The 282,887-nt window shown below is 42.0% G+C and overlaps 25 protein-coding genes across 28 annotated transcripts in view; 18 read left to right on the top strand and 7 right to left on the bottom strand.

The window, feature by feature from the left end:
* Positions 1 to 3,939: 3,939 nt before the first annotated feature.
* Positions 3,940 to 15,462, top strand: mafgb (v-maf avian musculoaponeurotic fibrosarcoma oncogene homolog Gb; the record flags this gene model as incomplete). Its single annotated transcript, XM_079219536.1, has 3 exons — positions 3,940 to 4,063; positions 14,822 to 14,887; positions 14,971 to 15,462. The coding sequence occupies exons 2-3, from the start codon at positions 14,852 to 14,854 to the stop codon at positions 15,460 to 15,462; spliced, it is 528 nt and encodes a 175-aa protein (XP_079075662.1). The 5' UTR covers positions 3,940 to 4,063; positions 14,822 to 14,851.
* Positions 15,463 to 21,589: 6,127 nt separating this feature from the next.
* On the top strand, positions 21,590 to 31,625 carry cp110 (centriolar coiled-coil protein 110; the record flags this gene model as incomplete). The annotated part of the gene is made up of 12 exons (XM_079219189.1): positions 21,590 to 21,721; positions 22,269 to 22,394; positions 23,662 to 23,935; positions 24,482 to 24,631; positions 25,229 to 25,432; positions 25,743 to 25,870; positions 28,365 to 28,466; positions 28,872 to 28,988; positions 29,081 to 29,182; positions 29,331 to 29,447; positions 29,903 to 29,985; positions 30,398 to 31,625. The coding sequence occupies 12 exons, from the start codon at positions 21,590 to 21,592 to the stop codon at positions 30,546 to 30,548; spliced, it is 1,686 nt and encodes a 561-aa protein (XP_079075315.1). The 3' UTR covers positions 30,549 to 31,625.
* A 223-nt stretch (positions 31,626 to 31,848) lies between these two features.
* sirt7 (sirtuin 7) lies at positions 31,849 to 34,875 on the top strand (the record flags this gene model as incomplete). Its single annotated transcript, XM_079219407.1, has 10 exons — positions 31,849 to 31,953; positions 32,099 to 32,236; positions 32,668 to 32,772; positions 32,849 to 32,919; positions 33,021 to 33,093; positions 33,188 to 33,286; positions 33,568 to 33,804; positions 34,025 to 34,105; positions 34,217 to 34,323; positions 34,668 to 34,875. The coding sequence occupies 10 exons, from the start codon at positions 31,849 to 31,851 to the stop codon at positions 34,873 to 34,875; spliced, it is 1,224 nt and encodes a 407-aa protein (XP_079075533.1).
* A 4,279-nt stretch (positions 34,876 to 39,154) lies between these two features.
* Positions 39,155 to 48,943, top strand: pcyt2 (phosphate cytidylyltransferase 2, ethanolamine). Its single transcript, XM_079220288.1, has 12 exons — positions 39,155 to 39,316; positions 42,559 to 42,647; positions 43,622 to 43,783; positions 43,929 to 44,080; positions 44,481 to 44,522; positions 44,658 to 44,796; positions 44,893 to 44,975; positions 45,125 to 45,202; positions 45,689 to 45,754; positions 46,383 to 46,448; positions 46,796 to 46,884; positions 46,961 to 48,943. The coding sequence occupies exons 1-12, from the start codon at positions 39,195 to 39,197 to the stop codon at positions 47,067 to 47,069; spliced, it is 1,197 nt and encodes a 398-aa protein (XP_079076414.1). The 5' UTR covers positions 39,155 to 39,194; the 3' UTR covers positions 47,070 to 48,943.
* An 862-nt stretch (positions 48,944 to 49,805) lies between these two features.
* Positions 49,806 to 72,338, top strand: gnav1 (guanine nucleotide binding protein (G protein) alpha v1; the record flags this gene model as incomplete). Its single annotated transcript, XM_079219100.1, has 9 exons — positions 49,806 to 49,935; positions 50,200 to 50,291; positions 56,617 to 56,709; positions 57,387 to 57,547; positions 59,163 to 59,291; positions 67,362 to 67,491; positions 67,673 to 67,744; positions 70,619 to 70,706; positions 72,148 to 72,338. The coding sequence occupies 9 exons, from the start codon at positions 49,806 to 49,808 to the stop codon at positions 72,336 to 72,338; spliced, it is 1,086 nt and encodes a 361-aa protein (XP_079075226.1).
* A 1,684-nt stretch (positions 72,339 to 74,022) lies between these two features.
* On the bottom strand, positions 74,023 to 75,029 carry npb (neuropeptide B; the record flags this gene model as incomplete). Its single annotated transcript, XM_079219415.1, has 2 exons — positions 74,023 to 74,151; positions 74,766 to 75,029. 2 exons carry the CDS (start codon positions 75,027 to 75,029, stop codon positions 74,023 to 74,025), a joined length of 393 nt encoding a protein of 130 aa, XP_079075541.1.
* A 1,117-nt stretch (positions 75,030 to 76,146) lies between these two features.
* sgsh (N-sulfoglucosamine sulfohydrolase (sulfamidase)) lies at positions 76,147 to 80,468 on the bottom strand. The gene is made up of 9 exons (XM_079220377.1): positions 80,334 to 80,468; positions 79,588 to 79,748; positions 79,381 to 79,486; positions 78,924 to 79,291; positions 78,465 to 78,546; positions 78,150 to 78,353; positions 77,213 to 77,379; positions 76,896 to 77,113; positions 76,147 to 76,454 (listed from the first exon to the last, which is right to left on the bottom strand). The coding sequence occupies exons 1-9, from the start codon at positions 80,413 to 80,415 to the stop codon at positions 76,271 to 76,273; spliced, it is 1,572 nt and encodes a 523-aa protein (XP_079076503.1). The 5' UTR covers positions 80,416 to 80,468; the 3' UTR covers positions 76,147 to 76,270.
* Positions 80,469 to 81,909: 1,441 nt separating this feature from the next.
* slc26a11 (solute carrier family 26 member 11) lies at positions 81,910 to 90,949 on the top strand (the record flags this gene model as incomplete). Its single annotated transcript, XM_079219731.1, has 13 exons — positions 81,910 to 82,113; positions 82,639 to 82,831; positions 83,247 to 83,332; positions 83,993 to 84,209; positions 84,729 to 84,907; positions 85,011 to 85,083; positions 87,397 to 87,508; positions 87,591 to 87,646; positions 88,274 to 88,414; positions 88,486 to 88,613; positions 88,862 to 88,961; positions 89,063 to 89,196; positions 89,329 to 90,949. 13 exons carry the CDS (start codon positions 81,910 to 81,912, stop codon positions 89,437 to 89,439), a joined length of 1,734 nt encoding a protein of 577 aa, XP_079075857.1. The 3' UTR covers positions 89,440 to 90,949.
* A 6,116-nt stretch (positions 90,950 to 97,065) lies between these two features.
* Positions 97,066 to 102,391, top strand: LOC306737456 (scavenger receptor cysteine-rich domain-containing group B protein-like; the record flags this gene model as incomplete). The annotated part of the gene is made up of 5 exons (XM_079219190.1): positions 97,066 to 97,129; positions 97,803 to 98,183; positions 99,141 to 99,488; positions 101,240 to 101,587; positions 102,024 to 102,391. The coding sequence occupies 5 exons, from the start codon at positions 97,066 to 97,068 to the stop codon at positions 102,389 to 102,391; spliced, it is 1,509 nt and encodes a 502-aa protein (XP_079075316.1).
* Positions 102,392 to 112,033: 9,642 nt separating this feature from the next.
* Positions 112,034 to 116,319, top strand: LOC306737458 (afadin- and alpha-actinin-binding protein; the record flags this gene model as incomplete). The annotated part of the gene is made up of 11 exons (XM_079219192.1): positions 112,034 to 112,168; positions 112,244 to 112,312; positions 112,388 to 112,511; positions 112,751 to 112,829; positions 112,921 to 113,041; positions 113,476 to 113,629; positions 113,814 to 113,917; positions 113,994 to 114,155; positions 115,267 to 115,381; positions 115,811 to 115,973; positions 116,223 to 116,319. The coding sequence occupies 11 exons, from the start codon at positions 112,034 to 112,036 to the stop codon at positions 116,317 to 116,319; spliced, it is 1,323 nt and encodes a 440-aa protein (XP_079075318.1).
* Positions 116,320 to 117,753: 1,434 nt separating this feature from the next.
* nanos3 (nanos homolog 3) lies at positions 117,754 to 118,443 on the top strand (the record flags this gene model as incomplete). Its single annotated transcript, XM_079220227.1, has 1 exon — positions 117,754 to 118,443. The coding sequence occupies one exon, from the start codon at positions 117,754 to 117,756 to the stop codon at positions 118,441 to 118,443; it is 690 nt and encodes a 229-aa protein (XP_079076353.1).
* Positions 118,444 to 123,811: 5,368 nt separating this feature from the next.
* On the top strand, positions 123,812 to 136,419 carry cc2d1a (coiled-coil and C2 domain containing 1A). The gene is made up of 28 exons (XM_079219436.1): positions 123,812 to 123,883; positions 124,114 to 124,183; positions 124,304 to 124,439; positions 124,573 to 124,679; positions 125,158 to 125,382; positions 125,539 to 125,854; positions 127,137 to 127,246; positions 127,349 to 127,421; positions 128,177 to 128,269; positions 128,357 to 128,484; positions 129,189 to 129,261; positions 129,346 to 129,479; positions 129,899 to 129,986; positions 130,100 to 130,176; positions 130,341 to 130,436; positions 130,924 to 131,046; positions 131,219 to 131,277; positions 132,073 to 132,189; positions 133,219 to 133,292; positions 133,377 to 133,435; positions 133,529 to 133,680; positions 133,794 to 133,884; positions 133,970 to 134,125; positions 135,499 to 135,666; positions 135,766 to 135,892; positions 135,997 to 136,073; positions 136,153 to 136,200; positions 136,286 to 136,419. Exons 2-28 carry the CDS (start codon positions 124,127 to 124,129, stop codon positions 136,316 to 136,318), a joined length of 2,997 nt encoding a protein of 998 aa, XP_079075562.1. The 5' UTR covers positions 123,812 to 123,883; positions 124,114 to 124,126; the 3' UTR covers positions 136,319 to 136,419.
* Positions 136,420 to 140,886: 4,467 nt separating this feature from the next.
* Positions 140,887 to 146,741, top strand: mri1 (methylthioribose-1-phosphate isomerase 1; the record flags this gene model as incomplete). Its single annotated transcript, XM_079220215.1, has 6 exons — positions 140,887 to 141,018; positions 141,888 to 142,111; positions 143,888 to 144,057; positions 144,207 to 144,383; positions 144,491 to 144,715; positions 146,608 to 146,741. The coding sequence occupies 6 exons, from the start codon at positions 140,887 to 140,889 to the stop codon at positions 146,739 to 146,741; spliced, it is 1,062 nt and encodes a 353-aa protein (XP_079076341.1).
* Positions 146,742 to 150,846: 4,105 nt separating this feature from the next.
* cUnh19orf53 (chromosome Un C19orf53 homolog) lies at positions 150,847 to 152,598 on the top strand. The gene is made up of 3 exons (XM_079219143.1): positions 150,847 to 150,957; positions 151,652 to 151,707; positions 151,846 to 152,598. Exons 1-3 carry the CDS (start codon positions 150,870 to 150,872, stop codon positions 151,990 to 151,992), a joined length of 291 nt encoding a protein of 96 aa, XP_079075269.1. The 5' UTR covers positions 150,847 to 150,869; the 3' UTR covers positions 151,993 to 152,598.
* Positions 152,599 to 153,558: 960 nt separating this feature from the next.
* Positions 153,559 to 155,237, bottom strand: LOC306737549 (regulator of G-protein signaling 5; the record flags this gene model as incomplete). Its single annotated transcript, XM_079219284.1, has 6 exons — positions 155,184 to 155,237; positions 155,006 to 155,072; positions 154,855 to 154,911; positions 154,730 to 154,782; positions 153,816 to 153,979; positions 153,559 to 153,726 (listed from the first exon to the last, which is right to left on the bottom strand). Exons 2-6 carry the CDS (start codon positions 155,047 to 155,049, stop codon positions 153,559 to 153,561), a joined length of 486 nt encoding a protein of 161 aa, XP_079075410.1. The 5' UTR covers positions 155,050 to 155,072; positions 155,184 to 155,237.
* A 1,591-nt stretch (positions 155,238 to 156,828) lies between these two features.
* LOC306737372 (mitochondrial adenyl nucleotide antiporter SLC25A23-like) lies at positions 156,829 to 166,876 on the top strand. Of its 2 annotated transcripts, XM_079219098.1 has the most exons (12): positions 156,829 to 156,965; positions 158,343 to 158,559; positions 161,803 to 161,926; positions 162,070 to 162,157; positions 163,112 to 163,223; positions 163,505 to 163,663; positions 163,770 to 163,922; positions 164,005 to 164,118; positions 164,248 to 164,415; positions 164,497 to 164,644; positions 165,583 to 165,765; positions 166,240 to 166,876. In XM_079219098.1, exons 2-12 carry the CDS (start codon positions 158,365 to 158,367, stop codon positions 166,248 to 166,250), a joined length of 1,455 nt encoding a protein of 484 aa, XP_079075224.1. In that variant the 5' UTR covers positions 156,829 to 156,965; positions 158,343 to 158,364; the 3' UTR covers positions 166,251 to 166,876. The 2 variants fall into 2 exon arrangements, with proteins under 2 accessions (XP_079075224.1, XP_079075225.1); XM_079219099.1 differs by lacking the exons at positions 156,829 to 156,965; positions 158,343 to 158,559 and adding an exon at positions 159,179 to 159,289.
* Positions 166,877 to 167,782: 906 nt separating this feature from the next.
* khsrp (KH-type splicing regulatory protein) lies at positions 167,783 to 174,776 on the top strand (the record flags this gene model as incomplete). Its single annotated transcript, XM_079220360.1, has 18 exons — positions 167,783 to 167,872; positions 169,113 to 169,215; positions 169,296 to 169,349; positions 169,435 to 169,471; positions 169,582 to 169,640; positions 169,748 to 169,819; positions 169,914 to 169,971; positions 170,564 to 170,711; positions 170,922 to 171,020; positions 171,128 to 171,317; positions 171,552 to 171,650; positions 172,033 to 172,157; positions 172,255 to 172,554; positions 172,666 to 172,784; positions 172,873 to 172,964; positions 173,173 to 173,379; positions 173,588 to 173,778; positions 173,902 to 174,776. The coding sequence occupies 18 exons, from the start codon at positions 167,783 to 167,785 to the stop codon at positions 173,908 to 173,910; spliced, it is 2,052 nt and encodes a 683-aa protein (XP_079076486.1). The 3' UTR covers positions 173,911 to 174,776.
* A 286-nt stretch (positions 174,777 to 175,062) lies between these two features.
* Positions 175,063 to 182,016, top strand: dcaf15 (DDB1 and CUL4 associated factor 15; the record flags this gene model as incomplete). Its single annotated transcript, XM_079219378.1, has 13 exons — positions 175,063 to 175,158; positions 175,777 to 175,874; positions 176,152 to 176,290; positions 176,449 to 176,555; positions 176,680 to 176,825; positions 176,910 to 177,071; positions 177,853 to 178,476; positions 178,574 to 178,665; positions 178,980 to 179,102; positions 179,765 to 179,847; positions 179,941 to 180,045; positions 180,165 to 180,280; positions 181,163 to 182,016. The coding sequence occupies 13 exons, from the start codon at positions 175,063 to 175,065 to the stop codon at positions 181,216 to 181,218; spliced, it is 1,947 nt and encodes a 648-aa protein (XP_079075504.1). The 3' UTR covers positions 181,219 to 182,016.
* A 1,778-nt stretch (positions 182,017 to 183,794) lies between these two features.
* Positions 183,795 to 192,818, bottom strand: rfx1b (regulatory factor X, 1b (influences HLA class II expression)). The gene is made up of 17 exons (XM_079220331.1): positions 192,479 to 192,818; positions 189,972 to 190,069; positions 189,761 to 189,850; positions 188,467 to 188,540; positions 187,912 to 188,197; positions 187,641 to 187,822; positions 187,416 to 187,535; positions 187,101 to 187,222; positions 186,878 to 186,996; positions 186,518 to 186,621; positions 186,260 to 186,411; positions 185,957 to 186,054; positions 185,477 to 185,626; positions 185,165 to 185,376; positions 184,928 to 185,081; positions 184,794 to 184,839; positions 183,795 to 184,695 (listed from the first exon to the last, which is right to left on the bottom strand). The coding sequence occupies exons 1-17, from the start codon at positions 192,801 to 192,803 to the stop codon at positions 184,523 to 184,525; spliced, it is 2,505 nt and encodes an 834-aa protein (XP_079076457.1). The 5' UTR covers positions 192,804 to 192,818; the 3' UTR covers positions 183,795 to 184,522.
* Positions 192,819 to 195,173: 2,355 nt separating this feature from the next.
* Positions 195,174 to 195,735, top strand: rln3b (relaxin 3b; the record flags this gene model as incomplete). The annotated part of the gene is made up of 2 exons (XM_079219193.1): positions 195,174 to 195,348; positions 195,458 to 195,735. The coding sequence occupies 2 exons, from the start codon at positions 195,174 to 195,176 to the stop codon at positions 195,733 to 195,735; spliced, it is 453 nt and encodes a 150-aa protein (XP_079075319.1).
* A 3,200-nt stretch (positions 195,736 to 198,935) lies between these two features.
* Positions 198,936 to 207,960, top strand: tnpo2b (transportin 2b; the record flags this gene model as incomplete). Its single annotated transcript, XM_079220282.1, has 23 exons — positions 198,936 to 199,034; positions 199,353 to 199,428; positions 199,588 to 199,737; positions 200,353 to 200,459; positions 200,584 to 200,717; positions 200,817 to 200,898; positions 201,292 to 201,414; positions 201,530 to 201,648; positions 201,767 to 201,827; positions 201,930 to 202,101; positions 202,979 to 203,131; positions 203,270 to 203,495; positions 203,587 to 203,758; positions 203,873 to 204,067; positions 204,280 to 204,438; positions 205,176 to 205,263; positions 205,365 to 205,463; positions 205,558 to 205,653; positions 205,817 to 205,892; positions 206,458 to 206,557; positions 206,677 to 206,751; positions 207,545 to 207,674; positions 207,846 to 207,960. The coding sequence occupies 22 exons, from the start codon at positions 198,936 to 198,938 to the stop codon at positions 207,650 to 207,652; spliced, it is 2,670 nt and encodes an 889-aa protein (XP_079076408.1). The 3' UTR covers positions 207,653 to 207,674; positions 207,846 to 207,960.
* A 5,276-nt stretch (positions 207,961 to 213,236) lies between these two features.
* nherf2 (NHERF family PDZ scaffold protein 2) lies at positions 213,237 to 218,977 on the bottom strand (the record flags this gene model as incomplete). The annotated part of the gene is made up of 6 exons (XM_079219693.1): positions 213,237 to 213,522; positions 213,609 to 213,829; positions 213,913 to 214,066; positions 215,073 to 215,264; positions 218,015 to 218,332; positions 218,771 to 218,977. 6 exons carry the CDS (start codon positions 218,975 to 218,977, stop codon positions 213,355 to 213,357), a joined length of 1,260 nt encoding a protein of 419 aa, XP_079075819.1. The 3' UTR covers positions 213,237 to 213,354.
* Positions 218,978 to 220,996: 2,019 nt separating this feature from the next.
* nthl1 (nth-like DNA glycosylase 1) lies at positions 220,997 to 223,488 on the bottom strand (the record flags this gene model as incomplete). The annotated part of the gene is made up of 6 exons (XM_079219753.1): positions 220,997 to 221,527; positions 221,714 to 221,819; positions 222,356 to 222,515; positions 222,626 to 222,796; positions 222,890 to 223,125; positions 223,332 to 223,488. The coding sequence occupies 6 exons, from the start codon at positions 223,486 to 223,488 to the stop codon at positions 221,221 to 221,223; spliced, it is 1,137 nt and encodes a 378-aa protein (XP_079075879.1). The 3' UTR covers positions 220,997 to 221,220.
* Positions 223,489 to 226,679: 3,191 nt separating this feature from the next.
* Positions 226,680 to 248,944, top strand: tsc2 (TSC complex subunit 2; the record flags this gene model as incomplete). Of its 3 annotated transcripts, none has more annotated exons than XM_079219819.1 (41): positions 226,680 to 226,814; positions 226,934 to 227,020; positions 227,102 to 227,212; positions 227,303 to 227,450; positions 227,622 to 227,739; positions 227,836 to 227,884; positions 229,009 to 229,134; positions 229,262 to 229,335; positions 229,449 to 229,575; positions 230,621 to 230,764; positions 230,852 to 230,989; positions 231,091 to 231,194; positions 231,350 to 231,431; positions 231,663 to 231,818; positions 232,038 to 232,157; positions 232,557 to 232,679; positions 232,778 to 232,884; positions 233,007 to 233,172; positions 233,364 to 233,486; positions 233,606 to 233,740; positions 233,956 to 234,145; positions 234,264 to 234,357; positions 234,443 to 234,545; positions 234,956 to 235,050; positions 237,389 to 237,529; positions 239,938 to 240,099; positions 240,223 to 240,381; positions 240,925 to 241,037; positions 241,644 to 241,886; positions 243,027 to 243,273; positions 243,748 to 243,830; positions 245,516 to 245,673; positions 246,143 to 246,768; positions 247,393 to 247,471; positions 247,554 to 247,640; positions 247,723 to 247,909; positions 248,013 to 248,152; positions 248,237 to 248,315; positions 248,406 to 248,497; positions 248,580 to 248,678; positions 248,773 to 248,944. In XM_079219819.1, 41 exons carry the CDS (start codon positions 226,680 to 226,682, stop codon positions 248,932 to 248,934), a joined length of 5,712 nt encoding a protein of 1,903 aa, XP_079075945.1. In that variant the 3' UTR covers positions 248,935 to 248,944. The 3 variants fall into 3 exon arrangements, with proteins under 3 accessions (XP_079075945.1, XP_079075944.1, XP_079075946.1); XM_079219818.1 differs by having other exon boundaries at positions 243,027 to 243,269; positions 243,741 to 243,830; XM_079219820.1 differs by lacking the exon at positions 243,748 to 243,830 and having other exon boundaries at positions 243,027 to 243,269.
* Positions 248,945 to 251,703: 2,759 nt separating this feature from the next.
* pkd1a (polycystic kidney disease 1a) overlaps positions 251,704 to 282,887 on the bottom strand; it is a gene marked incomplete at its 5' end in the record, with an annotated part of 55,227 nt that continues 24,043 nt past the window's right edge. Inside the window, 46 exons of the mRNA XM_079219817.1 lie at positions 251,704 to 252,774; positions 252,962 to 253,288; positions 253,772 to 253,906; positions 254,168 to 254,458; positions 254,568 to 254,739; positions 255,390 to 255,515; positions 255,659 to 255,761; positions 256,217 to 256,347; positions 257,161 to 257,300; positions 257,424 to 257,618; positions 258,237 to 258,439; positions 259,444 to 259,559; positions 259,705 to 259,783; positions 259,916 to 260,130; positions 260,543 to 260,592; positions 260,755 to 260,865; positions 260,969 to 261,095; positions 261,184 to 261,394; positions 261,487 to 261,630; positions 261,723 to 261,893; positions 262,274 to 262,469; positions 262,550 to 262,814; positions 262,978 to 263,155; positions 263,617 to 263,935; positions 264,115 to 264,203; positions 264,380 to 264,715; positions 265,494 to 265,638; positions 265,800 to 265,952; positions 266,035 to 266,194; positions 266,644 to 266,860; positions 267,005 to 267,323; positions 268,185 to 268,325; positions 268,781 to 268,933; positions 270,436 to 270,586; positions 271,294 to 271,715; positions 271,850 to 272,149; positions 272,238 to 272,435; positions 273,061 to 275,684; positions 275,843 to 275,973; positions 276,683 to 276,858; positions 279,130 to 279,261; positions 279,359 to 279,835; positions 280,029 to 280,409; positions 281,176 to 281,438; positions 282,425 to 282,575; positions 282,675 to 282,796. Coding sequence (XP_079075943.1) covers positions 251,713 to 252,774; positions 252,962 to 253,288; positions 253,772 to 253,906; positions 254,168 to 254,458; positions 254,568 to 254,739; positions 255,390 to 255,515; positions 255,659 to 255,761; positions 256,217 to 256,347; positions 257,161 to 257,300; positions 257,424 to 257,618; positions 258,237 to 258,439; positions 259,444 to 259,559; positions 259,705 to 259,783; positions 259,916 to 260,130; positions 260,543 to 260,592; positions 260,755 to 260,865; positions 260,969 to 261,095; positions 261,184 to 261,394; positions 261,487 to 261,630; positions 261,723 to 261,893; positions 262,274 to 262,469; positions 262,550 to 262,814; positions 262,978 to 263,155; positions 263,617 to 263,935; positions 264,115 to 264,203; positions 264,380 to 264,715; positions 265,494 to 265,638; positions 265,800 to 265,952; positions 266,035 to 266,194; positions 266,644 to 266,860; positions 267,005 to 267,323; positions 268,185 to 268,325; positions 268,781 to 268,933; positions 270,436 to 270,586; positions 271,294 to 271,715; positions 271,850 to 272,149; positions 272,238 to 272,435; positions 273,061 to 275,684; positions 275,843 to 275,973; positions 276,683 to 276,858; positions 279,130 to 279,261; positions 279,359 to 279,835; positions 280,029 to 280,409; positions 281,176 to 281,438; positions 282,425 to 282,575; positions 282,675 to 282,796 — 12,308 coding nt within the window. The 3' untranslated portion in view covers positions 251,704 to 251,712. The remainder of the gene's footprint in view (positions 252,775 to 252,961; positions 253,289 to 253,771; positions 253,907 to 254,167; positions 254,459 to 254,567; positions 254,740 to 255,389; positions 255,516 to 255,658; positions 255,762 to 256,216; positions 256,348 to 257,160; positions 257,301 to 257,423; positions 257,619 to 258,236; positions 258,440 to 259,443; positions 259,560 to 259,704; positions 259,784 to 259,915; positions 260,131 to 260,542; positions 260,593 to 260,754; positions 260,866 to 260,968; positions 261,096 to 261,183; positions 261,395 to 261,486; positions 261,631 to 261,722; positions 261,894 to 262,273; positions 262,470 to 262,549; positions 262,815 to 262,977; positions 263,156 to 263,616; positions 263,936 to 264,114; positions 264,204 to 264,379; positions 264,716 to 265,493; positions 265,639 to 265,799; positions 265,953 to 266,034; positions 266,195 to 266,643; positions 266,861 to 267,004; positions 267,324 to 268,184; positions 268,326 to 268,780; positions 268,934 to 270,435; positions 270,587 to 271,293; positions 271,716 to 271,849; positions 272,150 to 272,237; positions 272,436 to 273,060; positions 275,685 to 275,842; positions 275,974 to 276,682; positions 276,859 to 279,129; positions 279,262 to 279,358; positions 279,836 to 280,028; positions 280,410 to 281,175; positions 281,439 to 282,424; positions 282,576 to 282,674; positions 282,797 to 282,887) is intronic.

Consider the following 282,887-nt stretch of genomic DNA (forward strand, 5'->3'; position numbering starts at 1 on the left):
CAAGTGCGTGTGTGCTTGCGTGCGTGCATGCGTGCATGCGTGCGTGCATGCGTGCGTGCGTGCGTGCGTGCGTGCGTGCGTGCGTGCTCCAGCCCAGCATGGGGTTTCTATCCACAGGTAAGCCAGATGCTACCTGTCTTCTCCATTCAATCAATGTAATCACTGACCTTTGCAAGAACATGGTTGTTTGCATATGGTATCAGGACCAGGGGGAGTGTCACAAATCAAGATGAGTGAAGAGATTGAAGGGCTTTTTCTTTGCTTTTGTCCTTTCTTCACCGCAGCCACCTAATCCCCTCAATAAGAACAAATTTGAATAGGCAAGCTAGGGAAAGAGGTGTTCGTGGGAAGTCAGTCGTGCATATTCCTCTTTTTCACTGTTCACCACTGTATTGTCAGTAGTGTGTGTCTGTGTGTGTTTGTGTGTGTCCAATGCACAGCTATGATCTCCTGGCTGATACGGTATCAGTATGGTGCAGCTGTCTGGTGAAACGGTTGCAGAAAGAGGAAGCTCTAACAGTTACCACACAGTGAGTGAATCAGCAGTATAGGCTTCCCTCTCAAGGCACCTGCAATGTGCGGAGGATTGCTGGAGACACACAGCGTTGCTCTACTGGGAGTCACACATGCACAGAGGTGTGGAGGTGAGTCTGTCCTCATATTTAGATCTTTTAGGTAAAATCAGCAATATAAGTTGTACATTTACAGAATGTATATATTGTGTCAAGGTGAACTACTTGCTGTAGTTTTGAAGTTTCATGTATAAAAAAGATACATATTTTATTAACTGATAAAATGCGTGGAATCTAAAATCCTCAAATTCCTTCTTCAAAGCTTAAAATTAACTTGTAAATATAGCTGTTGAATTCATATTGTTTAGTAAAAATTACAATATTTCCAAGAATGATGGACATTAAAATGGAAGTACTCGGCTCACAAATACTCAAAAGTACCCCAAAATGTTACCTAAATGCAGCGCTTGAGTAAATTGTACTTTCCATCTCTGTGTTGACTTATCAAGAGTTTTTCAGTGGCTTAGCTTCAATGAGGGCCTACAAGCAGTGGTGGATTAAGTATTATATTTTACTTTAGTAAATGTAGCAATACCACCGTGTATTAATACTATGTTAAAAGCCAAAGCGCTGCAGCTGAAAGTGCTCATTGTGCAGAGTGATACAATACTACAGTAGTTCCTGATGCATTACAGTGCAAGCATCACTTTAAAGCTGCTGAATTTGATATTTAGAACATCAATATAGCAGGAAACAACTACTATCTATGTGGAGTAATGTCTACCTGAGCAGAGAATGAAGTCACTCTGTGTTTTGTGATCCAACCTTCTGGGCTTTGTTGACATATTGGGCCGGCCACGTGTGCTTTTAGTGCATGTTTATTCATTTGTGCGTGCCCCACTGGTTCGCTCAGGCCAGCCGCTCTGCGCTATGAGCACCGTTAGCTGTGAGCTGCCTGCTCAGCTCTCGCCATGTTGAGAGCCCTTTAGAGGCAATAGAAATGCTCCAATCTCGTATGGAGCACCTTTTGATATTGTCGTTAACTTTGGGGTTAATTCAAACTATACTTTATATACTTCTGAGTAGCTTAATCTATATTAATACTGAACCTCATGTTGATTTTCTGTATTAATAAATTGGATCTCTATAGGAACTATAGGGACTAAAGTTGTCAGATAAATGTAGTGGAGTAAAATGTATATTTGCCTTAGAAGTGTCAAGTGGCATAAAAGGAAAGTAAAGTAAAAGTACAAGTACATGAGTAAATGTACTTTGTTACTTACCACCACTGCCTATCTGCCAACAGTTTAAGGAGCATTTGCAGGCATATTTCCTCAATATACAGGTTGCTGCATTTTTTCTAGAGCTTGTATTCATCTACTTAAGAAACGCATCAAACTCTCTTCAGCCCTTGGGAAATTGTTTGGAGTTTCTTTGAACGAAAAATGTCGAATGAATCCTGAAAACACAATTCTTAACCTCACCGAACAATAACTAAAGAGGCTGTGTGATTATATTTGGGATGAATATTAGTAATTGCTTAAATACCAAACCAAATTTTAAGGGGCATTTCAAAACGTACCTTCACCTTCAGTAGCCTGGCAGAGATTTACTTTGAACAATTTGGCCTGTGAATGCCCGAGTGGCTATTTTTCAAAAACTGAGTGGCTTTATCCAGAAATAGGCTGCTAATATTGGTTGAGTGCTTTCTTGTCTTGTATTGAAAGTCATTAGTTCCTCAGAAGTGGAAATGGAGTATTGATAAACTACTATCCATTGGTCCTAATTGTTTTGGTTTGGTTTTAAATTGTACTGTAATTGAGGATGGATAGCTCATGATGTAGGAGAAAGGTTAATGGCTTACAGTTAGCTTCTGAACTAAAAACAGATTGGAAAGGGATTAGAAAAAAAGATAGAGCCAATCAGACAAAAAATTGCAAAATAGGTTTTTAGTATTTTTAGTATTCCTAAAAATCTATGAAAAACATATTCTGTCACAATGTACATTCTTAATGCATTTAAAAAAAAATGCATTAATACATTTAAAAAAAATAAAAAAAGAATGTTGAAAAAATGATACTGATGTTTTTGATACTGCTATATTATGCCATTTTAGAGGAAGTACAACGATATGAATCATGTCACTTAGATGTTTTCCATAATTAAGGTCATCAGTTTCAAAAACAGTGTGTTTATCCTCAAGCCAATACAGTTATGTTTACTGTTTTACAGCTTATCTCTATTTATGTACATGTTTTTTCACATTTTTGTTTGTCTGTTTCTACACTTTCAACTAACATGCCCAATTTTCTTTGGGGGGGATCATCCAAAAAATGCAAATGGGAGGGAAAAGCAGCCTACATTTCTTTACTCCGGTGTCACATTTGCCAAATTGATAAATGTCCTAAAGCCAAATCAATAAGAATGACATCGTCAGATGTTTCATTTTAAATGCCACCACTCTGTTGTTGAAGCCGGACAGGCTTCTTCAAATGTTAGCTCTAAGTTTAGAAATATACAGAGGTGGGGCTGTCGTGTCACACTTTCCACCCGGACTGTTATCACAACAGTCCATCACACACACAGTAGTAGTGTCTCGTGTCTCTTTAAATGCGGGTTGCGTAGATCCTTCATGAATGAAACCATGTGATCCAAACATCATTTGACGTCTCTGGCGCCTCCGACCATAGACTAAAACAAGCAAGGAAGGAGTGGATATATGTAGACCTGCGAAAAGGCGTGAGGGGAAAAAAACATTTCTCCAACTGTCTCTCCACGCCGGGTCCACCAAGCATCGTCGAACCCCGACCTCCGCGGGCGAAAGTCGCTGGTCTGACTTCTGGTGAGTCAGCTTTTGTCGAAATCAAACCTTCAAATTCCTTTAAAAAAGTGCTGAATATAGAGGTGTTGTTTTGCTGAGTGTGCACGCGGCCACCGCCGCTGCATGCCGCTGGTGTCGCCGCTCGTCCCGGCGTGCCCCGCCAGCGCCGCCGCCGGTTAAAGGGTAGCAGCCCGGTAGTGCTGAATCATCACGGTCCAGTCGGCGGACCCGCACGTGCTGTTCCGAGAGACCCGGTCGGTCCGAGCGGACAAACACGCGCCGACCGACCGACCGACCGACCGGCGCTGTTCGTACTAGCACAGACAAAGAGGGAGCGCGCCGCGAGCGGCTGTCAAGCTTAAAAGAAGAAGAAGAAGAAGAAGAAGAAGAAGAAGAAGAAGAAGAAGCCATGTGTCGGAATTAGAGACCGAGCGGCGGCGGCAGGGGGGTTGGGCGGGTGGGGGGCGGGAGTCCGAGAGCAGGTCTGCTTTCTGAGCCGTTAGTATGGTAGGGGACTCCCTTGTTGTGTGGCTCCATGGCGAGACGTTCAGAAAGGTACGAGAAGCTGAACGTAGAGTAACAACTTAGCACCGCGGGACCGACAACAACAGCGGCGGCTTCTCCCCGACTGTCCTCTCCTCGGGGTGCTGAAGCGGCAGCGGCGGACACGCTGGAGCCTCCTGCTGTCGCTTCACCCGTCGACTCGTACTCGTCTGTTGCTTCTTCGCAGGTAAGATGTGCATACAGTTCGTTACGTGTGCTGGGATGTTTTTTATTATTTGTTTTTATTTGTTTTTCACGGGCGTGTTTTCCACGGACCCCTCGAGGTTTACGGCTTCGTCCGCGCGCTGCTTCGCTTGCTGAGTTGGCGGAGTGACAGAAGTAAAACGTGTCACGAATAAAAGCCGGCGACAACAATAAACAACTCCGGCTGACGTTGTGGTGTTTTTTTTTTTTTTTACACACACACACACCTGTCAAACGTCTAGCGGGCGGAGAGACTCACGTTGAGCTGGAGCGCGAGAGCGACTGTTTTGACGTTTGCTTTGTGTCAGCCGCTGTCGGTCCGACAGGCCTCCTGCTCCTCGAGTAACAAGAGGGGGATATTCGTGTTTACGTTACGGTTTAAGGGACTCCTGGCTGTCGGTTAAACACCCGGGAGCCGTCTATTTCCCGGTGAGCCCGGTTGTACAACGTCTGGGCTCGCGGGCAGAGATGCTGATTCATCACAACGTTGTTATTTCTCAACGGTTGCGCGAGCCGAGCGGAGGCATGAGGGAGCCATGGCAACATGGCACCGGCGGGCGCGCGGACAAAGGTCTGGCGCGAGGGAAGGAAGAGCTGCATGTTGGAGGCTCGGCTCTGGAACACAGAGGCCCCATCATGGAGTGGATTTCTTATGGGATCATTAGAGCTCGTGCGGGCTGCGGAATGTGTGTTTAAAATGGCATTACGGCTAAATGTGTTCATTTTTATCAGAGCGGTTTGGTTGTTCAGCGGGATCAAATACATGTCCAGTCAAAGTGGATTTAAAGTAAATAAGAAGACGGCACACAGGCATGATGAATACTGCACTATATAGTATTTAGTTGATTCACCTGTTTTTACTTTTGGGCTATGACTTGCATAAACCATGTTTAGAGTCAGCTGATACTTGCTATCTTACAGTGACCTCTCACCTTTTGCCTGAAAGTAAATACAAAACTGGCCTTGTGTGCTAAGCATTAAATGTATTTGGACAAAAACAGATGAAAGCTGGAGGGAAGGAGGCATTCCCATGTCAGTTAATGTTGAGCATTGACTGCTCATAAACCCATGAGACATGCTAAAAAAAGAAAGCACCTCATTGAACTCTAATGCTTTGCAACAGAATATCCTCTGATTGATCTCTTGTAGATGGTCCATTATCTGCTGCCTCGTGGCAACCTGTGAGCATTGCAACACTTAAACACAGAAGAGTAATAGGGAAGCTCTGTGGGCTTAAGAAAAACAGAAACTTCACCCCCTAATGACTCCATATCAGCAGCTTTAGTTGGAGTCAGCACTCTGCCGAGTATCAAAAGTATGTAGTAAGCAAGTTGGCAAGTACTGTAATAGAGGGTCATAATGATGAAACAGTTGTATCAGTATTGGAGAGAAGAGCAACCCCCCTTACTGTCTTCTCTCACACACATTTACCCCATTTCCTTTTCTCATTTTGTGTACGCACACACACATACACACACAACCAAGGGGCTAAACTTTTTATACTTGGTATCAGTATTTAATCAGTGCTTGAAGTGCATTTCTCTGTCAAGTACTTTCCCCATCCTTCCCTGGTGTTCGCGGTAATTGAACGCTGACCAATGCTTATGTGTGCAACTTTGCTGATGGTGGCGAAGCGGCAAGGCGCGCGGAGCAAGGGGGATGAAGGAAGAGGGAGGAAGAATGAGAGATGGGATTTGCGGAGAGATTGAGAACAAGGACCTTTTTGTCTTCAAGGCATTCCCCTGAAAATGCTGAGGCGAAGCAAATGCGCTCTCGCTTGACAGATGGCGTTTTCACTTGTTACTTAGCACAGCTAGTTTCCTTGGTGTGTGTGTGTGTGTGTGTGTGTGTGTGTGTGTGTGTGTGTGTGTGTGTGTGTGTGTGTGTGTGTGTGTGTACATACACATGTGAGAGCAGGAGATGTGAAACACCTATAAGATGCAGGGATCTAGTTGCTGTGGGGGCTGAGTCTGAGAGCACAGTAAGCACCAAGGTTAAAAAAAAAAAGTGTGTAGCTGCACTTGCAAGATGTTGAAAGAAGATGCAATGGAAAGTGATTTTACTATCAGTTGGTCATATATAGCATGTTGCACTTTCCTTCCACAATGTCTGACCTGAAGCTTCTCTCTTCATGAGGAAGTCAAGTAACAAGCGTCAAGCTTGTTTCACCACATCGGAGCTGTGTGTGTTTACTTGTGTGGGAGTGCTCATACAAACTTGTTTGATTCTCTGCATGAACAGGGGTCAAGTTGATGTAACACTGTGTAAAATCTCCTCTAGAAGGAAGGAAGGATGGGACATGGAGCTTCTGAGCATTTTATACCACTGAGAGGAAGATATGCACACATGTTGAGAGCTGAAATGATGAGTTGATTATTCAATTAGGGAATCAATCTGCAGCCATATTTTAAGTCTCTTTCCTTTCACATGTTTTTCTAATGTGAATACTTGTGTTTTCCCCCTCTTCTGATAGTACAAATATTTTGGTTATAGTCTGTTGGTCAGATGAAACAAGCTATGGAACACCAAAATGTCAACTTGTGATTTAATAAATTGCGATGGACACGTCTCACTATTTTATTGGCCAAGAATATTAGTCATTAGATTAATCACTGATGAAACAAATGGTTAGTATTGTCTTAAAAACTTTGTCTGGTTTGTGTTTTTATTTTGGGCTGCAATTAATTATCATTTTCATTGTTAACTAATGTGATTATATTTATTAATTTATTAATATAAATGATTCTCTATGAAACCAAAGGTATACCCAAAGTTAAAAAAAAAGCAGACTAAATATTTGGTTTACAATGAAGTGTGACAGAATAGCAGCAAATCCCCTCTTTGAGAAGCAGGAATAAGAGACTATTTTGTATTGTTTCAGTATCTTGCTTTAAAAATGTTGAAGATCAAAATAGCAATATTATTTTTTGATTGACTAATTAATAATTGGTTTCAGCTCTAGTTTCATTGGAAATTTACAAGGAACAAACATGCATTATAATACAAAAGCCTTAAATGTCTCTCCTGTGAAGATAATAATGTTTTTTTTGTCGAACCGACTGCCAGTTGGGACGGGCATCGTTACTTAATCATACGGCTGCCTATAATGTACATATACTGAGAGGCCTACATTTTATCTGACAACTTACTTTAAAGAATATGAAAGTGCTTTTCTTTTGTAAACCTTCCTGTTTACAAAACAAGGTAAACGTCTAAAATGCATCAGTGTTTAATTTTGTCTCGACAAAGAGCCGCTGTACAAGAAGAACCTTGAGAACGGTCGCCTTTATTGCAGGGCTATAGTACTCTATTGCATTAGATTGCACAGGTGTTTTTCAATATTGTGTCCACTGTGTGTGTGTGTGGGTGTGTGTGTGTGAGAGAGTTCGGTGTTTGTGGCAATCATTCCTCAGTAGCGCCTGCATGTTTATGAGCTTGTTTACTACTGGGATCATTTTTTTTTCTATTTAAGTCTTGTTATTTTTTGCAAATTTCTGAGAGTGGGAGAGAAGTAAAAAGAGGAAAGTAAAAGCAGGAATAAAAGATGGGATGAGTGAGAGAGAGGCAGAGAGAAAAGGAAGCAGTGGGGCAGATCAATAGTTGAGTGTTTTTTCTCCACAGTAATGATGAAATATGGTGTAAGCAGATCTGGTGCATAATCATTGCGGTGCTTTACTGTTTTTCTTGCTTCCGTGTGCGTGTGCTGCCTGTCCATGTGGTATTGTGACTTTGTGTGAGTTAAATGTACCTTCCCTCCACAAGTGTTTTGACTGCTTATTTACTCCCTAAGCACCGAAAAACGTAAAAAAAAGAAAGAGAAGATAAATCCCATTGCAACCCACACGAGTCAAAAGGATTAGGAACTGGAAAACATATTTAAGTTTAGTTTAAGTGGCTCAAATTACTGATCCGACCCTCCGTCCTGAAATGTTTTGAAACAACAATATTAAAATGATCAGCACTTTTAAGTTTTCATGATTTCCCTCAGAGGACTTCTGGATTTATTTTTCAGGCTCCAGTTAAAGGAGATACTCGTTCCCACACAAACACAAATAGAGCGATGGTTTGGTTTTGCATGCGGTGCTGAGATATTGAGAATGAAGCCGTGGAGATGCAAGGCCCTAGTAACAGGAGTATCCGTACCAGCGGTTGTCTACCAGTTGCATCATCTCTATGCGCCAAATTGCCGCATTTTCTAACTGCAGTGTGACGATCCCAGAATTGTGGTTTGAATTTCTGAACCTTTTAAATACATATACGTACACACACTGTGTGGATCAATACCAAGGAGTGAAGAGAGGGAACAAAGATATGTGTGTTGTGCCTCAAATGTGGCACCAGCTCTGTGCCTTCACCTGTGGCATTAAATGATGTCCTTGCAACAACAAGTTCTCCTCCTATTCTAATTTCACATTGAAGCCTAGTTTGGAAAGTTTGACAAAAAAGGGTGCATCTTTGAAACGGCTCTAAATCACCCTCAAAGTAACTGGATGTAACTACTTGGCTTAACTGTTTCACCATTAAACCTGATTAAGTTATGCATGTTTATCATTTCTGGATGCTGATTCTTCTAGTATTGTCAACTAAAGCATCTCTTGTACATCTGTTTGACCTTTTGTAGACAAAGGGCCTGCAACCTCGATTTTAATCTGCAAAGATTTTATTTATTTAACTGATTAGTTGTTTAGTCCATGAAATGTCTTGTTTTGGTCTAACCAACAGTTTACGTATAAGAAGCTGGACCCAGTAAACGGCTGTCCTATTTTCTGAAAGAATGACTTAAAGGATTAATTGGACGTCAAAATGAATTGATCAACAAATTGATTAATCAACCAATTATTTCAGCTGCTGACAAAGCTGGAAGAAAACAACTTTTTTATACTGGAAACCTTGCAAAATATTATTAAGTAAGATTACATACAGAATACAGAAATAGCCTATTTGGATAATGTGCGAAGCCAAAAGTATTTGATCCGTTTTTCCATATAAACATTTGAAAGTATTGATTTCTTTTCTTTTTGTTTTTGTATACGCGCTACTAGAGGAGGTCTAGGTTGTAAATGTTTGTCATGAAAGAAAAATTCAAACTGATTGCTTGAAGGAAAAGAGACATGGTTACGACAGTAAAATGTGCACATGCCCACGTACTATGGTCCTGTGTTGTTGTATGTTGTACACAGCATGTGTGTGTTGTAAGCCTTAGTACTTGTCATACCATCTTAAAGCGGCAGCAAATGTCTAAACCTTAAAATGCTCACCAGAAATGCCTCCGTGTGAAAGGCCACTGCTCTCCGTGAGACTACAATCTTCTCTTGTTTCTGGTCTTAAATGTTTGTCTCTGATATCATCTCCCTCATCTGACTGACAATGATGTATGCACCCCAAAACTTTCTCTCAACTTAGTACTGCTGACCAGGGATGTACAGCGGAGACAAACATTAACAAGTTGTTTCACTCATCTGTTTGTTTCACCCCCCCCCCCCTCCTCCCCCATACATGTACATGCTTCTCTCCTCTAACAAAAAAAAAGCACTTATGAAAAAAAGGAGCCAGAGCTCAATTGCCTGACAGTGCAGTTTTTTTTTTTGCTTGTGTTGGGAAATTTGTCATCACACTCCGACTTACTACCTGGAATGGGAAAAACGTGTCGACGCCAGGACTTTTTCATGCCTTTAATAACACACTTGCACAAACACCGTCTCACACACACACACACATACGAACACACACCCTTTTTGGACTCTCAGAAGAGTGGGAAAGTGATCGTGCTTCGCTCGCCATATATTATAACATGCATATAAGGGGCTCTTGCTCTTCTGCGATGCTTTTCCTTTACTTTCCTTGTGTTTTCTCCGTCTCCTATGCTCCCCTCACTGTCTGTGTTATCATGCTTATTTCACGCTCTGCATACCTCCCAGTTAATAGCCTCCTGCTCCCTCTCCACAGACACGGCTCAAACTGTTTTTTCTTTTCTTTCTCCCCCTCTCTGGGGTTCCTCGCCCTCTCTCCATGGCCCTGCATCTCTGCCCCCACACAGGTTGCCATTATCGCTGATCTGATTCCTAATTCTCAATTAGCCTCCACACAGAGCTCATTGTTAATTATTTGCCAACTCCCTCAACACCCTCTGCCCACACTAGATCACACCGTTTTTATTTTTTATAAACAAAGCCGAGGTGGACTGCAGCCGGGGGCCGAGTTTTGTGGCGCTCTGAGGTTTTAATTCACGTTACATGTAGCTCTCTTTGTGTCTTTCCATCATGTCCTCTCTGTGTCTTCGGCGCCTCACTCGGCTGCCATCCTTTGTGTTTTCCATTATTGCTCAGAGAGTTGCCTGAGGGAGGAGGCGCAGTTAAGGCAGGTGTGTTATGTTGGGTTTATTCAATAAAGGCAGACTTGCCACTGCATCACAACTGACTTGTGACTCTCAGTCTATTCTTGATCATTCTCTATATGCTAGCTTGTTTATGCTCGCATACACCCACACACACCAGCCCCGGGTCGTTATTGAAGCGTCTAATCTGGCTATTTTCCTGTGTGTGTGTGTGTGTGTGTGTGTGTGTGTGTGTGTGTGTGTGTGTGTGTGTGTGTGTGTGTGTGTGTGTGTGTGTGTGTGTGTGTGTGTGTGTGTGTGTGTGTGTGTGTGTGTGCGTGCGTGCGGCATGCCACCAGCTTTAAGTACGAAGTCTCTTTCTAAGAAAGTCCTCTTTGTGTGTTGGCAGTGGCTAGAGACATGGGTTCTCTCAAACAAGATTAATTAGAGCTCTGTCTGAAGCCAGAAACACACACACCAACACATACAGAGTTCATCACCTTGTTCACCTACACTACAAGAAGAGAAAAGAGTTGTGCTTTAAGTCCTTAAGGCTTTAGGTTTAATCTATCTTTATAAACCTCATGATCGCTGTGTTCACCTTCTGTCACACTATTACTCTTGTTTTCATCCTTTCTCCAGGACTTGATTTGTCAAGAAGGGGTGTGTGTGTGTGTGTGTGTGTGTGTGTGTGTGTGTGTGTGTGTGTGTGTGTGTGTGTGAGAGAAAGAGAGAGAGAGCAGAAGGTTGGGGGAGAGAGAGAGGGAGATGGTCAGCAGTAGTTTCATTGCACTGGATCAGCTTCAGAACTTTTCTAATTGGAGGTTTTAGTCGTGGTCGTTGCTGAGTCCAGGTTTTTTTTTGCCCCCAATCCCCGCCATCCATCCTCGCCTGCCTGCCTCTCTCTCTCTCTCTCTCTCTCCCCCCCCCCCCCCCCTACCCTCCCCTCCGTACCCAACAGCTAAGCTCTTACAAATGTGTTGAGGATGCATTTTCACCCAAACGCTTTCCCACCCCCTCTTCAGCCCCCCGTCCTGTTCCTCCTCATTGCCGTTCCTCCCTCAATCCCCACCTCTTTACCCCTCCTCTCCTCCTCCTCCACCCTGCTCACTTGCCTCTCTCTTTTTCTTCTCCTCTTTCTCCCTTGTCATTTGCACCCCCCACCCCGTCCTCCCTCCATACTCAGCATTTTTCTCGGCTGTGGGTGTGATGTCTCCGCTGTAACGCTAATCAGCTCTGGAGACGTCAGCATTCTTTCAGTCCTCCTTTACCAACTCCAGCAACACCCCCCCCACCTCCTCTTTTCTTAGTCTGTCTTCACCTTGCTATCCGACCAACTCGTCACCCTCTTTTCTTCACTTTCTTCTATTGTACTCATCTCCACTTCTTCTTTTATCCCTGTCCCCATGTCCCGTCCTCTGTGTGTGTGTGTGTGTGTGTGTGTGTGTGTGTGTGTGTGTGTGTGTGTGTGTGTGTGTGTGTGCGCGTGTTGTCTCTCCACTGTAACCGTAAGCAGCTCTGCTCTTGAGTTGTCAGCGTTCTTTCGGTTGCTCCATAAAAATACAGCCTGCCACAGCAGAAAAGCTGTCTGTTGTAGCAACAGTGGCCGTGGCATTGACCACACCGCAGCGACCACCCCGCAAGCATTATGGGAAGGACACCTCTGGCACTTTGCGTGTGTGTGTGTGTACGTCCAAGATGAATGGCGATACCTTTGCTCAGCAGATGATCCTTAACCTGGATGACTTACTCATGGACTGAGCTCTCAGACAACACACACATGCACAGACTAGTTTATTGCAGTTTTATGCTCTGGTGTCGGTCAGGTTTTATTTTGTCTAACCTTGATGAAATAGCCCCAAACTTAATTTACTGTCCTGCTCTGCAAGTGAACAAACACCACAAATACCACTTCTCTAGCTTTAACAAGTCAGATGTATTTAAGCAACAACGCCAAAAATCAATTAGTTCAAGCTCCTCAACTGTGAACAGATGCTTATTTTATTAAACTTAATATCTTTAATCTATTAATATCTCTAAACAAGCAATTTGACCATTCGGCAACATGGTCCCTCTAATGAGAGGCAGATGAATCAATGGAGAGAAAACTGCATCTGAAGTTAAGACAATAGCAGACATAAAAAATGATTACAAAGACGCTTCTATATCGTTTGTGGATACAGATACTACAAGTACCGTTTGTGCACCTGTAGCAATTTCATTTCCTAGTTGTATCTAAGACATTTTAATTATATGTTGTCAAATATGGAATAAAACCTCTGAGCCATGCATTCACAGTAAACTCGATTTTCGTACGTACGGCAAGTATTGTTTAGCACAACAAAACTACATTTGCATGTTTGTGTACATGCAGCAGAGCGTTTTACGTGTGTGTTTTATTGTGCCCCACTGGTATGGCAGCGTGTGTGCGTGTGTGTGTGTGTGTGTGTGTGTGTGTGTGTGTGTGTGTGCTCGCTCGCGGTTGCTGGCATGCTTTTTGTTTGTATGTAGATGGGGTTATGGGGGGTTTGGGTTTGGGCACAGGGGAAATAAACCAGTGCCTGGCAGGAAAACCGCCGCTCCCCCTCCTCTTCTCTACCCCCACCCCCAACAGCTACCCTCAGTCTTTATGTCTTTGATCCATCTATTGTGTGATGATGCACCTCAAGCTGTGGGAGGCTGTGTCCCAAAGAAACGCAAGACTGCAGTGGTACATGAGAATGGAAGACATTTGTTTGTTGAAAAGAAGCTCTATATATACACGGCGAAATTAAAAACCATTTTAATTGACTTACTCAATCAGGAGTGCTTAAAGTCAAATGCCTTGAATAAGCTGCATTAAAGCTCCCATGTGAGGAAAAGTGTAGCATCACGTCCACATTTTTCATAATTTCACTGAATTCCTGACAGAATTTTGACGCGCCTTGTTTGAATGTATGATTACTTGTATGTGCTTGTAGCGTACGTTTTTCTTTGATCTACAGCTATTTATAACTGTAGGATTTGTGGCAGCGCTCGAACAAACACTCACGCAAAAACTGACAGAGGTGCAATGTGGGGGAGGTTCACTGGCACGCTTGGTGCCGTGCGATTTTACATAAAAGAATAAGAATGAAACGAGAAGCGAAGAGAAGTGTTGCCTCATGTCATCACTTCCTTCAAGCTTTTTTTTAAATTACCCAAGTTGTGAAAGCAATATAACTTATTGCATTTCCAAATCTGCCTCTTACTTGTTTTAAGTGTCCCTGGTGTGAAATATGTAAGAGTGTATAAATTAAGGACAACAGACTTCCTTCATCAGCAAATTGGTTTAACAAAACTTCTGATTCAGCAGTATCAGATGTGCACGTTTGGCTGAAAAGCAGGTGTATTAGGCATTGAAGACAGCAGCATTTCACTGTCCGTTTGACGGCCAATCAAATGTAAGCATTTCCTCTTGTTGACCCCCCCTTGTGCCCTCGTACCCTCACCTTTTAGGAAAGTATAGGTAGATGGTTGTAAGCGGTGCAAAAACAGAGAGAGGGGTGATGAGCAGAAATGTGTGTGCAAGGAGGGGGTGGGGGAGGAAGAGAGTGAGATCAGGAATCTGCTGAGTCATCATGACTGGTCTCATGATAATCGCTCAGCAGCAGCAACAATAGCCGCCCTTTATCGAACACACAGACACACACAGGTCTGAGAGATGAGAGCCAGATCAACGCTCCACACAAAGCATCTCATTGAGAGCTTGTGGAGATGCTCATCTGTGGAGCTGTGTGCTCTGAGGACTGATCTCATCTTTTGCACTTCCAGGCTCCCTCTTTGTTGACTTCTGATTCACCCTGTTTTCCTTTTGTCTCTTGTTTCCCCTTCGGGAGAAATATGTATACATCATTATATTTGGTTTGCCTTCATTTTTATCCCGTGTGTGTGTGTGTGTGTGTGTGTGTGTGTGAGAGCAAGAGAGAGAGTGAAAGTGAGTGAGCTTTAACAGTTGGTTTTCCCCTGGCGTCCTTCCCACAGATTGTACCACTTCCTCTTCTTTTTACACTCATTTCATTCCTATTGGCTTGAAGCCAACCAATAAGAGATCAACTACACAAAGGTAGTGGGTTATACAGTGTAACCACCAGGAAACAGGAAGTCAGGGAAATTCTAAGAACAGTTTGTGTGTCACTTTCACTCATACACTGTGACACAGATGCATGATCCTGCAACATGCTCACTCAACAGTGCTCCAACAGTGGATTTGTATTTGCTGGGTCTCCACTGATCTTGGTGGGTATTGACACATAGTAACTATGTTGTTATTGATCTCAAGGAACCGTTATTTTTCGAACAAACACATAATCGTAACACCTGATCGTATTTCTTAATGCTATTGGTAGAACTTCAGCTCTCTTTTATGGTGTTTCCTTGCTGATGTTTTGTCCTTGTGCGTCTCCGTAGGTCTGTTCAGAAGAGCAAGGCACTTGTGGCATGACGACGACTAACAAAGGAAATAAAGCCTTGAAGGTAAGGAAGTGCTTTACACTGGATTCTCTGTATTTTTATATGTTGTTCTGTCTCACTCCCTGCCTTCCTCTTGTTTCTTGCAGGTGAAGCGTGAGCCGGGGGAGAATGGCACCACCCTCACAGACGACGAGCTGGTGACCATGTCGGTGCGGGAGCTCAACCAGCACCTCAGAGGGCTCACCAAAGATGAGATCCTGCAACTGAAACAACGGCGGCGCACCCTGAAGAACCGGGGCTACGCCGCCAGCTGCCGGGTGAAGCGGGTCACCCAGAAGGAGGAGCTGGAGAAGCAGAAGGGCCAGCTGCAGCAGGAGGTGGACAAACTGGCCAATGAGAACGCTTCGATGCGAATTGAGCTGGACGCTCTGAGGTCTAAGTACGAGGCGTTACAGAGCTTCGCCAGGACTGTGGCACGGAGCCCAACTGTCGGGGTCGGGGTGAGGGCTGGAGGGGGAGGAGGTGGAGGAGGAGGAGGGATGGCGTCATCAGTCATTGGTCCGCTCATACCGGGGAAGATGGCAACAGCCACGAGCGTGATTACAATAGTGAAGTCAAAAACCGATGTCCGGTCTTGAGGGAGGGAAAGATGGATGAGGGTGTCCCGGGATGCACTTCAGGTGCAACGGAGTAATTCTTCCTCTCTGCTGGCCACCTCTCCTCCACCTGCACTGACGTCAAACCGCTATAGGCAGTCACCATCATCTCGCCTCAGCATGTTGCTTTCACCTGTCTCAGATCAGTGCAGGTGAAAGAAAGGATGGAGGCAGAGGGAAATGATTGAGACGTTGGAAGTCCTTGGTCAGCGCATGATTATTTAGCACAGGGCGGCGGATACACCGCATTCCTACGGTCACTGAAAGCCTGGAAATGTCAAAGAATTTTAGATTAGTTTTATTCCAGGCCAGGGGGGGGAAAAATCCCAAAAATTTCAATGCCCAAAATACCCAATCATGCAATGTTGTACAGTTGCTACTTACGTCAGTCAAGAGTTCAATGTCAAGTTTTACTGCTGGTAGATCAAGATATCTGTAAATTCATAACAATCCCGTCACACATTTGCACACTAGATTTGAAGTCAACATTTAAATTCACTAGACCAACAAAAATATTCTAACACATGCATTGCATATGTACTACAAAAAAAGATGGTACTAATGTGTTAGTCATAGAAATGTCATTGGATTTGATTGACACTAGAGTGTTGAGTCCCTGTTGATTTCAGTGGCTGAAGAGAAGTCCCACGATGCTCGACCCTGGCCAAGAACTTTTTTCACAAAAGAACTATAGAAAAATATATATTACACAATGGTGGTAACTGTATTTCTACTGTTTTGTACGGTGTTGTCATTCACATGAGGTCCAAAGTGTATTCTCTGTGTGTCAACTGTTATATATCAGAAATTCTGTGAAATTCTGTGGCGCGTGTTCGTTTTGGTATTGCTATATTTAGTTAGCTGTATTTTTTCTACGGTCTCTTCACTTCCTATGTCCAACTCTCTTTCTCTCACCTATTCTATCTCTGTCATTCGATTTTTTCCGATTCCAACTGGTTCCCTTCATTACACACAGCACTTCCTGGGTCTCACAGAAAGAAGGGGGATAAGGCAATTGATATTTAGCCAAAAACATACTCTGGAGAAAAGGGGATACAGTTACTGGAAGTCAGTGACCCTATCTGAGTTTGTAGGATTTTTCAGGGAAATGGCCAATTGAACATTTGAGCTCCACTCAAAAGTATATTCAATATAATTGGAAGGGCAAGTGCCTTGGTCTCCTAATGATATGCGTCAAGAAGAAGGCAAAAGGACATGTATTGTGAAAGGACGGTGTGCAGGTGTTTGCTTATAACTGTGCTTAATGTGAAACACGACTAATCAGGAATCAGGTTGTGACAGCATTTATCTGTGGGTTGTTGTATGAGCTGTGTAGTAGCAAGATTAATTATATTGAGAACACCCATTTGTGTGACTTGGCAGTTCATTTACCAAAAAAAGAAAAAACAAGTGTCTGCAAAACTGCTTAATTTTCTTGCACAGGACATGCTTTTTGGTTAATGTTCTATTTTGAGTAAAAGTCCTTAAATCTGTTTTATGTGAATTACTTGGTTTGCATGTTTATGAGTTTGAATGTCGACTGACTCAGACATCTAGGTTATTCCACCTACAGCAACATTCTGGCCTCAAATCAAAGTGGTTTATGTTGCAGTCATCTTGCTTTTAACCACAAAGCTCACGTTGCAAGTACAAGTGTGATTTCTGACACTGCAGTCAGCCAGCAAAGATATTTCTCTGAATTTCCAGTCACACAAATGGGATTTCATATCACACAAGTTTTACCATAAAAGTAGTCTTACGTGGTGTTCTATACTCCAAGAATCTGTGTCTATGTATGGTAGAGTCTGGAATTTTATAAAGACAATTATCTTTGCATTATTTGTAACGACCTGTAAAAAAAAAAAAGGGTAGAACAAAATCTGTTTGATATACAGTATCTCTCTATTTTGCAATTGTACCAAAAGTGGCTTAACTACTGAATAGCTTTGTTTTAACTCTAGTGACTAGGCACGTGTGTGTAACCGTGAACAAGCGTGTGGTGTGCTGTGTAGGTATGTGACGAGGTAACTATAGTGTTCACTATTTCATGGACATGACTTTGATCCTTGTTTGATTTCAGGCCCAAGCGGGTGATGTCACTGTGGGTAACAGCACTCTTTTCTCTAATCATAAGATCTTTGTCCTCGCGGCCCCATTGTTCAGCTCCAGCACTGCAGATGTGTTACATCGGGTGCTCATCGGCTCGTTATCTGCTCTCACGATTTGTACAATTTAAGTTCACTTTGGCAGATCTGCTTTTTTTCTGAACAGGCCCCTGTGGTGTTATTGTCTATAGAATGACCGATGAGAGGAGGAAGTGTATTGGTTAACCTTACAAGCTTCGTGCTATTGTGGCATCTGGCAAGGTATCCGAGATGTGAAACTCAACTCAGCTGCATCACCCCTCCTCTTTCAATAAGTTATTTTTGTAGTGTGTAATAACAAATATTTGTTTTTGCTGTGTATATTTTATATAGTTCTGTATATATATTGCTCTTGTTCTTGTTTTTTGTTTGTTTTTGAATTGTTCTGTAAGTGTCAGGGAAGTGAAACTAATTTAATGTATTTGGTGTTTTATGAAATGAAAAAAAATGCTATTTAATGGTTTGTCTGTCAAAGAGTTAGGTTTACTTCACAAAGTACAATTGCCTCAAATAGTTTTTGTTTTACCAAATGAAGATCTTGTCATTTGCCGAAATATAATTAATATACATTATAAAAGCAGTAGCCTACGTACATTTAGCCTTTTACCTGAACCACTTCTTTTCCACTGAAGTAAAAAGGGTTAACGAGCCTACTGCTGTGCAGTTATTAAAAGTAGCGAGGTATGTCTGTATCTGCACCCTATTTATTTAATATCCAACAGGTGAACAAAGGCATTGGAAGGGAAAGGGAAGTTTGAGATTAAAAAATATGATTTCTCCATAATCTTAACACTGGTTTGCAGGTTTAGTCTACCGTGAAATTATGTCTTGTCTATCATGTCATGGCAAAGGAATATACTCCATTCAGCTACAAGCACATACAGGCATCACACCCAGTAATGTTTATGTATGTGCTCTGTATTTTATTTTTAATGTGTCCTGTTTTTACGGTCAGACGACTATTACTTGATTATCCACTGGTTTTTGTTTTGTTGCATCCTGTCTGTATTTCCATTTACTTGTAGAATTATGTTTTTATACTGGCAGGTCTCGTGTGGTGCGTGTGGTCATGTTGGTTTGAAATGGGAAGAAACACAACTGAGGTTAAGTCGTGTCAAGTTGAAGCAAAATACGAACCTTTCCGGCTTGTTAAAATGTACGTACTGAATGTGCCACTGTATGTTTCCACCCAGTCTGTATTTCTGTGCTCCTCTTGTTTAAAATGGATGTGTGCTGTGTAGGCATAGATGTGTCAACATGGTGGCTGCTGTTTAATAGACATTTCCAATTATGCAAACTGTGTGAGGAAATTAGAACTCCTGCCACACAGGAGCAGTGATACCTTCGTAGTGGTTGTGTCAAGTTGTCTGTTTTATAATTGCAGGTACCTGTGTGATGTGACGAGGTTAAAGAGCTTCTGTACACAGTGTTTAGCAATTTATTCTTGGCTATAAATGCCAGCTCCAGTTGGTCTCATAAAAATCACACAGATTTTAATAACATAAAATCAAATGTTATCCACTTCCAATTGAGAACACGGCAAAGTAGCTGTCATGCAAGGCCTGCAGGCAAACTGAAGAAGATGGTTATTTATGTCTTCCAGACACTTCTTCTTTCTTCCTAATTTTCACTCTGCAGACATGATCAGCTGACCACTTGTGACCATTAGCAATTATCAGACGACGCAGCTTGGTGGTTTTTCACAACAGAGTTTATGAGCCTGACCTTTTCTCCATTGCCTGTAAAGAGGTCATAACCTCCTTATGATAAGACATCTTTTCTCAAACCCGAGCAACAGCTCTTAAACCACATCTATAAATATTTTAGAGGCAGAAAGGAGTGAAGGAGACACATCTGATGAAACTCTTTCCCGCTCCACATATCCCATCTCTTTTTACAAAGTGTCAGCGAGTTAACTCAGCAGGCAGCCGAGCTCTCCTTCAAAAACATCCAATTCTTCCAGAAGATTCAAATCATTAACTTCTTATCTTTCTGCTTGGCCGATCGGTATGTCGTCATTCGGTTGTTTTCCTGTCTAGTGAATCACGCCACTGGACTCTAAAAGCCCTTTCACCCACCTCTGATGCCGATCGATGAGAGTAAATGAACCAGAGATTCCTTTGATCGTTTGTTTGGTGTTTTCATCAATAATGTTTGTATTGAACCCCCTTCTGCTGCTCTCTCTTTGGTTCCTCTGCTGTCCCAGCCCTTATCAGTTGCACCGCCTCTCACATACACTTCTTAAGAGTTTAGGTATCACATTATCATATTCACTTATTTTTATCTTCTTGTTGTAACACTCTCCCTCTCTAATTTTACTCTATGTCACATTTTTGTTCCCCATCAAACAACATGTGTCACTGGTGAGCGTTTTGCCAGCTTTCTCATGGGTATATTTTTGTGTTCTGAAAGTATCAGTTTAAAGCTATAGAAAAGTAGTGAGCCCTTGTAATGGGAAATTCTGTGTTTTGTAATATTTCTGTATGGGGTGTAATAAATTATTCTATGATAGTACTTTATATGGGAAAATACGTTAAATGTGACAGTCTTTGTAAGTATTTATCTTTAACTAAATTATTGTACTTTTTTTTTTTTTTGGCAATTTGTGATGACAAGTTATTGGTAATCATGAAATTAACTGTTTCATCATCGGTCTGATGCATCTTTTAATTTATTGATGTATATACTGTATGTTTGTTGATAAACAGCTTACTTTATTTTGTATATGACCAATAAACATGTTTTGAAATGGAACAGTTTTTGTGTGTATTTTGTAAATGGAATGTAACAGGTTTTTTTTTTACATATATAGTTTTTTAGTAGATTTTTATTCATATTGTGGTTTTTCTTTCAGTTTTTTATGAAAGAAATCGGAGCAATGCAAATATACTGTGTTGTAGATGTTGTACATGTATCTTGTTCACTAAATCAGGATACAATGGATGGATACACTTCTGTACCTTGCCTCTTACAAGTCTTATAACAGGTCTTTCAGATTTGAAACGGTCACATTCGATCATCATTCCTATAAATGTAAATGTAAAGAATGAATATAATTAATAATCTACCACTGACAGCCTTTTTACAGCTTTTCACACTGATCAAGACTTCAAAATTGTCCTCTTGTATTAAAAAAGGACCGATATAACAAAACTTTGTATGTAATCTATGTATTTGAGATATAAACTATACACTATACATATTCATCTTTCTAAATGCGTGTCACAATTCAGAGACAGACACCATAAACCATAACTTGGTCTGATTTTAAACAAACACCAATGAATGACTGTATCTGCACGTGTGTGTTTAGCCATTCACGCCTATAGGGGGCAGTATCAAGTTATCACTGGATCCTTCGTCCTCAACAGGTCTGGATCATGTGAAAACATGGAGCGCGGAGCTGATTTAATCGTCTTTAAAACAAGCTTCGCAGGAATATCGTTGACACATAGAAGGATATTTTATTTATTCGGTTTATGTGATTCGAGTGTTTGTGAGTTGAAGTCGTGTGTTGTGTTTTAATTGGTATGTTCGCTGTTTAATTTGATAAATCCAGATCCTTGCTGGGAATCCACTCCGGGTTTTCAGAGCGCTTCGGTGATTTCCAACTGTCACCCGTCCGTTGCTCCAAGAGGCGGCAAACATGTAAACACACGGCCATCCTGCTGGGGATCGTTTTTGTTTGGTAGCTCGTGAGACTTTATTTAGTTTTGCCATTTTATCACAAGTAACTCTCTACTTTCACTTCTCTTATCTTTAACTGGACTTAGATATTACTCTACTGTGTTTCGTCTTGTAACCATACCAACGACAGCTACACCGTTAGCTAGCTAGCTTGTTGAGGGTTAGTTACAGCTCAACAGCTAACGTTAGCAAAAAGCAATCAATCAGGATACCGTGAGTATATTAAGGTTTGTTAGTCCTTCAACTCTCGACTACCTGCCGCATCCTGATGCAACTTGATGGAGGACTACGACACGTTTGTGCAGCATCGACTCTCCCATCTGAGGAACAGTGAGGAGGAGGAACACAGCGCACCTCCACCTGCATCTTCTCTGATCCGCTTCTATGGACGAGTCATCCTTCCTCCCCTGGTACGGCCTTAGGTTTACGATATCTATGTTCAAATTAATATGATTGTGGGTTCTAATATGAGATAACAAGACGCAGAGACGCACTAAATACACTATTATAGCCTGAACAGTATCACGTAGTCTTTGTTTTGTATGTGAGATAAGACTACTAGTAACTTACTCTGTGGATTAGAACACATATTAAAATATTAAAGAACTGATAAGTAGTTATTAATATAAGTTCTTATTCTCCCTCTTTTTTTAAGTATTCATTATTCATAGAAGTTATCAAGCAAAATGTCACAAGTTTTTTCAGCATATAAATTATAAAGTTATTATGACATTATTTGGATTTTTGAGTAATGGTTGGACAAAACAAGCTATCATCTTAAAGGGGGGCTATGGGACTTTGTGATTGACAGTTTTCACTATTTCTAGACATTTAGACCAAACAAGTAATTGGTTCATCTAAAAAAAATAAAGAACAGTATAATCAAAAATAATCATCAGTATCAGCCCCGTTATTCAACGTGCATAACACTTCATGTCTGCTTTCCGATGATAACAGCTCTCAGGGAAGCAGAGAGAGGAGATGCAGCGGCACAGAGATGCAGCGCAGAGAGCTGCTGTCCAGAACAAGTTAAAGGATGATTCACGAATGGCCTACATCCAAACTATCCTACACAGTGTTACGGTAATTTAAGCCCTTACTTTTCTGCTATCCTCATGTTCATGTTTTTGTGTTTTGCTCAACTTAGAATGCTTAGTTATATTCAAACATACACTATTTCTTTGAATAAATAGTCATCATTGGACATTATTTTCTTTCATGTCATATTTTGTTATGCCTTCTTTGTTTTATTCAAATTAGAAAAGACATTTTCTCTGATCTCATGATATTAGGGAAAACTCATGTCATCATGTTAGGCTAAAATGTTGGCTACAATCTTAAAACAAACATGCATAGCACGTTAGGCAATATCATGGTCAGCAAAAATATAAAAGTCATGTACAATAAGTTGCTATTGTGACTAGGCCTAATTGTTTCCTCTTATGAATTGCAGCTAAGGAAGACGCCAACACTAGAAGAGTTGCTTCACGAGTCTGAGATTAACACAACATCTTCATATTCCCATAACACCATTGGTGGAGCAGTGTCACAGAGCAATTCATTCATAGGAACAACAAATAGTCATTTGCTCTCACCACCACCCAGAAGGCAAGAAAAGGAGGATGTTTCTCTTCCTCCATTGACATCAACTACATGTAGTGCCTTTTTTGCCTCAAATGTGACACCTCAGCAAAGTTACAAGGAAGGATGCCTTATTGACCAACATCACAGTCAGCAGGGATCACTGCCAATCCACCAGTCGGTATCCTCTGGTTATGTGACCTACGAGAATGTTAAGAACACCACCAGTGTCTCTGAAAGGATTGATGCAGAGAGAGAGAGCAATGGCTTTGGCTCGTTAGAGGAAGCTTATAATAATAATAATAATAACAAAATGGATCGCTTTTTGCTTCACAACACTTCAAACACAATCGCCAAGATGCCAGATATTATTAACTACCCACCCATAGATGGAGAGGAATTGGAAAGGAGTGGACTGGAGTCATCCTTTTGTCATAACTTAATAGCTGTACAAGACATTTGTTGCACCTTGCTCCGGGAGGATTCAGTCATATGTTACCTTTCACCAGTAGATCCTTCTGAAAGCAGTCATCTGGACAGCACAGAGGGAGGAGATAACCTTCCCTTCAGCACAATACTTGAAGTTGACAAAGATCACAATGTGGACATAATTGATGGCTCAGTCTCATCATCAGAAAACAGTGACCTTACAGACAATCTAATTGGGTTAGGGTTCTCATCATCAGAAAACAGTGGCCTTACAGACAATCTAGAGTTATCACAGACATTAAGCACTCATCACAGTCCAACACCAGAGTTGCATATTCAGCACGACTCCTCAGAGCCAGTGGACGACCATGTAGACAAAGAAAATTTATCTGAGGAGCCTTATCGTCTGAGCCTCCAGGCCTTGCTAAAGAAATCTCAGGAGTATCGGCGGCGCCAGCGGACGCTTCGGAACCAAGCCAAAAACACTAGAATTCAGGAGAGGACCCAAGAACAGACGAGGGCGGAGGAGCACAGCCTCTCTGATAAGGAGAATGATGAGTTCCCTGACAAAAGGAACATGACAACAGAGGGGAAGAAAACTAAAGAGAGTAGAGGTACTTTTATCCCGGCTGTGGAAACGTCACCAAAGAAATCTTGGGAAAATGAGAAGATGATTGAGAGTGAGTTTTTCGGGGAAAAGTCCAACTTTAAATCTGAAAGCACACATTTACCAGAAAATGGGCATACTAAGGAGATCATTACTGTTGAGGAGGAAACAATCTTCAAAAATAATAAGCTGAACATTTCACAAGAGGTCATACCAGAGCCTTTACAAATCAGCACCGTCCTCCTCCAACAGCCCACATCGACAGAGACCTCGCCTGTTCAGGAAGCCTTTTACTTGACCACCTGTTCAGCAGCTTTTTATAATGGTTTTGGGAAATATCACAGTGTCCCAGCCCCTAATTTCTGTCGGAGTCCTGTGCACCGCAAGAGCAAAGGCAGTATCCAAGATGGAGAATCTCCCGATGGAGCCGAGACCTTGAATAAAGATTTTGTCGAGGCTGGTTTGATTGAAGACCACAAGGCTGAAGAAGTTAACCTGGGACGTAACAACAGTCCCACAGCAGTTCCTCCCACTGTGAATCTTTTGGTTGAAGGTGACGTAACGAGCGGTTCAGCCACAAATTCACAGCACATAGCTGTGCTCGAGTCCAATCTGTCCAGTCTAAAAGTACTGATCTCGGACCTGGAGTCCACACTGACAGAAAACTTGGAGAATCACGACCAAACTGAGAGCGACACTCAAAGTAAGTTAAGCTTTAAAGGCATCGAGCACTTTTGTCAAAGTGATTGTGACTATTGCGCGGACAAAGTGATGGATGATGATGATGATGATAGCAACGATGCAGAACAAGACAAAAGGTACGAAGAGTGGAAGAGAAGACTATCATCAGACAATTTCAACAAAATGCAGGAAGATACAGGACCTGAACTGAGCAGATGGGACACAGACGATGTTCCTCTCATAGTGCAGGTAAAAGAAACCGAGGCAGTTAACGTAAGCGAGCTCAGACTAGTCAAAACCTTAGCTACAGAGAGAGGAAAGGAGCAGGGGACATGTGGAGAAGGACTTACAAAGAGTTATGGACAGCATGTTGGCAGTAGAAAGCCTACAGCTAAATGCATCCTTTCTGTAACACAGCGGCTGCGAATTCCTGATGTATTCAGAAATGTTCCATCCTCAACCACGGCTTCACGTAATGTCTCGGTGCTTTCGAATACCAGTAACCGTCCGGTGGAAAGTAGGACTGGGACAGCTGGAGAAGGTCACGACTCTACCCAATCGCCATCTCTCAACCAGTCGTATGACGTGAACGCACCGTCTGGTCTGTGGCTCCTCGAAGGGTTAGGATCGGACATGGGCCCAAAAGGTCATCTTGTTCAGGAGAAACGTCTGACACCAGAAAGTGGGGGTGAGGGTCAGGGCGGGGCATCCAAGGTCAAACGGAGGCTGCTCATGCACATGATGGAGGAGACACGGGACAGGAGTGCAGATGTCAGCAGAGGAGCCGGCTCTGTGGTCAGACCCAGCTCCAGCACTCCTCGAGGTAAGACCAGGATAATAATATAAAGAGAGAATGCATCTACAAAACAGTGTTGTTATTGTGAATCACAACTGATGGTATATTAGGAGCTAAAAGTCCATTTGTATATTCTTTGTTGTAGGTTAGGTGTGCACTATATAGTTATTTTATATTGGAAAAATAGATATATAAATAAATGAATATAATGTAAATCATATCAGAACCCACCATAACCTTTGCCCCTTGGACATTTTGCTGTATTTGTCCAGATTTTTCTTTTGGCTTTATTTACACATTATGTGACCACATATTACACATACTGTATTCCCGTCAGCTGCTGTGCCGTGGAACGGAGGCCATGGCAGTCAAGGAGACAAGCAGGAAGAATTGAAACAGGCCCACGCTGCTCAGGTCAGAGCCCTGCAAGACGAGCACAGGAGACAACAAGAAGAGCTACTGCAGGTGAGACAGAAGTACATTAGAATATGACACGTGACTGTTTGACATCAAACATGTCACTGAATAGGCGACAAGAAAGCTTTGTTAATGGTATATTTTAAGTCGGTATCTTACAAAAACATTTAAATTATGGGGGAGCTCAAACATTCTTTTATAAATGTTTTATTTTTTTATTTTAAAGAACACATTGTAATGAAATACCATGAAAAGACCTACTCACACATTTTGCCTGTTCTGTTGCTTCATATAGCTGATTTAGGTCTGGGCTATTCCTCCAGTCTTATCACTCTCAAACAATCCCACATACACCATCTTGCTGTCAAAAATACTTATTAGAGCACCAAGTCCGCAGGTGTCGAAGTCTTAAATTAAGGTCCTGAATATATTTTCTTGTTTGCAGTAGACAGTAACATGAGTTGTATATATTTGTCTGTATGTGGCTGCAGCATGTAGGCTATAAATGGGACTTGTGCAACAGTGGATTGTGCATACAGGAGGCAAACTGATTAATTATAGTAGAGTTATTGTTATATACAACTTGGGAGTACTGCAAAAATGTGATGCACGGTAGATGTCGAATGTGTGTACTTACCGGTAATAAGTAATTGTTGGCCGAATTGTCCTTGCTGGTGACATTCTTTGACCAGTATGACCATGAATAAGGTCATTGCATTCTATTTGGTATTAGAAAGACCTCAACGGTCTTACATTTCATTTTATGAACACTGCAGAAACACTGAAAATAGTCCAACAAATACCCTATGTACTTCTGTTTGTGTAACGTTTGGGAAGTTATTTTATAACAAACTGTACAGCTGTGAATGTTGTGTGAAGAGAGATGATGGGAAATGAGAGAGAGATGCAACAAAGGGCCCCAGATGAAGTTGAATTGAAGACGTTGCGGTTCATGATCGTCATCTTAATCCCTAAACTGCAGGGCAGCCCCATGGGACTTGTTCTCAGTAAGAAAAATATAGAATATTGCCAGCTCTGTTCCCTTTAAAGTTGTTTTCTTGAAAGGTCATGCTAATGTTTCCCCTTCCTTGAGCGTCAAAAGGGCAATGAAGAAACCACAAAACAGAAAACCTGAAATGACATGTTTCTACCTACCAGACATTTATTTCTAACTCATTTATTTCAAACATGGTCGTATTGATACTTCCTCCATCCCATTGGCCCGCTTCTTGCATTAAATTGCATCACCTATTGCTGTACAGATCTAGCACCACGCCATGCCTGTAAAGGCAACCATAATTCACTCTCCCAAGGTGTTTGACTGCACCCAAAGTCACCTATAAGAAATTAAAAAAGAAAAAAAAGTGTTTCCTTTTTTTAAATTGAGAACTGGCTAACCGAATCACTAAGCTGTGATATAACATTGACCCTAAATGCTCTTTAGAAACTAGAAGCAGACCCTTGAAAGACTCTGGCACTGCTCCATATGTGGGCACACAGAGACACACACACACACCCGTTGTCGCCCTACCTGTTAGAGCGTGCTTCTGGAGACCGGGGTCGTGGGCAGACTACAGAAATCTGCTCATTACAAGAGACCTTCAAAAATAACACAGGGATTCTTCCATAAATGTTTCATTACATCCCTAAGAGGTGTGTGTGTGTGTGTGTGTGTGTGTGTGTGTGTGTGTGTGTGTGTGTGTGTGTGTGTGTGTGTGTGTGTGTGTGTGTGTGTGTGTGTGTGTGTGTGTGTGTGTGTGTCTTCAAGGACGCCTGCTGTTCTCTGGCAGCCAGTTCTTGTTTCTGCAGCTTGCGTCTGTATTTGTTCTTGGCCAGTGTCCTTGCCCTATTAATCACAGTCTCTCTTTAATTCATGTATCCTTAACAACAATATAATTAACATAACTCTAATAAAAAATACTTCTTTTCGACTCCCCTCTGTCCTTCCATCATTTGTGATGTGATGAGAGCGTGCTGGCTGGACTCTCTGGTAGAGGGAAAAGGGGACCGAGGGAATTGACACAGAAAGGGGAAGGATAATTTGTTTAATTCATGAGCGTCTGTGGTTAAGTGCCAGATCGTCCCGTTGAGTGCCACCGCTAATGGTCCCTTCCCCTTCTCTTTTTTCCGTCTCCTCACATCCCCCTCTTTGTTTTGTCTCCTACCTCCTCTAACGTCGTTTTTACTCTCTGGCTGTATTAATTTCCTCCATCTCTCCTGTCTCATCATCCCCGTCATCCCTCTCCTCCTCCTCATCTCATCCCTCCTGCCTCTGTGCCCCATCTCTCCCCTTCTGTCTCTTTCTCTCTACCCCCAATTAATTTCTTCCTCCTGCCTCATCTGCTGTCCTTTCCAATTCAATATTTTCCAACCTGGCCTTTCTCCCAAATGCACGCATGCGTGCCTAAACACACACACACACACATATCCCCCTGTTCCTTCCCTCCACTCATCTCTCTCTCTCTCTCTCTCTCTCTCTCTTTCTCTCTTTCTTTCTCTCTCTCTCTCTCTCTCTCTCTCTCTCTCTCTCTCTCTCTCTCAGGCATTGGCAGTGCATTACCGCCACCTCCAGAGTGTGTCCTTTCCTTGCTCCGTGTCAAGCTCACATTTTGGGGACACGTTGACCTCTTCTACCCTCTCTCAGGTATCAATATCACATTTGTTGATTTTTTTGTTTTATTCATCACCAGTCAGCTGACACACTCAGGTGAAACAAATACTTCCCCCTCGATGTCTTAATCCTTATCAGTAACCCCTCTCCTCTGTTATTGCCCTCTCATATGGGCATTTGACTTAGGTTGTTCAACAATCATGTCCCTTGAATGCAACATCTTTTGAATCAACAAGTGAAACATTATTATTTCACTTATTATTTCCAATTACAATGATCCACTTTCATTGATGGGCTAAACAGATGCCAACCAAAAGACCTTGAGAATCTGCGTGGGAAATTAATTGGTTGTCATTGATGGAATTAGCATTCTCCTCTCAGTTCCCCTCTGGTCCTCATTATTCACCCCTCTCATCACTCTTCTTTGCTCTTCCTCAGCCCTCCAGCTCACTCTCAGAGCTCTACCGCCCCCTGCTGTTAGCAGCTGTGAAAGGTTTTCTGGCTCGCAGGCTGCTGAAGACTGAGAGAGTGGTACAGCTGGTGCGCACCATCAGGGTGAGTAGAGACAGCAGTGTCATGTCTGTCTCATAGAATGAACGAAAACAGTTTGTATACAAATATAAACTTTGTGTGTTTTGGGCATCTAGGACACAAATCAGTTCCTGCTGGCCCTTCAGCGGCAGAGCCCTGGCAGAGGAGAGTTTTCTAGCAGACAAGATATTTTATTACAGGAGAGAGTCTCTCTGCAGGTATTAAAGCAAACATGTGTTGTAAACATCTGTTAACCTTTCTCTGCTTCACTGCCAAATGAGCAATTATTCCCTCCATTTGCACTTACCACCACAGATACTATAATTACACTCATTCAGTCAAGCCTGGAATTGTTTTCCCATCCAGCTGCGCGCTGCACGTTATGAGGTCCATGACATCTTCTTCAGCCTGTCAGCCGGAGAGAGGATGCAGCTGATCAGCTGGGACAGAGAGCTGGCCAAGGAGAGAGAGCTCAGACGACAGGTGTGTGTGTGTGTGTGTGTGTGTGTGTGTGTGTGTGTGTGTGTGTGTGTGTGTGTGTGTGTGTGTGTGTGTGTGTGTGTGTGTGTGTGTGTGTGTGTGTGTGTGTGTGTGTGTGTGAGTTGGAGGAGCCAAACGCAACACAGATCAGTATTTAATTATAGCTGCTCTGATCCAGGTGTAATTATTCAAATTCAGAATATCATTATGGTTTAGTACTGTACACACCTTCATGATGAGTCTGTTAATGGCATTGTTGCTTTATTTTTTCCAGTGCAGTACTTATGGTGTTGATCTCATTTGTTAAAGTAGGCAGAGAGGACTGAAATGTTGATTTATTTTCTGTTTAAATGTACACTTCCTTTCTTTTGAGAGTTGTGAGAATTATAATAAGCCTTGTGGCTAGAGCAGAGACTAATCCAGTGTGTGCTTTTTCTTGTGTGTATGTACTTGTTTAGAGTGGGCACACAGGCCATCTCAGAAGAAAGAGTTCTTTGTCAACTGCAACACAAAAATCACTGGAGAGAAAGAGAGGAATTATGTGAGTTTTTTAAGTATTTTTATGTGTGCGTGCATTCATAAGGTCACATGTGGACACAGTTACTTCTTCTACAATAACAATACAGGATGAAGGTATTTGGAGCTCAAACCAGCACCTTTACCCTGAATCTTGAAACATCTTGTAACTTTAGTTTAAAGTTTGTACTAAAGCGAGCTCCAGATCTCTTTACAGTATGATCCCAACCTATGAAAATATTAAAAATTGAAATTTCGAATTGATTTATTACTAGATTTGTTTAATTATTTGATCAAACGTGTTTCAGGGGTTTCCAGTGGAGTTGCAGCCGCCTTACAAAAGCACTATTCAGCTCAAATCTTTTAATGAATTGCAAATCTTGCACTTTTTTAATAAGCAGTATTTTCGTCAGTGGCTACAGTTCTCTTCTCTGCAGGATCCAGAAAAAGGCAGCTGAAAGGCACACGGGAGTTGTGACAAGGACTGGCCACAATACTGTGGAGCAGCCGCCTGAAACCAAACGAGGACAATTCAGAGCAAATCCTCAGAGGGTCCCCAAGAGCACCTATTCCTCCAGACCCCGATGACCCTTTCCTAATTGGCCCCAGTGAGAACTCCTAATAAGGTCTCTTGCGAATACCTAAATATTATAAAACTAATCATTTGAGAGATTCCAAATTTGACACCAAGCGACACCAGTTGCTGACGAATATATCTTTGTATTTCTTGTCTGGTGTGCTGTGACATTTTTTACACTCTACAACCAGGGTGTAATAAAGTGATGGCAGCGCCACTGCCACAACGGAGTGGTTTCACATTGAATGGATACTCAGATTGGGATTAAATATCACTAGCTGCTCTGTCAGTAACAGGTCAAGTCTGCTTTCAGTTTACTAATGTTCAGACGTTAGTGGGACAGTTGGTTGACCTGAAAGGCTCTATGCAGTGTACCTGAAAGACGCTGTGTTTACGACTCACAGCACACATTATGAAGAAGAGTCAACGCAGGAAAAGATGCGATGAATAACACTAATGGTGCCTCCATACTATTTGGATATTAATGTATTAAGTAAGAATTGCTCTTTGGCTAACTGTACACAACTTGTAGACATGCAGCCTGCGATCAGGGCTTTACAATTGACAATGCTTTGTTTCAAATGGTGACAAGTTGAGAAGTTAGCATGAAGCAAGCCATGGTCATGAGCCAGCAGGCTCAATATCAAGACTACTGAATGCAGCGATGATTAAAATGATTAATTACACCTCAAAATGGGTCCTGTGAAAAGTGTCTGTTAATCAGGTTATTTGTTCAGCTGTGAGTGTTTTTCCATTTGTCTAATGTTTAATTTCTACTTTGAGGGTGGACTTCAACATTGAATTAGTTGCCTCAAATTGACGTGCCTTCTTCAATGCCACCAAAAAAAGAAGACCATTTCCAGTTGTATTGGCACAAGTTAACTGTTAATAGGAAATGTACACCTTTTAGTTGTGGTACAGTGTGCTCACTTTTACATAAATGGTAATCTACAGCTTCAGATCTTGTGTTACAGAGAGTCTGCTGCCTTACAACATTTCCTAGCGTCTTGGGATCACATGTAGACATGTCAAACTTTGCATTTTTTTATTTTTAGAGACTTTGGACCTGTTTTGTATGTTATTTATTTGTATGTTGTTGGTAATAAATGTTTCTTAAAACTTGGAAGTTGCTCTGAAGTTTGTGAAAGCCAAAACTTTAAACCGTTACAGACTCCGAGCAGCAGGGGGCGCTGCCGCCCGTATGTTGTCCGCTTTACACGGACTATCACCAGGTCTGTCGTTGGTCTCCGGCGCAATGTGCAGTGTTTTGAATAGATAACGTTAGCTATCTCTCAGCTGACTTCAGACAGGATGGAAGAGGCGGCAGACACCATGGTTCCTTCACGGACGGAGAGGAAAGCGTTGGAAAAGGTCAAAATACTTGAACGAGAAAGCGAGAGGAAGCTCTTAAGACTGGTAAGACGAGGCGACAACACATGTGGAGCCTGTTTCCAGCTGGCTGTACCGAGCCAGCCGGCTGAAGTAGCAGCTCTTTACTGTTACTGTTCATACAGTGAACTCCGCCTGAGTCTGACCTGTGTGTCTGTCCCGTTGACTGAAGGTTGGACGAGTCCTGAAGAAGCCGGAGGCCGAGCGGTCGGAGGAGGAGGCCGCTGTGTTGCTGCTGCACAGAGAAACCGTGGAGGAGCTCTGCAAGAGACAAGTCCGCAGAAATGTGCTCAAGAGAAAGCAGGAAGAGGTGAGGCAGTCACGCCCAATGGCTGTGAGGTGTTTAGCTAACTGGCTCGGTGACATGACACCTGTAATAGTTTACAACCCGATGGTGAAAGAACCAAGACGCCACTTCTTGGTCAAATGATTAAAGACAGGGTTATTTCAGTGGATTCTCCTTAACTGTTTGCTAAAGAAACCACTATGGCCCCCAGTGACCTGCCCAAACCATCTCTATTAAGGCTACTTAGTTTGTAGAAATCTATGTTAACATGATAATGCAGGACCCATAATTCAAGGCCCTATACATTTCAGGTTTGGGGTGTATAAGGGTGTGGGACAGATTTATTTTTTTGTTGGTATGTGTGTTTGAGAACGGTCACAAATCAGGATCGGAAAAACCAACAGATGTGTGCAGTTTTAACCTGAAAACATCTGGTGTTCCTGTATTATCTGCAGGTGTATGATGAAGCGGATGAGCTGCAGAGCAAAGTCAAGCAGCTGGCTGTGGCAGTCGAACAAGCAAAACACCTGGTGGTATACACCGGAGCCGGTATCAGTACGGTACGCCTAACTCTAACTCTGCAGCTTTAGTTTCCTTTTAAAACGTTCACAGGACTGATGATGTCTTTCCTTTCAGGCAGCTTCTATCCCAGACTACAGGGGCCCCAATGGGGTGTGGACACAGCTGCAGAAGGGCCGGGCCATCAGGTGAGATATGTAGTCGCGGCACTGTTGGCTTTAGGCTGCATTTTTTGTTGAAGTGGATTAAACTCCAACTGCTATTATTATTTGTTTCTCTTTACAAACAGTTCATCTGACCTGAGTAAAGCTGAGCCGACCCTCACGCACATGTGCATTAGAATGCTTCATAAGGAAAAGCTGGTATGAGCCCTAGATAAATGACTTGTTCTGGTAGGTGTTCCTTTGGTATTCACACATGCTGGTTTACTGTACTTTTGTGTGTGTGTCTTTAAAGGTAAACCATGTTGTTTCTCAAAACTGTGATGGACTTCACTTACGTAGCGGTCTACCCAGACATGCCCTGTCTGAGCTTCATGGAAACATGTTTATCGAGGTGAGACACACACATCCAGAGCCTTAATCTTTTACAGTCACATACTCGCACACAGCTGTTGTAATCGGCTTGTTTCGCTCTCTGAAATTTAAGAACCCCACCTCCTAGAAGGTCCAGATATCATCAGGATATCCCTACACATATAAACATAATGCTGTTACTTGGAAATTGGCAATGACACTACATTCCTGAGAGTCTGGATTTTACACCGTCCTGGAAAACTGTTCTCCAAATACAGCAAGTTACCCTGACATGCTGTTTTTTCTCTCTCCCATCACCAGGTGTGTACGTACTGTTCCCCGGTCAGGGAGTATGTCCGTTTATTTGACGTAACGGAGCGGACGTCACTGCATCGCCACGGGACTGGCCGCAAGTGCAGCCACTGTAATGGTGACCTCAAGGACACCATCGTGCACTTCGGTGAACGTGGGACCCTGGAGCAACCGCTCAACTGGAAGGGAGCTGCAGAAGCGGCAGAAATGGCGGATGTTATCCTCTGCTTAGGCTCCAGTCTTAAAGTAGGTTTTAGAAACCACAGTGTGTCTGTATGCATTTGCATTCGGTAATCTGAAAAAAGTTTGTTGGAATGCATTGTCAGAGTCTTGTTTTCATCAGGTTAATAAGAATGTAATTTAGATACATTAATTGTGTAAATTGTTATATTTGATATGTTTTGTATTTGATGGCTTATTAGCTTATAGCATCTTCACTCTCGTGTGCTGTTTCTCGCTCGTCCAGGTGTTGAAGAAATACGCCTGTCTATGGGGCATGAACAGACCAACCAGCAAAAGGCCCAAACTCTACATTGTCAACCTCCAGGTACACTTAGTTTGACATTTTAGGTGAATAAGATGCAAGTGAATTTGAATAAGATGCTAATTAAGTGCTGGCTGCTTAGTTGCTGATTCTGTGGCTGCACTTTTGTTCCAGTGGACGCCAAAAGATAATCTGGCTGTACTAAAAATACATGGCAAGTGTGATGATGTCATGAGCCTACTTATGGAGGAGCTGAATGTTCAGATTCCTGTGTATGACCGGTAAGGACTTTTTGGAATGATGTAACTACACCCAGTATACACACAATTACTGTATTATTAGTAGTAGTATTACATATGTAGTCTATTATTAATTAATTATAAAGTTATACCAAAAGCATTCAAATAGGCTGTTCTCTTAGCAAAGGATACAAACCGGCAAGGCTTCTTTCAGAGATACTAGTAAAAGGAAAAAGGGTCAGGCACTAATTTCAAATGTACCATTCATGCTTTACACAAGACTTGGAGTTTGGAATATCCCCATTATACACTCAAACAGAAAATATAAAGATTAGTCCAACACTTTGACTCAAAGCTCAGTTTCCTGTATTCGGTCTCATCATCAGGGCGGAGGACCCCATCTTCAGTCTATCCACATCTCTGCTGCAAGAAGAGGGCAACAGCCACACTCGTGAGGTCATAGCGTCCCTTGGTGGGCAGGAGGTCTGCTTACCTGGATCTGGAGGGCAGGCAGAAGAAGCCTCAGCTGTGCAGGGTGGCTGGTTTGGACGAGGCTATCACAAAGGAAGGAAGAAGAAGAAAAAAGCTGCGTAGTGATGGGAACTTTACAGACGCATTTGATGTGATCAAGTATGTCGAATCCCGAAATTTCAGTCTCATAATGAGGACAAGATGGACTTTTGAGTGCTGTTCTGTGCATTGGAATCCTTTAGTCACATGCAGTGCATATGTGACTGTGTGAAAACATAAGTTTAATTTTTTTTTGCCATTTGGAAATGGCACTTTGCACCATGAACATATTTTACACAACATAGTGTTTCGTAACAGCTAGAGCTAAAGTGGCTTGGTTATGCTGTGTTATTAGCGCTAGGTATTATCCCAGTCCAGAGCCAGAGTGCTAAAACATAAAACTATTCTCACACCCTGTAGGCTCAAAAAATGGCAATGCGTTTTCCTCAAAAGTTGAAAGAAGGTTTTGAAACCACTTCTGCAGCATTATAATTGTTTGAGCTAGATGTAAATGGACATTCAAATACTGGTGTCTATAGTGAACGTTACTGTATATGCTCAGTGAGAGATCTATCTTTCAGTGGAACACAAGTGACTTGGTGGTTTTGTTTACTCAAAAACATTTTATTTTGGTGCTGCGACAGCTTTTACTGAGAAGAGATTTCAAGAGATGTCAAACCTTTTTTTTTTTTTTTACATTATTGTTACTTATAGTAAAATATATTTGTGTAGTCTTCAGAAGTTTATAACTTTCATTGTTGAATGTACCTTTTTTTTTTTTATTGTTTATTTTAAAGGTATTTTGATTTACGTAAATTATTTCCTGAACTCAGTCACCCTTCATATCTGCTGTCGTCCATTCTCAGGTTTGCCGGTTAAGTAGTACAGCTATTATTGAATCTTGGTTTACTGAAGTTGTTGAATTTGTTTAAATTTTTATGTTAACTTTTATGCAGACGATGCTGAGACTCTGCTTCTGTCATATATTTGTCTACAAAAATATGAGAAGGAAAGCTGATTCTTTTATATATTTTTTTTTACTCAAATTATCATTAGTTTGGGTTTGTGTCATGTTAAGTTACTGTTGCTATGATTGGAAACAACCATAAATGTGTTTATTAATCAGTCTCAGGGAGATCCAGTGTTATAAATAATCTCATCCTGCACTGTGTAGTTTCAGAAGTTATTTAAGGCCAGTATAGCAACCATGAGCTTGTGTTCAGCTCACTACGCAAACCAGTGGTTAAACTGGATGTGAGGACTTCTTGATGTCATTGTTTTTGTAGAAAAAAAAAGATGATATACTTGTGAGACTAAGTTTTCTCATATTGTGTCTAGATCATATGCAGTTTGTTGTACTGGCCTTTGCTTAGTGACTTAATATCAGTAATACTATTGTAGTACACAGATTTGACTTGAAAACACTCTAACTCTACCTCTTACTTTTTAATCAGCCATTTGATTTATTGTTGTTGTGCTAGTGTACTGGGTTTGCCAGACATTCAATTAAAATTAATAATACAGACTGGGTGACTTGTAAAATGATATCACTGAAAATGGAAGACCCGTGGTTTTTACATTCATGCGAAGTTTGCAGATTTAGTAATCCAGCAGATATTGTTATCGGCTGGATTACTAAAAACAATACGACTTCATGTAGAGAGGAAATCACTTTTGCAGAGTGCTGCTCAGAGTACAAACTACTGCTCAAAGTCAGTATAATCAAGTTCTTGATTGTTGATTTTACAATTTTTTTGTTAAAGATGAGGTGGAGCAAGATAACAGTTTAACGTTCCTGCGAATCAGCATCACAAAGAACCTGACATGGTCATCCCACCTCTCCATCCTGGTGAAGAAAGCCCAGAACATCAGTGATATTGCTGACGAGTCACAGCCTGTTCCACCCTGCTGCCTTCTAGCAAGAGATTCAGAAGTGTCATGTCAGCTGCTGTACAAACAGACTTCAGAGCAGCTTCTCTCCTCAGGCTGTGTAACTTCTAATTTCATCCACAACCTGCCTCAGGAGCTGCTGATCTTGTTTTACTCCGCCATCATCCAGTCTGTTCTCTGTTCTTCCATCACTGTGTGGTTTGGATCGGCCACCAAACAGAGACAGACGACAGCGGATAGTCGGATCTGCAGAGAGAACTATTGGTTCCAGCCTGCCCTCCATCCTGGAGTTGTACACCTCCAGAGTCAGGAAGCGGGCTGGAAAGATCACTGCAGACCCCTCACACCCTGGACACTTTAATGTCTTTTTTTATATGTATCTTGTTTACTGTATAGTGTGTATAAGTACAAAGAGCGAAGTACAAAGTGAAACCGGAGTCAAATTCCATTAAAGGTGATTCTGATATACAATAGTTTTTTGTGTGTATACTATAAAATGTTTTACATACTATACTCTAAACTTCTTGATTTTTTTTATATTTAAACGTTTTCTAAACTATTTTTTAAACTGTAATTTAAACTATATTAACTCTTATTTCGGCATACTTTTCCACGCATACAAATCGACTAAATTTTCTTCGAAAAACGTATTAAGATTACTTTTCGACATACTTTTCATTTACGATGAAAATTATTGCGCCAATTAAGATTTTAACAAAAACGAGGATCAGTCCAAGTTGGGAGGGGGCCGCTCGTATCCCCCCTCCATACGGCAAGTATTGGACTAGCCCTGTCAGTCTGACAGTTCTGCTCCATGCTGTGTGATTTCGGCTGCGAGGGCTCGGAAAGCCAAATACTACGAATGAACTTCTAACATAAAACAATTACAGGGGGGAACAAATAGAAACTCAAGGACCACTGGTCTGGATCCGTTCGGGAGTCTTCGTGAACTTCCCAATGGCCCCTGAACGTTGTAGCTGTATGTATCAGAGACGTGGAGTAACGTTATATAGTACTAGGAACCGGAATGGATGAAATACAAATGCCTAATTTTTTTTTTCTTTTACAATAGTACAGTGTCTGAGTAAAATAAATACACTTAGTTGCACTCTTTAATTCCACTCATGAGTTTGTTGTATCTGTTCACGTGACGAGGGATTATGCAATCTGAGCGTCAGCGTCCATGTGACGTAGTGTTGGAGGCGTTGGCCGGTGTTACGGATTAACAGGCGACCATGTTAACTGGCGACTTTCGGCCGAAAGCGTCTACTGTTGTCGTCGTTACAGCAGATGTTGAGAATAGCAAGAGAACACGTAGCTGTCCTCGTGAATGCCGCATTGTTTAATTCTGCAGTTCAATGTATAACCTTCTCGTCTGAATTCTCTGGTCAAAACATACCGGGCTAGACGTTGTTGAGTCTTTTCAGGGAAATAATCCACGAGAGTGGAAGCGTCGCTTGTTGTTTATGTGTTGAAACAGGAAGTCAGCAAATTGCCTTTCCTTTGAAATAAAGTTGTTACAAATAACACATAATGACTGTGGAGTCTGTTTTGTGCAAATATCTGTCACGTAAATTAACTCTATAGTACACGAAAAAAGAAGAGACAAACGATATACATTTAATTAACGGGATTCGAACTCATATCATTGGCTGGAAAAAGATCACAGGTCAGACGTTTTAAATGGTCTGATATTAAACAGCTGTCTATTAGTTTGAGAAAGCAGCGATATTGTAAAGTGCTCCGCAGGTCACGTCAACATGCTCCATGAAGTTGCAGTTGGTCGCAAGTTGATCTAGTGGCTCTCTGCCGTTTAAATGTGACTGCTGACTGTGTTGTAGATGATTTGATTGTAAACCCACAAAAAATCCACTATATTTATCCTGGTGTAGTGGTAATGCCACTGACCTGTGATCTTTTTCCACCCAATGATATGAGTTTGAATCCCGTTAATTAAACGTATATCTTTTTTCTCTTCTTTTTTCGTGTACTATAGAGTTAATTTACGTGACAGATATTTGCACAAAACAGACTCCACAGTCATTATGTGTTATTTGTAACAACTTTATTTCAAAGGAAAGGCAATTTGCTGACTTCCTGTTTCAACACATAAACAACAAGCGACGCTTTCACTCTCGTGGATTATTTCCCTGAAAAGACTCAACAACGTCTAGTCCGGTATGTTTTGACCAGAGACTTTAGACGAGAAGGTTAGACATTGAACTGCAGAATTAAACAATGCGGCATTCACGAGGACAGCTACGTGTTCTCTTGCTATTCTCAACATCTGCTGTAACGACGACAACAGTAGACGCTTTCGGCCGAAAGTCGCCAGTTAACATGGTCGCCTGTTAAACCGTAACACCGGTCGGTGTCACTGTCTGCGTCTAAACCCTGAGGCGGAGGAAAGACGTCCTTTGAGAGGATTCCGAGAGTAACCGGAGTCAAATACTTTGAAACGTCCTCTACGTCTTGTACAAATACCACCACCGAGTCATCAGAAACCTCTCGAAATGATCAAAAACGGTCACCACGCAGCTGGCGAGCAGTGGGACGACGCGGGTCAGTCGAGTGGCTCCTCGGGGTGCAGCCCGGAGAAAAGGAAGCGCGTCGTCCGGCTGTGGTGTGATGGCTGGTGAGTGTCTGTGCAAGCCCTTGACCTACTAACATGGTTTATTAAACTCTTCCCACAGTTTGTTGTCCTCTACGCGGTCCTCATCCAACACATCGGAGCTAATGGTGGTGGCGGTATGCTAATGCTAGCTAGCTGCGTAGGTTAGCAGGTGAAAGTTCAACTGTTGCATCCTAACTGTGTAATTAACGTTACGATCTCCCAAAATGACATAATTTATCATTCAAATGACTCTCCTCGTTTTTCAATCTAAGCTAGTCCAATCTAAAACAAATAACGTGACGTTATTACATGTTTTTATTGAGGAAAAACCAGCGGTACTTGTGTGTCGTTTATGCTCCTGTAGTAAGCTTGGTTAAATTGGAAATACTTCTGGATCAATATCTTATTAAAACACACCGGCTGCCAACGGGACTCTGTTTGTATGGCACATTGGCATGGGGTAAGTTAGGGATAAGGTCCTTTCAGTCCTCAAAGTAAGACTGAGTTTGTGAATGATCTTTTGAAATGTGTGTCTGTGTATGAAACTCCCCAGACGGATCTGAAACTGTGTCTATAAAGTTTTGACAGGCCCCAAAGAAAGCACATGTGGAGCGAGATGTTGTCTTTCACGTCTTGCAGATGCCTGTTGTAAACGCACCCACAATTCCCAGCTGATCCAGAGGAAATATGTTTTTTTCTCTGCTTTTTTAAGCATCTCTTGTGAAAATGGTTAAAACGTCCAAATAATGTCTGCTGTCTGCAGATTATTTATTCTTACTCTGCTCTCTAACGCTGCATGCGAGAGTCTGCTGTTAATACCTCCAAAGTTGTCTAACGTAAAGTCTTTGCAGTGTTAATAGATTCATGCCTGATGGGTTGGGTAAATACTTAAAATAGGTACTGGTAAATAATCTGGAAGTTACTCAAGGGCAGTTATCTGTTCCTCCGACACACACTTCTGAGAGTTGGTTGTGACACTCAGAGCCAACTCATGAGTCAGACAACCATAATTCTTTGTTGTTATTTTAAATCCTTCTGTCAAAGACCATCACGCCTTACGCAATTTAACTGCTGCTGAGAAGACAACAGACTCCAAATTTGCTGTACATAAATTCTCTCCTGGACTTGAACACTGCACAGCTGCATAGCTAGTTTGATATGGCCCTTCTCATGTGTGGTTATAAATAACTAGCATAGGGAACATGTCGTACAGAGGGATGCATAAGTAACTTGCCGGGGAAGTGCGCAGGTGTTCCCTGTTCTTGGGGCGTTTGAAGGGGGCGTAATGAGAGAAAGTATATACTTAACAACAGATCAAATACAAGTGAGAGAAAGAGGAGCGAATGAGGGAAATATGATATATTATCAGAATCAGAATTAGCTTTATCAGAATCAGCTTTATTATTATGTGGCTATTCATTTTGCAGCAGTTTAGTGTTAAGTGTCAAAAATCCAAATAAATACCCAGGCATCTGTACCAGTTATTGGGTTCAGGGGAACCGTGGTAATTCAAAGTCGGTGCACCTGCAAAATATTTATTGGAAAAAAAACACTTGCAGATGTCAACCAAGCGAGGAACTAGATCGTAGATCAAACACTTTTATGCTTATATCACTCTGAAGAAAATATATTATCAACTGGGAGCATACTTTCTCACTGATCCTGATCAGGTGAGCTGAGGGAGGTTGGGGATTATTGTTAAGGAATTCCGACGAGCAGCTTGTGTTAATGTAATTAAAGAGGAGAGGTCTGCCCACTGGAAGTACAGTCACAGAGGAGGTGCAACCTGTTGGGAATTACCTACATATACGGAAGTCATTATAGTCAACTGTTATTTGACATATTTTAAATTAGCACAAATGTGTAATATATACCCGCCCTTTCTAATACATTATTTTAAACAGTCTTTTTATTTTCTCTGGGCTCGTAACCACCAGCTGGTCTTGATGAGGCAGCTCAGTCTGTGGTTGTATTGTCAAACCCCCAAGCTAGGAGTGTTTTGAAATTGTAGGAATGTGAAGCTGCAGGGTGCTGAACCAAAAGCACATTTTCATCAAAACATGAACAAACGTAGCAGGAACTCCCAGATCTTACTTTTTAAAAAGGCAAGCCAGTACAAAACTTTATCTATAGAAGTTGCTTAATGGCAGAAAACAAATAAATATTAGCACATTGTGTCACTGATCATTAACTTTCACCCAGTCACTTGTATTGTTTCCACTCACCGTGTTCAAAGGCCTGTGTTGAGTTAAAGAGCATGTTTTCAAAGTGAAGGCTCTACTAACGCAAGGTCACTTTAAAAATAGATTAGAAAGTGTTGAACAACAAACCAAGAGGAGTTGTCCAGTCAAAATTACCCTGCAACCAGGGTAGGAAATTTACACATTTTTTAGAGGGGAATTTTTGCCTCTACCAACTAAAATCCAGGGGCATTTTTTAAATAATTGTGAAATAACATTTAACCTTTGTTCAAATTAATAAATATACTTATTTAGGCTTACAGTATATGAACAATTGTCATCAAATGGCAATAATAAGACCATCAGGCAGTAGTCTACAGATTCAAAGTATTTTTATTAGATGTTTTTTACAAAAAACAAACATAAATCAGACAATCCTATTCAATTGTATTCTTATTTCTTTCTTCTTTTCTTTGTGTTATTTATTGTTATTAATTTTTTTGTAAACAACTATTAACAATGATAACTTTTTTTCTATTTCTAAATTCTATTTATTGATTTTTGTGTTACCTAAATCCCGTTGTACTTACTTAGTACAGGAAATATAGATAGGACAGACAGAACAAAAACAAAACGCATCAGTCAAGGCGAAAACATTGCCAACTGGACCGGGTCATATAGGCTGCGATGTTTTTGACAAGTTCATTAAATAATCATAATTATTAGAGGAAATTTTGGGGGCATTTGTTGCCCCTCTCCTAATGATATCAGGGGCAATATAATATTTCTTAGGGGCAGTTTTGCTCTTTGCCCTCGTGTATCCCTCGTATATTTCCGACGCTGGCTTTGAAAGAGATTTAAGACAGTGAAGCTGTTAAGTGCTAATTGTTAAGGCCGTGTGTGTGTGTGTGTGTGTGTGTGTGTGTGTGCGTGTGCGTGTGTGTGTGTGTGTGTGCGTGTGTGTGTGTGTGTATCTGTTTGTTTGTATCTGTTTTGTCCTGTGTAATGCTTTGTTTGAGCACTTCCAGTTTATTTTGTTTTCTATGCTCATGGCGTGGTCGTCTCTTCTTTCTGTCTCCACAGTTATGACATGGTTCACTACGGTCACTCCAACCAGCTGCGACAGGCCAAAGCCATGGGAGATTACCTCATAGTCGGAGTGCATACAGATGGTGAGACTGCCGCGCACATTCTGATATGGATATTTCTGTAAAATCTTTTTGTCATCAACTCTCTGCAGTCGGGTGTAAATATTTACATTTCTAAGGTCACCTTTATAACGTAGACATTACAATACAGACTCTATTATACAGCTATACTTTTTTTTTTTATCAAGATGTACACATCAGATACACTTTACAATTTCCGAATTAAAAAAACAAAAGATAATGAAAAGATTAAATAGAATGTTATTGGCACTGTCTATGAGTCTTGAATACATGAGGGACGATCTGCATTTAATGGTATGTATTGAAGAGCACTGCAGAAAAGTACAAGTGTGACAGTAAAGTATGTTAGATGCATATTTGTAAGCGAGCTGCGTAGGAAGTGATATAAAGTAAAGGAAGACCTGTTGGAAGTGATAACCACCACCTTAATTTTAAATAACATAATATTTGCCTTTTTTTCACTTGTTCCAATTTTGGCAATGATGTTCGGGAACAAGGACTGTATTGCATTTCTCGATTTAAATTACATATGCAAAATGTCTCTTTTTACATTTCACAATGAACCTGGAGACTGGCATTCCACCCTCTTTTATTTATTTATTTTGACCAGTGCAAACATCCTTGGTTCGAGTCGGGAAAACTTCTATAACAGTGTATTACAGTCTGTGTGCATAGTGCAACAATTGCCACAATTGTGTCAGTAGTCCCCTAAATTACTGTTTGGGTCATGTTGGTGTTATGGGTAACAGAAGGTCGTTCATGTGAATTATTACAACCCGGTTATCATCCTACTGAATTAGTTGTTAAAAGCACATTTCTTAAATGTGTTGTAGTTTGAGCCAAGTAGCAGAAGTGACAAAAACCAACAACAGATATGCAGAGAAGAGCTTCTGCATTGCAGGAATTCAGGATCAATACAGATGTAAATTGATGTGCCAATAATTAATAATAGATTACCTTTTCATCCTCTCTCGAAGCTGAGATTTCCAAGCACAAGGGTCCTCCGGTCTTCACTCAGGAAGAGCGCTACAAGATGGTCCGGGCCATCAAGTGGGTGGACGAGATGATAGAAGGAGCACCGTACGTCACTACACTGGAGACTTTGGACAAGTACAACTGTGACTTCTGCGTGCATGGAGGTGAGCCAGCTGAGGGCCTGTTTCCTGTCCTTCATACACAAGAGGGTCTTGTATCATTTCTGTGGACGAGTCTGACTCAGTGATGCACACGATGTGAGCAAAACCTCCAGATGTGATGATCGACTCCTCGTTTATGTTTCACCAGATGACATCACGCTGACGGTGGATGGTAAGGACACGTACGACGAGGTGAAGCGCGAAGGCCGCTACCGGGAATGTAAACGCACACAGGGTGTCTCCACCACTGATCTGGTGGGACGAATGCTTCTCATGACCAAAACCCATCACAGCAACATGGTGAGTTAAGATGCGTTTGTACTTAACGCCATAGGTTTTTAGTTACTGCTCAGTTTGGGATTTCACCCACTGATGGCACCACAGCAACACACGACTGATGGATCGTATGCCGTCAGGCCGTATTTTTCTTTAATTATATTACCCACCGTAATTCTGATTACATATTTACGTTTTAATACAGACAGTCTATAGCGGCCTATTTGTGTACTTCTAGTGCTATTCCTGACGTGTGGTTACATTTATAAAGGGCGTGCATGTCAACTACGGTGGCTGTGTGTGTCGGCTTTGTAACAACACTGTAACCTTTTAATGCACAACAATAAATCCCCCTTTAGTATGTTGGTGCACTCATTATTTAGTGTATGAGTAATGTTTTTTTCCTCTCTAATTATTTCTGCAGGATAACCCAGATTATCAGCAGCACACAGACAACTTTGGAAAAGTGAGTGGCATGGAATCTTACTTTAGTCAAACCTCTTCATGTACATGAATCCTGATTATAAAATTATATCTGTAGACACCACCGAGCATTTTATACATTTTTCCAGTAAAATGCAAGTCTTTTGTTGTAATCAAGGGTCCTAAAGGCCACAGTCCATGGACAGGAGTGTCGCAGTTCCTACAGACATCCCAGAAGATTATCCAGTTTGCCTCAGGAAAGGAGCCTCAGCCTGGAGACACCATCATCTATGTGGCCGGGGCATTTGACCTCTTCCGTATCCTCATTGTGCAGAAATAACCAGACTTAAGTTATGATTGTGTTATCTGTGATACATGTTGTTGTTGTTGCCTTGACTACAAATTCCTTGTAGACATTGGTCATGTTGACTTCTTAGAGATGGTCTATAAGCAGGCGAAGAAGCCCTACGTCATCGTGGGTCTGCACTTTGATCAGGTGCAATAAAAGAAACACACACACCTCAGCAATAAAAGATGAACCGCTCCCTGCTGTGTCAAGTCCTGTCCTTTAGAGTCAAGTGAGATGTCTAAATATCTAAAAGGTGAAAATGTAAAGTAGTAAAGGAATCGTTTCATTCTTTTCAGGAAGTGAATCGGTACAAGGGGAAGAATTATCCAATCATGAACATCCATGAGAGGACGCTCAGTGTCCTGGCCTGTCGGGTGAGTCAGTCACTCACTCACTCACCCACCCACCCACCCACCTACCTCCCTCCCTCTAAATGTCCAATACAGTGGGATGTACTTCCAGCCTGAATACTCACAGCTGCAGGCTGAACTTGGCTCTCTTCCCTCCATTCCTGCTTTCAGTCTAGAACAAATAATCTGCAGCCCCATCTGTGTTGTGTATGTTTGTTTTGAAGTTAGACCAACGTATGAGGAGAACATTACACATAACAAACATGTGACACATGTAAAACCACTAAATTGCTCTGACATCAGTTGTACTCAATGCCTGATGATGAGGTACTCAATTTGCCAAGCAGTGAACTGTAAAAACACCTTCACCCTTGAGCTGGGTTGTATCCGAAAGGTGCTCGTCAGGTTTACTTTTACATTTAAACTAACGACTGTGAGACATTGATTAAAGGTTTAATCATTCGAAAAATAAACGTCTGGGTCTGTCTTTTATCTTGCTACTCTCTATAGTATGTGTCAGAGGTGGTGATCGGTGCTCCCTATGCAGTGGGCAAAGACCTGCTGGATCATTTTAAGGTGAGTTGCCTCTGTATGACTTTACGTCTGATCCTGCATTTTGTTATTTTATTTACTTTCATTGTTATTTAACCAGAATGGTTCAGTTTGAAAACTGAAAGTGAAGTTACCATACTGGGTCTTAAATCGCTTAAGTTTTAAAACTAACTTGGATTTAAAACTAGTTTCAGCTCAAAGTTGAGATAGAATTCGATTAAATACAGATCATAGATGACTAAAAGCCTTTGGCAGTATTAGACAGAACTATAGATCCCTGTGTGGTTGCTTCATTTGAAAGATTCTCTGTAAGGTAATTTATGTACATTGTAAATTGCAAAAAGCCCATATTGAACTATGTAGCGCCCCCTTGTGGACATAGAAAATATAAGCAGATAAAACATCAATTTGAATGCATTTAGATCTGTCAGATACCTTTTCGGTAGTTAACAAGTCATATTATCATATTTTTCCGGAAGGATCCTATCACTCAGTTGAAGGAGTTGTCGTTTTTCTTTAAATGTAGTGATCCACAGTTAGAAAAGCCTGAGAAAATTAATGAATAGGTGCTGCTCCATGTTTGCTTAGCTGCATGGTTAGTGTGAGAAAGCCCCGAGCTGCATGTTCCAGGTGTGTTTGTGTACCTGTGCAGGTTGACCTGGTGTGTCATGGCAAGACGGAGGTGATCCCAGACAAAGATACGTCAGACCCCTACGCTGTGAGTACAGGGGCCTCTTGCAGAAACAAAAAGCAGAAACCACTGCGGTTGTTCTGCATTTATATTTCAGAGTTAAATATACCGTTGGCCCACGGTCTTATACACTCTGAGCAATACGTGGAGGAGTCTACAGACGAATAAGATACCACAAAGTAATTTAAGGTTAAATTACATTCACATTACATTTGTGTGGCAGATGTTCTTTTTTGTCTGATTTACAAGAGATGCATTCAAACTTGATCGGAAGCTAGTTGTCTTCAAAAACTGGAAAACCTAGTCCCTGATACAAGCCATCATTAACAGTGAACTTTGTGTTGGTTTGACAACTATTTGTGTTCTCCCCTCAGGAGCCAAAAAAGAGGGGAATATTCAAGACCATCGACAGTGGGAACAATCTCACCACTGATGACATTGTCAAGAGGATCATTGAAAACAGGTCAGCGATTCCCCATTCTTAACTTTAATGGCACTTCTTTATCATTTTTTATTCACGGCACCTTGCATGTTCCCAGGCTGCAGTTTGAAGCCAGGAATCAGAAGAAGGAGGCCAAGGAGATGGCGGTGATCGAGGCGATGAAGAGGAAGGAGCAGAGTGACGGTGCAGCACAGGTTGCCCACTAGTGAGACCTCAGACATGGTTCTGTGTCTGATTTACTCGTCCTGGTACACACAGCTTTAAGAGGGTGGACTGAACTGACCCAGACGGACGGCCATAATGGACTTGGCTCTGGCGGGGCGGGGGGGCAGTCGGTCTTCACTGGTCCTCTGGACGCAGAATCCTGCTTTAAATATTTAGTGCACACTGCTGGCTTAGCTTCTCTCAGCCTTTATCCATACAGACTGCTCCAGCCTAAGTTATTAAATCTGCCGTGACAAGAACACAAAGAATCCAAACTCATACGTTTTATCCTGCAAAATCCCTTTTCAACCTCCTGTCATCCACAGTGAACTTTTTAATGATATCTTCTGTCGTGTAGTGTTTTTATCCATGAAATCACACACTATGCGATCCTGTTCTGGAAGTGGTATGTTAATTTTGTGATAAGCCATAACTTGAAATGTTAATGACATTGTCAGTTGTGTTTTTAGATTTTAAACCATATTTTTTTAAAGAAGTATCATCAGTAACATTGAATGTGGTCTATTTTTCAATACACTGTGAATAATAGATTTAATTTTATTTCTAAAAGTCACTTTGTTTTTCTCCATTCTGGACAAACATCATTATTAGTATGTAAAGTGATCTGTGGAATAGTTTTTTAATTTTAAATGTGGATTTTATTTCCCAGATTTTGCACCGTGTGTGTGTGTGTGTGAGAGAGAGGGAGTTGAGTGAGGTTAGTGAGTGAGTGTTTGCGCTGCAAACGATAGTAATTTCGTGCCTCATTCCTAAAGCTATAACTAATTTAAGGGCTGTGAATTGTATCAAAAAGTCTGAACTGTGTCTCTACAGCTGTTGGTGAAGTCGCTCCTCAGTCTACTACTAAGTGTGTTTAAAAAAACAAACTAGTATGTCCTGTTTTGTTCTCCTTTACAGGAGAATCGAATAACTTAATTAACATGGGACTAATTAACAAGGTGCGATACTCTGTGTTTTTAAAGTGGGTCTATGGAATGGATATATTTAGTTACTAAAAGTTACTAAACAGTAGAGGGGGATTTTCACAACCTTTCAATCACTATATTGCAACGTGTAAACCTCCCTTTTAATAAATAAATGGGTATTATTGCAAAGGGTCATCTGATGTCTGTTTTACAGCGTCATGTGTGCAGCCTGATGAGTTTTTTGTTGGATCAGCACATAGTCACAGTTCACCGAGTTTGTGAAATGAGGCCACAGCCGCTCAGAAACGGCTAAATCCCACCGGTCCCGTCTCATTCACGCTGCTCTCAGATTTGAACAAAAAGTGCAAACTGTCACCTCATTACAAACACAAAGAGCCTTTAATCCTCCAGCCCGAGCGCGCCGGAGGAGCTTCTGCAGGGAGGATCCATTCACTCAGCTGAGGGACATACAGATACTGACATCAAGATCTTACTTGTTTTAATGTATTTTACACTGCTCTGCTTTTTAGTGAATGGAATAGTGAAGATTAACAATTATTTCACATAGGGGCCTCCTTAGGGCCCAGAGGAAACTAATTTGCCAACCACTACAGTAGATGGACAAAGCTGGGTGTGTTTTGTTTGTGCATTATTCTTTTATTTACATTCGGTCAATGAGGGTTTGGACATGCAAGACCTATGAGAGAAATGACTGAGAAAGACATTTGAATATTTTGGTGAGGATAGCTCAAGTGAAGTGTCTCCAAAACTGAAAGCAGTCCCAAGATAAAGGATCAACAGACGATTTAAGGGACGAGAAAGAAATGATCACAACAGAAAATCCTTTATTTGGTTTGATTCTTTTATTTTGTTTTACTTATATAATTTGTGCTTTTGTTTAGTTTCACTGAATAAATAAACACTTTTTTGGTTGAATAGCTCACAGCTCATGTCCACCACATGTATTTATTTTACCCACTTTATCTGATAAAACCTCTTGTCCAGACTGTGTGTGTGTGTGCACCGACTTCACTGACTTGCTTGCCATCTGTCTCTATTTGTTTTGTTAGTTAAAACGTTATCACGTATCAGTGTGTGGCTGCTGGTGGCATCACACCCTGTAAATCCATCATAACTTAACAAAACTGAAACATGATAATTGAAATCACATGTGTGTGATTGCAAATGCTTTATTCTATAATAATGCATTATAGTGTAACATATAAAGAGATCATATGTTTTGTAGACAAAGTATCTGGTATTTAAAAGTGGAAATACAGTACTTTACTGAACTTACTCAGTCACTTTGCACCACTTCAAAGGATTTCTCAGCGCACACAGGTGAAATTGCGTATTCTGCATTTTTGTCTCCGGAACGTCACTTCCCAGGGAAGTCCAAAACTTTTCCATCTGTGCGGGAGCCTGCGGTGGGAGGAGGCACTTTTTAGGATCGTCTGGGCTCTTTGCCAAGGCGGTAGGGAAGGTTTTGAACCGTGACAACAGTTTGGTGTTTTCACGGCTGAGGACAGTCGTTGAAAAGTTACCGCCCATTACGCTCTGCCACCGAGAAGGACACAAAAAACAACAACCGGAGCGATGCGTAAAATCACATTTGTCCGCACGGGTTGAGCCCGCCGACTCTTGGAGTTTGAAGGATGTGTCGGAGATGGCCTGGACGTTTCTTTTCGAGAGTTAACAGCCAGCTCGTAGCATGCAGCTCCTAGACACACGTTCGGGTTGATTTCTAACCTGGACTTCCCTGCCTTTGTTTTTCCTCTCCGGCGGGGCTCGGGGAGGAGATGAGCGCTCAGGATGGGACTGTGCCTCGGTACCGAAGTTACAGAGGAGCAGAAGAAGGCGAGGATACACAGTGCCAAGATAGACAAAGACCTGTACGAGTACGCCAAGCGGGAGATGAATGTGGTTAAAATACTCCTACTAGGTGAGACTGACTCCTGAACATCCTTAAACTCGCCCAATTGACCGACTGTGCTCATGGACCATGAAATATACGAATAGCACCTGAATCTCTCGCTGGATATTTTGACATGATACAATCTCAAAATGTTCAATCGAATTTCGATTGTGACAGACTCATAAATCCAGTGCTTAATTTAACCTTTGTATATTCAATGATTAAACTTGATCATAGATCAAGTTTCATATGGTTTATCTCTACTTAAAATCCCCTATTTACAACCTCCAGGTGCAGCAGAGAGCGGTAAAAGCACTTTGGTCAAACAGATGAAGATCATTCACAGTCATGGATTCACCAAGCAAGAGCTCACCAGCTTCAAGGTTGGACACGCACACATATACTATATATATATATATATATATATATATATATATATATATATATATATATATATATATATATTGAGGAGACTGGTTCACCCTGCCGGATGCTTTTTAATACATTAGATAACAGTCTATTAGAACACAGTGGGCTTTGTGTTATGTTTCCAGAAGAAGAGAGCTGGATAACAATCACATGTGTCTTGAGCAGAAGTGGTACAAAACTGATAAGTTCCTCTAGCTGCTCAATATGTGAGTTGTTTAGGTTATCATCATAGTTCAGTTTCAAGTAAGTACTTGACTCCAACAAGGGGAAGCCAAGAGGTTGGTTTATGCTGCAGGCACATTAATGCATTACAGGAGTGGAATTAAAGTTAAAGATGTGGAGTCGGTGATGGAGATGAACAGGAGATGAGATGCAAAATGAGCCGATGTTCCTGTGGGGAAATTTTCTCACGATACATAGGGTCAGATCCAAGTTGGTATGCAGTGGTTTGGCTCACATCTGCTTGTGTGTGTGTGTGTGTGTGTGTGTGTATGTGTGTGTGTGCGTGTGCGCGTGCGCGTGCGCGTGCGTGTGTGCGAGCAACTGGAAGCCAGATTCCTCTGTTGTACTAAGGATCCGGAGAATGAAAACGATTCAACACACATACACACATCAGCTTGTTTTTATTGAAGGCTTATCTTTTTCCACATCCCCCTCCTTTAACCTCTTACTAAATTTGTACTCTCCTCTTTTCCCCTCCCTTTCCCCTTTACTACTCTGTATCCTTTTCTCTTTGTCTCCTCCTTCCTGTCATAATGAGTATGTGAAGACAGAGAAGGCCTTTCTCTGTCTTCTTCACGCTCCAGATACGTTCTCTTTAATAACAGCTCTGTCACTGGAACGGACTGATGAGGCAAACTTCACAGATGAAGATGGTGGAGGTCGAACTCTCCTAAATATAATTCACACTGCTGTTAAGTTGTTGATCATCTTGTGTCCAAAAACACTGTCAAGCTTTATTAAAACCTTTTTTTGCAGTTGCTCATGGTCAGGATTGTGCTCTCTCACACTCATATGACATATGTAGCTCCCAGTTGTTTGTACTGGCAGCTGGGATGTTTGAATGCATTCCTAGATATTAAAGACGCCTGCAGCTCCCTCCCTGCACTCCTCTCTACTTCTGCTGCCTCAGTCACCTAGTCTGCAGTTCCCTCCTCTCAACACAAGAATCATGCTTTCTTTCATGAGGAGATCCATTTATGCTTTTTTATCAGTTTGAGGAGGGCTGGATATCAAATCTCAACATTTTCTTGGTGCAGAAATAAATTTGTATCAAAACCTGTCCAAAAGTACCAAAAAACGGTATTGATTGTCTGGTCTTATTCATTATCCATGACTTGATCAGGTTTTCCTTAATTTAAATTAAAATGTTGACAGTTTTATACAGACTTTATTCAGGCAATGTTTTTGTACGGTCATTAATATTTGAGAACTGGCCTATTTTATTAAGTTAAAGAGATTCTGTAGAAAAATATGTTATTGTAAAGTATATATTCTTTTATATTGGTATCGAAACTCAGGTATGAGGAGTTGTTACCTGATGATGCTACAAGATTAAACAAGATCATCTCCAAAGTGATTACAATTCATCCTCATAGGGACCAGAGCATATGCACCAAATTCAATAACAATCTATTCAAAGTTTGTCGAGACATTTCAATTAATAAAGGCCATCCTTCAGGCAGCAAGCATGGCATTTTGAAATAATATCCAGCTCTAAAATTACACAATGTCATTGTTCAGAAAGCTGGTAAAAGGGACAAATTATTTCTTGCATCGCTTAAATATGACCACATTAAAAATAATAATATAAAAAATAAAAATGTATATGCTTGATGGTTTCAGAACCTCCTTGTGTTGCATTTACACAACAATGTGTAACATGTTCAAGCATGCACACACACGTATGAACACGTGTTAAATGCAGTAATCACATCTCTTTTGTTGTCCATGCTGTCAGTTGGGTTGGCCTTTGTTCTCAGGTAACGCCCTTGTTTTGGAAATATGACACTAACTCACAAACCTGCCCTTCCCTTTCCTGACCATCCCAACCTCCCACAGTCAATATACACACACACACACACACACACACACACACACACACACACACACACACACACACACACACACACACACACACACACACACACACATGAGCTCATTGTTCTTTATCAAGCCGTGTGCTTATTGTTCCACATTGTATTTGTTTCTACCTCTTTCTACCTGCTATCTTAAACTAGCCTCTTTGTGTCCACCAGTGCAGCAGTAAACATCTGGACTTGAACTGGACAGGTAATCCCTGCTCCACTCTATCTGTTCTATCATATTTATCCTGAAGGCACAGTGAGAAAACCCCCATCTCTTTATTTCTCTTTCTGGTCTTTCTGTGGCCCTGCCAGCCAGGTTTGGGTAGAGAAAGGTAGGACGCTGAAGCTGGCTCCTCTTTGTCTCATCCCTCGTTTATTTTCAGCCCGAGGCCGTGGTGTTGCTTTTACTCTGGATAGGCCGAAATTTCCCTTCATTCTCTTCCAATGCACACAACTCTGTGTCAACAAAAGTGTGTGTGTGTGTGTGTGTGTGTGTGTGTGTGTGTGTGTGTGTGTGTGTGTGTGTGTGTGTGTGTATGCGCCAATGTATAACATTTCTGAACTGAATTTGTATTTTTCAGCCAGGAATCTCTTTGTTGATTCAGGTGTTTGTTTCAAGGTTAAGTTACTTGATAAATACAAAGAATCAGGGATCTTTCTCACCTCGAACGGCTGTGAGATTGTGGTTTGTGGAATCAATAAAGCTTAAAAACTACAAACACACACTCACGTTCTGAGTTATACATTGTTAGCAGAACAGTCTTTGGTTAATAATTAAATATCAGACCACCGTCAGTTCAGCTGCATTCTTTGTTGTTGTGCTTTTGTAGTAAATTGCTCCGACACAAGACAACTGCTAATGGCTGTTAGTTGTCTGGGTTCAGGGAGCCGATCCAAACAGCAAGTTTGAATAATAGTTCAGTGTCGGGATGGATTTAGAGATTATGCTACTGTAATGGGAGTTGTAATATCTCTACAGTGTAACATAAAGTTCTCACAATGCTTTAAACTGTGGTGGTGATGGTGGTCGGAGTATTGGTAGCCAGCAGGAAACAAAGGTTTGAAAGGTGTGAGGGACTTCTGTCTGTTGTACTTTCTTACACACACACACACACACACACACACACACACACACACACACACACACACACACACAATCACGGGTTAGAACACAGCGTCTTTTCACACTTTACTATTCCAGAGAGGTGATGGTGGTTTCAGATTACCAGCCACCGACCTGTGGCCCCACGCTGTGTGTGTGTGTGTGTGTGTGTGTGTGTGTGTGTGTGTGTGTGTGTGTGTGTGTGTGTGTGTGTGTGTGTGTGTGTGTGTGCGCGCGTGTGCGCATGTGTGTGTGTGTGTGTGTGTGTGTGTAGGCATGCATCGGTCAGTGGAAAGAATGGCCCAGTGTTTGTGTATTATGGGTAATGTAGCCATCCGGCAGAAAGTGTGTTTAGTTGCAACAGCCAGTAGAAGCTGATTGGTCAGTTTACTTCACGTACGGTTAGTCACACAAAGTTTCTGATGTTGATGTCCCCCCTCCTCCCTCTCTGCCTTCCCCCTCTACTGTCAACACAAAACCAAAGTAAGGCCTGAGTCAGAGGGGGAGGAACTTAGAAACAATTGTTAAGGAGGACAAAGGTGGAGGGAGGGAGGGAAGGAAGGAAGGAAGGAAGGAAGGAAGAAGAATGAATGAATGAATAAACTGAAGGGAGAAACGAGAGATACAGGCAGTCATTTAATCCGTTGTACTTTAAGATTTAGCAATTTAATAAATCCAATAAATGCTATATTTGTAGTGCTAACAAAACTTCAATTAATAACTGATTAATTGATAATTGTTGATTCAACTCACGTTAAAATTGTGTGCTTGTGTAGATGCATTGTATGTCCAGTATTGATTACATCCATGTTTCTTCACGAACAGTCTTCTTCTTCACTGCCTTCGTTGCTTTGTTGGCACGTTGTCGATTCCAGAATATAAATTGTGCCGCCTGTTATTTATGCATGTGCATGTGCATGTGCATGTGCATCCTCGTGAGTGATACAAACAAAACAGGTACGACCTCATAAAAATTCTCAGCACTAGGAGCTTTCAAAAACGCTACAGGGTAACTTTAAGATACTTTTTTTTTTGGCTACAATTTGTTCAGTGCATCAGCGCTTCTGAAGCAGGCTCAAGTGTCAGACAGCCCAGATTACTCTTTACTGTGAACTGCCTCAAGAATGGATACTTAAAAAATAAGGCGTTTTGAGGCATCCAACATCAACAGTGTTTGGTTTCTTCTCGTCAAGCTCGCATAGACAACCAGTCGAGGTCGGAGAGAGACGCTGGTGACAGAGGGTAGAACTTTATCTCAAAATGGAAGAACAACAGCCACATGAGGGTGCTATATGTTTGAATTAAGAAATTCATCTTCAAATCTTAGCAACAATCTGATATAAATCCACAATGAAATTACACAATAGTAGTCCCCTACACGATTCTAATGCCCCCTTTAATTCATACATTTGTGTCATGAGGCCCAATTGAATATGTGTTCTGTGTAATTGCATTATTCCTTAAAGCCTCCACTCTGTCACACAGCTGATTTCACTTATCCTTCCTTAGACATCCTCTCATATAAACGGGCAGTTATTCACATCATCCTTTACTTCCATGTTAGTTTTATTACACGTATTAGGGCTGGCCAACTTTACTTGTTATCATTCTTATTGGACCATAGAATTGTATGACATTGCATACTTTTAATAACTTGAGCAGAGGTCAAATCGGCAAGAATACTTAAAAATACCAAAACATGAGCGTGACAGTTTCACTAAGGAACACGTTTTAGAAGAACTAACTTCTAAAACACCTTTTTGTTGTGTCGACGGTACTTCTTAGTCACACTAGCAGCGGCTGCAGGAATGGCAGTGTCGGTGATCCCCTGACTTTTCATCAGGCGCCATCATTATGTAAAAAATGTTATTGTCCATTTCTTTGGTTCATAACCAGATGTTTGCAAATGTAATGACATTCCCATCAGCCTCGGCTGTACTTTATGTTTCTTGCTAATTAGCGAATGTCAGCATGCTAACTAAGAAGGTGAGGATGGCTCACATTACACCTGCCTACCATCCGCATGTTAGCATTGCCTTTGTGAGCATGTTAGAACGCACTTTTGCACCTGAGTACAGCTTTTTAGAGCTGCAACCATGGCTATAGACTCTTCGTCCTGTTCGTCGTATCTTATGACTCAGCTGCACTTTTCATACTTGAAAGCCTCTCTGAGTCTTGTTCACTAAGCGACCTGTAACTACCAGAGCAAGAGACCACTTCATAAACACCTTTCGTAGCTGCCATCACCCCTACATCACATGCCTGGTTTCTAGTGATGTTTATGGTCATACGACATAGAAGCTGCACCATAAAACATCCAGTATTCATCCAGTATCCACTATAAGAATGTGCTATTATGGCATAACTAATTTAGTGTAATGTGAGATTATATATCTGAGCAGATGACAGGGATGATGAGGCAGAGGGAGACAAAGGCACAAAGCAGCTTATTTCCAACACAAATCGATGCAGCGCTCAGTCCGGCTTTCCTCGTAAGATGAAGCCCCGTCACCTCCCTGAATTATCTCACCTCGCACATTTCACTTGGAGATCAATGCATCTCAATGTGGACACTGAAACAGAGAGCGAGAGAAGAGCGACCAGACCGTGATAGAATCGTGATGGAATGTGAAGCTTATCTTGAGCTGGCAGGAGAGTGACAGAGAGTGAGCACACACACATACACACATACACACACACACACACACACACACACACACACACACACACACCGACTCTCTGCAGGAGTCACTCTGCACAGTCACTAAAGACTCAAGGTTTCCCAGCACTAAAACAGAGTTATGTGTTTAATTTATGTGAATTACACTCTCCTGCTGTTCCATGGGGTGTGATAGATGGAAACGCACATCCCCACGCACGCACACACACACACACACACACACACACACACACACACACACACACACACACACACACACACACACACACACACACACACACACACACACACACACACACAGTAAAGTAAAAGTGTTTTCCAAAAATGTGAAGCTATTGCTGTATGATTGTCTGTATCGTTGTCCTAGTTAGTGCTGAGTTTTTTTTCTTCTTTTTTCACGTTACCATCAGCCTGCAGTGCTGGATAACCTGCTGACCTCCATGAAGTTTGTCCTCCATGGCATGGGTGTTCTCCGGATCAACCTGGCTAACACCAGGAACAAGGTAGTCTGTCTCTATGTCAAACTGTGTCTGCATTTGTTTGCAGTTTAGTTTTTTTTCCATTCTTTTGCAAACCTTTTCTCCAAATCCCTCTCTTCTCTATCTTTCTCTTTTTCATTCTGCTCCTCTTGTCTTCTTCAGTGCACCAGATCTCCACTAGAGAGCAGCATCTCAACACTGCAGCCACAGTTGCTGTATCTGACGCCACATACACACACACACACACACACACACACACACACACACACACACACACACACACACACACACACATACATACACACTACATACTACACACGCAGCAACAGTTTGTTTGCACAAGAGCAAAGCGCTAGACCGGGTGGTTGGATTGTGAGGTTCAATTTGATTTTAACTTTATGGTCAAAGTTATCAGAACTCATCCACTATCCACCCACTCAGCGCATCTTGCTGGGAGATGATGACCAAAGTAATTCCTCTATTAAATGTCACCAGGGTGTGTATACGTGTGTGTGTGTGTTTTCACTTGTGTTTGTGTGTATATCCATAAATGTGTTCATCTGTAACAATTACCAAGTCTTGAGAGCCGAGACAGACTCCTGAACTTTTCTGTCGTTAAGCCTCACATCCTCTTTTCCATCTGCCCTCTTCCTGACCAGCCGTCCATCCATCCATATATCTGTCTCCGTCTCTTCTTGCAGGTCCATGCCCATTCTGTCCTGTCGTGTGGGCGCTGTTTTGACGAAGAACGGGTGCTGTTTCCTTTCCTTAGCCACGCCCTGTCCTGTCTGCTGGCCGACCAGGGGGTGAGGGCGGCGGCGGCCAGGGGATACGAGTATGAGCTCAATGACTCAGCGCTGTAGTGAGTACTCTGCAGCACACACTCACGCTGTGCGGAGGAGATGCAGGGGTCTAATTAGCTGGACTTAGCAGCCGATGCTCGGCCGTGTGCTCGCTGTCACTTGGAATCAGAGTCTGGGGAGTGGAGAGGAAAGAGGGAGACAAACCCAAGTAATGTGAAATGACATGTATCTCCATGGGTATTATATACATCCATTTAACATCTTTAAAATACATGCATTAGTTTGTGTTGTAATGGTTTCACAACACACACAAAAACGGTCAAATGTAGAGGTATAATGATTAAGATTGCAGTGAATGTTAAAACATTTGCATATTTAAGAAAAATACAAGCGTGTGCAGGCACAGTAATGAAAGTAAAGAAGTGAGGAGGAAGAAGAAAATAAGAAATGAGTGTAGAAGGGATGTCGCGTGTAAGACGACCCACCAGGAGCCTGTCTGTTCTCATTCCCTACCCCAGCAAGAGGCCTCGCCTCTGGGGTTATCTACACCGACAGCCTCCCTTGTTCCCACTGAGAACCACCAAACATCACCCTCCACTTTCCTCAGGCATACACACACACATGTTCATACTTCTATACTTGTGAGGACCCTTATTTTCCAGATCCTTACGATAACTTTACATTATTCCATTTTGGAATAGTTTCGTGCAACTTTATTATTATAATATAATATTATAATATTTATTTGATCTAGTAAGGCAATAATTCTTGTTGGTAATAATACGAAGACGATCGAACAAACCGACAAGTTAAATTACTTTACTCAGTTTTCTTGTAAAATTAAGAGATTATTACAGACATTCCAGATGAAATGATTTAGATAATCTGGCTCGGAAATATCATAGCTGCTAAATGCTCCTCTGTGTTCACCAGCTAGTCTGTAAGAGTGTTTCTGTGTTGTTTGGTGCTGAGCAGATAGTGCACAATGGGTTTGTTTAGCTTTTTCACTGAAGGAATGAGGATTGGTCAAATGAAAAATGACCCCTCTACAACTCAGAATGGTCCTCACAAAGACAGAAGTACGAAACAGAAACTCGCGCTGTGCAGCATGTTTTCCAAGCAGCAGGATGTGTGTCCCTGTTCAAGAAACTGATGCAGGATGACTCGTTGAGAATGTCACAGTCAGTTTAGGTAGGTGGAGACGTCACAGCCTGTGTGTCTTTGTATGTCTGTCTGTCTGTGTGTGCTTGTGAACAGATCACATCTCACTGAACACACACACACACACACACACACACTCACACACACACATGATACAGTTGATTACACTATAGCTGCCTTTAATAGCTAATCTGTGTTTGAAAGCTTAGCCTCAGTGTGTTATTATGGTAAACCACATTGTGAATATTCATGGTGATGAGCCGCTGCGCCCCCTGGGCCTGCAGCGTTATCACTGCATGCTCTACCCGCCACCTGGCAGCTGATGGCCATGACACCCACACACACACACACAATGTATGAGACACCCGCAACTGATACCTGATTCTCTTTTGATCTCAAGTTTGTCTGCAGGTTATCAAGTTCACCTTCCTTTCACTCTTTCTTTCCCCCCCGTTTCTTTTCCGTATTTCCCCTTTCTCTCTCTGCCTCCTCCTCCTCTTCCTCGCTTGGCAGTTTCTTTGAGAACCTGACCCGCATCACGTCTCCAGAGTACGTGCCCACAGAGACAGACGTTCTGCGAGTACGACTGAGGACAACAGGCGTGATAGAGACCCAGTTCAAAGTCAACCGTCTCATTTTCAGGTAGATGCCTTTCACTCTTGTAACCACTGACTCAGGTAGAGCTGAACTCGACTTCTCCAGAAGCGCCTGTCGTACCAACGTACTTCACTTCTTCAGCTGTGACACGCTTATCTCTGTCCACAGTGATGGGCCCGAGATGCGAGATGGAGATGGGGGGCTTCATTCAATACGTCAATATGACACCTATCGCTCAGATTTAAATCTACTGACCACACACACACACACACACACACACACACACACACACACACACACACACACACACACACACACAGATTCAAGGGCATGAGTGGCTAGGTCTTATCAGTGAAGAAGCAGAGGGCAGGTATCTGGGGCTGACGTCAGATGACAATATTCGTCTCTGATCAACGAGCCGGAGTCTCATAATACCGACGCCTTTATCATCATCCAATGGCTGAACTCATTTCCTGAAGCTGCCGATGGCTATGACAGGGCGAAGGATATTAATGAACTTGATTTCTCTGATTCTGGTTCGTTAAGCATCAGTAACTACTGCAAATAAAAAGCCCACACTAAAACATTAATTCTACACGCTGATTAAGCTGCTGAGGTTGTCATAGCCTCCTTTTGTTGTTTGGACGTTTTTGTTTTTATGTGTTATTATCACAATTTACAAGAATACGTTTTAAAACTGGAAAAGGTCAAATTTTCTGAAGAAAATAGTTTCATGTGCTTGCTTCTGATGTTTGTAAAGTTGTAGTTGATGGGGAAGTCAAAATACAAAAATGTAAATAAATTGAAATGGCAGTTAAGAGAGAACAGCTAAATAAAGTTACAATGTAAACTGAATTAACTTGAAGTGAAAGTGCTGAAAGGAGTTGAAATGTCAGCCAAGAATAAATTGAGCTGCACGTGTCAGTTCAAGTGGTTAAAATGAAAAACAACGTCAGTGCATGAACAATGGAAGTTGTGAGAGTTAGAATAGCTGAGAAAGTGTTATAGTTTAAAAGTAAAAGCCTGACAAACTGTACAAAATGTGCAGAAAATTACAGCATAAAATCAACAAAATGGCATCCACTATAAATCAAACGATATCTGATGAGGGATTTAACAAGACAAAGGATCCGTTCAAGCATTCGCTGCCAACGTTGGTACTTCACCGGTTTCATTATCTGCTGGTTAGTGGATGTTAGAATAAATTGTTCAGCTATTTCAAACATTATAGTCAGTGACATATTTGTAAGTATTTGAAAAAATGTTCTGCTGTCAGTTCCTTGGAATTAAGTATTGAAAACTGTGAAATTAAAGAAAATACCAACTGTACAAGGAGATTTTGAAATTGGGTACAATATAGATTATCTCAAAGAAGTGGCTGTAGGGTGGTATATTATATTTTCTGAAAAATAAATAGAGAAACTCTAATTTTATTAAATTCTTCAAGATATTTCTTCGAGCTGTACTGTACACAGTGGAGCTTTGAGCTAAAACACTATTCTCTGTGATGTTAACATGCTGATATTTAGCAGGTATGATGATCTGTTCATCATCTTTGTTTAATGTGTAAACATGCAGATATTTGCCAATTAGCACTAAACACAAACGACACTGAGGCTGAAGTGAATGTCGTCAGTTCTTCATGTGTTTGATCATAAAACAGACATTGGACAAGTTGACGTTAAACATCGGTGATCCGTAGAAGTGGAAATCAGGCTTTTAGTGTGTTGGTTCATAGCGGCAGCATGAAGGATTGTGGGTGATTTTCCGGAGTTTGGTTTTATGGGAAGACTAATGGTCCATGGATGGAGGGTTAACAAGGATACATTCACAGCAACACACACATCATCTTGTGTGTGTGTGTGTGTGTGTGTGTGTGTGTGTGTGTGTGTGTGTGTGTGTGTGTGTGTGTGTGTGTGTGTGTGTGTGTGTGGGTGTGTGTGTGTGTCACTTAAAGAAAATTTGATTACTTTCCTCTTATTTCTTCGTAATGTCTACCTGAGGAGCACCTCTTCTATTCCACAATAACAACCTGTCCATCATCCATGCTCGTCATTACATCTTATTGGGAATTAAAATAATAAAACACATTACCTCAGTGTTTCATAAGATCTCTGTTTAGCATATAAACGTTGTAGAGCGAGTCCGTTTGTCAGCAGATGACTTCAGTCGGGGGTATTTTTGTCAAATCTAAATGCTTCTGGATGCCACTGCCTTGAGAGGGTTCTTGCCTTTAATGGCAAGCACAAATCTGACTGGATTTGACAGTATTTCACATCAGGAAAAGTTTCACCAGCAAACAAACTCTTTGATGATAACCGTATCTGTTTTGCGGCACAGCTTTTTCCTCGCAGTCTTCCTGTTTGCGTCACTGTCGAGTCATCTTAGGAACTTGTTGTTTTTGCTTTTTAATCATTTGTGTGTGTGTGTGTGTGTGTGTTTTGTTTCACTGTGAAACATTGTAATGGTGACGGTGTCAGACCTGAGAGGAGGGAGCAGAGTCCCAGGTGGTGCTGCAGGACAGAGCGCAGCCTCCCACCCGCACACACCCTCTCCATTATCTGTCTGAATTCTTCAGGAGATAAATAATTGGGTTAAGTTAATTGACACACAGCGCCATGATAGCGATAGTGTGTGTGTGTGTGTGTGTGTGTGTGTGTGTGTGTGTGTGTGTGTGTGTGTGTGTGTAGGGGGGGTTGTGCCTGTGACTTGGAGAGATCAAGCCCTTGGGGTTGATGAAGAGCTTTGCATAAGTCAATGTAATTATGTCAAACTTAGCAACAAAAGGGATATAAAAGGGATTTGGAGAAGTAGATGGTTTGCGTTTCTCAGAAAGAGCAAGCTCTAGTTTTCCATTCAGACATGTTGTAGTTTTACTAACTAATGAGTTAACACATTATTTAAAAATTAATTTCAAATGAATTTCCTTAATTAAAAGTAGAGCCACTAGAATTTGTTTTTATTTCATTTTTATTTTGTAGGCAGTCTCATTGAGATTCACGTCTCTTTTCTAAGAGAGACCTGAGAACAGGAAACATTCAAAAGAACACAAACAGCTAAATAGAAATAACACAAGTACACAATAACAAGGAACTAAAAACAGACAATCAAATTAAGAGAAACATCAGAAAATAAAGCTTTAAAATCCCCAAGGAGAATGCACAACTCTAGTTCGACGGCAGTTTGCAGATCATCCCGTTTAAAAGGTGCATCGTACCTGAAACATCAGTATGTCCTCCCCTTCTGCAGGAAGGACGGCTGAAACACTGAGAACAATAATAATCATATCATGTGCAATATTACTTTTCTATTTTAGTTTACTTATTTGACTATCTCAAGATTTAAAGGAGAGATGTGAGGTATTGTGGAAGCTTCATCAATAGAGAGAATTATAAATTAATAACACAAGATGGCTTTTTCTTCTTGACTGCTTGATACAGAGATCAATGATGAGTCCAAAATGTGTCATTGGTGATTCAGTGCAATGCAAGAGGATACACAGGGTGTTGATGGGGCATCATGATAATACAGAATATCTCCATAGTCAAAGTCAGACATGAAGGTCGACTGCACAATATGACAAACATCCTGTCATTCTATACACAAAGCCTAGTTTTATTTTTTACTTCTGATTAAAATGTAGAATATGACTTTTGAATAACAGTCTGCTCTCAAGCCAAATTCCTGCAATATTTGTATCTGTTCTTAATCTTTTACCTACTACATCTAACAATATCAGAGCTTATTCATCAACGATTTAGGAAAGCAGCCCAGTCTCCTTTTGTAAATATTGAGGCTGCACGATGTGAAACTGCCTCCTCCACTTCAACGTCTCCCTCTTGCTGGTCGATACTCAAGGTTTCTCATCAGAACCAGCATCTGCGCCCTGCCTTTTTATTATTTAACAATTGTTTTATGTTGAACTTTACTGGTTAAACAATTCTCAGTATTTCAGTATACTAGGAATACACAAACTTCTCGTCATGATTGAATGCAAAAAATGCAGGCCTCTGGCTTTGAGTTATTGAGTTATTATGCATACCATAGAAAATATAGCTTTTGCCGATGTGCATCAGGTCAACTGAATGTGCAATTTGTCTACAGGCAAGCACAACATTCAGCATAGATGGAGAGTAGACCTTTCAATTAAAAAAATATAGTAGCCTAAATTTCAGAGAAGCTCCAATGAGTTTTGAAGGGGTTTTATGATGCTAAGAGGAAGGAGACATTTCCTCTGTGCTGCGTCTCACATTACCTGTAAAACATTGGTACTGTGAGAAATCTAGAAGTAAACATATAATTAAATAATAAAACAGTAACAATGTGATATGCTTTCAGTGTTAAACATCAAACCTAAGTTTATTCTGTGGAACTTAATGCTCTGAATAATGAATGTGACCAAATGTTCACGATTTGCATAATTCACATTAAATACCGTCAACAGAGAAGTAAAGATCCCACACAGTACGATAGTGTGACATCAGTCCTTTGCCTCAATCCTGCTCCCTCACCTGCGTTTGGAGCTCACTTATGAGAGTGGAAGCGATCTCATCAAATGTTCTGAAAGAAAGTGCATATGTGAATTTTTTGTGAATTATTTGAAAAAAGGAACCTTGATTCACCAGTGATTTACACCCTGAATCACCGGTACATTAACTACAAACCGTGTCTCATGATCCTGTTATTTAAACACTTAATCAACAGTGCAAAGGATGACATCAATCCATCGTCTTCCTAGCGTCTGTGTCTGTGTGCAGGCTTGCATGTGTGTGTCCATGCAAATGAGAAAAGTGTATGTGTGTGTGCGCGCACGTGTGCGTGCGTGCGTAAGAGCATAACGTCTCACAACTTTTCACCCAGACGCAGCCTAGTTTGCATACAGACGTCCTGTTTGACCTTTAACTCCTCAGTTTCCCTGCATCATTAACATCAAATGCTATGATAATTACTATTACAACGCTACTGATGAGGGTGAACATTATGGTGCCAGAAGGGCCGTGTGGAGAGAGTAAAGGAGGAGAGGACGATATTATAAGACCAGGTGCGACACAGAAAGAAAAGTGTTGGAACATGATTGCTCTCTGTACAATTGGCTTAATCCGTTTTCATCTGGAGAATTATTTAAATAATAGATAGTATGTGCACCACAGACAGACTTCAGTCCTGATCTTTTAGTCAAAATGTGTTCCCAAACCAAAGTAATGCAAATTGAAATGTAAACCCATTTAGTAATAGTAGTTTTAAATGTAATATCAAGTATTGATTGATATATATATATATATATATATAAGTTTGTTCTATTACTTATCGAAATGAGGTTGACCTGACATTTTCTATATCTCTCCCATTTACTCCAGGCACATCTCAGCAACAAATTAGACAAAAGAAAAAACTTAATGCAAGGTCCACTCACTGGAGTTTATACAAGCCTTTGCACCTGCCTGAAGACGTTGTTTAAAGGAAGAAGTACAAGGTGGACTTGGAATAGTGACAAATGGAATGAAGTGTTGAACAAAGCTAAGCAAGTGTCGCTAAAGCTTTCACTGAGCATGTTGGCACGCTGACCTTAAAAGCCTCACGTTGCGTAAGTCCATCGTCACATAGCTGTGTGGCCCGAGTGTTAGTCTTGTTGTTTTCTTGTGGAGTCTGAAGTCCTTAGTCCAAGTCATGTGACACACATCTGTCTTCCTCCGTCTGCAATTAATAACTTGTATTAATGAATTTACAGTATATTTTGTCAGTTTTTTATCTTGCTCGTTTGAAGGCAGGTTGCTGGAAGCAGGAGTCAGCACTTGACTGAATACGATATGAAAGCTCACATCGTGAGGGGATTGTGGTGTGTCTTGAGTGTGTGTGACGTTGTGCACATATGCTTGCAAGTAGGCTTGTGTAATGATGCATCAGCTTCACTGACATGTTCTCTGTCGCACATCATTTTCCATGCAAATTTTCCATCGGGATTCTTGCCTCATCTTTACTTTTCACCCCTGCGTGGTTTATTTCCCTCTCTGCGCGTCTGTGTTTCCACATGTTCATTTCCTCTCTCAATAAAGAGCTGCATTAACTCGATGGATGCTCAAATGGAAAGTGGGAGATGGCACACCTGGATTTGAAAATGGGTGAAGTGGGACAAACTAATCTGTGTCTGTCTCTTTCTGTGTTTCTGTGCTCTTTGTGTTTTTTCTCTCTCGTCCTTTTGGAGAACATTGACCTTTACACTTTTTTTTCTGCTGCCGTGTTGTGATTGTCTTGATGAAAATTGAAAAAGGAGGAAGCCCGGTCTTCAGAGGTGTGTGTGTGTGTGTGTGTGTCGCATATTTTAGGAATATCTGACCTTATCCAGAACCAATACAATCTGTCATTGATTAGAGCTACCCCTCAGTGCTACAGTAGGCTGCACTATCAGTATGGAAGGTCATGAACACACTGAAAGCTCAGCTTTACACTTCTCTACTGGAAATTGAATCCTGATAAAGGACATGTCAGTCACAGTGAGATGTCATACCACATACTTGCACACACGCACACATTTGCTGGTATATAATGTAAATACAATGCTGCCTTCACTGTCTGATGAACAATAAATAGACACATAATGAGCCGTTCTCCTGCTGATTAGTAAAATACCACAAGGGACGATATCTCTTACAATATTAATGATAATTGTCTGTGTGTGTGTGTGTGGGGGGGGGGGGGTTCAGTCCCTTGAAGGTCCTTGATTGGAGTGTGTCACCCTGCTAAACCACCTGGGCCCAGAATCACAGTGCCGATCTCTCTTATCACACAGCTTTTGTTGTTATTGATTAGTTGTTATTGTTGTTTTTAATTTGTAACAGCAAGAAAAAGTAGAGGTGTGTCATATTGTTTGTTTGTTTGTGTGTTTTATTCAGTTAATCATTCCAATACAATACAATATTCTATATAATATACAAAGCAGAAAGACTGAAAAGGTATAGGTAGAAGCAAAAATGCTTATATATTCCTATCCTAAATTATTATTATCAATTAAATCAGATAATTAATTCGAAATAAAGAAAAAATAAAATAATAATCTTCCATATACATACATTTCAATCACACTTGTAACCCTCAAAATTATTTAATAAATAATCCTTTTGAAAACCAAAAATGAGTTGACCATTCTTACATCCATTTTAGCGTTATTCCATAATTGAACTCCAATAGAAATGCATCTTCTTTTAATCCCTATTTTAGCTTTTTGTACAGTAAACTTACAAACATCTCTCATCATATCATTGAGCCAGTGTGCACAGATCAAGGCCATTAATGGAGCACACCCAAATAGGATGCAGCCATCATCGTGGTTATTAATTACACCTGTGTTATTTCTGCATTTGGTAAATTTGAAAATTACAGGCGTGTGACTCTAAAGCTGACAGATGGTTGATTAGTGTCCAAAATAAACTGCTATAAACTATGAAGTGTTTATTATGCAATGATTATAGTATATGGGACGGAGATGAGACGCACTAACACTGTGCTGAGAGGAGCTCTGATCAGTGACATACGTGACAACACGTGTGTGGTCAGATCACAGGTTTGACAATCAGATAAGTACGAGGTCCATTGGTTGTTGTCGCACTGTTTAACATTGTTACTTATCCTAGAAATTACGTGACACAGATTGTAGCCTGTCGCCTCATACCCAACTAACGGCCTCACACAATATACAGTTTACACATTCTGTATGTACAAAGTTGAATGTTGCTGTGATGACTTAACCTGAATGTATTCCTCTGATGCATCAAGTCGAGTGTTGTTGAACTGTCCAAATAATCTTTATATTAACAGTGGATTAAATGTGTTTTAGCTTCTTAAACTCCTTGTTTTGGTTTTATGACCCACAGCTTTTGGTTTGCTCTCATAGTTTCTTTTCCAGCAGCAACAGGCAGCTGTTTTCAACACAAAAACTCAAACAGAAACATTAAGAAACTAGCTTTTGAACATTCAGCATTTAGCAGCCAAAGAGATATGTTGTTTCAGATCTTTTCATTTAACTTTTCAAAGAAATATTTAGCTGCATCTTAAATTCCCCTTCTTCAGCTCAATTCCTCATCCTGACTTGTCAAACTTGTTTGTTCCCTCTGTGTACAGCATGTACGACGTTGGAGGCCAGAGAACAGAGCGGAGGAAGTGGATTGGTTGTTTCGAGGATGTCAGGGCGGTGCTGTTCGTGGTGGCGCTCAGCGGTTACGACATGACGCTGGTGGAAGACCCTTCCGTGGTACAAGCTGCACTCAATCCCTCCCTTACGAATGTTAATGCTCTCCATGCAAAGCCACTCGAGAGCACTTGTTAAGTCTCACCCAATCACACTACCTCCTGTCCTCATAGACCAAGTTTTAGGAATGACAAAGTGTCTGCCCCTCTGCAGCTATCTGATGGTGTTATTGTCTTCTCTGCAGAATCGTCTTCAGGAGAGCATGAAGCTCTTCTCCTCCATCTGCAACAACGTTTTCTTTCGCAGCACATCCATGGTGAGAAATACACTCACTTCCTCCACATCAGGATGAAGATGATGTGAACAAAAAAAAAGAGAGAAGCTTTCCGATGTAAAGAGTTGCCTCCTGGTATTGTGCCGATAAATGGTTTCCTGAGTCACAATAAGTGTCCCTATATAACATCATTTATTCATAGATATCTGGCTGATAATCTTTCAATCTGGACCAAAGCTAAAGAGTATGTTTAAAACAAAGCTACTGCTCTTGACTGGATTATAACCAGATCAACCAAAGAGGGATTTTCTCCTCTCATATTTTTGTTTACATTTTTTAGGTGGGACTTGAGTGGGGAACATTATTAACAGATTGACCAAACCAAGACTAGACCGCACTAAGAGTCTACAGCCTGCTAGCTAACTAGCTCAGCCGGTCGGTGGTTTGATCCCCGGCTCCTGTCCACAAGTCAAAGTGGCGTAATGATCAATCCCACTGCTCTTCTCGGCAATACCCGCCCCTCATAGCGGGTTGAGCCAGAGACGGTTCAATCAGGAGAGACAGTGAGTGATTAGTAGTTAATATTTATTGTGCCAGATGATGCGTTCATGGGTTACACATAATTTATTTGGCGCTTGAACTCCACGAGGAGATTGAGATCACGCTGTGTTTGCCCTGAGTGGCAGCAATTTGTATGTCCCCTCGAGGAGTCCAGACACTGGTGGTGGTGGCTGGAGGTTCTGCTGGAGTTGCTGGAGATGCAGATGGGGTGCTGAATCTGAGAGGGCGGATGATGCTGGGGAGGCGGCGGGTCGCATGAGACAGCAGCAGGACGCTAGAGGCAGGAATACAGCACATTTAAAAAGGAGACAGCAACAGGCTGATAGGCTAGCGAAGAGGGCGTGACTCTGCGCTATTGGCTGGGCGCGCCCAGCTGCTGAACAGCTGATAGAGTCTGACGCTAATGACACTTCTGACACTTCTGACAGGGACCTCCAGTATGTGTGCTGCTGGTGAGGGACAGTATGAGTGAGAGGCCTACGAGCCTACCGTGAGGGGGTTGTCTTCCTGTCTGAACTTACGCTAGAGCTTCATCGCGTGAATGTCGTGGGATTCATAATAACGCATCAATTTTCCATGATGTGTGTTTAATGTTAGCATGCTCACACACTAAACTAGTCTGAAGACCACGGTTAACCTGCTAAACATCATCGCGTTAGCACCGTCATTGTGAGCATGTTGACGTTAGCAGTGAACTCAAAGCAACACTGTGCATAAGTACATACGTCTTTGTGTTGGCCCATTGACTGTATCTTTATATACAGTCTATGTGTTCACGTAATTATTGTAGGGGGTTACAATGTAATTGACACTATAGAAAAATAATCCTAAAGACTTTTTGATCCATTTATTTCACCTTTGATTCTACTCTGGAAAATGTGTTTCTAAGTGGAAACTTTAGTTGTAGTGGATTTATCCACCACTCATCCTGACTGGCAAGTAGCTACAGCTATATTTAAAAAATAACAAGACAAAAAGGCTCCCGCTGAAGAGGGTGGGAACCGCAATTCAGTTTGACAGTTTGTGGACAGAAAACATGAAGGGGACACAAGCAAACTCTTTTTGTGGCTCCCCATTTGTTCTATGACACCATGAAACAAGAATAACACTAATGCGTTTTATAAATGCTGTTTCCACACACACACACACACACACACACACACACACACACACACACACACACACACACACACACACACACACACACACACACACACACACACACACGGCACTGCCTCATTTCTTTGTCTCTGAGTCCTCCGTCACTCGTAATTAAACAGCGAGTTGTAATTAGGGTGAGCTTTGGCGAGGAGACATTTTTCCCCTCTCTGTGTTTTTCCGTTCTCCTTTCCGGTAAATGATCACATTAAAACGAGCGTGTAACGAGCTTGTTCAATTTATTCCACTTACCTCATCTAAAGCCCACTTAAAAGACAAGTCAGTGCATGTTGATGCGAGTCTCACTTGCTGTTGACTCTGAGCATTTTTTGCAACTTTTCAAAAGAAGCCTGTCACCGTGACAACTCTTTTTTAACACTTCTGTCGGGCCTTTATGATAGAAAACTCTATGCAAGTCAATCTCTGGATGAGGGGTTTACGTTTGCCATATTTGTCAAAATTTTAACAAGGAAGTTGAGTGTTACACCAAAGTCATCTTTTTGATATAACCAGGATTTTTTTATTTAAGGCTTCAATAGAGGTAAATGGACAATTAAATGTGTGTGTGACGGGTTTATGTGCAGGTTGTGTGTGGGCCTGCACGTTAACATTGCTAACAGGCTCATTAAACAAGTGTTTAATGATACCGTTTTAACGTGGGAGGGAAATTTGTAACCTCCACCTCAATTAACTCTTCACTGTGGCTGGTCAGTGATAATTACACACCTAGGCGTTGAAAATCTGTTATTATCTTTTTTCATGTGTGTTTTTGCGAGCAAAGGGGCCGGAAAAGACAACTCTTGGGCCTAGTTTTAATTGGTTGACCGCAAAACCAAAAGTACCTGTGAGATGCCTCCGCTGTGGAGCACAAATTGAGTTTAGAGGCAGTGAAACAAAACAGTTGAGTCCCAGATTAATGAAGTGGTAGCTATGAGTGATTGATTGCACAGTAGATAGAGCTAATTGATCCACCATCACCACACCATGCTGGTTTTCAACACCGCTATTGATTTTCAATCATTTTAGGTAAATATCTGCAAAGCGACAATAGATGTGACTGTATAAATGGGTGTCGTAAAATCAACATTTTCTTTTCTCAATATCTATCTTTCACACTGGAAACGAAGCCGTTGATGTTCTCTCAGCTGATTTTGTGTGTGTGTTTGTGTGATGTGTGTGTGTGTGTTTTTATTGCAGATTTTATTCATGAACAAGATAGACCTTTTTCAAGACAAGATTTTACACTCTGGGCGACATCTGCGTTTATACTTGCCACAGTTTAAAGGTAGGACTGATGTAAATTGTATTATTTTCTGCTCATACAAGTGTCCACGTGGATGTATAAGACCAACACCAATATTTTTGTATGCACTCGGCTCAGCAGTTTGATCCCACGTCTCAGTGGGATCTACAGGGGCTGTGTCCTCTCTGATCTCATGCAAATGTCAATATAAATGCTAAAACTCTTGGGATTGGGGTCAGCCCGCAGAGCCACCGTCCATTTCACACTGACCTCAGATCTGATGACCAGTCTAATACAGTGGCCCCCGACCTTTTTCATCTGATGTTCCCTCACAGCCCTATCCCATGAGCGCATATACACTTTCACCAACACCATCCCTGTCGTGTTGTTAATGTGTTAATTTTAATTAATTTTATCTGAATGTTTTACAATGCCATTAAATTATATGAAAGTGGATATTTTAACAAAAATATTTGATGTAAGATTATTCTAAAATTGTCGATGTTCAGGTTTGGTTTTCTTTTTTTCAGTGCTTTTGCTCAGGTTTGCATTTCTAATACTACCACTATGACCTGGATGGCAGAAGCTGGATGTTTAACCCATTCATTCATTAGTTTTAGCTTAATATTTGATGTGTTTTCTTAGTAACAGTGGTGGAAGGTAACAACATTAATTTACTCAAGAAATGTGTGTAGTTGTGGCGTCTTGTCAAGTTTCAGACGTCTGAGTTGTTAACAGTCCCCCAAAAAAGGATTTGTTTCTCTAAACTTTTAACGTATGTTCTTTTAAAAACCTTCAAATTATCCAATATTTCATAAAAATATTACAGACTACAGAAAAAGTACACCCCTCAGATTTATCATCAGACTTTTTGGAGGTTGGGAACCACTGGAATAAACAATTGAACTGTATCTAAGCAGATAAAGTAGCTCCTCCTCGACCAACTACAACAGCAACATGCTACTCACACATTGTTGTGTCAGTATTAAGGATCTAATAATGTCATTATGATCATATATTAGTCACTGGAACCTTTTACTGCAGAAGTAGTTTTACTTTGATAATTTAAGTATGATTTACAGAAAATGACACATCTGTACTTTTACTTACGTATAGGATCAGAATACGTTTTCCATCACTGCTTAGAAAACTATTTTTTCATGAACTCTCAGTGGCATCATTTGTTGTTCAGGTGCGACAGGTGATGGTTGGTGTGATGCCTGTCCCTCGTAGCTAGTTCATGTTTTTTGTCAACAGATCAGCCTCACAACAATTTTGTATCTTATTTTTATCTTGTTGTTTTTTTTCATGTTGTTTTTCTTTTGAAACGCAAACATGTAAATCATAAATTCTGTTTTGTCCGGTTACCTGAGCTATTTCACAATCTTTCCCGGTGTCTAAGCCCCGCTGGCTGACATCTACACCTTTTCAGATTTCTGTAGAAAGGAACCAGATGTTTCACCCCTCCTCATCTCTCCTCCAGGTGCAGACTGCGATGTGGACTCGTCAGCCCGCTTCATCTCCGCCACCTTCGTCTCACTCAACACTACTCCCAGCAAACTCATCTACCACCACTTCACCACGGCCACAGACACCTCCAACATCCAGGTCGTCTTCCAGGTGGTCATGGACACGATAATCAAAGAGAATCTGGAGGCCGTGTCGCTCCTGTAACTGCCAGCGTAGATCCGACGCATCACTGGACAGTCAGGGCTGGATGTCTCTTTTGAAATGACATGAAGATCATCAGCTCCAAACGCATGGTTTTCTCTCTGCAGGTGCAGCCTGGGAGCTCTGGCGCTCTGTTGCATTTCATCCTCTGTGACGCTTGAATCTTGGGGTTGAGCCCTAAAACGATGACTTTTGAAACCTTGTGTTGAGAACTGGGCATTTATATTTTGTACTGTACTACAAAATCAGACTATGAATGGCGAAGTTACATTTTGAGGACTGATGCCATTTATTCTCTGTGTGTGTGTGTGTGTGTGTGTGTGTGTGTGTGTGTGTGTGTGTGTGTGTGTGTGTGTGTGTGTGCGTGTGTGTGTGTGTGTGTGTGTGCGCGCGTGTGTGTGTGTGTGTGTGTGTGTGTCTGTCTGTCTCTCTGTGTGTCCATGTGTCTGTGCATGCGCGGGCAAGACAGAGAGGAGGTGAGGATTTACTGTTTGTTCATTACTTCCTCTGCAGGGTTCACTCATGCATACCATTGTGTGTTTTCCCCTCATCCATCACTGTGTCTGTGTATATCCTATGCGTCACACCCTCCTAATGAGGCATTGATCACTTTAAAAGCCCCCCAGTTTGTGTTTACTCATCCTCTCACACTCGGTTCAATGTAATCGCTGTTTTTTAATATAAGAAATGGAGAAAGTGTATACAAAAAACTCTTTGAAGCCTCTGATTTGTGTTTCATGTCGATGATTCTTGTTCCATTATCTGACACACACACGAACCCTGGTTTGTCAACCAGGATGAAGCTTCCTATATGTGATTTGTGTGGCATTAACTCCGCCGGGGTCGGACTGATTTGAAGGCTCCCCGGAGCGACTGACTGTGCTGTCACAGCAGCTCCTCTCTGGCTCCATGTAATAAACAGGATATGGTGATGACTGATACGCTCTGATATAAATACTAAAGATGAAAGAAAAGAGGAAAAACACCCCAAGTGCCTTATGATGAAGTGATTTTGCTGTTGTGTAATTTAAATGCTTCATGTGTAGGAAATTAAGGAATATTTTTTTCCACTTTCACAATAATTGTTTGTATCTCTGTCAGTCTTATAGGCCATGCTCTCACACTGATATATTGTGGTCTACTGTGTATTGTACTGAAACTGTAGGTCTGAAGAAATTGATGAAGGTAGCAAATCAGTGGTGGTTCACTTATTTCCCCTTTTTCATCCCCTACTAATTGAAAATTTAAAGACAAATTTAAGCCACACAAAAGGTTACCAGTGTTTGTTCATTTTAATAGATAAAATAAATAAAAGTACTTTACAGGAAATTTGCTCTGCAGTCAACTTTCTGGACATTTAATACATTTCGGCAATGGAGGCTACATGTCAGTGGTTAAACAGTAAAGATGGGAAGTCATTTGGAAAGAAGTTTTAACTAACATCTGTCGCACTTTTTTTTTATTTATTTCTTGTCTACATAAACAAAGTAAAACTGAACAATGTTTGAGTTTTCTTTTTTTTTTTTAAATAAGAACATTCAGAGTCTGCAGCGGTCCATCGTCGACAGTGATCAGGTTTTCTTCCCCGCTATCACCCGCACACACGTATCCATCCCTCCTTCCTTTATTTCTCGTGTCCAGAGAAGCGCTCCCGGAGCTCGGTAGGACCAGGACTTGTCCCCGGGACTCACGCAGACAGGCAGTCCAGGGAGTCCAGGGTGAGGAAGATGTCCGCCTTGCACTGGAAGGTGCCCGTCCCGTCCCGCAGCAGCTCGCAGCTCTTCAGGTTTGGAGAGATGTCCTTCACACAGATGGCCTGCAGGAGGTGAGAATAAGTGATGAGAGAATTGTCAACAAAAAGTCAACAATGTATGAGTATGTCATATTTCTGAGACTAAGTCTCCTCAACCCGAAAGGATAGGCTTGTATTTCATAATAATACTATTTCGCAGTGCAGTAATAATAGTAGGCTATTCTGCCGTATCAAAAACCTTTTTTGTCGAACATAACGTCTTTTATAGATAGATCCCATATTTGTATTCGTCCGATATATTTTACCTTTATTCAGGTTTTGTTTGTAGGTAATGTTTATTTAAAATTCTGAACATTTAATTTCACCATCTTTCTTCACTAATACAGTCACCTGCGCTTTGACCTGCAGCGCTGACTGTTTGCCCTTTTACGCACGAGTTGTTCAACGTTTGAGTTAAGATGTTGATCTCAACAGTTTGTGTCGTCGCCTTGATGAAAGCAAAGATAACAAATGTGCTGTCTAATATCGGCTATACGGCTACTTTAAGTCTGTATAAATGTGACTCTTATGGTGCTGAAAGGAAAGCTCGTCTCTTTATTTTATCATCAGGGTGAAAACAACAACAACAACACCCTATAAAACAGGAGTACATATTGTAGTATCCTAACTGTACTTACCATGCTTTTTAGGATTGAGATCTGCCTGTTAGTCTCTGGAGTCAGGTTGTTACCTGCCGTCTCCCCGCTTTCCATCAGCGTCTCATCGGATTCGGACCTCCGGACGTAAGGCGACCTCCTGATGCCAGACAGCAAACCAGAGGCACGACCCACGGAGTAGTAACTAGGCCCGGTTGACTGCTTGTACCAGGCTTCGACTGGATGGCAGGAGATGAGCAGAGACACTCCGACGCACACCACGGCAAACCTGACTGACCTCTCCATGTCTGGAACCGTCTTGGCACTTTTTACGCAAAGGAAAACGGTGCTTATCTCGTCTGTTGTTGGTCACAGGCCGACTTTATCTTTCGCTGGGTGATTGGAAAACTTTCTCCTGCTTATATAGGCTGAATGGGCGACGTTATCGTGAGCCAGGACGTTCGTCAAATCAGAATTGAGGTGGGCGGATGGTGATCGTGGGGGGGGGGGGGGGGGTTGGGTAGTGAGTGTGTGTGTGTGTGTGTGTGTGTGTGTGCGTGTGTGCGTGTGTGCGTGTGTGTGTGTGTGTGTGTGTGTGCGTGCGTGCGTGCGTGTATATATGAGGGGGTTGGAGATGTACACATACATCACTCGTCATCATAATGACGTAGGTGGTCAAAACGGAAAGATCCTCACAGTCTATAACTTAATGAGGGACTTTGTCTGTCACAGAAAAACAATTTCTTACATTTAAAATGGTCCTGAATGTCTAAGAAATGCAGAAAAAAAGTTAGTTGATATCATTTGGGGATTTGGATTAAATTCCACTTGAAAATCACACACAAAGTGCATAAAAGCTGTTAAATGCGGTCAGTGTTTACCCACTGCATGCACAACAAAGTAATATCCCTGCGACCTCAACATGAGTGAAAATGGACAGATTAGAAGTATAAAAAAAGAGATAAATAAACACGAGTGAATAATCGACTCATCCCAATTGTATTCCATCCCAACAGCTTTCTACACAGATGGATTTAGAAGCATTCTTACTTCAAAGTGAGGAATCCTCTGAGGAATCAATACGAACCCTTTTCCTGATTGATTTTCCGAGCTCACCGCTCATGCGTCATGAGCTCTGTGTATAAGCAGAACCGTAGTAATGGGGACTAAAAACAAAGAAGGACGCATCTACTTTTGTTCAATCAAATAACAGAAACAGTTACACATTGTGTAGCCAAGTTGCCCTCCTATGAAACAAGGTAATAAGGGGGATTCGAAGATGGCAAAATGTTCCTTAAATGTTTATAGACAGATAAGAAGGACTTGAAAGATTAAATAAAATAAAGAAGAATGATGCTTTACCAAAAAAATGTTAAGAATGATTGCAATTTAAGTTGTTTATTTTTGAACATTCAAAGCAGCACTGACATACAAAAATAAAACTACAAATAAATGTCATTTATTTTATAAAAATAAAGAGATCATGTACAGGGACATCATGTCAATCCAGGCGAGTAAAAGCACCATTAGAGTCTATTAAGAGTCCATCAGAGTCCGTTGTAAAGTGGTCTGCAGTGCGGCTCTAGTTTGTCCTCCAGGACGTAGTCCGGCCCACAGACCCAGGGGTCTCCCGTGTCCCACTGCCACTTCTGCAGACTCTGCCTCAGGCTCTCCAGCACGCCGCTGTAGGACGGGTCCGACACCAGGTTCCTCGTTTCCAGCGGGTCTGTCCTGTGTTGGTGAAGCATTTGATCAAATTCATAAACCGAGAGGACAATATTGTGTTGCCTTGTTCTGAGGTCCCTATATTTAGTATCAGATTACATATTTATTTCTGGGAAATCTTCGAGAAAATTATTGTGAAATTATTGATGATAAAATAAAGCTTTATCGATTCAATTCCAGTCATTTTAACTTTCAGCTCTTCACCGCAGAGAAAATGTTTGTGCTCTCTGGTTGCATTAGGTCACAGACAAGCAAAATAGGAATTGTACTTTACAGTAATTTAGTCAACAAAATATCCAGAAATAGGGTTTTGTCCGACCAACTACTTAAAACTGTGAAGTGCACCAGTTTTCTCTAATGAATATTAGAATTTCATTTTTGTTTTAGGACACTTTCTGTTCTTTATGTGAACACGTTTCTTCTTCCGAAGCTGAAAACACAACAAACCTGGAGTCGAACAGCTCCCAGCGCTCTCTGTAGTAATACTGCTCCAGGCTCTTGAACCAGTGAGTGGGCTCACTCCGCTGTGTGCGGTTCAGCAGGTCTTGGAAGGTGGGGGACACGTACAGGTCCTGGTCGATGGGGAAGGGCATGCGGTAGTGAAGGTTGTGGAGGAGATGGTACGCCCCCTGGTGGACGGAGCGGGTTGGGTAGTACATGGTGACCTGAAATCAGAACGACAGCAGTGAAGGCTGTGTGTTTGGTTCTTTCTGTTTGCGAGCGTGGTGATGAGGTCATGCCCGAAGGCAGCGATGCTCACAGACCTCGTGGAGGGACTGGCTTGCGTAGACGGTGTGCCAGCTGCGGGGCTCAGTGATCAGGGCCGGCAGTAAGGATCGACCGGTGAGGTGGACCGGGGCGGCGGGGCCGCCGGGGAGGCTGTAGGCCGGGTAGGGAACAGAGAACCAGTCCAGAATGGTGGGCGTGATGTCTGCCAAAAAAAAGAGAGCGAGAAGAAGAGAAAAGAGAGTGAGTGTTTCTATTATGTCCTAACATTTTAATATTAACACATGACTGTCCGTTGAAAAACACATATTTCCACATTTTGAGTTTTTTTTTCTCCAGATGACTTAGGATCAAGTGTTCCTTTATAAGTTGAGAAAATTGTCCCACTTTTTAAGCTAGATAAACCATTTAAAAACACACTAGAAACAGGTCTGTTCTTATTGGGTCATGAAAGTTGACATGGAGATACATGTTTATGTTAAAGTCTAACATTCACCTATTAGTTATATATGGGAATTATTACCATATTAATAATTTTGATTGGTTATTTTCATATTTATTTTATAATTATTTATCATTTTAATCCTGTTCATTCAGTTGTGTGAGCTAGTGGTTCCCAACTTGGGAACACATGCGGGGTCCCAAGATAAATCTGAGCGGTCACAAAAAATAAGTAAAGAAATGATTTACTCATTCTGGAACACATTTACTTTTTTAGCCTGTAATAATCTTAGAAAAATCACTCTTTGGCTGATCTGCTCGCAACTCATTTCTCACTAAGGCCATAAGCTGTCATGAGACAGACAGATCACGTAGATAGAAGAAGGTATTGCTTCATTTTAAGGAGTCACAAACCCAAAAGGTGTGTCTGACCGTGTGAGTGACACCGGCCTCTCAGCTCGTGGCTGCTGGACTTTAAGGTGCATTTTCCTTTTTGAAAGCCTTCCCAACCTCTTTGTGCCATCCATCTCTTACCCAGCAGGCTTACGTAAGCCTGGCTGGTGTCTCCCCATCGTCCCCTGTGCTCTGGAGAGGACACCAGCATGGGCTCCGCTGTCCCGGAGCGATACAGGTTAGTTCTGCCGTTCGGGAAGGGGATGCCGTTATCGGAGCTGTAGATGACCAGAGTGTCGTTGTCATAACCAGCGTCTTTGAGCTCCTGAAGAACCAAACCGATACCTGCAGAGGAAACTCACACCATTATAGCTCAGTGTTTTACGAGAGTAGCTTCTCTCTGTCCTCTTTTGTTGTGCCTTTGAGTCTTTAATATGTGTCGGTGTTGTTCCATACCTTGGTCCAGCCTGCTCACCGTGGTGTACTGGGCAGCCAAGTCAGCTCGTGCTACAGGTGTGTCCGGCACAAAAGGAGGGACCTGAAGTTGAGGACAGGCCAGATTAATGTGTTAAGAGCTCTGAGATTTGATTCATGGAGAAAATATTAAGGATTTGTGATTGTGTTTGTTTAATATCAGTATAACAGCATCAGTAGAAGTGTGAACATGAAGTCAAAATAAACGTAAAATGTATATGGTTAAACCTGATGGGGCATCATGAGAGAGCACAACAATGACATTATTCAATTTGCTGCTGTAGGAATGTTATAGTTATAATGTTAACATGTTTTGAAACGGGTAAATATTAAAAATATATATGTTTTACATACACATGTTTACAGCTAAAGATCCTTGTTTTCTGATGAGAGTGGGATTTCTTTATATATTTGAAAACCAAAACTCTGTTGGTCACTGACCTTTACTTGTTCTGGTGTGTAATATTCGGGTGTCCAGTCAGGTATCCTACCCATCCCCATTTCACCATTCCCAAACTTCTCACAGAAAGCTCCATACTGGGGCTGTGAGTGGCCACACCGGTGGGTGTCATGAAAGGCAACATAGAGGAAAAAAGGCCTCTCGTCATCTTTTATATTAACTTTATTCTCTTCTTTCTTTCGCCTTTGTTCAAAAGCTTCTTCCTTATGCGTCTTGAAAAACTTGCGGACCAGGAGTTTGATGCGGGTGATGTTCCTCCCCACCTGGAGGACAGAGTTATTCTCCTCTGTGTACGCAAAATCAAAAGGGTAAACAGATCCAGGGCCGACATGCTTCTTCCCAATTATACCTGTGTGAGTGAGAGAGTAAACATGGATACAATGGGGATTAGAGTGTGTGAGAGGAGACTTGACATAAACGGGTCCCTTTGTGACTCACCTGTGTGTACGTTGGCTTGGCTGAGGAGCAGCGGAAGACTTTGCACTCCGTCAAACGAGTTGAAGTGGTGAACACCCTGATGAAGCCCGTACATGCCGTTCTGGTGCTAAAAACACATCAAACCGACTTAAAAGCTGTGCCTTCATGCACAAATCAGAGGCATCTGCATGTGTGCGTCTGTGTTTGTGTGTGCGTGTGTGCGTGTACCTGTGGCAGGCCGGTGAGGATGGTGGAGCGGCTCGGGGAGCAGCTGCTGACGGAGGTGAAGGCGTTGCTGAACACCAGGCTACGCTGCGCCAGGGAGCGCAGGTGCGGGGTGTGGACCACAGAGTTGTTGTACACCTCCGTCTCAAAACCTGCATCATCGGCTGGAAGATGGGAAAGACACATTTCTGAGCTCTTACACTGTTGTATGTGGACAACATTTTGAAACCTGGCTGCAGGAATTTGCTCCCATTCAGCCAAGAGTATTCTTGATGTTGGACGATAAGACCTTTAAGTTTATCCCAAAGGTGCTGGATGGGGTGCACAGTGCAGGCACGTTCTTTCACACCAAGCGGAGAGAACCATTTTTTTAATGACCTCGCTGAAACTGTTGCTCCACATTGAAGGCATATTGTTTGTCATTGTACGCTGTAGCATTAGAATCTCCCTTAAATTAAATACATAGAGGCATGTGGATAGGCTTGTCATCATTTATACAGAGACGTGTTTCTGTTTTTTTTGTCCACCTCACCTATATCGTGGAGGGGAGTCTAAATACCAGAACTACCTCTCTGAATAATGCAATAGGATTTATTACAGGACTGTTATGCTGCATTTGTCTTCGATAGATGTACCTAATAAACTGGTGACTGTATATATCCTTCCAGTCCAGTTCAAAAGGCATTTGAAGTGATTCAAACTGTCACTACTCTACTCTCCACTGGATATGAATGTAAAAGTCCACTCACCAATTATTAGAAGAACATTTCTCTTCTTTGCCTCTCCGATGCAACATGATGCCAAGATGAGAAAAAAACCTTCAAGCAGCATGATGATGATGATGATGATGATGATTAGCTCTCTTCACTGTTATAAATCTCGCCTCAGTCTCAGACTCTCTGCTCGTTCGGCTTTGAAACATTTAAAGTGAGCCAAAACATTTACATTCAAAACGTGAAACAAACGACGTCGTCACAATGAATACCTAAAGTACACACATTGACAACTCGAGTTATATGATATAAGCTGCATCTTCGTCCGTGTTGGATTTGTTTTCACGTCTTCCGCAAAAAAAAATTAGGCTCCGCCCACTTGTGGTCACATGACACAGACCACGTGAGACAGAAAACAGGAACTTGACTCGTTCGTCAGTGCATTGACATGCATTTTAGGAAGTGGTTTGAGAAAAAGCGATGAAATGACCTGAAAATCACAGCAGAACCAGGGAATAAAAAAGGAGAAGACACCAGATTTAGTAAGAGTTTCTATTATATTCTGTTGTCTCGTTTTTCTATTTCATTATATTGTGTTGTTATTTTTTTGCTTTATCTATTCTATTATATTCTGTTGTGTAATGTTAATGCTTTCTATTCTGTTCTATGTTGTTGTTGTTCTGCTCTAATCTATTAGTTTGTGTTGTTTTTCAGCTGTAATCTATTCTTTTTGGTTGTTTTTCTGCTCTATACTGTGTTGTTTTTCTATTTCATTTTATTGTAGTGTCTTAATTTCTTTCTTTCTGTTTGTTCCTGTCACACCGCTCACCATTTAAATCATTCTTGATCTTCCATTTTGCCAATGTAACATCAGACTTTTGTAGAATATAATGGCCTTTGTAGGATAAACACATAATAGGATACAATGAGAGATAAATACAACATTATAATGTAATAATGTAAGATGAAGCTACTGGTAACTCACTTGGCACTGTGGAATAAGGGGGAATGCATTTGTGAGGGAGTTTTATGGCCTACGGTGATTGGAGGAAAACGTTGTGGCTGTTGTAAAACAGTCCCTGGTTGGAGACAGTTATGCAGAGCACTCACCTGTCACCTGACCATCATTTGATTATAACGACCTCAAAGCTTGTTCAGGGCAACGTTCACAGAAATACATATAGAATATCAGTTATCAGGTGACCTCAGCTTGCAAGTTAATTGACTTAAGAATATTTTTCTTGTGTCATTACACACAGATCACATCATGCATCTGCAGATATGGCGTCCCCTTTCTTTGATGTGTCGTGTGTTTGTCCAGAAAAACACACAGAAAAACTGACACATGCATGCACACAGAGCACTTTGTTGTGTTTCCCTGAATGCCGTGCCTCTGGGTAAAGAGGAGGCAGAACAAGCTGCACTCTCCAAAATCTGATGAATGACATATAAAGCAGAGGAGGAAACTTAATCACTTTGTGTAAGTGGCTTTTTGATTCTGTAACCTCCTATTCATGCACATGTTAAACGTCACTTTACCTTGGTGCGCTGTCTCATCATCCTCATTATCCTCCTCTCCAGGTTCTCCTTCCTCAGCTCCAATAGCTGTGCAATGGATCGGCCTCTTCTGGGCCGACTGTCAGCCCGGGGCTGCTGCTCCTCCAGCACCCTGAAGGCCTGGCTGCCCATCCTCTCCTGGCTGCCCAGGTACAAGCTGAAGTGGCTTCAGATGGATCTGCTTGCAGGCCTCACCGTCGGGCTGACGACGATACCGCAGGCGCTGGCTTACGCTGAAGTAGCCGGCCTCCCTGTGCAGGTGACTCCTCTGGGTTTGTTTGTGAAGGTTCATCCTTTAGATTCAGCTTCCAGATATCTTATATTCAATCACAAAGTTGGTCAAATCTTCTTCCTCCGGTATTCTTTATTCAGAGCCCCATTACCTTCCACACAGTGGGCGCTGGTTTTCCTGGCGTCCAACAAAACATCCAGGAAGAGTAACGTGAACAGTTGAAATCATGATGGTGTCTATCAATAACATCCTGTATTGTTCTGTTCAATTTGAACTGATTGCTTTCATTTAAAGATCATCATCTTTATTTATTGTTACAACTGAAACCATTGATTGATGACAGAATTGTATTTGCATTATTGTGATTTAAAAATTGTGTCACAAAATCGCTCATGTTCGCTCATGTATTAAACTCAAATGTAAGGTGAGCACAGGGAAAGTTTCCCCTTTCAGCAGATTCATGTGGAAAATAAGGCTTACAGTGCCTATTTTTGAGTGGAGAAGTGGTTAAATCAGTAATTAAAATCAATCTAACAGCATTTCTCTCCACAGTATGGACTCTACTCTTCCTTCATGGGGGGGTTCATCTACACTCTCCTGGGGACGTCTAAGGATGTGACACTGGGTCCCACGGCCATCATGTCCCTGCTGTGTTTCTCCGTGGTGGGGGGGCAGCCCCACCGAGCCGTTCTGCTCAGTCTGCTCTGTGGACTCATCCAGGCGGGGATGGCTTTGCTGAGATTAGGTGATTAGAGCATGGCGGCAGTTTTTTGGGGGGGGAGGGGGAGGGGTCCCATTGTAGTTGCATGAGCTGAGTCAAACAAATTTACTAATGTTTTTTCGTCCAAGTGCAATGATATCTTATTGTTACATCTTCCAGTAAGTAAAATAAGGTGTTAGCTCTGTATCAAAACCTGATACAACAGCATTATAGTATTAGAAAAGGGATATAGATACATGTTAGAGACTGTGAGGAAACCGGAGGTTAGTTTGTGAGAAAAACAACTTCCTACCACCACATCTATGACTTCCTCTGCTTAACCACACACACTTTCTGTGAAGTCTGTTGATCTCTCAAGCATTTTTGTTTAATTTTCCTTTGGTTTAATGCCAGTGTCATCGCCTAGTAAATCATGCATTGCCTTGCTTGTCTTTTGCAGGTTTCCTGCTGGACTTCATCTCTTTCCCTGTTATAAAAGGCTTCACTTGTGCTGCTGCGGTAACCATTGGCTTCGGCCAGGTCAAGGTGAGCGTTAAACACATCTACAGAAACACACCAGGTGCCAGTTCCTGTCCTCATTAACACACATGTCTAAGATATGTATGAGGTCATTTAGAAACGGTGTCTCTATTGGATAGTTTGTCCAACAGAGACAAACGGAGAGCCTTTAAAATAAGGGGCCTTTAGATCCTTTAGAATAAGAGATCTTTTCAAATATTTTATAATATTTTCAACTATTAAGGTAGCGTCCAGTATCAGTTTGGCTCCACAGCAGTGTCCAGCAAGGGCTTGTTAATATGATGCATCACAGCAGCATTTTGATATTAGATCTATGTTGAACTGGGAGACAGGTGAACTATTTATTTGATTTAAAGTGACACCATTTAACATTTGAAAACTAATTAACACATCTTTCTCTGAAACCGCCCGTGTTAAATATACAAAGGGGATTCACTGCTGCGGCCTCAGTTGGTCTGGTATGACCAGTTTATGGTGGCTTTCTGTATTACTGAGTCAGTTTAGTGAATTGATGGTTTCCTCTTCTTTTAGCGTTCATCTTTATCCTCTCATTGTCACTTGTGACTGCTTCCATCTAAAAACCACTGTGTTAATTCGACCAGATCTACAACTCTTCTTTGTGTCAGTGGTTTCAGCTGATGGTGGTCCCGTTGTTTCTGTTTCCAGAATATTCTGGGACTCCAGGGCGTTCCTCACGAGTTCTTCCTGGAGGTTTACTACACCTTCTACAAGATCCCAGAGGCCAGGATAGGCGATGTGGTGCTGGGGCTGCTTTGTCTCGCTCTGCTGCTCATGTTGCTGTTTATGAAGACGACTCTGGGCTCGGAGGACGCTCCCACCTGCTCCAGGGTCGCCAGGAAACTAGTGTGGACCGTTGCTACCAGTCAGTACCTGTGTGGTTGTGACCATGTGTCTGTGAGTGTGCATGTGTTTGTCCTCTTCAAATGTACGGACAACAATGACGGAGGAAGGATTAAGAAAAATTAATAGCCAAAATTACTATCAAATATTTCATTTGGTTTGAATGAGTGGTAGTCCAGGCTGCACGGTGGAGTAGTGGCCTAGCACTGTCGTCTCACAGCAAGAGGGGCCCGGGTTCATATCTTGTTCTGGGCAGTCCTTCTGTGTGGAGTTTGTATGTTCTCCCTGTGTCAGCGTGGGTTCCCTCCGGGTTCTCTGGCTCCCTCCCACAGTCCAAAGACATGCAGCTCAGGTTAATTGGACTCTAAATTGCCCGAATGTTAATGTTTGTCTCTCTATGTGACTGGCGCCCAATTTTAGCTGGAATCGGCTCCAGCGCCCAAAATAGGATAAGCGGTTCGGATAATGGATGGAGTGGTATTCTTGGCTACAGATATCTTCATCCTCATCATTTTGTTCATGTCTTCTATGTCGTGGTCAGTGCGTAACGCTCTTGTGGTCGTGGCTGCATCCTTCGTCGCATTTTCCTGGAATGCTTACGGCTATCCTGTGTTTACGGTCACTGGGGAGACTTCCCGGGGGCTCCCGCCGTTCAGACCTCCACCCACCTCAGACACCACAGCCAACGGCACCGTCGTCTCTTTCGGAGAGATCGTACAGGTAAGGAGCAGAGAGACGATGCTGCTTTCACTTCCACAAAAGCGTCCCAGTTCACTAGTGCAGCAGCTGAGCAGCCAGTCCTCCTCTCTGTGTGTTTTTGCAGGGCTTTGGAGGAGGGCTCGCTGTCATTCCCTTCATGGGTCTCTTGGAAAGCATTGCGATTGCTAAAGCTTTTGGTAAGTGTTTTTAGCCACGCTAGTTGTTGGTCTGACAGTTGGTCCAGGCTGAACTATCTCAACAACTGGAGTCACATGAAATTTCCTTCAGACATTCGTGATCCCCAGAGGATGATTTAATTAAGAACTATTGGATGGATTGCCGTTATATTTATATGGATATTCTACCAACACACTTTTTCAAAAATATTTCACACTGCATGACCGCTGATCTTTTACAAATTGTAAACACATCCCTTCTCTCAGGTGTCTTTCCACAAGCCCTAAAAACTGCAGTTATTAAACCACTTCTAAAGAAGGCTAGTTTAGACCCCGAAATATTGAAAAACTATAGACCAATATCAAACCTCCCATTCTTAAGTAAAATAATGGAAAAAGCGGTTTTTCAACAGCTGAACAACTTCTTGGCCGAAAATAACTGTTTCGATGTCTTCCAGTCCGGCTTTCGTCAGCACCACAGTACTGAAACTGCTCTTGTTAAGGTTTTCAACGACATCCACTTAAACACAGACAGTGGCAGAATCTCAGTCTTAGTATTACTGGATCTCAGTGCTGCATTCGACACGGTTGATCATAACATACTACTAGACAGACTGAAAGTCTGGGTAGGACTCTCTGGCGCAGCACTTAACTGGTTTGAATCCTACTTGAAGGACCGACAATACTTTGTGTCGGTAGCTAATTACACATCAGAGCTGACTAGGATGACATGTGGTGTTCCCCAAGGTTCAATACTGGGGCCTCTTCTGTTCAACATCTACATGCTTCCACTGGCTCAGATTATGAAAAACAACAAAGTGTGTTGACACACAACTCTACATAACTATATCACCAGGGGACTATAGTCCCATACAAGGGCTGGCTAAATGCATTGAAGAAATCAATAACTGGATGTGCCAGAATTTTCTTCAATTAAATCAAGATAAAACAGAAGTAATTGTTTTTGGTCCCAAGGACGAACGATTGAAAGTCAGCGCTCAGCTTCAATCACTAATGTTAAAAACCTCAAACCAAGCCAGAAATCTAGGTGTAGTTATGGATTCAGACCTCAACCTGAACAGCCATATCAAGACAATTACAAAATCAGCCTACTATCACCTGAAGAATATATCAAGGGTTAGAGGACTTATGTCTCAACAGGATCTGGAGAAACTTGTCCATGCATTTATCTTCAGTAGACTTGACTACTGTAACGGTGTGTTCACAGGCCTCTGTAAAAAGTCAATCAGAACGCTGCAGCTGATTCAGAACGCTGCAGCTCGAGTCCTCACTAAGACCAGGAAAGTGGATCACATCACTCCAGTTCTGAGGTCTTTGCACTGGCTCCCTGTCAAACAAAGAATTGACTTTAAAATCCTGCTGCTGGTTTATAAAGCACTGAATGGTTTAGGGCCTAAGTATGTTTGTGATCTGCTGCTACCTTATGAACCATCCCGGCCACTTATGTCGTCTGGGACGGGTCCACTTTCTGTTCCAAGAGTCAGAACTAAACTTGGAGAAGCAGCGTTCAACTTTTCTGCTCCACATATCTGGAACAAGGTCCCTGAAAGCTGCAGGTCTGCTGAGACCCTCAGCTCCTTTAAGTCCACATTGAAGACTTTTCTGTTTGCTGCTGCCTTTAACTGAACCAGATTCAATTACTGCATCTCACTACTGCATTTTATTTCTTAAACTGCACTGCAACTTTTATTCAACTTTTATTTTTTAAGTTGCTTTTTCTACTTTTATTTTGTTTTTTGACTGTTTTAATGTTTTCTTAACTGTTTTTAAATCTGCATTATGTTTTGATGCTTTTAATGGTTTTATGTGAAGCACTTTGAATCGCCTTGTTGTTGAAATGTGCTATACATATAAACTTGCCTTGCCTTGCCTAGTACAGATATCCATGTCCCGCTCAGAATTACTTTACTTCTGTGATCCCATACATTTTCCTCTGGGGCCATTCATCTGGCCCAAATGTGAATTAGTCCAATAATTTGTTTATTACAAGATATCTGCAGAATTAAAGATATCCCGTCAGCCCCAGCTGTACTTTACGGTTTGTTCTAATTACCAACTAACATCGTGAAAATGGGAAATATTGTAACTGCTTAACATCATCAGCCTGACAGCATGGTCATTGTGAACATGTTAGCATTCAGCTCAAAGTGCCACCATAGAGCTGCTAGCATATAGCTGGAGACTTTTTAGCTGCTTCAAAAAGTCACAATGAGTTCACCAAACCCACCAATTAGCAACAAATAAATCAAGGCAGCTAAAGAATGAGTGTTTCATCAGACTTTGGACTGATTTTAACTCACTGTTTCTCCTCAGCCAGTCAGAACGACTACAGAATTGATGCTAACCAAGAGCTGCTGGCAATGGGTGTGACCAACATCATGGGCTCCTTTGTGTCAGCCTACCCTGTCACTGGCAGCTTTGGGAGGTGTGTGTTTGTGTGAGAGAGCGAGTGACAGAGAGCTGAGTTGTCCAATATTTACAGTGTCATGTTTTCTCCTCACATCCAGGACAGCAGTGAACTCCCAGACTGGTGTTTGCACTCCAGCTGGAGGGATCATCACCAGTGAGCCCTGACATTCTTTCACTGTTTCTCTTCTGCCCTCTTGTGGCGATACACACTTCTCTGCCTCCTTGATTCCTTTTCTCTCTCTCCTTGTTGAGTTGTTGTCATGGAGGTGAGAGGTGGAATGGGAAAAGGAAATGTCTTTAGCAGACATGACAAGAGAGACACCATTCATCTTAAACAGAGGCAGCCCAGCATGTGGGCATCAGCAACTTACTGATGCAAATAAATAAAATAAAGACAAAAAAATAGATGATTAATATTATATTATTATAATAATAGCATCTGAAGAGCAGAAGGATGTTCTGTGGCTGTGGCAACAACTTGATAGACTGGTTCAATTCAACATCACAAAACACAAAGAAAATGTATTATTTTATTATTTATTATTCCATTTGAAATCATCGTTTGGAACAATAAAAAAGCTTATTTTCATCTAATTATGCAACTTTACATTCTCTTTCTCTTTCTTTCTCTCTCTTTTTCTCTCTTTCTTTCTCTCGCTCTCTCTCTTTCTCTCTCTCTCAATGTGTGTTTTAGTTTACATTTTTAGTCTGTGCATTTGTCTTAGTTGGGAAAAGAGGAATCCCTCTAAACCTCTCCCCTTCTCTCACTGTGGTTTTTCAGGTGTGGTCGTGTTGCTTTCCCTGGCGTTCCTCATGCCGGCCTTCTACTACATCCCCAAAGCCTCTCTAGCTGCTGTTATCATCTGCGCTGTAGCTCCCATGGTGGATTATCGTGTCGTTGCCAAAATGTGGAAGATACGGAGTAGGTGTGCTCTCTGTCTCGCATGTATTTGTTTGTTTAACTGTGGTCTAATGCTCGTCTGTCTCCTACAGAGCTGGACCTGCTGCCGTTTGCTGTGACGTTCCTGATGAGTTTCTGGCAGGTGCAGTACGGCATCGTAGGCGGTGTCGCTGTATCTGGAGCTCTGCTGCTGTACAACACGGCAAGACCACCGATAAAGGTAATATTCTGTACAGGACAGTGAGTGTGACACTATGGGGAAGACACACGTTTGTTTGTTTTCTGTAAAGATACAAAAGTAATTTGCTTGGGTTCGAGGCATCGTTACGGGACATGAGTAGTACTCGTGCATCTTTTTGCATTAACTGTTGTTCTTCCTCGGAGTGTGAACATCATAGAATCAAGGTATCAAACTGTACAAGAGTAGCAGTTTGTGTATGTGTTCATGTAATTTTCCCATTGTTGCAGGTGTCTGATCACGGTGTGCTAGTGATGGAGTTGGGCAATGGACTGAGTTTCCCTGCCACAGAGTATCTCAGCCACATCATACACACTCAGGCTCTGCAGGGTTTGTTTGATAGTCTCTCTTTGTTTTGATGACCACCGTCTCTTTCCGATTTTACTCTCATTTACCCACCTATCTTTCTCCCCTCTAACATGTCTCCCTAGCATCTCCTCCACGGTCAGTGGTCCTGGATTGCCATCATGTCAGCATCATAGATTACACAGTGATCAGCGAGCTCAGGAACCTGCTGCGGCAGTTCCACCTGCGAGAAGTGCAACTGGTCTTTTCCAGATTGCAGGTATGCCTTTTTGTTTGAATTTGAATTTTGAACATACCATAATTTAGTGGTTATAACAAACACAGCAAAATAAATGTTGGTCCCTCTGTTTTTATCTCACACCCTCTGTATCTGTCTTCCTCCCACCTTTAGCTCTCTGTTCTGGAGGTTCTCCTCACAGCTGATCTGCAGGGCTTCAGGTATACAGACAGCGTGGAGGCGGCGCTGCAGATGGAGTCGGAGAGCTTGAACACTGATCAGTGACGTTATCACATTTTCAAGTTGAAAAGGGATAACTACCTCCAAAAACTGATGAACTGGCTGTTAGGTGTACAGTTCAACTTGAATCTTCTCTGAGACAACAGCACTACATTACCATTGCAGCATTGGACCAGAAGTCTAATACTGTGTTTTATGGCATTTTATATTCTTTTGAAGGACATTGTGCTTTTTGTGTGAATGAGGATGTAATGAGAGAAATAATATTTACTGCAATATATATAGGTATATATAAGTATATATATAGATATATATATAGATATATATATATCTATATATATATCTATATATATATATAGATATATATATAGATATATCTATATATATATAGATATATATATATAGATATATATATATCTATATCTATATATATAGATATATATATCTATATATACTAAGAGAGAACTCCCTCTGTTGCATATAAGGGCTAAAGGGGATCTTCAAGGGACCAAATCAGAATTTACACAATAGGAATAGTGATTGAATAATGAACAGAGCAAAGCTAACACCTGTGCCACCTGTCAATATTTATTTTTGCTATCTACAGGGAAATTGTGATTGGTTTCTCTTATTTTTTGGTTGGAAAAGAAAATGCTTTTAATTGATTCATCGCAATGACTAATTGAGTCACAATGTTAACCCCAATCACCACAGCAAGGATTTTACTGAATACAAAATGTACATGTTCATATGAATTCAAGCGTGTTTGTGTTGTAGTGAAGTCACTTGATTGGTCCCAGGATCATTTCATGTAAATCGGTGTCATCATAATGCCAATATTAAGAGTGATTCATAGATGGACAAGCAGCATTCAGTAAGCAGAGCTTTCCGGTGATTTCCACATCACAAACTATGAACTATGATACTTGCATTAACATGAGTAAGTCTAATGTGAAATCTGTGACAAGACCTTTACAATGCATGGCCTGAGCAACTGTTCCAGTGTTTTCTAGCTGAAAGGCCACCTCAGACAACCAACAGACATGAGGTTGTGTTTATATTATAAAGTATTTGTTCTTTGCAGAGTTCTGATTAAGATTTTTACTTAAATTAAGTATGTATCTGTGTAAAAAAACAAAACATGAATTGTATTAACATTAAATAAACGCCATAATGTAGTACAAATTTCAACACTAAATTTGTAAAAAGTTACGTACTTACATTAGTAGTGTACAATTTTAATAGTTTATTATTCAATTCAATTCAGTTTATTTTGTATAGCCCAAAATCACAAATACTAATTTGCCTCAGAGGGCTTTACAATCTGGTCACATACGACATCCCTGTCCCGGGACCTCACATCGGATCAGGAAAAACTCCCCCAAATAAAGATAGCAAAAACCCTTTCACAGGGAAAAAAGGAAGAAACCTTCGGGAGAGCAACAGAGGAGGATCCCTCTGCCCGGATGGACAGAAGCAATAGATGTCATGTGTACAGAATGAATAACGCAACACAGTTACAGCACATTCAATAAATATGACAGAAATTATTCATAAAATGAGTAGTAGGCATGGTAATTATGACTTACACTTGTAAATAAATAATGTATATGTGTGAATTACAATACAGAAGAAGGATGTAATAATCAATAATCAATACAGCCTTTTGACAATGTGTATTAATAACATAATAGAACGTCACTGTTAGTTTTTTTTATCATTTAGAAGTATTTCAGGTATGCATGGATTGTGTTAAACAAGATGGATGCCTTACCCTATAGCGCTGAATAGCAATTTGTTTAAGGGAGACTCACAAGAGGGTGGAGTGAGGACATCAAGCACTGGAGTGCCATCTAACTTGTTGTTCAGGGTCCATTTGTCGCATGCTGTGGCTCATGCACCCTCAGAAGTTGTATACTGTATCACCTTCGAATGTATTAAATCTGTTTTATTATAACTCATCGAATCTGAAACTCTTCTTCGCATTTACCCAAAGATTTTTGAACCCAACAGTAGTTACTATGAGTTGTACGGTTGGGGGTAAAGTCCTGCCCGTCATCGGGCCACAAGCTGATTTAAAAAGGATGAAGTGTTCTTCTATTCATCATCATCCTGACCTCAAATCCATCAGCTGTGTATCCAGTTTTAGTGATTATTAACCAGGCTTTTAGGTTACTCTGAAAAGTTCCCTATCAGCAATGTGGATTTTCAGGACTACTATGAGTTCTGTTTGATCCTTTTGAGAAGCTGTGCTGGTGAAGGAATGTTGAAAGAAATATGTCTATTTATGACGTTATTCTATCAATGTTTTCGATCAAAGTGTTTGAGCTAATGTACTCAAACACATCCTGAGAAGTACAAACACAACATTCTTTCTTAGCAATGTCTCTGTCTATGTCACTGGAAGTTTTGAATTTGAGCCTTCCTTTTGAACGACGCCCAACTCTTCAAAGAAATGTTTGAATCTCGTTTGTAGAATACTTTACTTACCAGCATTAAGTATTGTAAATTATTATCAGTTCTCTTTTCTGGTAGAACAAAGCACTTGGTCAACTATTACCTTATAAAACACTCAAAAGGAAGAGTATTGAATGTTATTCATGTCCCATTTGTTGTGTGTGATACTCTTAGCACTGGTGTCAAACTCAAGGCCCGGGCGCATCTGGTCCGCCACATCATTTTATGTGGCCCGCGACAGCTTCGCAGACCTGTTTTCAGTGGGTCGTTAGTGTGTCGCGGACCCGTTTTCGGTGAATCGCGGGCCTTTGCATGGGCAAAAAAAATAATCATGTGCTTTTATTTTGAAGGGGATTTTTTATGCAGCGGAGTGCCATGTATTCACTCCTCAATGCTGCGTTCGCAACACGCTTTACTTGCTGAGTTTACACGTTGGACTATTTGTGATAGTTAGCTTCATTACCGACTTTTTTATTTCATGTTTGTACATGAAAACACTGAGCCTGTTAAAAAATATGTGTGTTGTATTACCTTGTGTCCTTAATATGCACTTTTGGGTTTTTAATTGAGTGTAAAAGGGAATATTTCTAACTAGCTTTTGTTTGTGTTGGCATACTGTGATATTGTGTACTATCTCAGGTTCAAACTACAACATCTTTTCATTAAATCAATTTGAGAAGTTGAAAATGTTCCTCGCTTTGGGCCTTGGCTTGTCATTCAGAGGTGATGGGGGGTCAGCAGCCAGGCCAGTTGAGAACCACTGCCCCAGACCACATGCATTCTTATTAGCTCAATTATTTGTTGGCCCAGAGTTATGTCTTTCTCAACTGTGACAAAAAAAGCTTTGAACAAAGTTAATATAATAACGTGCGTTTGATCTTTTTCTTTGTTATTTTCTTCTGTTTTAAGTTAGATCTTTGATAGAGTAATGTGGGTTTCTTAACCCTAAATTAAATGGATTTATGTTATTGTAAGAGAGACATTTGCTTACATATATTTTTACATTTATATAAATGCATGTATTTATTATTATGTTCGGTAGTAGTTCAATTTATAGCCTTACAGTTACAACCAGCCCTTTGCGGGCGACCATGATGCTGATGTGGCCCGGGGTGAAAATGAGTTTGACACCCCTGTCTTAGAGGATAAGCAAACACCTGGTGTCGCAAATAAGAGAGGTATCTGAAACATCCCCCCAATACAAAACTTGATGTGACCTTAAAGGTCAACTAAAATTAACTATTTTCCTAACATTTACCTCCTGTTTGTACAAAGTATAACTCCTAAATAAAAATAACGGAAAATAAAATCATGAATAAGGGTAAGCATAAAACATAGTTAAAATGTGCATATCCCAATGTCACACGGATTACATCATTTAATGGTTGTAACAATAATGTAAATGCTTCTAGCCCATGCTGTGCATTGTCTTTGTCAGCTGCAGGTAATACTGCTTCCATAATTGTGTCACTTCTCACGATTTTCAACATGAATCATAATTGCTTTACAGTCCAGCCTTTACAGGCCTTTTGTTCAAACAGGGCCATGATGACATCGCCATAGTCATGCGGTGGACCAGGAAGATCCCTAGCACATTGTTCTCTCCTGGATCCTCGTCATCCTGTTGGGACATCTGTTGATACACTGGAGACTGTTTAATTAGGGCAGTATTATTGTAAGTGCAGCAAGATGAGCCAAACATTTTGCTTCCTGATAGTAAGGTCAAGTGTCTCCTGTTTCTGGGTGTTCAAACCACGATTCCTCGTACCCATTAGTCGTCTGGTCTGTGTAATATGTATAGTTTGCTGCATAGGGTGATAAATAAGGTGGGGTCAATATTGGTTTGAGCAGATGGCAACAAATAGTTTAAGGTGCTACACAGTGGTGTATTGTAAAGCAAGGCAATAGAGGCTTCTTAGTTTTCACAACTGGGTTTAATGGATCACCGTGTCCGTGTGTCGCCATTACATGCATAACATTCACTTTGTATGACTTTCGGTATATGCGCAAGCGCATTAGATTACCGTATATGACAGTATAAAGTACCCAAAAGCCATACTTGAGTAAAAGTAAAGATACTTTACTGGAAAATGACTCAAGTAAAAGTGAAAGTCACCTATTAGAATACTACTTGAGTAAAAGTCTTAAAGTATCTGATGTTTTCTTTACTTAAGTATCAAAAGTATTTTTCTGATATAAAATGTACTAATGCAAAGGGTCAGAATGTTGAGAATTGTGAAGTGTATTCTTTTAAGTGCTGTGGCCACCAGGACCAAGGACAAGGAGTTGTGTTGATAATAATTGTGTTGGCTGTGATCCATCCAGGAGCAACAATGTCCAACATAATATATTGTAGATAAGTATACTATCTACAGTGAACTTATCATCATAATTCTCCAAAAAGCAATATGACACTATGAAGGAGTTGTAACAGTGCATTTATAAGTTCCGCGCGGTACCGGTCCGTGGGTCCCTTGGTACCGGGCCGAACAGAAAGAATGAATGAAAGAAAAAAAAAGAAGAAAAGAAATCAAGGCCGGAAAAAAAATGTATTTGGAAAAATGACCGGATGCATCCGTCTGTGCGGAACCTCATACGTAACATCTTGACACATGTCAGGAGGTTACGTGTATACGTTAACTTAAAAATGTAAAAAAAAAATTTAAGTCTGTTTCAACTCTGCCGGTGTTCTGGATTAAAACCAAGGCAGAGTATTCTGAGATCGCCAAAAAAGCACGAAAACCTGCATCCATTTCAACATCCTGTCTTTGTGAAGCGGGTTACAAGTTAAGCAGTAGACTGGACATAACGAACACAATATTCGGCGATATTGTTTTACGCGTAACCCGGTCCATGGCGCATAAAGGTTTGGAAGCGCTGGACTAGAGGATCTACAGGGCAAATGCATAATATTGTGATTGCGTGGAGCCTGTGTTGCACCTGTCCTACTTTTAAACACAACATTGAGCTCTCCTTACACAGACACTCCCTAGGCCTCTATTCACTCCTCCTGGGTTTTGTTGATTTCTTCACTCGGTTGAGACAAGTGCCCATATTGGTTTCACCTTCCTTTGTAACCAGACTTCACCACAGAGGAGATGGGTGTCTGTTTATGAGTTTTCATTGACCCAGTTATCTGTAGACAACCGGTGTACCTTCTTACAGTGGGTGTGGTGAATCCAGGTGCTAATGAGTACTTAAAAGGGCCCTCTCCACTTTGGTGCATTTCAGGTCTTACACTTTACGACTTTAATGAGGATCCAATCTCCTGGTTCTCACCATTTGGACTAGACCTGACTGGTGAAGTATCTATATTCTTTTTTAAATTATTGATATAATGCTGCTGTGTTCTGTCCCTTGTGCTCATCCTGGATAACAAACGGTCCAAACTTGATAAGATAATAAGGTCTACCATAGAGTCCTCTACTGCTACGCAATATCTGTATACTAAACATTACCGGAGCCACACATCTTATTTCATTGTGCCGTTTCATTCTATAAACCCTGCTGGTTGTAGGTATTAGGACACTTCATTTTTAGTCCAAAAACAGCAGCTTGATGCTTTAGTGGTGGTTAATGAAATGTGTACCACTATCGCAATAAATTATTTCTTTCACATTGGTTTTAATTCAAATAAATTCATGCAAATGTATTGTCATGGATATTCTGGCTCTGGTGATTTGCCTCTCATTGGTCTCAGCTGACAAGCTAACTTGTTTTAATGTGTTTACTTAGTGTACTGTTATAGGTTCCTCAAACCAAGGTAGTAACCTGAACCTCTCTTCTTCTTCGGTGGTCCTGAATACCAGTCCAATCCTATCTATCTTAATTCTGTTAACTTTGATTATTAGTGCATGAAATGTAGGCCACTATTACATCTCAGACCAATTTCTTATGGAACAAAATTACCACCGGGCGAAATTATTTTCTTAGTACCAGGATCGGAGTGGCAATCTTGAACTCCGTCTGAGGAACAGCTTCTCCCCTCTGGGAGATATCTTACCCACCTTTTTTTTTTTTTTTTAGGCCCTTTCCTCGAAAATTGCATACCACACAAAAAAGGGTGTATCTCTCTGCAAAGGTTGACTTTGATAAAAAATGAAGCAGAACAAAGTTAGAGAGGGTTTAGTACAGAGAAAATTCAGGCAAGTTCTCCAAAATTTGCATTGGGGCACATTTGCGCGCATCTGTGACATTTGAATTGTTTCATGTACCAAACCATATATTTCACTTGTCTATTACTTATGGTGTTCAATACATCCAAATACAGCAGTTTGGGGCTTTTTTTCACAGAACAAGCTATGATTTATTTATTTTGCACAATTCAAACAATAAAATAAAAAATCACAAAAAAAATTAATATCACAGTGCAGGAAAAGACAAAAAGCCAACTGGGCTTATTTGAAGCCTCCACCTATATAATATTTAAAATTTTACAAAATTACAAACGTAAATTGAAATATGCATAAGAAAGACAACAAAAGGAAAGAAGAGAAAGAAAAACAATGTAATCATGTCAAGTCTGTGTATGCGTGTGTGTATGCATGTGTGCATGTGTGAGTGTGAAAGTCAGCATGGTTTATGTTTGTTCAGGGACTTTGGATTAAACCTTTGTGGCAATTTCTAAGCAATGGTAACTAAAATGTAGATATAATATATAAAATATATATATATATATATAATAATAATTTACAGTTTTATATAACAATCATTCAGCCCCAATATAAAAAGTAAAGCAAACACAATTACGAATTGAATCACACAAAGCAAATTTGACCTCAAACCAAATTCTAATCCGACCTTGAACCGAATTTATCGAAAAAGATTGGCAAATCAGTACATTAACGATTGAATGTGCAAACTTTTGAAGACCGAAGGGCTCCATGATGTTTCAACACTCACCTGAAATTAATTGTGAATTGTAAATGGTATTGACTCAGGACTTTGTGCGCCAGTAGTGTTTGAATTTAATCTTAATTTTGTTATATTTTAATGATCCTTTAACAGACAAACGGGACTATAAATTCTCACACTCTTATTCACTGGCACATTTCCACTTCCTATAGCTCCTGCATTCCCACTCCGTCTGTCTAAGGTAAGTACAAGACTTTCAGAGGAATTAACTTTGTTCTTGGCAGCATCATTTTGAAATGTGTTTGAAAAGAAATCTCTCTTGTCTTTTTCAGCCCACTTGTGTGGTGGATGTGTTCCATAATGGGGGCGCCTGGGGGTTTATTGCTGCTCAGTATTTTGCTTATTTTTATAGAAAGCACTTCAGGTAAACCATCTGAAATATTTTCATTATGATGCATATTAATCGTGTAATCTTACTTCCACTTTTGAAAAAGACAACCAACAACTTTATATCATTATTATATTACCTAAATATTAAACATATAAATGCAATTGTATATGACTGCACCATTACATCAACTGAAAACCTATTGTACATACTATCACACATTATAATGTCATTTTTAAATATAAATTCGTTAAAACAAGTGCAGTTTCAAAAGACTTAAAACCTCACACTCAGTGATGATTTTAATTATGTATAATATACATTTGATTCAAATCTATAATAAACTGTCACATTTTTAATTTATTTTCTGTGAAATTGTACTCAATAATAATAATAATAATAATACCTCAATACAAATGATCATGAAACAGAAAAGTTTAGTTAATTTATGGCAATTGCCTGGAATGGCTTTATTTTCACCGTTTTAATGGGAAAAAAACTACTCAAAATGATCAGCTTCATTTTAAACATCTTCACACCTTAATCTAATCTATAAATGTAAGTGTTTTAGGATGAGTCAAGACTCTTGTTCTTAAGAGAATTGAATGTTTAAAAAAATCTCTTCTTTTAAAATAAAAATAAAAATAATCAACAGAGGTGAATAGAACAGAGCCTGCACTTCTACCAACTTCACCTGAACCGACATCAGCGTACTTCCCCATCACTGGCACAACAGTAGCAGGCAACAGCACAGAAGTTGAGGGGGAGGTCCGTCTGGCCAATGGAGGAAACAGCTCCTGCTCTGGCACAGTAGAGATCTTCCACCTTGGACACTGGGGGACGGTGTGTGACGATTCCTGGGACATGGCTGATGCTCAGGTGGTGTGCAGACAGCTGGGCTGTGGCATGGTCCTGTCTGCACTGCACCTTGCACACTTTGGACAGGGCACAGGTCCCATCTTGTTGGATGATGTCACGTGCAGAGGCAACGAATCGAAGCTCAGCGAGTGCAGCCACCGCAGGTTGGGATCTCACAACTGTGGTCACTATGAGGATGCTGGTGTCGTCTGTGACGGGGAAGGTAGTGAAGGTAAACCTTTGTACTAAAGGCAATTAAGTCTCTTTGTGTAACATGCTGTCTGTGGTGTAGCATTTAGCTGTCAAAATGTTAGTGACCACTGTCTGGAGAAATATAAAATAACCCTACGAAGCTTGTAGGAGTCTAATAAAGCATGAAGGATCCTTGTGGGTAGTATATTAGTACCTGAAGGATCCCAATGTGGCTAGACTGTTTTTTTTTCTCCTACTTCCTTCTAAGTTTTGGACTGCGCTGGCTCCTGTGATCGGGGGAGGTTTCTTAGAACAAGTCACATGTCTTACGCGGAAATGTATGCACAGTTGGGTACCCAGCATGCACCAAACCAACCATGTTTAGGCATAAAGGTTATAACTTTTGAAATGTTAACTGAACGACACAATTTTTTGAATGAAACTCCTTCGTAACACCTCAATGCTTTGTTTTGCAGTGCTTTTTGTTGCAGATTCTGATTCTTTTTGTCATTATTTTTACAAAGAGGGGTCTTACAACTCTGTAGGTTGTTGTTTAGGCCTTGAAGCATGGAGTTGGAAAAACTCGGCGGCCGCTCAAGGAGGCATTTTTGGGGAATCTGGCTCATATCATGCTGGATGTTCATCGTTATGATCAAAATATGTTATAAAAGTTCTTTTTTTATATATTCATTTTTTTAATAAAAGAATTCTGAAAAAAAAATATATAAAATAACACAAGTAATACAACTCATTTGGGGTTCATACGACTACTTGAACAGACCTCACTAACCCTCTAGAAGGACTTCTCCCCCTTGGGGACCTGGGGCTCAAAAGGTGGAAAAAACTACGAAAAATTATCTGCATTTTTCCATTTTAAACATCTTCACACCTTTTTCTTATCTAATCCATAACTTGTTGTGTTTTAGGATGAGTCAATACTCTTGTTCTTAAGAGAATTGAATGTTTAAAAAAATATCTTCTTTAAAAAAAAAAGCAGGCAGCAGTACAGAAGTTGAGGGAGAGGTCCGTCTGGCCAATGGAGGAAACAGCTCCTGCTCTGGCAGAGTAGAGATCTTCCACCTTGGACACTGGGGGACGGTGTGTGACGATTCCTGGGACATGGCTGATGCTCAGGTGGTGTGCAGACAGCTGGGCTGTGGCAGGGTCCTGTCAGCACCGCACCTTGCACACTTTGGACACGGCACAGGTCCCATCTTGTTGGATGATGTCACGTGCAGAGGCAACGAATCGAAGCTCAGCGAGTGCAGCCACCGCGGGTTGGGATCTCACAACTGTGGTCATTTTGAGGATGCTGGTGTCGTCTGTGACGGGGAAGATAGTGAAGGTAAGCCTTTGTACAGCTAAAGGCAATTAAGTCTCTTTGTGTAACATGCTGTCTACGGTGTAGCATTTAGCTGACAGAATTTTAGTGACCACCTACAGGAGACATATAAAATATATGCTTTACACTACTTGTATTATTATCTTCACACTTGTAATTTATATTCTGTTTAATTGTACTCATACAATACCTCAATACAGATTGTAGCGGCAATCTTGTCTCCGTCCGGTAATCCCTATTACCACTACTGTTACAGTCTGTGTATGTGCAATGAGTTTGACGCGTAATGAGTCTTCAGAGGCAGCAACTCCGTTTTAAAAGTTTACTCAAAAAAAAATAAAGATACAATAATCATTCAGTGCTCAACTGGGCACAACGATAAATAAACTGTCTTGCTCCACAGACTGATTAACCTCAACTCAGGGCTATATGCTATGACGTAGTCAGTGACCTAACTTAAAGGAGCATTTCAACACACTTTTATAAATCACTATACACATCTTATTAAAGTCTATTATGACTCTTACACAGATGATCCTGAATCAGAAAAGTTTAGTTAATTCATGGCAATTGCATGTAATGGCTTTATTTTCACCTTTTTCACCTTTTTAACCTTTTAAGCCCGCGGCGCCCTTTATCGGACAAGAAAAGAGAAGACTAAGTCAAGTGACGTTACCTAAAGGATCTCCGGAACCACAACGTTGATTAACTTCATTTAAATTGCTGAAATACAGTAAAGCGGTGTGGGAAGAGTTTTATAAGCTCAAAAAAACCGTACCGTTAAGTTTATGTAATTACATAAACCCTGTCACCTCGCCGTCACTTCTATGCGGCGGCAGTAACATTTTACTAGATCTTTAATAAATACACTTTACAAAGTCAGATTTCAATAGGAGACACCTCTTTGTAACCCTACAAGCTTGTAGGAGTCTAATAAAGCATGAAGGATCCTTGTGGGTAGTATATTAGTACCTGAAGGATCCCAATGTGGCCGGACTGTTTTTTTTCTCCTACTTCCTTGTAAGTTTTGGACTGCGCTGGCTCCTGTGATCGGGGGAGGTTTCTTAGAACGAGTCACATGTCTTACGCGGAAATGTATGCACAGTTGGGTACCCAGCATGCACCAAACCAACCATGTTTAGGCATAGAGGTTATAACTTTTGAAATGTTAACTGAACGACACAATTTTTTGAATGAAACTCCTTCGTAACACCCCAATGCTTTGTTTTGCAGTGCTTTTTGTTGCAGATTCTGATTCTTTTTTTCATTATTTTTACAAAGAGGGGTCTTACAACTCTGTAGGTTGTTGTTTAGGCCTTGAAGCATGGAGTTGGAAAAACTCGGCGGCCGCTCGAGGAGGCATTTTTGGGGAATCTGGCTCATATCATGCTGGATGTTTATCGTTATGATCAAAATATGTTATAAAAGTTCTTTTTTTATATATTAATTTTTTTAATAAAAGAATTCTGAAAAAAATAAAAATAAAATAACACAAGTAATACAACTCATTTGGGGTTCATACGACTACTTGAACAGACCTCACTAACCCTCTAGAAGGACTTCTCCCCCTTGGGGACCTGGGGCTCAAAAGGTGGAAAAAACTACGAAAAATTATCTGCATTTTTCCATTTTAAACATCTTCACACCTTTTTCTTATCTAATCCATAACTTGTTGTGTTTTAGGATGAGTCAATACTCTTGTTCTTAAGAGAATTGAATGTTTAAAAAAATATCTTCTTTAAAAAAAAAAGCAGGCAGCAGTACAGAAGTTGAGGGAGAGGTCCGTCTGGCCAATGGAGGAAACAGCTCCTGCTCTGGCAGAGTAGAGATCTTCCACCTTGGACAGTGGGGGACGGTGTGTGACGATTCCTGGGACATGGCTGATGCTCAGGTGGTGTGCAGACAGCTGGGCTGTGGCAGGGTCCTGTCTGCACCGCACCTTGCACACTTTGGACACGGCACAGGTCCCATCTTGTTGGATGATGTCACGTGCAGAGGCAACGAATCGAAGCTCAGCGAGTGCAGCCACCGCAGGTTGGGATCTCACAACTGTGGTCATTTTGAGGATGCTGGTGTCGTCTGTGACGGGGAAGATAGTGAAGGTAAGCCTTTGTACAGCTAAAGGTCATTAAGTCTCTTTGTGTGACATGCTGTCTGTGGTGTAGCATTTACCTGACAGAATGTTAGTGACCACAGGAGAAATATAAAATATATGCTTTACACTACTTTTATTATTATCTTCAAACTTTCAATTTATATTCTGTGTAATTGTACTCGTATATTATACCTCAATACAAATTATCCTGAATCAGAAAAGTTTAGTTTATTTATGGCAATTGCATGTACTGGCTTTATTTTCACCTTTTTAATGAAAAAAAAAAAAACTACGAAAAATGATCTGCATTGTTCCATTTTAAACATCTTCACACCTTTTTCTTATCTAATCCATCAATTTCAGTGTTTTAGGATGAGTAAAGACTCTTGTTCTTAAGAGAATTGAATGTTTAAAAAAATATCTTCTTTAAAAAAAAAAAGCAGGCAGCAGTACAGAAGTTGAGGGGGAGGTGCGTCTGGCCAATGGAGGAAACAGCTCCTGCTCTGGCACAGTAGAGATCTTCCACCTTGGACAGTGGGGGACGGTGTGTGACGATTCCTGGGACATGGCTGATGCTCAGGTGGTGTGCAGACAGCTGGGCTGTGGCAGGGTCCTGTTAGCACCGCACCTTGCACACTTTGGACACGGCACAGGTCCCATCTTGTTGGATGATGTCACGTGCAGAGGCAACGAATCGAAGCTCAGCGAGTGCAGCCACCGCAGGTTGGGATCTCACAACTGTGGTCATTTTGAGGATGCTGGTGTCGTCTGTGACGGGGAAGATAGTGAAGGTAAGCCTTTGTACAGCTAAAGGCAATTAAGTCTCTTTGTGTAACATGCTGTCTACGGTGTAGCATTTAGCTGACAGAATTTTAGTGACCACCTACAGGAGACATATAAAATATATGCTTTACACTACTTGTATTATTATCTTCACACTTGTAATTTATATTCTGTTTAATTATACTCATACAATACCTCAATACAGATTGTAGCGGCAATCTTGTCTCCGTCCGGTAATCCCTATTACCACTACTGTTACAGTCTGTGTATGTGCAATGAGTTTGACGCGTAATGAGTCTTCAGAGGCAGCAACTCCGTTTTAAAAGTTTACTCAAAAAAAAATAAAGATACAATAATCATTCAGTGCTCAACTGGGCACAACGATAAATAAACTGTCTTGCTCCACAGACTGATTAACCTCAACTGAGGGCTATATGCTATGACGTAGTCAGTGACCTAACTTAAAGGAGCATTTCAACACACTTTTATAAATCACTATACACATCTTATTAAAGTCTATTATGGCTCTTACACAGATGATCCTGAATCAGAAAAGTTTAGTTAATTCATGGCAATTGCATGTAATGGCTTTATTTTCACCTTTTTCACCTTTTTAACCTTTTAAGCCCGCGGCGCCCTTTATCGGACAAGAAAAGAGAAGACTAAGTCAAGTGACGTTACCTAAAGGATCTCCGGAACCACAACGTTGATTAACTTCATTTAAATTGCTGAAATACAGTAAAGCGGTGTGGGAAGAGTTTTATAAGCTCAAAAAAAACGTACCGTTAAGTTTATGTAATTACATAAACCCTGTCACCTCGCCGTCACTTCTATGCGGCGGCAGTAACATTTTACTAGATCTTTAATAAATACACTTTACAAAGTCAGATTTCAATAGGAGACACCTCTTTGTAACCCTACAAGCTTGTAGGAGTCTAATAAAGCATGAAGGATCCTTGTGGGTAGTATATTAGTACCTGAAGGATCCCAATGTGGCCGGACTGTTTTTTTTCTCCTACTTCCTTGTAAGTTTTGGACTGCGCTGGCTCCTGTGATCGGGGGAGGTTTCTTAGAACGAGTCACATGTCTTACGCGGAAATGTATGCACAGTTGGGTACCCAGCATGCACCAAACCAACCATGTTTAGGCATAGAGGTTATAACTTTTGAAATGTTAACTGAACGACACAATTTTTTGAATGAAACTCCCTCGTAACACCCCAATGCTTTGTTTTGCAGTGCTTTTTGTTGCAGATTCTGATTCTTTTTTTCATTATTTTTACAAAGAGGGGTCTTACAACTCTGTAGGTTGTTGTTTAGGCCTTGAAGCATGGAGTTGGAAAAACTCGGCGGCCGCTCGAGGAGGCATTTTTGGGGAATCTGGCTCATATCATGCTGGATGTTTATCGTTATAATCAAAATATGTTATAAAAGTTCTTTTTTTATATATTAATTTTTTTAATAAAAGAATTCTGAAAAAAAAAAAAAATAAATAACACAAGTAATACAACTCATTTGGGGTTCATACGACTACTTGAACAGACCTCACTAACCCTCTAGAAGGACTTCTCCCCCTTGGGGACCTGGGGCTCAAAAGGTGGAAAAAACTATGAAAAATTATCTGCATTTTTCCATTTTAAACATCTTCACACCTTTTTCTTATCTAATCCATAACTTTTTGTGTTTTAGGATGAGTCAATACTCTTGTTCTTAAGAGAATTGAATGTTTAAAAAAATATCTTCTTTAAAAAAAAAAAGCAGGCAGCAGTACAGAAGTTGAGGGAGAGGTCCGTCTGGCCAATGGAGGAAACAGCTCCTGCTCTGGCAGAGTAGAGATCTTCCACCTTGGACAGTGGGGGACGGTGTGTGACGATTCCTGGGACATGGCTGATGCTCAGGTGGTGTGCAGACAGCTGGGCTGTGGCAGGGTCCTGTCTGCACTGCACCTTGCACACTTTGGACACGGCACAGGTCCCATCTTGTTGGATGATGTCACGTGCAAAGGCAACGAATCGAAGCTCAGCGAGTGCAGCCACCGCGGTTTGGGATCTCACAACTGTGGTCACAATGAGGATTCTGGCGTCGTCTGTGACGGGGAAGGTAGTGAAGGTAAACCTTTGTACAGCTAAAGGCAATTAAGTCTCTTTGTGTGACATGCTGTCTATGGTGTAGCATTTAGGTGACAGAATGTTAGTGACCACAGGAGAAATATAAAATATATGCTTTACACTACTTTTATTATTATCTTCACACTTTCAATTTATATTCTGTGTAATTGTACTCGTATATTATACCTCAATACAAATTATCCTGAATCAGAAAAGTTTAGTTAATTTATGGCAATTGCATGTACTGGCTTTATTTTCACCTTTTTAATGAAAAAAAAAAAACTACGAAAAATGATCTGCATTGTTCCATTTTAAACATCTTCACACCTTTTTCTTATCTAATCCATCAATTTTAGTGTTTTAAGATGAGTAAAGACTCTTGTTCTTAAGAGAATTGAATGTTTAAAAAAAGATCTTCTTTTTTAAAAAAAAAGCAGGCAGCAGTACAGAAGTTGAGGGAGAGGTCCGTCTGGCCAATGGAGGAAACAGCTCCTGCTCTGGCACAGTAGAGATCTTCCACCTTGGACACTGGGGGACGGTGTGTGACGATTCCTGGGACATGGCTGATGCTCAGGTGGTGTGCAGACAGCTGGGCTGTGGCAGGGTCCTGTCAGCACCACACCGTGCACGCTTTGGACACGGTACAGGTCCCATCTTGTTGGATGATGTCACGTGCAGAGGCAACGAATCGAAGCTCAGCGAGTGCAGCCACCGCGGGTTGGGATCTCACAACTGTGGTCATTTTGAGGATGCTGGTGTCGTCTGTGACGGGGAAGATAGTGAAGGTAAGCCTTTGTACTAAAGGCAATTAAGTCTCTTTGTGTAACATGTCTGGCTCATATCATGCTGAATGTTCATCATTATGATCAAAATATGTTATAAAAGTTCTTTTTTTATATATTAATTTTTTTAATAAAACAATTCTGAAAAAAATTATATAAAATAACGCAAGTAATACAACTCATTTGGGGTTCATACGACTACTTGAACAGACCTCACTAACCCTCTAGAAGGACTTCTCCCCCATAGGGGACCTGGGGCTCAAAAGGTGGAAAAAACTACGAAAAATGATCTGCATTGTTCCATTTTAAACATCTTCACACCTTTTTCTTATCTAATCCATCAATTTTAGTGTTTTAGGATGAGTAAAGACTCTTGTTCTTAAGAGAATTGAATGTTTAAAAAAAATATCTTCTTTAAAAAAAAAAAGCAGGCAGCAGTACAGAAGTTGAGGGGGAGGTGCGCCTGGCCAATGGAGGAAACAGCTCCTTCTCTGGCAGAGTGGAGATCTTCCATCTTTTTTTATATATTATTTTTTTTAATGAAACAATTCTGAAAAAAATTATATGAAATAACGCAAGTAATACAACTCATTTCGGGTTCATTCGAGTGACCACCTACTGGAGAAATATAAAATATATGCTTTACACTACTTGTATTATTATCTTCACACTTTGAATTTATTTTCTGTGTAATTGTACTCATAGAATACCTCAATACAAATGATCCTGAATCAGAAAAGTTTAGTTAATTTATGGCAATTGCATGTAATGGCTTTATGTTCACTTTTTCAATTGAAAAAACTACTAAAAAATATCAACATTGATCAATTTTAAACATCTTCACACCTTTTTCTCTCTTTCTTATTCTTCTTCAGGGGACAGGTCGCCTGAGTGAGCTGTTAACATACAGTAATAATACAAACATATTCCTTATTGGGATAGTTTTAAGATCTTTGTTTTCCCTAAAACATAAGATATTATAATCTGGTGTTACTGTATTGCATGATCAATCTCATCACACTTTGTATCAATCCTCAATTAAATAACAATTAAAAAGAAACTATAGGGGTTACAATGAAATTGACAATACCACTATGTTCTCCTTCTATTTGTATAGTACCAGTACAGTCCTGAATTAAATATAATACATGTGGGCTATATGCTTTATGTATGCTATGCTTTTTTGAAAAAGATGTTTTTGCATTTGTTACTTTTCACACAAAAGCATGGATTACTCTTCAGAGCAAATCATTATTTTTCCATATCATAGTGAGTGTAAACTGATGTGTCATCGAATCACTCTGTATTATTGTTGTTATTCATCAAACAAAACTCTGTACCTTGATGGAAAATGCAGTAGTCAACTAATTAAAAGTAAAAATTTGCAACCATGATTTTGGTCCAGAGTGAAATTTGTCAACCATTATAATAAATTGCCATTACATTTAGCAATGCTGTTCAAGCTAGCCAGCGGATGAATAATGATAACTTTCGTGAGCCCTTGTCTTTTCCTTCAGGCAACACCGTGAGGCTAAAAACTGGATTACAGTCATGGAACCATGCTACAGAGTCCCTTGACTATCTGACATACTTATCCCATTCAAAAGGGGATGTTTACTCTAAAATCTGGGAACCCTTTTTGACATACATTGTCATTACTTCCAACCTAATAAAGAGATTATGTTTTATTTTAAATATTACGAAACTCTAGTCAGGTAAATGAAGTGTTGACCACTGTGTGCACAGATAGACCCCTAGTGGTGCTCAGGCGCCTGCCCTTTTGCCCTCGATGAGAAAAGTGCCCCTTCTGCTGGAGCCCAATTTGTTTTCCTCATTCAACAGTATTTAAGAATAAAAATTACTCTTTCTGTCATCAATTCCCCCCAAATGTGTTTTGATATCTGACGGGGCATTTATTTGAGTTCTTGTGAGAATTTCGCCCCGACATGCTTTGTGGCGCTCACAAGCCCCCGCCGCTCCCCTCCTCCTCCTCCACTTAGTGCTCATGCAGTGCTGAGAGCCAAACGGGTGCAGCCTACTTCTTCTGACCCGCAGCATCAGACAAACAGGTAATGACGGTGTTTGTGCAATCCCCCGACGTTGTTTGGTGATAGATTAACCACAACATTAGCGCCGTTGAATACATTACATCACAACTGGTCCGGCGTTTCCTAAAAAAATGTACAAACAAATAACTCACGAAATCCTTGATTTCAAAGCCTTGTCCAGCTGTTTACTGACGTTTGTCATGTTTAATGAAGAGAGAGTGGGAGAGATATACAGGCATGCATCTTCTTTGTGTTGTATAAATGCCGTTTAGACAATTTCGAAAGTATGTTGAATTTATGTTTATAAATGTCACGAGAATTCACAGCTAGAAAACATGTAAAAAAATGCAATTAACTTTGCATTCATCCTCTGCATGGAAATCAGCACCCCGGCATTTGAAGTCACTGCTCTTGCATCAGACGCTCTGCAAGAAGAAAGCCTGGACCACTCCACAGCCTTCAAGCTAATTGATGGTGTAATTCACAAAAAACAAGCATTGAGGTCTGAGGAGAAGTTTGCCTAGATATTTCAAGGTGCGTCAGAGAAGGCAGAGGCTCTCAACATTCCTGTACTGTTGTGCCTGTTCAGGAGAGGACACGGAAAGTTGCCTGTTATTCATTTATTTATTCAATTTGATAATTTGAGTTAGTTTGTTAACAAAAATAAATATAAAAGTTAAAAATATACTACTGTGTTTTTAATTTATTATTATTATTTTTAATTTCATAAATAGTTTTGGCGATGGGTTCCCTTTTTTTTGGTTTGAGCACCTGCCCCCCAAGATGTCTGTGCACGTGCCTGGTGTTGTGGTTGGTCACCCTCCAGCTGAAGGTCACAGTATACATGGCTCTGCTCTCTAGGAAACTCATAATAATGGCCAGTGTATGCAGGGGGCGTTTCATTTATTTAACTGACGTGCCCAGCGCCCAATAGAATGGCCCGCTGGCATCGAAGCGGCGGGGCATCTAATGACCAACGTTTCCCACTCGGGTTAAGGGTTTAGAGCAGTTGGGGCTAATTTCCGCTCGGTGCTGTGGCAGTCTAGATTAAGAAGCCCTCCGTTTTCCTCAGCCGACAGCCGTCGTCATGTCCAACAACAATGCCAGCAACAACTTAATTATCGCTCAAAGGGCCGTAAAGCAGCTCCGGTTCGAGGCCAGTATCCGGAGGATCAAGGTACGAAACCCGTCAACGCAAACACGGAAGACTTCAGCCTGTTGAATGGCGGAGACAAACTGTTGCAGGAATGACACAGACTGGACTCTTACATCACTCGTTTAACGAAGTGGGCTGTAAAGTTCCGCTCAAGACCCGTAGTGACACATTAACTGGTTTCAAGCGAACTAAACCGCCGCTACAGGCGAACCGTGTCTTCCGCGTTTTAGCGCCTGTCAGTTAGGGAAGCGTCCGCACTTTAAAGAGTCAAAGTCTCGAGGGAAGGGACTCGTTTATCAAAGTTAAAGCTCCTTGAGTGTTGCGTTATCGAAGGGAAACAGTATCTGAACAGTATCTTTTAAAATGTTACCCTGCAGACACACCCGGGCGTGCGCTGTTGCTTGCAAATGATATGCAAAAGAAGTGCCGGTTAGTCCACGTATGTAAATGAGGGACGGGGTACATTTGACAGCAGGCCAGCTGGAGCATTACAACTGTGACGGGCTGTTTGTGTTTCCTCTCATCACATGTCTGGCTCTGCAGGTGTCCCAAGCTGCTGCTGAGCTGAGGAACTTCTGTCTGCAAAATGCCTCCAAGGACCCCCTCCTGGTCGGGATGCCCTCCAGTGATAATCCCTTCAGACCCCCAAAGTCCTGCTCCCTGTTCTGAGGTAGGCCTGCTTGTCCTTCATTGAGACTTCAGCTGGGCTGGGGGGAAAGCTGTACAACTGATTACATTATAGGGAAGAAATGAAGTATACCTTTACAATCAGTTAGGCAATATGGAAAGCCACCAAGAGACCTGAATTAATTGAATTTGAATTATTCACTGCATACAACTCTTGGGCTGCAACTAATGACTATATTTACAGGTTTATTCAACCTTTGTCTGTAATCAGGAAACAAGGGAAACTCCATTAACATGTCTCCTTTAAACAGCATCTCCTGGCTCAATCACTTTTCATTTTAGAAAAATGTATGAATAAAATTGTAAATATATCAATCACATTTAAATGTTTTGCTGTTATTATTTACACCTGTCTTCAGAGAATAGGGCTTTTAACAGTTTTTTTTAATTTGTTTTATTGTTCTTAGGTTAAAAGGATAATAAGCCTTATCTTATGGAGATCAGTGTTGATGTCAAACGTAGTGAGTTGAAGCAATTCATTTCTCAGTGGCCGCTATATTGATCCAGAAAGAAGAGTTCTCGTGCTGGATGAAGAAAGAGACGATTTTTCAGCTGCAAACTCAGCTTTCTCACTCAATATAGCAACCAATGAGGAATGTGTTGCTTCAATCAACTACATTTACCCTCAACACTGCATGGACATCCACATAAAAGCTGGTGTATATTCCCTTTTTTATGTTTCCCAATTATATCTGTTTATCTACAGCAGAAAGAGAGGTGGAGGATTTCTTAATTTACCCATGGAAGGCTTTCTTCACTTCTACTTGATATCGCTGTCGATCGACCAGCAGCTCCTCTTGGGATGGTGCAACATGGTAGTGATGGGTTCGGGGGAGGGAGCTGCTTCACTTGCCAAATTTTATGGTATCATAACTCTCATCTGTTACAATAAAGCAGGGCCAAACTCTACATGTTTTTAAATAATGTTATTGACTCTAACTTGACTAATGATTAAGCCATTCTTGGTTTACTTACTTAACATGTCCGGTTTCAATTTCCTAAACTAATGGTGTCTTTTTCCTGTCAGTGAAATTCAGCCCACGTGATTGGCTACTGAGAGTGCAGTGCAACTTCCTCTTGTATTTTGTTTAGCAGGTCAAACATTAACTTAAACCAGGTGCTGCTCAAGAATCAGAACATTTTGTGTTATATACACTGCATTGTAATGTGTGTCTTTACAAAACATTAACTGTGTATGTGGCCAACAGACACGCTGGTAGCTTTTGAGCTAAATTGATTGGTGTCTTAATCAATGTTTTGTGGCAATGGTAAAGGTATTACTACTATTTGAAGGTACAGTGATATGGTACAGACTTTATCCATATCAGAGCAGGGCATGCGGTTGTCTTTTCATTCAGTCTTTTTTTCTGTATATATTTAACAGCCTGTTAAGGTTGCTTTTGTCAGCCTAAATGTTCCTGTCATAAAATAATTTAAGAACACGTCAAGGCCTTACACTGTTGGATAGTGAATCCTGGTAGCAAATGTAATGTATCTCACTTTAGATACACAAATGGCCAAACTGCAAATGTTAAAAAAATATCCAATTATTGCTTATGAATCATGCTGCAGTGACTTGTTGCATTAATTGTTTTCCACATGGGAATCATATTCCAATCAACCAAAACGTGTACTACTGTTCGCTTTTCTCTTTCTAAACTTTGCTACTTCAGGCAATCTTTTAAATAATAAACTACCTTTCCGGATTAATTGCTGTATGTGATTTATTTTTATTTTTTGGGGACCATCAATCCTTTTTTTTTTTTTTTTTTTTTTTTTTTTTTTAATGTTTAAGTATATTTTTTTTTAACACTTTTGAACTGTTTGAGACTTCATGACTCGTACGCTTTTAGTTTTCTTCTAAAACAGGGAAAAGAAGATGTTACAGCAGGTTGCTTTATTTAATTGTGGGTCAGTAACCCGACTCCGCTCATAGTTAGGTGGATGGGATGAGTGTTTTGTTAGCTGATGAACTGCTGGACTAAATTTACTTGGTAATAAAATACTACGCTGGACATCTGGTGACACTGTCATGAATGTACAGGATAATACCATTACCTCAACATTAACTCACAAGTTGCTGTTTCATGTCCAGGCAGGACTATTTCTAATACTGATACATGCTGTTTGCTCCACTTGTGCTCTCAGAAACTGAATACAATACCATGCTGAAATGTACTTGATTGGTTGAAAAAGAAAACTAGTTAATACTTTCACACCATGTGCGCAAGTCAAAGTTTGTGAACAAGTTGTTGGACTGAATCATTTTCAACCCTGAAGCTTCAATCTAGTCGTTTGTCGATGGTAATTAGCAGAAGTGCCATCACCTGGAATTAAAAGCGGCAGCATCTGTCAGAGGAAAGTTTCCCTTTCCTGCTCAGGTAAGTTACTAGAGGCATGATAACTGATCATTGTTGCTCTAGTAATTTAGTGTATGTCATCTCAGTATGTGTGTACACATTGTTTTGATCATGTTGTGGTGCACACTGTTTACATTTGCATGTGAGTAAAATGTCCCCTTGTTGCTAATATGTGAATATGGCATCCAGATGGCTTCACGGTTTGGCCAAAATGGAGTTAGAAGATGCTCGGAGTACTCTGGTAATACTGACATCTTGTACCTGAAATATAGAAGCATGAACTAAAAAGCTTCAGTCCATGAATGCTGGAAAGAAAGTAATCCAATACCACGACTAAGCACCATCCCTCTGTCCTTAATTTCCCCCCTACCTCCCTGAGTTGATGACTACTTTGTTTAATTTCCTAAATGAATACACTCTGCTAATTTGTATATATTGAGTTTTGTTGTGTATATATTGAGTATTTTCATTCCAATATTTGTTCTATGTATCCTTGTTTGCTACTGTGACAAACAAATGTCCCCTTGGTGATGAATATAGTATACATCTATCTATCTACAGACTCCTATCTGCTTAAGGATCCCAGCCCTTTGAAAGAGCTCTCTCTCGGCTCCTCCTGGTGGGCTGACAGGGAGGAGCACAGAGAGCAAGGAGAACCCCTCAGGGTGGGTAACGATGAATGCAATCGATGAATGGGTTAGGGTTCGTTCTGGGGGGGAAACTAAACGTCTATCATGTAGGAGCATCTAAAGGAAATGGATGAACATGTGGCCAGGCTCCAGGACATGCTGAGATGTGAACGGGCCAAAGTAAGTTGTACGTGTGACACATTGTGGAATATGTTCAAGTCCCCCTTCTCAAAACCATCTCTAACCTCTGTGCAGTGCACTCGTCTGCAGCTTCGGTGTAACCAGCAGGAAGCGGAGCTGAGGCTTCGAGAGCAGCACACCAACAGACTGAAGGAGCGATTGTCTCAGCTGACTGACCGACACAGAGAGAAAGGACCCTGTGAGACTCTTTCTGTCCTGTTACAGATAGTCACAGAATATTTACCCCACAGCTGTTTGTGTGTGTATATATATATATATATATATATATATATATATATATATATATATATATATATATATATATATATATATATATATATATATATATATATATATATATATATATATATATACATACACACACACACAATTTCCTGAAACCACTAAACATTTACCATCTTGCATTGTTCTATACAGCAATAGAGGTGTTGAACTTTCCGCCTGGAGGTCGAGGCAAAAGAGAACCGCCAATCAAATCATTCAGGTCTACTGCCAAGTAAGTTGATGGTATCATCACCTTCTGAAAGTAGCCTTCAAATGAATTTTCCACCTCTCGCTAATCCTCATTTGCTTCCTCTACCGTGTAGACGGGAAGAAGCAACACTGCGTCTGATGCTGGAGCGCAGAGAAGCAGAGCTCAGGGAGGCGATGAAGCTGCGCCACAGCCTCACCACTTTACTTCATGCACTCCGAGTCGACATGGAGCATGTGAGGAAGAAGAAAGTTAACTTGAGGCCAGTTCTGTTAAGAACTAGAATTGGTCATATTGGGCCCAAGAAAGGATAATTCTTAAAGTTATTTTCACAAAACCACTGTCCATTGTATCAAATGGTCTTCCTCAGCAGAGGCTGTTGCGAGTTAAGGAGGTAGAGCAGAGTTTGCCTCACACAAGGTACATTTAGTAGCCGTTGTGGAGCTTGAAAGTTAATTTGGACATTCGTCCCTTGAACCTTTAAGCAACCATGGACCAAACGTCCTTAAAGTGTTCAAATCGGCTGAGGAAGGTCGTGTAAAATGATCAAAATCTCCAGGATGACGACTTAGAAGATCCTTGTTTTATTTCTAAAGGACTGTACCCAAGGCTGAGTCCAAGATGATTATTCAAAATTACAAGTCTAACTCAGTCTAACCTTCTTTTAAAGACCCTGTCAGATGTGGTGGATGTTCAGGAAGCAGTCCAAACTAGAGACAAAAGGCTGGATCAAGCTGAGCGAGCGCTTGGTGACCATGTAACAGGAGGTGTGGTTCAGAGTTGGAGGCAGGTGCAGAAGAGGCTGCGTGACGTCTCATCTGAAGGTGAACACCCGGGATGAACTTCTTCAAAATTCTGCTTTGATTTGTTGTACCTTTCTTCTGAGAAAACTGTCAAGAATTACGCTTTGCAAATATACGTCTTCATCTTTCATTTATTTTTGCTAAACCAATGATTGAGAAACACTTGCCTGAGGAGAACAATATGTGGTCTTTCTTGACTGTGGAGGCCACACTGGCGGTGATACCGACCATGAGAAGCTCCTGGCTCGGCTAGAAGCTGAGCTGAAGGAGAGTCAACAGCTTGTCAGATTACAACAGCAGCTGCTGCAGGTTCATTACACTTACACACACATTATTCTTGTATGAACTTTTGTAAATCAGACTTAGAAATACTGCTTTTGTGCAGGACAACCTTGCTTCACCCGTCACCGCTGAACTGGCTGATTCCTACTTTTTGGAAGAGTGGGAACGTCTTCAGGTGCGCTGGGCAGAGCTTGATCATCAGAGGCGAACTTTTGAAAGGGAGAGGCAGTCCTTCACCGACGCAGCCATCCGACTGAGCCATGAGGTGAGAAGAAAATTAAGCAGACAATGTTATTAATTTGCCTCAAAGGGCTTTACAATCTGTATAGTGTATGATGCCCTCTGTCCTTAGACTCTAGATTTGGATATGGGAAAACTCTGAAGAAAAAACTTGCTGGGGAAAAGAATGTAAGAAACATGAGGTCGAGCAAACAGAGGAGGGATCTCTCTCCCTTTCATTGTGCATTTACAGTCCTCCATACAAAAGATCCCAGCATACTGGCTTAACCTTATAAGCTGCGTCCTTTTTCTGATTTCACAGATACGAGGAATTGTGTTTTTTTAAAACTAAAACTCTGCTTACACATCATCCACAATTCTGATCGAATTCCTTTAACGTGCTAAAGTACAATAACCCTTATAAGAAGATACGTGTCCGTTTACATTAAAAAAAACTCCTCAACATGACTATGCGACTATAACGTTTCACTAGAATGCTCCTAAGTACCCTTAACAACGGCGGATTTCACTCAAAGTAACTTCCCTGTAACCGTAGAGACTGAGTCTAACAGTAGTTGTGAGTATTGGAGTCTCTCACTCCAAAGTAGGAACTGGAGTTTTTATTTTTGCTGCGTTTCGAGGTTCTGCAATCTCATTGGTCCTCAGACTCGTCTGAAACTGCATCAGATAACACATGCGGAAGGAGCCGGTCAGTTACATACCAAGTTTGTTACGGTGCGAGCAAGTTTCAGCTTCATTTTTCTATTTCTGAACCACGTTTTTTGGACTGAAAATGCTTTAAAACATGTCAATACTTGTGTTTATTGTGATTTATTTAGCATATTTTGATGCTTTAGGTCGTAAGCTTTCTAAAGATGTGCAGTATTAATCTGTGGCATGATGGGAAGGCACCGGACAATGCAATTAAATAAAAACTTGGGGAGCAATCGAGGAATAATTTTTTGCTCCGGCTCTTGACTTTTCATCATATTTATGCAGAAAATAAGTATAATCATTATTTTACTTTTTAAAGGCAAAGAGTTGCGGATTAGTTAGAGATCAAGGACAATAGGGTCTGGTATTCATATCAACGTCATATGAGCTGTAGAACACCTCTGGCTTATAAGGTTTTAAAAGGCTGCTTTTTGTGTTTACAGCGTCGTGATTTTGAGCAACAGAAGGCCACACTCCTGAAGCAGCAGTATCTGTGTAACTCCCCCCTGTCTGGTAAAGGAGCACCAAGCATCAACATAAGACGGAGCACAGCACTCGGTGAATGTGCAGTTACTTTTAACCAATAGAAAATCAAACGATTTTTAGGCCTCTGCTTGAAAATTGCAAACCCAAACTAAAAAAGGTGTATCTCTGCAGTCACTAGGGCTTTTTGAATATCAGTCTATATGTTACTGGTTAAGAGTAAATGAAGACGATACACAGCAAAAATGAAAAGGTTTCAGGTCCGCCTAGGGAAAAAAAGTACTTTCAGGATGATTATTCCTTTGAAATTTGCGCACATCTGTGACATATCTTCAAGTTGTAGGGCGCTACTATGACAGGCTTTTTTTTTTCATAAAACAAGCTATGATTTACAGTTTTATATAACAATCGCTCAGTCTGCCCCCTCCTAGGAGGGGATTTTTTTTTTTACGGGTGCAGTGATGGGAGAAAAGTCCTTAACACATTATGTCCATGTGACTCCAGGTTTCTCAATTTTGGGGCCCGCTGGCATATCTGACTGTCTTCCCATTACACCATCTTCCACCAAGTCAGGGACAGCTTTTGAATCACAAGAGGGAGGATTCAGAGTTCAAACCCCAAGCACTCCTGAGCTGTACTCTGCCCTCAATCTGTCTTACAACTGCAGGTTAGTCAAGTCCTGCTTTCATAGCAATGGCAGTTACCCGAAAAGAAAAAAAACCTAAACAAACGTCTTCAGCTTTGCCTGATCGTACAGCATTCGCTGTAATGTCAGTGCTTTGGATAAAGTCTGGTTCTGTGTGGCGCTGATGCAAATTAACTTTTGTGCAAAGGTTTTCTCCACTTTGGCCCAAATGAAACGGTAAAAATGTTCACCATCACCACTGCTTTAACTCACTTCTCTCTTCTCCCTCAGAACCAGAGAGGTTGATAACCAGACAGAGACATGGGACGGTCAACTAGACAGGATTGTGCATACGCAACAGACTGCACACTTGGACTGGTCTTTTTAATACCATTTTTAAGATAGCTGGTCATTAAAAACATATGCCACCTTATTTCCACTTTTTAAATAATCAATAAAGGCTGATTATATTTCACTCCCGGTTTGTTTGTTTTTTCCATGGAGCTGTTTAAAAAGAGAAGAAAAAAAATAATTTGTAATCCAGCCAGGCAAATAAAATATTTTCTATAGTTTCTAATTATGAATGCTGTTAAGCATTTTTGGACTACTGTGGCATTTATTTTGTCTTTGAAAAATAATCAATTGTACTACATTAGGATATGATTCAATTGCTATTTTACATACTATATTTGCTTGACACATTTCTTACTTTCTATAAACCAGGAAATATATTTCGATTTGCCTTTGCTAGTACATGGGTAGACCGGAAATGTTTCCTATAATAATACATAACATTTTCTGATGTGAAATATTAAGTACCTCAGGGCTCATTTCACCTCTTGGTCAATTTATACTGCGTCATGGAATTAATGTCCACTGCTGTATGATACTTGACTGTCCCTATGAAGGCGAATGATTATTCCCAAATTATCAAACTAGTCGAAAGCTGGCAAATAATTATGTGCATTGTTCTTGTTTAATAAACTATTAATAGTTAGATCAAGTCATGGTAACTCTTGACAACTGTGATATCCCAAAGTCAGCTTGTCAAGAATGTTGGTGTTTCAATCGCTTCAACTCTCCTTTCATCAGCACATTCAAGACATCACAAAGACTGCCTTCTTTCACCAACGCAACGTTGCTAAAACCAGGTCTTTATTATCCATAGCTAATGCAGAGATCCTAATTAGCACTTCTGCATCATCCAGACTGGATTATCATAACATTTAGTTGTCAGGCCTGCTGCATGTTCCTAAAAGTCTTCAAATGGTTCAGAACGATGCAGCTAGAATCTTAACTAAAGCCGTCTTCAGCAGTAAAGGTTGCAGATTACAATCTTTCAAAGCAGTCGTTACTGCTGCATTAATTAAAATACATTTTACACAGAAAGACAATATTCCAAACTATGCTTAGCAATGTTGGTATTTAATAGCATATTTCTAGTAAATGTGAAACTCCTTGCTTGATATTCCTAACCAGAATATCTTTAACAGACTTAAATATTCGAAAAAAGACAACACAAAATGTGGCTGTGAAGTGGGCATGCAATGTGCACGAGGCTTTTCTCCACTTATTTGATGACCTGCAGGCGCAGTGCATGAGCTCATGTGATTGGCTGCTGGCACGGGGGAGGAGTGTGCCTCGCTTCAGATCACCACTTGTACTCAATTACCAATTACCAACTTCAAAACTTGTTTTCGCTTGCTGACCGCCGTATGTCCGCGGTCCTTTACGTCGTTATTACAACGTCAACAACTCAATCATCTCACTGAAAGGTCGTCTGGCAGACAAGACGAAGACGTTTGGCCGCGAAGGAGCTAAAATGAACGGCATATTTTGGGGACTCTCGCATCACCTGCCGTGCTTCATGGAGTCAGAAAGCAAAAGTTTCCAGCCCTGGAGAGACTACATAGGACTGTCGGACACAGTCAGAGAGATCCTGGGCCAGCACACGGCCACTGATTCCCCAATTCCAGCCTCCAAAGCTCCACACTCCGAACCTGATTACCTGTGCGAGGCACTGATGTCTGTGCGCATTAACGAAGTTCACCAAAGCAGCGGCCTCGGCGCATACTGTGCGCCACGTCTCTCCGGCGAAGCTACGCAGCTGGGTACTTCGGCTGATCAACGTCCGGCTGATGGTTTGTGGTACACTCCAAACACCTGTCGTGCTGATACACCAGGCGCAGTAGATTTAAAGCTACTGCCAAGACCGTCTGGCTCCCGGGGACTAAAAGAACGCAAGAAACCCACTCGTTTCAAAACTCCGGATCCACCATTGTCTGCGTCACCTGATCGCATGTTCTGCAGCTTCTGCAAGCACAACGGGGAGTCCGAGGTGGTGTGCGGATCCCACTGGCTGAAGAATCACACCGGGGATGTGTTGTGTCCCTATCTGCGGCAGTATGTGTGTCCTCTGTGCGGGGCAACGGGGGCCAAAGCTCACACCAAGCGCTTCTGTCCAAAAGTTGACAGCGCGTACAGCTCCGTGTACGCAAATTGCAGACGCTGAACCAACAGTTGGCTGGTAGAAATAAGACACAGACGGCTGAATCCTCCTTTACCCAGAGTGGTTTTGTTTATTGCCACGTGTGTGTGTGTGTGGTTTGGTTTTCATTTGCATGCTTTGGCACGTTTGCTTTATAGCCCTTATAATGCTGATTAGTTATTTTCCAGCTGGTCTTTATGTCAGCCTTCTCGAATAGCGTCCCTTTATATTGTGTGAAGTACTTTCAATAACGACTGCCAGATATTATGTTTGGGAGAAGAAAGAACAAAAAAAAAAAAACATGTTTTCAAAGTAAACTGTACGTTTGTTTTACATATTTTTAAAACGTGGCCACCTGATGTCCAGTTTCATATCTCCTGTCCATGCATTGAAGGATTATAACTTAATAAGCAAACCTTTCTAAGACTAGTCATCCGTGATAACTTTCTAAGACGTACAGTCATCCGTGATAACTTTACTAGCATATAGCATTTACACATCATGTGGCCAGGTCAGCATTTTAACATTTTAAAATATGAGTGACTTGCTCTTGTTCCGTGTCAAGAAAATACCTGTTCCTGAGGCATGTCATTTTATTTTGAATATTGTGCCTGTGGCTTTTCTAAAATGCCATGTCAGCTCTAATCACTTTGTGAAGGAAAAAAAAAGTGTAAAATATTGTATATCAAAAGTTATAAATATCTAAATTGACCGTGTGTGTGTGTTGTTGTTTGTGTTGTTGTTATCAAGTTAGATACTTTTAGAAAAATAATCATTACTGATTTAATCAACAACACTCAGCTTTATTTGGGGAGAACAAGAAAACTAAGCCAATAAACTGCACATTTCAACAGCCAATACAACAACAATAAGATTATAATATGTTCAATAGCACAAGTGCCTTATTACCCACAAACCATTGGGGAAACGGTAAGATCAAGATGGCAGGGAGTTGATCCTCAACGTTTGCAGCCCCTTGAACTTTTACTGCTGCGGCGCCGGTTCTCCAGCTCTCTGTGTGTGGCCATGACCTTACGACTAGAAGAAGAGGACGAATCAGTTTAAATAACTTTTTTCTTCTCTATCAGATTTGCATTTGACTAGTCCGATGAGTTAAGGCTGGTTGAAGATGTTAAGTATGGGATGAGTGAAAAACATAAGACCACACTTAATGTTCTCATTCAAGATATTTTTGCACAGAAACCAGACAGTTACTCCGTACAATGAAAAACTTATTTAGCTGGGTCCTCCTACACACAGAATTACAATAAACTTACGGTTAAAATAATTAGAATTAAAAAAACATTGCTATAAATGCTAATAGTATAAGAAAATATAGTCAGATTGTCTGACTTCTAAGAATTTTTGTTTCAAATGTGTTGCTTTGTTGGGTACTTTGTCTATTTGACAGCATTTTGATCTGTTGCCCAGTATTTGCCATCAGCTTACCATCCACCCACATCAAAGCTTTCCTTCAGGGCTTGATGGTGGGCCTGGTTAAAGGGGCCAAATTGACAGAGCTGACTTCAGCCAATCAGAGCGCAGAGGTGGGTGTGAGGGGGATGAAACTGACCAATGGTATTATGAGTCAAAAGTTCAACTGGGAAAGAGGGGCAGGCTCTGAGGGAGTTTAGAGAAAATGGATTAAGTGGCCCAAAAAAAAAAGCTCAATCTTGAAGAATAAGGAGCTTTTTCTTACTTGAGAGAGGAAAGTTCTCGGATGAGTCCACAGATCAGGTCTGTAGCATCTTCATGATCTGGGGAACCAATATCTTCCTCCCTCTCCATCACCACCTCCTCACTGAATAGAGAGAAAGAAAAAAGTTGGATGGATGAAAAATAAGTGGTGTATGAACTTGAAGTTTAATATTGTGCTGACGCGGAGAAGTTTATACAGTGCCTATAAATGGTAAACAAGCACATTAAATAAAAAAAAATGTCTGATTTCCTGTTGGGTTTACACTATACCTCCAAGACACTTTTTCAATGTCTAGAGACTTTATATAGCTTACTAAAGTTTATACATCTATGTGAAATTTAGAGATGGGGGCTCCAACTTGTAAACGGTGCTATCGAGCCATTATGTCACATTTGAACATGAGTCCTGTAAAATAAGACATTTTTCCCTGGTTCTGATGAGTCCCAGGTTTGGTGAGTTTTCGAGCACCTTCAGACGCTCAAAAATCTGATTCACTGAGTAAAATTAAAAGAAAAAAACGAAACACTACAGTTGTTAGGTCCGCATTGAGTGCTTACGCCCTTATCAAACATGTCTCTTTGAGTACACTGCGTGTGAACATGTTAAAACGTAATGCCTACCTCCTTCCTCATTTACAATGTTTGGGGTGTCAAAGGTGCACTTACTTTCATTCTTCCTTTTTTCCAACTTGTCAATACTAAGTTTGCCGAGGTGGAAGTAGACTTGATTTCCCAAGTCTCTAATGAGCTAAACCCTCAGCCAGTTCACACTGTTAGTTTATCTGAAGAGCCAGTCGACAAAGGCTCACTTGCTTCCTTTTCTGCGCCCCACTATCACGGTTTTATAGGATTTAAACCCCTTTCCTACTTCCTTACATCAGAATGATGGTGTTCAGCTGCGAGTCTGACACATAACCCAAGTACCCAGATCCAAACGGGTCAGTAGTGTCTCTGGTCTGAGGGGGCTCAGCGTTCACAGGAGAAGGACCAGCACCAGGTTCACCACCAGAACCACACTGTGTGCAACGAAAATAAATCAAACATTTCTGTTGAGTTAAGACGGTAAAAAGTGAAATAAACATGCATCAATGTGGTGTTTGGTTTTCTCTCTACCTTTATAAGTTGTAGTATTTTCCTTAAATACTTTATCATTCAATACATTATTGTCAGATGTCTATCATGACTCTATTAATCGCTTTAGTCATAAACACTACAGAATTATGTGACGTAGCAAAGGCATTATATGATACACAAAACACAGCATATTGCATCACACAAAAGGACGCTTAATTTTAACAAATACCTCTGACAATCTCAACAAAAGCTTGATATTATTTCACTAAACTGGTACTTTAAAAGTTTGTCCCACCACTCACGTTGTCTTTCATCTCTGATCCACTAGGTGTCACTGCAAGCTCGCAGAGCTCCACGGCCTCGAATCCTCCGGTCTGGGTGTGTGTGGATGATGCACCTGCTTCAGCTACGTCATCGTCCCCTGCATCGCCAGTCAACTCTTCCTCTCTTGTCCTGATCACACTACTCACCTGCAGAGGAGCAGCCTCGATTGCATCCCGATTCTCAGTCTCCCTCTGAGTTGTATGATAGGAAAAAGTGATGGCCGGACTTTGGTCGGCGGCTGCTGACCTATCTTCACCGTCTTGCATTTGCTCCTGAAGTTTTTCAGCTACATTCTCAGCTGTGCCTCCCTCATGTTCCTGCTGCTCCTGATCTCCCAAAAGCTCCTCCTCTTCCTCCTCTGCAGGTAGGTCTGACTTTGTGCCACTAGTTTGCTCTGGACCAGGTCCTATACCTCTCTCAACCTCACAACTATTTCCCTTTGAGCAGCCTGGATCAGACGCAACACTGGTGCCATCTGAGGTAGTTGCAGCAATGTGGGCTTCAGTTTCTGCCCTGTGTGTTAAAAACAATGTTATCAACAAGGGAGAAGTAACACATTTCATTTAATCCTGATAGCGTAATCAAGTATATTTTGTGTGTGTTTGGAGAGGGTTTTCACTTTTTTATCTAAATAATTCAAAAATAAAACTTGCTTGAGATATTTAACATTGTATCTGGATTCCTCACTACATTGTTCTGACCTGTCTTCATCTCCACAGTGACTGAACTGAAGTTTCATCTCTGCCTTTTCCTGCTCTGTGACATTGCCTACTGGGATGGATAGTGAGGATGATGAAGACGATATAATCTCTTCCTGAGCCACAAGGTCAGCTGTGTTATTACAAATCTGCTTTCCAACTCTTTCCAGTCCGTTCTGCCCGTTTTCACGTTTTTGTGTCTGTAGAAAGTGACTCCGCTCCCTCTCCGTCAGACCACACATACCCATCCTTCGCTTCTTTTTGGCCGGTATTCCCACTGCTGCCTCCTTTGTGGTTTGCTTGACACCAGTCATGCCCACATCGCTGAGTTCTTCTTGACTAACCTCTTGGTTTTTCTCAGAATTACATTCAGAGTTCTCCTCTGCACCCGGTTGATTCTCCAGAGCAGCAGCATCCCTTTCTTCAGAGATTTGCAAGACCTGGAGTTGATCAGTGCATGTTTGGGATGCTGATGTGTTACATTCCTCTGCTGTCATTTCCTCTTTATCCTTTCCGCTCTTGTTGGCATCATTATCATCATGTACTTTTAAGCCCTTCAGCTGAGAATCATTGCTGGTATGGGGGACTGTAGTCTCTTCTCTCTCTTCAAATGCTTTAACAGTAGATTCCTGCAGAGTAGGGTGGTGGCATTGTAACATAGTGGCATCCACTGTTGTATGATTTCCTTCAGTGTCCTGAAATAATAAAAACAAAAATAGAATGACTTGTCTACAATTTGGGGATAAAATGTGATTTAAATTACCTGATGATGACTAGCCTTGATGTCATCAGTCTCTGAGATTTCATCACTTGGACATTCCCTCTTTCTTGACCTGAGTGACCGAGGCTGTGCTGGAGCTACGCTGACTTAACACATAAGGATCCACTCAATTAAAATGATCAATGATAGTGAAGCAATTGTATATCATATAATTTTTCTTCCAAAGAAAAAAACAAATATTAGCACATCTAAGTTAGCTCATGTAATGGGATGATAGCAACTGCTTTACCATTGCTGTTGTTGGTCTTTGCTTTTCCTTTGGCCATCTCTTTTTCCTAAATATTAAAAATAAATCAAACCAATTAAGACATAACAACAAACCAGCAGATATATAGCCCGTACATAACATAAATAAGTTCCATTGTTACGGTCATATCTGGTTTGTTTATAGCCAAATCTAAGTGATGTTAGTTCCTGTGGAAATGCAGCTAGCTAACATCTACAAAGTGGCACGAGTTCACTGACTGGATGAAGAAAGTTTAAGATATGACTTGTGTAATGTACTGAGTGTGCTTGCTGAGTTTTAAAAACAACCAATTTATACTAAATTCATTCCCAGGAGAAAGATAGTGACAACATGTCGCGCTATATTTGAACCACCCACCTGAATCACGGACTTGACTTGTAACGTAACGTCGGTGTTTTACGTCAGTAATGGGTGTGTTTCGTCTGGCCGTAAAGCGCGATGTCCGTTGCCACCGGAGACGCAATGTAGGAAGTACATTTCACAGCTTACCGTTCTCGTTTTGACAGCTTAAAGTTAACGTTATATCACACGCCCGCTTTTATATATTGTGTCTTTTCTCACGTTGTTTCTGAGCATTTTTCGACTTAAATAAACCAACCTGAGCTGCTGTTACGGACACGCCAACTCACGGTCCGTGGAAAGGTAAATACCTTGAGTGTACGTGCGGTGTCTATGTACAGATCAATTGTTTGTTGTGTTAGCTAACACTTTACCACACATAAGCTAACTCGATACAAAACAGTTTGAATGATTACCTAAAATTGCACAAAGTGACTGCTATTGAAGCAATAGGTGCATAGCAGTGGAGACTCAGTTATGGACATGTTCTTCTACTTATTTCCTAGTTAAATGAATCCCTTCTTAACTTTTAGGGTTTAACAGCCGATGAGCCGCAGTAGAAACCCCCCTCCCCGGGGTCAAGGGGCAGCGCGAGCCAAACAGGTAACACCTGTTATCACGTCTGATAATGAGACGTGTGAATGATATATATTATGTCAACAACAAGTATGATCCACCACCTCTGTCCCTGTCTTTACTTCTGTCTGCCTTGCTGTGTCTCAGATGGGGCTGCTCCTGGACCTGACCCCAGATGGAGGGATGGATGATGAGGGGAATGATGAAGAGCTGGAGGCAGAGCTTCTGAATCTGATGGGAGGAGGTGGAGGGAGGTCACAAGGGAAGAAAGGTGACGGCAGAGGTGAGAAAGATTCTTTCCTATATCTAATTTATAGACATTTTATTTATAGTCTTTTTATTCACGTTTCAGTGTTTAAATGTTGATATTCTGTACATGATTTAGTGCTGCTTGTGATGCATTTGTGTCCCTACAGCTCCTGTTCCCATGGCGGATATAGAGCAAATGGCTGCACTTTGTATGAAAGACCTGGATGATGAGGAAATGGGGGATGAAGATCTGGATGATGATGAAGATCTGCTGGTAACACACTCACACTGTTTTTGTCCCTTTTCATAGCTGAAACAATCTGAGAATTAATTGATAAATTGGCAGAAAATGTATTTGGAACATTTTTTTTAATTGTGTCAGTTATTTTTAAAAGCAAAAATGTCAACCATTGACTAGTCCAAGCTTCTCCAATGTGCTGAATTTGTTATATATATATAATATATGATCATAAACTTAATATGTTTGTGTTTTGGACAAAACAAGCAATTGGAAGACATCTTCTTGGGGTCTGAGAAATTGTACTGGAAAATGTCACCTCTTTTTGTCTTCACCTAATTTAAACTTAAATTTACTTAATTTAGCAGATTAACTGATAATACAAACACATTGTTAGCTGCATCCCAAATCCCTTTCATTCCACTAAGAATATATTGGTAAATCTTAGCTGCTGAATTGCTTTAAATATCTGGATTTGTTTTTACTGCATACATTTCTATGTCTCCATACATAGGCAGAACTGAATGAGGTTTTAGGGGATGATGAGGCACAAACTCCTCCTGCCATCACGACGACTTCTCCCAACGTGAGCGTCACATCCCACTCTGCTGCTCCCGGTGGTGCCACTGGGTTGGAGTCTCTCCTACTGGAGCGCATTGACATGTATATATTAGCCATGTCCAAAGCTAAGGCTGCAGGGGAGACGAGCAAAGTTCGGAGATATGAGCGTGGGTTGAAGGTAAACTGGAGAAGGAAGAGGAAACATCCTCAGAACAAGTTGATCCCCATACAAATGTCGTAATAGGCCTCTTTTGAATTAATCTAAGATTTTATATCATAATACATTGCAACTTTCTTAATTTTTATGCTCTATTTTTTTCTTCTTCAACACTAGACACTGCAGTCCATGTTGACATCTGTCAGGAAAGGAAAACCAGTCAACGAGGAGGATTTTCCGCCTCCAGTTGCTCTCGGTGGAAAGGCCAACGCCACAGAGGAGTCTGAATTGATCAAGGAACGAGAACTGCCAGGGCCCACGCTGATGCCCTCTACTCCCACAAATCAGAAACCTCTAAGGGAGGCTGCGCCGAAAACTCCTAATATGAAGCCACTCCATCTGACGGTGCCCCAAAAGCCTGCTTTCGCCTTCACCCCGGAAACACCTGCAATCTCTCCCCTCACCCCCGGCCAGCCTAACACACAGCACTCAGGTAAACACACATGATAACATACAGAGTTCGCTGTGAAAGTCTCTCCACCTTGCCACTTCTTCTCTGTACTGGATGTATAAGAGTCAAGATGTGGGGATATTGGTCCACTTTAATTAACACTTCAAATTCATCAACTTTGTCATCAGATTAGCACTGCCACTCAAAGTGACTCAATGATTATTGGTCATCCTATTTTTCACCTCTTCTGACTGATGGCTTGTTCCATGGCTTGTTCCACAGTACAATTTGAATGTCAAACTTAAAGGTTTTCTTTAGCGTATAATCACCTGAAAAAAAAGGACTGTAGTAATAATGAGCCGTTTAATACCTACATGTTACACCCCCATTTGACTACAATAGCCCAGAACAGACAAACACCTACAAACACTGGCTCTGGAGAGAGCCATGCACATATCTGTGTCAGCCACCGTAGTTCTCCTAGGGATGGGTACCGTTAGGATTGTATCCATACTACTACTCTTATCGATACTCCTTATTGGTTTGGTTCTTTATTAATACTTTTATTGGTTCTTTTTCATTAATGATGCTTGCTTTTTAATATATTTTTTAAACAGTAAATAAATTGAGAACAGGATTAGAATGTATTTATATTTTAAATATAACAAACTGTTTCTAGAGCAGGAACAGTAATGTTTACAACAACAAATTAATATCTTATTGCAAATAAATCTGGCAGACAAAGCTTAACAGTCAGACTACATACGGAGAGTTTTTGTTTTAGCTTGTTTTGCAGATCCAGTGCTCTGTGCTCGTGTAAACATAACAGCGGTGGATGAGAGCGCACAGAGCCGATCATGTTTATGCTTGTTGAACAGGTATATTGAAAAAGTAATGGCTTTTTAGTATCAAAGGTTTTATTACACTTACAGAAACAAGCTTAGTTGTCATAGTTATCTTTACTTCACCTGGTTCACTTCAGTGTCTCCATCTTGGCCTTTCTGGTCTGCTGTTCGTTGGGTCAGCCCCGACTCGGGTGTAGAGGCTGCAGCTTGATAATAAATTACACTAAACTGTACCAAAAAAAAAGTAACAATAAAAGAACCAATAACGTTTGAGCGTATCAATACTCCAGTCTTATCAACAGGGATATGTATTACAAAATATATAATCAAACTTATTAATTAACTAAATATTTATATATACTATTTGATAACTAATGATATAATAAATGTTCAGCTTAATGTAAATGTGATCGTCCTGAGCTTTTAAACCAACAAGTCTTTTTGTGTTGTTTTCTATTTTGTGCCCTCCCTCCATTCAGAGCTGAAACAGGCAGTTTTGTCGAGACAGAGGGAGTATAAGATTGCTGCCATACAAGCCAAACAGAACTTCGACATAGACCGGGCGAAACAGCTCTACCTCACCGCCAAGGTCACAGAACCAATGTCAATGTCATCACAACAATACATCTATTTGTTTGTATACTTGTATATAGAAAGTCAATCCTAATGGAGTTGACCTTCCTTTATGCAGAAGCTGGACATGCTGGTGGAGGCACTGGACAGAGGCGAACCAATCGACCTGAGCTCTCTACCTCCTCCTCCTGGTCAGTGTAGCCACTTTAAAGGAATACTTTACTGGAAAGTTTTTGACTTTTGTTTCCATTACTCAAACACCATAGCCTGATGTATTTAAAAAATATTTTACTCTGATTGCTTCAAGAAGAAAGAATGTCCCAAGAGATTAATAAAACAAAAGTACTTTTTCTCAAATTTGGAAGATCATGCTCAAACTGGGTTTGTGCATATGTGTCTGATGGGACACAGTTATATGATATACATTTATATGCACATGGCTCTTTTCCAACCACAGCCATGTCTAGATTACAGCCTGCCTTTAACGTTCTTTAGACATCACTGCTAAACCTCAAACTTGTACTACTGATAAGACAAAATATGTTATATTCTCAAGAACCCATAGTTCTATCCTGCATCTTCCTGCCATACATAATGGGACTGAAAAGGAGCTTGTTCAGTCTCATGAATGTCTGTAAATTTGATTCCACATTAAAACAACAGGAAATACATCATATTCAGCACTGTGTGCTATATACAAAAGTTGGCTTGTCCTCACTACAAACTATTTACACCCATTGGCAAATACTGAACGTTGGAAGACCTTTGCATCATATAAATAGAATGATTTTTAATTCGGGACCTATTAGGTATGTCTGTGATTGTTGATGACGCTGTTTGTAATATGCTTGTGTATAACTTGCTGTTTCTTACCTGATTAAGTAAAGGCTATTATGATGATGATAATCCTATCTCGACCCCTCATCTGATGTCTGCTCATTTGCAGGAGACGTAGTAGCAGAACACTGTGCACCTCCTCCTCCTCAGTCTTCCTCTAAACCTGCTACCCCTATTGCACCTGCACCTTCACCCGCTGCAGGTAAGACTACAGTAGAACTGATCCTTCAGATGATAAAAATGTTCCACGTTGAATTTGAAGAATAACGTGTGTGTGTGTCCTGCACAGATCTGCCTGCTCCCAGCAGTTTGGCAGAAGCCCTGCAGCAGAGGATGGACATATACAAGTCAGCAGCAGAGGGAGCCAAGAGCAAAGGAGATGATCGTAAGGCTCGCATGCACCAGCGCATTGTCAAGGTACACACCATACCCTTATATACTTATAGAATATGGTTGGAACTATTTTCAAAGCAAATAATTGTATTTCTTAAAAAATAAAATAATGAATACTTACAGCAGAAACTACAGCGTTAGATATTCCTAAAGATGCAGCAATTTGGGATGCACCTTTTGCTCCTGCCTGCTGTTTGGTGGTGTGTTTTTCTCTTTTCCCTAAATAACTGGAGTGTGACTCACTTTATTTTGACTGGAAATACCCTCTGTTGCTTTTACTGTAACCACTTCTGTTGCTCATTCCACCTAATAGAATAACCTGCAATAAAGTCTGCCTTGTTCTCTGAGGATTGTTGAAAGGCATTGTGGGGGAAATATTTCATTTTGAAGTAGATCTGGCTGAGGTTGGGTTAATGAATAAAACAAGAACATGAAGACAAGAACATGAAATAAAGGACAAAATGTGTGTGGCTTGTATATTGCATTTGTAGGAGTGGAAGCACATTGATGACATTGATCTCCATGTGGGAGTTATGCTTCTGTCAGTATTGTATTAATGTGCAGGAAAGCCACTCTTTATTTTGTATTTCATCTGATTTACAATGCTAATGTTATATTTCATAATATAAATCAAGATAATAATACCAGGATGTAATAATATAAGATTGTCCAAGTGTGTAATCCTCCTTAATAACATAATTATAAATCATCTTCTCTGTTCTTAACAGCAATACCAGGATGCCATCAGAGCTAACAAAGCTGGACGACCTGTCACCCTGTCTGACCTCCCTGTGCCGCCAGGTAACTTTCTCCCGGTGTGTTTCAGGATTGTACCTCTGCTGCACTTTGTAGTCGCAGTAAGTCATGTGTGTGTTGCTCTTGTAGGCTGTCCTCCACTTCAGGGCTCAGAGGGGGGTCAGCAGAACTTCATGGGTGTCCTGGAAACGGCGATGAAAATAGCTAATCAGGATGCAGACGCAGAAGATGATGAAGAGGATGAACCAAGAGAGGCTGCCAAGGTAAAAAATAAATAACTACATAAAGGTAGCACCAAATGGTCAAGTTGTTGTTGTGCAGCCAAGAAATCTGATTGGTTGCCTGTTAAGTAGGGCTAGCAAAGTGTTATTGTTTGTCTTGCCAGCTTCTGTGCTAGGTTATTGAATGTTACTGTTGTCTCTGCTACTCCTCCTGACTCTTACGTTAACATCATGCTTCACAGTAAATCACGGGAAAGTATTCAAACAGTAACTCACACAATTTAGTTAAGAAATAGCTGTTGAAATAGTTAAAAATGCTAAATCAAGCTTACAGGTATGTCACTTGAAGAGAACAGTACTGTACCTAGACATCTGTGTGTATGTTTCATTGTGTTTCTGTGATGAGCATCCTTACCCTCACGTGATTAGCACCCTTACCCTCACGTTTTCTTTCTCCACAGCCTGCAGTGCGTCCACTTGCCCAGAAAGCAAAGTCTCCGGCCCCTCAGACCCCCGGAGGCTCCTCAGTTCCAAAACTGGGAGCTAAAGGTGCATTCAGCATGCTCTGTGCTCTGCCTGCATGTACACAATGTTCCAAACAAGGAGTTTGAGTGCTACACAAGGCAGAGTTTCACTTCTTTTTCTCTTAATTATCCTTGCAGCCCAGCAGCAATTGGATTTCCTGTTGCTAAGGCGACAGGCCTTTATGCGTGCAGCACTGCGCTCCAAACAGATGAAGGTAAGCTGTTTTTTTTTCATATCGTTGCTGATAGATTCCCTGGCATCTTTATATTTTTGGTGGACGTCTTTATTACAGCCGCCTGTTGTTTAATTGGAGTCTTGAACATCTGTTGAGTTGCGGTGGTTTGACTGGTGCACCTGCTGCTGTGTGATGGTTTGCAGGACATGACTGGAGCAGCGCAGCACCTCAGACACGCCAAGGGACTGGACCTCATGGTCACCGCTGCCAAGTCCGGCCTCCCTGTTGATGTCACCAAGGTCATACATATATTCTTGTGTGTGCGTGTGTCGCGTGTGTGTGTGAGATTTCGACACAGGAGCAACCAAAAGTGTGAGGTGTGTTAACACAAAATGGGACAGAAATAGAAGATGGCAGGAAGGAAGCACCTTTGTGCTCATCACAGTCTCACTTTGTGTGTGTAAGTGCGATAGAGTGTGTTTGTGTTTATTTTCTTCTTCTTTTCAGTGCAATTCCTCTATTAATATTTCATATAGTTGCCACTTCTCCCATATGACTTTCTTTCATTCTTCCTGAGTTTTATTTTAACATCTTTGTTTCAAATAACCGTACTTCCTCTGACTCAGCCCCACACTGTAATTACCAGGAATATTAACTCTGTTCCTCTGTTAGTTTGTCTTCCTTTCTGGCTCCAGAATATCACACAAGCTTAAAAGACATTTTCACAATTTCTACGACAGATTTATTTGATTCGCTCCACATTTGTAATTGTGTCCTCCCTGACAGATTCCCAGCGCTCCAGTCGGTGAGGATGACTACTCCCTGGCTCGCTCCCGCTCCTCGCCTCTCTCCCCTCGCTCTAGTGAGCAGTACCACGGCCTCATGGATCTTTTGCGGAAGCAGCATGAGGTCAGGACACTCCTCTCCCTTCTTCTTTTATGTATATTGTATAAGAAAGCGCATCTCCTAAATCTTGCTGTACATCCGCTTATTCTGATGTTGATATCATAATGTAGTCATGATGTCTTTGGCTATTGTCTGTTCTCGTACCAACGCCTTCCTTTGTCCTGTATCTCCACAGAAATGTTTGCGATACTCTCAACAGCTCACACTCGTGGGCAATGTGGCTGAGGCTCTGAAGTAAGAGACCCTGTGTGGTATATTTTTAAACAATGCCAATAGGCCATTTTCATTACATTAAATTAATCTGTGATTGATTTGATGGTATAATATTCATTTTGGTTGATGCTTAATCAGGTTTTTGGAGGATTTTTTTCTCATCACTGATCACAGGCAGCGACCAAAGACATACAAAATTTGAGAGCAAATGATTGATTATTCATTTTATCATCATCATCATCATCATCATCATTTGCTAGAGCCCAGTGTTTTCAAAATGCTAACTCTGACCAACAGTCACAAGCCCAAAGAAATGCATTTTAATCCCATTAAAAGCTGAAAATTTGCAAATTCTCACACTTGAGATGCTTATGTTTGATATGTACCTGCAAAATTACGCAGATTAATATATTTACTGAAATACTACTGTATTTATTCAACTGAGCACATCATCATCAGACTGATTTTACATATTTTAGTGCTAACAGTGTAACTTTCATGTCACGCTGAATATTTTACACGTTCTCCTCACAGATTTTTTTCACATACATTCAACCATCGCACATCATGCATTCCTTAATTGCTTACTTTTCCTTCAGTTTTGCTTTAAAAAATATTGTCATTGCCGAGAAAAAGAAAATGACATTTCCACCTATCAAGCTCCTACATTTCTTATGTAAAAAAGGCAGGAATACGTGTGTTTGTTTGATCTGAGCAGAGATCAGACCTATGACCGTTCAAGCACCAGTCCATCCTGTAAGACTCCCTATGCGATATGATCAGTTGTGTTTAAGGACCATATCTGTTTCTGACCAGGTTTGAGAAGCTCGTCGAGGAGTGTATGAAGAACATCGACATACTGAAGAACGCCCACTCCAAGGGCCAGCCAGTCCCCAAGTGCCGCACGGAGGAGAGAACCCTGAATACCGTCAAGTCAGAAACAAACATAGATAATTGATCATGATTGATAATGATATAATATTATTTAGTTATAATGTTGTTGTTTTTAACGACTTGTGCTCCATAAGGACAGAAATAGTTTAATTGAACACATTTTTGCCATGGTCATGACTGATAATCCACCACTTTGGTCCAGACAGAAATATCTCAACAAACAATCAGATGGATTGACATTTCATTTTGTACAGATGTTTATGGTTTCTAGAGGATAACAATTCGTGACTTTGGTGATCCCGTTTACTTTTCTTTTAACGTTGCCTTGAGGTTAGCTTTTATTGAGAAATCTTAAAACTATTGCATGGCTCACTATGCAACTTGGTCCACACATTGATGTCCACCACAGAATGAGGAGTTTTCCTCTAGCAGCATCAACAAATCAAAACTTGAACCTTTCCAATACATTGATTTATGACTAAATAGTATTTTGTTTATTAACGTTTTGTGAACGTAAAGTGTGTGTTAAAACGGCACAAGTGAGCTTAATTTATGTGTGTTCACACCCAAAGATCCTGTCTCCCTTTACTTGAATGTAAGGATAAACTAGTAATAATCGTTGCATTCCAGTTAAAGGATTTCTTTCTTTTTTTTGACCCCGAGGATTTCTGACAGCTAAATAATATCAGTATTTTTTTTTTATTAGCAATCCTTGCTGGTTTTAACATCCCTGAAACACTGATTCAAATTTTATAATTATTGTTTTAGTTATAGCTTTGCAACAGAGCTGAATGTATATTTGATTATAAAGTTTCTCAACACATACATTAGATGTTTGGTTTTGAAAAGACATTTTCCCTGACTAAAGCTGTAGATGAGTCAGATTGACTCACTCTGGCTCGACTCCAGCATCATGCTGAGCTAACCGCTAGGTGACTCTGGCAGTGACTCATAAACAGACTCATCAACAGTCTGGATTATGTGGCATTCAGGGATGCTGACTGGTTGTTGTCCGTCACTCTTAATGTTTTTTTCTAAATGGTCATGACTCCTGTTTTTGTTATTTAGGATCCACTCCGGCCTGACACCCAATGACCTGATACTGTACATCAACAAAGGCATCAACCTACCGTGTCCCTCAGGTACTGATGGCAGCTCTGCGTCTTTGAAATAACCAGGCAGTAATGTGTCAACTGTATGTTCACGTACACCTACTCTGCCTTCAGGTGTCTCACCCAACGATCTGGATACCAGTGTGAAGTTTGAGTTTCCATTTCCCAGTGCGGTAAGAATCTCTCTCACTCAGTGAGTAGAGTGTGGATGCTTCACTCTGGCTATATCTAGATGTGTTTTAATGCAATCATTTATATGCGTGTAGGAGGAGGCTCAGAGGGACAAAACGGGCACGGTAAAGAGCACCAACAACCCCGAGTTTAAAGAGAATTTCAAACTCAACATCAACCGAACCCACCGAGGCTTAAAACGAGTTTTCCAGTCCAAAGGAATCAAGTTTGAAATCGTCCACAAGGGGTACAAAGCACAAACCGCTTTGGGACGAAGCTTCCCTCTTTATCCTCATGATTTATGCTGTAAATGTCATGTCTGTTGTGCTGTCAGTTGTATTATTCTCTCTGTATTCACAGAGGCCTGTTTAAGACAGACAGAGTTGTGGGCACTGCTCAGATGAAGCTTGAGGCCTTAGAAAACCAGTGTGACGTTAGAGAAATAATAGAGGTGAGTGTTGCTGGCAAGAAAACACAAATGCATGGGTATATATATGCATGTACACAGCAGTTCTATCTAACAATGTGTTTCATAGGTGATGGATGGACGAAAAGCTACAGGGGGCAAGTTGGAGGTGAAGGTGAAGATCAGAGAGCCTTTAACAGGAGTTGAACTCCAGCCGGTGACGGAGAAGTGGCTGGTTCTCGATCCGGTGTCGTCCCTTTCTCCTCCAGAGAGACAAAAGAAACGAGTGAGTGGAGTATTCATTTCCCCTGACCTGCATGTGTGTAGACTGTGGGAGAAAAGTGAAGTGGAGCAAATCGCTGTCGGACACAAGGAAGAACTCCTCACAAAGGCTCCAGCCGGCCGGGTCATGTTCGCACTTATTCATATCATATTGTCAGGGCACGAGTAACAAAAGGTCAGAATTTGGGGCGTGGACAGCATTTTGTAACATTGAGAAACCAACGATGAGACAAAGTTCGATAAGTTTGCAGGATTTTAACTTCTCATTTTTTAATCTTTACACAACTGTCTCGATAAAAACCCAGCCTTACGAGGGTAAGGCTGCAAATAAGCTTCAGCTAGACGCCTGTATTATCTATATCTAACAATGTTTATCTTTTTGGAAACAGACTTGCATGTGACTTATGTGTCAATAAATTTGATCTGTGAAACTGGAAACTATATTGTTCCTCAAACTATAACGTGAAAACCAACAAATTCCATATTTCTATCGTTTCCACATCAATGGCACGACTGAAAATGTTCACCACCAGCCGTTTATCTCAATGGACTTGCTCCTAATATTGACACAACAGTAGTAAAATAAATCTTCCATTAATTCACATTTTCTTTTGTCAAAATTCTCTGGAAATTCTGCTCTACAATGCAGAATTCTCCTTGAGTGGATGTCTGCACAGCCCTCGTCATCTATACATGTTTTAAAGATGTGATGCTCTTTCTTTAAGCTTAAGAAAGTTAGATACATTTTGAGGGGTTCAAATGATCAATTTGTTACAAAATGGCAACTGTTTAAATCATTCTTCAATGCACTGAGTCATGTTATTGCCCCTGACTCTACAGCCAAAGCTATTATATTTGATCTATTCACTCACCTAATTATTTTAGTTGTATTTAATGTCTTATTTAGTATCAAGAATATTTGTTTTGCTCAATCTTCTACCATTCCTTCTCCTGTGGTTACAAGTTGAGGAAGGGGATTGGCTGGGGTTATTTATGTTTGTAATGCTCTGTAGCTGCTGCAAAACTTGAACAAAATATATCTTAAAAGAGTTATTTGTATGGAAATCTGATTTGGCCATACTTTCAAGTATTACTGTTTGTAATGACTGTAGACCTGGTTGGACGACACACTAGTTTGTCTCAAGCATAACCGGGTCTACAGTCTGTAATTAATCTGATTAATACGCTGTCATCCTGCCGCCCCCTTTGCAAGCTCTATACCTGCAAGACCTGTAACGGAAGCTAACACCATTGGCATTCAATAGATTGACTGTGTGTGTGTGTGTGTGTGTGTGTGTGTGTGTGTGTGTGTGTGTGTGTGCGTGTGCGTGTGCGTGCGTGTGTGTGTGTGTGTGTGTGTGTGTGTGTGTGAATCAGGCTCCATCTCCTCGGTCTAAACCCAAACATGAAGCGAGCAGCAAACATGAAGCGAGCAGCAAACATGAAGCGAGCAGCAGGAGCAGCCATCCCAACAACTCTCCTCCTCAGTACAAACTCCGCAGCTTCAGCCTCCTCAACCATGACAGAGAGCGGCTGGAGAGAAGGGTATTTGTGTGTGTTTATGTATGTTGTGGTCTACCCCTGTCCACAAAATCCACTTCTCTCATGCGAAAGTCTCGTCAAGTCATTACGCCCGTCTCTCAGATTGCAGAGTATCGAAAGGCGCAGCAGCATCCCCCAGCCGACCTCGTCCTCCAACACAAAGAGGTCACGCACAGACTGCAGTGGCAGAAAGCACAGCTGGAGCGAGGCTCCAAAGCTCTACTGACCGGTAACGCGCACAAAGAATACAAACGAGTATTTGCTTAACTACCACGTGTGATTATATGTCTCAACCTCTTTAAACACCTACGTCTTCCTTCCCCACGTGTGTAGAGTATGAAAGTGTGCTGCTGCGCTCCGTCCAAGACTTATCGGACTCCGTGAAGAAGCTCTCCAGCCAAGGCAACAGGGTGAGTACAGTTGAACAGAGAGTGTGTGTGTTTTGGGGTTTGGGCCTCATGATGTAAAGTTTTCTTTGTCTTATTATAGGAAGCTGCCAAGGATGCACTTGGCAGGTTTAGGATGGTAGAGAACGAGGTAAGGGCTGTCGATACCAACGAATGTTTTATCATCATGAATATGCAAATTATGTTTAATGTTATGTATTTCCTATCTGCTTCAGCTGGAATCGCTGCAAAGGAAACGCACGGGATGAGAAGACAGTAAGGGGGTGGAGACTTGGCTCGAGTACTGTTATGTCATGTCTCTCTATCTTATGCACACTCGTATACAAACACTACATTACAGACTTTAAGCACCTTTAGCATGATTCCATGCTGCTCATTTCATGACAACTACATGAACCGACCGGATAATTCTGTCAATTGATCATAAATCGTGTGTCACTTGGTGGTTAGTCCCCTGTGAAAGTAATTAAAAAATAATCTGGAATCTGGAATAATCTGGGACACAGAAATGAAAGTAAGCATTAAAATGTGTGATCCAGTGAAGGAGCAGGTTTATTTGCACTTAAATGCTTGAAAAAGCTGCTTCTGAAGCGTAACATACATTACCTTTGGTGAAGAGATCTGTCGGACGATTTATAAGTTTTACATTTGGCACCAACTCCGAGAGTCAGGTGGTGTCCGTAGATGACCAAAAAACGTGTGTGTGTGTGTGCTCTGAAGTGTGTTTAACCAATAGTGAGGAGTTTTTAACCCCTTTTCCCATATTTTATGTGTGTAATGAGCTTAATCTAATCTGTCTGCTCCAGTGTTCCCAGATTACAGTAATCTGCTCCGTTTGGAGTGGTGTGATATGGGAATAAAAAAATGGGGCTTCGGGGCGCCGCAGCCTACATCCCATAATGAGGGATTAGTGTTTGTGTCACCAAGGAGACGACTAGATCAGACGTAGAGTCGCCTTTGGGGCTGGGGAGAGGGGGTGTTAGCAGCGTGCCATGAATGTGGCAGAATCTTAGCTCTGCAAAAAGATTCCTTCTTCTTCTTCTGCTGCATCTTCATCAGCTGTTTCTTCTTTGTTGTCTTCTTCATCTTCACTTTCTTCACACCAATCCTTTGCGTATATTCAAAGAGTATTCAGAGTCATGAGTAATAGGCGGCTCCACTTGGATTTCTTTTTAAACTCTTAAACAATATTAAGCCCATTATGCTGTCGATTATAAAATAATTATCAGCTGCTGTGTCAGCGTGCTGCTAGTTTGCACACATTTTGGCATATGCAGTTTACAAAACCAGAATCTGTCCCACTGAGCTCTCCAGTAGCATCACAGTGGGTGACGAATAGTCTGCCCAAAGGAAGACAACCCAATATGTGCCAGTAAGGCTGGGTAATTGCTCATTTCTATTTCTGTTCCACCACAGATATCCCTGTCCTTGTCGTTCCTCTCTACTTTACACTTACTGTGAAGTCAAGGGTACAAAATTCAGGCCAGACCAGTAAAACTTCATAAGGTGTGTGTGACAAATGCAGCTTAGTCATTTTGCCACAACAGCTTTCGATGTACAACAACGAGTATTCTTTATTCTGTTTAAAACAGATGTTTCCTCTGTGTGTTTGACAACCTACTAAACTGACAGCAGTGCCGTCGACAGCAGATTCTGGTGATCCTCATTGATTGCATGCAGCCAGAAAGTAGCAAGCGACTTTAAATGAGCCTTGCTGTATGTTTTTTTTTTTTTTTTTTATAACTCTGCTCATAGTTTTTTAGTCATGTGACACAGCAGATAATCATGTGTGTGTCCTAATCCACCACTGCCTCACCCCATTAGCAAATAATCCTGGTTAAAGTTGACCTGATAAGGCCTTCCACAGTCTGTTTTGATTTTCATGTGACATCCCTTCCCCCACAATTTTCTTCTTTTTTTGTATCTATCGGGAGAAGATATTTTCTGACTCTTTGTAAGTGGTACGTTATGGTGCTTTTGATCAGATAATATTCATTTTTGATGGACAGGGCAATGGAGGTGTGTGTGTGTGTGTGTGTGTGTGTGTGTGTGTGTGTGTGTGTGTGTGTGTGTGTGTGTGTGTGTGTGTGTGTGTGTGTGTGTGTGTGTGTGTGTGTGAAGTGCGCTCGCAGGCAACTTTACCTCCATAACTTCAAGTCATGACCGCATAACAATTTTGAAATGTATGCATCACTTTTGATGTGTTTTCTCTGTTGTTCCAGGAAGCCATTAGTTTCTGGATGGGAATCAGTTAGCAGACTGTTAAAACTTGCTTGCTAAACATTTGGCACAAAACCTATGTTTGAGACAAACATTTACACATTTTCAGTGCATCATGTTGCATTATTCAGTATTGCAGTTTAGATGCATATGTATTTGAAAATTTCTGCATTAACGATTAAGATGAAATAACTTTGACAAAAATGAAAGCAGACTCAATGAATTACACAACTCAAGCAAAGGGTCTAGTAATTTTTTTTCATAGTTTACAGAAATTAATGGAAACCAATGGCTGACAGAAAATGTTAAATAATTATTTGGTGTAAAAAAACGAAATGTCAAAAACCAGTGAAAAATTACCCGAGGCTTCAACTGTCTTGTTATGTCAGACCGACATTCCAAAACCCAGAGATATTCAGAATATTCCGTATCAGATAAACAAAGAAAAGCAACACATTCTCAGAGTTTAGCTGTAAAGGGAATGTTTGGTGTGTAGGGCTTGAAAAATGACTTCAACGACTGGATTATTAAATTTACTAATCATCAATATGGTTCAGACAATCAAGAAATTATTCTACATTTCTTAAGCACAGCAACAGTTTTTCTTTTGGAAGGACTGTGTGACGCAAACTATATGTGCGTTGAATGGGTCTAAAACATGGAAAACCACCAGTTTGGTCCTAATATGTTATCGTGTAAAGTTTTCAACCACGTAGATCTGATATAACTTGCTTTAACGCCGGTAAACACACTCACAGAAACCCTTTCTTTAACCCGTCACCACACACACACACACACACACACACACACACACACACACACACACACACACACACACACACACACACACACACACACACACACTCTGCTCGAGTAACCTCATGGCCTCTGAGGCCGTCCTGTTGTCATGCCAACGTGCTCGTCAGCATTCAGTGTGGTAGTTGGATGGCCAGGACCCTGGGGGAGGGACATATTGTTAAAGTTTGTCCTGCTGATGACTCACTCCTCACACACACACACATTCCCATATTTTCTTTTTTTAAGTGTATTTGTCTTTCTTCTCTGTTTGATCTGTCATCAGGCTGCACTCCATTTATAAAAAGGAGACATTTTGGTGGATTGTTTGTCATTATTTTTAATATTTCTGTCCTGATCTGCTGCAGTAAATGTAATCATCTGGGCTTTGGGGGAAATGGTTTTATTCTGTTAAGTCATTTAAGGGCAATCAATATATATGTAATATTTGTATACAATAAATGAACAGCATTATATGCTCTGTCTTTATTTTTGAGTGGAAGTCATGATTTTGTGCAGCTCAAACGGGGAATGTATGAAGGTCTGATTGTTGAAGCTTTATTATCTTCCGTTGTTGAAATGAATAAAATGGTAAAACGGGACTGCATGGCTTTGTGTTTTCATTGAACCAAACAATCCTCACCAGATTTTCCCCATTTGGACTAATTTCTGAACAACATAGAAGCTTTGAACTTTTAAATAGTTTTTATCAGCGTGACACCTCAGGACTCAGAATATCTTGAGGTGACATGTTTCAGAAGTATACTACGGAACATTCTGTAAAACATGGTTAGATTCAATGGTCTTATGATCAACGTCTGATTGGTGTTTGCAGAACTTTTTTTTTTTACAGCATCCCATCCAAATCCCCCCAAAAATGTGAAAAAATGTTCCTAGTATGAAGATCCAGGAGAAACACAGCCGACTGCAACTGGAAGTCATTTTTGATTCAACTGTTTGTAACTGCAGATTAAAATATTGTATTGTAAAATATTAACTTGTAATAATGCTTTATTTTTATTTGCAAACTGTTGTAATAATGCATACTAGTAATGATCACATAGCAGTTCGGTTTGCGGGAGGAAGTGAAGCCAATATCATCAAAATAGGTTGAAAAACAATAACGTGAAAGACGGAATAGACGAATCTTTTTGCAGACAATGGTTGCAGTTTTTTGGGGGAAGCGTGGGGCTTTTGTGTTATGCTAATAACGTGTTTGAATGTGAAATTTCCCCTGACAAAGGGAGAAAAGACGAGAGGGGGATGGTGCGCAGGAACACGAGCGTGGAGTCTTGGTAAAATTGGACAACCCGCGAGACTTTGGTGGGCGTGGACAGAGACGAGGGCTTCCTGCTCGGTGGACACGTGGTTCCGTGTCTGCTTGTCTGTCAGTGTGTGAAGGTTTCCAGCCCTTCTCTCACTCCTCTCCCCATCTATCCTCCCGTGCCACACAGCAGACCTTCTCCTGCCGTTGCTCCGTCCCACCAACCCGCACCTCCTCCTCTTCCTCCTCCTCCTCTTCCTCCTCCTCCCTCTCTTCGCTTCTTCTCCTTCCGACGGCTACCGGGACTGCCGACAGCCAGGCCGCGGTCACTTCAACGTGTATCCGCTCAGAGAGAGAGAGAGAGAGAGCGAGAGAGAGAGAGAGAGGGGGATAAAGAGAGAACCGGTGTATGTGAAAGTGTGTGTGTGTGGCGAGAGAGTGTGTTGTGTGAGTGAGAGAGAGTGCGTGTGCGCGCGCCCGCCCGCAACCGGTCCCCTGCGTGTTATTTCTCCCACCATCCCGCCTCGTTTTTCGGTCATGACGCTGGAAGCGATCCGCTACCGGGCCGGGTCTCTGCAGATCCTCAACCAGCTGCTGCTGCCACACCAGACCGCGTACGAGGAGATCCGCTCGGTGCAGGACGCCTACGAGGCCATCAAGTCCATGAAGGTACAGCTCCTTTCTCTCTTCCTCTCCCCCCCCGCCCCCCCTCTCCCAGGGACCCGCATGCCCGCTGCTTGTGCATTTATTCCCGTCGTGCGTGTTATTTTTTTTGTCGGGTCTTTTGTGCTCCCACCGCTGCACGCATGTGTTGCCATATGCTCTCCGCCGCGCTCCCGCTGTCGGCCTGTATTTTGTTTTGGATGCACCTGCAGCACCCGCCATCTACACCCACCCACCCACAACCATCCTTTATATATAGTTTTCACATTGTCATGTGCGAGCGCGACAAACTAGGCATCTGCACACATCCACCCGCCCATGGAATAATATGCCCCCCTCCTCTTTCCTTGGGAGAGATTATTGATGAATTATTAATGACCTTTGCCAGGGTTTTTGTTCGCGTTGGGGTCTTGCGATGCACTCGGTGACACCTCCAGCTCGTGTCTCCCTTACTACCTGAAGGCCTGACACAGAGAGATGCTCAGATAGTTGCATGTTCAAGTTCTCCAACAGCTGGGGACATTTTCACTATTAGGGCTGAGCAGATATTCACTCTTTTGTCCTCCTGGTTACACACACACACACACACACACGCACACTCAAAGCAGCTACACTTTGATCGTGTGTGAGACAGTGAAGGAATGTTCCATAGGCAGAGAGGGTGATGTCATGATAATAATGGAGTCTAATGGTAGAGAGAGAGAAGACGGATGATATCATTTTGGTCTAAGCTTTTGGCTCATTGATCACCCACTTACAACTCTGGTGGAATGAGATTAATAATCCTCACTAAAACTGGCAGACATCTGTTGGAAGTTGGCACAGAGACCAAAGATGGAGACCACCATGTGATGCTGACTCTCCTCCTCCTCCAGGTGCGGGGCGCCCCGGCAATCGCCATCGTCGGCTGTCTCAGCCTGGCTGTGGAGTTGCGGGCAGGGGCCGGGGGTGACGACCCTGTGACCTTCATCAGGGAGTCTCTGTGCCACCTGACTTCAGCTCGGCCCACCGCCGTCAACATGGGCCGCGCCGCCCGCGAGCTGATGGAGTTCGCGGAGAACGAGAGCATGGAGAAGAACTCGGAGCAGCTCAGAGAAAGGTGGGCTGGCTAGAGGAAGATTACCGCATTGTTTGAGGGTTGGTTTGTGGTCATTTGATTAATTGAAACACTGATTTAAGGATGTGTGTACATGTTTCACATTAACACTCATGGACCCTTTATTTATGCTATTTTAATGCAAGTGATGGGACACAATTCACAATCCTTGTTTCATGAAAAAAAAAATAATTTCAGAGTTCAACCAGAGCTAATTGGATGCTTCAGCTTTTTTAATTAATTCAATTCAAATGGGTGTCTTCAGAAGTTGCTGTATTTTTGCGAGGATTCCCTGTCGGGGGAAACAAAAGCAGAGCATTTTGCACTTAAAAAGACACATCTGAAGATGCACATCTGATTTATTAACCTATCCTTTAATTGCAGATTTGTTTGGTAATGTTTGTGTTTTACTAAATTGCCACAAACAGTCATTTGGGGCCTACTGCAAATGTTTCCCATGAGTCCGCTGAGTCTGTGAATAAGTGCCTTGTTTACAGCGCAGATTCAATTTATTAACTTCTCGGCCATCCTGGTTCATCCAGTCCCACTGACATACTGGTCATAGTTCAGCAGGGAAGACGAATACCGTTAGCAAGTAAACATAAACGTTCAGGAGACAAACTGCTTTGCAAGTGTTTTTTATGAAGAAGATGAGACTTTTGCATTGGAAACAAACAAACATTTGTTTAGTCTCAAGGAAACAACCAGTGAGTTTTAAAATGTGAATTATTTGTTCTCAAGAAAACTCCAGTCCAGAAGATCCTTTCAAGAAAGATTGACTGTCAGCCAACACTGAGCATATATGGCATGCTCGCTCTTGTCAAATAAAACTTCAACTGTGAATTGAAATGATCTAAACACATGCCTTTCATGTGCAGAAGTTAGCTGCTGTGATAGCACTTTGTCTTTCAACACCAGCTGCAGGTGTCTTTTTGAAAGTTACCAGATCACATAAACGTTAAAATTCCAAAGCATGCACACCAAACTAAACTTCATGTGACATTGCAGATTGTAAAAATAACGCCCAGGATGATAGCGACAGTCATGTTGGGACAAGACACCAACTTCTGGGTAGAGATGCATTGACCCAGGGCGCCGGATAGATAAAGGCTCAAATACTGACTTCATTAAGCGGATCGGTTAGCAATCAGATGTGACCAATCCACATTTGATACAGTTTCTCTGTCGATGTCGTTATAAAGGCCAGTGGTTCTGATATGCAATCATTTAGTCACACCACAACAGTCCCTCATGTTGGATCACATAACAAAGATTCAAATAAGTTCCACGCAGAGAGGTATACCGATTTAAATGTGGGGGAAATAAAACGTCGATATCAACAGATGCCCTGAGTTGAGAGATCAGAATCTCCACAAGGGCTTTGGGATTGAAACTACTTCCTCCTACTTTCTCTCATCATAAGCAAGGAATGTGCTGCTGGGTGATGGATCCGTGTGGCTGATGGAGCACGGACACGTTGGTCTTGAAACTTGTTTTTAGTTAAACTATGGGTCTCAAAAGAAAGTTTGCGAAACGGATGGCTGATGAAATGCTGAGTGGCTCTAATTATAAAATTGATTGATACTGTAAGTACAAAGGATGACATGAGAAAATGATGATGCAAAGAACGATGAGGTAGAACCCTAACGATAAGAAAAAGATTATGGATTCGAGAAACGTGCAGACATATTGTAACTGTAGACCTGATGGACACATTAAGTCCACAGTGGCAGATGGAGCCTCCTCTCAATTCCCACCTCCTCTGGCTCCCTCCCACAGTGTAATTGCCTGGATCGAAGACATGCTGGAGCGTGACGTCAATGACAACAAGAAGATCGGTAACTATGGCGCCCAGCACATCCTGTCTGGCGTCCCGAGGGCCTCCGTGACCATCCTCACACACTGCAACACCGGCTCGCTGGCCACCGCCGGATACGGGACCGCACTCGGTAGGACCGGAGCCTCGGCGTGAAGAGAGGGTGAAATATGGACGTCGCTGAGACCGTAATAACGACTGTTTGTGTGTGTGTGTGTGTGTGTGTGTGTGTGTGTGTGTGTGTGTGTGTGTGTGTGTGTGTGTGTGTGTGTGTGTGTGTAGGTGTGGTGCGGAGCCTCCACACGCTGAGCCGGCTGAAGCGTGTGTACTGCACAGAGACGAGGCCGTACAACCAGGGATCCAGATTGACGGCCTATGAGGCGGTTGCAGAGGGAATCCCCGCTACGCTCATCACAGACAGCATGGCGGCCCTCACCATGAGAGAAATGGACATCACCGGTGTGTGTGTGTGTGTGTGTGCGTCTTTGTGTGCGGCGTCTTGTCTTGTTTCAAACTTTCCTCTTTTATCAGCACTAACTTTCTTTCCGTCGCGTTCTCCCTCTCAGCTGTGGTGGTGGGTGCAGACAGGGTGGTTGCTAACGGCGACACGGCCAACAAGGTGGGCACGTACCAGTTGGCCATTGCTGCAAAGCACCATGGGATTCCCTTCTATGTGGCCGCACCCAGCACGTCATGCGACCTGAGCCTGGAGAGTGGCAGGGACATCATCATTGAAGTGCGTCCCCCTGAGGAGCTCACCAGTATAAACGGAATCCCCATCGCTGCCCCGGGTGAGACGTGAATTATGTTGCTGTTGTTTTTACAAGGGGGAAAGGTCACAAATGTTGTTTTTAGAAGTATAAAATGACAGGAAGGGGTACAAACGGTGAGTTCAGGAGAGGGGAAACCTTACGGCTTGGAAAGGTGGATCAGCGTGGCCTAAGCCCCAAGCACTGAACCCTCACAGACTTTATTGACGTCACTTGCAGTGTCAGTATCGGAGGTAAAGAGGGCGCAAGGGCTCCAAATGCTGTCTGAGGAAGGGGCAGAGGCAAGACTCTGGCCAGTAAAGTGTTGGATGGTCAAGTTCCTGTCTTAGTCTTCTCTAAACTTGTTCACGAGAGCTCTTTCAATTTTTTGGGGGGAGTTTCTAATTAGTTGGATGCCTTTTTTTATTAGATATTGACGGTCGAGAGATGTCAGGAAATGAGGTTTGAGAAAGATGGAGAGTGACAACAAAGGTCCAGATTCAAACCAGAGCTGCTGCAGTTCATGGTCAGCGTCTTAAACTCTGAGACCATACGTGCTTCCCCGGCCATTGTTTTAAACATTGGAATTCTATGAATTGTGGGTAAGTCCCCCAAGAAAGTTTGCGTAATTGCATTGAACCCTGAACCCTTACAGACGTATGCATCGAGTCCATAAGGGCAAACATTGGGGCCCAGTCCCAAAGTCCTATCCTATATCCTATATTAAACCCTGGACCCTCAGAGACTGACTGGCGTCACCTGTTAAAAAGTGTGAGAAGATATGCAAATTATCACGTCAAAAAATAGTATATACAATTGCGGGTATTTATTTTAAACTTTTCATTCCCTGATTTAAACATCTTTCAGGCTGTTAACTGTCACATTGCTATGAATTGTGGGTAATTCCCTTTGGCAAAGTCTGCAGAAATGCGGCCTTACGGAAAGTATTCATAAAGGCTCAACATGTCTGCCGGAGACTCAAACACTCGACGATATGAGAGTGGGACAGAACTAAACCCTCACGGACTTTGCGGGCCTCAAAGTCTGAGAATGTGGACATTGGGATTGGGCCTGCGTGTGTTTTAGGTTAGTTTGTTAGCGCTGAATTGAGTCATTTGATCTCTAATTACGTTGCCAGAGCAGAGAGGTGTTTAGTGACATCACAGTAATTAAAGAACACATTTAATGAGCACAGTGGCCCCGGAGGAGGACGTGTGCTTGAACGTTACATTTTCCTCTCACACACTTCTCTGTTCCTTCTTCTACGTGGCAATTAATTGAAGCGTTGCCTGTGTAGCCGAGGCCTGAAATAGGGTATTCCTCTGTGCCATTGAGCTCCAAAGATGTCAGAAAACTATTAAAATCACATTAAAGAGACACAGTTTAGCTTAAACTAATGAATATATAGATGATGTTAGCTGTAAAACACCTGAATTAGCAATAAATAATGAATAAATTAAAAATGGAGGCTTTAGAATATCAAACTAAAAGTAATGAATAAACAGTTGATAGTTAATAAATAATATAGCGATAATGGTTAAAATAGTTGGCTCAAAGTATTAGAAACGGTTTTAAGTAATAATTCATTAATTGAAATAGTTGGCTAACAACGGGTAGCTGGGGAATTAGCTAAATTACATAATGGTTGAAATAAGTAGGTCAAACTGCTGGAATAAATATCTGCACACTTAAATCTATGCAGAGAGCACTTTGAACTCAAATAAGGTATTTTAGCTATTTATTTGTTTAACAGTTGGCTAAAAGTAATGGATAAAAAGTTGAAATAGCTGGTGAACAGACTAGAAATAATAGGATAAATGGTTAACTCGCTTAAAGTAAATATAAGTGGTAGTGTAGATGAAGAGAGAGACCACTGATCCCGAGTAAACCATCGTTTTGTAACAATGTCCCTCCTTCCTGCCTGTTTCCTGCAGGTATCGAGGTGTGGAACCCGGCGTTCGACGTGACCCCTCACCAGCTCATCACAGGAGGCATCATCACAGAGCTGGGAGTCTTCCTCCCCTCTGAGCTGCAGGCAGCGCTCACCGGCCGCCTCACTGCCCTCTAAAGCCGCTCAGCCCCACCTGCTGGTCCGTGTGCACCACTGCACCTTAACATCACACACTCAGAGACACTCATTTCATCACAGAACACACACACTGTCATTGTTGTGGTTTAGTTTTTGGTCGACGCACAGTCACCGCTACATGTCAGTGGTGCACACAGAAGAAGAAATATTCTTCAGTCTCTTACACACACACACACACACACACACACACACACACACACACACACACTCACACTCACTGCAGGGAGTCCAGCAGACACTTGTGCAGTCTCCCCTTTTCTTTTGTGTCCCTCTTTGTTTTCCGTAGTCTTACCATTTCACCTTTTCCATCCCATCTTTCACTCTCTCTTGCCACCTTTCTTTTTCTAAGTGGCTTCTGCAACAACAGATAGCGCTCAGCTGGGCTCGATCCTATAAATTATATTTGGCACAACAACAAAAAAGTATGTAATTCTTTCTATACTACAAACAAATAAACTTCCAAAAAGGCTGTTTCTTTAAGTTCAAAGTAGTGGTTTTTATCAGCTATGGTTTCTAAAATGCTGCTACCCACTTGTAAATATACATATTCTTGCTGGTAGTGTGTACATATGTAGAAAACTAACCCCTGCTAGTGAAACTTACTGCTATTTTAACCAAAAATGTGGTTGTTTGAAGTTAAATTTGACATTAAAAAAAAATGTTATATTAACATTTAATTTATTTTGTTCTGCGTAGAAACCTTTTGTAGAGGAATAATCCAAATTTATAACTCCTAAATACATTTTTACAAGCAGATTTTAGGGACATGAACAATAGTATTTCGCTCTAACTTTTTACCCCGTGCGGCAAAATTTGAATTGACCTTTTAAATCAACTGAAGCCTATGACAAATACATGGCTGTATTTAAACCTTACTCCTTGTTTGTATCTTGCTATTCCCAGTTGTACTGTATCATACCACATCTGTACTCTCATAATGTACTATGTATATGTAACCAGAATTATTTCAGCACCATACAGATATTCACCATACTGCACAGGATGCTCTGTAAGAATGGGGAGGGGGAGATTGTGTCTTCTTTGCCATAACAGCTTTTGCTGTGATCTCAGAGGTCTGTTATGCTGTTGTATTTGTGTAATACAGGCATCACCATTAAAGGAATAGTTCACCCCAAAATGAAAGTTTGGTCATCTGCTCACTTGCATGTCAGTCAAGACTTAACTAATGTTGTGCACAACAAAATACTAGCTTCAAGCTTATCGCAAGTTAGTTTACAGACAAGAAAAATGTAAAATAATAATAATATTCAAATGATAACTTAATATCTTTATTTGCTGAAGCACTCTGCATGCTGAAGGGTATTTTTAACTAGATTTGAATCAGAACAATATAGAAGTGTCATTAAACTCTTGAGTTTCATGTTTTGGCTTCTTTCAGTACAATTTGGTTTAGTTTTACAGCCTTTAACTTTAGTGGGTTTTTTTTGCTCTCAATGGACTCTTCAACCTCTTTGTTTAGTCTTAATGTTCTCAATGAAAAAGCTGTGGGAAACCCACTTTAAACTTCCGTTTAGCACCAAACAACTGACGGACACAGTAAGTGACTTACTAGTTTATGTTCTCCTCAGCAGTTGGTGGAGACCAAATGAGAGCTGAATTGAGAGTAAATATTGGGCTTACATTTGTCAGTGGGACACAAACATGACTCCCAATGAATGATGATGTTGCTCTGTATCCACAGGATGTGTGAATAAGCAACTGTTTGCTCACATGCCATAACTTTATACAGTGGTAATATGTCAATGTTGTCTTTACATCTTGTTGTGCTGCCCCCAGGTGGCCCAAAAAGCACTTAATACAAGCTTAAAGATCCACAGTCTTGACATTATGCAGGTTTATGACTTCAGTTACTTAGAAGCCTGAGGGTGGAAATATGAGGTCAAATATGAGCAGAAGATGACTTCATATCTTTATTTTGAGGTGAACTATTCCTTTATGATTGTGGGTTCTTATCCACACCGCCTATCCGTGTGCAGAGAGCTCTGCAACACCAACAATCAGAATGTAATATTTCCTTTGTCAGGACAGATTTCAGAGACTCCGTCACTTCTTGCCCTGGTGCTGTGTTCAGAATGTGTTTTGACTGTTTTGATTAATCCTTCCTCATACCTGAAATGCTGTTTTACTCCAGCCTGACTTCCATCAGACCACTTCATGAGATGAGGGCCATGGGCAGTCGAAGAAGTCTTTGAACTATTTGATTCGTTTAGTGCTGAAATGATAAGTTGGGTATATCGATCATCAATTGCAGTGCTGCCTCTATCAGAAACACTTTGCGACTTTGTAGTTTAAAATAACATTGCAGCAATCAGTTTTAATACCTCACATCAACCTCATATTTACCCAAAACCAGTAGACTATTATTGTGAAAGGTGTGTGACTGAGTTCCTGCAGTTTTGTCACCTGGCCTGTGATCATGTGATGCATTTGTTGTCCTAAGAGACTGATATGTCGATCAGTGTGGGACACACCTACTCGCTGCACTGAATGTCACTGGGCCGGACTCGCCCACACTGCTCACTGCCTTACAGGTGCAGCGCCAATATAACTCACTAATGTGAGCTCGCGTCATGACCGAAGAGACGGCAGCCCTCCTTGCCCTTTCTTCACCCCGGTTTATATGATGTAGCCAGACCGCCATCTCGTCAAGCCCACAGATATCTGGAGAATCAGAGATTTGGTAACATAGTCTGCCTTCTTGACACCCCCTCTGCCCTCAAACACTGCCCTTGTGGACTTTCTTATTTACTTAATTCATTTAGACAGGTGACAAATACACAACTTTACCCACTCTACAGTAACACTAAGAGTTCCAGAGCATAGACCCTAAAAAGAAAAGCTTAATGTCAACACTAATTGCAGTATCTATAGTATCATTGTCCAAATCTTGCTGTAATATAATCTATTTTTTTCCTTCGCATTCCATTTTCCCCCTTTTTTAGTTTGTCCTCCTTCCACTCATCAAACCTCAACTCACAAAGATGCTGTTGGGTCACACACAAGCAGAAAAGACACGTGTGCATTTGACTATTATTTATTTTGTACAGTTTAGACAATGTTCCAGACGTATGTAGCAACTTTGTGGCCGTCAGACACGCCAGGTTTTTCTCTCTAAATCTTTTGGAGGTCTGAGATTTTGGTTTGTCTATACATCATGATTATAACTGTTTGGCTGTGTTTTTTTTATTGTATTTCCTGACATTGTGATTCATAGTAACTAGGCCATTAGTACACCACACTGAGGAGGCCTCCTCAACCATACACACTACCTCTCCGTCTTGCTACACGGACTCAAACACTGAAATGCATGAACACAAGCACTTAATGTGCCAGGCTGCAGCAAAGCAGATTGACAGATTGTAGAAAAAAAAAAAACTGGACTAAATGTCTCCACATCTCACTAATGTTTGTATCTTGAACCCAAAGTGAAAAATAATTTGTGGCGGTGCTTTTAGTCTGCCAAAGTAGCCTAGATTTTAGGCCAATGTGTAGTGATGGGTTGCAGCTGAATTGTTTTCTGCATTACGCTATGTTTTTACACCATGCTTTTGAAGCAGCAGCAATATAGTACTCCGTTTAAAAGACACCCCAACACACCTAACAAAGGGGCCAAAATTCAGCACTGCTTGACACTTATTTTCCACTTTGATTTAATTAATCAAAGCTGTGTATCTGTATTATTCTCAATGATTAGTATGGCCTGCAGTTACCATGGACGGAGTGTTGTTCAGATGGCCTCTTTAAGTGCAAGTTTGTCATTGTTGTTATTGATTATCACTTTATTTGGGTTAATTTTGTAATGTGGAAATGGTTAAAAACTGGATTTTTTTAAATATATATGTACATGAATATAATGCTGTAAAGTGCAGTCATGAATTAAGAGATTTCTCTTTCACATCAATAAAGTAAAAAAAATAAAACCACAGTGAAATGAATGAGTTGTTTCTGGCTGTCTCTAGCACACTGCATTACAGTGACCTACGCGGAGACTCCTGTAGGTGGCGACAATGCAACACACAGGGAAGACAACTACTATTTCAACCAACGAAGAAGAAGAACAGCTTCGAGTCTTTCCGGTTCGCAAAAATGGCTCAAGGTACTAAGAAGTTTAAAACTGAGCGCCCAGGAGCTAAAAAACAACATATAAACAAAGCGAAAGGACCGAGGAAAGGAGGTATGAATTAAATATATATCTTGTTGTAATATGTTGCTGAAAGTGTCGTGAAAATTATTTTTTGTCAAACAGCATTAACACGTGACCAGTATGAAAACAGCTGAACACATTGCTTGAATGACTCGTGTTTTAATATTTACATCATCCAGAACCAAACAAACACCAGGACATGGGTTAATAACTGTTGTGCTACTCCCTTTAAAATACTGTGTTCATTAATAAGCTCAGCCACGGATTAAGCGAAACCCTATTAAGGCATAAGAGCTGTGACGCAGATACCTTTAATGTGGTACGTTAGTTGAATTAACGTTAGCGCTACTTTTATTTAAACAGCTAACGTTAGTTAAACTTCGATGTGTTGGATAGTCTCAAAGGAGACCACTGGCCACTGCTCTTGATTTGTTTTTCTGTGTTTGCAATAATTAAACGTCAACATTGTTGAACAGGCCAGGGGAATAGGCAACATATAGGCGTTTGCTTCAGATGCAACTGTACGACAATTATTTATGAACATTTACCGAGCAAGACATGCTCCGATGTAGACGGATACACCTCTGGGTGAATTAGTTTGGGCTACAGAGGCCAAAAACACTGCCTAGGACGGTGAAAGTGTGTTTTAGTTATATCATGTGTTAAACTGATTGTAATAGCGTTTGGAAATGTGATCATGATATTGTTGTTTTCCTTTGTAAAGCGAGGGCCATTGCACCTAAAAAGGCTCAAGTCGTTGAGCAGCAGAAGCTGAAGAAGGTGAGGACACATTTAACAAAAAGTTTGAATTTCTCTGTCCATCTCTTTCGATCTGATATATTAAGCTAACAGTAAATACACCATTGTGTCTAACTGATTACTATAATTAAACATGACCTCATCTGCTGCTCCCTTAAGACTCTAGAGGTTGCCATCAGGAAAAATATTGAGAAGGAGGTGACCCAAAAGGCAAGCTTATGCCTCCACAAGCCACTGAGTGTGGTCAAAGGAGCCGAACGTAAAGCCAAGCCAGGAGAATCCGTACCAGGAGACAAGTGCAAATAGAGTTTGATACCCTGACCCGACGTGGAGCGGGCTATGGGATCTGTGAACTACAATTGTTCATATGACTCGTATTCAAGATCCATGCCGGCGCTGTGTTGTTTCAGATCCCTTAATGTTTCAGCTAACTTCAGGCTGAAATAGTCTTGCACAAGTGCTAATGATCAGTTTTTCTGTTTACAATTAAATGTATGGTGAATGTAGAGTAAAAAACTTTGAATCTTTAACCTGTCACTGTCAAGAATCCTTTGAGATATGTTCATCACACTTTGCAGGTGTACATTCCAGCCATCATTGATAATTTCTGTAAATATTTTAATGGTTATTATTTTAGAATAAAAGACTTTGGCTCAATTAAGGCTTAGATCACAGGTGGCTTTCCCACATAAGGTCATTTGTTTCAGTGAGTGATTTATCTGAATTTGGAGCCACTGAGGGCCCAGTGCTCCCACACGCAGCTTCTTTGCTGAATGTCAGTGACAAAGAGGCACAAACGAGTAGTGGTGTAACGGATCCCCCTTCACGGTTCTGCATGCATGTGAACCGCGGATAAATTGAACAGTTTAACTTTAACCATCACAGTGAAATAAAGTTTTACTGAATATGCGAGCAAGACATCTGCATTTATGCTTTTCTGGTCTTTGATCTCTGATAATGTTACATTGTAAACAAATATTACGTGTTAAAACTGACACGTTCTGTTCAGTGAAAATTAGTATTGGGCGAAGGTAAAATATAACGTTATGTGTTCACATGTAATCTTGTAAAATGTAGTTTTGGTGAGAAACTTCATAAATACAGTTGTTTGAAGATGATGTTTTCACAACAACAAATATATATTAAAGTGGGAATTATGACCTGTTTAACTTCCTAACACTAGCTCTAAGAAGCTTATAATACATGATTAAAACTACTAATGACAATAGTTGTCTTAATCAATAAAATTACAATCTTTTATTTCCTTAGCATTTGAATAGTGTTTTTATGAAGAAACCCCCCACTATAATATATATGTTAACATGGTGATGCACCCTTGTACCCTGTTTTGGCTTTGAACTCTGAAAGTCAAGGTGAAGCCACTCGCTGCTCCAAGTTGTCTTGAATGAACACCGTCTTCTAAGGCCGCTGGTTTAGCAACAGAACAGCGTTGTGACAAAACTATTGAGTGATAACACTGAACTGTTTTAATGTCGGCGTTCGCTCTCAAGCAGCCCCGAAACAAGTTTATGAAGGATTAGAGCTTACAGTATGAAACAAATATTGATGTTCATGAAGTACCACATAAGGCGTTGTCTTTTATTAGGTATTTATTTAAATCCTTCGTGGATGTCACTTATAGCTCATGCAGTTTGGCGGTGCAATGTAGTTATGTCTATGTGAGCTCCAGAATTGAGGTTTATATGTGAGACTTTTTAACAACATGCATAAGAAGAGCACTGCCATATGGAGAACAATCACAAACCAAGCTAGTTGCTAAACTAAGTGGTAACATACTATCATCATAACGAGATGTCTAGATTCATCAGCACCTATTTCTAAAGCAGGTGTGTGGTCCTGAACAGTGTCGGCTTAAAGAGCTTTGATGGCCTCCATGCAGTGAGGGGAGCGCAGGAACCTCGGGAAGGAGTCCTTGGCCATCAAGTTGTAGATTCTCTGCTGAGCATTGCTGAATGTGTCGGCACACGGAGCGCCCGTCACACTCAACAGAGCCTCCCGGGTCTCAGCGTCCAAGTTGACCTGAGGGGAAAACGGATTATCAGAAGAAGCTCTTTAATTATAGCCGTGTCTTTATCCTGATTGCACACATCACACTCCTCTAGGCCAACCTCCTGTGGAGCGTCAGGGTTGATGAACTGGCTGTAGATGCTGCTGGACTTGGTCTTCTGCAGGTTGAAAGAAGTGACCCTGTAGTCCTCACAGGCCAGCCAGAACTCCAGGTTCTCCTCACTGAACTCTGAACGCAGGAACTCCCGAAACGCCTGCCGACCGCCTGGGAGAGACAGAGAACAGGTCAGAGGGAGGGTAACGAGATGACTCATCAAGACAAGTCAATGTGAGAAGAATATTAGTTGATATAATGGGACTATGTAACTTGAGCATCACCAGCCAAATATATTTCTTCTTTTAAAAGTCACATAGTGTTGCTTTAATATTGGCAATTAGTTAATTTTATAGTGAATCTTTGGTCAGTTAAAATTTGTATTGGAGCAATCCAGTATTAACATTTTTATCACGTTTCTATTGAAATGCTAACCACAGTCATTTTCAGCCTCTGTTATGGCATTCAATTATTGCACATTATGGAGGATGACATCACGTTTCTGAGGATTAGTGTTGTATGAACAGAGACGTGTGCAGACATAATTACTGCAAGACCAAAGTATGAAACCGCCTGCTGTGCAAGCTTAACACAGTGTTCCTCTTTACAATTATACATGGAGTACATTTTGAAAACAAGCATTGGGCTTTTTTCACAGCAGTCATCGGGACTTGTCGGAGAAGCACAAGTGTTACTAATAAGAGTAGCAATGCTTCCTGTGACGGTGAGCCAGCATGCACAAAACCATGATCCTAAAACTGAAGCAGCTCAAGGAGCTAGATTCTGACTTGTTAACTTTATATTTTAAGCTTGTGCTTTTCCTACTGTGACATTTCAAAATGTCTCCTCTCCTGTTGTACGTGTTATTGAAACAATGAACTGACTTTATAAGCGGTATTGAAAGGAAAAAAGCTTTCTTACCTTTGCTGTTCAGCAGAGTTTCCAGGTCCTGAAGAGCTTTTCCATCCTGAACCCTGAGAAGAGAGACAGAAATGGTCAAAATAGGCTCTAATAGTTATTTGAAATAAAGGTTCCCGTTGGTTTACTTTTGCTTGTGCTGCGTTTCAGCCAGGTGGCTTAACATCACCCGCATCTCTTTTGCCCTGAAACACACATACAACACTTTATAATGCAAACTCTGCAATCAGGAAATCACTTATTCACATCGAAAACATGATGGCCCGGTTGCGTACTTACTTCTCCAGGCATGATGAGGGCAGGGAGGAAAGCCCTTTACACATTGAGGTGCGTAGTTTGAGAACACCTGCAGAGCTAAAAGGATCAGTCTATTTGATCACAGGAGACAATTTATTCAGAGTTTATCAGTCAGCCTCCCAGAGTACAGTGTGCTGCTCTTATATACAGTACAGCCTACCTGTTTGCTATCCGATCTGTCAATCTGCTCCAGCAGGTGTAGAGACGGGAGCTGAATAGAGGTGAATGAGAGAGGTGGTGTACGTGCTTACTGACCATGCAGGCCTTTCATCGGGAGATATAAAGCAAGTCATCACATATAATGTGGAAATTAAAGCAGGGGGACCTCTATTGTGTGTGTGGTCAGGCCTCAGTAATTGTCTTAAAAGGCAGTCCTAAACAAAACCAAATTGATTTTTAGAGTGTTTATTACAAGAGAGTAAAGTGATGAGAGGGGAGCAGGTGGCCTGCCAACATCACTCATCTCTGGAGAGTCAGAGGACTGCAGGATGGAGAAGTGAGTGCTACATGTTGAAGGATGTGGCCAACATATGACAAAACACACAACTAGATCATTTAATTCAACACCTTTGCAATGACAATAATACCACTATATTTGTTCTTCTTTTTTCCGTCTTCTTTTTCTCATTTGTTCTGACTTGAAACTTTTCTTAATTTAGTAATTTGCTTATGTGGCTCTCAGCAGTTAATTATTGTCGATATATACAATAATGATGTTATAATCATATACAACAGTGTCACTTTAGACATAATGTCAAGTTTGTCATGTTTGTTCAACTATTTGTCTCTGTGTGTGTGTGTGTGTGTGTGTGTGTGTGTGTGTGTGTGTGTGTGTGTGTGTGTGTGTGTGTATTAACCGTTTATTAGCCACAAATGTTTACACAAACGAGGAATTTGTCTAGGCGGAAGGTGCATACATTAGACATTAGACGTTAGACGAGACAAACAACAATCAACAATCAACGACAACAACAGTGCAATGGGTATTAAATTAAGTATAAGATAAAGTGCTCAGACAAACAGATAACGTTAATGTCAGTGTATATTAAAGTGACATGTGTGTTTAAGTTAAAGTGTATGTTAAGTGATATAAATATGAAGTGTGCAGGGGACTGCCCAGTAAGAAGAAAGAAAAGAAAGAAAAATAGTGTGTGTGTGGGTGTGTGTGTGTGTGTGTGTGTGTGTGTGTGTGTGTGTGTGTGTGTGTGTGTGTGCGCGTGTGTGTGTGTGCGTGTGTGTGTGTGTGTGTGTGTGTGTGTGTGTGTGTGTGTGTGTGCGCGCGTGTGCGTGTGTTATAGTACATTTTAAGAGGTGCACCTCCAAATCCCAAAAATCGCCTCCTAGCTCATTAATGATTCTCTTTTCTTTCTTTTTTAATCCATGGAAGCAATTTTGAAAGGCAGGATGCAGGATTTTGCAACAATTTTAGAGACGTAAACTCCGTCAATTCTCAGTCTGCATCAATAATAAACAATAGGTGTCTGGTACAAGACACCGTACATGCCTACACTGTTGAGGTGTCTCTAGTGTCCTCCTTCAGCCTGTACTGGGTGGGTGTGCACCAGACACACACACACACACACACACACACACACACACACACACACACACACACACACACACACACACACACACACACACACACACACACACACACACACACACACACACACACGGATCTGACACTGGCCGTGTTTCTCTCGCTTCCTGCTTCTTCAACAACAGTCGTTGTGAAATCTAAAAGACGGACTAGATCCGTGGCGGTGACGCAGACGCCCCGGGACCCGCGGAATCCAGAGGGACCTGCTCGTTTCGCGTCAAATCCAGTTTCTGGACGGAGTCAGACCCGTGGACTGAGATCCGGACGCGCGGGTTCCTCTTGGGTCCGGACCCCGGATCCCGTACACCCTACCATGGGCCGCGACTTGGAGATAAACAGACAGTGAGTGAGTCACAAAATGGAATCGTATATTTGGTCATTAGACCAGTGAGAAGATCAAGTTGAGCGCGGTCATATTTATATGGAACTAAATGGCTCGTGTCTGCTGTTTGTAGATCGAGCTATACATTATACTGTATATAAAGATCAGTTATTGCTCCACTTCTGATATAGATAGATAGATAGATAGATAGATAGATAGATAGATAGATAGATAGATAGATAGATAGATAGATACTTTGTTAATCCCCAGGGGGACATTTGTTTGTGGCAGCAGCAGCAAGCAAGGTTACTATAGGAGACATAAACATATTTAGTATAAGAAATCCTCAATGAATACAATACAATATAATAGCAAAGCGTATAAAATTTAAATAATAATAGAAAATTAAATAATAAAGAAAGGGCAAAAATGCAAATGCATATGTTTGGCGACCCAGGACATTTCTCAGACCTTGAAAAAAATACATGTTACCAGTTTGAAACATGTCTTAATAAATACCAGTGTTATAGCTTTGTTTCTTAATGGGGATAGACACTGAGACATTATGTTACAACACAAACCAGACCTGTGATGCAAACTGACTTTTTTAATCAAATGGCTGTGGTGCCCAGTGTTCCTTGTGTCCTCCAGCATAGGGGATAAAGGCACGATGCCCTATGCTGGAGGACAACATATCAGGAACCCACTGTGTAAACCAGCCAAATGTAAACTAGTCTAGATTACATATGAGTTTTGGTTTATGACCCCTTGGTTTATGACCCCTTAAATTAAAGCTATGTCTGCTTGTGACCCCACTGGTTTCATAAGTCTACTAGCTGTGGTCCATTCAACCAGTGAATTGTATTCTTAATGTTATCTTCTTGCCTAATTGTCGTTCCAAAATTGTTAAATTGTCATTTACAAAATAGACAGGCTTGAGGCTACATTAGCCAACAGCAGCATAACTCACCCCAATCTCTAACTGAACTGGTGGTGGTCCAATTGCATTATGGGCAATGTAGGCGCCAAGTTTTGTCAGGGAAGAAGAACGTGGAATAAAAAACAAATATCTCTGGTTCTGCTGCATCCATTTTAATCAATTTTAATAAAACAGTGTGAGTCTGACAATGTTTAAGGATTGCAATGTTAAATCAATGGAGTTTTCCTTTAATGACCCCTCAGAATCGGGTTTCCCCCGACCACCGGGTTGGGAACCACTATAGTCTCACAATGTAAATCACATGTTTTGATTAGATTGATCAGTCCATACTTCTTTTTGAAAAGTCTTTGAATCTATTTGCTGTACAAGTACCTATTTGTGGGATTAAGACTAGAGATGTAAGGACTGTTCTGTGTCAGTCTGTGGCGATTGAACTGAAGCCCCTGTATACCATCAGCTTACCCTGACTGGCACCAGTTATGAGACCCCAATGGACCTGGTTCTTGTCGGCGCACTGCGAGGACAGCAAATCTCCTGGTACAGACCCGGAGAGGGAGAGGCGCTGGGCGGAGCTGTTTGACCAGCTGGACCTCAACAAAGATGGACACATCGACATCCTCGAACTGCGGACAGGGCTGGCAGCCAGAGGGCTTTCCAAAGGCTCACTGGAGAAGGTAAGACAGCAGGACACCTGTATCGAACACACCTGTGTGTTTACTGGGCATGTGTGTGGGGTGTGGGTATTACCTTGTATCACATTAAACAAATACAGTTGTTTATATCGAGGCTTTTAGATAACTTCCCAGCGTCCCTGTTCTTCGGTGGGTCTGGTCATCTGACACGTTGTCTCCATCAGTCAGTCAATAAATTACCCCTTATCTGTTCCCTACTAAAACTGTGTTGAACAACGTGCACACAGAGATAGAGACCCATTTGACCAAACAATGAGGTGGTTTACTATCTGGTCCATAAAGTACCTCTTGCTTAAAAAGTAAACTAGAGATGGCATGTTTGCAGAGCCACTGTGTCAACCAATTATGTGGTTAAACTGCCTCTCTCTTTCTGTGCTGTTGTGTATGTGTGTGAGAGAGAGGGGGGTTCTTTAGAGGCATTTCCTTCTCGAATGTGAATCAGAGGACCCAATGATCCCTCCTCTCCACATCTATTAAACATTCATTGAAGGCCTGCTGTGAGAACCTTCACATTTTTGTCATTATTATCTCCACCAGGAAATAATGAGATCGGTTGTATGTTTGGCACAGTGTGTATCTGTGTCTGTCCATGGCGGATCATGCATACTGCTGCACCAAACTCCATGTTATATTGGGTGCTTGTATATGGCTGCATACTCAAGGACATTGATTGACTGCGGACTCCTCACTGACTACTCTTTTCATTGTGCCTGTAAGTATGTATGTACAATGCAGCAGTGGTCGTTGCAGACACACCTGGAGATCTGAGTGCACATTTCTAGTTCTGTATGTAGAATCTACTTGATCCTTCTTAATTGCCGTTTCTGTTTGTGCAACAGCAGAAGCCAAGAACATCAACAGCAGAACTTTATTGTGAATACACACAGTCTGTGTCTCTCCCGTCAGTCTGTCTTTGACTGTTTGTTTTGGCAAAAAGTGTGTGGGTCGTCAAGAAGACTCACTGTCACTTTCTCACTCTCTCTCTCTCTCTCTCTCTCTCTCTCTCTCTCTCTCTTCTGTGTGTGTGTGTGTGTGTGTGTGTGTGTGTGTGTGTGTGTGTGTGTGTGTGTATGTTTGTTTCTGTGAATGTGAATATATATATTCGTTCATGTATCTTCACACAGCCACATCGTGGACTATTTGACCTGCCTTGGGGATAAAATGCAAGTCCCCACAAAGTGCATAATAAATGTTAAAGTGTGTGTGTGCGTGTGCGTGTGCGTGCGTGCATGTAAAGGGCGGTATGCTGTCTATTTCAGTACAAGGAGCAGGACTTTGTAAGATGAGAACGATAACCTTTCTCTTGGTCTTACACTTGATCTCTTTTCACATATTTGTATCCTGTATTTATTTTGTGTAGTAGAAAACTATTTTTGCCACACAAAGTTACTTGAATCCAATTAGCTGCAGAAGTTCCTTTAATCCTTTTTTTCTGTAGATTTCTGGGAAATGTTCACTCAATGGTTGAACGGACCACAACCAAGAGACCTATACAACTGGTGATGAGGGGCCACAATAAGACAGCTTTGCTTTAGGGGGTCATAAACCAACAAGGTTAGGAAACCATTGATTTAGACCATGTCAGAGATTACGTAACAGTATATCTAGCTGGGCCCACTTTTTCAATACTTAGTGTTGGGGCTTTTCTTAAAGTCCACTGTCATCTCCACAGTTTTGAGCTTGTTCAGCTCCAGGTTGACCAGCTGTTCAACCTCCCGTCTGTACACAGACTCATCACCGTTCCTGATGAGGCTGATCATCGTTGTGTCATCTGGGAACTTCAGGAGTTTAACAGACGGGTCCCCTGAGGTGCAGTCATTTGTGTAAAGGGAGAAGAGCAGTGGGGACAGCACACATCTCTGGGGGGGCACCAGAGTGCTTATAGTCCGGGTGCTGGATGTGATTTTTCCCAGCCTCACCTGCTGCGTCCTGATCCACTGACATGTGGGGGCTGGCACGGTGAGCTGGGAGTTTAGGTTGAAGTACCTCCGGGATGATAGTGTTGAATGCTGAGCTGAAGTGCACAAACAGAACCCTTGCACGTGACCTTGGGGAGTCGAGGTGTTGCAGTATATGTTGCAGTCCCATATTGATTGCATCATCCACCGACCTGTTTGCGCTGTAGGCAAACTGCAGGGGGTCCAGCAGGGGCCCTGTGATGTCCCTCAGATGGGTCAACACCAGTCTCTCAAAGGATTTCATGACCACAGGCGTCAGGGCGACGGGCCTGTAGTTATTTAATCCTGTGATGGAGGATTTCTCGGGGACCAGGATGATCATGGAGCGCTTAAAGGTTGGGGGTTGTTTGGGAGAGGTGAGAGATGGGGCAGTTGGGCGGGGTGGAAGTGGGCTTTTCAAACCGGCAATAGAACACATTCAGGTCGTAAGGCAGTCTGTGATTGTCCTCAGTGGGAGGGGATGGTCTCCTGTAGTTCGTGAGTACTTCCAGGCCTCTCCAAACTGACGAGGAGTTGTTGGCTGAAAACCTTTTCCCCAGCTTTTCAGTTTCGCTCTTCTTAGCTACCTTGATCTCCCTCGTCAGTGTCTTTCTGGCCTGGTTGTACAGAATCCTGTCCCCACCTCTGTAGGCCTCCTCTTTAGCCCGACGAACAAGCGCTCCTGCGCGCTTCCCCACGTTTCTGGTAAATTCCGAGAAGAGACGCTGCTGCTCCAACTAAAATCTCAAATACATTGTCATTAGCAACTGCAAATGCAGAGCTACCAGCTGCATGGTCAACGAGATAGTATATATTATTTTATGTTTTTAGACCATTAGAATGTGTTGTGTAGTTCAACAGACAAATAATTAAAATAACAAAAGTGTTCAATATTTTACACTTTTTTATGTAGGTCATTCCTCAACTACATGATGTAGCATTATTTGTCCAACAGATGTCAGGGTAGAGGAGTATTTAAAGACTACAAACATGGAGTGCAATCTTGATCTTGTGGTATTTTGAAGCAGTCATTGTCACCTCTGTTTTATTTGCACTGATAAACTAAACAAACTTATGCTGTTGCACAGATTGAATCATAGATTGCATTTACAAGAATCCAACAACATCAAATGGTGATCCTGGTGTGGATAGGTGAAAACTAAATTGTTGTACCAGTAAGAAAGCAAAATGCACATTAGTTTTTTTAAACATTTTTGCACTTGTCTTTACAACCTACCGTCTGGCTAACTGTAACTTTTTTCATTGACCTGGCTCTCTGTATTTTCAGATCGTGGAGGCCGGGGACACCAACCAGGATGGAGTACTGGACTTCCAAGAGTTCACCCAGTATCTTCGCACCCATGAAAAAGAGCTCAAACTAATGTTTAAAAGCCTGGACAGGAACAATGACGGTCTGTAGCAGCCAACAGCTCACAGCTGAAATAATAATTGATGGCACTATTACTTCAAAATGTTCATATTTACTTAACTATCTTTTCCATGCTCTGACTTCTCTCTTTCTTTCTTACTGCGTGTGACTGCCGGATGTTTGCAGGTCAGATAGATGCAGCAGAGATCCAGCACTCTCTACACACCGTTGGTGTAGAGATCAGCCTCAAGGATGCCACCAAGATTCTGCAAAGGTCTGCTAAGAGAATTTGATATCTGATTATACATCATTAGGTTCTGAAGTGAGAACATCCACAAACCTGGCCTGGATGTTAACAACTCCCATCACTACTACTACATTACCTCCGGTATTTACACCTGGGCTGAAACATTGACGCTAAAGGTTTCTTTACTTTGCTATAGGCTTCAATGACAATAAATGTAATATAGTGGAGGGCTTTTAGCTTGACTAGTTTGCATAGTAGTTCAGAAACCACATTATATGAACATTCATGCTAAAGGATTAGCTCAAGTAGAAAATCACAACAGCGAATAGTGAGCTTCACCATTTTGTACAGTCACACCAACAGCCAAGGTACTATTCAGTCATTTGTCTTGTGGACTAACACAATTGAAGACAACAAATCTCTGAGTGTGTTGAGTAAGTGGTTTATAGTTTGAGTTCAACTGCTCTGTCATTCAAAAATGTTGATATTCATTGAGTTTTTTTAAGCATCACACATCTAAGCTTTGCATCCTGAAATGATACAAAATACACTAGGTTAGATACATTTTACTTTCCACCCTCCTTGTGCACGTTTCCAGTCCACCCCTCCTGCCGTGGAAGTAATGGCACAATTACCCAGTCCGCTGAGCTACATGCTAGTTATTTTCTATTGCTGTTGTTTTTCTTTTCAAAGTTCAGATCAGGGTTATCACAATTTTCCTGCACCTGGTGCCTGAATGTTGAACTGCATTTTTAGAGTTCAATATTTGTACTTTTACTTTGTGTAAGTGTTGCAATTCCTACTTCAGTGTCTTGAAAGCAGCATTAGTTTTGTAGATTTAGGTTAGATTTTAGAAAGCCAAGAAGCGTCTTCTCATTAATTGTTTTACTGCCACGGCATTAAAGGATTCCTTAATGCTATTTCCAAATCATTGATCTCACACGCTATAACTCATTACTTGTTTATGTGTTGGTCCATCAGAATGGACAGAGACGGTACCATGACTATTGACTGGAATGAGTGGCGAGACTTCTTCCTGTTTAAGCCTCTCACTAACATGGAAGACATAGCGCGCTACTGGAAACGTTCTATGGTGAGGTCACACACACCTGAACAAGAACAGCATGGTGTATCTCCAAATGACGACATAGTTGTCTTAAAGCATCAATTGCTTAAAGCATCTGTAAAGCAATGCTTGCAAAACAAACAAACGCACATTATTTGCAATACTTGAACATACTTGAACACTGAATTTAACAAAGAGTTTGAGTTGTCACTCATGGTGCCTTTTTTATTCCAACTCTTTCCCTCTTCCTTTCTCCCCTTTCTTGTCATAATATCTGGTCCTCATTCCCTACACCACGGGTTCAGTAGATGTTAGATATAGGTGAGCAGCTGACAGTCCCAGATGATTTTTCTGAGGAGGAGAAGAAGTCTGGCTATGTGTGGCGGCAGTTGATGGCTGGAGCCTTGGCTGGATCCGTATCTCGGAGTGGGACTGCCCCCTTAGACCGCCTCAAAGTCTTCCGTCAGGTCAGTCGGAATGAGCTCATATCTTAGATCATTCATTTTTTGAAAGTTTTTTTTGGATCTGTGGCACAGAGCTTTGAGATTAACCTATCTGACCCTGTTCTTCCAGGTTCATGGTTTCGTTGATTTTAAAGGGAATGTGCTGAACGGTTTTCAGTACATGCTGAAAGAAGGAGGACTGCGGTCGTTGTGGAGGGGCAATGGAATCAATGTGCTTAAGATTGCCCCAGAAACTGCTATTAAGTTCACAGCTTATGAACAGGTGGAGTATTACCATTTGTTCATGATTCCAACTCTCTCAAATTCTGTTTACTTTATCCTTTCCTTTGCTCTGTAACTTCTAGATCAAGAATGTGATGCGTAGCACAAATGAGACAAGAAGTCTGAGGCTTCATGAGAGGTTTGTAGCCGGCTCTTTGGCTGGAGCTACAGCTCAGACAGCCATCTACCCAATGGAGGTAATAGCAGGGTAATAGGCGCATAAAAGATACTATTCATAATGTGTCAAGAAAATGCGTGACGAGTGAAATGAATGATGTCTTTTCTCTTTCTGTCCCTCCTTCTTGTCTCCTCGCTACTCCACACAGGTGCTGAAGACCCGTCTCACACTTAGAAAAACAGGCCAGTACTCAGGAATTGCAGACTGTGCCAAACAGATCCTTAAGAGAGAAGGTGTCACAGCCTTCTACAAAGGCTATATACCCAACCTGCTCAGTATTGTCCCTTACGCAGGCATCGACCTGGCTGTCTACGAGGTCAGAAAGACATAAAAGCCCACTGCTGTCGCACTGCTTCTCCTCTGCGTTTTCCTTCTTCTCACTCCGTCTATTCCACAGACTCTGAAGTTTGCCTGGCTCAACAGGAACAGAGGTTTAGCTGACCCAGGGGTCATGGTGCTGGTCGGCTGTGGTGCCATTTCCAGCACCTGTGGACAGCTGGCGAGTTACCCGCTGGCACTGATCCGCACTCGAATGCAGGCACAAGGTCAGGGTAACCTGATAAATATTGGTCATACTAATATTGATACCGATGGGCGGCAAAATTACAGTAAAAAAACAATGTAAAGTCTGTTTGTTAAGTGTTGGGCCACAAGTCTTTCAATGCTCCCTTTAACACTGCTGGAGGAATACATTACAAAAGAAATGTCTTCATCTCACACTCTGTCAACACTTTAAATTTATCGAAAGGCCTCTGGTTCTCTCCAGTCGCCTTCGTCAAGCATTTGTTTTACCTCCCTGTTTTGATTTCCTGACTTACCTCCTCCTATCAGCCCAAAATCTTCCATAAATGTGCAGCTGGGTCTAGTTCTGATAACTGCAAAGAGCATTTCTTATGCTTCGTATATTTTTCCACAATGAGGCAAATTTATTCCTTTAATTTGTCATCCATCTGTGTGTACACAGGAGCATGCTAATTGTGCAAACCAAAACACTCTAAGACTATGAATTAAGGACCCTTTCAATGATTTAGCTAAATTAATAAAGATTGTGTATAATATACTAGATTGACTTCATACCTCTTTGTGAACCATTGGTTTATATTAATATCAGCATGGTATGGAAATCTACTCGCTTGCTGATATGCAGTTTATTTAGAGTTTGCGAGATGTGGTTAAAAATAAGTGGACCTTGAGTTAAGATGTTTTTGTACCACTACTGTTTCCAAGGTCTTTGCCTGATGCGCTTTAGAAAATCTATTCTGTCTTTTATAATACATGAAATGCCAGATTTTTAACCACATATGTAGCTGATGAGCTAAAAAATAAGAAGCAAACTCACTGTGATGCCCTCTTAACTTAGTTTTCCAAACTTACAATTTGTATCAAGAGCAAACACGACTTCTGTGCATCAGCACCAGTTGCCACAGTTCATCAGAGTCACATGTAGTGAGAGACTGTTGCTCATCTGTGTCTCTCCCCTCAGCTTCAGTGAAGGGAGCCCCTCAACCCTCCATGTTGGCCTCGCTTCGCAGCATCTTGACACAGGAGGGTGTGCCTGGACTTTATCGAGGAATTTCCCCCAACCTGCTGAAAGTCATCCCTGCTGTCAGCGTGTCCTACGTCGTCTACGAATACACAAGGATAATCCTGGGAGTGGACATTGAGGGTAGGAGGGGTGGGAAAGAGAAGGCGTAGAGCAAGGTTTGATGGTTTGAGGTGGCTTTCAACTACAAGCACGTACAAATCTGTTGGCAGTGCATGAAGACATGGGCCTTGACTGTGGATGAATACATGGTCTTGTGATCACAGGTCGTGAGTGTTCAGGATGATGATGATGGGATGGAAAATAGCCCATGGAAGGAAAAGTGAAAAACAAACAACAGATCATCATTTTCTAGAATCTGTTGTCAAAACCTCACACTTGGAGGACCTCCCCTGACACGTCAGCAGCTGTGATGAGTTACTTGGATGATATATTGCATTGCAGTGCATGTAGTTGTGTGAAAGCTAATCCATCAGTGTCCTGCTACTGCATTGACTTGGACAGATGAAGACATGCATGAACGTGAATGAGAATGAGAATGAACAGGTAAAGAAGGCCAGGTTACATTCCTACAGCATTATTTTTTCTCTCCTGTAGGTGGTATATAGAGAAGATACACGATTGATAGGAAGACTGATTCAACTTCCTGTTCTGTACGTGAGGGGAACCTGAAGTCGCTGCACATTGGTGGAGTTACAGAGTTCTGACTTTGATTGACATGTCTCAAACAAATGTTACAAATGCTAAAGTACATAAATAATTGTAAAACAACAACAAAAATGTCCGAACCTACCTTTCCAAAGATGACTGAAACACAGGATGGTGAAAACAGAAGGAGACACTGTCAATCTTGTCTTTCCTGTAAGGATTACTTATGCATAAAGCACAACAAAGGACTTTATTTTTTTTATAGGAGTGGAACTACCAAAGCCAAATCAAGAAGCGTAGAGGATTCATAGTTACGTCTCAAGCAAAAATGCTCATGTTTTAAATGTTCCTATGTTTGAAACACTCTACAGGGTCCAGTGCCACACAGTATTTTCAGAAACTATGTGTGCACAATGTGCAGGTTCAACACTAAGTTAAAATGTTTGCGTTGTCTATATCATTAAAAACAATAAGAAATTAGATTTAATGCCAATGAACATTTTTGATGTGTCAGTATTTATTATGTGTATATAAATGCATGCATGGTGCTGCTTTTGTTAAATAAATGCTGCTTTTTTTTCTGAAGAACTGAAATGTTGGGATGTTGTAGCTTTCTGTAGACATGACAGCCTAATGAAATCATTGCAATAATATTTACCAATTTGTCCACATTAGTTGGCTCAACCCATTTAACCTTTTACCCAGCAACTGTAGCTAAGAACGTCATATTCTTAGCTGCTGTTACACTACTGGTTACACTCATCCATTTAATGTGGGTTGACTGAGTAGCTTTGGCTGTGCAGTTTAAAAATTATACAAGCAAATGCAACTATAATAGCAAAAAGCAGATTCAGTTCCACTTCATGGTTTCCCAACAAATATGATTGATCAGATTTTTTTTGTAAAGCTTTATTTTACATATCTGTAATTTTCAAATAATGAAGTGTCAGATACAAGATACAAAATACATGTAGATTAGGGGCCAATGGCTTATTTAAGTTTATCATGTTGACTTTGCTACCAATATATATATCTATATATATATATATATATATATATATATATATATATATATATATATATAGATATATATATATATAGATATATAGATATATATAGATATATGATTAATCCATTATATAATGCATGGCTTAATGCAAGTAGGCAATAAAGAACTGTAAATGTATTTTTTAAAAAGCCTGGCCTCAGCAGGGTGTAAGGATCCTGCAACCCAGGAGGGGGCGGTATTTTCGCTGTATGACGTTGGACGTCAACACCCAAAAGAATGAGGAAGCAGAAGAAGACGCGGGGGTTGAAAGAATCGTTGATTGGCTATTTTAAGCAAGGAAGTTTGCCGGCGTGGTAGGCTTTATCACGACACGCACACTGGTGTCTCCGTGCGCTCTCGTTCAGCCTTCCCGCTTCTGCGCAGCTTGACCCGGCCACAGCTACCCAGCCTGCCCCCTGTGTCTACTCGCCCCTTGTGAGCAGCATGTCTGATTACGGCGGTCTGCCGACGAACGGAGTCGGTGCTGGGATGAAAAACGACGCTTTTGCGGATGCAGTACAACGAGCCAGACAGGTAATGAAGTGCTCCACCGCAAGAGGAGGCAGCCGGGGAGCTAACGCTGGTTAGCTGGTGGGGAAACCGCAGCTAGCTTAATCACCCGTGACGTTAGCTGGTGGCAACTAGCAAGCGGGCTAGGAGCTAGCGTTAGGAGCTAGGAGCCATTCATTTGTCTTACACTCTCGCCAGGTGGTGTAACGTTAGTCAGATGAAATGTTTGCGGGCTGGCCTGAGCAGCGGCAGAGGCGGAGGTGACTCGTTCGTGTACAACGTTAGCTAACAAGAGGAAAGTACTTGTCGGGATCATGTGAGTGAAGTTAAACGGACCAACGGGAGCTGCTCGAGCTAAGTTAGCTTGGTTAGTTATTATCGTTAACGGGGAGCTGATCGGGAAGTTTGAGCCTCGTCCATGTGTAAAACGCCATTTTAGAATAATTGAGCCATTAACACCGTTGGTGTGACCTTATGCTTGTTGTGAAATGAGGTCAACTGACTGGTTTGTTGTGTTGATAACGAGCGTTAAATAGACAAAAGGATGCTCGGTTCGTGGGTATTTAGGCACCGTAATGTCCGGTAACGGTAGTCAGTGGCTCTTTCCTTCACGGCCCACGTTACCTTACGGGTCTTTGTACTGATCAACGTTAGTGAAAAATAATCATGATTTATCGATTTAACGCTAATTTATGTTACTCGAGGGGCATCACCAAACCCAGTTATTTGCAATTAGCAGTCGCCTAAAGTTGAACATTTTAATTTAGCAAGCAAAATAATCGATTATCAAAATGATAATCTTATTAGAGTATTTATTTATCAGTTGAATGTAGGCACGGTTGGTGTATTGCATCTCATAGCCCCTCGCTTTTAACGTGTAGAAAAATATTATAAGTACTAATGTTACTCCAACAATTTTTGTTTTGCTCTTTCATAAAGTTGAGGCACGTGTGAGACTCTCTTTAAAAACGTGGTCAAAAGAGAAGAAGCAGAGACAGGATACCTTGACTTTTAGTATTCCCACAATGCATCTCAATACCAAGTTAGACCCATTCTGACTGTTAAATGTGTCTTTCAAATGCCATACCCCGACAAAGGCTGTTCTGAGTTTGTGGTCCCCAGGCCCAGATCACCACATCAGTGTAGTGCTCCTCCTGTAAAAAAAATGTATATGTGTAGTGCTTAATCAAATGAGATGATGTATCTTTATATTAACAATTTCAGGGTGTATTGTAGACTGTTCATCCAGTGTATGTCTTTCTAGATTGCAGCTAAAATCGGCGGAGACGGTGTTTCCTCAGTGAGCAACAACGGTGGAGCTGAGAACTATCCATTTTCGGCACAGAAAAGATCCCTGGAAGAAGCAGGTAAAAAAATCAGCACAAACGGGCAGGTTGTCTGCATTTGTTAGTCTACGTTGTAGATTAACTTTTTTTTTTGTTTTCAGATGAACCCGATGCCAAGAAGGTAGCATCACAGAGTGAAATTGATTCTGCATTGTGTACGTTAAATCACTAATTGATCCTATTACAAACACTTGCTTGGTTCAGTTTCCAATTACTCACCACATTTTCTTTCTCTGACAGCTATTGGAGCTCAGCTGGCGGCCCTGTCCCAACAAAGGTATACAAATATATGTTTTGTGTTTGTTGTACAGCAACACCGTTGGTGCTTGAGGTTATGACTTGGATATATCATTCTTATATCTTTGTTTGTTCTTAACTTGCCTGCAGTGTCAGACCCTCCACAATGACGGAAGAGTTCAGGGTGCCTGATGGCATGGTTGGCCTCAGTAAGTACATGCACATAATTTTCCTTAACCATGGCCAAGATGACTGTTTCACACTTGTTCAAACTAAAATCTAAATCAAACTAACATCTTTGCTGTTGTTCCTAAAGTCATAGGCAGAGGAGGTGAACAAATTAACAAAATACAGCAGGATTCTGGCTGCAAGGTCCAGATTGCGCACGGTGAGTTATATGCTGACATCGGATGTACTAAGTCGACAAATGGTTTTCCCCCCAGCTTGGTTAGATTGATAAATATTTTCATATTCATTCACAGACAGCGCTGGCCTTCCAGACCGAACTGTTTCTCTGACTGGGTCACCAGATGCCATACAGTAAGTTGGTTTTCCCATTTAAGATGATGCATTTCCCAATTGATGATGCATCTACTCAACTCGCAAAGACAAAGTTAGGTTTTTGTTCAGTGTCTTTTGGATCAAGTAGGGAAATAACTATCTTAAACTTACCTGATATTGATTGCTGACTTAATCAGATTACACAATGTGTTCATAGAGTTTAGTATCACAAGAAATTAAATTATACAAGCTCTTAACCATTTCCTTTTTTCGCTTGTACAATGAAGACTGTTCGCACTATTGAGACTTTTCTAAGTCTATGTAGTGTTGTCTCTTGGCAGAACTTCCTTACAGGCGGTGTACTTTTTGTCCCATACAATTGTCACACTTAAACCCCAACTATGGTCCACGCTCTAATCATATCTAAGTCAATAGTTGTTTCCAGCTTTAGTGGCTCACATCGAGGCATGATTTAACTCTACTGTCTGATTTAACCCCTTGTGATGTCTATGATCATATTGCTGATCATTCTAGCAAGCTAATCTGAACACATTGAGAATGAGATGTTTATATCCCTATATCCCTACTTCAGTTGTTTCATCACCCTTCTTTCATTTTATTTTGCCTCCAGGAGAGCCAAGGCCCTTATTGATGACATAGTGTCACGGGGTCATGAGACGCCTAATGGGCAGTCGGGCTCCATGCAGGAGATGATCATCCCTGCAGGCAAGGCCGGCCTTATTATAGGTAAAGGAGGAGAGACCATCAAACAGCTACAGGTGAGAATCACAGGGTACCTTAATATAACTTTATGATCACATGATTCTAAGTGATTTTATTCTACAAATATTAGAAAGAAAATTACGATATTGGGTCTGAGTCTGTGCTGAGTTTAAGTGGATTATAACAAGTAAATAGTGTAACATGCTATTTAAGGTATAGTTGCCTTGTGTGATTTAATGTAATATTCTTCTCCTGTAAAATCTTAGGAGCGGGCTGGAGTGAAAATGATTCTTATTCAAGATGGATCCCAGCCACCCAACATAGATAAACCCCTACGCATCATTGGAGACCCCTACAAAGTGCAGGTACTTCTTAAGCACAGTGGAGATAGTTTTGGCTTCGCAGGAGATGTTTTATGCCCCCTATTTACCTTTCTAATCATTGTGTTTTCTGTTTATAACATTTTTTTTAGCAAGCAAAGGATATGGTTAATGAGATTCTACGAGACAGGGATCATGCCGGCTTTGCAGACAGAGGTGATTACGGCTCAAGGATGGGAGGCGGCGGACAAGGTGGAGGTGGCGGTGGACAAGGGGGAGGGGGAGGCGGCGGACAAGGAGGAGGCGGTGGTATTGGCGGCGGTGGCGGCGGCATCGATGTAAGTAATCGTTGCGTTTATTTCAGCAGTTGGTTGTCATTTTTGTATTTTAAAACCATTTTCCATTGTTTCCTCAACCTGACCACAGCCGAGCTCAAATTGCATAAAATTAACATGATTAAATGACTGAATAATAATGTGTGAATTCCTGATGCATGTTTGCCATAATTTTGATTAATGACTGAGACTAAACTGTTTTGAGCAGTTATCACAATTGTATTTGTAATTTTACAGATAGCTGTGCCCCGCCACTCTGTTGGAGTTGTAATTGGCAGAAGTGGGGAGATGATCAAGAAAATCCAGAGCGACGCTGGTGTGAAGATACAGTTTAAACCAGGTGAGGAGGATTAAACTGCCTATTTCATTACGTCAAACATTTCAATTACAACTCTTGGTCTCCCCCCGTGGCCTGCTAAGCGGTGTTAATGCATGGGTGGAGAAAAATATTATCTAATAAATCAAAACACTATAAAATGATAAATATACAGCTTTGGGTTTATGACAAATGCTTTACAGGGACAATTAAATCTACTAAAGATGCTTCATTTAATAATCTGTAATTTCTCCCCTTATTTTGTTGGCAGGAAAAGGCAATTTATATTTTCTTGATTGTGCTGTTATTCCAACATTTTCAGCTAGGCCAGTTAATAGTTTTTCGTTTCAGTCCCTGTACAAAGCCCAACCAATAAACCTGTCTGCCATTTTGTTATCCCTTACAGATGATGGTACAGGTCCTGAAAAAATAGCCCATATTATGGGTCCACCAGACCAGTGTCAGCATGCTGCATCAATCATCACTGACCTGCTACAGAGCATCCGTGCCCGAGAGGAGGGTGGGCAAGGGGTAGGTGTTTATTTAAGTGTTGATTTCCATGCTGATAACAGAAACTGTGCTTTGCTATGGAACAGTCAAACTAAACTGTGGCCTGTGTCTTCTACAGGGCCCCCACGGTCCTGGTGGAGAAGGTATGTCACCTGGTGGGCGTGGACGAGGTAGAGGCCAGGGGAATTGGGGTCCTCCGGGAGGAGAGATGACCTTCTCCATTCCCGCCCACAAATGTGGGCTTGTCATTGGCAGAGGAGGAGAGAATGTCAAGTCCATCAACCAACAGACTGGTGCATTTGTGGAGATCTCTCGTCAGCCGCCACCAAACGGTGACCCTAACTTTAAAATGTTCATCATCCGAGGGTCCCCACAACAAATTGACCACGCAAAGCAGCTTATAGAAGAGAAGATTGAGGTACGTTCAAGTTACTCAAGGAGCAGAGAAGGAATGTATTGTTTAAACGGCTGTCAAACGATAGCATCCTCTTGACTTAAGTAGTTTGAATGTTTTTCTCCTTTTTTTCAGGCTCCATTGTGTCCAGTCGGTGGAGGTCCTGGTCCAGGGGGCCCTGGTGGTCCTGGTGGTCCAGGTGGTCCCTATAATCCAAACCCTTATAATCCAGGGCCTCCTGGTGGTGTTTCTCAGTAAGTAAAACCCACAAACACTTGACTTCATTTTTTTTCATTAATTTCCATTTCAGTTTGTTTTAAACGGCCCTCTCCTTCTCTGCAGTGGAGGCTCGCCTGGTGGCCCCCAGTACTGTCCACAGGGTTGGGGAAGTAACTACCAGCAGCAGTGGCAAGCCCCAGGTCCACATGACCCCAGTAAGTCCCTTACTTTGTTCACTCACTTCCATTCTTCCCAAATATTGTTTCTGTACTCTCTAATGTTGACTTTTTTTCTATGTTTTGTAAGCCACTTTGTGAATTGTCTGAAGGAGTGTGTGTAATATATGTATATATATGTATGTATGTATGTGTGTGTGTGTGTGTGTCATTACTTAATGTATACTGTCCCCCCCACCCTTGTTAGGTAAGGCGGCAGCAGCAGACCCGAACGCAGCATGGGCGGCATACTATGCTCAATATTATGGTCAACAGCCAGGAGGCGCCATGGGAGCCCAGGCTCCTGGAGCCAGTGCATCAGCACCAGGGGACCAGGGCCAGGCACCACAGGCCTCTGGGGGCCAGCCAGACTACACTAAAGCTTGGGAGGAGTATTACAAAAAGATGGGCATGGGTAAGTGGGCTCAGAGTTTTATTTTGTTGAGTGAGTTATAAACTACACGGTTCTTGCGTCTGGGAGAATAGAGTATTGCTTGACCTACATTTAGTATGATTCAATTAATCAGTTACCTTGATGTCCGTAGTTTACTGTGCAATGAAACTAGCACATGACTGTGTATCCAGTACAAGTGTTATATTTTTATTTATTTCAGCCCAGCCAGCCGGAGGGGCTGGAGCTGCTCCAGGAGCGGCAGCGGCAGCCGCCACTGCAGCAGCAGCAGGCGGAGCTGCAGCCGGAGGCCAGCAGGACTACAGTGCTGCCTGGGCTGAGTACTACAGACAGCAGGCTGCCTACTATGGACAGCCAGGACAGGCACCTGGACAGGCAGTTCCTCCACAGCAGGGACAACAGGTAGCACATCAATGACCAGTGTTTAAAATTAACCTTGTAGCTGCCACGGTCTAGGTAGCAAAAAAGTAACCAACTGTTCACATTACTTTACAAACCGATTACATTTTGACTTTCTCATTTCAGGCCCAGTAAACGATTGGCTCGGCCCTTTGGAAGGTTGTGATGGCTCTCTGGACTAGTTTCTTTTTTCTATCAAGAGATTTCATTTTTGGCTTCAACAAGACAAGACCATGGTTTACTCATCCACCAAGACATTTTCTATTCAAACCTTGTTTGTTTTTTAAAGTCAAAATTGAAGTTAAAGGGAACACATTTTGCCCATGCATTGAACAAAGCACTAAACAGCTACTTGGGTTACTATTCGGTTGTCCCCTTCACCTCACACACAGTGTAATACTTTTGCTCATTTAATAAAAAGTGAAATAAGCATCGTAGTTTGCAAGCTAGCACAACAGCATATCAACACTGACTCACATTTAAGTGTTTTTCCCCATCAATTTCCTGAGGGTAAAAAATTGTCTAGCAGTATTTTGAATATACTCAGAAGTTATGTTTGTAAGAAAAAGCAACCTTTTTGGTCTTTTTGTTTTTCCTTTTCTTGTTCTTGGTACTTTTTTAACTTTTTTTTTTTTTTTAAGCATTCCCAGTGTTTATGTTGCAGGTGTATTTTTACCTGCCATCATGATTTCTGATTTTAATTTTATTCATTGTAATTATTTTCCTTTCAAGAGGGCTGTGTCTGTATACAGTGTATGCTACTGAACTGAAATGTGTGAGTTGGCTGTAAAAAGGCGCAAACTGTCCTAATAGACTGTAAGTTGGTTGTGTGTGCATGTATGAGTTTGTGTGTGTGACTGCCCTCTATTTCATTTCTCACTATTGTTTTTTTTTTTGTTTTTTTTGTTCCAATAGCTTCCCTTACCGTATGCTGATTTCTTTTTTTAGATGTTATTTTTTACTGCTTGTTTTTAAATACTTAAAATAAAACATTGAAATTACCTTGTGTGCTAACATGGTGTTTTATACGTATTGCTTCAGTCGTGTTGGATCAAACGACATGTTTGACTGATTTTATAATTGGATTCTAGTGCTGAAAGTCAGACTGTTGCAGACATACCTGCATCATTATGTAGTGGCTTCCTACCGGATGCCACCTCTGTTGTGAACTACCGTTTGCTTTGGTTTTGATGGATGTATCCACCGGCGAGTGAGGGCAGTCTCGTGCGTCCAGTGGACCAATCAGGACGAGCCTAACTTTAACGAGGGACAACCGGACAGTGGGAGATGGCGCCCAGCTCGAAATCAGAAAAGGACGATGGCAAGCAGAAAGCTCAAAGAAAACACAAAGACCATGTCGTGAAGCTTCTCATGCGTGGGAAGGTAGGCATGAATCCACACAATGCGCGGTATTAATCACGGAAGAGTGGTTCGTGAATAATGAAAGCCTTGCTTTCGGAGCTAGCTGCTAACTAGCTTGGAAGCTAACATCTAACGCTAATCGAAGGCAGGTGGCTAATTAGCCAATCCTACAAAGTGTGCAAACCTCGAGTTATCGGCCAAGGTGTCTCATTATTTGCCTCTCAGTGTGGTTTGATAACATGCTCATAGACCATTCAATGTTAATAGTTCGCGTGTTAGCTAAGTTAAAGCTCCATGAGCGTTAGCTTCAGCTGTACCTCACGACTCGTAAATGGAACCTCAACCCCCAGAAACGCCGCAAATCACCTCACGTTAACCATTTTTACGTTACAGACAATGTATGTACTGTAGCTATGTGTGCTCGAGCCTCCTAAACTACTCCAGGTGAGGTGTGTTGCTGAGCAGGGCCTCGAAGGAAGCAGAATGTTCCTCGTAGTTTTTGTATCCACAACCACCGACAAGGCTATTTCAGTCGTACTGCAACTTCATATCTTCTACACACGTTTATATGCTTCATGTTGCACTGTAAGTGATGACTGTTTACGGTCTACTTAATCCACTCTCTTGCCTGTTCTGCAGCTGTCGGGACAGTTTTCTCAGCGTCTGTTTAGGAAGCTGCCACCTCGAGTTTGTGTCCCATTAAAGAACATCGTCAGCGAGGAGTTCCTGAGAGCAGGGTCAGTGTTTGTTTACTAAATGGGTTTCACGCTCCGTCTGAATAGGATCTTGCTAGTAGGGATGCACTGATGCAACATAATCACATTAATTAAGAAACATAATTTATTTCGGGCTCCGTCACGTCATGGTCGATACCTGCACTGCTTAATAAAGTCACCATCGGTGCCAATACAAATCTGACGTATGGGACGGTGCATCCCTACCACCCTGGGGATTGACTAATATTTTTCAAGCTGGGGCGTTTATGACAGTGATGTGTAGCTTTTTTGGTTCCAGACATGTCTTTCTTGGCTTTACCAAATGCGGCCGCTACATTCTGTCCTACACCAGCGACTGTGGAGAAGATGATGATTTCTCTTTCTATACCTACCATCTTTATTGGTGGGAGTTCAACCTACACAGTAGACTCAAACAGGTAAACGAAAGGTCTTGTACTTGTTAACACCATTATGAATTCTATCCAAAAGATTCACATATAAACCAGAAGGGCTAATTGGATGCAATATCATGTTGTCCTGTGGGTTATAACTGGATGTGTAGTTCTCATGTTCTTTGTCTGTTTTTTCTCTTTAGGTCCATCATGTACGTCTGTTTGCAGGCGAGGAAATCTACAGCGACCTGTACCTGACTGTGTGTGAGTGGCCAAATGACCACTCCAAAATTGTCATCTTTGGTTTCAAGTAAGGAATAATTAACACTTAAATCAACAGCCTTGTGGGGCTAAAGCAGTTTGAGCTAGAATTGTGTTGTTGCAGTGTGAAGGTAATGAGTAATTGTTGTGCATACGTGATTCTACCTGCCCAGTACACGCAGTTCCAGCTCTGTTCTGATGAACTTAATGATGAGTGATGAAAACAACAGAGACATCTACATCACTATTGCCTCCATGCCGCCTCCTAAACCTTGCTCTTACTGCTGCCCTGTTCCTTCAGCCACGACCATACGCACAGGTAAACGCACCCAGACACACGGATGGACTACTTTACTGTTCTCACTGTCTCCATCTTTCTGACTTAATCCCTTTCTCTCTCCAGGAAGTGGTGAGTGTCTGGAGCATGGCTATGTACTCAACAGCAGGTACCAGGTGGTGTACCCGTTCCCCACTTTCCAGCCAGCTTTCCAGCTGAAGAAGGACCAGGTCATCCTGTTAAACACTAGCTACTCTCTGGTGGCCTGCGGCATCTCACTCTGCCCAGGTAACATACAAACACAAATAGCAGTTTCAGCAAATTTCTTATGCCTAAAATCATTGTGTCAGACTTTGTTTTCATATAGGATAGGGCTACACACTTAGTGAGGAACGTTCAAATGGTTATGAAACAGTCTCAATGTAATATTGATTCCTCTTTATGACCTACATGAAAAAAAATGAGACTATCTACGACAAAATGGGCTATTTCAACTAGTCATTCTTAATGCTTGTCATCTGTGCCACCGGGTTAGCTACTGCGCAAAATCAGATGAAATCATGCAGATTCACCAGAAACTCCAAAGCTCAGAAGGGCCTCTGGCAGCAACCAAGAGCAGAGCTTCGCCTTGCTGCTTCACCAGTCCTCGCTGGGAGCAAAACAGACACCATGCCGCTGGATGGAAGGGAGGCACGAGAGAACCAGAACCAAGTCTCAATAGCAGAAAATTACTCTTTTTCTAAAGGGACTCTGGTGCTTGGAAAGACTACCACTTACGTCTACATGGACCGCAAAAATGAACACAAAATGAAAGTTCCATGGAGTAACTTTAAGGAAAAGGGTCAGATCCTGTCATTATAAGGAGTTACTCAATTTGATGGGAGGATGGAACAATTTCACACCACATCAGAAAATTCTGACATGTCTCCAAAATGCAAACTTTGTTTCACACTGATAAAGAGAAAATTACCAATTATTGTGCCCGATACTAATTGTCATTCATTTAAGATTTTTCATTGTCTGATATTTTGTAGCCAGATTTCCACATCCATTTGTATGTCTCTTTTAGGTAAGCAGGGTCAGTCGTCGCAGATCCTTTACACAAAGAGAGCAGCTCTGTCAAATCAAGCCTCCCCATCTTTTTCCTCCACCTCGGCTTCATCCTCATTACCTCGGGGATCTCCCGAAAGCCGACTGCCACCGAGCAAACCTGCTCCAATTCCCTCATCTCCAAGCCAATCGCAAGCAGCAGTGCGAGCCCGGGAGTTTGCAGCAGACCTCTTCAGGCTGGCCCAGGGAGTAGGAGGGAAAGAAAAGGAAAGCCAGGCAGAAAGGAGACCAGTTGGTGGTGAAGAAGAGGCCGCGCAGACACTAGGAGACAAAGGGATACAAGTAGAGAGGAGAGAGGATGAGGAGGATGACGAGGACGAGGAGGATTGTAGAGAGAGGCGGGATGAGGAGAGACGGACTAGTTTGCCACAAGCGTCAACATCAGGTGGGAGCCACAGTTTGCCACAGTGCTCTGAACAAGTGATGTCTCCTGCCTCCTGTTCCTCATCTCCTTCATCCCCTTCATCCCCGTCCTCATCCCAGGAGGGAGGCCCCAGCGAGCCTGGATATGTCAACTATTCACGTCTGCACTATCGGCTTCAACAGCCAGGGGCAACCGAGCAGAATACAGGCGGTGAAGGAGGTAAGAGAATGAGGGGAGGACACGCAGAATGAGGGTATGAATAACCCTCTGATCTGAAGCTGAATGGCATTCTTCTTTTCTTTTTCTGTGTCTCCAGGTTATGAGGATGATAAAGTTCAGCTACCTTTCACAGTCACTGACCTTAAAGGACGAAACCTGCAGCTGGTCACCGGGCCACACAATGGACCGGTGCGTGTATATGTCTGTTTAACTGGCTGTAAATTCAGAAACATTGGAATATTTATCAAGTTGCTCTACTGGTTGATCATTCTTTACTTACTACCAAACGGTTGTCTGTCGGCTACAGAGGGGATCCCTGTACTTTTCATGAGTGTTTATTAGACAGATCAGTGTGCGAGGGTAGAACCCCTGCTTGCTTCAATGTTGGTTTGAACACAGTCTAAGGTGTTTGTAGTCAGTTAAGTGAGGGGTTCTGTGTTAAGTCTGCATGTTAAACCTTTAAAATGTTTGCGTACGTTTGAACTTGTGTGTTACTCTTGCAGAGTGTGTGTGTGGAGCAGCTGACTCTAGACTTTGAGTATCTTATCAATGAGGTCATCAGGAGCGATGCTGCCTGGGCCCCTCAGTTCTGCTCCTTCAGCGACTATGATGTTGTGATATTAGAGGTCAGTGTACACACACACACACACACACACACACACACACACACAGAACTGTGCACTCACACTATATCTAAAAACAATATTGAAACGAAACATAGTTTTCCTCCAATATAGATAGGATTGCAAATTCAAAGTCTCATTAGACCTGCAGTCTTTGGGTTCACTTTATTTTTCCGAGCTATTCAGAAAATATTATCACTTGAGTTGTCCAGTACACAGTTTTTTACTTTAGTGCAGTAGTTCTCTGTGATCTTTTTATTTATGGCTTAATGAGACTTTTAACCGTGCCACAGAAACACTTCCCCGCTGCTTTGTGTGCGAAAAGAGTGTGAATTAAGGGTTTATTTTGATGAAGTTGTTGGATCAGTGGAAAGACGAACCTTTTTAACTCAAAATGCAAACCTGTATTTTTTATATTATGCATTTAATATTTGAGATTCCAAGAAATATAGTTTCTTGTGTGTAAATTGAAATGAGCATTGACACGATGGTTTGCCCAACACATAATCCTGGCTCAATAAAATATATTTGAATGAAGACAATAGTTACAACAATTATGACCATCCCTATTTACTACCTTGTTTCCCATTGAGATTGGGTTTTAGCTCATGTTTTTGAAAAAAAGAAGACTATTTTGCATTTGTCCTGTGTATGATGTGTATCAGGTGTGTCCTGAAACCAACACTGTGATGATCAACATTGGGCTGCTGTTACTGGCCTTCTCCAACTCGGAAGAAGAGCACTGCAGGTACTTGTCCTAAAAATAAAAAATAAATCCTTCTCCAGCTCTGCATCTTTTTTCTCTCCCCGCTAATCTGCCTTTCATTGCTTTTGTTCCCAGGCCAAACACGTATCATTCTAACCTGCAGGTCAGCTGGGACCTTAACACAGGTGTGTGTTGCACCGTGGGCGTAGGTGACCTTACAGAGGTCAAAGGTCAGACCAGGTGAGGAGCTACTGCCAACCCCTCTCTCACACACACACACCTTTCTGTCCGTCTCTTTCTTGTTATGCTCCCTTGGTTTCTGTTTTGTTAACTGTGTCTATCTGTATCTCTCTTGTCAGTGGGAGTGTGTGGAGCTCTTACAGGAAGTCCTGTGTGAACACAGTGATGAAGTGGTTGGTTCCCGAGAGCAGCTCCCGTTACATTAATCGCATGACCAACGAAGCCCTACACAAAGGTGAGTTGTGTACACATTTGAGCACACATTCAGTGTCCTGATATCAACTACAGACCGAATACTGGATCAAAAATGTTCTCCAGATGTCTTTGTATGAGAATTCTCATTCATCCAGGTCAAAGGTCAAATATAGCTGAATGTAGTAACTAGTGTCTAGATCTGGACAGCTGGGGACCATTTTGTGTACATTGTAATTGAATGTACCTTTACAAAAAGCTGGAATGTTTACAGAAAGGTAAAAAAAAGAAGTAAACTGCACACTTGGCATTAACTTGGCCATTTAGGTGACACTCCCTCACAGTTACTAGCACCTTTTGCTGTACTTGTACCGCAGTACATATTTTGCAGACACAGCAGGAATGAATAATGAACATTATGCTCCTTTTTAAGTGTGTTGCAAGAGGCCTTGTTCACAGCAGACATTTGACACTTGTTACGAGTATTATTAACAATGACTCTGTTCTATTTAAGTGTCCCAGTAAGTCATTACATTATGACAGTGAACCTACATGCACAATTTACAGAAGACATAATTATAAATAGAATGGAATTCTATATATAATTCTATGTATTTGTCGACTCGTTTAAGTGTTTGTTTCGCATAAATTCAGTTGTAGTATTGAGTAGTAGTGTTAGTTAAAGTTTCATAAATTTTAGTGGCACAGTTTTTTATTGCAGTAAACTCTTAAGAGGTATGATGTCTGTATCCTCTCTGTCTGCTAAAACAATCACTGAGTTGGATGTGATCAGACGTTATGTTGCCTGTTTTTAAGACAAAGGTTCCAGCCACTGTTGGAGGTTTTACAGTATTTAAACTTGTTTTTTTATTTGTGTGTGTAGATAAGTGTGCATTTTAATTCACTCACTCATCTTCTCAACTAGGCTCGTCTCTGCAAGTGTTGGCAGATAGTGACCGATGCACCTGGATTGTATTATGAAGAAAGAAGAAGGGTCAAAGCAACAGACACAAACGTACACACAGATACACACTGACATGGCCTCGTCGTCGGTACGGAGCTCCACCTTAATCTGAGCAAAACTGAGCTTCGGTAACATGTAGCTCAAACACGTGTCAAATTGAAACCAAACCAGGAATGCTACAGATGCTGAAAAGATGAAGTCTTTGGATGGTATCTGTTTAATTTGACTTTTTGTTGTTTTTGTAAGTGTGTGCTGCATTATTGAAACCACCAAAACGAAGAGCTGGACTGAACGAAGATTTTGGTTTTACTTAATTTCTTTCTCTTTTTTTTAAATTTTTTTTTTTACATAAAGCCGTACTGTTATTGTAGTGCGAGTGTTTCTTTCGTGTGTGTCTGTAACTGAACATATGCAATATCTGCCTGCACCTGTGTGATGATCACCAAGGGGATTTCATCCATAAAGAGTGTGTGTGTGTGTGTGTGTGTGTGTGTGTGTGTGTGTGTGTGTGTGTGTGTGTGTGTGTGTGTGTGTGTGTGTGTGTGTGTGTGTGTGTGTGAGAGAGAGAGAGTGAATGCATGTTTAATGTGTATGTAACATTTGACAGATTCTGCTGCTTCTGAACAAGTTGTTTTCTCGCCTGGACCAGTTCAGTCTAGCTGGGTTGGTTCCAGACTACAGTATTTAAAATGAGAGAAACTGAATCCAGTAAGTCACTTGACTCTTTGAGATCTTTTTTTAAACCTATGTCATAGTGGAGGGGGGAGGGGGCGGTCAACAGCTGGTTTACTGGCATGGAAGTAAGACTAGGTTCTATTGGGATATTTTGTGAAAATAAAAATGTTCAAAGTTTCTTTGCAGACTGTTTTTAGAATCCTTCAACAGACTCAATGTGAGCATTACACATATACTGGCTTGCAAGTCTAGTGTCAAGTGAGTAGTTCTCATGAATCACTGGATTATTAGATCTTGAGTTACTCAGATCTAAGAAAAAATAATCTGTGTTTTTCTTGAACTGGTTACAACTGATGGACATTTCCTAAAGTTTAAAAAAAGAAGCACCTCCTAATTTCATCAAGGTTAACTGCACCAGCAATAGTTTGGGCCGGAGACATTTAATTTTGAGGTTTTAATGATACATATGTCACGCTGCTTCATTCTTGTGAACGTGTGATATCTCTAGAACGTCTTTAGCAATTTTCTTCAAATTTGGCACAAACTACCACATGTACTTACGGTTGAAATTATTAGAATTGGGTAATCATGGGTCATTGTGATCTCAAGTTCTTTTACCCTAACTCAAGAATTCACACCTTAAGTATGACAATTTCCCACAAATGTCTTAATAGGAGAAACTGATGAAGCGAAGACCTTCAGATGGATGTTAACTGCAACATGAGTGGCGGAGGCTGTAATTCTATTAACAGAAGGCCTGAGCTGGAAGTGTATATTTAAGAGGCATTGAGGATTGGACAAAAAATGCTATTGAGTTGCATTAGGGGAAAGTCTGATTCTAGTAATGTTGGCGCTTGACCCATGTTAAGGACATCGTCGTCTCTGCTGCTCCATTATTATTATTGGTATTTTTCAAATCTACCCTTTGAGTTTCCCAACTTCATAGAAGTGCAATTCTAAGTATACAGGCCCATAACATTGTAGGTGATATGGTTGAAGGAAAAAAAATATGGCACAAGTTTTGAGAGCAATCACATCTTTTTAGTTAACAGTGAGAATAAAGCTGCAAACGTCGATCACAAATTTAAGTACAAAGGTCTTCTGAATCACATCAAGAGGAATCAGAAGAGCAGCACAAGCAGAAATCCAGGTCACAATTTTTGTAATAGTGATATGGCATTTAGCACTCACTAGACGAATACATGTAAATATACCCTTGTTTACTCTTTGGTGGGATCTCGGTCGTCAGACCATCCTAAAGGACAGGACAACATCTGCTCATGCCATGTGAGAGGCGGCAGGTTGAGCATGTGCTCTTTGGAAAGGGTCCATCTCGAAAGTCACCACATGCTTGGTCCATTATCACAATAAAAATATAGTTCCATTATCGAGCGTGCACAGAGCACAACACATTTCTTATTAAGGCAATAATGGTTAAACAACATACAAATAGTTTGGATATCTGACAATGCTCACAAAAGGTACATAATATAGGTTATCTACAAAATGTTCAACAACCCAGAAAATACAAATCTACTTTTACACAACAAAAACTTTGAGATAGCTGGTACAAAGGTTGCCATGGATACAGTGTAGTAAGTGCTGCTGATTGGGTGGGATAAGCTTTGACCTCGTCCTGTGGCCCAAACAACTTGCACTGCATCTGCGAAGGTGTGTGTGTGTGTGTGTGTGTGTGTGTGTGTGTGTGTGTGTGTGTGTGTGTGTGTGTGTGTGTGTGTGTGTGTGTGTGTGTGTGTGTGTAATATAGATAATAAAGATAACAATTTTGAAATAACAAAATGGATGATAAGTAGAACAAAAGGAGGAAGAGCAGCAGACTGGGCAGAATCAACACACGGCTTGACTGTCAACGTTTTTTCACAGCTAAATATTCATGACAACAAGAATACTTCACAGGACCTTTCTTTATTAATCCACTGATACATACTATATAGAAGACAAGCCTTTTTCAGTCTATAAATATCAAAGGCACAGGGTATCAGTTAATTGGCCACATTAATAAGAAATTACTTGAAGTAAAATATGGCATTGACACATAGCTGTCAATCAACACCCAAGTCCCAACATAAATTATAATGCAGTATCATTCCAGATGCTACTTTGAGATTAAAAGAAATTATATTTCAGACAGTTCTGTTCATTAAAGTCCAGCTTCCCTGCATAGCCACTGGTTTAAAAAGGCAAGGTAGGAGATATTTTTGAGTTTAGAGTACAACGAAGAACACTTCTCCTCTTTCCACAGCAATCAGGTCGGTGGTTAAGGCGGGGCAGGAGGGAATCAAGACCATGTACAATCCAGTGGAGGCTGGACAGGAGCGGCTACAGGCAACTAGCCACTGTATGAACAGGGAAGGCACAGGGAACGAGGGAAGGACTGTAAAATATCAGGTGAAGGCAAAGAGAAAGAGAATGGCAGCAGCACAAAAGTACAAAATTGGCAAAAGGCTCTTCCACGTTTTCACATGCTTGCAGACACACACCGGACGACAACACGCTTGACACCAAACATCAGCTATTTGCAAAACCTGAAGCGTGCACAGTGACAGAATGGGATGGCATGATGTTCAACTTAAAGCAAAGGTGTGTGTGTGTGTGTAGGAGAGAGAGAATTCTGCAAATGAGTGGCTACGGTTGAGTGCCCTCAGTCAGAGTGTGCAGATTGAAACTCGTCCTGGGCAACTTGGCGGGCGGCTCCATCGGGTCCTTCTCGTCATCCATCGCACTCAGAGAGCTGGACTGCAGCACGAGATCGCCGCCCTCGTCTTCGCTCTCCTCTTCCTCATCATCCTCCTCTTCTTCTGATGGAGAAAGGGCATTGATGCGGCATTAAGTGACCTGATAACAGGCTGAAACGTGAAACTAATCCTATTCGTGAGGAGAATCACAGTGAAATTACCTTTCTCCAGGTCCCGAGAGATTCGGCTCTTGACAGTGCTGGCAAACTGCAACACAGAACAAGAATTGGACATTTATAAACATGTATCATCAGGTGCAGACTGATACTATGGGACTGTATGCGCAGACACCTACTTCTCCCATGACCGCAATGGGTGTCACTCCTTTAGCCTGGGCCACCCTGTGTTCTATCAGGTAGTACATATACTCATCATACAGCAAGCGGATCAGGTGAAAGGAGCCAAAGCTGGCAGCACTGCGCAGAGTCAGGTCCCGGATTACCATAGAGCTGGTAAGAAAGCACAGAACATCACTACCTTCCACATGAAACAAAATATTATTAAAATATACTGTTTTTCTCTTTCCTCTCACCTATAGAAGGACCAGTTGAGCAAGAAGACCTTGGCAGCCTTTGGTAGGGCGACAGAGTTGTGCTCGTAGGGCTTTAGGGCCTCAGAGACAACGCCGTCCAGCCAGGTAGCCCACTGCTCAAGAGAGTTCTGCTGCTGCAGAGTCATCTTAAAGTCCTGCTCCAGCCGCTGTACCACACGGTCCTCACACTGACATACCCAGGATGCCTGCTCCTGAGGGGGAGCCCGGGTGGACAGGGTCAGGTGTCTGCTCTATTCCACTTAAAACAGTAATGTACATATATAGACAGGAGGGTGCGATAGTAGTACACACCTGTACGTTAGTGAAATCCACCCGGTTGAGGTCTGAGAGCATCTGGTTGATCTGGGCTGTGTTCTGCAGGACAGCACGGGCTGCCTGGGCCAGGTGGTTCAGGCTGGTATAGCGGCGCAGCGTCTGGGAGAAGGAGCCAACACACACCACCTGAAGGACAGAGGGAGGAGAAGGATTGAAGGCCGCCATAAGAAGATGGCTCATGTCAAGAAGCAGCCACAATGAGGCTCAGTTCACACTGGGCTGAAGTGCATCTTGGGTTTTCCACTCCTGAGACAACAGACAGACAACCAAGACAACGCCAAGGACACACTGAGATCAATGCAATAAAAAATGGTCATTAGAGACTACCAGATGTGGACTGTCTGAATGGGATGTAGACATCATCTGAATAGATCTGAAACACTGTTAACATCTGATGTAGAAAATGGATGCAGAGCTCTGTCTTAATAACAAATCAGTGCAGAAGCCTACAAATACCTTTATACGAACCATCTCTTCTGGGATGTTCATCATGGCGCCTGTCAACCAATTCTCCAGACTCTTGGCAAAGTTGCGAATGGCCTGAGTTAAGGCACCTGAGGAAGAGATGGTGTTGATGTAGAGAGGATAAAGAGAGAGAGAGGGTATACATTTATATTTAAACGCACAGGTGTTCGTAGAAAGTTAAACCCTCAAACTTGCCCCCAGATTGCCCCCGTATGCTGCAAATCAGTAAATTATTCTTGATTGCCTCACTTAACAGTTTTGTACACGCGCCTCTTACAGGCCTTACAAACTTACTGGGGATGGGTCTCAGGACATCAGGGATGAGGATCTCCACTAGAGTCTGGTAGAGCAGGTTGTCGCACTCTTTGGTCCAGCGCAGCACCGGCTCATACTTACACAGCACCACCAGGCACGACTTGGGCAGACGCTTCTCAGACTCATTGTGCCTGGAGGAAGAGTGGACACACCATTCATACTAGTTACAGCAGTGGATGAGATGTAGGGGCTAGTATTTCTTCAATAGCATTGGCTGAGTGTATTAATGACACGTACAGGTTGAGTGATTCTGTGTCACTGCTCTGGCTGAACCTCCAGAAGGATTTCCACAGTGTCTCCACGAGAGTGAACTGAAGGTTGACCATCACATCCAGAATGGCCTGTGGGGATCACACATAATATACCACTGATATGCTCGACAATTTCATCATGAAGAATGTTTCATTAGTGCAGGGAGCTTGGTGTCTTTCAGTATTTAACACTTATGTGCTACGTCAACCGTGACGGCAGATTGTCAGCTTGTATTAAAGCTGGGTGATAACAGTAGACATCAAGGCTATGACTTGTGTATGTAGACGAAGAAGAAAGTTACGGTCAGTGTCATGTCCTGTCCTGTCTTTGTTCATGACTGCCTACCTCACAGTGCTCTCTGTAGAGAGTCTGAAAGGCCTTGAGGTGTTCTAAAAGGATCCCATCAGGCAGGGTTCGATCTTGCAGATCAATGTCCACAAAGTCTGGCAGCGGCCTTGATGGTTCTGCACAAGAGACAGCAGTTATCCAGAGTTATAAATGAATCAAAGAGTATTCATTTATTTTAAATAAAATTGTGCGTAGGTTTGCGAGTGTAGGTTTTGCTCACCAAGAAACTGCTGATACTGTTGCACCTGCGCCGAAATATCACAAAGTGCCGCTGCCTGCTGCTGACCCATCCCAGCTGACGTCCCATTGGTGAGCCCCTGTACCTTATGAAGTGGCTTTATCCTATTGGACAGAGTACCCATCAATCAGGGGACAGTGAGAAAGAATCACAGGGGAGCAATTGGAGCCCTTGAAACAAGCTGCAATAACATCGTAAGCAAAGCGACTAATACATCTTGTTTGAATGGACGATCTACCACAATGATGCTCCAAGTGTTGAGATAAGGGACACAAGTACGCAGCCTCATGTGGATACCTATTTTTCTGTGAAAAAGGCTGCTGCCTCATCGCCATGTGCTGTTGTTCATCCATCAGTCTGAGCAGTGGGGAACCAGATTTGATCCTGAGACCATAGTAGTGGTACTTCGAGTTCCCTCTGAAACACACACACAATGAGTAATGACGATGCCCTGAGATACTCGTCTCGCAAAATGTATGTGTGTATATATGTATATATATATAAATATATATATATATTTACCTGGTCCCTAATCTTCGTGTACGTAGCCCCATGAAGACAGACCTGATGAGTTTGCCGAAGGATGCAGCATTAACAGGTTCTAGCTTCTGCTCCTGGCAGTGCAGCAGGTAGTGGTAGTAGAGAGTGCAGCGAGGCAAACTCACCCCCTCTGCCCCCTCATAGTTATCACACAGCCACTGCACCTAGGGAAGAAGGACAGAGTTTCATTTTATGAACGTTCATGTCTTAAAATCCAACCAGGAAATCGTTCACTTTGAACTTGAGTACTCACAGTAGCGGGTGGAGCACGAGAGTTAGGGTTGGAGAAAGTCGGTCCTCCTCCACCTGCTGCTCCTCCTCCTCCTAACATATAACCTCCCTGAATGACATAGCCCCCTCCGCCTGCAGCAGCTCCCCCACAATTGGCTCCCGCTGTTGCCACAGAAACCGGCTGCGAGGTCACAGAGCCAGTGATGTCTGACTCAGAGCTGGGCGTGGTCTCGTAGTAGGAGGAGGAAGAGGTGGGAGGGGTCTGGGAGTAGAGGGGCGAGTCGGAGAAAGGGTAGTTGCTGGATCGACTGGACAGGAAAAGGCATGTACACACACACACACACACACACACACACACACACACACACACACACACACACACACACACACACACACACACACACACACAGACACATATAAATGCACAAAAAAACACAGTTGTGTGACTAGGAAAGTAACAAGGTGTGTGTGTGTGTGTGTGTGTGTGTGTGTGTGTGTGTGTGTGTGTGTGTGTGTGTGTGTGTGTGTGTGTGTGTGTGTGTGAGCATGCACACAGAGCAGGTTTCTCTCTACTCACATGGAGGACGTAGTAAAAGACACGTCTTCTCCTCCGTCCACATACTGCACCTGGCCAGAGTACACATGCTCCACCTGGACAAGAATCAAACAGGAGACTTAATTAAAGAATCATGTTTTCATTTTTAGCTACTTTAAGGCAGCATAACAAGCCGTTAACACAATATTAACATATTATTTACTTTGTGAAGTTATGGGAAACGTGTTAGTGAACAGTTGTATGTTACACACAGAGGAGCACAGGTTAACATAAGCATTAATTTGGAGCCCTGTGTCTGATTAATGAAAGTCCAATATGCACTCTGTTCTTGGTATCATCAACTCTTGTGAGAAAGTCTCTTTAGCAGCTAATCACTAGTTTTGTCTGTGTGTCCTTATGTGGAGGGCAGATATTGCATCATGGATTTTTAGAGCTTTTTGGCTGAGAAACGCTGCCGGCTGCTGCTGGAAACATCCTGGATCAGTGTGATGAGAGTGAACGCAAACAGTGAAGCTATAAAATCAAAACAATGAGCTAAAACGCTACATAAAAAGTAAGGTGAACTGCAGCTTTGGGATTTAATTATCTGCCAGACATCCACTGTTAGTATACAATCATGAATTGTAGCAGCAGATTGTAGCTTAGTCTTTACAAGACATTAAGCTGAATACAAAAAGCAATGATCGGAGAGTGAAAGATATAATAATAAATTAACTATTTTTCTTTCAATACTATGCACACCTCATATTGTTGTTCTACTGAATAGAGAGTGCTCAGCTCCATAAGTGGGTAAAGAAGGTTTTTTTTAAGAGGAGGGATTGAACAGGCACAATTTCTGAAACTTGTTTGACAGCAGACTGTCATTATTGATATATATCAATAGAAGAATAACTTTTTTCACCATTGTCCCAGAACCATCCTGAAAAATAATTTCAACCGCCCTGAATTCATTGTTGACCGTCACAAATTTGAAATGTTACCCTTTTACTTTGTTGGTGTCATCCATAGAAGTTATTTGCATAAAATGACACAAGGTGGTCCAAAAACAATCCTAATCGCTCATTCACTCGCTCACAGAGGTGACCTGCAGGGTTCAGTTTTCAGGCACATCACAGACAGCCTGGGGAGGCCATAGTGATGGAGAGGAAAAGACATGCAAAGCAGGCAAGTGTTTTGTCAAAATGGCCAAAGGGCTTTCTCTCCTACATTCCTCTCTTTCTATCTGCCTGTAGCATAATCAAATTACCTTTAATTTAATGTATTTATTGTATATTTTCTTACATGATAAGAGACATTTTTTTGTATGTCTGTTTACCTCCTGGCTAATGTGCACAGACTGTAGATTGTTGGTGTGGCCAGACTGAATCTTCTTGGCTGCCTGCGACACTGCTTGCAACACTGACCTCTGCAGGTGAGTAAAGCCACAGTGTCAGATAGAACTATGGGGAACCAACCATATGCTGTGACATGCTGCTACGTGGTCAACGGGTACATTATTGAGGTTTGTGTATATGTTTGCATCTTACCTGCTGGGTGGACTGCACTGGTTGGACCACCTGAGTAGGAACACCAGGGGCAGGTGGGCTGGAGTCGGACAGACTGTCATTGGAGTGAACAGAGCCCTCTAGAGATGCCAGAGGGAGAGAGGTTTCATCAGACGATTGAACAAATCAACAGAAAAGCCAGCCACCATTACCAAGTTCAGTACTCACGACACACTGCTTCCAAATCGTAATAACAGTCACCGCAGAACATCTTACAACAAAGTTTTTCCACTGAGGAGAGACTGATAGTTGGGAGGAGAAAAGAGTGCCTATGTCCAACTCTGCTTTCATCCTTATATCTTGCATGCAGAAGGACAGCCTTGGACAGCTAATCTCCCCAGATGGAGAGAGGAATCACTCCATCTTGTAAACATGCAGATCAGATGAGAGAGGGAAATGAGAGATACACGAGGGATGAGGGATAGAGGGTGGTAGGAGGAGAGGGTGAGAGTCACTTCCTTGTAGCCTTCAGGTGAGAAAACAATTTACTGAAACTGTTTTGCACCATCCTGCTCTCACTTACTCTGAGTTAACTGCTACAAACATACCCGTAGTTGCAATTGACTCAATTCAATTTTTTCATTATGATTAGGGCGGAGAGTGACAACTAACTGTTCCTTCCAACCTGGCAGTTTGGAGAGTGAATCATTTTTTATTTAAACAACTTTGAATTCCTCCAATAACAGTTCAGAAGCAATTCATACGTAATATGATATACCTATGTTACATAGCGTTTCCCTCAGGCTTCTGGCTAAATATCCAATTAGTCACTTCAGTCTGGTAGCAACTGTTATACCTAAAACTTTAAGTACATCAATACAGCCTTCTATCATAAATGTGGATACATAGAACAAAAACACAATAGCTAAACTATACCTCTTTAATAGTGCGAGATTACTACGTGGGCTGCATACCCGTATTGAGAATAACCCAGCTCTTTTTACTGCAGTTTATAGATAGGAGGGAGAGCTAGTTTTAATAAGCAGTTATTCAGCAATCCTAGTAGCCCTACTTCCTGAGCGTTCGACAAGCCCCGGGCCTGCCAGTCTCACTCTGGGTGAAAGTGCACAGTGTTACTCGACACTAGCACGGAGGAAGATCTACGAATAGACGGCCCTAAAATAAACATTCAGATAGACACCAGCGTTGGGGTCAGTTCTCTCTCATATCCTCCAGTTAACACCATATTTCAAAAGTACCAACTCAGTTGTTTTTCTAAATTCAAAATGTGATTTTAAAAAAGCAATGGTCCACAGCCTCCTAAGCAAGCCTTACATTAGTTACCATAGATACTCGCTTATCTTATCTTTTGTACAACTGCAGGATTGCACACGTAAAGCCATGTTGAATCAATATAATAAAAAAAAAACGTTGTTGTACAATCTCTATAATAGCAAAAGCAGCAGCGTAGAAGTTAAGTCAGGTTTCAATAATCAGCCATCCACGTTCCCATTTTCGGGACTATGCAGCCTAGCAACCATGTCCATCAGCTTACTTCGTCCTCATAACGTTTGCAGCAGTAAACCAGACTTAGACTGAGAGCTCTGTATACACAAATGTAGTCAGATAGTGCCTAAAATGTCTGTGGATAGCACTGGAACATGTTTTTATGAAGTGAAACCTAGGGATCAAGGATCAGATAATGGCTTTACACTTGCACATTGAAGTGCAAAAATGATTCCTTAAGTTAACTAATTATTACTTAGAATTATGATTATTGATTTATGCTGCTAGCTATTCCTGATGTAAAATATGAATTGAGTAATCGCACAAAGTGACATCATCCAATGTATTTATTATGTCAGACCAACATTCTAAAACCTAAAGATAATCATTGATGTTAAACAGAAGAAATCCTGAACAAGCCAATATTTGGGCTTTCCCCTTGAAAAATTACTTCATGATCAAAGTTGTTGACAAGTCAATGCACTAAATGTTTAGGTATTGCTTGATACCACTTCGATCTAACTTTAAAGAGATTGAGGCCCTGGCAACTGAAGCCTGTTTGATAACGAGCATCAATCACAATGTGTCTCCCACTAGGATCCAGCCTGTTGCTTTTCCCCACAGACACATGGACAAACTGATGCTGGCTCAGACTGTATTCCATGTCAGATCCTCCGTCAATTGAATCAACATCAATAGCCCTAGCACTGCTTTTGTTGTTTAGTTAGTCACTGTACATACTTATATTTCACTGTATATACTATATATACACATCATAGACTACATATACTTTGCATTTTGGCACCTTCTTTATTGTTTAATTTTCTTAAATTGAATACGCTCTACTGTTCTGTTTTGTTGTATTTTTCATACCTAATATTTTTGTGTCTTCTATGTAACTTTGCTTGCTGTTGCCACAAACAAATTTCCCCTTGGGGATGAATAAAGTATACATCTATTTATCTATCAATATATCCAATGTCTGTGTGCACAGTATGGGGTTTGCAGGTATCTGTCGCGTCAGTCATTGCATGGTCTCTCACCTGTGACCGTCACTATGATGTACTGGGGCGAGTTGCTCTGACCATTACTCTTCTGGATGTCTGGGTTCACGTAGTGCTGCGTGGGCGCAGTCAGCACCGCGGCCTTTTGGCTCTGGCTGACGGGCGGCGCCTGAGAACAAAGCGCATCCTGTCCTGTTTCTGAGGCCGACTGGTTAGCCGACACACTGGTCCCAGAGGTTGGTGGCATCTCGGACAGGAAGTGTGCTGTCTTTGCGGATGAGGTTGTGGTGGTGGGAGGTGTTGCTATGGTTACTGTGTTGGCCTGCTGAGGCTGAAGGTCCTCAGAGTATCCAGAAGTTGCCATGGCAACCGATGCTTTGAGGCACTAGTTCTGCAGATGAAGAGAGATAAAAAGAGATTAAAAAAAAAGACACACGGCCCTCATTAACGAAAGTGCTGCAAACATACATAACACACTTTTTGGCACGTTATTGTAGCCCTCTGTGATTGGGCAACACAGACCTTGAGCGTGTCCGCTCACACGTGTGTGCGCACGTGGAACATGAACCAGAAGAGGAAGTGGGGCTTTTGTTGGAAACTATCAGTGGCATCGAGCTTTTCCTGTTTGGTCCAGGAGGAAGCACAGTGCGACACGAAAGCACCAGGAATAAAGCAATGAAACACATAAATACATATTTAAAACGAGGTTCATTGACCATTATCATCGTGTTTCGAGTGAAATAAATCAACTAAATGACACGTTTGGAATATGAAAATAAGCGACCGTGGACAGTAGCAGATATTACCATCTGGAAATGAATCCATATATTAATCTTTGGACCCAGTGCCTGTCAAAACTTTAGCCCGTCCCACTGGAAGATAAACCACTCCTGCGTAAACCAACACGGCAAACAAGACAATCAGAGGATCATCCGGCAAACCGTGTTCAATGTCACACCAAAAACTTTTTCAAAGTCATAAGAAAAGACTATGAAGCACACTATATACACTCATATTTCCGCTTTTACAACTCGTAAACGAGCTCGTCCCGTGAGCAGTTCACTGTGCCCGTTTTAATCTATCTGAGGGCTTGAGCAGTGAGTTGAGAGGAGCGATGGCTTCCAGCGAGCAGCTCCGTGGAGTTGTGACGTGAACGAGAGCTGCAGCTGATCGCTCGTGACTTGTGAGGGGAAGGTAATACATCCACAACCAGGCCACCGAACACGTCTCGTTATCATTTCATCATAATCGAAACTGTGACTAAATAAAACTGAACATTCTGACAAATGAGCCAAAAAGTACGATCGGCAATGAACGCACCCGCCATCTTGTGCCCTTATCAAATATCTGACATCGCCATAACAACAGTCAGCGTTTGAAGAGAAGCGAGCGACCACGTTCATCCCCACGAGCTGAACCACACCATCCGTCACGTCACGAGCTCGAACAACCTTCACGTCCACGCCGTACAAACAAGCACGCAAACATGAAATAATAATTCTGAGATAAATAACTTTTTCACCTCTAGTTTATCCCAATATTGTCCTTTTAAGTCGTTGAAGTTTTTTTCCCCTTACATTTAGGTTGTTGTTATTGACGTCCCGTTGCTTGGTTCTTGTCGCCAGGACTACCGTGACTATGGCGCCTTGCCTTCACCGGGGCAACTGTTGCTACCCTTTCGTCATCGCCCCGCCCCACACTGCATGCTGATTGGCTGACGTGCGAGGTGGTCGCAGCGTCAGTGAAATATTGTATCGTTGATTGGTAGACAGTCCCTGACTGTCACTTTCACCAGAGCCGAACGTCAAATGGCCACTTTGAATCTTACTAAGTCTTACTTTTTCGATTGCTTGATGTTGCCCCCGCCCCATATTTTCTTTATGAGTTACATCAACACACATATTTTTGGACTTTATTATCTCTGAACGTTTGCACATCCCCTAGAATATATTCCTGCACATTCCTGTTTAGCTATTTCATTCTAAACGTTTATATTGTACATATGTATGTATTGTAAAATATTTAACTGTTTTCAATTCTATATGTTTGTTCTATACATGCACCGATAGGGCTACACATAAGCACATTCCTTGTATGTGAAAACACACTTGGATTCTGATTCTGATAAATCTCCCTGCTCTATAGGCTTGTATTAATAATTATTAATATTTTACCACAAAGTTGACAGTTGATTTGAGTCACTGTAGTATCACCAGTTGGCCTCTGAAATATATCTGTAGTGTGTGTGTGTGTGTGTGTGTGTGTGTGTGTGTGTGTGTGTGTGTGTGTGTGTGTGTGTGTGTGTGTGCCACTTGCAGTAGACACCCATGTATAGCATCCTATAATCTTTGAGGTGAATGGATAGTGATCTCCATCCATTGCATGGCAGAGCTGATAGCAAGACAGATATTTTGTGATGACACACTGCACAACCCAACTGGTGTAAGGGACAGAAAGGCCAGCAAAAGGTCACAGGTGATTAGATATCCAAGAGCTTTGTTGACATCACTTCCAGCTTAATTTGCTGCTTTATCACAACTTCATTTTTTCTCTATGTGCATTGTTGCCCCTAAAGGTCTCCGGTCTTATCTCTGGGCATGACGAAGAGTGGAGGGGAGTTGAGGTCCTTCTCGGAGATGCTGAGGCCTATAAAACGAGCTGTCCGGAAAGAAACAAACGACACAGACACCTCAAGCTGTATTTCAGACACCTGCGGCATCTTTTCACTATCAACATGTGGAAGGCAGACTTCTTGACCCTGTGCTTGTTGGTGGCCCTGGTAGACAAGGTGCGGTCCAACGATGCTCACCCCTCTTTCTATGGGGTGAAATTGTGTGGAAGAGAGTTCATACGAGCTGTCATCTTTACCTGCGGTGGTTCTCGCTGGAGGAGAAGCGTAGGAGACTCAGGTAAGAGCGTGCATGAGAGACTATAAATACAAGTTTTATTTTTTCATGATGTGCCATGCTTTCCTTGTCAAACAGTGACATTAAGAGATTTAACTATGCTTTTCATCAGCTCTTATTGAAGAAGAGGCCTTTGACCCATGGAACACAAATTCCACCCCTCAACATGGCGAGCAGGATCCTGCAGAGTCCCACGTATGGAAAGATCAAACATTAAATGAGGCATCTATGGCTGCTGGATACAGCCGCTCAGCTCGCTCACCAATCTCGGAGGGGGTGCTGGAAGCTCTACAGAGTGCAGATAGGAAAGGACGTGATGTAGTGGTCGGACTGTCCAACGCCTGCTGCAAGTGGGGCTGTAGCAAGAGTGAAATCAGCTCTCTTTGCTGAATATAGCTTCTTATACTTCTTGTCCAGTCACTAATGCAGAGCTCCACTATTTTCCTATGTTGATGCAGGAATGTGTATGTGTACTAAAAATGTGTTTACTGTTATTATCACATATCGACATGTTTAATAAAGCTTTGTGTACAACTTTGTGTAGTTGGTATGACCGTATCTGTTCCTCTTACAAAAAACATACTAAAATGACATTTCATGCTTTTGGAACACTTCCACTTTTCTAAAGCCTTGTTTCAGAAATACACTTTAAGTGTTGTCAAGGATTTCGAAATGATCGTGCTGACTATATATGAATACACAGAGTAGCCTCATATTCAATGAATTGTAGCTGCTTTCTGTAAATTGGTAAGGGTTAGACATGTGACACATATTTAGTGTGCTTTTTATCCAAGCATAGACTAGCAACATACTGCCTCTTTATAGCCTATGCTGTTGGACTTTGGTTGTTTATTTTATGTGCAGTGTTGGGGTAGTTACTCAGAAAAAGTAACTAGTTACTAGTTACTAGTTACTTCTGAACATTTTAACTAGATTACTTTACTAGTTACTGCATTTGAAAAGTAACTTCACTACTAGTTACTTTACTTTACTTTTTTAAGCAAATGTCCAAATTAACCGCAAAGATACATGGACAAACATCATGGCCCTTTCATCACTTTATTTTCAATAAAGGACATCTCTTAGCCTTTCCACATGAATTGTAATTGTAAACATGTCAAACAAAATGGCATATAAAACTCAGCTATTAACTTGAACGAACATTAACCCTGTTCACACTGTCTGACCAAAGAAATATGCCTCACTTTAAAATCCACAAACAACAGGATACAAGAGGCTGTGTATGGTGGGGACATTCAGGTCAAACAGCATAACACATTAAAAACAGGCTTTTGGAAACATGAGACCCCACTAAACCAAATGGGGGCCTACTCCTAAGAACAAAACCAGCTTGTTATAGGAATCATTGTAGTGGTTTAAGAAAAATTAATGGCACTTTTTCCCATAAAATAGAAACAGAAATCCACTTAACCCAAAAAATAGAAACAGAAAATGCAATTAAATAAACAGAAAATCCACTTCATCATTGCCTAAATAAACAGAAAGTGCACTATATCCTATAAAGTTTATCATTTTTCTCTATTCTTCAAAATAGCAATTGTATCGCATGAGTAAAAGTCTCTCGAATCTTTTATCCGACAGCCTGTTCCTCCTTGGGGTCAGAACAATACTGCCCAGGCTGAAAGCCTTTCCACAGTGTTGTAACTTGTTTTATTACATGATTTACTCTTATTTTGAAGAGCAAGTAAACAGGAAGTGCTTTTACTTTGAAGGCAGAAAGTACAATGATACGTGCTTGTTGACGCTAACTAATGTTGATGTTACGTGTGGAAAATATATACATGTCGGGTGCAAGAGCGCGTTCTCAATCGCTTTAACAGCTGCAGTTCACCAGTAAAGTGTTTCCGTTCATACCAGACGTGTCTTGTCCTCATTAGAAGCTCCACGTTATTACAGACAGGTGCACTTGATGGTATTGGAGTGTTGTATTGCTTTGCAATATCCTTAATCCTAGGGAACCTGGAGAGAACCTCCCAGTTGGATCCGGGCTCTCCGTCTCCGTCTCATCCATTTCCCGCTTCCCTCCTTCTACGCATCAGCAGCTACGTCACTCAAATCACTCAGATCGGAGTTTTGTGATAGGTTGTTCATGCAGGAAGTGTCGTGTGCCTCGCGCGCCGCTAAAAGAGAACTTTTCGGACTGGTAAAAATGGCTTGAGTAGCGTAAGAACGCGCGTTACTGAGGTCTAGTAAAGTAGTGTAGTTACCAATATTTTGAGTGTAATGCGTTACTTTACTTCGTTACCTATAATAGTAATTACGTTACTGTAATCCGTTACTTTGTATCTCGTTACCCCCAACACTGTTTATGTGATCATAAGAATTTGCTCATCCTCCTTTCATGTTGAGACATATTGTCATATAAACGGACCTATCAAGCTTCACAATGGTGGTAATTGTTGTTGGCCTGTATGGTGTTCATACTATTGTGTCCTGTAGTTCATACAAATCATTTACACAGGAGTTATGTGCAGCAGGATTTTGAAGCTGACACCATCTGGCGGTCAAAAATGAAACACAACACTAAACGAGTCATATAACATATGTGTTCACAGAATACAATTACGTGATGCATCTTAATGTATTTAAGATATTTTAAGTAAACCGTTCACACCGGTAGAGACTGTGGTCGTCCAACACGGTCACCCTGCTGGACAGTTTGTCCACCAGCGTTACGGAAGCCGAACATGATCAAACCGATCACCCGGCTTGATTGCGAGGCATGCGATCTCTGTCACCTACCAACTAGCTCAGAAACCACACAGATCCACAAAGATCAGAACTTTGTATTCGGTTACACATACCGCAGTCAAATTGTATTTAATGTTAATCGTTACAGTGTAACTGTACTATTATCTATAGAAATATAGATCTACCACACCGGAGTGACCAGGTAAAATCTTTCGCGGTACTTTCAAGATGATGCTAGGTAGCCATGCTACTCGTAGCTGCCGGGGCAGGGGGGTGATATGCGACTGTTATGAGTATTAATGCGCTCTATTCGTTGCTTTGATTACAAACGTGACTTCCACAGCGCAACATGACTGCCTGGTAGTTCATGCCAGATAGCTCCTTGCAGCTGTGTTAAGTGTGGACCTGCTACGTGTGTGGTATCTTACGCTAAGCTAGCTGGCTAGCTGGGAGAGCCATACGTCTGGGCCTCATGTGGAATGAGGCTGTCCACATCGCGGTTGGTCGTTGCTGCGGATAACTACGCATTTATGCGACGATTACGTACTTAATGGAAGGCTGCGTTGTGGCGCTTTTGGGTTTCATGATGTTGCCAGAAACGGCAAAAACGTTAATCTCCTCCAACGATGTAACGGTATTGCTACAATGGAGACAGTCGTTTACAATTAGTGTAATTTAGTTTACAACAGTTAACCGTCATATCTGTCACGTTGTTGCTATTAGTAACAGCATCGATGACGTGCTGGTCGGTGCTGCGTATTTTACGTTGCTTCAGCGTTATTTCAGTAGTAACCTGAGGTCACAGGTGGGGCCAACGGGTCGTAAGACCCAGCATATGTAGTACGTGCTTCCTAAACACGTTGTTTGTGTCCTGTAGGATGGAGTGGCAGCCAGATGAACAGGGTCTTCAGCAAGTGCTTCAGCTGCTCAAGGACTCTCAGTCCCCAGACACAGCAACGCAGAGGGCTGTGCAAGAAGTATCCTTATATTTGTGTGTGTGTGTGTGTGTGTGTGTGTGTGTGTGTGTGTGTGTGTGTGTGTGTGTGTGTGTGTGTGAGAGAGAGAGAGTGATATCGATTGTGAAGGTGAGAGAAAAATGTGTGAGATTAAGCTTCATGCATGAGAGCTTGTATGTCAAAGTGGGTGTGTTGTCATGCGCAGCTTGTGTCATTTGATTGTATACAAGTCCATACTGCCAACATGTCATGCAGGATAACAACAGTATGTGAGGGTGTGTGAGAGCTTTTGCTATATGTGCGTGTGTGAAAGGTTGAGCTCCTTAACATAGCTTGCAGAAACTGGAGCAACTTAATCAGTTTCCAGATTTCAACAATTATCTCATCTTTGTCCTCACCAGCCTAAAATCTGAGGGTATGTATGTGCATGTCAAATATGAGGATTCTGACGTAAGAACAAGATTGTCATTTACTAATTAACCTTGCTTGTCTCCTGCTAATATTTCTGTATCTTCCTCTTTCCCATTTTAAACATGTCTTTATCCTCATCCTCTCTTCTGCCTTCCCCCTCAAGACGAGCCCACTCGCTCCCTCAGTGGTCTGATACTGAAGAACAATGTTAAGGCTCACTACCAGAACTTCCCTGCCAATGTGGCTGACTTCATCAAACGAGAATGCCTCAACAACATCGGAGACCCTTCACCGCTTATCAGAGCTACGATCGGTGGGTGTTTTACTGATAAAGAGAAATCTGGTGTTTGCTGCATTGTTTTCTCGGCAGTGAGTCAGACTCCTCTGTAGGTGGTTCAACCTTTGGAGGTAATGCAGCTGTGTGGGAGGGAGCGCTGTATTTTCAAGCTGTATTGATTGATTGATTGCATGCAATGATGGTGGGTTAAGATATTACTTGCATATTTTTAACCTCTTACCATTCCTCTCCCCCACATATTTGACTGTTATACCAATGTATATCAATTGACATGGTCAAGGTCAACAGTCTATGCCACCTAGAATTGGTATACATTATCTGTAAGCTGACAACCTGGAAATTAATGCAGCTCAAATTTAACAACTTACAACTACTCGAGAATTAAAAAAATAGCTTCAAAAGACCTTTGGAGATTTCTGTAAGAATTGCGTTTTTCGAGGATTTAGATGGCAAGCACTTATGCTCACCAAATTTGTTTTCTTCAGGTTTTATTGTTTATTATGATACCTTTTACTCAGGCTTTAAAACAGAGTCTGCTCCTGCCTCTAAAATAATACATGTTGGTCGGGCCAGTGGTCCGGTTAAAGCTTGATTTGTCCCTGTATAACCATTCTATTATCTATCATAAAGGTATCCTGATCACGACCATCGCTTCTAAAGGAGAGCTGCAGGCCTGGCCAGAGTTGTTGCCTCAGCTCTGCAATCTGCTCAACTCGGACGACTATAACACCTGCGAGGTCAAGCTCACCTGCCTGCACACACTAGTAGCTTTGCATTGTTAATGTGATAATCAGATATACATCGGCTACTCGTTACTCTGTTTGTGACATTTTTTCTTTATGATTTCCCCCCACCTTTCAGGGTTCTTTTGGAGCGTTGCAGAAGATCTGCGAGGATTCATCAGAGTTGTTGGATAGCGATGCTTTGAACAGACCCCTTAACATCATGATCCCCAAATTCCTACAGTTTTTCAAGCACTGCAGCCCCAAGATCAGGTCAGTGAAGCACCAGTCTTTAGTCTTAAGACTTCCCACTTTCATTCTCCCTGTTAGAATCATCATTATAGATCCTCCTTGTTTGTCTCTTTTTCTCAGGTCCCATGCTATAGCATGTGTGAACCAGTTCATCATTGGTCGTGCTCAGGCTCTGATGGATAACATTGACACATTCATTGAGGTGAGCTTGACAAAAATATTTGCTGGTTCAATTTCCATTGTTTTCATAACTTGCTTCCTTACCTTTAGCTCCTTTCAGAGATGGAGTATGTAACAACGCATCTATCTATTTAAAGGCTATGCAAGAAGTTGCCTTTAATGTAACAACATGCAACATGATGCTGAACTATTGTTTTATCTTTTTAGAAAGGAAAAACTTGAGGTTCTTCTCAAACACTGACGAGATGTAAATGCTGATTAAACAGATTAATGTGAAAGTCGCTTTTATTAACTTTCTGGTCACCTTTTTCCCCACCCTATTTCTTGTATTCCCTCAAATGTATTGACCCTGAAAATCTCTCCCTTGTCTCTTTGCCACTCACCCCATCTCTCTCCCTCTCTCTTTGGTATCCAGAGTCTGTTTGCACTGGCCGGGGACGAGGACAGTGAAGTGCGGAAGAACGTTTGCAGGGCTCTGGTCATGCTGCTGGAAGTTCGCATTGATCGCCTCATCCCACACATGCACAGCATCATCCAGGTGAGGGTGGGACTTGATCTCACATGCCATTTCAAACTGACATTGTGTGGCTTTCCTCTCCTCCTCTTCCTCCTCCTCCTCCTCCTCCTCACCACCTCTTGTTGTCTGTCACCAGTACATGCTGCAGCGGACCCAGGACCCAGATGAGAACGTGGCTCTGGAGGCCTGTGAGTTCTGGCTGACTTTGGCTGAACAGCCCATCTGTAAAGAGGCCCTGGCTGGCCACTTGGTTCAGTAAGTACTGACAGGCCCTACTGGTGGTTGGACAGGGTTAAGTTGATGACATGGAAGTGAAAATCTCATGTTGTATGAATTGTATCTGATAAGTAATGTGGTCTGTCTCTTCTTACAGACTGATCCCCATCCTAGTGAATGGGATGAAATACTCTGAGATTGACATTATTCTTCTCAAGGTGAGACACCCTCGGATAAATCAGATGTTCCCAGGTCCTCGTACTACTTTTTGACCTTTGTCCAGTCTGTATTTACCTTTCTTTCTCTCTGTTGTCCTCCAGGGCGACGTCGAAGAGGACGAGGCAGTTCCTGACAGCGAGCAAGACATCAAGCCTCGATTCCACAAGTCCCGCACCGTCACTCTGCAGCACGAAGGAGGCGAGGACGAGGAGGGAGAGGACAACGATGAAGATGACGACGATGATGATGACACACTGTCTGACTGGAATTTACGTAAGTTACAGAAACGCAGCTTTAGTAATCTTTTCTGGTGACCACATGGCAGACTTTTAAATCCAAACCTTTTTCATTGAGGTTGTGCAGAACATCAAAGAAGTGCAGTTAGTTAGTTAAAGATAATATATTATATAATAACAGCAGCTGGCACCAATGCCAGAACACAAACAAAACAAAGGGTGTATTTACCAACACTAAAACAACTCCTCCCCAGTCACTGCCAGCGAGCTTTACATATGGATATCTGTCTGTCACTCAAAGGACTTGCATTCTAAAAGGTATAATATGCGACAATTTCCTAAAAAAAACTATGTATAGACTGATAACAAATAATCCCTCTCAATCATCACTTGTGCTCCACTAGAAGTTTGGGGCGGTGTCTGTATCTGCAGATTTTCTTATTCTTATTTTGCGGTGTTCACCCCTTGTGGTGGTCAATAAACGGGGTGTGCAGCCTGTTCTCATTCCCAGTTTAAACCCCGCCACTTTGTCACACTCAGCGTATTGAGGCTCACAGACCTCCTAGGCCTGACCACAGGCAGACACCGAGAGAGAGAACAGCCCAAAGAAGACTGAAACGTGCCTCTGGCTGCTGTCATTGAAAATATGGCACCTTCCTGCAGGATTGTGAGGAGGTCTGGCTGTGTTTTATTTGCGCTTTAGTATGTTACTGCCGGGAAACAATTGAAGATAAAATGTTTAATTGTCTAATATTATTGGAAATAAATTATTCCGCACGAAAGACTCCATGACTAAGCGAGGACTAACCAATTAGTCAACTAATCACCTTCGAGGAGACATCTTTTATTCTTTTACACAGCATTATTACAGTTTCAAAGTTCTCTCGTGCTGATTGGTTGTTTTCCCCTTTCAGGGAAGTGTTCAGCCGCGGCTCTGGATGTTCTGGCCAATGTGTTTCGTGAGGAGTTGCTTCCACATCTCCTGCCCCTGCTCAAAGGACTGCTATTCCACCCTGACTGGGTCATTAAGGAGTCAGGCATCCTTGTGCTGGGAGCCATCGCTGAGGGTGAGACAGGACACAGACTAGCGATTGAAATGCAGTGTTGAGCTTCTAATGTTATTCGTAGCAAGAAAGTGAACAAGCATATTTCTCAAAATGTTGGACTTTTCCTTTTTAGATGTCTGAAACTGTTTGTTCTTCCAGGCTGTATGCAAGGAATGGTTCCTTACTTGCCTGAGCTCATCCCGCACCTCATCCAATGTTTGTGCGACAAGAAGGCCCTGGTCCGCTCCATTGCCTGTTGGACCCTCAGCCGCTATGCCCACTGGGTGGTCAGCCAGCCCCCCGACTCTCACCTCAAACCCCTCATGACCGAGTTGCTCAAACGCATCCTGGATGGCAATAAAAGGGTACAGGAAGCAGCGTGCAGGTACAGCTTAGTTTTACCCGTATGTTTGACTCTACTGTGTATTCTTACTTTTGCTCGTGCATCTTTCTAACCCATCTCGTCTTTCCTACAGCGCGTTTGCCACCCTGGAGGAGGAGGCGTGTACAGAGCTCGTGCCTTACCTGAGCTTCATCCTGGACACACTGGTTTTTGCTTTCGGGAAGTACCAGCACAAGAACTTGCTCATCCTCTATGATGCCATAGGAACACTGGCGGACTCTGTGGGACACCATCTCAACCAGCCCGTGAGTACAAAATGCACACTTTTACATAGTCCTGTTTTTGCATGCAATGTATTACAATAAGCAGCTTGGGGAACAAATGAATCTCAAGCCAAAATCACACACTTGTGCTTTCAGGAGTACATTGAGAAGCTAATGCCTCCACTGATAGCCAAGTGGAACGAGCTGAAGGACGAAGACAAAGATCTCTTTCCTCTGCTCGAGTGTCTGTCATCTGTTGCCACGGCGCTGCAGAGCGGCTTCCTCCCCTACTGCGAGCCCGTCTATCAGCGCTGTGTCACCCTGGTTCAGAAGACTCTGGCTCAGGCCATGGTGAGCCACACTCACAAGGACTCTACAGAGGCAATTCATGTTTTTCCTGCTTTACATAAATTAAACTTAATTCCCTCGTCCCATTTCTGACCGTTTCTCTCCGTCTTCTCTTCTCTTGTGTGTGTGTGTGTGTGTGTGTGTGTGTGTGTGTGTGTGTGTGTGTGTGTGTGTGTGTGTGTGTGTGTGTGTGTGTGTGTGTGCGCGCGTCACAGATGTACAGTCAGCAGCCAGACCAGTACGAAGCACCCGACAAGGACTTCATGATTGTGGCTCTGGATCTTTTAAGCGGCTTAGCTGAGGGACTGGGGGGCCACGTGGACACGCTGGTGGCTCGCAGTAACATCATGACGCTGCTTTTCCAGTGCATGCAGGTGAGTAGAGCCTGTGTGTGCCTCTTGGTTCGTCCTTCGAGTCCTTCTTGCACTAGTACATAAATTAATTTGGCAGACACTTTTGTGTTGCATTCAAAATCTAAAAGAAAAAGAGTTGTTTCGCTGCAATTTTTTGGGTTTCACAAGCACAAATGCATTTTTGTAGTAGCTCCTATAGATGTGTTAATGAATCCCTTTTGTTGTTTCTAACCTTTTCTGTAATTCACTCATTTTGATACTGATGACCTCACAACACAGCTGCTGCCTTTAACCTGTATTTCAATTTATTTTATCTGACGTTGTTGAGAAAGTAAAATAATGATTGTACCTGCAGCTCGGTAATGAAAGTTGGTCACCACAGTATTTGAGCTGCGATTGAATTTTTCTTTTCCCAGAAAAATATGTACTTGAGGAATGTGAGCGCTTTCTCCTTCTCTCACAAACTACAAACACGAAAAACAGTTTTTACTGTTGAACACAAAGTCCAAAACAGATGGAATGCATCAATAGAAATTAGTCAACTGACACTAACTACAGGAAATGTATACATTTCCAGCTTGTCCATTTGTTGTAAAAATCAAAACTTTGCCTTGTATGGTGATAAAATGAATGCATTTCATATTTTGAAAATGTTAGGCACCAATGCTTGTTGGTCGTGTGCCACTGGACAATTCATTCTACTCTGCTAACAGTGTGTGTTCACATTTGTCTTTGTCTCTCTGTCTCTTTTGTCCCAGGATACGATGCCTGAAGTAAGACAGAGTTCATTTGCTCTCCTGGGTGACTTGACCAAGGCTTGCTTCCCTCATGTCAAACCGTGTATTGGTAATTATCTCCCTCAATCTCTCATTCACATACACTCCATAATGTTCCATCCTCCTGTTTTTTGTGTGTGTCTAATGTGATATTTTCTGCACATCCTGCAGCTGAATTTATGCCAATCCTCGGGACAAATCTGAACCCAGAGTTCATTTCTGTATGTAACAATGCTACCTGGGCCATTGGAGAGATCTGTATGCAGATGGGTGAGTTGGAGCAAATCTATTTTTATCTGATACAGTTAAGTGCTTCTGCAGTTGAATATGAGATGCAGTGAACTGATGCGTGTCTCTCTATCAGGAGTGGAGATGCAGCCGTACATCGCTATGGTTCTCAACCAGCTGGTTGAGATTATCAATCGACCCAACACCCCCAAGACCCTGCTGGAGAACACCGGTACATGCATGCACAGATACTTTACTATTTTATAATACTTGTTTTCAAAAGGAATTAGACAGATTTGAGAGATATATCTTAGGACTGGCAGGGCATTTCCTGTCATGATAGTGCACCCACACTACTCCAACAGCAGTCCTGACTCCTCTTTCTTCTCCTCCAGCAATCACCATCGGGCGACTGGGCTACGTGTGTCCTCAGGAGGTTGCGCCCCTGCTGCCACAGTTTATCCGACCCTGGTGAGGAAACATGAATCCTCTTTTTCTTTGTCTTTAAAAGCAAAGGATATGGCATCTTTGTGGTGTTATTTAAATGTACAACATCTGCACAGTTGCCCTATATCACAACACGTGTTCTGTCATCCTGTGTGGTCTCACCACATCCTCTCTTTTTCTCTTTCCTTTCTGCACGTAATTATGTTAGCCTATCCGACACATTTTTGGCAGTTTCTTGATTTCTGTTTTCATTCTTCTCCTTTTCCCTCTTTGCTTTTTTGTGCAATCACATTGTTGCAAACAGCATTACGAGGGCTGCAGTATTGACTATCTTTAAATACATTCTTGAAACGATTGGAATCAGAAAGCAGTGAGAATGAAACGCTGAAGTCTCTGGGTTTTCACAAGCCTAGAAAAAAAGACAAATGTCCTCCCAGACAGAAAGACGACGACAGGCTGTTACCATCTTAATTTGTTTTTGCTCTCATTTCACAAATGTTCTCTCATTAACAAAATTAGAGAGTTGAATTCTAAGTAGTGACAGCGTCAAGTCTAACAGCTGCTGATTGGTTAACATTGCATGCGGCAGGTGTACGTCTTTGCGGAACATCAGAGACAACGAGGAGAAAGACTCTGCCTTCCGCGGGATCTGCATGATGATCGGTGTGAACCCAGGAGGTGTGGTGCAGGTGAGACATTTGCCCTGTTGTCATTAAGTTATGCCTTTCACAGTCTTTATAAGGCTTTATATATTATAAGCGCTTTTGAGCTTGCTGTTAAAACCTCACCGCTTCCTCTGTTTGTTCAGGACTTCATCTTCTTCTGTGACGCAGTGGCCTCCTGGGTGAATCCTAAAGACGATTTGCGAGACATGTTCTATAAGGTGAGGAGCTCACTTAGTGACACGCAATAGTGTGTTGATCAGGGGAAGGGGTAGATGCAGAGTCCAGGTCATATTGAGGAGCCAGTTCTTGTTTTCCCACAACCAGTCCCATCCAAAGGCTGATCTCACCCTGACATCGTCTCACTCCTCACTCTCCCCATTCTTATTCTTCTCTCCCTGCTATGAGTTACTGTAAGGTGTAGAGATTTCAGGCATGTTTTCATTCCAGCAAAAAGGAAGGACACTGCTCTTTTTCTGCAGAGAAATGAAGTGACAAAGATTGTCACCTAGTAAGGAAAATGCACACTTATTCTTCTCCCGCTGCTTATTTGATGATTCCTTCTCTGGCTTGGTTCTTGGCTGTTTGGCTACTTCTCAACACCACCAGCATTTTAATACAACACTTTCTTTTTTTTGTTGTCAAAAAAATGCTTGGTACGCTGAGTGGCGTGAAAAAATGGTGGTGTTTGACCTAGAAATCAGTATATAAAGCCTCTAGAATTATTATTTTTATTTTTCCTAAAGGACATTTTTGTGCCAGAGTTTGATCAAAGATTACAAAAAAGAATACAAAAAAAACTATAGAATGCATATATAAACAATTATTAAGACGTAATACTATGTGTGCATAATAGAGACAGAAATAGAAAGGTAATATCAAGCATAATGTTGAGAAGGATAATGTCAATGATATTAAAAAGTAGAAAATGCACATGAAATTAAATTGTAATATTGCACGATGTTGACGATGTGCCTGAAATTAAATTACCCTCCATCTTCTGCCCCTTTGCAGATACTTCATGGTTTTAAGGAGCAGGTTGGGGAGGAGAACTGGCAGCAGTTCTCAGAGCAGTTCCCCCCACTGCTGAAGGAGCGACTGGCAGCCTGCTACGGCGTTTAGATTCTTTACACCCACCCAAGAGGTAATCCCACACACATTGTTAACTTTATATATATATATATATATATATATATATATATATATATATATATATATATATATATATATATATATATATATATATATATAATCATGAACCAAAGGTTTACAAATGTTCTTCCTGACGTAAACCCCATTGTGTCTGTCCTTCTAGGTGAGCCAGCAGGAGGAGGGTGAATGGGAAACTCATCCATCTGTGTATTGCACTGCCCTGATCTGGGGGGGGAGGGAGAGGGACGCTATTGGCCGCTCCCCCTGACGGACGGCCCCACGCCCTATGTGTTTGTCCATAAAGGGAGGGTGGGCGGGTGGGGAGGGTGGGAAAGAGGGACTCCTCTAGATTAACTAGGCAGGGATCCGACACAGAAAAACTCACTGGTAGGGACAGATAGAGAGGGACAGAAAGAAGGACCTGGAGCAGAGATAGAGGCAAAGACAAGTTAGGAAAGAAGGAGGCAGGGAGATAGACCAGCAGAGAGAAAGTTCAGGGAAAGAGAGGGAGGGAAAACAGTTGCAAAGCAGGGAAAAATAGCCAGAGAAAGGTCTGCCACTGGGAAAACAGGGACAGTTGAGATTTTAAGAGTAGCTTGACCGACGGAGACAGACCAAAACAGACTCACACTTACACTTGCACATGCAGTACATGGAACTGACTGTGGGTGGCACTATTATTTAGACCTTTTGAGACCTACTACCTGTAGTTAGGGAAAGACAGACAGGGGTCTAAACTCTGTTCGTTTTCTGGGTGATATCTTTCTTTTCTGGGGAATAGGCTTCAATATGAATGACTTCATCTGTAGTCACTGAATTCTACTTAGCTGTAAGATAATCTCGCTATCCGCCTCTGTTTCCTACCTTTCATTTCCAGTGCTGCTTCACAGAGCTATCCATCTATCAGACATACTCCTGTCACATTTTCTACCTGAACGAGAGAAAGAAAGAAAAAAGAATAAGAGCAAGTGTCTTTCCTCATGGCTTCACAAAAACCATTCCTCAAGTAAGGGAGGATTAGGGCTAACACAATGTTTTCTGACCAGAGGGGAAGAAACAGTAGAAAGCAAAATCACATCCTTAGTTGTCCTCTTTTGAGGTTGTGTGTATGTGCGTGTGTATGTGCATGTGCAGTTTGTAAATCCTCACTTTGGCATTCTGTGTTAACGGTGTGTGAAATATGTATTGTTTTTGATATGGTACCGAGCTAAAACTTGACTCCCACCACAATGTCCTTGGCACCTGTTAACTGTGACCAAGTGTGCGTGCGTGCGTGCGTGTGTGTGTGTGTGTGTGTGCGCAAGACTGAGTGTGTATGTATATGTTTATGTCTACATTCGTACTGATATCCATTTGATGCCATATTGATATCTTAAGTAAAACAGTGATTGGCAATGTCATTGTGATCTTTATAATGTTTTAAAAATGGTCCATATTCTTTTTTTCTTTTTTTGTTTTTGCTGCTAATGATAATTTTTGTTTCTATAGTGGACTTAAATTCGCACAATTAACGCAAAAAAAGATATTGGAATTAATGCTATTTACAGTGACTGTTAAGTTGTTTTTGCACTTTTTATTTTATTTTACCTATTTGTTTTTGTATGGACTTTTTTTTAACCTCACCCATATGATGTCGTGACCCTAATGTCAGCGTTTGTCATACTGTGTTGCACTGTGAAATTAAGTGTCTTTGACTGGCAAAATATTCCAATACTACATGGCAAATAAAAACAACTCTGTGAAACTGGGACTAATCAGCACTTTTACAATGACTAACTTTGCCATATTGCTGAGGTGTCTGGTATACGTGTGTGAGATCATGCATGAGTGTGAGATCCTGCATGAGTCGGTGTGCATGAGTTCCTTTTTGTGGCCTATGAGCATGTTTTGGATAGTTAGATGGCCTTCGTGTATGTGTGATGTGTGCACAGTAGGGGTCCAAAAACCTTTAGTTTGAAGGGGGGTGTAGCCTGTCCAAGCCTACTTTGTGTGCATGCACTGTGTATGTGTTCACTGTGTGTGTGTGTGTGTGTGTGTGTGTGTGTGTGTGTGTGTGTGTGTGTGTGTGTGTGTGTGTGTGTGTGTGTGTGTGTGTGTGTGTGTGTGACATATATTTCAGAGTAATATGATTGCCCTTTACATACCAACACACCACCTCAATTCACTAGAGGAGAGCACAATTTTCCTAAAAAAAAGAAAAGAGCTAGGACACTGCCAAAGAGCAATACACAATAATGTAGAGACAAGCTGCTGATCCAATAATCAATATGTACATCATTGTGATGATGATGAAGAAGTTCAAGCAAAGAAGGGCTTTTCAGAATAATCATGGAATAGGATTTTGCCAATAAAATGGACTACAGGGATTTCTATTTTTTCATTAATATTCTGGGTTTTCCAGCATGTAGATATTTGGAAACAATCGGACGTTGGCACTTGATTTGACCTAGACTGTGACCACTGATGTAATCAAATCAATCATTAATCACTTCAATACGAGACAATCTGAGGCCTAGTCGAGTTCCTTTTCCACAGTCTCCTTGTTCAAAGCTTGTACGAGAACATGTTTTTATTGCTTGTTCATTTTAGTGTTTTTGGTTGTTTTTTTGTGCAACTGATGTTGCCGTTTTTGTATCTGATGGATTAGCATATATTTTCTTTGGATGGTAGTAATCTGCTTCAGTGACAGATTCATTATTGCAATGAGTTTGAAGGAGGCTTTTTGAATATGACGATGGGATCAAAGGAGGCATGACAGGAGATGAGAAATACTTTTTTCTAAATTTTAAATTCTGTTTATATACTAAGGAGCATGATATTGTTGCAATTTGGTAGACAGACTTTGGTACCTTTTTTGTTTTTCTGTGGGTTTATTTCACCAGTTAATGGAAATAAAATGCTTTGAGCCTTTTTATATGATTTATAGTTCATGTATGTAAAATCTCGATTTAAAAATAAATAAATCATGTCGTGCATGCTGAAAGCCGGATGTTAGGGTTGCCAGTCTGGTGTCTTTTTTTGAGAAAAAGAAGTGTTGGTTAGAATAGCCAGGCCTCAGCTGAGCCACAAATAGAAACCCCCATGAATGACCAACTGTATTCCACACAGATGCACATAACTAAACCCTGAAATTTTGCATTTTTGATATTCCAGTGGTTTAAACTTTTTTGTTGAGTGGAGTTTTGTGTGTGAGATTCGACACTAAATCTTTACAGATGCTCACTCCGAAGCAATTTATTTATCAACTCCGTCTGCATTTTAAAATAGTCCGTAACGTTCCAGTGCTTCTTTACAAGCCAACAGATATAATACTGCAGTCGCTGTGAGCATGTCTTAGTTTAACAACAGTAGCCTGGTAAGCAGCATTGCATCTAATAACTTCACCTTAACCGTATGGCAGTGGTGGAAAGAAAAAAAGTATACATTATTTAAAATGTTTCTACTATGAAAATGTTGCAATTTGACGCATTGATAAATATGCAATGTTGTGCAACAGATGGAGACAAAGACTGTATTTTCACATGGAAGGCTGTGTGCAAATGCTTCTCCATGCCATGCAAATGAATACAGATGACTGGATGTACGTAATCATTCATTAGCACAGTCATATCGGTGAGGAAGATTTCTACTAATTTAGCAAGAACATTTTTCACATCAGTAACAGAACTAAATGTTTCTTTTCAGGACCATGGATTCCTTTTCATTCATGTTTCCACAGATTCTCAGAGACCACATCCACAATGAGAATAAGCTGACCGTAGTTACATCTTTTCATCTCCTCTATGCTATTAATTGTTGATAACGGCTCTTGGTGGAGCAAAGAAAGAGCGACCTCCTTATTTCACTGTCACTGTCTACATCCCAATACGTCACTCCTGTAAATCAACCTTGTATTTAGATAATTGCATAAAGGAAACACCATCACATACAGAGGGTGAGCCTTCAGTCTGGGTTGTTTGTGACAGACATGTGCATTCAAAACAAGCATTTTTTTGAAAGCCGGCATTGTTTAGAGCGATAGAAAATGAGGACACAGGAGTTAAAGATAACAGGCCTTTATTGTGCACGTCTCTGTTTTATAGCTATCGTGTTTATACGAACAGGCTTTTCCTGTTCCGTAGGTGACCCTGTTTAGCTTTTGGTTCACTTCCCAAACTGTTGCAGCCTGGGAAAGGGAGATGTTCGCTAAATCGTCTTTCTTTTGGCAAAAGAGGACTTTATGATCTGCTATTAATTCAAATTCATAATTTGAACACGTGCAGGTCACTTGCAAACAGAAGCACACAAGAGAACCATGTCTTGAAAACATAATAATCCTTCATCATGGCTAGCACGTATCTGATGCTGTAAGTTGTTAATATTATAGGCAGGAGCCCATGCTTGGTTACCTGCTAAAGTGAAGTAGCTGAGGCTGATTAATATGTGGGATGTAGTGGTAGAAGAATAATTGAGATATTGAATTTAAGTAGCAATATTCCACTCTAGAAAGAATAATCAACATAATGTATAAAAAGTCAAAGTATCGGCAGCATCGGCAAAATGGCCAATGTCATTATAATGCTATATCATATATTTTAGTGCAACCTTAAATGATTTAGAATTTAAGAAACTCACTGGTTTTTTTATGTAAAATTATAATTGGAAAAGTAATTAGTAACTAGAGCTGTCAGAGAAATGTAGTGGAATAAAACTATGTAAACTGTAGTGGAGTAGAAGTATAAAGTAGCTTTCAATGCTTGGGTGAGGCAGTCCAAAGGTCCGTCTGATAATAACGCGGGTCAGAACATTATTTAACATGATTACTGGAGACTCAGTCAATTTATGGAACATTTCACAAAATATTAAAAACTGAAATTCACCTGTGGCATTTACACATATTCTGAAAGTTTATTTAACATTGTGAGAAGTTTTGATCAAGAAGATTTGAAAGAGAAAAAACTCACAAAGCTATTATAAATCAGAGAGTTTAAAATATTGTCCTTTAAGAGAGAAGCACTGAGGTGATCCAACATAACATTTCATAACTTAGCCTCATCCATGTTCTCTGTTTTCATATTTAACTACTACTTATATGCTACATTAAATTGACAAACAAAGTATTAGTATAACTACTTCAGGACTCAGCTGTGATGAGCTCATTGTACAGTGAAATTGACAAAAAAAAATGCAAAAGTTACAACAGAATAGCGCATCTACAGAGGATACAGCCCAAATCAGACGCAGTGCATATAGGCTGTTATGCACTCATAGTCAATATGGCTCTGAAATGATTTAATAAAAGAGAAACACTGTGAGCTGACCAGGCAGCATTTACATGGATGAGTCTACTTTGCCAGTTTGTTTAATGCAATGTATTGTAAGACCTGTGACACATCCACAGAATGTGTCTTTGTACTTATAGATACAGGAAAATAAACATCCAGAGAATACTATTTGATATCTGACAACATAGTTTTACACAGAGCAGAATTTAGGAATATTACTATTATTATTATATAATATTACTACCTGCGTCTTTTTCCTTTTCACATTTCTCTTTCTTCCACCGTGCCTCTGCAAGATTGAGGTACAGTATTTAAGATTATAATATGAACAGTAAAGAATCACAATATCATTCCTCGTTCTATGGCATTCTCGCGCTTCTTCTCTTATTTTCTCCTGGTATTCTGGGGTCAGAAGCTGCCAAAAATCTCTTGTTTCTTACTCCAATCCATAGCAGGTGCTCTCTTCTTGTTGCGGCTGGCGAGGGCATTTTTTTTCGCCTCAGCAGCTGTAGGACTCAGACGCAGGCCGCTGTCCATGAACGGGTCCGAAACTCGCCTTTCGTCCTCATCATGGACCTGTAATATACACAAACGCACATGTTTCACACACACAATCTACAATATGACATCTTCTGTTCTGTTTCTTACATTATTTATCTCACCTGGATGCTCATATCTGAGCTGCTGATCTCTGATTGGGTGGTGGAACTTCTTGAGGAGTGAGATGCTGAACTCCCATTTGTCCAGGATTTTGGTGATGTGTTTGTGATCGGGGAGTTTGTCAGTGTGATGTTTATGACTGGTGGATCTGAGGTGGGGAGGTCAGTAGTCGGGGACGGGCTGCGTGGGCCGCTTTCTGTGGCTGATTCATCCAGATGGACCTCTGTGAGAGAGGGAAAAGAAACACATGAGACATTTGGCCTGGAGAATAAAGACAGATGTGTGCGTGTGCATGCACAACCTGACCTTTGACATGGCTGGTGGTTGGCGTGATCCCCAGTCTGTGAAAGAGCTCGTCTGTCTTCTGGTCGACCACTAGGATGCGCACTTCCTCCCCCTGTGCTCGAATGAGTCCCACCACCGCTGAGTGCCTCAGGCCCTCAACGTTCACTCCGTTCACCTGAGACAGAGAAAACGGGAAGGTCAGAGGAAACGGAAACAGTGGAGGAAAGTGAAAATGAAGAGGAGACACGGAAACAATAACCTAATGAGACAGACAGGAGACAGAGATTAAGAAGAAGCGAGTTTAATTGCATGAATTTCCTTCCTGCCATCACGCTTTCCCTCTCTACGACATTAACACACCTCATACAGATGGAAACCGAAACGCTCACTGCATTTCAAATCACATACTTTTTCTTCACACTAGTCGTACACACAGTAGCTGCCCTTACAAAGTATGTACTGTTGCATGCCGTATGCATTCAACTAGGACGTACTACTTCATCAGAACATTGCACCTTGATCTTTGACCCTCTTGCTCATAAAGTATTGCTGTTTTTCTTCTTATTTCTTAGTATATTTTTTTATCGTATCGATTGTTTTTTTTGTTTAATATATTTTACCGTATTATCAGCGGTTAACTCCTACCTTAGTTTGTCTTGCTTTGTTGGGCCTCACTGTTGAGCTTTTTGTTGTGTTATTGCCTTGCTTTGGCTGCTTTCGTTTGTCAAAGCACTTTGTACATAAGATGCTGTAGAAATATTATTAAATAGTTATTATTCTTGTATATCCACTGAGCAGAGGATTGTTGGTTTGTCAGATACAGTAGGACATCCTCGTACTTTTGCCATACTGCATTTGCTATACTGTATATTAGGACATCAGGAAACCTTTGATGGCCATACAGGCGTACATACATAATCGCATGAAAAGACCCAGAAACACAAGACCCTCCTCTACACTTCCATTCAAGATTAGTCCTTGTCGATTTTTCTTCTATTGCTCCTTCAAACGACCCTCCTCTCTCCCACTCAATCTAAATCCAGCTAATCTGTTCTAATCCAATCATACCTCAAATCAGATTAATATGGGAACGCTGGCGTTGTCTTTCCAATCTATTGCCTAAAATGTACCTGTGACAAGGTTTATGCAGGAGTGTGTGTGTGCGTGCGCTCTGGGTGTACCTCCACTAGTCTGTCTCCAGGCCTGATGTCCCCACTCTCAGCAGCTGAGCCGAGGTCCACTGAACGCACAAACTGTGCATCCTTTGTCTTGTTGCTGTGCAGGTTGAAGCCGTAGCCGTGCTCCCCCTTCACCAGGTGACACAGACGGGGCAGGAGCTCAACTGTCTGCTCTGGTGAGGGATGCACCTGCAGCTATAATGGGATGTGAATGGAAACAAAAACAGGATTATAGAGAAAAAGGCATTCAAATGTCTGTACTTTATCAGTTTGTTAGGTATACCTGTACAACCATTTGGTCATATTTACTGATATTGGAAACAGATTCACATTAACACACGTTGTAATATTTATTTCAGATTGATTCCCTAGCCCAACCACACGTGTACCCGCTGTGTGTGTGTGTGTGTGTGTGTGTGTGTGTGTGTGTGTGTGTGTGTGTTAGGACAGGGACTAAATGTCTCACACATTGCGTATCCCTGTCTGCCAGAGTGCGTGCCATAACGATAGAACAGAACACCATGGCAACAGATTGCCATGGTGACAGGTCAGGTCACCGTGGTGATGGGTCAGCATGCCTCCTGCAGGTTTTAAAGATCACTGTTTAATTTTTCTGTCATGTTGCAAATTAAATGATATCCTAGTTGCTTCTACATATACAGAGTTTCCATGTTGCAGTCGTGATAATAAAGTCTTTTAGTGTAGAAACAAGTTGATTGATCAATTAGTTGATTTTTAGGCAAACAAAATGGTTCCAGTTTCTTAAATTTGACAATTTGCTCATTAACTTTGGTTTATATCGTATATAAATCAAATATCTTTTCTTTTCTTTTTTACTGTGATTTCAAGTTGTCTCCTTGGGCTCTGGTATTTCACCATTTTCTGACATATTATATACCAAATAATTAACAAGAAATGTATTTGAATATCAAGCAATAAGTCCTAATGCCAAATCAATATCTCCAATTGAATATCTTACTATACAAATGGAAATGCAGAGATTTCTCCTTTCCTCTTATAGCATTTTACAGATGAGTCAAATATAATAAATTTTTTTGTGTGTGTTTCTTTTTTATGCTGAACAAGCACAAAATAGCTTGCGTTGGCCTTGGATTAACATATCACAATGGTTTCTTGATGGCAGCTGCTGAATTAGTGGACAAAAGTAAGTACTCACATACATTCATCGAAAATGTCTAGAAGTTGATTTTGTATATGATCAGTACATTTTTAATAGGTGAAAAAAGTCCCAAATGAATCTCTACTAAACACTTTTGCATACAGTAAAAAAGAACCTGGTCACTAAAATGCCTGTTCTCCAGGCATTGCTTGTTAGAGCGCAGAGAAAAGGCATTTTAAAAGCCTTTAATTTGTCAGGAATATTAATAGTTTAAAATGACCAAATGGCCCTCAACAGGACTTCAAGTTTATTGAGGTAGCTTTTGGTGAAAGCGTTGTTCAGCTCATATTTGCAGCCAGTGTTGGTGATAGATTGAATGGGTGCTGCTGTTACTGCATATGATGTTGTTTGATCTGAACCTCGAACCAAAACTGATAAAGAGAGACGTGATGGCCAGCCAAGGGGCAGCCTGTATTTACCCTGCCTTCGGCTAAACAGATGGCAGCTTGACGTGAGCCTCTGTGCTTGAGGATCCTGGTCCACTTTGTTTGGAGCCCAAACACTGAGCTCAATCTCTGACAAACATTTCGACCGGATGGCTGACATCAAGACGTCACGGTGATGTCTGGTTGGCACAAATGAAATTTTGTTTTGACCAAGTCACACTGGCTGCCACAGGAATTAAGGAATTTGAACTGGTTTGAGAGGAATTTTATAGCATGGCAAAGTTGTTTCTAACTACATCTAAGAGTGCAAGTTCCCAGGAAGATTGTGTTCCTCAAGCCCAAAATAAACAATACAAATAGATACTTATCTAAAAAGTTTGATTGTGCAACGTTGCTATCTTAAAATCGGATCCCTCCCATGTCTTCATACTTTCTTGCCTCCCAGCAGACAGCACACCTCCACCTAGGGCACACTGCATCACTTTTCACTCAATTTGACGAAACAATACCTACAGTTCTGTATGTTTTGCAGGAAACACTGCCGGGTGAGCAGGGTTTTGTCTTTGCCGTCTGCAGTCACGTGGGAACAATACAGCTGTTTGGGTGAGCTGTTAACGCTCAGTATGCACAAAGAGACGGCGCTTTTTAAATACAATACGCATTTTAAATGTTCACCCCCCTCAGCGACAACAGTGACTTGTAAAGCAGATGTTTGAATGACAGGGAAAGTTACAAACACTATAAAACCCTCTGTTGAACTGTGCACAAGAGGAGGTGAGAAATCGGTTTAAACCTGCTGTGTTTACATTATCTTTATTTACTGTTTTTAGTTTGAGTCATCAATGTTTAATTTGTTTTCCCTGCAGACTCCTTCTTCAACTTGCATGCACTACAATTTACTTTACTGCCTAAATTTGTCTGGAATAAGAGTGATTGTGCAGTGTTTTGCACATGTTGTGTAGGTATTATCTCGGCCCAAGACATCCGAAAAAGCCACAATATCAAGATTATTATCCTTTCCAGCCAGCCAATCTTAACTTGCATCAATGCATTCACTGGATGTTTTCTTCCAACATTTGTGGCTTTAATTAATTTCCTTAGCTTGTCCCTCCTCCTCAGTGCACCTGAGCTTTGTGCTTAAATATCAGCAGTGCTCAAATCCAGATTAGTACTCGACAGACATCGGGTAAAAGAGTATAGCTCAGTGTCACACGCACAACACAGCAGACCCCAGCGGACACATTAGACTTCAGAATTTTGATTTCCTTCCCTTTTCTTTGAAGAAAAAATATACACATAATCTATAAAAGCCCATGTTGGTCTGCAGTGTGTGTGAGGGACCCACAAAAAGGGTGTAATTTATTGCTGTCCAGCCTTACCTCTGTGTCTGTCCCTGTGCTTGATGTCACGGAGGATCTCTTGACCTTTTCTTGTGTGGTCGTGTCTGTGGACAACTCTGCAGCAGGAGGGTAAAAGGCATGTGTGCGGTTGGGTTTGGGTGACAGGGGTGAGTTCTCTCTGGGTAAGGGAGAGGCAGAAGGAGTGGGCCCGGGCGAAGGTCGTGGGGACAGGTTTCCCATCTCAACGGCCAGGTCCTCGGTGCATGCCAGGCCACAGCTGCGGAGGTATTCATCCGTGTCGCTGTCCACCACCAGCAACCTGGTGCGGTGGGCAACTTCACGGATACGCTCCACCACCTGCAGGGAGGAGAGAGGAGTTTCTGACAAAATATTGGTGTCATTAAGAATATAATAATCCCTTATTAGTCCCACAGTGGGGAAATGTGTTCTCTGCATTTGACCCATGCTTAGTATTTCAAGGAGCAGTGGCCTGCCCCTAGTGAAGCGCCCGCATGTCGCAACTGCATGTTGTCTACCCTGAACTAGCCTAAAACATAGTTTCTGCACCACAAAGACACCCAGTGATTCCATTACACAAGACTCACATTGACCCATTTTAGTAGCCCCCTCCTCCTCCTCCTCCTCAGGCAAAGAAAAAAGTGGTCGAACAGGTATATAACTCATTGTTTGTACCTCAGAGACTTTACTTGTCTCTCCCAGCCTCTCTTCACTACTCGTCTGTGCATACATATATGCATATATATTAATATATATATATATTAAGCCATCACTTACTTGATAGTGGTTTTCGTTCTCCACATTCTCACCGTTCACCTCCACCACCCGGTCTCCTGGTCGCAGCCCGCTCAGGTCAGCACAGGAGCCGGGCTCCACTTTACGGATGAACTGTCCGCCTCTATTCCTCTCACCGTGCAGGTGAAACTCATAGCCGCTCTTTCCTTTCGTCAGGAAACAGAGCCTGGGTCTGAGCTCGCTCTCCATCCCAATGCGTCAATAGGGACAGGGAGGGAAACAGGTCGAAGTGTCTCAGGAGAATAAACAGGCAATGGGAAGTCTCTGGCTCTTAACCCAATGTACGACTGCGCACTCCACTGACCAAAAGATCCTCATCATTTACCATGATGCGAGTCCATTAATAATCCACAACTGTTCAGAGAGCACAAATACATAAAACAAGTAGAATAAAAGTAAAAAGTGATTAATCCATCATGCAACTGCCCTGGGCGCAAATATGAGCGTGCAAAACTGGTGCGCAGTGTGCGTAAAATAGTGGCCAAAAAGCGCGGACAATGCCTAAATCCCGTCCCATCGGAAGAATAATCCAATGTCAGAGATTAGAAAGCTTTTCCTCGCACGTAACACTTAATGCTGCTCTTCAACTGGGCGTGTGTCCTCCTATCCCGGCGCGAGACTGAAGAGGCGTCAACAACAGATGCCTGTACCTGACGCCGCAGCGTAGCCGCGATACGGTGGCAAAAAAGGACCAGTCCGATAAGAGTTACTGGAAATAAAGTATTTGTTTAGGCACGATATGAGTCTAACAAGACCGAATGTCCTTGGCCGCATTTAAAGTGTTAAGTGTTCGAGTCCCTCTCCAGAGGCAGAGGCTTGCCCCGTGCAGGTAAACCTGTGACCAGAACGGAAATCGTCCTTATCCGCCCTCTATTTCGGTCTCCACTGGAGATCAAAAGGTCCGTTGCGTAAAAGGGGATTTGATGGTTCATGAAATATGAGCTCTGCAGGCTTACTTGCGTGTATCCTGCATTTAAAAAAAGAAGTCTCTCAAGTAATTCAGGACAGCCAAGTTTGAGGGTGTGTGTTGTTGATATTTGAAGATGAGACACGTACGATGCAAATGAAATCGTGTACTTTGGTAGAAAGTACTGCTTTATAAAAATAAATGAAGTAAAAGCATAGACAAGTTAATTAAAATGTAATTTCTAAAAGTGAAAGTACTCATATGCAGAGTGTCCTGTCAATATGAAAGGCTTAATATTATTATTATTGTATTCTAATCTCAATTTGAAAAGTAATTAGAAACTATATCTTAAATAGTGAAGAGATATATTTACATAATACTTCAGTAAATGTACTTAATTACTTTCCATCACTGGATACAACAGTTTTTTTGCAATTCAAGTACCAACACTGCTGATATGCTTGGACAACATCAGATCCATATTCAAGTGGTGATATATTAATTGATTATCTCTTGATCACCAGTTGCCTTAAAGCAAGTTGCCAGAACAGCGGCCCAGTGGCTCAGGGGAAAGGTGCTAAAAATGTGAGTGCTCATTCAGCTTATCCTCCATGAACAACATCACGAACAGCCACGGCATACGACCACACACATGTGCATTGATTAACATGTTACAGTGGCTGCAGTATTGTTTTAATGTCTGCTTTGATAAGGGATTCCCTCATTGTTTGTTTGACATAGTGAACCAAGCAAACACAGTAAGCCATGGCAGTCAGCCACAATGACACTCTGAGATGCAAATGTTATTAATTACACTTGTGGTTTTCTTGTTGTACACATATTACTCAGAATATTTCCTTTTTTTTATGCAGTGCTGCATCACATTAGCAGAAAACAATGTGAATCTGCATTTAGCGTGTCATTTGTTAGGTATGTTCATGTTGTTTTACATTTTAAACAGTAACCAAGAAGGTTGGCTGCATAAGTTCAATCATGTTTTTCATGAATGGAGAATAGTGGTTGAACTATCACTTTAGTTCATCACTCGGGTTCTTTTTCCATGTTACATTTCCACACTTTAAAATGTGTATAACGGCCCTTTTGAAATTCTTAAAGTTAGTGTTTGGTCAGTTCTCATTAAGCGTATTTTATTTGGACCAACGCATTGCATGTAAGATGCAAGCAGCTTGTATATTAAAATGCCATAAATTAGTTTATTGTTGTTGCACCAGACAAACTCGCTCTGCTGGAATAAAGGGCAAACTTTAAACATGACCTCAGTATATATTTATATTGTTTTATTTATGAATAAAAGAATGAAGCACCAACAGTACAAAAATATTTTATCTCATACAATTATAGTGTAAAAAAACCCCTCAAAATACAATACTAAATAATATGTATATTCTGAACCTTAATTCACATTAATGTTTTGCTTGTTCCTTGTTTTCAGTGCATGTGCAAATACATTTGACTTTTATTGTACATATATACACATTTGGTCTTGGGTCCGACAAAAACTACATCAATGATTAACCTTGCCTTTTATCCCCCTTCTCGGTGCTGTGGAGGAAACGAGTGTGGGCAGTAGCTCCTTCTTCGTCCTCTCAGGTTCATCAGCGAATCCGTGTTCAGGCTCAGTTTTTATTGGAAGGGAGGCGGTTGGATTTGGAGACCGTGGGGATCCGGCTTTAGGCCTCTTTGTGGGAGAGATCATGTGGGCGGATGGACAGCTCAACTGGTTCAGACACACGGAGCAGAGAGGGCTGACGGGGAGACACACCTGCTGGCCAAAGCCCACGAGCAGCCAGTTGATCTCACTCCACAGCTCCCTGCGGCAGAGTGAGAGAGGAACACCAACGATGAAGCGAAATGTAATGATTGCCTTCTAGTCAACACATGAGTCAGTGATGTGCTGCATGCACCTATAGGTCAGTCTCAGCGACTCTGGTCTTTATAGATTTGTTGGTCTGTGTTAATCAGATCAAGGGTCAGCAGTGAATTAATCATGCAGTTACCTGGGCAACCACTCCTCCAGGGCCTTGCGTGTTTGCTCTGGGTTCTTGGTGGGTTTCTTGAGCCAACCCAGACGATTGGAGATACGATGCACATGCGTGTCCACGCCTAAACAACAACAAAAATCAACACTACAAATGAAGGCACTCACACCTACAGAGTTGATGTTGAGTCACTATGTTCAACTATGCTGTGTTATGGCCGGTTAGCTCAGTTGGTTAGAGCGTGGTGCTAATAACGCCAAGGTTTGATCCCCGTACTGGCCACTAGTATTTTGGGGCGGCTGTAGCTCATGGGGAGAGTGGTCGCTCTGAGACCACAAGGTAGCTGGTTCGATCCCTGTTCTCCCCATAGCTCACATGTCAAAGTGTTCTTGAGCAAGACACTGAATCCCCAGTTGCTCCCTGGTCGCCTCACGAGGCTGCCCACTCTGCTCCTTAGGATGGGCTAAATGCAGAGACCAAGTTTCATATAATATGACGAATGGATACAAAAGTAATATTAATAGTCTTTATCAACCTAAGACTTTATACTGAAGCTTGCAGTTTGGGCTCCAACTATGTTAACTGAAGCTGCTCCATAGAACCTGTTTTACTACACATGGTTTGGAAGTGATCGTGCACGCTTTAAGAGTGTGTCCCCACCAATGCCTGACACCTGGTCCCAGGCGATGTCCATAGCCAAGTGAGCCATCTTAGGTCCAACTCCTGGCAGGCTCACCAGCCCCTCCACGCTGTCTGGGATGTCCCCTGAGAACTCTTTCTGCAGCATGGCCGATGTCCGCTTCAGATACTTCACCTTAGTCTGGAGAAGAAATGTAGGAAAACCATCCAAAAAGGTGCACAAATGAAACAAAGTAGGGTGAGAAGGTGAAGCGTGGCTCCTGTAAACACATATTAAGACGTCTGCATTACCCTCCAGAAGCCGACAGGGTAGATGAGTCTCCCAAGGGCTTCATCGTCGGTAGCGAGTACATTTTCCACGGTGCAGCCGTGAGCTCGGAGCTTCTGCATGACTGCGGCTGTCACTTGGTCCTTGGTCTGACTGGACAGCATGAGCGAAACCAACACCTGGAAACGTCTCACCTGTGCCGACAGTGGAGACAGTCGGACGAAAAAGATGAATTTGAACTAGTAAATGATCTAGGCTTTTAAAAACCAAAACCAAACCACACCTACACGTGCAGGAGCCTCTGAGTCATAGCATTTCTCTGCTCCCATGTTGTCTACAGGTGCATCACGGCTGCTCCTCATCTCACGGATGTATCTCAGGTGTTTCTTCCAGTCGGGAGGGTCGCCTTGTTCCGTCTCCACCTTTGTGGCACCTTCTTCCTGGTCATACTCCACTTTTAGCTGTCTCTTCCTGCGGCTGTGTGAAGACAATGGTAAAGTTTCTGTTTTGGGATGGGAGCCACCTGGATGAGCACAACAGGGGAGAAAGGATGAGACAGGTCAACGCAGAAAGAAAAGATGCCACTTAGCAACACGTGTGTAGGAGGAGGTACGTCACTGAAGTGCGTCATTGATAAATAATACGACAGGTGTCTGCGTTCAGCTCACGTGAGCAGCCTAACGTAAACATGACCCGTGTATAAGGGGGCCGAGGAGGGTCTTTGCTCACCGATCTTCTCCTCTTCCTCCTCCTCCACAGCCACAGAGGAAACTGGCTCCTCATTTCTTCGTCTGTTGGTAAGTTTGGACCGCAGAGAGCTCGCAGCATGTTGACCACCACTCCGCGTAACGACAGACCTGCTCTGCATGAAGTAAGGAGAGGTCATCGTGACGACCTGCGCTACCTGACAGACAGACCCTCGTGCTCCAGCGGACGGGAAGCGTTTAGACATGAAGTCGGTTTCTCATTCGTTGTTTCTGGTCACGAGCGGACCAGGAAAGTTCAATCCCTTTAATTAAATAAATGCAAGGAAATACAACAACTTCTGCAACTTTAATAATAATAAAATGTATATATAATGATAATATGAATCAATATTATCATGATTCATTTATTATCATTAAATATTTTAGATTTGAATCGTATAAATAATGCAACAAAAGGTTGTAGGCGATTAGGGTCATGATAATTATTTAATCATTTTAATAAATATATAAAATCTGAAATATAGTCTACATATGAGAAACTGTGAATTTGAGAACAACTTACAATTATTTAGGGGTGGGCAATAGGACAACACAAATCATTGGAGCCTTATGTATTTATGTTGGTACAATTTTTAAATATAAAAATGTGCTAAGATATTAGCAGTAGAGCTCATCGTGTTGCATGCTGCTATGTTTTACGCGAAGCAGAGATACCTGTGGGATATGAAGACGATATTAATAAACGGAAATAATACAGATCTGCAATAGGCATGCAGTGGGAATTGTATGTTTTATTAGATTCCAAACTTTTACGAGATTCTAAGATATTGAGACAGAAGTAAATAACATTGATCTTCTGAACTTGACAATTGAAATGATCAAGGCTCAGAATTATATAATTTAATATATCGGACAGTGAAGAACAACATGCCCTTTGCTCTTCCTGATCACACAAATCCCATATTCCCAACAGAAACATTTATCAGGAGTATAAATGTGTCTCCCCATTTTTTTTTTTTTTTACACAGCACTACTTTAATGCATCTTGTTTCGGGTTATCTATTCTAGACTGTGTAACCCAGTAAGACAACAAAGCTGAGTTCTTCAAAGCAATGCAACCTAACTAGTTGCCTCAAAGCTCCACTCGCAGGCCGCCGGGCCACAGTGCAGCGCGTGACTCCAATGAGGAACCAACTTCAGCATCGTTAGCATGTTTAGTGAGCTGCTAGTTTACGTAACCGCTGGTTAACGTTTTAGTTTGAGTAACATGCAACTAACTCGACTAGTACGCAGATTCACAAGGTCGTGGGGAAGCAGAACAGTGGCTTAGACTTGTCGCCATGATATACACACCTGGACCAACAAAGGGGCTTTAGCATAGTTGGGGTTTAGCTCGCGCGGAACTACATTTCCCACAAGTGAGTGAGGCAAACGTGTTGTTGAAGGAAGTGGCCCTGTCACATCATTAGTCTGTCATCCGGTTTAGGAGAGCAGGACTGAGCCTGGACGAGAACCAGCGTTCAGCAGCAAAGGCAGAGCTACACCGATGGACGGACGGCTGCGTCAGGACCGAGCTGCTGCTGAATGAGCCCGAAGGAGACTCTCCAGCCAGGTGAGAGGAGGTGTGTTACCGCTACCGGAGCTGGAAAACCACGGTGTGCTAGCTCAGGACGGGGACTGAAGCGGAGCTAACGGTTCAATAGCGCCATGGGGCATTTAATTACACCGCAGCATGTTTCTGTACTCTAGTGTCCACAGATGTAGTTTGCTCTGGAGGAAGTTGAGGAGGATGTTGTTGTTGTTGCACTGAAACAGAGCAGTCGTTGTTTGTCTGCTCACCTCCTCTCTGTCTCTGTCAAGTGCACATTACACTCTCCAAACCTGGCTCCGAGTTTACACAATTACAGACTGGACTCCAAACTCCACTGCTGAATAACACCGAGTGGGACACTTACAAAAAACAAACAGTTTTCTTCCTGTGGTATCTAGATGCTGCCATGCATAATGTCATATAAGTTTGTTGTTGACGATTTAAAGACAATATCTACCACACAGACTTAGAGTTACAGTGCAATAACTTGCAACCCTTTTAATGAGAATATACACTTAAAACATATCCAAACCCCAAGACAGAAAAGGTAAAGATCTGCGAGAGGGAAACCATGAACATACATTTTTTCACCTAAGTGTTTTTTAGTTGGAGAATGGATCACTTCACCTGGTTTAAAAAAAAAAAAAAGGCCATCCCTGCCAACATGATAGAAAAGCAATTATCTGCTAATAAGAGCGATCATGAAATGAGATATGTCAAGATCTGACCACTTCAGCTACACTCTACAGATACATCTGAGGAGAGGCAATAGCTCAGTCCGTGGGGACTTTGCTTGGGAACGGGAGGGTCACGCTTGTGGCCTTTAAGTGCCAGGTCCTGTGCCAGTCCTGGGCACTGCCGATGTGTCCTTGAGCAATGCCCCGAACCCCCGAACTGCTCCCCGGGCTCTGTATAGTAGCTGCTACGTGCTCCTAATGCTGGGATGGGTTAAATGCAGAGACTACATTGTGTGCTGTGCATGATTGAGGGTGACAATGAAAGTTGATTTGAGATATATTTCATCATGAGTAATAATAATACCATGATTAAGGACGCAAAGATAAGGTCCATAGCCTCCTAAATAAAAACAGACTATATATATATATATATATATATATATATATATATATATATATATATATATATACATACATACATACATACATACATACATACAATAGTCATAAAAAAACAAGTTAAACATAGTAAGACAGAAATCAGCCAGAATGGTACCATTTTTTGAAACGAAGCACATTCAGCACATATATTGTACATACGGTTTTGTATTACTGCTGACATTTACGGAAAATGTAAAGATCACCTCACCTGCATCTATATTACAACTTCATGCTGTCCAAAAGTCAATTTATTTGTAAAAGAAAGACAAGGACGTGAATGTCCCGAAAATAAGGGAATTAAAAGTAGATACTTTCTCTCCGTTGCAACTGTCAAACAGTTATGTGTGCTGAAGTGATTTTTGCTGCAATCATTCAACAGCAGCATCTCAGTTACTCTGTCTTATCATGCATGCTTCACTGTGAACAGTTTATAGTGGGAATACTTTTCATCGAAGAAATAATTCCTATGAAAACTATTAAGAGCGTGTTTGTAATTTGGGTGATTTGGCTCTAAGTGCTTTATCAAACCTTTAGGTATTGGGCTTTACTTTGCAGTAATCCAAGCTAACTGTGACGCAAAATGTCCTAAATGCACGTTGTTCTTTCTCCAGGCAGCTGTCAGTCCCAGCCTGTGTAGACTATCAAGCCTCCAGGTCGGGCCATGAATAAACAACCAAGCAAGGAGAGTCTGAAGGACAAGGTGAAGGGGATCTTTGGGCTGGGACCCCCACGGCCACCGAGCAAACAGAGCGATGCCCGACCATCGGAGTTCATCATTACAACTGACATCATCAAGGTGTGCTGAAGAGATGAGCATATGTGCATGTTCTTGCTCACTCAAACTCACCATGCATTTGTTCCCATCATGCTTTGCTTCGTGTCCTGACCTTTCCTCTTCCCCTTGATGTTTGTCAGGAGCTCCAACCGGACTGTGGTCTGAGTAACCGTGTCCGCATGATGAACCACGTCTGTGATCTTGCCAAAACAAAAAAATTTGAGGAAGTGAGTCTGCCACAGTTGTGAAATATATTTTTTCCAGTGGTATGTGTTGCCATCTGTGTGTGTACATGTGTGTTATTTTAGCATGCTGTGGAGGCCGTATGGAAAGCTGTAGAGGACATGCTGACTCCAGAGCAGCCACCTGAGGCCAGACATGCTGTCCTGCAATTACTGAGGGCCATTATACACGGACAGGTATAGAGACACAATACGCACACAAGCAAATACAAAATGTGATTATAGTTCCTGTCATTTCACAAAGGCATGCTCATTGTCTATTTGAAGGGTGAGCGGCTTGGGCCTCTGAGAGCCTTCTTTTTCAAGGTGATCAGAGACTACCAACCGTGCAATGAGGACCTCTCTGATAGGCTGGAAGTCTTCAAGGCCTTAACTGAGAACGGGAAAGACATCACTTACCTGGAAGAGGACATAGGTAAAAACAATAGAAAAAGATGGGTGGGATTAGGTTGGGTGCTAGTTAGTTGTATTCGTTCAAGCTAATATGAACCACTGTTGGAGTAATGTTTGTAGTTGTTACTTGTAAAGGCATGACCGGTCTTTTACACACGTTTCTCTTCCTGCTCTGTTATTTCCTCTCCTCCAGCACGCTTTGTCCTCCTGTGGATGGACATTGGTCTCACCTCTGACTTTCTCCACGTTCTCGTAAATCTGGTGAAGTTCAACAGCTGCTACCTGGACCAAAATGTCTCCATCATGGTCCAGTAAGTCGGATGCAGACAGACAGACACACTTCTGTTTCTTTTTTTCAGGAAATGTTATTAACGCGTATGTTCTTGCTTCTGTTGTGCTCTCTGAAGGAAAATCTGTCTCCTGTGCAATAGAACAACATCTTCAACAGATATTGAGGTGGGTATTTGTTTAGTTTTTCTCCATTTTTATTTTTAGAGTTCTGTTAAACTGAAGCGACTACTAACGAAACGATATGCAGTTTAACATGTTTTCAAGTGTCAGCCGTAGAAACAATTAAATTAGCATTCTTTGTTCAAACCGCTTGGTAACAGTAGGTGCTGGCTTCCCCTGCTGTAAAGTTACTGTTTTTCACTGGTAATAAGACTCATTACTGAGTCATTTAAGTCATTCAGTGGTTCAGAGGTCCAACACTACTGTAAAGTATACTGTAAAAACGTTCCAAAGTTTCATCAAATGTACAAAATCATTGGTCCAAAGCCATTATTTATAGTAAATGTAGAACATGTAATTGCCAAATAAATAAAAAAGAACCTGAAATCAAACATTTAATTTAGTTGTGCACACAGCAGGTCTTCCTTGTCACAATGATACCGTGCTTAATGTGTATTTATAAGCACCAAGTCGCCAGAGAAAACTGAGGCACAGAGGCAAGACATATTATTTCATCAGGTGTTTCTCTGATTCTCAAACGTTAGTAGAGTTTCTTTGTGGGTCTGGGTTCTTAATTTGCAGTAACTTGCTAAAATCATCAGTTTTCCACAGGTTTTGAAACTTACTGAGTGCAACATTGCCATGATTACAGAACAGTGAAAGCTTGCAGATGTCTTGAGGTGATGCCGTGTTTATTTGTTGACGGCACGACAGACTTTTATAGTGCTGATTATATTAATGCTAAGATGGAATTCCTTAAACATTTAACCATGTGGTATGAAAACAGGAACTTTCACTTTACCATTACATGAATACAGTATCACAAGAAACAACGACTATCTAAACATTATTAATACTTAGTATTATGAATTTATCAACCTCAGAGTTATTTTAACTTTGTATTGTTTCTTCTTTTAAAGTACTGTGGGGAAAAAAATAAATAATGAACTTGGTTGGTTTGTACTTGGTACTAGTCTCGGCTGAGTTGGACTGCAGTCTTTTGGGTATGCTCTGATCTGCTGCCGTATGCACTTCTCGTGTGTGTGTGTGTGTGTGTGTGTGTGTGTGTGTGTGTGTGTGTGTGTGTGTGTGTGTGTGTGTGTGTGTGTGTGTGTGTGTGATGTGTCCAGGTGGCACTACAAGTACTGGATGCAGTGGTGTGTTACAACTGCCTGCCCTCGGACTCTCTCACTGTCTTCATCATCACACTCTGTCGTACTGTCAACGTCAAGGAGTTTTGTGAATCCTGCTGGAAGGTGAGAACACACACAGACGCCTTTCTTCTTTTATCTGAAAGCTCTGATGCAGAAGAAAATTATTCATAACCGCCTCCTCTAATCTTCTCTCCTCCATTGTTTGTCGTGCCGCTGTGGGCTTCTACAGTTGATGAGGAAGGTGTTGGGGACTCACCTCGGCCACAGTGCCATTTACACCATGTGCCGCATAATGGAGGAGAGGTATTAAACAGTTTAAGAATAATCCTGAGCTTGTAGTGCATCATATATCGTTGTGATGGGGGTATGGTTCTCCTGTTATGTGTGTCTGTTTAACTACCTGCAACGTCCACCAGAGTGTACATGGAGGATGCACCATTGTTGAGAGGAGCAGTATTCTTTGTTGGGATGGCGCTGTGGGGCGCACACAGACTCCACGCCCTCAAAAACACTCCTACTCTTGTTCTCCCGTCTTTCTACAAGGTAAAAGCATACAGTCCATGCATTCATTCCCAGTAGGCATGTGTTCATAGGAACAGTTAATGTCTGATTATGTTGTCTCAGCCAAAAGGATTTCATGGCTTAAATTCTATGGAAACAAAACTAATGCATACTTAGGATGGCATAGGTAGGGAAATCATTTTTGTTTTAATTTCGCAAGTAATGATTATTAATTTCCTTAAGTTCAAGGTGACTCATACAAATGTCTTGTTTGGTCCAAAAGTAAAAATGTGTGGAATTTTAGTGGGATCTACTGGAAGAAATGTAATATAATATTCATAACCATGTTTTCATTAGTGTACAATCACCTGCATCTAAGAATCAATGTGTTTTCGCTAGCTCAGAATAAACACTTTAGAGGAAGCAGGTCCTTGTCGTCATGTTTCTATATTAGCCCAGCTGGACCAACCGAACACTGACTCTAAAAAGAGCATTGAACTGGCAGCTTGAATTTTGGTAGTGCGAAAGCACCTGAAGGCCACAATATGTTCCTCTGCAAGCTTGGAAAGGGAGGGGTGAGGTATTCAGGGGGTTGCGACTGAAACCTCACCGCTAGATGCCACTAAATCATACACATTGGTCCTTTTTTTTTTTTTTTAAACATCAAATATAAAAAATGTTGCAGATACATTTTCTGTTGACAGACTAGTTGAATTATTTTTTTTTAAAATATATTGTCAATGAATAATGTACATTTAAGACCTTCTTTTTTTATGTCATACATAAAAATGTTTGGACATATGAAACTAATCTATATTTAAATGCATACTGCTGTGCCAAATACAAACATGTGAGGCATAGGCTGGATCTTCCTTTGTGTTTTTAGTGTTAGCCATAATGTAGATATTTTCTATTAAGCAATATCCAGTGTGACTTTGTTATTGTTCAACTAGGGATGAAGCAACAACTATTGAAGTAAAGGCACAGGAGAAATTACTAAATTAATGGTAGTCTGAAACTGTACCTGATCCTATAAATGTAATAAATCAGTTGTGATAACTTTTGCCGTCTGACCTCTGTCACTCAGGCCATGTCGTGTGCCAATGAGGTGGTGTCCTATGAAATCGTCCTCTCCATCACCAGACTGATCAAGAAGTACGGCAAAGAGCTGCAGGTGGTCACCTGGGACATCCTGCTGGGAATCACAGAGCGACTGCTGCAGCAGATCCAGGTACATGCATACACACTGCACATGTACACACACATTCAAATACCAGTTGTTTTCTGACCAAGTGGCCCGTCTCAACTGTCGACACAGACAATAGGCAGTGCAGAGTTGAAGGCCATCGTGTATGAGCTGCTGACCACAGTGGAGGAGCTGTACGAGCAGAACGGTTACCACGGCTCAACGGAGAAGTTCTTCAGTCTGGTGGAGAAATGTGCTGACAAGAGACCCGTTAGTGCTTTTAAATGTCCATCCCTTGGTGTCTCCCGGTGTTCTCATTTGGCCCTCTAACCTACTGCTGCTACCTTACTAATCGTAATCTTGTGTGGCAGGATGCATCAGTGCTGACCCTCATCTCATACAGGGCCCAGTCCATCCAGCCAGCCAAGGACGGCTGGATTCAGAGCCTTCACCGCCTCATGGAAAAATTCTTCAGGTAGGATGCACAGACGATGGTGACAATATCTAATGTCTCTCTGATAAGCTATTTAGTATTTTATTCATGTCCCTTTCTGTTACTCACGCCCTTTACACCTGTCTCGTCCCATCTCTGCTGTGCTGTAATATTTATCTTCTCTGTCTCTCTGAAAGGAACGAGACTCGCAGCGTGATAAGGATCAAAGTGCTTCATATCCTGTCCTTCGTTCTCAGTACCAACCGACAGCTTTACGAGGTCTGTACGCTCGCACACATGCATATTTGCATCCTTAGGAACGTTCAAGACTACTGTCACTGTAATTGTTATTGTATCTCTGTAACATATCTGTTAAACAGTTTTGCTGTTGTACACTGAAGTGTGGTTCATTTTGATCTTTGTTTTCTCAGATTTACAGGTCATTAAAATGTCACAAGAAGAAAAAAAAAAAAAAAAAACCCTCTTATTTCCTTCTTTGACTTGTTCCAGGACGAGTTGATTGAAATGGTGGTGATTCCCCAGCTCAGTGCGATAGCTGAAGACCGGGACCTTGCTGTCCGAAAACAGGCCACCCAGCTCCTGGTGGACCTCGCTGAGGGCTGCAACACACACCACTTCACCAGCCTGCTGGACATCATTGAGCGGGTGTGTGTGTGTATATATATGTATATGTGTGTGTGTGTGTATGTATGTGTGTGTATCTGTGTGTGTGTATATATGTGTGTATATATATATATATATATATATATATATATATATATATATATATATATATATATATATATATATATATATATACGATATTGTCTCACTTTAATCCTGATGAGGTAATTTCAAAGTTTTTTTTTTTTTTTGTCTGTGTAGGTGGCAAGTCGGTCTCTGCTGTGTGCAGGGCCCCTAGAGGTTTCTGAGAGAGACCCCACAGCAGAGTCTCCTATAGAGGACGTCAGGACTGCTATACTGGGCCTGCTGGAAATCCTGCAGGTACACACAAGGGCTGGATGCACAAAATTGACATTAAGAAATTATTTCAAAAAAGATAACATTTAAAAAAAATCTGAAATTTTAATATGCAATATTGTTCTTGTGTCTAACAAACTTCATTTGTTTTGATATTAACAAACTTTTTTAATTGTCTGGAAGCAGAAAGAACAAAAGTTTCTTTGCGGGAGATTTTTAGATGCCTGAAAAATGTCTGATGCTGTAAACTTAGCCGAGAATAAATATCTTAACTTTTGATTAGTATAAACTTCTCTTGAGTTGTCATTTAACCTAAGACAATGAAGTGATTATGGGGAAAAACATTTTGTGCAATTATTTTTATAATCTGGGAGAAATGTAATAAATCTGGTAAATAACCTTAATCTCTTTCTCTCCTGGCAGAGCAAGCTTTACAGCCTACCAGCCGGTCACGCCAGTCGAGTGTATGAGTTGCTTATCAGCCACCTGCAGCTTCACTACAAGAATAAGTACTTTTCATCTATCGCTTCCAGTATTAGACTACAGGTAAGGGGGGCTTCTTTCTTTTTCTGCATATTTCTTACTCTATTTGTAACGTACATGCATTTTTTTTTGTCCTTTACCTTTTTGATGCTCTCCTTCAGGTGTTTGACTTCTTCCTGATGATGCGAGCAGACTCTCTTCACCGTCTCGGAGTCCCCAACAAAGACAGAGCCATAAGATTCAGCCCTTACTGCTACTGTGACACAGGGTGAGGACGCACACGCACCACTTTTGCCACTGCTATGACCTGCATCTGTTTGGCTCATTATAATCCAGTCAACTAGATTTGAACTATTGTTATAAGTTAATTGTGTCCTTTTGTGGTTTCAGGGAGCCAGAGAAGCGTGCGAGTGAGAAGAAGCCTGCAGGTGCAACGTCTCCTCCTGCTGGTAGCCCCGCTCCCCCAACCGCTCCCCCTGCTTCAGCAGGCTCAATACGCTCCGCCTACCTGCCCTATGCACCGGCCTTTAGCGTGCTCCTGCAGTGCCTCAAGATGGTACACACACAATTATTGTATCATGTATAAATAAGTAACATGCAATGAGTACAAAATTGTGTCTGCTATTTCTTGTAGTCTTGCTATTGTTCCAATGTTTATTCCCCTTTTGTAGCTAATTCTTTTGCTGGTTACAGTGATTTCCCTGCTATCTTTAAATCCATCCGATATGGTTAATCTTTCTCTTGTAGGAGACCGATTGGAAGGTGCTGAAGCTGGTTCTCGACAAGCTGCCTTGGACGCTGCAGTACAAAGTGCTGCTGCTCACGTCCCCTTGCAGCTTGGACCAGCTCTGTTCTACACTCTGCTTCATGGTAGAGCAAATATAGATGTGGAAGAAAATCTTTACTTGCAAGTCTGCACATGTGTGAATTTGCTTGCGTACACATGGCCAAATGTCACAGTACTATAAATTGCAACTGTTGTCTTGTAGGTGACGGATCGACTGATCTCGGAGCGTTTGAAGAAGACCCCAGATGGGTTTTCTCGCACTGATGTTCAGTTGGCGGTGGTTCCTGTCCTCACAACGATCACCTCCTACCATAACTACCTGGAGCAGGCGAGACAGGTACAAACGATGGTCCGAGGAAAGTAGTAACATCGCCAACACGTTTCTAGGATGTTCTTAAGTTTGTATGTTGGGTTTACTGACTGCCAGAAGATCCACATTTGGGCAACGGCATCCTATTATGGCTGGTGTCATAATGCCCCTCCACACGCATACATGGAAGCAGTTATTTCCATGCTGGAATGACGTTAGTACATTTCCTTTCTCCTCTACAGAGAGAACTGGTTCAGTGCCTCGAGACCGGCCTCATTTACCGCTGTGCCAAGCAGTGTGTTGTGGCTCTTACAATGTGCACTGTGGAGATGCCTGACATCATGATCAAGCTCCTTCCTGCTCTCATCGTCAAGCTCACCCACATCTCTGCAACTGTTGCCATGGCATCTCCGATGCTCGAGTTCCTCTCCAGTGAGCACCAAGAGCGTTTCTGAAAACTTCTTCAGTGTTTTACTTAAAAGTTTCCTTGTTGAATGTTCAAGGTCAAGGTGTTTGATCGATGTGTTTGTACTTCTTTTCTGTTTCACAGCTCTGGTACGCCTTCCCCATCTGTATGCCAACTTTGTGGCTGAGCAGTACGTCAGCGTGTTTGCCATCTCTCTTCCCTACACCAACCCTTCCAAGTAAGTGCTCACATGCACACAACCATGTTTATTCTCAAACACACAAACACAATCTGAACTGTTTTGTTTCTTCCATTTCCATCAGGTTCAACCAGTACATCGTGTCTCTGGCCCATCATGTGATCGCCATGTGGTTCATACGCTGCAGACTCCCCTTCCGCAAAGACTTTGTTCAGTACATCACAAAGGTCTGTGCTGGTTTTTCTTTCTACTTGCCTTTTATTGTCTATGTGTATGTGTGTGTATATATATATATATATATATGTATGTATGTATGTATGTATGTATGTATGTATGTATGTATGTATGTATGTATGTATGTATGTATGTATGTATGTATGTATGTATGTATGTATGTATGTATGTATGTATGTATGTATATTTTCCCAAAATGTCGAACTGTTCCTTTTTGTTTTAGAAGGCTTTAAAAAAAAAAAAAAAAATCTGCAGACCTGTGCTGTTGCACCATAACAGTGAATCTGATAAATGTAACGAGTCTTTACTCTTCTGACACTATTTGGCGTTGTAGCTGACCTGTATTATTAACCACATTTCATTTTTGCACCTCAATATCTTCACATTTACCCTGTGTGTTCAGGGTTTGCGCTCCAACGCCCTGCTGCCTTTCGATGACGGTCATGAGCAAAGTTCCTTTCGTGCTCGAAGCACCAGCCTCAATGAACGGCCCAAGAGGTAAAGCACACGTACACACACAGACGGCTGCAAGGGCTGACATCCAGACCAGCAGCCCCACACACAGCCCATTGTTGTGTGAGAGGGTTGGGGTTTCCAAGGTAACAAGTGACTTGGCATGACTGGTACTGTGGGGTGATGGTTGCAGTGACTCCTCTCAGGCTGCCATGGTGATCATTAGTTTGTTTTATTTATCGTTTATGATTTTTATATTTTGAAATTAGTTATTTTTTCTTCTTACCACAATTAGTTTTTATGTTTTTTCGAAACTCACTTCTGCTCATTTTGATGACGTACAAGGGGTGGACAAAATAGCACAAACATAATAATAATAATAATAATAATAATAATATATAATGCAGTCTAACCCGACGGTCGATTGGACATTTTTGTTGGCACCCAGATGTTTTTCATTCTTCCCTGTGGTCGTAATGGAAGCTGTGTGTTGTAGTGGATTGCATTATAATATCCAGATGTTTGCGTTACTGGGTCCACCGCCTGTAGCATTTCAAAGTACATACTGAGCGCTGGAAAAGAACTCTGGTTTTCTTTCTCCTGCTGTCGCATCTCACCATCTGACTGTTTATGGCCATAGTAAATAAAAACTGTACATGTACACAAAGAAAAATACACACTTTCACACATAGGTGTAAGGAAGCTTTTCTCAGCAAGGCGTCATTCTCATCTGGACATGGTGTGAACGTTTGTTGTCCGTGTCATTATCGCTGCGATAAAAGCATCCAAAGAAACGCATTACAACGCGGTATAGGTGACCGCAGAGAGAAGGACTGAGCTTCTGTTTAGAAGTTTAACCAGCTGAGCCTGTGTAACAGATATTTGCTGTGATGCACAGGTTTGCCACCAACTGAAAAGAGAATGAAAAAGGGATTCCGCCATTTTCCCCTGTTAGGGTGTTTCAGGTGGACTGAGATCTCTACGAACATCACCTATGACTAAAAACACACTACTGTGTATTCACGTCTTTTTCAAACAAAAGAAGCGTTTGAAAAAAAAATGAAGTTTCCTCGTTAAACTAATATTTCCACAAAACATCCCAGTGGACATTATAATGACCCAAAGTAATGTGAGACCACACTACACTTGGGATGCGCCGTTACCTAAAAAAATAACCTAATAAAAGAATCTATTACACTGCTTTCCCATTTATAGTTGCATTTTATTTTTGTGGCTTTTTTTGCCCAGAGGTTGCAGCCTTTTATTAAATCCCTTCTCCTCCTCTCTTGTGCAAGTCCCTTCATTTTTGGTTGGGTCGCCCCCACCTAATTGCTCCCAACACCCTTGCTGTCATTGCAATCAAGCACAATCCCCGTTGCAGCTTTTTATAGTGATACATAGCGTCTCTGCTAACATCAGTTCCTACTGATCTTTCATATAAAACCCACTTTTAATGTTCCATATTGTGTCATCATTCATCCAGTGAGCCGTCCTTGTGCTGCTCCTATCCCACTGTTGGGTTGGAGGGCTGCATGTCTTATTTCATATGAATAATTTAATTTCTAGCACTGCTCTCTTCTTACAAACCCTTTATAAGATGAGGTTATGGGAAACTTTAATGGTTCAATTTTAGTTTTCCAAAAGCCTACAAATAAGTAAATTAATTAGTCTTGCCCCTTTTAGTGTATTTAGTCCAGACTTGCTGTGCTTTAACCCAGCATTTCATTTTCAGTTGGATGATTTTTCTTCTGTTTTAACTTCCATTTAGTCAGATCTGTGCTGAGTCCATTCCTCCTACTTTACTTCTCCTGTACTAGTCATTGGCTTCACTATGTACCTGCTGTGTAAAATAATGTTTATTTTGTTGCTCTCCTGAATACCTTCTTTGTGTATTTTCATTTCTGAGTAGCAGAAGCTGGTTTTCCCTCTGCTGTAGCTTGTCCTGTTTTTCCTTTTTGTTTAAATCCTCCTTTTCTTACCCTGCTCTCCTGTAATCTGATTCATAGTGTTCACTGCTGTTAATTTTCACCTTGTTTTGTTTTCTTTCAATTCTTCATTTGACCCCCTTCCCTGCATCCTGCAATTGGTTGCGTTGTGGTTTTGGGGGGTGGTCGTGTCATCTTGAATCCCTCTTACACTGCTCCTGGCCCCTCCCTTCTCCTGTGACCTTTGTGGCCCTCTTCCCCACCCATGCGTGGCGTGTGCCCTTTGCTCGGGTGCCAATTCCTGCCGTCTCCTGACACGCCTCCATGCACCACACACTCTCCCCACAATCCAAAACCACCCTCACGATGACCCACCCCCTTACTGCCCACGCCCACCAAATCGTCAACCCGGTCCCGTTCCCCCCCGCTGTTCGCCATGGGTACTCATCACCGCCCAGTCTGCGGGCAGCGAAAGTGGCGAAGGCAGCAGCGGCGGTAGCCAATAGCAGCAGCTCTCCAGTTAAAGAGCTGAGGGATCTGTCGGCCATGGATGCATTCCGCTCCCGCAGCATCAGTGTCTCCGAACATGCGGTCCGCAGGTTAGAGAAGAGCCTTCTGGGTAACCAAACAAAAAAACAACAACCCAAACACTTGTCGCTTCCTCCATGGGATGGGGTGTAGGGTCATTGTCTTGCGGGTCCGTTGGGCGGGTGTTGGGTGGTGTGATGCCAGGGTCACCTGGAGCGGGTGGTGCATGCTGGAAGAAGGTTTGTGTGTCTACCTTTTTTGGGTTTGTTTTGGGCTGCATTCAAACACATGCTGTTTTTACATTTAGTTTTCATGATTTGCTTTTGCATGCACTGTTTGCAGAGGACATCAGGAAACGTTTGATGTTCTTCTGCTCTAACCAATTTTGCTTTTATTTTCGTTTAATTAGTTTTGCTGGGTGTATTGCTGACTGGTTTTGATTGGCCCAACAACAAATGAATGGCAGGAGGGATAGGTACAAAGCATGTGGATCGCAACCTACAACTCTGCCTCCCTTTTCCTAGTTGGAGGACACTTTAGCTTCCTCGGCCAGTGACAGGGAAACGGCAACACAACAGCTTTGTTTGCTTGACATTTTTTTGTTTTGTGCCACTGACAAACATACTCTGTGCTGCTAAGGCCATGGCAATCTCCTAGTGTAGTATCTTTAAACTAGCTGGGCAGGTGTGAGCTTTTAAATGTTTGATTACAGATTTGAGTCATTCATATCATTATACACACAAACACTCTCTGCCTGACATATCTCCATACCTTTATGCCCTATCTATATGTCTATGCTTGTCAGATTTACGATCTAACATTGCAGTTGTAAGATGTGGCTGCAGAGCCACTTTATTTAATATGTCCTACCCCTCCTGCCCAACAGACGGCAGCAAAAGCTCAGCACTTTTACATTTTAAAGTATTTTGTTTTAATTCAGAGTGACACATGAAACTTCATGCTAAACAACTGCAGTGTGGATCTGTTTAACCTGCCTAAACTGCTAAATGGCTGCAAATCTGCTATTTTCTCAAACAGTTTGTGTCTTGAAAGGTGTCATCTGAGTGAGTTAGTTTGAAGCCTGTTTTCTGGTGGACACGTTTCAGTTCAGACAGCATGACCATGTTACATTTTTAGACTTAAAGGTATTCATAAGCTTAACTCCATGTGATATGGAGAAATTACCCTAAACATGTTTTGTTTTGTTTTGTTTTATTATCCTTGTTTAGCTGAGCTTGTGTTGTGACATTTTGGTTTGCACCTGATGAGCAAAGCCTTATGAATTCCATAATATCCAGCTTTCATTTCAATTGCTTAACTGCATTGAAATAGCAAAATATGTGATTAACAATATCCGAAAGCAGTGAATAAAACCCTGTTTCAGTCGTGAGAGTTTCATGGTCATGATGTTTGAAGTTCCACTAGACATTGAAGTGAAACATTAATCGATGTAGAAGAATGGTAAGTACAACTCGTGCTGTATAGTTGTTGATTCACACACTGGGACTGGTTCTAAGGGAGAGTTTTCTTGTTTAATGCACAGCTGTATACACATTATCCTTAAATATCTCTGCTTTAGTTACATTCTTACAATATTTTTTACTTTTAAATTTCATTATGGAGATCTCCTAACTTGAGAGTTACAGGGCTCGCACACAAACGCTTAATAGTTGTTGTTTTTTTTCTGTCATATTTGTTCCTTTTTTAACTTCTCTGTATAGTCTGAGGCATGACAACAGTCTACCTGCGTTCTATACTCTCCACAGAGATGAACAGAGACATCACAATTGGGCTCAGTCATCCCAGTGTTGTTGTAAATTGCTTATTTTGAGTGTTTACTTCTGAGCAGCGAGGCAAGACTCATTTTGAGTATCTCAAGGCCTGATTGAGACTGATGTTAACATCTGTAAAGGTGCTTTTAACCTGATTTGCCGGTCGAGCACGCGGTAATGGTTGTTGTGGATACAAAGAGGTGCAGCTCACTTCAAATTGAACACTAATAAAGAGATTTGGCTGCAGTAAAGACATTAGTTTACAGTTAAACACATTCACTCACACACAGCTTCTACCTGCTGGTTTCTCTGCAATCATAGGGCTTATTTATCATCAGAATGTGTTGCACCATAGATCCCTTCTGTACTTTCTATCCAGAGCTTATCTGCATCTAAATAACATGTCGTAACACAGTTTATGAAGTCACTTATACCATGTCCCAGTGTGTGTGTGTGTGTGTGTGTTTGTGTGCATAAGAAAAGGTGTCTATCTGTTGGTGCATCTTCTAATATACACACGTGGATGCATTGCGTTGCATGTGATGATAACAGAAACTTTGGTGACTTTTGTGACGTCCTGTATTTCCTAAGCTTGCATGTAACTGTGTGCACTGATTACCTGTTAAACTACATCTGGAGCCTGCGTGCCTCCCTCTTCCACCGCTGTCCTTCTTGCTGTTTAACTTTCTCTCTGCTTCCTCCTGTAGGATGCACACCTCGACCACCACCTGCAGTCTGGGCTCCGCCGATGAAAACGCGGTGACTCAGGCAGACGAAGGGCTAAAGACTGTCCACCTGGAGCTCACAGAGACCTGTCTGGACATGATGGCACGATATGTTTTTTCCAACTTCTCCGCCCTGCCCAAGAGGTGTGCAAGGACTCATTTCTTCTTCTTCTGTTCATATGGTGGTCGGCAGTTTGCAACAGTGATGTTTTGTAAAAGAGAATTGTGAGAAGCTGTAGCGCTCATGAACGTTATCTCTTCTCTTAGGTCTCCCATCGCAGAGTTCCTTCTGGCGGGGGGTCGCAGTATGACCTGGCTTGTGGGCAACAAGCTGGTGACCATAACAACCGGAGGAGGGGTCCGAGCGCAAGCGCTGCTGGGCTTGGACATCGCTGAACGCCTGGGAGGAGGAGGGGAAATGACGAGGTGAAGCAGGCTCACACACACTGAAAGGGACACACATTTTTGGGGGATATTTACCGATGCTAGCTGTGGCTCTAGGTGCGGACTGGGTCAGTCTGTCTCTTGGTTGGTCCACCATCCTAACAACAACTATTGGATGGATTGACATGAACTTTGGTCCAGATATTCTTGTTCCCTTGAGGATAAATTCTATTAACTTCAGCCATTCCTTGATTTTTCATCAAGCGTCATCAGGGCAACATTTAAATTGGTCCAATACTTTGGTTTATAATCAAATTTCTACAAAACTAATGACACACCCATCAGCCTCAGCTGTAATTTATGTTAAGTGCCAACTAACAAACATTAACATGCTAAACTATAATGATGAACACGGTAAACATTACACTTGCTAAACTTTAACATGTCATTGTTGTAATTGTGTAAATGTTAGCATCTAGCTTGATGCACCGCTAATAATGCAAAACATTACAGCGCTGCTAGCATGGCTGTATAGTTTTAGTCTTTTTTGCTGCTTTTAATCCTATTTCTTACCTGGTCCTGCAGGTCAGATCCGTCACTACACACCCGAATCACCAAAGAAGCTCCAGCCAAACTGGAGTCTCAGTCAAGCCAACAGCACAACAGAGCCACACGCATACGGGTCCGCTCCCTGTCAGGTAATACGTATTACTGCATCATTTCAGACATTAACTATGGTTTTGGTGTCGAAGAGATTTTTCTAATGTTTGTGGGACAATGCTAAAATACTAAACGATACAAACTTTTTTGCATGATGATTGCAGCCAAATATTGTTTTCTTCCTGAAATACATTTTTTTTTTTTTTTTTAACCAGCCAGCACAATGAGTTGCATTCCACTTGCAGCCATGGTTTTATCTTTGCCCGTCTGTTATTTCATGGCCTTTTGACTGCAACCCACTCATGGGTGTGTCATATTGCTGGCATTATTCCATTTTGAGTCAGAAATTATACTTCTTGGCTGTGATCTTCAATGCATTATGTTCTGTCTGTACTTTATGTCCTTTGTATTTTTTGTTAGTATTTCTGGATGACATAAGGAGTCATAACTTCATACTGTGTATTTTAACGATGTCAATCTTATTGGTTTTGTGTCTCTACAGTACAGTGTTGAACTAAAGCAGATATAAAAAAGAATCTTTATATCCTATAAGATGAGCTTGCTGTTTCAAACTGCATTTAATGTGATTAAAGTGAGGAGAAGAGCTGACGGATGACGACGACGACCTTTCTCTCTCATTGCAGGAGGCCACGCTCTTCGTGCCGGTCCCACTCAGAGTCTCAGTCCTCTGGTGTCCCCCTCTGAGGGCGAGTTAGCTGCTCCACTCTCTCCCCCCTCTGTTTCCACCCTGGATGGTCTGGGTCCTCCCTCGTCCGCCTCTGCTGCCCCGTCTCCTCCCCCTCCTCTCAAAGATAACCCCAGTCTGGCTGAGTTTATCCCCATGCTCACACAGGGCTGGGCAGAGATCTTCATACGGAGACCGTCTGGTATGCAAACTGTACTTAACAGCAACAGATGAATCTTCACCAAGTCTCTGAGGATTATTGTTTGTTATTCACATGGATGTAAACTGCAACATTACTGGTTGGCGTAGGCATGGAACTGCAAGTCTGTAATTTTAGTTATTATTATAAAGACCTTACCAGTTAACTACACATTTACTTTAAATAACAATACAACAGACTATTTCTAAAGCAGACTAGGTGCTTTTATATTGAATTTTCAATCTGTCCTTGACTATGTTTCTAGACAATGTGAAAATGAAGTTGCAGTAACTTGAAACCTGCACAAGGTTATTCATTCATAACAGAACATGTAGTATGCTTCATTCTTTGTCATTTCAGGTTTTACTTTTTTATATTATATAAATTCAAGAGCATCCTTATAGATTTGGGTTTTACTTACTGCTTTTTAATTCAGTTAAACACATTTCTCAATAAAAGCAGTGTTTTTTTTCAGCAGAGAAGTCACAGATGTTTCATGTTTGCGCTTGCTTGAAGACAGAGTGCCACTTTAGTACCACATTAAGAGGACAAAAACTAAAATATAATTTGAAGTGTGGTTGTATGAAGTACTTATCCCTCGTTGGTGTGTAGATGACGTCGGCGTGACCCCAGTTTGGAGAAACAGTTTCTGACACCATTACTGACACAGGAGCAAAGCAATGGGCTACTTTGGACGGGAGAAACGGCTAAATGTATTTTAACCACCTGAATGAAAAGGCCCAATAAAACAATTATTTTAAGTGTGCACAATATTTCAAATAGTTTCACTACCTTATCTTGACAGGGAACTGACTGTAAAATGTATGTATGTACACAGCACATTGATTTCCTCTTGTCTGTTTCTTCTAATTGGGGATGTGCTGCACGCCATAAACTGCCGGTAATACACTAACCATGCAAAAGTACCTCATACTACCACAATTAAAATCTATCAAACTATGCCCTTTTTAATGTTCACAAAAGTAAATCGTCTATCTCGAGCACATCACATGTCTTTGCATGTTTATTTTCATACCCCTCTGATGGTAATGTGAGTGGGCGCCAAGAAAAAAAGGAAAATAAAAAAAATCCTTCAACCTGCTCTGGTAAACTTTCAAACTGTGTTTCTGTCTGTCCCCACAGGTAACACAAGCTGGCTGATGTGTCTTGAGAACCCACCCAGTCCTTTCTCCTCTGAGCTCGGCAACATGCCACTGCAGGAGCTCTCCACTGTCCTCATGGCCATGGAGGGAGTGAAGGAGCCTCCTACCCAGACAGCCAGCGCTCCAGCCAGCACCGCTGCTCCAGCCCCGGTCTCTGAGTCGCTAACCCAAACGCACAGCAGCGTCGTTGGGAAGGCAAACCTGATCCAACGCTCAAACACTGGTGGGTAACAGTCTGAGGAGAGTCCCTTTTTTTAATGGACTTGGCTAAGTGCCAAATTGCCTGTAAATACTTGTACTGAAGATGATTTATAAGTCAGCTTGGATGTGCGCAGCTTATTGATCGTCAAAGTTCACTGTTTTGACGTGCTTTTTATTTATCAGTCAAATGTCTTTTATTTTGCAGAGGCCTCCTGTTTGGTGTTTTGTGCTTTTGTTCATTGTCTCTCCTCTGGGGCTTACCTGCCTCCAGTTAATTATCTTCACATTTTCTCTTATTTACCTCATCAATCCATAATTTTTCTTCACTCTTTCTTTCTCTTTCTTCCTCAATGCCTTTGCGATTTTTGCCCTTTTTCTGATTGGTTTGTTTTCATGTTTTTTCATCCTCACCCCCATGCTGGTTTGTGATTGGCTCCGATGTGTTATGTGGTGTCATGCACCATCGACCGGTCCTCTGGTGTCCCGACTGCAGAGGGCAGCTCTCTCTGGTCTCTGGGTATGGGCTCTGCCTCCCCAGGCCCTCCAGTCCCCGGCAGGTTGCACAGGAGCATTTCCTGGGCAGGTACCGTCCCACATGTGTGCCCCCGTGCCCCCCCCCCCTCCAGAAAACTTCTGGTGTAGTTTATTTCTTCTTACTTGCACAATCGAGTGGTCGGTTATCAAACTACAAATTACATTTGATAACCTTATACTTTATCCCATTTACTGGAATTTATCAATTTTGGCAGAAAGTCGTACATTATCTCTCACTTCCGTGTAAGATCTAAAGAATATTGTTTTTCCAATACAATGTTTTAAAGGAATAGTTTGACATTTTGATAATATGCCTATTCACTTTTTTGAGGACAGTTGCATGAGAAGATGGATATCCTTCTCATATCTGTCTGTTGTTCAACATGAAGTTGGCGCTAGCAGCTGGTTAGCTTAGCATGAAGACTTGAAACAGGGGAAATGCTATCCTGGTTCTGTCCAAAGGTAATATAAACCAGCACCTCCTGAAACTCGCTAATAAACATTATATCTACTAATGCTGTGGGGATGATTGCTTGGACCCCGGTATTGCTTCTTGTTTCTTCAAAGCAATTTTTGTATACAGTCTGTGGTTTAATCCATAAAACACGGAAGTGTTAAAACGGCATGTTACACAGGGGTTTTCTATCCATCTCGGCTAGAAAATGAATTTGTATTCCCCAAAATGTCAATCTATCCCTTTACTTGTAAGTGGGATATGATGTGTACGCGTTGTAGCTCCTCCACACCTGTCACAGATGACTCTGTTGTGTGAAAAGACCTGCTACTTTATACTCAAAATTGTGCAAGTGAAGGAATTTATTTCTGCTTTACCCATCAGTCTTCTATTAACACGGAGAGGGAGGCACCTCGACAAGAGATGCTGAAAACGTGCCTGCATTTGGATCAAACAGTCCCATGTCACTTAAAACATGGCTCATGATTTATTTATTTACTCTCTCCATGATTTGTTTTTCACTCCGAATCATTTTCTCTAACTTTCTGTCAATGAAATATAATCCATGGTTTACCTTTTTAATCTTTGACCCTTTGCTGTTGTCAACAGGAAAGCCCAGAACTCATCCAACTAATATGCTCTTCCTTGCCTTACTGGTAGACCAGTAGGGAGATGAAGACATTTCAGAGCTGCAGTTTTGATGCCCAACGCTCAAGTGTCAAATAGACCCATTTGTTCTGTCTTCTTCCTCTTTGAGTGGGGGGAAAGTGTTAGTTGGGAGTTACAGGACTTTGTCTGGGCTGCTGTTGCAGTAGCTGCAGACCTTTAGGGCCAAGACAACCAACCAACCAAACCGATGCATGTGTTTTTGATGTAAAAAATTAAGTAAATAATGCAGGAAAGGGTAGATGCTGCGTAGAGTCGTCTTTATCTCTAACCTCTCTGGACTCGCTGTTGGTCATGATCTTAATGTCTGTCGATTTGCGTTTGTGGCTGCCTTTTTGAGTTTGTTTGATCAGTGTGGATAAGTCTGATTCTGTGTCATGTTGCCATGATTCATTATTTCCCTCATTTTGTACTTTACTAGAATGTAGAATTTGTGTGTGAGAAATTTATTCTGATAAAATCATTGATGTTTGTTGTAGGAGTCTAACACCCGCGTATGCCTTTTTTATCTGATTGGGTTACTAATGGTAGACAACGTTGTGTACATGTGGTAAGGGGGTTACGTGTGTGTATCCACCTATAACCCACATGGTTGTTGCTGTGTCCTGCTGTAGACTCTGTGGTGGTGCTGGAGGAGGGGTCAGCGGTCACCACAGCACACACCCCATCTGATTGGCTAGAGAGTGAAGAGTTTGAGCCAATGACTTCTGATCCCATCTTCATGTCTGCGGACAAGTTCACAAAGACCCCCCCGACTGGAACGCTAAGCAGGGTAGGTAGTAGGCTCACTCTTATCTTTTCATTCTGCACACAAAACGGCACCTATGTCTTATGCTGACTTGAACCTCTGGCGAGTGATCAAAATACCATGTGTGCAACTGCATGGTTAACAATACAGACTAATAAACGTTCGTTAACTTGCATGGCTTTTTTTTTTTTTTTTGGCTGTACCATCTCGACAAGCTCTGAAAAGTTGAAACTTGGGTTTCACCATCACCACTGCAGCTGCTGTTTTATTATCAGCTAAGAGATTCATTGCCGCCTACACTTTAAAAGTGGTTTTCCCTCTCCATGCTCCTGCATAATAAGCGCAGCCAGCATTTACATTCTGCACTTAAAAAACGTGCAAAACCACAGAATGGTTCTTTAACTATTAGTTCATCAGGCTAATCCCACAGGTATGGTCCTTAGACGTCTTCCCTTTTCTGTATTTAAAATCAACGCTTATCTTTCTCCTCCAGTCCTCCTCAACCTCTAGTCAAGATGATGAAAAGTCAACGCTGGAGGAAGTGAGTGAGGGAGCGATTCCAATCGATCAGCCCATACATGGACCATCCACCCCCGGCAGCCAGGGGCCCGAACTTCCCTTCCAGACACACACTCAGTCCCAGGGTCATGGACTTAACAAGTCTAGCTCCTCTCCAGAGCTTCAGACCTTACCCGAAGCGTTCTCCAAGGCTACTATTGAGTCCGAGATTGTGCCAGGAGACTCATCGGGGCCCAGAGCACCTTCAGACGGCAAGCCGCAGCCCCAGCAGCCCCAGCAGCCCCAGCAGCCCCAGATTGAGAAAGAGAAGTCGGAGTTAAGCACAGGAGGGGACGTTATTGGACTGGGAGGTCCGAGCCAAGTGAGTGAAGGGCCAGGTGTAGTGTCATCTCAAATTGGAGGAGCAAGGATGAGGTTAGAGTTTCCAGCACCAGTGGCACAACCTGGACCCATCTCCCCGAGCGGAGGCCATCGCCCCCGGGGTCATACCATCTCAGTATCAGCTCCCTCCTCCAGGAGGGAGAGGAGGACGGAGAGGGACTCGTACCACAGTCGACCTGGACCCAGCAACGCCGAGAAGATCTCTGGACTGAGCCCCAGGTAATCCAAGACTTTCACAAACTAGAATTAACGCCTCAAGGTTTTTTGCCTCTGCCATCCAGTCAAGTTGCATGAATATATAAATCTGTCAAATGTAGACACTTTTATCTTATGAGATAATTGTCATAAAGTGTCATAAAGTCCTTGTATTTTGAAAAACTCATAGTATAGTATGTCTTAAAAAGCTATAGTATGTCCAAGTCATTACTTATTCATTGTATAGTTTGTTGAATATAGTTGTTACGTTGGTTGGAAAAGTCATAAAAATAACTGTTGAAAAAAGTTATAGTATAGTACGTCAAATAAATTATTGTAGTAAAAAGTAATGAAAGTCATTTAAAGAATCATAGCATTGTATGTAAAAGAAAACTATTAAATAGTATGTTGCAAAAAGCCATAAACCAGTCATCTTAAAGTACGTTAATCACAAGTAGTTAATATACTGTTTAAAAGTCATAAAGTGTTATTGTATATAGTATGTCTAGTATAACAAAGTATCATAAGTCAGTGTGTCGAAAAAATGTAAATAAAAGTCACAAATGTATGCTTTAAAATGTTAACAAAAAGTAGTTTTTGTATATAGTATGTCCTCAAAGTGTGGCATTTATTTGTTGTCTCCTCTAGCTTTGTGTTCCTCCAGCTGTACCACTCTCCTTTCTTTGGAAACGAAGCTAACAAGCCTCTGCTGCTCCCCAAAACTCAGGTAAATTGACTTCTACGACTGACCTGGAATCTGTTTCAGTGCTATTTTTAGTGTCCTTTACAGTATTTATTCTTTGTGATAGGTGATTGACCGCGCTGTGAAGGTCCTGGACCAGATGCCTCCTTATGACACCCATAAGATTGGAGTGGTGTTTGTAGGAGCTGGTCAGGTGAGAACACGACGACATTGATTTACTTTATTTGAATATCAGATTAATCCCATAGTGACTTCATCCTATCAACTCTCTTCAGGTTAGCAATGAGGTCGCCATCCTGTCGAATGAGTACGGTTCGAACCGCTACGCTGCCTTGCTCACAGGCCTGGGCAAATTAATCCATCTGAAAGACTGTGACCCCGACCAGATCTTCCTTGGAGGACTCGACCAGTATGGAGACGACGGAGAGTTCACCTACTGCTGGCATGATGACATCATGCAGGGTGAGCATGTGTGATGGGGAAAGAGTCACATTCGTGATAATTTAGTCATTCTTTGTTTTCCACAGCTAGTTTGCGTGTAATCAATGAACTCCTGTCTCTGCAGCCATCTTCCACATAGCCACGCTGATGCCGAACAAGGAGAGCGACAAGGGCTGTTGCAACAAAAAGCGTCACATTGGCAACGATTTTGTCATGGTGGTTTACAATGACTCTGGAGAGGAGTACAAACTAGGCACCATTAAAGTACATGCACGCACACACACACACACACACACACCCCTCTACATGTGAAGCAAATCTAATAATTTTTTTCTCCCCTCCCATTAGGGTCAGTTTAACTTTGTGGAAGTCATTATAAAACCACTGGATTTTGAATGCAACCTGGTTACCCTCCAGGGCCGCAAAGGTGAGCCGATCACTGCGTTTGCGCTGGTCTTTTTCTTTGCAACTCTATATTTAGTTTTTCTTGTATTCCTTCTTTTGCTCTCTCTTTCAGACCTGGAAGGATTAGTTGACACAACGGTGGCAAAAATTGTTTCGGACCGCAACCTTCCACTCTTGGTCAGACAGATGGCTTTGCATGCCAATGTAAGTCATCCCCGTATCTCTAACTCTTCCTCTCACACCTACACACACACACACTCACTCACTCTTCTTTGTCTACCCGCAGATGGCCTCTTTGGTGCATCAATACAGAGCCAACCCATCTGATGCTTATGCCTCCAAGTGGCTGGCGCGGTTACGACACATCAAGAGGATTAGGACAAGGGTAAGAAAGCACACAAACAAAGAGGTTGTACTTTTCTCTGACACCGCTTTTAGTTATTTGAAGTATCAATCCATCTCTCTTTGCTCTGGCTCAGGCCCAGGAAGACATCCAGTCTCGCTCGACCCCCGGCATCTCGCTGACCCAAGGACATACTCAGCAGAAGTCGTTTCAGCAGAGCACTCCACAAAGCCAAGAAGCCTCTGGGCAGAGGAAACGACTTGTGTCCACAGTAGATGATTTCACTGATTTTGTTTGATAACTTTGTTTTCTTCAATGCAGACTTACACACACACAACTGCAAACATGCATACGCCTGCCTTAAGAGCAGAGGTGAGGTTAGTCTTCGGACAAAACACAGATTTGACTTTAATCAATTGGAACTTTGTATTTGAAAACGTGTGAGCTTCATGGTATAATAAAGACATATTTTGTGATGAAGATATTGATATGTGAAGACAGTAATTTCTGCATACCAAAAAAAGAAAATGCTAATGCTTTGCAGCTTTTTATATCATGTTTAATCATGATGTTTCTGATGTGCAACAGGACATGAGTAAAGTACGCTACATTTGAGAGCAGGGTCTGTTTGTGAGTAACTGAAATAAAAAAGTGAACATGAAAAAGGTTTGAAATGTGTTACTGCTTCATTGGAGAACAACCCTGTAGAAAAGGATGGGGGTATAAACTCGCACACTTTATGTCATTATGCACAGCTCAGCTGTCAAACGCTTTATTCGACTTTGTCAAGTGCAAAAGCAGGAGAAGTGCTACAACTGCAAAAATACAGACATGAGATACAAATGAGAGCATAGACAAATTTGTGACACTTTTTAAAGCAAAAACATGGCACAACGCAAAGATGACGAGCTTTGGCAGTATCTTGTTACACTCTGAGCAGGAATAGAATGAAGCCGTTGACAACTCGGCTTCCTGTGGTTTGTAGTCGGCGTCTTGCAAACAAAGATTTTTATTAAATGCATTGATAGCTTTGGCTGTAGTGCGACAGTTGGATTGGAGAAAAGTACAAACGTGGGGTTTGCTACACCAGTGCTTGACCTAATGCATATGCCACTGCAGCACAAACAATGCTGATCATGAAAAGCAAAAATATATACACCACAAAGCACCAATATATACAGACATATACAAACACAGATGAAGCAGGGCTGGGACTGTGAGCCTGAAACGTGTGAGATCTTTTGCATGTAATTGGGCAGGAATAAGGTGAGTTGTTTCAAAATAATTTGAGGTGTTAATTTGCATGAAGCTGTGCAACGGTGGGGTTTGATTGGAAGAGACATGCTGTCGGTACCGTTTTCATATCCTTTGAAAAACAAAGCAGGGCACTGACATGCAACTCTCCAGTTTTTGGCTGAGAGAAGAAGGAAATCTAAAACCGACTGGCATGATTTAACCATCGAATATATAATTGAAAACGCCTATTTTCCCCCCAGTTTTGGTTTTCCTGGTTGTCTTTCCAGGTTTGGGGGGAGGGTGGGTTCCCTGAGATTTGCCCACTGGTACACGTACGTATGTTTTTCAAAATAAGACATATGTAAGACAAATGTAGTTGACAACAAAACTACCAAGATCAGACAAAAGTACACAAACAACTGCTGGCTGTGGTTTTAACACCTCAATAACACGTACTAGGACATTTCTGTAATGTCTTAAGATATGTAAATACAAACTTGACACAGGAGTTAAAAATGGCATTGGATAACAGCTCCATAAGGAAATAAAGTGCTAGTACAAAATTAATTATCGAATTACTTATTATAATAAAACTCTGAATGCATACATGACGCATACGCTTTGGCAACATTTATAGTTAAGATACAGTATGAGTGAAGCTTTCTCTATTGGTTTAGACACCAAGCTTATTACTTAACACAACTCATCAACAAAAACAACTACATCTGAATAAAAGTGCTTTTAAATCAACACACAGCACTGAGAAAAGCTAATCAGACTGGGATTCAGTATAGCTTTATGATGGGTGAACTTGTGTAAATGTTCAGTACTCTATAGTGAAGGCAACTCCTTTCTGCTTCCTCAACTTTATTGTACAACCTTCTCCACTGAGCATCATCTAATCGTTACAGCTTCTTGCTAAAACTCCAGCGCTACTTTGTTCTACCCCCACTCACTACTCTTCGCTTCCATTTATCTTTGTATCTTTTTAATTTCTCTGTACATCTGCAGCATGGAGAACGGTTATATCTGCACCCTGAAAAACTGGCTGCTGGGATCCCAACAACCTTATGTGTGTGTGTGTGTGTGTATGCTTCATTTAGTTTTCTCTTGTACCTCAGTGGGCTGAAGTGTACGGCACATTACACTTAGCGGGTCTGTGCCTACAGTGTTATTTCCATGCATGTGTATACCTGCATATGTGTATAACTGTGTGTGCCTGCATGCAAATTTGGATTCATGAAAAAATTAACTATTTTCAAAACAGGCCACAATTACCCTTGTTGACCAAAATATACAATACGAAAAATATGTAGACTGACAACATCACAAAAAGACTGATTGCATTGTCTGCTTTCAGTTGGTTAAATCCTCAGGTGAGCACGCTCATGTGCTCCTGTCAGCGACCCCACGTGACCTCCAGGGCCACCTGGGATCAGTTTTAGTTCGGTGAAATAAGGAAAAGGAGTATTTCTTGGTTTCAATGTTGACCTTTACATGGCTGACTAAACCAGCTCAGTTAGCGTCTGGTGACCTGCACCTCGGTTCTGAGAGTGACCTGAACTGGGATTTGGACGGATCACTGATTATAAACCTGCAAAGTCTTATTGTATTGTTCTCTGTTCATCTTTCATTTCCTCAAACTGCTTGTCTTTGCGATTCTTCTTGGTTCCTTCCTGTGCGATGTCCTAGTTGTTCCCATCCACTACTTGGGTTTAGAGAGGGGCACCTGGAGGACAAAACCTGCTGCCCATGTCCTCCTCTCATTCGTAACCCAACATTAACTCTTTTTTTTTTATCCACCATCTTTCACTTCTGTTTGTCTCTCTTTTCAGAGCCCTCAGGATTTGGGGTGTCCCGGGCCGTGCCTGTCTAAGTTGGGGTGCACCTTGTTTTTGAGGGGTGGAGGTTTGCGTTTTCGCTTGCGTGTAGGAATGGTGGTAGTGTGAGCCGGGTGGTTGAACAGGCTGGAGGAGGGGAGGGCCTCTCTCTCTGTGGGAGGGTCCCAGTCCCGGCCACTGGGTGTTGGGGCCGGGGTAGAGAGCAAGGAAGGTGTAGGTGCAGGGGTGCAGTTAGGTGCAGAGGGGGTTTTGGACAGCGGGACATGGGAAGGGGCAGTGTTTGCTGATGAGACTGGGAGGGAGGAGGCGTCAGCAGCAGATTTATCAGTGACTGATGGAGGGGGAGGTGCACTGACGGAAGGTTTGGCTGATGATTGAGGAGCGGACGTATGTGTAGTGGCAGAGGCTGGTCTGGACTTTAAAAAGGGAACAGGTGTGGCGACTGGAGTCCTTTTGGGGTTGGCAACAGTGTTTCCACAGTCCTTTCGAACTTCACTTTTATCCATCTTTTTCCCCTTTTTGCTCCCTTTTTGTTTTTCCTTGCCAATCTTTCGTTCTCTCCATCCGACAGAGTCCTCACCTTTTCCTCTCGGTCCTGCCTCGCTCCTCCCTCCCTTACCACCACCACCTCCTCTCTCTCTCCGCCTCCTTTTCCTCTGGGTTCGCTCCATTCTACACTCGATGTGGTACAGATCCTCTGTTGCCATGGTAACACGGTCCAGCTGCTGCAGCAGGGCTTCCAGGGTCGGGAGGAGCCTCCTCAGAGAGGCTTCGGTCTCCGTTCTCTCCCTCCAGCTGGTGCTTCCCGTCACGACTCCCGGACCGAGCCCCAAACCCAGGCCCAACCCGAGTCCCAGGCCGATCCCCGGGGCTTCTGTCAGGCTGCAGGGGCTGGAGGAGGCGGGACGCCACGAGGCCTCAGAGCCCGCATCAACGCAGTCCGGGGTGGGAGAGGAGTCGGGACCGTCCAGTGGGGGCAGGCACAGGGACTTACAGTCGCTGGTGGAGGACGAACGGGACGGTGGAAGCTCCATGCCCTCGAAACGCACCTTATGACGAAACTAAGAAGAGGAAAAAAGAGCAGCAGCAGGGTCAAGGGACAAGTGTGAGGATGATGTATATCTTTTTAAATAGTACAAGAGACATAGTCACGAACGGAGTGTCAACTACCATTCATCTTTTCACATTTTGTCCCTGTAAAATCTCTAAAATCTTTATGGAAATAGATCAAACTAACAGGAAACGTACCTCCTTGGCCCTGCTGAGTCCCATCCACATTTTGAGCCGCCTGAGAAACAACTCAACCATCTCGTAGTCCTGGAGATCCACAGCCGGACGGTAAAGCTCTGCTCGTGCACGGCGGTAGTTCCTAAGTAACACAGAGGTGACTAACCACAGCAACACAAGCCGAAGAACAGCAAAGCTCGCGTGGAAAACTAAAGCAAAGAGAGTGCTTGAGGGACCCGTAAGTGTCCAGCTAGGACGCCATGACAGTAGGCACCGTCCATCAGCTCCTAACAATGACCGGCAGGCAGCGCTCACACTTCCGTAGCCGTCGTATACTGAGTGGAAGAGCTGGAGCAGAGGAGACAGATGAAGGAAAAGTTCAGGTCACTCGCAGTACTTCACAGGGAACCAGAAAAATGGAAACCAAAGGCCAATAATCAGTTCAGTTATTCTCATTTTAAGGTGAAGCATATATTTTAAAGGTAGGCAAATATCTAATACATTATGTCCTATTGTTCTCTTTCAGTGTACACAGCGAGGCTGCTATTATAGTTGTTCCAACAATATAGATGAAGATGTTTTGTGCAGTCTGTGCTAAAGTGAAGGTTTATTGTAGATTCTGTGTATTGTCATTGTAAAGAAAGTGTAGGTCGTGAAGTGTTTCTGAACAGAATCAAAATGACTATGCATGAAAGGTAAACAAACATGCATGTGGATAGATTTTTGGTAGTTATGTACTTGTTTAATGTAGTTTATATATGCACATTTCTATCATGTTTTGTCTGTTCGTGGGAGGGGACCAGCGAGTAGTAAGAGAAGGAGAAGTCTGACCAGGTGTCCTGTGTGTGAGTAAGCCAGCAGCAACAGCAGCAATGCCAGGGCGACTGCCAGCAGCTCCCAGACGGAGCAGCGCAGAGCTCTGCCAAACACGGCCCACTCTCGGAGGAACCGCAACTGGTGGGACGCCTGGAGGACCAGACAGGGAGCGTGAGGGGGGAGTCATACGACATGTAGATTTTCAGTATATTACAACTTGGTCCTTGTTTTCATAGTTCGGCCATCACTTCTAGCTGTTATAACATTGTAGGACACCACATTTATTTGACAGTTAGTTACTTCCATTTTACCCAATCTACTCAGCAATTTTGCAAAAAAACAAAATTGCTCAATGTTTAATCATTTTGTAGTTTGCAGTCATCCCTGCCTTCCTTGGCCTTTGTCTCTTACCTTGAGCACCAGTATGAACAGCAGCAGGGCAGACATGGCTGTGTACATCTGACTCTGTCTGGCCAGGGGGTAGAAGTCCGTGAAGGCGTCCCGAGGGTGCTTCAGGTACGACGCCCACTGCTGCGTGGCCATGGTGCAGCGGCTCAGGTGCAGCCCACACACAGACGCTGCCAGAACCAGTTTGCAGATGCCAAGAAGTCTCCAGGTTGACAGCAGGTACACAAATCCTTCTCTAAGGAAGCCCAAGATCCCCCGCAGCAGGAAATACAACACCAGCCCGAGGAGGACGATCTGGAAAAAGCAAAAAAGTTAAACTGGAGATATGTTGCCAAATTCACAATTACAGGGAGAGGATTCAGGTGTAGCTAGATGGTCGGTATCATTTGTTGTCAGTGGTTACCATGAGAAGGAGCTGCAAGTCCAGGCCTGTGATTGGCCACAGCGTGATGACGAGGAGGTCGAGGCTGGACTGGGCCCGCTCAGAAACTGGAAACTCGATGAGGAAGGAGAAAACCGCCAGGAGGTTTGTGTTGATGTTGTAGAGAGAGAACTCCACAAACACAGCCCGGGTCCTATGAAAACACACACAGACAAAACGGGCACACACTTAATGGACAATGATAAGATCAGGATTCAAGATAGTTCACAGAGTCACTTCCTGTTTTGGTTACCTCTCTGTTTCGGAACCAATTTACATTTTTAATTCATCCTATTTAAGCTTGGGGTTTCCATCACAGAAAGTTTAATTTCACATTAAAAAAACAATAGTTCAAAAGACACAGTTTAGTGGACTGTAAGAGGCCCACTTTTTATGGACCTTCAGTTGTTCCACGCTGAATATTGGCAACCAAATGTGGAAGTTTTGTTTATGCCATTAGTTATTGTTCTCAGAACAGCTGTTGAAAGCCAGCCCACATTCTCGACTATATAGTTTTCTACTGTTTTCATGTGCAACTTTTCAATGACTGCAGGCTAAAAGACAAATTGCACTTCAGGGAGAATAAAACAAATATAAAGCCACGAGTATGCATGGTTTTGTTTTATTGTCAATCATCGTAACCCAATTTCAATTCCAATTTCTTATTTTTTTTTTGCCTTGGCCTTATTATTTACTACCTAGCAGCACACTGGGATATTATTATTCTCAGTTCTATATGTTAGTGTAACTTTGACTACAAAGGTTTTTATATTATTTACAGTCTTGTCCTTCCGCATTCACTACCTGTAGTCAAGCCAGTGCAGCTTCTGCAGCTGCTGTAAGGAGGAGGACGCCTCTGCCAGGCTTCTGTTCAACTGCTGGATCACATCTCCACTGTTAGACGCCTTCATTTCATGCGAACGCCACGCCCTACAAATACAAGTGGAAGGAGACACAGAGGGGAAAACAAGAACATACTAAATAAGACCAGATGTTAAATAGACACAGAATCTGACCCAAAAGTTAACTTAACGGCTGCCTTGCTGACGCCAGGATTTTAATCCTTCCCTTACCCGTTTGCATCGTTAGTTCCCAAAGCAGTGAAATTCTCAGCGTCTTTGGTCGGAGGTGGAACCCAACCCTTTCCCAAAATACTGTCCCCTGCCCTGGAACCACCTACAAATTGAGATTGAATTGCATTAATTTAATAAATTCTCAGAAGATTTATACATTCAAACACCCTTTGATGAAATCCTTATGACTTTTTATGACATGACATAACATACTATTATTTGTTATGATGTATTTTAAAACATTTGAATTGTGTACACTATGACTTTTTATGACATTTTCACAACATAAGATACTTTTACTGACAAAATATGCGATGACTTATGCCATTTTTACGACATAGGATATAGGATGATCCCCGGCTCTGCTAGTCCGTGTCAATGTCTCCTTGGACAAGCCACTTATGTTACTCTTGATGGACAGGTGGCACCTTAACCACTGCCATCAGTGTATGGATGGGTGTTAATGATTGAATGATGATAAGTAGTGTTAAAGTGCTTTGAGCGGTTGGAAGACTAGAAAAGTGTAGGTCCATTTACCATTTACCATTTCAATCTTACCTTGTGTGTCACGGATTTGACGAAGCCTCAGCGTGCCGAGCAACACACTTCCTGTGTTTCTCAAGAGGGCAGACTCATCCAGTAACTGTGGCAACAGTGACTCATTCAGCCACATTAGAGCATCAGCTCGGCTAAAAATAAATAAATAGAGGGTTATATAAATTGTGTATTTGTCATATGCTACATTGTAGAGTTGTCACAATGCTGTATACACATTTGCTGATTAACAACTATTTGTGTGCGCACACTAGGTGCATTTCCATTTTCCTGTTTCAATGCACATTTTCAATTTGTGCTAGAAAAACCTGAATGGAAAGGCCTAAAATGTAAAAAGAAATATTGAAATATTGCAAAAAAGTTTGTCTTGGTTGAAATGATGTGTCAATAAAAGCAAAACACGACAGTGGTTTCTGCTCTGCTGAAGAGAAAAAAACTGTCTCCTCCTCACTCAACACAGCTCTGATGTAACCTTCCTCACATTAAACTATGAAACAAACACAACTATCATATTTACACCGAGTTATCTACACTTCTTTCACCGTTTTGAGGTTCGACTGGCCCTCTCTTAATTGCAGTGTTTTCTTCTGCAATGGTATATTGGGAAATTGGCCCCACCTACAACTCCTGTTAATCGCATAACGTTAGTGGATGGAAACCAGCATTCGATCGCATTTTCTTTTGCCAATTTTCTCAAAATTCCGTTAAAATGTGCGATACATTTGGATGGAAACCTTGCTACTGTAAAGAGATACTGTGCAGTTACGGACAGTTTGCTTGAGCAAATCTTCCCCCTCTTGTTCTCTTTTGGAATACAGGAGAACAAGAGATTTCAAAGAGCTCAGAATTTTTTATGACTTCAAAGAAGGCAGAAGGTCACCCTTGAAAAATGAGATCTCCTTCTCAACAGAACGAAAGGTTAGGTGTGTGTTTGTGAGTGTGTGTACCTGCTGATGTTGTGGTACACAGGTGTGTGTAGTGCTCCTTGCAGTTGAGTGCGTAGTCTCAGGCTGTGTGTATCTTTGGCTGAATCAGAGTAGTTGAGTAGCAAAACCACCAACAGGAAAAACATGTAAACCAAGAAATTCTGAAAAAGAGATCCACATATTTTGTTAACAATTAAGATATCGAGCTCTCCAACACTGTAAATATATGAGGACAATCTCCAGAATCATCTCTTTAACCTTGCACATCTCTCTTTCTGACTCACCTTCAGCATGGTGTGCAGCATGTGGACCTTGCGGGCCTGGTGCCGGGCCTGAGACAGAGCGAAGCCCTGTGGAGGACTCACCCTGTGGACCCGCTGGACCACCCTCTCCAGCCGGGGGAACTCCACCAGCACATCCTGATCCTCCGGACGCAGACGCAGCACACACACTGCATAGTAAACGGTCTCACACAACACCTGTGGGACAGCGGGCGGGAAGCAACGCAGCTGTTAGTTTGGGAAAAAATTGTTGAATTTTGAGGTTGTTGAAGTTACTCAGCCCAAAAGTTAAAGTAGGAAAATCTCAGTTAAAAACAGATCGTTAACATGACCACAGCCAAATGAGAATGTAGTCTTTTGGGTGTTTGCAGCATATGGATAACATTTCAGCTTGTCAGGAATAAAGAAAGAGGTTGGTGGATTTTTCCTTCATTTTAAGTGTTTCAAGGACGCCAAAGCAGCAGGATAATGTATTTGTTAAATCAATAGATTTATTTTTACCACAAAGGAGCAGCACGAGCTGTAAAAACAACACAATATTGTCAACTTAAAAAGTCTTATGTGTTGCATGATTACTCATACAGCAGATACAAATAATTGTTAGGTTTTTGACATGTCCAATATTTACTGAAAAGCTCAGCAGAGCTGAGAGGAATTGAAGTGTCTGGTAATAATATATGTAGGCTCATCATCCTAAGTGATCTTAAAAATAGACATTTGACACATACAAATATTGAGTGCAGCGTTAAGTACAAAAACAAAAGACGTGATGGGAATTTAGAAAAGAGTATGTGTGAAGTAAACAAGTGTGTTTACCTTAACTGGCTCCAACAGCAGACAAGAACACAGGAAACTGGCAAAACAGGAGATGAGCCACATCATGGCTACGCTTTGACTGAACCCATGACCCGCCCAAATCGAAACGCCATTTGCCAAAGCGATTCCCGCCCAGCTGCCCCACAGGGCGGCACGCCCACACCAGGGAGGAAACCTCCGGGGTCGACACACATCTGTCACAACTGGAGAGGGAAAGGATCCGTTAGAATGTGAACTAAATAGAATGATCAGGCAATACCATTTAAAGAGCATTTTACATTTTTAATTCACAGCATTAACAATTTAGATATAAGGAATTTGCATTATAATAATCTAGTCTAATAAATAGATTTCACCAAAGGAGAAACATTTTCACAAACTTTATTCACCCACAAGGCCCCAAAAAGTCTATTGCACGAAGAAAGTTACTTTAAGTTAAGTTAATCAAATTCCCCAGAGAAGAATACATGATGTCACAAGAACTTTGAATTCAGAGCCTCTTCAATTTGTTTTTCTCTATGACAACAAATTACTTATTTTGCCAACTAAGGCACCAAAAGGAAAGCATGATGTATAAATCCTCATTTCTAAACATAACTACAATAACCACCATCACTGCGCTCATTACCGCATAAAAGTAGAACATTCTTACTCATCTTTCCTTTTCAAAAGTAATGATCAAACTTCACACTTGACCTAATGGAGTTACAAGTTTAATCCTAAAAAAATGGGGTGATTTATGTGTCAAGAGCTACAGCAGAACAGCTTGCAGATCATTGTTCTCAAAGGAATATCACTTGTGGATGCCATTTAAGCCACATTTGGGGATCTACTACAATGACCTTGTTGTTTGGTATTTAAGGTTTCATGTAATGCACCTCACTGCCATTTATAATAACTGAACCAAAGGTTTAGCACCACTATAACAAGGATAAAATAGACATATTTGCCATTTTCTTGTCAACCAACTCATGGAAATATTATGTACAATACAATCGAACAATTAAAAGGGAACTTTGGGATTTAAGTTAAAGACAAAAATAAAATCCTCAAATTTGAATTCTAGAATAACTAATAACTAATCTTTTTTTACAACTTAAAAATTTAAGAGACAGACAGAGGTCTCTGTATCCTTGGTCATAATAACATAATCACTCTCTCACACTTACAGACACACACACACACACACACACACACACACACACACCTGTATTTGCGATGAAAGCCGTTTTTGGAGGGGCTCTTCTCACAGATTCTAGAGGAAGAGGCTCATTCAGCTTCTGGCGAAGAATCACTTCAGTCTTATCTCCTAAAATGCTCAACCTGACACACACCCACAGGCACAATGGCAATAATTAATACAATAAATTAAACTCAAGTAAATCCACAAACATTCCAAAGTTGAAGCAAATTAAATTGCAGTATTTTCATAAAGGTACGTTAAAAAATGTTCAGAGATCAAACTTACAGGTCAGCCATTTCACTTTCATCTGTCTGAGGAAAGAAGTTTTGTCCATCTGCCAGGATGTGTTTGATCAGATCCTCGTCTGTGAGCAAAAAACATCAGCTTGTATTTCAGTACACTCATAGTGTAAAGATACAACAGATGCTTCATGTACTCAATAAACCAAGGAAAAAAGTTTGTGCTGCTGGTTTAAAAACCTTTCTGCTTCAGTTACCTGAGGAGGTGAAATACTTGTTGCGCTGGTCAGTCCCCTCCTCATCGTCAGGGTTAAAGGTCATGTCCACACCGAGGTGCCTGCTCCCCTGACCCCTCTTCAGCCTGGGCAGTCCTGCCCCGTGACCCGCCCCTCCCACCACAGACACATCACTCAACAGCTCTGGCCAATCCCCGTCCTCCATCTCGTCTTCTGCCATGCCCCAACTCTCCCCACTGCAATACAAAGCGACAGATGTTTGTTAAGTAGTGCGACATCAGCAAATGATTCACTGAGCCCGAGAGTTTCTTCTCTGTCTGTCTTAAACCTAACGAAACCAGAGGTTTCGCAGAGGAGAATGATGATACCAGACTAAGTGCTGAAACAGTTATGGCTTCAGAATGTATAACTGTTTCCGCATTTGACATCCAAGAAAATCCAATACAATATATATTGTATTCTTTCCATTCTCTTTTGGGGCACAATACCAAATTACAAACCATTTCCTTTTTTATTTTTTTTATTCTTTATGCTCTTTATTCTTCTATTCTCTCTAATCCTTGTTCCGTCTGACAGCTGGCAATCGCACTTGGCATTTGTCAACCAATAATTTAAGTCATGTACTGCCATGGCAAGAGATTATCTCACCTTTTGGTTGATGGAGTGGGCAAATCCAAATTGGTTTCTTCTGAGTTGGTCTGAGAGGACGAATAGACAGACAGAAGGACACAGATAGAGAAAGAGACAAACACTCATCACCAGGGAAAAGCATGACTGCATTGTTTATACTACAAGTACAAAAATATATACAACAGGCATGATTTAGCTTTACATCCCATTCTTTCCCCATGAGACTCTACCTCGCCATTAAAAAAGAGGAAAGAACTTCCAGCTATGGAGTCATCCAGGAAGTCATCAATCTCCACCGACTCCTGATCCACCTGAGGTGGCACCTGCTCCACCGACACACACTAATATTCACACACACAAAGACAATTATTCAACTTCATATTTGGCCCATGGAAGGTGATAAAAACCTTGATCGAGTTATAGTTTTGAGCGGGTTTGTGTTACCTTGCTGCGGCTCATTCTGAAGAGCGTGAAGACGAGCAAGTAGAGCGGGTAGACGATCAGACAGGTCACCACGCCGGCTGCCACTGTCTCTCCATTTAATGAAGAAAGCCTTGACACGGCCCGCGGGCTGCAACACAGGATGGTATTAAAATGTCGGAACAAATCACCTGTAGTTGTAAAGTGGACACAAAACCATTAGACATTCCTCCTTATACCTGTATCTCTTGTCCACCACAATGCTGTACCACAGTGTGTTGGCCATTACAAAGAGCTGCAGTAGCACGGCGCAGCACGTGGCTCTCTGCAGGCGGGTAAACGGACTGCGGGGGGGCCTCTCCCACAGCGACAGCCAAAGGTGACTCTCACACAGCGCCCTCTGAAGCTCGCACCGCAGACGGCGGGGCAGCTGACGAAGCACAGCCTCCTCTGAAGGAAACAGGAAGAAGCACGATGGAGTGAAAGCGGCCTCCTGCATCAGCTGGATGCTTATTACGGATGATATGGTTGTAGTTTCTCACCTGAGGCCTCCACCTCAATCTCTACCTGTCCGTCAGTTCTCTCATTGTCGACAGAAAGCCACTCCTCAACCAAGAAGTAGGAGCTGCTTCCCGTCTGTAAGTCTTTGACCAAGACATACTGTAGCATCCACGCTGGAGACAGACCTGATGGAGGGTCAAGAAATGGTGGTTACAGGAAATGTGTTCAGCTGGTTAAAGTCTGTGTGATCACAGGTCTCTGTTGTGTGATTCCGTACCCTTGTTGTCGTGCCAAATTCGTATTTTCCAGACATTTCCCAGGCTGGTATCTGTGGCAATATGAAATATGTCGAGAGCATTGCGCGTGAAAGCTCCTCTGCTGTCGAGATGGCGGTGTCCGCTGCGGCTCTCATGTCCATACAAACTGATTCCCACATGAGCCGAGGTGCCTGGAGGAACAGAGAGAGGCGCATTGCGTCACTATTTCTATAAATCTGAGCTTTGCAGAGACCACGATCATGTTTAATTTGTAGTAATGTAGTTTTTGCTATTTAGATAATTAAGGCAGTGAAACGACAACCAATCATTTTCTTCCAGAAGAAGGGAGGGTTGTTAATTCAAAGACCACACATGCGTCTTAAAAGTCTGATTTAAAAAAAAAGAAGCTCTTGCAATAGGAGTTTAATCAGGGTCGTCTTTTCAAGCCAATACAGTATTAAGTAACTTCAGTATATTATACTGTAAATGGTCATTGAGCTATTAAATAACACCTGTGTCCACTTTTTAACATCCTGACAGGTGTCTAGAATTGTCCCACTATCCAACTCACCTGCCCCGCGGCTCCAGCCAGACTTGACCTGGACCTCGTACTTAAAGAGTCCGTCTTGGCCACAGAGTGGAACCACACCTGCCCGGCGTAGATCCAACTGGTCCAACTTGTGCAAGAGGGCTGCTGCCACAACATAGCTTAGTAAGCCCAACACACACACCAACAGCACAACCAGGCTTGGGGCACCAGAACGCTCCTAAGGGACAAGAAAAACGGTTTAAAGTGTGTGTATCTGGGACATGTGCACAAAAAAGTGTTTGTTGTCGTGATACTGACTGGCACTTTAAAGCTGATGGCGTCGGCCGGTACAAATAGGCCTGCGGCGAAGGCTGTGAGGTGCCTGGTGCGACAAAATGCTCTGCTAGCATTGGTTTCTGCCAGGGGCACCATGCCATCTGTCCGCCACTGCTTCTCACTCTCGCTGAAGTACTGACACAGAGAAGCAAACACCCCGACCTCCAGACAAACACCTGCAGGCTGCGAGCTGGGGCTGCAGGCCGTGCTCACGTTGATAAAGTAGTCCAGCGTGGTGTCGTACGTCCTGTGCAAGACAGGAAAGAGAAATGTAGTTCTAATCGAACAAAATGCCAAACAAATGACTTGGTAACCTCAGAGCTTGACCATCGGCCCTCAGTTGCCACAGACAATATTACAAAGTGAGCACACATCATGTGACACAGCAGTGGATTAACAGGAGCTCTTACTCTGGCGACAGGAAGAAGGTGTATTTCCTGTGGTCGAGATCTTGGCCTCTGGTCATACCGAGTGTGATGCGTTTTTTGTCTGTGGAGTTGAGCTCATTGGGTCTTTCATGTGAATGAAGGTAGGCTGTGATGTGTGGCTCCTCCACATCCTCTTCTATTTTATTCTTCTGTCTGGCATCTGGAGAATGAATTGAAACAATTGAAGAAGAATGAACTGGGTCACAATTAAAAGTATGAAACTGGATTAGAAAAAAATCCATTTATCAAACATGAAATCACGTTGAGGAGCCATGTTGTGTCACCAAATGACAAAACCAGACAGCTATACAATTCACAAAGTCAATGTGGATTGTATGTGATCTCCATATTTGGCCCATATGAGCCTCTTCAAAACTCACACAGCCTCTCACATGCTGAGAGGAGGGCCCAATCAACACAGACTGGTTCTTTATTGATCCCAGCTTCTTGGACATATTGCAATATAAGTGAGAATAATATAAAAGACAAGGCAACACTACTGCTATTACAGCTTCTAAATACCTTCCACACACAGTTTAAACAAACAATGAACACTGTAAGCTCAAACAATGGGTGTGTTCATTGTATTGAATCAATGATGTGGTGAATGTGAGAGCTCACCCTGCAGAGTGGTGAAGTTGAGCTGCACAAACATCCCGGCCTCTCTGTTGGTGTTTCCCGTGCTGACCTTGACGATGATGGAGTCACAGTGGCTGATGTTAACAGCTCCAGCTGTGGGGATCCCTCTGGTACCAGAACCCTCAGGATCTGCTTCTGCTCCACTACTTCCGTTGTTTACAGCAACAGTGATGGCGAGACTATCATCCAGTCCGGAGATGGGAATCTGGGTGCCATTTTCAGTGCGGAACTCCATGGATGCCACCTCAGTAGAGACGGTGTAGTTGGCCACGTAGTTGAAGGGGAAGGGGTTTGACTCCACCTGATAAGGAAAAGAGATAACCATGAGAGGAGGTGCACAGGGGAGAAGGTTAGATCTGAAGTGAGTGTGTGTGTGTGTGTGTGTGTGTGTGTGTGTGTGTGTGTGTGTGTGTGTGTACTGATGAGAGGCCAGCAGGTTTCATGTGTAGAATTTAGTATTTGTAGTTTCCATCATGTTACCTGAAACAGGAGCTGCATTATGCTGTTTCCTGCTGCAGCTCGGCCAAGACTGTCGTTGAATGCTCGGGGGATGGAGAACCGCTGGCACTCTGGAAATATAAATGAGGAGAGAAGATGAAACACGGATAGAAACTATTATGATGTATGTCGTTCTTCACATTCCTGTTTATAATGTATGACTTCTTATACATTTAGGGGATCAACGTTACCCCAGACAGAAACACAACTTTCATCAGCTCACGAGACACTAAACACACAAGCCCACCTGGACTGTTGTTGTCGTGGTAGCAGAGAAGGCTCTGGGGGTCCGCCAGTTTTCCTGTGGCAGCAATCTCAGCTCCCCTCAGCACAAGCGGCTCCTCGTTGAGCACACGGGCGTGCATGAGGATCCGCATGAGGACCGAGGACAGGCTGTAGGCCTTGGCCGCCACTCGTAGAGGGTGTGGCTCCAGCGTGGAGGGAGAGGGGTCTAGAGGGGGGCCTCCTTGCTCCTCACCGGAGAAGGTAAGAGAGGACGTCAAGGGATGTGAGTGGGAATCCAAGTAGGCAAGATGGAGGTAAGACTGGGATGTTGACTGGCCGACCTGATGGATCAGATCACCTGGAGGGAGGGTGACGATACAAGATCGGGTTAACAACAAAGAAAGATATGGCGTAGACAAAGAGAAAGGAGGAGAAAATGTTACAGCGGCACAGTTTCTGGTCTCTGGTTTGTTGTCTCCCACAATACCAAGTATAAATCTTCTAAAAAAGGGAACAGTAAGTAGAGTGGTGGTGTGTTTACTGTGACTAAATAATATGTAACCTATAGAACAAGTAACGCAAATAGAGACATTATGAGCAAGAGTAGCAGTTTTAGAGCAGATCCAAGCAGCTCTATTTTTAGCTGCACACAACACTACCTTCAGTATAAAAACCCATGACGTCTACATTTTATGGCAGTTATTGTGTCTTTGTCTCCTTTTAAAGACCAAGAATGTGATTTGGTTATAAGCAACAGCACTGAAAAGGCAATAGCCTTCACTCAGCAAAAGACACGCATGTTTAAAAGAATTGTAACAAGCTCCTAATTAACTTTATTACATTTGTTTTATATAAACAGTTACGTACACAGTATTTGATCTCTGCATTAAACCGATCCTGAGGATTTAAAGGAGCAGTGCACTTTTGTAAAGCACCCAGGGAGTAGCTTTGGACACTTTGACATGCGGACAGGAGGAGCCGGGGATTGAAACGTGGTTAAAGGACGACATGCTCTATCTATCTATCTGCATCCACTTTAATGTTACACTTGACCTTCACTCAGACACAACAACAATGTTTTGAAAAGATGGAAACGCTGGTGCAGTTACAGAGACACAGAAAACATGGTCTCTTACCCATGATGTTCAGGATGTTGTCAGCTATCTCAGTGGGAGTGACGGTGCCCTGCTTGGTGTCCGTTTGCAGTATCTCAAGCATGGACTCCAACTTGTTCAGGGTGCTGTTCTGACACTCCTCACATATGAACTCTCGACTCATCGCCTGGAAAAAACACAACTCATCATCTGTTTGCTTTCTTGTCTCCCACTTCTCTTCTTCGCTATAGTCTTTGCTTCATCAAGTACACTTCTTTCTTTGATCTTTGTTTCTTTTCTTGCCCTATTTCCTTCCCTTCCCACCCGCCTCCCTCTCATCCTGCTCACCGTGCACTGAGCCAAAGCAGCGGAGGTCTGCTGGATGTCATTAACAGTGGTCAGGTCGAGAGCGGTCAGCGCTCTGGTGATGTTGCTGCGGATTCTGACTCTGTAACCGCGCTCATGTCGGGACACGCGCGCTGACTGCCTGGTCTGCTCATACTGGAAGAAGGTAAATACATGTATAAGAATGCTTCATGTAATATCAACTGATAAATCATTTCTACGGATAGGCCTCTCTTACCTCATTCAGCACTGTAATAAGAGCCAACGATAACTCTCGGACTCTCTGGGAGTCTCCCTGCTCTAACAGCTTTTTGAGCTTGCTGTCTGTCAGCTCAGACAGCCAATGGGGAAGGCTCTGGTACTCAGGTGGCGCGTCTGGCAGCACAACTTCAATGGACCTGGACACAAACACCAAGTAAAAAGCACTGTTACTGAATATACTGATATACCACGTTTCTATAACTGTGTGGACTTGGGTGTGTTTCTCAGGTGCTGTTGGTTTCATAACAAATTAATATACAAAAACAGTATAAATATAAAATAAGTTTTCTGACATATGTGTACAGTAAAATTAGTTGGATCATCTTATACAGGAGGTCACTAAAGTCACTAAAGAGCAGCTAAACCGTATAAAGATTTGTAGTGAAATTATTTTCTTCCTTGACAGGAAGCTCAGTAGTCAATAACAAAACAAAACTCTTGGTGTTGGCGGCGATTCATTTTACCGAGTTGCGAGATACTATAGCTTGGGATATAAATAAATAAAAAAAGATGAAGGACTGAATCTTATTTAAGTGGTCTCACTGTTGCTTAACTTAACTAAACAGCTGAAGGAACATGTAGTTACTTGTTAAGTGCAGTGATGGCAGCTCCCTGGTGGTCCTCCACTGTGATGGATACAGCGACCCGATGGCGGGCTGAGCTGAAACCTGGGGGCAGGAAGGCCGAGTGCTCCGGGCTGCTGCCTTTGTACACACAGAAGTCCTCGCAGTAGTCGTCTCTGCAACGCGTCACCAATAAACCGTAGAGCAGAGGAGTCTCGGAGACTCCCAGATCACTGTAACCTGGAGGCAAGAGAGCGAGGAAGACAAAGAGAACGAAGATAATAAGTGACATAAATGCAGGGATAAGAGAGATATTTAACCAAATAAAAAAAAATTCAAAAGGGAAAAAATTAATGGTGACAAGGTGAGGCCACATCTTCCTACCTGAGCAGTTGAAGTGCACCCGGTCCAACAGTGTGCGTATCCTCCAGCCTTCGCCATCTTCCCCGTACTCCATTCCCGCTTCGCCCCCCCCTCTCAGGTGACACTCCCCACCAGCCGGGGGCATGTTGTGGTGCAGAGTGATGGAGGCGGCGCCATCGGCATCCATACTGCCGTCGGTCACATGCAGGGTAAAGTTGTAGGAGTCTCCGTGGCGAAGGACGCCCTGCCGCAGCACCAGATTCATGCCGTCACTTCCTGTGGTGGTGGAGGAGGAATCCAGGACCAGAGTCTGGTTCTGCAGCGTCATGGCACTCCAGCGCTGAGAGGCAGAGAGAGAAAGATTTTACTGAAAGCAAGCTACATTTGGAGATTGTATAGAAATATAACAGCATTCATACTTTTAATGAGCATCGATAAGACAACTTAAAGACTTTCATTTACAGAAAAACAAACAATTAGAGACAAAAGTGACAAGCTGTGACAATTAAATACATCAATAATTCATTAGAAACCAGGCTGTAAACATCCTAGCTTAATGCTTTTAGCGTGGCAGGTTATGAAAAGAGTAATTAGGTTGACAAGAGAGGTGCTTATTAAGGCACAAGATCGCTTTAAAAAATATATAAAGTTCAGCACTTTTGATTGCTTTCATACAGGCTTTAAATAGCTGTTTTACTCATCTGATGACACATGTGAGAACTACATTTAGTAGTAGATCATTCAAAAACGCAAAGAGTAGATCATTCAAAAATACCCCTTTTTATCAGTATGGAAACTGAAGTACAGTGTGATTATAAAAAAAGTGACCTTGGTTTATCTCAGCGCATTCAGCTAGTATGAGCAATTTGAGGCCCAGTGACTCAACAAGTGTTTTGCCTTTCAACATGTTTTCCTGTGCTAGTAAGGACCAAACATATTGGCTCTGGCTCCAGTTGTACTATGACCTCATTCTCACACCCACACACAACTGCCTGCATCATAAATCCCAGGAAAAGTCTGAATAAAGAAGAAAGGAGGGGGAGGTAGGAAAGGATCTGGGAATGATTTCCCTCTTGCTTCTGTGGTGAAGTGACGTCACCTTGCTGTGACACAATGAGTTGGATTTGGAGTGTGTGTGTGTGTGTGTGTGTGTGTGTGTGTGTGTGTGTGTGTGTGTGTGTGTGTGTGTATGTGCCTTTACCCCACGGTGAAAGCCCTGGCAGTTGGTGCAGGTTCCTCTGAGGTAGACATATGAGTTCTGGCTGACCTCGTAGATGGACTGGGCCTTGCAGGACACGCACTCCAGAGACACCATGGGAATATGGCCACTCTGGACAAGCACCTGTCAAGCAGACACATAAATGTGGTCAAATGTTAGCAATTCAGGCAGTGGATGAAACACATAAAACATTTCTTGAAAAGCCAAAAAAGCCAACACAAAAATACAATCACTGCTTGAACTACATCTTCCACTGTGTTCCTCCATAAATACTTCCTGATTGTTTTGTGACACAAATTACAGAGTGAGTCACTGTTCTGACAGCGGAGTCCCCCCTCGTAGTTGAGGGCAGAGTCAGAGTAAGGAAAATATGACAAAACACTTCTCACATGCTCAACATGTTAATGTTAGAGTACGAAAAGATGGATGATGCACAAAGCACTTTCCTCTGTGTAACCGGGTGATCTTGAGTAAATATAGCACTCAACACTGCTGCAAATAGCCCCAGAATAATAAAAAATAAAAAATCATACAAATCATGCATGTATTAATGTGTGTAATAGAATGTGTGCACTTACAGTCTGTGTGGTGGACTCTGGTGCAATGCCATCTTTGCTGATTGTCAGTCTGAAAGTGTACTCAACGCCCGCCTCCAGCTCGGAGCCGGAGATTCCCAGCACCGGATCGCTGGTGCCCAGGCCGAAGTTCAGACTGGAGCAGTGCTCTGCTCCCTGCAAGCGGAAATTAGGAGTGTTTTGTTAATGCATATTTATGTTATTAAAAACGAGAAAAAGAGGCTTCGTTAAAACTGCTGTAACTTTGAATTTAAATTTCAAAGAAGAACAGCTCTAGACATTTGGTGAGGCTGCTTTTAGTTTTTGTGATCTCAGATCTTGATGTGATAACAGCAAACTATGTGAAGCCGTATGTTTACTTTGGGACACTCCTAGTTCCTCAGATTCAAAGTTCTCAGTAAAATAAGTAAATAAAACAAAGATAAAAAACAATCACTTGTTTGTTCACCAAATTCACATTGCTACCAATTTAAAATGTAAAATATTGTCCGTAAAGATCAAATGAATTTGATAAATCATCAACTCCACTGTGACAAATGTCAGAGAAAAGCCCAAACAGTCACATTGTACAAGAGTGAAATATTTTCCTGAGTATCTTTTCTCACGATTGTATTTGCATCGAAGGTAAGGACAGTGGAGAACATTTGATTAATTGAGTCTTTCTTTTTTCAGTCCAAAAGTACAAAACGGTTTCACCCTTTGTAGTCAGACTCCGTGTCCTTCTTCTTTATCAGCAGCGCTACACATCTGTGAGTGTGTGTGTTTTGTGCATGTTGTTTATGTGTGTACTGTAATTGCCTGGGTGTGTCAGCACCAGCTGAGGAATGTTGAGTTCATATCTAAACAGTTACTTAACCCTTTCAATGCCTGTCTGCTCAGATGTACGCACACAGACTCACACACTCCTCGGGACACACCCATCCAGCCAGGTCTTATATTGTGGTCTCTGCACAAGCAGAAAGTGTTCCCACCCAGCCAAAGACAAGATGAGTGAGAAAAACACTAAATGAATTTACCCACAAGCATACACACTCAAATCAAATGTATCCTCCAAAATCAGCCTTATGAATAAAACATTTGAAAAAAGACCAATAAAATGCCCCAAGATTCAAGATAATTATTGAGAATATATAGACAGTATAGTATAGAGCGAGAATATCCTGTCTCACTATCGGAGCAAAAGCTGAACAGCAAATAACAGATTCCTCTTGTACATTGAAGACATTGTATCCCTTCCCCACATTAAACAGCTCTCCTCCTTGTTACTACATGGTACTGCAATTAGAAGAATTAGATATCAGCGTGCGGCTCAAATATATGCAACCTTGTTTTTTTCAACAACCTTGTCATCACTTCAATCAGTACTGGAAGAATAGCAGTACATAAATAAAATACATTCTTACACAAGTAAAAATGGATTCAAGCTGGCGATTCACTGGCGATTAATGAAAAGGTCATGACTATAGAAATGACTACTGGCAAATTTTTTATGTTTTTTATAGAATCAACAATAACATGATCAACCACAGTACACACAGACTGTAAACCTCTAAGAAGAACAAAACAATCCATATTCCTGGTGAGGGCTCACATATCATGTGAATGGAAACATGTTGCAAAGTCTGAAAGCCGTTGCTTGTCACTTCAAAGGCCCTTACCTTTGAAGTGCTTTGACACTCCCAGTGGTAGTTGAGTAGTGACTGGCTGTCTGGGTCCATGTTGGGATCGTAGGATTGTACAGCACTGAGCTTTAGGTCCTGAGTCCTCGACCACACCCGGTACGTGCCTCCCTCTATGATGGGCATCAGCCTGACAAGGAAAAAGTAGTTAAAATTAACAGAAAAAAGAGGAAGCAAACTTGGAAACCAACTAGTTCTCAAGTTATTAGTCTACAGATCAAAATATTGAGCCTCTGTAGCAATTAGCTTAAATGTCTTTGCAAACCTATGCAGAGAACGCAGCACGCCTCCTGATTAGCTGATCAAACTTCCTGTTGGAAAATGTTCCCTATTCTTTTCTTGTGCAACATGACTTCTATTTACAAATTATAAATCCAAATTCTTTCAATCTTGTTTCATGTAAGTAGTGATCTCTTAACGTCATTTGGATGAACTTGATTTCAAGGTTTTCCTACATTATGGTTTGCTAAATTCCTAATGGATGCAGGAGTGGTTTGAGAAGGTTCTACATCTTTTTTTATTTATTCCCACCATGAATCTAAGGCGCTAATCCACTGGCATTCATTTAAAGTGACAACACATGCCAAATTTAAAGGGACAGTGAATGTTTCAACCTAGATTGTTTTCATGCGATTTGCCTAATTTTGGAGATCTCTTGAATATGATGGATCTATGTTGTGGTGTTCAAAGCTTTTTTTCAAATAATCTTTTTGGGGCAATTAAGAGAGACTTTGGGTGAAATATTGTGTCAATTTCATACTGCATCAAACTCATTTGCAGAATTATTTAAGAAATTAGAAATACAGTAAAGAGTCAAAGTTGTGTTTCTCCACTGACCTGGTAGCCATGACGCTGAGCTGCAGACAGGCGGCCTTCCATAGTGGCACGCCTTCATAGGACATAGAAAACACCAAAGTGTAGTTCCCTGCAGCTAGAGCCATCTTAGGTAACGACAGCTGTAGCCGCCGCACATCCACCTCAACCGGCAGGCGAATTACTGGGACAAGCAAAGACTGATAGGGCTGAAGGCCTTTGTCATTATCACAGGTGGGTGTCGCGAGTATCTGCCAGAGGTACTGAGCTCCGTAGCGAAGGCAGCCTTTCAGGTCCACACTAGCTTCCACCAAAGTGGGCTGGTAGCGCCAGATGGTCAGACGGGGGGCTTGAACCACCTGCACTTCTGGCTCCTCGCACTCTAATACACTGATGTGCACCTCCACCTTGGCCAACACCGAGCTCACCAGGTTACTGCAGTTCACCTGACAGGGAGGGAAAAAAAGAGAAATCTCAAAACAGGCAAGATGTCGAGCTTTTCACATTACAGTTTCATATTTTATAGATCAACCAATAAATAATGAATCTATAAAGAATAATACAGTTCAAAGAAACATACTTGGACCAAGTAGTGTCCTGGGTATCTGTACTCATAACCCACAGTTGTGGTGTTTGTGTGAACAGGAGTAGAGCCGTCGGCAAAGTCCCACAAGCACTCCACAGTATTAGATCTGGGTGTGAGATTTGCCATCAGGGTCACCGTCTTGTTGATGAAGGTGTCCACAGGCGCTGCGTGCAGAACGGCTGCTGTCAGCTGGTTCTGCACCAGGATGTGCTTGGTGACGTTCTGAGCGTGTAGCGCGTTGAGGGCCTTCAGGAAGATGGTCAATAAACCTGGTTCTTCTGGCATGTAGAACACCTAGGGTTGTGTGAGACACATCAGCATTTAACAGCTGTTTGCTTTAATGTGATTTTGTATCAATTATCATTATTCAAATTGGTCTGACCTCATTGCCCATGTGCGACGTCTTGTGAAGGTGGTGTAGATCAAAAGTCCACAAGAAATGAACAGGCTTGCCCGTCAGGATGTTGGCTACAAACAGTCTCTTAACCCCCACAGGGATCGCAGCACAGCTTCCCTGGATGGAAAGTCCACGAACCGGCTCCATCACCTCCACCTGGAGGTGCCGCCTCTTGCAACTCACCTGGATTGTCATATTGCAACAGAATATGTGCACTGCATTAGCTTGATTCAATCTTGCTTTGACAGTCAAGAGTTAATGCCAGAAAGACAAATGTAGTGATAATTAAATTAAAAGTTCCCAATTATTTCCTAATTTCTGGTTAGAACATTCTACATACTGACTTTAAGGGATGTTTTTCTTAAAGTCAGCAGCGAGATCAAATATCTTCTTAGATGACAACAAACATACCAACAAACAACTGTTTGCTTGTGTATGTTCACACACGCTCTACTGATGGCAAGATCTGTCTGTTAAGAACCGTATGCAGACAATAATAGACATTTAGGATACTTGCTACTGCATGTTCCAAGGATAATGTTGTTTTAAATGCACCCATATGTCAGACAGTGATAACAAACATTTTGTGTGTGGAGACTGGCGAAAGTGTAAAATGGGTAATTTATTTATTCAATGGTAAATCCTACTAGAAGCTTTATATGTTATACATCTGAAAAATGACAACATTATCTACGATGCGAAAAAGTCAATTTTATGGAATAGTATCACATGTGATAATTGTGTTTAGTGTTTGAATGTTATCTTATATATTATCTCAATGTATGCTATCCATCTTCTTTGACTTTACCTGGTTGTGAGCGGTGAGATTCACCATGTACGTATCCACCCTACTGAATGTGTGGCTGTAGGTTTGGTTGGGTTGAAGGATAACAGTGGCATCTCCGCTGATGCTCAGGATGAGACGAACGTCCGAGCCCGCTGCCATAGATGTAGTTAAGTTCACCTTCTCACCGACTGCTGCAAGGTTTTTACTTGCCCTCAGCTCCAACCCCTGAATCTTGTCCTGAACAAAGAACTCTCTGGAAACCACTTGCTCGCTGACGTCATTGGTCGCATTTACAGTAACGATGGCTGTTCTTGCCTCCTGGAAAATAAGAGAAGTTTTCCTTCCCATTTCTGTTCTTCCTTTCAACTGCCATGACCACGTCACATTGGTTCCCGTCAGTACATCCCCCTGGAGCGAGACGTTGTCCCCTGTTGCTACATAACTCTGCTCTGTCACATTGGTAGCTGTGAATCTTAGACCAGAAATTACTTCCTGGACACTGATTGTCTTTGACTCAACCTTGGAGCTAACCTCATTGAACACCTCCACAGAAACCAGCTTGAGGCCAGGACTGATGAAGGTGTGGGTCTTCCAGTGCTTGTTCCACTTCAAAGGCTCCCCATTCACAGACCAGCGGTACTGCAGGTCCGAGCCTTCAACACTCAGTACTGTCAGGTTAGTTGGAGCATTGACTGCAACTGGGTTGTCGCTGATCTGCAGATCCAACCCTCCGACTGGTTCCAGAAAGTGGATTGTTCTGTTGACAGTCAGCTGGCCCAGGAGGTTGGTTGCCCGGAGAAATATGTCACATGGGCCCGGTCTGGAGAAATTCACCTCCATTGTCTTCCCGCTTATGTTGAAACTTGAGCTGAGGGGGTCTAGCTCTTTGATAAGGCTCCAAGTGAAGGTCATGTTGGTTCCTTCCTTTAATCCTGCGTGAAGGTGGAGAACACGGTTTGTAGCAAAGCAGCAATCGTCCAATCCTGTGCCTCTGGCTCCTCCCCTCTCCTCCTCTGCTAAAATCTGCAGCCCCTCCAGCTCACGTTGGACATACAGGAAGATACTCGCTTGTGCCGTTCCTATGTCGTTCTCTGCTGTCACAATGATGTTGAAAGTGCCAACGGAGCGAAAAGTGTAGAACATGGTGTGTGTCCCTGGGATTGGGGTGCAACGGTCACACAAGATCCAAGAAAAACGGACACCATCTCCCTCCTCCATTTGGGCCTCAAAGTGGACCGAGGCATTAAGAGGGACATTTACCAAGCTGGCGTTGACGGTCAACCCGCGGATTGATGCAAGCACAGCAACAGGTAAAGTGGTGTGGTTCCTGCTAACTGTGTTGGATGCTGCCAGCGTGATATTGTAGTTTCCAGAGTTGTTGAAGTTATGGAGGATATTCTGGCCCGTTAGCACATTTCCATCTCCGAAGCTCCAGACGTAAGTGACATTGGAGGCCATGGAGGATGTTGTGAAAGCGTACGGTGCTTTACGGGTCAGGTTATTGTATTTAGTGCCATTATGTTTAATAACAATGGGACCAACGGGCATCAAAACCTCAATCACAACACTGGTGTTACTGGTGGAGATGTTGTTGAAGACAATGACTGTCACGCTGTAATGACCTGGGTTTCTATACGTTGTCGGGATATTCCCGGAGCCACTGACGAGCACAAGGTCTTCCGCTCTACCAAAGTCCCACTGATAGCTGTAGCTAAATTCTGGCTCAGCTCGGGCCTGGAACCAGATCTCCTCCCCAACCGCGTAGTGAGATTTCTCCAGTTTGAGGCTGATGTTAGTTAACGCTGGCTGCACACACATCCAGTTGAAGAAGTTTGCTTTGCTGGCCTTGTTTACCCCGCTGGAAAGAAGCAGAGAGAGGTGGTAGTTCTCACTTGTCCGGTAGGTGTGCGAGACTCTGGGGTTGCCGTGGTGTGTCTCGTTTGGGCTTCCGTCCCCGAAGCTCCATTCATAAATATGGGCCGAGGCGTTACCTGACACCCAGGCCTGAAAGTTGATGGGGGTCTGCTCTTGCACACACCCGGACGGCTCGATCTTCACAACTTGGAAGACAAACACCTGAACTGGTAGGATTGTCCAGCCAGAGCTCACAGCGTTTGCGGCTGTCACATTCACTGTGTAGTTGCCATCTTTGATATAGCTGTGTGACACTTCAGCCTCGGATTGTGTGTAGATGGTCCCATCTCCCATTGAGAATGTCCATGTGATGTTATTACCTGATCCAAGGCGTGCCCGTACTGTAGTACGACTGTGAAGCTCTGTAGGAGAGGAGCTTTCAGCTGTCAAATCTTCAATCTCCTCATATACAAACATCTCAGCACAAGCCTCCATAGAACTGATGGTGTTGTTAACCGATACGCAGCAATTAAACACGCCACTCTCTGCAAAGGCGTATGCCACGCGGCGACCTTGCAGCGGGGCAGAACCATCTCCAAAGCGCCAGTCGTAGTGAATGCCATAGGGTGAGGGCAGAGGGTGAGCCTCAAAATCGGCTGATTTGCCAGTGAGGAGGAGTAGAGGCTCCGTTTGTATATCGACACGAGTGAGGATGCTGTAGACGCTCATGTTGATGCTCTGACTGATGTTTTCGTAACGATTGGACACTGACACCAATGCAGTGTATATTCCTGTCCAGAAGAAGAAAGGGAGAAGAAGGAAATTAGCGTTCTGTCATTTTCTAGTAACCTAAAACATTTTTATCTTGTGTAAATTTAAACAATGTAAAACTAAACTGGCAGCTGCCCCATTAGTCATGCTGCTGACAGAAAGATGGGCAAGGGCTCACCTGGCTGAGAGTAAATATAGGTGACGTTGTTGCTTAGAAGGACCTGATTGGGGGAGTCTGGGCAGAGGATGGAGGGAGTGTAGGGAGGCTTGTATTCAGATTCCTTATATCCGCCGTCACCAAAAGACCATCTGCCGCACAACAGAGTAAAACCATTAAATGGACCATCAAAGAAACAAATGGATATTAGATCAATGAATGCATGATAACCATTTCCATTCACATATAAATGCTTGCGAACACACACACACACACACACACACACACACACACACGCACGCACGCACGCACGCACGCACACTAGCTGGAAAGTGGGAATCTTCTTTGACGAGGCAATAGAGGGTTTTTGGAAGAGGAGAAGTGGAAACTCAAAACTCAGGAAGTCTCTCTGGACCAAGCATGGTGAGTGTGGAGGAAAAGTGAAAAGTGAAAGAGTGTGCAATAGTTGGGAGGGTGAACATGTTAAAGAGGGTGGAAGAGAAGAGAGTAGAAGGGAAAGACTGGATGAAAAGGGGGGGCCTGAAGAGGAAACAGCCGAGCAGAAGGGAAAAATTTTGTCAGCAATGTGCTCTAACCACACAGCTATAAATCCAAGGCTCTGCAGGGTATGACTGCTGCAGTACTATTATGGCGCACAGGAGACAAAAACAGAGAAAGAAGCAAAGACAAAGATATATAGAGGAGAAATAATGAGTAGTCAAACACAAACAGATGCACTGTGTTTTCACAAATTAGTAGAAGAGACAGAGTGAAAAAGAGGCAGTTATTTTGCTTTATGACACACCACAGAAGATATCATTTAATGTGTCTATCATGAATCTATCCCCCCATTGTTAATACCGGAAGGTGGCGGTCACAGACATGTCGACAAGCACAGAGGTGGTGAGAGTCTGAGTGGAGCCCTGAGGGACCACATCTGGCACACCCTTCACTGTGAGGTTGGCCATGGGCTGCAGCCGGTCCACTGTCACGTTGAAATGCTCTGTGAGGGTGCTGACATGGTTCATGGCCGTCACCTGGGAAAATATGTCACAGGACCAAGTAAGAAGATGGAAGACAGCCCAAAAGCTTTGATTGTGACACCCCATGAGGTGCAAGAACAAGATAGAGCTTAAACCATTAGTCTAATATTTATTTGCAACTACTTTGATAATCTGTTAATCTTTTAATAATTATGTAGGCTTAAATGCTAGATATGTTATGTTCAGACTTTCTTAAATGTGAATATATGCTGGTTTTGTGTTTATGAGAGTAAGTTGAACCTCTTCAAGGTATTGGAGTTAAGTCTTGAACAAGCAGTTTGAAGATGTTACTTCTGTGAGTTCTGGGAAACATTAGAGGGCATTTTTAAGGACAATTACAAATCAGCAGTCATTTGAGAGAATCATCTGCAGATTATATATTCAATAAACAGCTGTATTTTATTGATCTTATCCATTTTTTTTTCATCCACACGACAGTTTGTTATGTCTGTCTCTACATGATCGCGTTAACACGTCTCCTCTGCTCTGTATCGTGCACGCCGGAGTTCCGTCCCGATGCGCAAAGACACGTGCGCGCGCACACACAGGTGAGCACTGAGCACACACACCAACGGACAGAGAGCGTTGAAAAATATGTCGCGTGAAAAGCAGACCGCTATACCTGCGTTTTAAACGCTTCCAGGGTGAAGATGGCAACACTCTCTCTCTCTCCTGTGAGGAGCATCAGCGCAGCTCTCTGAACCTGGAGCAGCTCTCTGAACCCGGAGCAGCTCTCTGAACCCGGAGCAGCTCTCCTGCTCCAGGTGAAACGAGCCAAAGTGCTCGTGTCTTCTACCAACTATGAGCTGCTGGCTTCACATATTACAAAAGTACACGGACAAAAAACTAAGTCATTAATAAATACATGGAGAAATGCCTGTTCTTTCGGGTAAATGGTTACGGTACGCCGTTAACAGGCAACGCTTGCGCATGCGTGACTCGCCAATTTTTGGCGTTTTGCCAGAAGTATCCGTGAGATCGTCTTTTGTGCTGCTGCGTCTCTCAAAACTGAATACAGATCTCAGCTCAACGTTGAGCATGAATTGTATCAAATCTACAACCCCGTTTTATAAAGATGTGTAGAGGAACGCAGCTCACTGCAGCCACTAATACTGATACAACCTGATGGCTCACATATCTGCACTAGTAGTAACTAAATATTAGTTATTTTTTGCACAGATATAACTTTATTTTCATTGCTCTAAGTCAGGGGTGGCCAACCAGTCAGAGACTAAGAGCCACATTTTTTACTGTGTTACCGCAAAGAGCCACATCTTACCCCACCACTCACCATCACCCCGGAATGACAAGCTGCGACCAAAGCGAGGAACATTTTCAACTTCTCAATTTGATTTAATGAAAATATGGCGCCGTTTGAAAGTGAGATAGTGTCACAGTATGCCAAACACAGAAATATTCCCTTTCACGGAATGAAGCGAACTATCACAAATAGTCCGATGTGTAAACTCACGCAAGGAAAGTGTGTTGTGAACGCAGCATTGAGGAGTGTGTGAATATTCAATTCAATTCAGTTTATTTTATATAGCCCAAAATCACAAATTAAAATGTGCAATCTGTAACATAACATCCTGTCCCGGGACCTCACATCAGATCAGGAAAAACTCCCCAAATAAAGATAGAAAAAACCCTTTCACAGGGAAAACAGGAAGAAGCCTTCATAGAGCAACAGAGGAGGATCCCTCTCCCCGGATGGACAGAAGAATAGATGTCATGTGACCAGAATGAATAACGTAACATAGTTACAACACATTACATCAATATGGCTGAAATTGAATAAATTGCACTCTGCCGCATTAAAAAATCCCTTCAAAATAAAAGCACAGGATTTTTTTTTGCCCATGTAAAATGACTGTACTGACGGACTGAAAACGGGTCCGCGATTTCATGGCTTTCAAGCCGTCGCGCCTTGAGTTTGACACCAGTGGTCTAAAGTATTTGCAAAATCAATAAAAAGATTTAAAAACATTTTTTTATTGATGGAGCAATCTGATTTACTTGAAAGTGATTGCAATTTTCTTTGTTCTGTTACTTATAAAAGCACAGATGGAGTCACAAAATGATGTTATTTACAGAAAAAGCTTGAGACCCACTGCTTTAAGTGTTTGTGTCTCATTCTAATCACAACTGAAGTTGTTGGATTTGCACACATTTTGTCAGTGTTTAAGGATGACCGATCCAGTATGAATGGTAACAGAAAGGACAGTCTGGCAGGATGAATCACATTGGATGTGAACAGAAACTCACCGTGAGCTTGTAGGTAGCAGCGTGCTGGTAGATGACATTGAGGACAGTGTTGTAATAGGTGAAGTATGGCTTGTCATCCACTGTCCATTTAAATGTGGGATTGGACCCTTCAAGCACTGACGCTGTGTAGGTCTAAAACACACAAAGACGCGATAAAAAGTCAGTATACTGCAGAGTGCATACAGTATTATCAATACCAGTGAGGTACACAATAAACACAGACACTCACCACGACTGACTCCATCAACACCCTGTGTGCAGGAGGCGGGTCCACCATTAGTTCTCTGAGCGGCTCTTCCAGACGGACGACCACAGACAGGCTGGCCTCCGTCACATTATTATGGGCCTCCAGCTCCACCTGCATTGGACTTCTCTGCTCCTCCGTGCCCGAGCTCAGATCCAGCACTGCGTACAAGCTGGGCTCCGTGACCTCGACCCCTGACTCTGAGACTCTGAGACAGACTCCTGGACTAGAAGAAAACTGCTCAGGACAGTCATGTTGGAAAGTAACGCTGTGATTACTGCCACGCCGCGAGGCCGTTGTCAGGTAGCGTGACCGGACCCGGAGCAGCAGCTGGCTGTCGTTGGGCTGCAGGTAGAGGGTGCCATTCTGTGGAGGCGGGTGGACGATCGTCAAATCCAGAGGAGGCACCACATGCAACGGACATGATGCTGACGCTGGGTATGATGGTTCAGCTGAAGTCACCTGGAATTCAACAATTACATGTTTTATCAATTCTTAATTTAATACAACAGAATAACCAATATAGGACAAAGACAAATGAATAATGTATACAGAAAACAGTTGTTTGTTGATTTATTTCCCAGTGTCAACAGAATATCTTGAATTTAAATTTGTGACGCATGCTGGGATTTGTCAAACAGCTTTGATGTATTACCAGCAGGCTGTAGAGTCCGGTCTTGGGTAGCCCAGCAGACAACTGTGGTCCCTGCAGCTGAGTCTCACTGTGTCCCACATAGAGCACCCTGATGGGGCAAACTACTTTCTCCAGCCAGGCTCCCTCCCCGCCCTCCACCAGGGCCTTCAAGTCAAGCTCCGGGGCAGGCTGAGGGCTGGCGCTAAGGTCAGCCAAGGTATCTGTTGACAGTCCGATGTTGTTGATCCAGAACCACTCTGATTGGTTGAGGGCAAAGACAGGTTGTCGCCACATTGAATTTGGGGAAGATTGGCAGCGGAGAAGGGAGGCGGGGTCAGCATCGTGCTGCAGGGCGATGACATCACCACGGGAAACCAGAAGGTCCTCCAGGTGTTCTTGTACCTGGGAGAAACAGGGATCAGAAGAAAACAACAGTTTAACAGCTGCACTGCCTTAACTGTTAAACCAATCTGGCTGTAAACACACTAAAATGACCTTTTAAAAACCAAGCAGGGGGTCAGACTGAGCGATTGTTATATAAAACTGTAAATCATAGGTTGTTTCATGATTTTGTTTAAATAAAAGCCCAAAATGGCTGTATTTAGATGTATAGAACACCATAAGTAGTATACAAGTGAAATATATGGTTTGGTAATTCAAAGAGCCTTCAAATTGCCCAAATGGGCCCCAATGAGACCTCGCCTGAGTTTTCTGTACTAAAACCCTCTCTAACTTTGTTCTGCTTTATCAAAGTCAACCTTTGCAGAGAGAATGTTCACATATTGTGCTATGAGTTGGGTTAGGGTTAGACCTTACAGCTGCATCATTCCAAAGAAATAATCATCCTGAAAATTATTTATTTTTTTAGGCGGACCTGAAACCTTTTTATTTTTGCTGTGTGTTATCATTTACTCTTAACCAGTAACATATATACTGATATTTACACATCTGAACAAAATCTCACATGAGTAGCCTTTTATTATAACACCAAAATTATTCAAATAGCCCTAGTGGTTGCAGAGATACACCCTTTTTAGTTTGGATATGCAATTTTCGAGAAGACAAAATAGGTTGTTTTTTGTCGGTCATCAAACATTTGTTTTGGTACTGCATTTCAAAAGCATAAACACAAAATACTCAGTTTGGATGCAAAAAAGAATCCTCTCACCAGTATGTGTGCAGCTGGTCCTGCTGGTAGAGTGAAGACCACCTCATCCTGCAGAGTGTATCTGGGCCTCAGAGCCCCAGAGGGCAGGAGGTGAGCCTGTGTGCAGTTAGGACAGGCAGATGGCCGACAGGGACTAAAGAGGGGCAGGCATTGGTGCTGGAAGGGACACCACTGCTTTAGTCGGGGGCAAGAGGGCAGATCACTGCTCCGGGTGTCATTCGGGACACAAACAGCCACCGGGGAACACGCTGGCCCTCCACAACCTGAGACACAAGATGTTTCTTGTTTTAATCATATCGCATATTTAAATATATATGTCTTTCTAATTCCTTTTCACGGCATGAGTTACTCTAACTGTCAAATAAATGTGGTGGAATGAATAGTATAACAGAAATAAATCAGAATCTAAAGCTGAGTTGTCATTTGTGCATTTGTGGTCACTTTGCATCAAAGGAGCATAATGGAGCTAAAGTGCAGATGAAAGCAATGAGTTACTGGGTCAAAGAGATGAAATCTCCAAAACAAGCCAAAACGTCTGCACTTCTGAATATGTTTGTATTTGGAGTGGGGACATGATTATTGTGCTGGGCCGATATATACAGTACATTTCTGAGTAGGGAAGAGGTAACTTGCTTTCTGTGTTATTAATAATCCAGTTATCTCATAATCTCCACTGTCTCCTCATCTGCGTCTGCATTCACAGATTCCACAGAAAAGTTTCACAGGAAACGTTCTCTCATGTCTTGACCAAGCTGCTTTGCTCCCGGTGGACGTCTCTTTTTTACATGTTTCATGTGCATCTGCTCTCTGCTCCTCAGGTCTCTGCTACTACGGCTCAGTGGAGAAATCCCAAAAACAAAACAAAAAAACACAACACAGAAAACAACTCAGTGTGTTGTGCCTTGTGCTTTGCAGTGTTGAAGTTACATGTCATGTGTCTGGACACGGACAGGAAGCGCTCAGGAGGGAGATGACCTTGATTGGTGTTGTTTTGTTCCTCTTCTGTTTTGCCATTCCACCCAACCACTTCAGACAAGGCTGGTCAGAGTGTGTGTGTGTGTATGTGTGTGTGTGTATGTGTGTGTGTGTGTGTGTGTGTGTGTGTGTGTGTGTGTGTATGTTTTTTTTTTTGTGTGGGGGCGCAGATGGCTTATGTTTTTTTTAACACCTGCTGATACTCACCAGCAATGTGCGGATGGTTTTTCGTGTCAAGTGTGTATGGGCGAGTGAGTTTCTGTGTTTGACTCACTGGGAAGCAGCAGGTGCAGGCCGGGATAATGACAGTGAGGTCTGTAGGTCTGGAATCGGACGTGGATTTGTGAACGGAGCTCCGGAGTGACAAACTCCAGAGAGGACAGACGACCTGCCTGACCAAAGCTCAGAGCCGGGAACAACAGCACCTGAGAGGAACAATTAGAAAAACAGATGGAAGGTTTGATGAAAAGAAGGTTTTGAGGAGCAAAACTTAATTTAATAAACAAGGTGAGATTCCTCCTTACCTCTATGCCACCTCTGGGAGGTTGTGGAGTAGTGAGCAAAGTGGATGAGGCGCGGTGCAAAGGATTATGGGAGGGAAACACAGCCAGGCCCACAGTGTAAATCCCTGCATCTGGAACGTGCACTGTAGAGGCAGAGCAATAAATGAGGCAAGGTGACAAAAGAGGAGGAAGGATTCAAGAATTTAAAAAGAGCAGAGAAGTAGTTTATAAGAA

This window comes from Taurulus bubalis (genome assembly GCF_910589615.1).
Source record: "Taurulus bubalis genome assembly, chromosome: 6".
In the NCBI taxonomy this organism is placed as follows: domain Eukaryota; kingdom Metazoa; phylum Chordata; class Actinopteri; order Perciformes; family Cottidae; genus Taurulus; species Taurulus bubalis.

Coding starts and splice junctions, on each gene's coding strand:
- pcyt2 (XM_079220288.1), top strand. CDS start 39,195: ATGATCAAAAACGGTCACCACGCAGCTGGCGAGCAGTGGGACGACGCG. Junction 39,317..42,558: donor CGGCTGTGGTGTGATGGCTG/GTGAGTGTCTGT, acceptor CTGTCTCCACAG/TTATGACATGGTTCACTACG. Junction 45,203..45,688: donor TCAGTGTCCTGGCCTGTCGG/GTGAGTCAGTCA, acceptor TACTCTCTATAG/TATGTGTCAGAGGTGGTGAT.
- sgsh (XM_079220377.1), bottom strand. CDS start 80,415: ATGCTGCTTGAAGGTTTTTTTCTCATCTTGGCATCATGTTGCATCGGA. Junction 79,749..80,333: donor AAATGTTCTTCTAATAATTG/GTGAGTGGACTT, acceptor CCCATCTTCCAG/CCGATGATGCAGGTTTTGAG. Junction 79,487..79,587: donor TCCTCACCGGCCTGCCACAG/GTACACGCACAC, acceptor ATGTGTTTTTAG/CACCAGAACGGCATGTACGG.
- cc2d1a (XM_079219436.1), top strand. CDS start 124,127: ATGAGCCGCAGTAGAAACCCCCCTCCCCGGGGTCAAGGGGCAGCGCGA. Junction 124,184..124,303: donor GGGCAGCGCGAGCCAAACAG/GTAACACCTGTT, acceptor GCTGTGTCTCAG/ATGGGGCTGCTCCTGGACCT. Junction 129,987..130,099: donor TCCAAAACTGGGAGCTAAAG/GTGCATTCAGCA, acceptor TTATCCTTGCAG/CCCAGCAGCAATTGGATTTC.
- cUnh19orf53 (XM_079219143.1), top strand. CDS start 150,870: ATGGCTCAAGGTACTAAGAAGTTTAAAACTGAGCGCCCAGGAGCTAAA. Junction 150,958..151,651: donor GAAAGGACCGAGGAAAGGAG/GTATGAATTAAA, acceptor TCCTTTGTAAAG/CGAGGGCCATTGCACCTAAA. Junction 151,708..151,845: donor AGCAGCAGAAGCTGAAGAAG/GTGAGGACACAT, acceptor TGCTCCCTTAAG/ACTCTAGAGGTTGCCATCAG.
- LOC306737372 (XM_079219098.1), top strand. CDS start 158,365: ATGAGACCCCAATGGACCTGGTTCTTGTCGGCGCACTGCGAGGACAGC. Junction 158,560..161,802: donor CCAAAGGCTCACTGGAGAAG/GTAAGACAGCAG, acceptor CTGTATTTTCAG/ATCGTGGAGGCCGGGGACAC. Junction 161,927..162,069: donor CCTGGACAGGAACAATGACG/GTCTGTAGCAGC, acceptor GGATGTTTGCAG/GTCAGATAGATGCAGCAGAG.
- rfx1b (XM_079220331.1), bottom strand. CDS start 192,803: ATGGCAACTTCTGGATACTCTGAGGACCTTCAGCCTCAGCAGGCCAAC. Junction 187,536..187,640: donor ACACGAAGATTAGGGACCAG/GTAAATATATAT, acceptor TGTGTGTTTCAG/AGGGAACTCGAAGTACCACT. Junction 185,377..185,476: donor TGGATTTCACTAACGTACAG/GTGTGTACTACT, acceptor GCTCCCCCTCAG/GAGCAGGCATCCTGGGTATG.